General features: G+C 47.6%; 11 protein-coding genes and 4 long non-coding RNA genes across 45 annotated transcripts; 7 read left to right on the top strand and 8 right to left on the bottom strand.

Moving 5' to 3' along the window:
• Positions 1–194: 194 nt before the first annotated feature.
• SLC34A1 (solute carrier family 34 member 1) lies at positions 195–20,021 on the top strand. 5 transcript variants are annotated; one of them, XM_083727270.1, is made up of 14 exons: positions 290–354; positions 538–647; positions 850–966; positions 1,631–1,825; positions 9,539–9,667; positions 12,233–12,376; positions 12,780–12,891; positions 13,390–13,585; positions 14,256–14,351; positions 15,651–15,753; positions 15,908–16,075; positions 16,399–16,515; positions 16,943–17,067; positions 18,076–20,021. In XM_083727270.1, exons 3-14 carry the CDS (start codon positions 861–863, stop codon positions 18,613–18,615), a joined length of 2,031 nt encoding a protein of 676 aa, XP_083583396.1. In that variant the 5' UTR covers positions 290–354; positions 538–647; positions 850–860; the 3' UTR covers positions 18,616–20,021. The 5 variants fall into 5 exon arrangements, with proteins under 5 accessions (XP_083583395.1, XP_083583396.1, XP_083583397.1 ...); XM_083727269.1 differs by lacking the exon at positions 538–647 and having other exon boundaries at positions 195–354; XM_083727271.1 differs by lacking the exons at positions 290–354; positions 538–647; positions 850–966; positions 1,631–1,825 and adding an exon at positions 6,052–6,279.
• Positions 7,549–8,357, top strand: LOC310839071. The gene is made up of 2 exons (XR_014561319.1): positions 7,549–7,968; positions 8,113–8,357. It is a non-coding gene; the product is annotated as an uncharacterized lncRNA (long non-coding RNA).
• A 3,324-nt stretch (positions 20,022–23,345) lies between the features above and the next one.
• On the top strand, positions 23,346–25,787 carry LOC310838701 (alpha-2Da adrenergic receptor-like). The gene has a single exon (XM_083726304.1). The coding sequence runs from the start codon at positions 23,906–23,908 to the stop codon at positions 25,109–25,111; it is 1,206 nt and encodes a 401-aa protein (XP_083582430.1). The 5' UTR covers positions 23,346–23,905; the 3' UTR covers positions 25,112–25,787.
• A 7,508-nt stretch (positions 25,788–33,295) lies between these two features.
• Positions 33,296–47,196, bottom strand: F12 (coagulation factor XII). Of its 2 annotated transcripts, XM_083726286.1 has the most exons (14): positions 47,066–47,196; positions 43,404–43,440; positions 42,038–42,140; positions 41,780–41,850; positions 40,829–40,936; positions 40,250–40,381; positions 38,167–38,271; positions 37,535–37,706; positions 36,860–36,960; positions 36,470–36,776; positions 35,813–35,949; positions 35,058–35,201; positions 34,442–34,590; positions 33,296–33,717 (listed from the first exon to the last, which is right to left on the bottom strand). In XM_083726286.1, the coding sequence occupies exons 1-14, from the start codon at positions 47,135–47,137 to the stop codon at positions 33,562–33,564; spliced, it is 1,794 nt and encodes a 597-aa protein (XP_083582412.1). In that variant the 5' UTR covers positions 47,138–47,196; the 3' UTR covers positions 33,296–33,561. The 2 variants fall into 2 exon arrangements, with proteins under 2 accessions (XP_083582412.1, XP_083582413.1); XM_083726287.1 differs by lacking the exon at positions 38,167–38,271.
• A 3,080-nt stretch (positions 47,197–50,276) lies between these two features.
• Positions 50,277–53,503, bottom strand: LOC310838571 (uracil nucleotide/cysteinyl leukotriene receptor-like). Of its 2 annotated transcripts, none has more exons than XM_083726075.1 (2): positions 52,390–53,503; positions 50,277–51,815 (listed from the first exon to the last, which is right to left on the bottom strand). In XM_083726075.1, the coding sequence occupies exon 2, from the start codon at positions 51,813–51,815 to the stop codon at positions 50,787–50,789; it is 1,029 nt and encodes a 342-aa protein (XP_083582201.1). In that variant the 5' UTR covers positions 52,390–53,503; the 3' UTR covers positions 50,277–50,786. The 2 variants fall into 2 exon arrangements, with proteins under 2 accessions (XP_083582201.1, XP_083582200.1); XM_083726074.1 differs by having other exon boundaries at positions 52,487–53,503.
• Positions 53,504–59,558: 6,055 nt separating this feature from the next.
• On the top strand, positions 59,559–94,228 carry GRK6 (G protein-coupled receptor kinase 6). 3 transcript variants are annotated; one of them, XM_083726289.1, is made up of 16 exons: positions 59,559–60,064; positions 67,958–68,053; positions 73,540–73,652; positions 73,972–74,049; positions 75,037–75,137; positions 76,254–76,346; positions 76,912–76,975; positions 77,530–77,670; positions 78,829–79,019; positions 83,132–83,169; positions 83,296–83,385; positions 84,900–85,108; positions 86,658–86,795; positions 86,906–87,043; positions 87,268–87,402; positions 89,752–94,228. In XM_083726289.1, exons 1-16 carry the CDS (start codon positions 60,013–60,015, stop codon positions 89,800–89,802), a joined length of 1,728 nt encoding a protein of 575 aa, XP_083582415.1. In that variant the 5' UTR covers positions 59,559–60,012; the 3' UTR covers positions 89,803–94,228. The 3 variants fall into 3 exon arrangements, with proteins under 3 accessions (XP_083582415.1, XP_083582416.1, XP_083582417.1); XM_083726290.1 differs by having other exon boundaries at positions 88,789–94,228; XM_083726291.1 differs by lacking the exon at positions 59,559–60,064 and adding an exon at positions 61,071–61,089.
• Positions 94,229–108,549: 14,321 nt separating this feature from the next.
• PRR7 (proline rich 7, synaptic) lies at positions 108,550–119,029 on the top strand. 6 transcript variants are annotated; one of them, XM_083726324.1, is made up of 3 exons: positions 108,550–108,854; positions 116,312–117,407; positions 118,272–119,029. In XM_083726324.1, the coding sequence occupies exons 2-3, from the start codon at positions 116,999–117,001 to the stop codon at positions 118,658–118,660; spliced, it is 798 nt and encodes a 265-aa protein (XP_083582450.1). In that variant the 5' UTR covers positions 108,550–108,854; positions 116,312–116,998; the 3' UTR covers positions 118,661–119,029. The 6 variants fall into 6 exon arrangements, with proteins under 6 accessions (XP_083582450.1, XP_083582452.1, XP_083582453.1 ...); XM_083726326.1 differs by having other exon boundaries at positions 108,645–108,854; positions 116,312–117,329; XM_083726327.1 differs by lacking the exon at positions 108,550–108,854 and adding an exon at positions 109,131–109,852 and having other exon boundaries at positions 117,094–117,407.
• A 487-nt stretch (positions 119,030–119,516) lies between these two features.
• DBN1 (drebrin 1) lies at positions 119,517–160,949 on the bottom strand. Of its 13 annotated transcripts, none has more exons than XM_083726269.1 (15): positions 160,553–160,780; positions 136,146–136,201; positions 135,050–135,162; positions 133,074–133,148; positions 131,926–132,072; positions 131,343–131,420; positions 130,806–130,957; positions 127,660–127,723; positions 127,309–127,368; positions 126,624–126,735; positions 124,032–124,172; positions 122,226–122,360; positions 121,368–122,110; positions 120,658–120,760; positions 119,517–120,501 (listed from the first exon to the last, which is right to left on the bottom strand). In XM_083726269.1, exons 1-15 carry the CDS (start codon positions 160,636–160,638, stop codon positions 120,431–120,433), a joined length of 2,136 nt encoding a protein of 711 aa, XP_083582395.1. In that variant the 5' UTR covers positions 160,639–160,780; the 3' UTR covers positions 119,517–120,430. The 13 variants fall into 13 exon arrangements, with proteins under 13 accessions (XP_083582395.1, XP_083582396.1, XP_083582397.1 ...); XM_083726270.1 differs by having other exon boundaries at positions 124,032–124,169; XM_083726271.1 differs by lacking the exon at positions 160,553–160,780 and adding an exon at positions 139,872–139,893.
• On the top strand, positions 139,629–261,958 carry LOC310838724. Its single transcript, XR_014561133.1, has 3 exons — positions 139,629–139,713; positions 139,960–142,210; positions 261,589–261,958. It is a non-coding gene; the product is annotated as an uncharacterized lncRNA (long non-coding RNA).
• LOC310836323 lies at positions 149,656–159,506 on the bottom strand. Its single transcript, XR_014560006.1, has 2 exons — positions 151,476–159,506; positions 149,656–150,589 (listed from the first exon to the last, which is right to left on the bottom strand). It is a non-coding gene; the product is annotated as an uncharacterized lncRNA (long non-coding RNA).
• PDLIM7 (PDZ and LIM domain 7) lies at positions 163,637–207,845 on the bottom strand. 4 transcript variants are annotated; one of them, XM_083726294.1, is made up of 14 exons: positions 207,712–207,845; positions 202,839–202,945; positions 182,056–182,207; positions 180,732–180,762; positions 177,241–177,257; positions 175,976–176,059; positions 174,978–175,132; positions 174,372–174,408; positions 169,352–169,410; positions 168,748–168,988; positions 167,822–168,002; positions 166,751–166,871; positions 165,406–165,521; positions 163,637–164,972 (listed from the first exon to the last, which is right to left on the bottom strand). In XM_083726294.1, the coding sequence occupies exons 2-14, from the start codon at positions 202,941–202,943 to the stop codon at positions 164,886–164,888; spliced, it is 1,386 nt and encodes a 461-aa protein (XP_083582420.1). In that variant the 5' UTR covers positions 202,944–202,945; positions 207,712–207,845; the 3' UTR covers positions 163,637–164,885. The 4 variants fall into 4 exon arrangements, with proteins under 4 accessions (XP_083582420.1, XP_083582422.1, XP_083582421.1 ...); XM_083726296.1 differs by lacking the exon at positions 177,241–177,257 and having other exon boundaries at positions 180,728–180,762; positions 207,712–207,789; XM_083726295.1 differs by lacking the exons at positions 174,372–174,408; positions 174,978–175,132; positions 175,976–176,059; positions 177,241–177,257 and adding an exon at positions 179,118–179,290.
• On the bottom strand, positions 214,406–225,454 carry DOK3 (docking protein 3). The gene is made up of 5 exons (XM_083726293.1): positions 225,320–225,454; positions 221,665–221,955; positions 220,385–220,478; positions 217,569–217,741; positions 214,406–215,544 (listed from the first exon to the last, which is right to left on the bottom strand). The coding sequence occupies exons 1-5, from the start codon at positions 225,374–225,376 to the stop codon at positions 214,723–214,725; spliced, it is 1,437 nt and encodes a 478-aa protein (XP_083582419.1). The 5' UTR covers positions 225,377–225,454; the 3' UTR covers positions 214,406–214,722.
• Positions 225,021–237,021, bottom strand: DDX41 (DEAD-box helicase 41). Its single transcript, XM_083726284.1, has 17 exons — positions 236,802–237,021; positions 236,544–236,657; positions 235,758–235,917; positions 235,589–235,663; positions 235,266–235,326; positions 234,048–234,184; positions 233,258–233,330; positions 231,800–231,953; positions 231,496–231,632; positions 230,673–230,835; positions 229,426–229,557; positions 228,997–229,068; positions 228,660–228,756; positions 227,653–227,802; positions 227,296–227,367; positions 226,828–226,938; positions 225,021–226,330 (listed from the first exon to the last, which is right to left on the bottom strand). The coding sequence occupies exons 1-17, from the start codon at positions 236,823–236,825 to the stop codon at positions 226,194–226,196; spliced, it is 1,869 nt and encodes a 622-aa protein (XP_083582410.1). The 5' UTR covers positions 236,826–237,021; the 3' UTR covers positions 225,021–226,193.
• Positions 237,025–242,465, top strand: LOC310838726. The gene is made up of 2 exons (XR_014561138.1): positions 237,025–238,562; positions 241,794–242,465. It is a non-coding gene; the product is annotated as an uncharacterized lncRNA (long non-coding RNA).
• On the bottom strand, positions 242,430–273,082 carry FAM193B (family with sequence similarity 193 member B). Of its 3 annotated transcripts, none has more exons than XM_083726253.1 (10): positions 272,854–273,082; positions 254,685–254,924; positions 253,960–254,176; positions 253,395–253,595; positions 252,431–252,827; positions 249,729–249,924; positions 249,023–249,259; positions 246,147–247,155; positions 244,686–244,761; positions 242,430–242,850 (listed from the first exon to the last, which is right to left on the bottom strand). In XM_083726253.1, the coding sequence occupies exons 1-10, from the start codon at positions 273,019–273,021 to the stop codon at positions 242,754–242,756; spliced, it is 2,838 nt and encodes a 945-aa protein (XP_083582379.1). In that variant the 5' UTR covers positions 273,022–273,082; the 3' UTR covers positions 242,430–242,753. The 3 variants fall into 3 exon arrangements, with proteins under 3 accessions (XP_083582379.1, XP_083582381.1, XP_083582380.1); XM_083726255.1 differs by lacking the exon at positions 272,854–273,082 and adding an exon at positions 254,281–254,389 and having other exon boundaries at positions 254,685–254,810; XM_083726254.1 differs by lacking the exon at positions 253,395–253,595 and having other exon boundaries at positions 272,854–273,080.
• Positions 273,083–282,290: the final 9,208 nt, after the last annotated feature.

Below are 282,290 nucleotides of genomic sequence, written 5' to 3'. Positions count from 1 at the left end.
GTCACTTTGAGATCCCAGCATGGGAGGCATGCCATCATCGTGTGTCCACAATGGGGCCAGGAGCAGGTTAGCATCTAGGGCAGCCCTAGAGTCTGCTTGTATCCATGTCTCTTAAACACAGCACAAGTCGTCTTGTTCCACAACACAGGCTGATGCAGAAGTTAGCAATTAACTAAAGGAATTTCTGAGGAGGAGGGGAGTGCGGGATGGCTCTGAGGGGCAGCACAAGACTCTTTAGACTTTGCTCCTATCCCGTGTATAAAGGACACCTTGTGTTTCACCAGCCATTTTGCCTTCGAGGGAAGTGTGGATGTTGGGAGTGACCTTGAGCCCTGGGTGGCCTACCTGAAGCAGGTAAGGGAACAAGTAGGGACAAGAGTCTAGGGAAGCACTAAGGGACCGAGGCTGAGGCAACCTGGGACAACCAGCCAACCAAGAAGGGCTCCTTCACCAGGCATGGATTTGGCAGCTGAATTCAAGCCACTCTAAAACAGGCTCTTGGCCCTCTGATACACTGAAACCCAGAATGTCTCATAGGATGACCAGCACAATGCCAGGCAGGACTTCACTAGTTATATCCATACCAGGCTGAACCCATCTGACCTTTTGGATAGTGTGGTTTCTCTCTCAAACTGCTGAAACCTCAGGTAGGGACTCTTTTCTGTTAGCCTTGAAAGTATATGGAACTAGCCTGAAGCAAATGCTATGCAAATGATTGCAAGAGTATTCTGGGCCCCTGGGGGGGACGGACCTATTTGATCAAGAGCCATGCCTTCTTGCTGCATGTGGGTGAAGCAGCTGGCACTTACTTGCAAGCAAGACCCTTGTTTATGACCTATGTCTGTTCAGATTGGCAGGCAATGATGTTACCTTATGGAAGAGAGAGTCCAGTCCAATGCCGCCGACCTACAGGAGGAGGAAGGGTCTTGCGGGCCCCACCGTATTCCTACTGCCCCAGCCCCCAAGGTACTTAGCACGGTGGCCGACTCCTGCACCTGACTGTTCATTGTACAGCACACTTGATGAGCCTGACCTCTTATTCACCCTCTTATTCACTCTGCCTTCTTCTTGTCTTCCCTCTCTCTTCTAGAAGTACTGGGGGTTTGCTTGTTTTCTGTACAGTTAGCTCTCAAATAGAGCTGTGTCTAGTCTACTTATTGCTAAAACAAAAGGACTCCAGGCAGAAGCCACAGCAGGTGCAAGGACGACAGCAGCTCACCTGTGGGAAGGGATAAATATGGTACTTCCACAACCTTGTGTCCTCCAGATATTTGTTAGACTCAAACTCCCAACCACCCCGGTCAACATGGCCAGTGGTCAGGGGTAATGAGAGTTACAATCCTACAAAATCTGGAGGACACTAGGATAGTCTGTTACTTTGGGTATTACATTTTCCTGGGGAGGTATTGGAGCACTTAAATATGGCACTGAAGATGGCCTTTGGGGGGGGGGGAGATGCTGGCCTATCATGGGATGGTGCAGCAGGATTTCTTTCTGCTGGATCCTTTTTCGTTGATTAGTTCCAAGGATAGTCTCCAGAGATGCTACTAGTTTCTCTGTGAACTGCTTTACTCACAACAGGATATCCTGACTTGGGACACAAGTTAGTAATCCACATCTTTCTCCATAGCTCTACAGAGGATCCCTGACCCTAGAGCATATCTGTTCCCCACAGTCAGTACTGTGAGTCATCTGGACCATGAGTACCTTTGCCCAGGTTCTCCTGGGAAGTTGTCTGAAACCATGGAGAAGTATGAACTGGACACTCATTCCTCCAAGCCATGGAAGGGCCCCCACGCAGGCTTGGATGAAGGGCAGAAACCAGGTAAGAGAAATACGCACAGGGCCCTGCTAGACATAAGCAGCTGTACTGGAGCTCCCTCCATTATTCAGTCTGTTTATTTATTATTGTAAGTAGGGAACATGGGGCCCTCCAGATGTTGTAAAACTACAACTCCCTATATTTGCAAAAATAATTGTAAAAATCCCAAAACATCTCACATCACCCATGATTGTTGGCCATCTTATTTATTTTTTTATATTTTTAAAATTGAATTTAGATACAGCCATATATCTGGAGGTCTCAGGGTGGTTCATCTTGGCTGAAGCTGTTGGGATTCAGAGTACAACACCAGCTGGAGGGCCAAGGGTTCCCCAACCTTGTTTTAAACATGTATGCCCAATTTTAAAAAACAACCTTTTTTCCAAAGCAGTTTACAAGGAGTAAAACTGATTAAATACAAAATGTATTCTGTATAACGTTACATCCTGTTAACATTCAAACCAAAGAAGACAGCATAAAGGAGGTAGAAATTAAGAGGAAGCATGGCAGACCTCCCCAAGCAGTGTATTCCACAACTACGATTCCACCATTACTAAGGCCCTGTGAGTATCTGCATATCTCATAACCTGGGTGAGTTCACATAGGCAGAGGTGGTCCAAAAGCTATCCCTGCCCTTTTATCTACCTGGAGGGCATGCTCCAGCAGGGCACATCTGAGAAATAGTACAAAAGAGGAGAGCTAGCCAAGTTGCCAAAGGGCACTGAGATGCAAAGTCAGGATTGCGAAAGTCACAACGTCTCCATGTACAGTGGTACCTCGGGTTACAGACACTTCAGGTTACAGACTCTGCTAACCCAGAAATAGTACCTCGGGTTAAGAACTTTGCTTCAGGATGAGAACAGAAATCGTGCAGCGGCAGCAGTGGGAGGTCCCATTAGCTAAAGTGGTGCTTCAGGTTAAGAACAGTTTCAGGTTAAGAACGGACCTCCAGAATGAATTAAGTTCTTAACCCGTGGTACCACTGTATCTTTCCAAGAAGGTATCAACTAGATCAGGGGTAGCAAACATAGCACCCTCCAGATATTGTTGGACTCCAGCTCTCATCAGCCCCGGCCATCAGAGGTGATGGGAACTGAAGTCCAGCAACATCCAGAGGTCACCATGTTAACTTCTGAACTAGCTCAAGGGTAGCTATCAAATTCCATCATGGGGAACCTCTCTAAATCCAGTATGTGGTAGTGAAGGTGGGGTGGAGGGGAAAGGTTTGTTTTCCTAGGGAGAAATTAAGGGCCTCGTCAAACAATGTTCTGTTATTCAGCGAATGTATTCTGATTTATTGGGCGGGATCCAGATCTCTTCCTTCAAGCTAGTATTGTTGCAGTGTGATATGACGTTATCCTGAGATTCAAGCAGAATTGTTTCACATAGAGGGTCCCCTGTCCCCACAGCTACAGTCTCCGTACGCTAGGGTTGCCATATCTTGAAGAGCAAAAAAGAGCTGCTGCCAGCCCAAGCCGTGGAAAGAGGTGCACAGGGCTGCTGCTGCACCCACACACCTCTTTCTCTGGCTCAGGCTGGCAGCGGCCACAGATTGCAGAGCAGCCCAAGCCCAAGCTGCTGCCAGCCCAAGTGGAGGCAGGACCCCAGCTCTGAGCTTATCTTTGCTGCTATGCCCTCGCTCCACTGTGGCACTTTGACTTCCAGGCACAGTGCCTTCCCGGGCATGCACATGCCCCCCCAACCCCCAAATACCCTCCCAAACCCAGACATTTCCTTTAAAATGTAAAAATCTGCCCAGATGGGCATGTTGCCCCCCCCCCCAAAAGAGGACATGTCCTGGTTTTCCTGGACAACCCTACGGTTGGCTAATGGCACTGCTATATGTAAAGTGTTTGTAGCTGTTGCACAAATAACATGGGTTCCTGTTGAATGCTGCCTATAACATCATTGGCAACAGCTCTTTCCGCCCATGCCTCTGCCATTCCATAACCTTAAAAGTGCTTTAGATGCTGCGTCCTCCTCCACAATGCAAATCCAGCATGAGAGTACTTATGTAGAACACACATTATAGACAATCACCAGCATGGCTTCCCTACGGCAGTGCCTTGCTATTTTGTCATTGATTGAATTTTAATTATTCCTTTTGCTACAAATGTTCAAAGGCATTCTTTTTTGCTGCACGTATGCAGTGTAAGTGAACCCATCTTACAAGCACAGATAATTGCCCAGCTGCCTTTGCAAAGTCCATTGTTGCTAAACCCACAATGTTTAAGAAGTCTGTGAAAAGGGAATGAGGGCTGTTGCGTGCGTTCAAGTAAGGGCGCTGGCAAAACTGAATGTCCCTGCATAAATGCTTGTGTGCAGGATTGAGGGGGAATGAGTTCCATGTGCTTTGATCCTGTGAGCTACTGCTGCAGCTCCCTTGCCCTGCTCAAGATACCAGAAATTGACCTCGGGGCAAGGGCAGTGACTGCTGCTCCCTAGGCTTCACTAGAAGTTCACAAAAAGTTTGACCTGTTGCAAACATTTGCTTTCAGGGTGAGCTGCAGGATGCTTGTGCATTCACAAAGGGAACTTTGTGAACCCCTCCCGATAAGCCACAGCCACATTCTTCCTTGCGTTTCCATGATCTTTCACTTAGTCTTCACTGCCTGGTCAGAATATAGAAATATGGGAATCTTCCTTATACCAGATCAGACTGTTTCTCTGTTTAGGTATCTTCAACTTTTCAGATCCAGGACCCACTTTTAACCCAAACAAGAATTTACATGGTGCTAGTGCTCCTGTTGTGACCCATATTGTACTAGTGGGTCCTGACCACCACTTGAACTCCAGTGGACTCTACTCTTACCTGCGATAGCTTTCAAAGAGTCTCAGGCAGATGTTTCACCCAGCACCTGCCTCACATGAGGTCACCACCTTACTGATGCTAAGCAGATCTAGGTCTGGTTAGTACCGGTACCTAGAGATGTGGCTGCCTGGGAGCCACCTTGGGTGGCCATGATGCCATGGTGGAAGATAGGTGGAATATAAATGTTGGACATGAAGAAGACAACAATGAAGAAGACGATGCACCTTGTACAGCAGGGATGGATAAGTTGTGTTCTTTCCCATGCTTTGGACTACAACACCCATCATCCCTGACCACTGGCCATGCTGACTGATGAAAACTGGAGTCCTATAATACCTGCAGGTCTCTCCATCTCTGGCGTGCACTGTTGCTGTTTTGCAGAAGATTACTGGTTTGGTTGCTTCCACACTAGCTTTTTCCAGCATTGCTGTCCAGTCACTCAGTTTTTATGAAGTATCCAGATGGTGAAATTGTCAGCTCATTGCATTCCAGTGTTTCTCACTTGATTTGTTTTTGCTACTACTACTACTACTACTACTACTACTACTACTACTACTTATTATTATTATTATTATTATTATTATTATTATTACGCATCAGTCTGTCTAGAGCTTTTTAGGGATAAATTTAACTGAACACTTCCTGTTGACAGGCTCAGCATGAATTATTAATTCCAGGTGTACCCGGTAAAGCTCTCAGCAATGAATATCCTTTTTTTTTTCTTGCTTATCTTAATTGCCCCAATACTACCCTACATTCCTGAGGTAGAGGGTAGAAAGAAGGCTTAAATTATTAATACCTTTTTCAATTTAAATTTTCTGTTGTGAAACAGTGCTATTTCTCTAAAAAAATAATGGAGAAATCAGTAATCAAAGCCTCCCTCATTAGTCCCCAGGTACAGAAACTGATATTGAGGCAATTAAGAGAAACTATTCAAGGGGCAATAAACAAAGTATTTGTTGCTAATCCACACCTCTAGCAATAAAACGGGCTGACTCTACACAAGCAGCAAACTTTTAATTAACAGTAGTGGCAATCTCTGCTGAACGGGAATTAGCTGTGAGTAAACATTATAAGAAGGTCTCTTGGCCATAAGATACGGCACCAATGAGTAATATAGAGCTGTAATAAGTGCTTGTGCGCACCTCCCTTTTAATTTCCCTTGTAGTGAAGTGCAGAAAAGCAGTGCCTCAACAGCACTCAAGAGCCCAAGTGTGGTAGCCACCATTATGCTTTGAGTTTCAAACAACAGGCAGAAAAAAAGAAGTCTTGTTTACATCCTTTTTCAATAAATGGGTTGCATCTTGGATTCTGTGTGTTCACCCTGACCACAGGGCCCTGTCCTTAACAGACAAAGCTTCAAAGAGGAGGTCCTCCCATTTATGTATAACCAGAACTGCAGCCATCACCTCAGTGGTACCAGGCAAGTTGCAGTGGGAGGGAGGCGTGGCAAGTTGCTATGGAGACCGTGCCACGTCTTCCTGTCAGAGAGAGGGCCCGGGTGTCATGTGACATGGAAGCAGCACTCCTGCCATGTCTGCCAGGGGCCTTTCTGAAGAGAGGACGGGGAGGAGACCGCCAAGGAGCCCTCCCTGGTGGCTCCTGACATGGGAACTAACGTGCAGACCGGCAGCGCAGGAGGAGGGTGCTGTAAACAGGTTCTGTTCTGGAGCTGAGGCCTTGGGCCAGGGGGAGAGCCACATCCATGGGCAGACACAGGGAACTTGTGGCCGTCCAGAGACACTTGGACTACAGTTCCACCTATTCCCTGACTATGGGTCTTGCTGGCTGGGGCTGATGGGAGGTTCCCAATATCGGGAGGGCCTCCGGTTCCCCAGCCCTACCCTTGGGCAAGAGGGCAGTGACCATTTCTGGTGGGCTAGGCATACTATGCTACTTGGGCAAAATTGTTACCTGTAATAATAATTTGATTATTTGTAATCCACCCATCTGGCTGGGTTGCCCCAGCCACTCTGTACCAGGTTTTTCAGGATTAGGGTGACCATAAACCATAGCCCAAAGATACAACTGTGTTCACAGAGGGGCTTAATTTTCTTCGAGGAACAGCCTAAGGCTACCACCCCAAATAAGCCCCTTCCCCCAGAAAGTTGTGATACCAAGGGACCAGTGACTCACCCATCCTTGATTTCTGGCCCTTCTACCATCAGTTCCAGTACTGCCAGAGCAGAAATAATGATAAGCCCAGAGCTCATTTGGAAGCCTAAGGCCTCGCTTCCCTCAAGGCTTGGGTAGAGGAGGAGACAAAGACTAGTCACTAGCACATGCTCTGGATCAAGGTGGTGGAAGAAGGTGGGGCAGCTGGGGTCTCAGTTTCTGCCTATGGATTGCTGCTGCAACAGCTTCTCGCCCAGCTTTGCTGACCCAGCCCTGCATTTGCTGTCTCTTCTAGCTCCTTCCCAGCTTTAGCCATCAGATATTTTAGAACATAAGTAGAGGAGTGTCACCCCCCCCCCATCCTCCCATTTTGTATCTAGCTCAGCCATCTTGTGCCTTGGTATACTGGTACTGCTGGTACTGGCTGAATACCTGGCATAAGCTTCATCCACAGCTGCTGGTGAAATTATCATTACTTACATGGCCAGTTTAAAGCATGATTCTAGGGCAGGGATGGAGAACTTGTGGTCCTCTAAGATGTTGTTGGATTTCAATTCCCACCAGTCTCAGCTGGCATTGTCAATAGTCAGGGATGATGGGAGCAACCTTTGAAGAGCCACAGGTTCCCCAACCCTGTTTCTAGGAACTAGCCCAGTTGCCTCCTTTCCCCAATACTTCAGCTTCCCTTATAATAGCATCTTGCTGTTGCAGTTTACCTCGTAGCTCATTGGCTATTTAGCATTTAATTACTATATAATTAGAAATGTGGACACAACTTGATTTTTTGTCTTCTAGTATCAGGAGAAGTGAGACTGAGCTATGCTTGTGCAAGAACAAAAAATAGCACAGAATATCTGAGAAACTCCCTAGATACAAACAAAGCAGTGGGGGACATTTTCACAATCACATACTGTTCCTCCATGTACTGTATGTTAAGTCTTAAGCTTTTTTCCTCAGCCAGTATGACCAAACTGCCAACTGCTTATGTGTGTGAACTTTCATTTCAAATTATAAAATCTGTGGGTCGTTCCAACCTGCTAGATAACACAGTGTGTGCAATGAGTCAATACTTTGATGTTGACTATTACTTCTTTTAAGACAGTGATGGGATTCTGTGGCCTTCTAAATGCTGTTGGACTCTCAACTCCCATCAGTACCAAACAGCACGGCTAATAGTCACAGGGATTATGGGAGTTGTAGTCAAACAACATCTAGATCAGTGTTTCCCAACCTTGTGCCTCCAGATGTTTTTGGCCTACAACTCCCATCATCCCTAGCTAGCAAGACCAGTGGTCAGGGATGATGGGAGTTGTAGGCCAAAAACATCTGGAGGCACAAGGTTGGGAAACACTGATCTAGATAGCCACAACTTCTCCATCCCTGTTTCAAGAAAGCAATTTTAATTCGGAGCATGTCCCACTGAAGTCAGTGAGTCACTTCTGAGTAAACTGGCGTACAATAGGGTTGCATATTATAGGATGCAGCTGAGGAAATAAATAAGTTCAACTAGCTACCGTTATGTCTGTTATCTTAATCAAGCTGATAAGGACTTTCACCATCACCCTTAACTCTGGCCTAACGAATATCCTAACATTCATCATTAAACCCAAAATAAACAGAAGATGTGAGCATTTGTAAAAGTCAAAACCAGGGTCAGAATGCCTGAAGGGTATTGTGTGCAAAGCCGTAGATACAACTTCATCATGAATCAGTAATGATTCCCTGCTTGTTAGACTTGATGTGAGACATCAAGGCTGTGTAACAGTGACAACGACACACAATCTGTTTCCAGCTGATAAATATTGAGAGAGAACATTTCCCACAGAGAAGTTTCCCTTGAGAGAAACAGCTGAGGCATAGGATTGTGCAAACTAGCTCAAACGTTTGCTGACCCCCATCTCTCTCACACTGCCCTTCGGTCAGAGTTAAGGTGCTCATGTTGTGTTAGGACGCACTTCCTTTGCATTGTTCTCAGTTGCCCATGCTGGCTGCGTGGGTGCCTGAAGGATTGCAGTTCCCACTTCTGTCCATTTCCCTGCTGCGAAGCACTCAGCATTTATAGAAAGATGATTGGCAGGTTCCTTACTGTTACTAAGCAACCCACACTGGAGTTGAAATGAAATGGGTTTGTTTTTAGAACTGGAATGCCAGTCTGACTAAATGATGCCTCTCCTCCACCTCCCTCTTAGTGCAGACTGGGACACAAGCTGACCTGGTGGTCATTTTGTGCTTTTGCTTTGTACCTTTCCTCGTGTGTTTTTTTTTTGTATTCTGGTTACAGGGACTGAAAAAAATCTCCCTGCAGAGATTCAGGGCTCATCCAGACTTCCTGTTGCGCCATGTTTTCCAGGCTCAGATCCGGAATTTATATCTCCATGTCCATGTGTTTGGCTTTTCTTTCCCCCTCGACACTTTCCCTGGGAAAACTCACATTTTTCCGGTGAATCGGAGCAATTGGCAATCTTCAGTGGAAGCTCAAGTCTCACCCACACTTCTGTTTATCTTGTGCCTAGAAAGCATGTGTCCGAGCGGGTTTCCTGTGCCCTTCTCCTTTCCAAGAAAAAACTCACTCTTTAGCGATATATCAGAACAAATGGCAATCCGGGGAATACCTAAATCGCCCTTTGCTCTGATGGAGTGTTAAAGAGTGGTTTCCCCCAGGCGAAAGGAGCTGGACAAGAGGAAGTATGGAGAAGCCCTAAGTGTGGGGAAACAAGGGAATAATTGGTGGGTGCAGGGGACTTGAGAGGCTTCAAATGACCAAGATAATCTCTATTGTTCCATTGCAGCGCTTGGAAGATGGGCAAAGACCAAATCCATCCTCATCTCCATTCTCAAGGTGCCTCTGATGTTTGGCTTTTTGTACCTGTTTGTGTGCTCCCTTGATCTGCTGAGCTCTGCTTTCCAGTTGGCAGGAGGTGAGGGTCACAATGTATGCCTGTCTCCCCTTCCTCCCTCCCTTTCTCTATAGGGTCTGAAATATACTCAGAGTCGCAAAGTGATTTCATGCTCTTTATTCAGCTCATAGTGGTGAGGAGGAATGAAAAGAAAGTTCCCTCAAAGTATCTGCTTTATATACATTATTTACACAATGGGCTGCACATGATTGGCTAATTCCGGAATTCTACTGTAAGCCAATCAGGTTGTGGATTCACTTCAATCTGGAGCATGATTGGGTGGTTCCTGCCAACCAATCATACTGCTGCATTGTTCTAGGACCAATCAGACTGCTGCATTCTGAATCCTATTGTTCTAGGACCAATCAGACTGCTGCCTTTTGGATCCTGTTGTTCTAGGACCAATCAGACTGCTGCAGTTTGGATCCTATTTGACTCAGTACATAACAGGGTCCATGGGAATGAAGCTGCTTGATCCCCTTCCCTTTGGTCTTATTGCTTCCACTTCCTGCCTTTCTCTGGAACTGGAGTAGGTCCTGCTGAATCCAGGCTATTGCAAAAGAGCCTGAGGTCAACAGCATGGAGAGGGAGAACTGTTTTCTCATTGCTCCCATGGCTAAAGATTGCCAATTCTGGACCCCTACATCCAGATGTGCTTTTCTTGATGGGGAGTCCAGAATCCTCAGAATCTCTTTCAAAAACAAGCCATTTTGCTTGGAACATGTATTTAGTTTTCTAGCGCAACTAGAAAATGACTCATCCAAATAGGAAGCATTTCTGGTTTGCTTTGTCTTGCTGCTTTACAAGCTGCATTTAAATTGTGGTAGGTACATCTGCTACATTTTGTAAGTGGCTCAAGGAAAATTCTGTCTTGCTTTGTAGGCCCTACTTGTCAATGTTAGTATTTCATGCCTCCAATGCTGCAGATGTTACTGGTGTAATTCACATGCCTGTCTGGGAAGAGTGTGGGAACGGAAGACAGTCTTATTTCTTCTGCTATGTGTACTGTTACACTGTACTTTTGCTTTTGTTCTGTCTGTTCCCTCTGAGCTGGAAAGCATGCAATGATTCTTTTGTTGGTATGTAGCGTGTAAATAAATACATAGATTAGCTCTACAATGTCTTGTTCTTCTTGCTGTGTTACGCTAGAAGATTAGTGTGCATATATCAGTTGATGTATGTCGCTGAAGCGCACTGGAGAAGAAGGGGAATGCCTTTTCCAGAGCTGCACATACCGTAGGAACGCTCAAAGTTTGGGGGCTGCAGGGGCACCCCAGGGTTTTTTCCAACAGTCAACCCCACTTCTTAGTCCTGAAATGTATTGTCGTACCACTTTGTGTTCTCAGTTCAGAGTCTATCAGGGGCAGCGCAATATCTCATTATCCTTGTACTGCATTCTCTTCTTCTTTGGCGATCACTCGTAGCCAAGTAAGATTGTCTTCCATGAATATGGTCTTAACAGTGTGTCCATAGGTGACTGAGGAGGCTAATTCTATTGCAAGAGGCCTCCAATAACCAAGCATGGCTTTTGTTCTCTGCACAGCTCCTGCTTGTGCCTCCCATATCTCTACTTCTTCCTGATTTTTGGGTCCTGTTATCCCTTGTTCTTGATCAATTTGCATTTCACAGGAGAGGCCCTCTGTCTCTTGAGAAGGGTTATCTTGCTTGGCCTTCTAATAAAGTCACTTAGGTTTCCTTCTATATCAGGGACCTGCTACCAATTACTACTGGATAGCATCATATTCTCCTTTCCACTACCTCATTTCACTGGCTCTCTATAGTTGGCTCCTTTGTGCTTGCCTTCCTATCTATGCTGTTGGCAGGGCTGGGCATGGGGGAGTAGAAATCTGGTTTTGAATCAGGTTACATTTGTATCCCATTCAGTTGCAGGGAGGGGGACCCATGTGGACTCATAGGGTGGAAGGCTGGGTGGCCAACGGTAGGTGGAGCCTAAGCCAACGACTGGTGGAGCAACTAATGCTACTTTTGCCCCCCCTCCTCCTCCCTGCTGAATTATGCAAGGGCAACACTGGGACAAAGGAGGAGGCAACTGACAGTCAAGGGCACCCCCTGGCTGGATGTAATCAAGAAGGCAGGCAGGCGGGGGCTGGCTGAGGGGCAGACTTAAGTTGGTGAGGCACTGCTTGCCTGGGTGGAGAATGGAGAAAGATGTGTGGAGCAGGCAGAAAGCTCTTACTTTTGCGTGGCTGCTATGTAACCAACTGTACAAAGTCAAGAGTCACATCCACTGCTCTACCCACTTTGGCCTCTGGCCCCACCAACCACTGGTGTGTGGCCTCTGGAAGGTCCCCCACAAGGGAATGTGGCCCTTGGTCTGCAAAAGGTTCCCATTCATGGTCAATCTAGAGAAGCATAAACAACCTTCCACTTACATGTTTCATTCCTTAGTGAAAAGCAGCTAAAGTTGGGAGTGGAAGAATGCTGAGGAGGAGGAACTTGCTTAAGGATTTCAATTCCAGCCAGCTTGTTGCTGCTAGAAATCCCTTCCCCAATTTGTGAGCAAATGTGGAAACATTTGGGTCTTATCAAGTGCTCACACAGAGACTTCTGTCTTCTGCCCCATAGGTAAAGTAGCCGGGGACATTATCAATGACAACGCCATCCTCTCCAACCCAGTGGCAGGGCTTGTGGTGGGAATCCTGGTCACCGTCCTGGTTCAGAGCTCCAGCACCTCCAGCTCCATCATCGTCAGCATGGTCTCCTCGGGGCGTGAGTCATTCTGGCAAACATCAATGTAGAAGGGAGGGGATGTTTCTGGAGGTGTGGCTTCATGTGGGTGCAGGAGAAATTAGGTTGCATGCTCCCCGCTACTCCGTTCCCTCATTTGATTCTTGTATGTCTACTGGCATCACTGTAGCCATCAATTTGCCTTGGCAGCATTTTCATACTTTGCTGTTATCACAAGGTATCTTTGAATTTGGCTGGGAGTGGGAGACGGATGAAATCTGAATGGGATGTGTGCAGGGCTGAGGAGGAAGGGAGAAGAAGACAGCACATGTTGGGGCACCATAGAGAGGTTGTTTGCTTGAAGCCTCACTCTGTTTCTAGTGCCCCAGATGGGGTACGGAGTCAGAGTACCCAGAAGGCACTGCCCTTGCCCTTTCCTTCCTAGTGCTGGAGGTACGTTCCGCCATCCCCATCATCATGGGTTCCAACATTGGCACTTCAGTCACCAACACCATTGTGGCACTGATGCAGTCCGGTGACAGAGATGAATTGAAGAGGTGAGTGTTGTGGTGGGCATGAGTGTTGTGGTGAGTGTTGTGGTGGGCATGCAACGGGAGCAACCAGTGGGGCTGTTGAAAAGTGGTGTGGGCTGCATCTATGGGGTATTTTAGAGAGAAAGCCAGTTGTAGTGCAGCTGACAGAGATGGGTGAAGACCAGGAATTAGGAGGGGATCAGAGGCGCTTGGAAACTTTACGGTGACTGAAGCTCCTGAGGCCCATAGGAACTGACTGGGGCAGTGAGGAACAAGACCACCTTAACAAGGGAGTAACCGTACCTTCGACTGACTGGGTAGGCCGAGTAGACAGACAAAGAGATGGAGTGGATGGATGAATTGGAGAGAGATTTGGCCATGCAGAGGGAAATTGTTTGGCAACACAATGGTAACATGAAGTATCTGATATTTGGACCATTGCCCAGTTGAGACCATCCCCATCATTCTCATCCCTGCACTGCTACAGTTCACATCAATGATGGCTTCTCTACTGCCTTTCAGAGCCTTTGCAGGGGCCACCTTACATGACTGCTTCAACTGGTTGTCAGTGCTGGTTTTGCTGCCTCTTGAAGTGGCCAGTGGCTATCTGCACTACCTCACCACGGTGACTGTGGCAACTCTCAACTTCCCCAGTGGACAGGACGCTCCAGAGCTTCTGAAAGTAATCACAAAGCCCTTCACTAGCCTTATTATCCAGGTGTGTGTTGTTGGCAAGTCGTGCGTGGTCTCTTTGGGCTTTGTCACAAGAGAAATAGCCACCTCCCCATGCTTGGGACCCTGGCCACGTCCTTATCCTCCATTCTACCTTCCAGTTCTTTCTCTAGGTGTTGAGTGTCTACATCTAAGGACTTTGTCTACATCTAAGGACTGTGGATCTGTTGGTCTCTGTGAAGTTCATACCTTCAATAAATTGTGGGGCTACTGAAAGATAATTATTTGGCTGCTGGTAAAGGGTCTATGTCCAAGATGCTGTAAAGCAAAGTAGGAAAAGGGATTTGGTAGCCAATAATTGAGGGGAAATGGGGAGCCAAGCAAGTCCTGCTTTACTCACTTCAGGTCACAACTCATGCAATGGGAGAAATGTTATTCTCTTATGGTGCAAGATATTGCGATGGGGACAGCCTTGGCAGGGAGAAGCCCAGGCAGGTGTTGCAGTCAGTTCCCTAAGAACCCAGCTCAATTCCATAGCTTCAAGCTGATATAAAAATTGCTAGTCTGTTTGTCCAGGATTTCTAAAGAGAACATAAATTTCCAGACACTCTATGCCAGGGGTCTGCTTCTCCTTCTCTTCCTTTTACGGGAAACTTTGGGCTCTCTGTCTCCCATCCCTGACAGCATATCCATTATCTTTCCCCCTGTTCCCACAGCTGGATAAGTCAGTGATCACCGGCATTGCTACAGGTGACGAGAGTTTGCAAAACAAGAGTCTGATCAAGGTGTGGTGTAAAGCATCAGCTCCACAGGTGAGAGTTCAGGGTGTGTGTGGCCGGGGTGATGCGATGGGAGGGCTAGAAGCAGTAGGGGCTGAGTATCAGAATGTGCTGATGGTCCTGGCAGAAGACTTCAAGTCAGCGACTCAACATTTAACTACACAGTCCAGAAATTGATCAATGAGACACTTTGGGGCATTTTGGAGAACGGAGTGTGAACAATTTCCATTTCTGTGCAGGGTTGGAAAGCAAGGTTGCACAGATCCTAGGGCACAATTGTGCTTTTTGGAGACAACACAGCAGGAATGTTAGCGTGTGAGAGATGACATTGACCCGGTTCGCAGATCCTATTAAACCACCGTTAAAATTAAGCCATGGTTTAATGTGCTGGTTCACAGTGCTGAAATCACAGGAGCTTCACTTCTCCCCTGCTCCTGCTGCTACTGTCCCCAGGAAACAAGCCATGATTTGACTTGTCATATTGTCTTAAGCCAGTGGTGTCCAAACTTTATTCAAAGAGGGCCAACCAAGTTGTTGAGCTTTTTTAAGATTGAAGTTGTGGAGGGTTTTTTTTAGGATTTTACCCCAGGAAATAAAATAAAATGCCACAGGGGCTGGATTAAACCGACCAGCAGGCCAGATTAGACTTCAACCCAAGGACTATGGTCACAGTGCTTAGCCAAAAAGACTGGACTTATGTGAGATGTTAACACAAGCACATAGAATCATTATGGACAGGCATGGGAGACAATGCATTAAAATGAGCATTATGCGTTGTTATCCATTAAGAGCCATGAACAATTAAGTGCCATTTTGAGGATTAATTGATCACTGATGCAAGGTTGACAGCATTTAGAGGTTTTACTAGCAGTGGCGTAGCGTGGGTTGTCAGCACCCGGGGCAAGGCAAGTAATTTGCACCCCCTAACCCGTGGATTTGCGCCCCCTAACCCGTGGATTTGCGCCCCCTAACCCTAACCCCCAGATGTTGCGCCCGGTGCGCCCGGCCCCCCCTGCACCCCCCACGCTATGCCACTGTTTACTAGTGGGTTATCTAGAGACTCTTTGAAATAAGGCAAGTACTGTGGTGGAAACCTGACAAAAGAAGGATGATTGGTGTTGGAATTAGCATTTTAGTATTCTTTTGCCTGCTTGAAATAAGTCGGAATGCACAAAGGAAGTAATTTAGGATGGCTAACTGAAGTGGCTAAACAGAGACACCAAATATTAACTATAGAACAACAAGGCCCTTTCTGTCTCAGCATGGGTGACTCTTTCCCAAGGTCCACAAAGCGCCTGCATGTGGCTGATGCCTCCCTCCCTTTTTCTACAGATTTCTTCCTTGAGCTCTAGAGGAAGCTTCCTGAACTGCAGCTCCCGTGCCCTCTGCAGCTTGGACAGTGCTGGGAACCTCAGCAGGGCTGTGAAAGAGAAATGTAAGAACTGCCAACCCCAGGCAGCAGGACCCTGTTAGAAATGGCAGCTGTACCTGTGCCGTTCCTGTGAAGGCGGCAAGGGAGAATCATGACTTAGGGCAAGAGGAATTGGATTGTTCCTAATGCACTCTCTGCACCTTGCTCCTTCACCTAGGCCATCACCTATTTGTGGACACCACTCTGCCAGACTTGGCTGTGGGCCTCCTGCTGCTGGCTGCCTCACTGATTATGCTGTGCACCTGCCTGATCATGCTGGTCAAGATGCTCAACTCTGTGCTCAAAGGCCATGTGGCCAAAGCAATCCAGAAGGTCATCAACACAGGTAGGCTGGCTGAAACCAGGCCCAGAGAGAACTGCTGGCTCCCTCAGTGGATACCCAGCAGTGAGCCAAAGGGTGTGGATTCTAGTGGAGACTCTCTGGGTTCCAGGCCACCAGAAGTTCACTAACTGGGTTCTCATGGCTGAAGCTATCTGTGGATAATAATAATAATAATAATAATAATAATAATAATAATAATAATAATAATAATAATTTATTATTTATACCCCGCCCATCTGGCTGGGCCTCCCCAGCCACTCTGGGCGGCTTCCATAAAAGCCAAAAATACAATAAAATCTCAGTCTTTCCTCCTTGTTCCTGGGCAGATCTGCCATCCCCTTTTGGCTGGGTTGCTGGCTACTTCGCCATGCTTGTTGGTGCTGGAATGACCTTTATTGTACAGAGCAGCTCAGTCTTCACTTCAGCAATCACGCCACTTATCGGTAAGTCAGCACTTACTCTGGTTCCATGGGCAAGATAGAAGGGATGTGTGTGTTTACACAAAAGGAAACTAAAATGGCCAGACTGACAATAAAGCCTATAAGTCCCGTCTCTCCCACTCAGCCTCTTATGAGGAAGTGGGTCTTCAGATTCCTGAATATCACCAACCCAATATAAGCATTTAGAAAGACCAAGGTGTTGCTGTAGCTTCAGCTAATGAAGCATAGCTAGCTCTGGAATCCCTCAGGAAGAAGGTGTCATGAGTAATAGCAGAATATGTCTCGAGGCGCTCTTGCAGTGGCATAAAGGCCAGGTCTTTAAAAAGGAATGTTCCCCATTGCCTGTTATCTTGAGTGACTGTTGAGGGGAAAGAAAGTGCTGTTTTCCTGATGGTTTCCTCTTTCTTCTTCTTCTTCTTCTGTGGGACAGGCCTTGAGCTGATTAGCTTGGAACGTGCTTATCCACTCACCCTTGGTTCCAACATTGGAACAACCACCACAGCTATCCTAGCTGCCCTGGCAAGTCCAGGAGACAAGATGGCCAGTGCCTTCCAGGTGAGCAGATGCCCTCTCCCTACTTGGTTAGGGTGGAATTACTTCAGAAGAGCATACCTTCCAAGCCAAAGGATGTGTGTGTGTGTGTTATGTATACACACACACACACACACACACACACACACACATGATTTATATACACAAATGCTGCCAAACAGAATCCACCTTGCACAGTTTGCGCATCCCAGGTCAAATATAGCTGATTTCAGCAATACCCATCTGGTCTTTTATGTATTTCTGTTTACTGCAAATGCAATGAATCTCTGTTTGGGAAAAAGGCAGAATAGAGAAGCAAGCAAGCAAGCAAGCAAGCAAGCAAGCAAGCAAGCAAGCAAGCAAACAAACAGTTTGTCATGACCGCATTGATCTTGGAAGGGCCAGGGTTATTATTATGTATTACATTTACTGTATTTTTCACTCTATAAGACGCACCAGACCACAAGACGCACCTAGTTTTTGGAGGAGGAAAACAAGAAAAAAATATTCTGAATCTCAGAAGCCAGAACAGCAAGAGGGATCGCTGCGTAGTGAAAGCAGCAATCCCGCTTGCTGTTCTGGCTTCTGGGATAGCTGCGCAGCCTGCGTTCACTCCATAAGACGCACAAACATTTCCCCTTACTTTTTAGGAGGGGAAAAAGTGAGTCTTATAGAGCAAAAAATACTGTATATCCCACCTTTCTTCCAAGGAGCTCAGGGTGGCATATGTAGTTCTCCCCCACCCCATATACCCTCACAACAACCCTGTGAGGTCAGTTAGACTGAAGAGACTGTGGCCAACCTAAGGTCAACCATTGACCTTCATGGTTGAATGTGAATTTCCACTCTTGTCTGTCAGATGTCAATCCAGCACTCTGGCCGCTGCACCACACTGGCTCTTAAAACATGAAGTGGCCCATGGGGAAAGCGGGATTATCTTCTTTACATGCCCTACCTGTTTCAGCCTGGCATGCAATCATTTCTCAGTCTTGCTCCAGGATGGTTGCTATGTTTCTGTTTTCCCCTCCTCAGATTGCTCTTTGCCATTTCTTCTTCAACATCTCTGGAATCTTACTGTGGTATCCCTTGCCTTGCACCCGTCTGCCCATTCAGATGGCCAGAGCGCTAGGTGAGCAGACGGCCAAATACCGCTGGTTTGCCGTCTTCTACCTACTCACCTGCTTCCTGCTGTTGCCATTGCTGGTTTTTGGACTCTCCATGGCAGGATGGCAGGTCCTGGTGGGCGTGGCAGCCCCTTTCCTATGCCTCCTGGCTTGTGTGGCCTTTGTCAACGTCATGCAGTCACGAAGTCCCGGCCGACTGCCCCGGTGGCTCCAGAGCTGGGACTTCCTGCCGTACTGGATGCACTCCTTGCAACCCATGGATGAGCTGATCACTAGGGCCACACTATGTTGCGCTGGTCGTCGCTCAAGCAGCCAAGAGGAACAGAGTGATTTATCTCCTCAGATTAAAGCCAGTCTCTCAATCACTTCCTTAAAGCAATTGTCACTACCACCGAGGCTCTCTCCCCGACTAAATTTACCAGCAGTGCAAAATGCTACCCACCTGTAACCTGTGTTGGAACATAGCCCCATTGCTGCCTGCAGATAGTGGTGCTCAGCAGAAAAGGAATGGTAGACCTGACCTCTGAAAACAAAGTGTACCTGCCACCGTGTAGGGAAGGGTGTGTGTGTGTGTGTGTGTGTGTGTGTGTGTGTGTGTGTGTGTGTGTTGAGCTGCAGTGCTGGTGGCTTCATGTGTGACTCTAGCTGTATGACTGCCATGTGTGTACCTGTCTTCCAGCCATTGTGGATTCTTCTGCCACTGTGTATGACCCGGTATTGAGTGTGTGTGTGTGTGTGTGTGTGTGTGTGTGTGTCTATAAATGTGCATTCAACTGTTGCTTTAAACATCAGTGTGTGTGGCTTGCATCCATGAGTGCAAAATTCAGCCTTTGCAACTGTGTTTGTCTCTCAAGGTGAGGGTGTTTTGTGTGCAGTGCATTAGATGCCCTGCCATGAGTTGGTTTGGGAAGTTGAGCAAGGTCTAAGCTTGGGATGTTCTGCATGGAGACAGCAGGGAAGTTCTTTCTGTAGCAGCACTGGGGATTATCCTGTGAAGTATTTTTCAGGATGTGCCACACATTTGCAATATATTAAACATAATTATGTAGCGGTGCTTGGAGATCATTCTCCACCCTCCTTTCCTGACAATATGGTGCCAATAGTCTCTTTGTGACCTCTTGTCTCTCTATGACGGGGGTTCTTCACACTGCTTTAGTAAATATCATCTTTAATTTTTAAAAATTGTATAGAAGTTTAAAGAAAAGTATTGCTGCCTCCCCATTCACATTGCTTTTATATCTGCAGATGAGTTCCGAACAATTTTCTAGGTGGACTATCAAGGTTCAGTAGGATGGGAATGGGATGAGATAAGTGGCTTGAAGGGGCTTCTTTCCATGCATCTTTTGTTGTACAACTTCTTGCTTTCAGTCAAAGTGCAAACCAGAGTTTCGTGGTTCAAATAAAAATCCAGATTGGGAAGAGCTTGATGTTTATTATTTACAAAATTTGGTGCACTATTATCTTTGTCACACACACACACACCCCCCAACTCACCCAATGTACAGCAAAGTTGTATAATGCAGATCAACAGCTAGCAGTCAGCAAAAAGAAATTGCACATAAAACAGAAACCATTTCTTACATATTTTTGAAAAAAACCAAGTCCTGTGTTGTTAAAGAGAATATGAACACTTAAGAAAGCGCTGCTTTGGATGAGGAACCTGGCATGTGATGTGGGCAAATTCTCTGTTTGAGGCTGTCATCAAAATGCTTCTTTTGAGTTCTGAAACCTGACCCATACTGCCTTAGGAAAATGTACACACAAGGATAAATTAGGAATGCCTGTGGTTTTTTTTAATGCTTCTAATTGTTCTATATCTCACTAAATAAATTTCTTTTCATTGAAGTTTCAGAACTGATTGTGTGGTTGAGTGTCTTTTAGACTAATTTGAGTTGTTCCAGGCACCTGCATTTTTTCTTCTTTAGATGTTCCCATGCTCCTTTTTCACACGTACCATGTGCTCTCCTCTACAGAATCAGTCTAAGCCACCTACCCACTTCATCACATACCCTTATATCACCACCGAATAGCCAAGGTTCCTTCTCTTTTTGCGGTCTCCGGCACTGGCAGCACCTTTGAACTGCAGTCCTATGATTCAGAAATGCATTTTCCTGTTGTTCCATTTGATTGTTCAGGTAGGGTTTCCAAAGGTAAATGTCAAAAATAATGGATGCTTTGGAGCTGTAGCTTTTGTGTTTGCTCTTTATGACAGCTATGACTATGAGTGCCATAGTAAAAGGAACATCTATTATAATCTTATGTGTCCCCACTCCCCCAACTGATGGGATGTTCCAAGGGTGTCATTACTTGATTTGGCTTCCTTTGGAGGAGAAAGAGCACTTTGGGGGCTGGTTCAGACAGAATGGGAAAGTATGTGAATGAGCCACAGTATGTCTCACACTTGTGTGCTCTCCATCTCTCATTCCCATAAGGAGATAAGAAAAGTCTGCTTCCAGTTTAAAACTAACCACAGTTTTCTGTCTGAACTTGGGAAACTGTAGTTTGTTTAAACTATGGTCAGTGAGAACAAGCCAAGATCATAATGCGGTTTGTGACAAATCGTAAATTTGCTTTTTTAATTTGGAAGTCATTCGGTATTGCAGTTAGTTTTAGAAAGTGGAAACTTCTGATCTCTTCAGTCACAGAAAAGGAGGAAAGGAAAGAGGAAAGTCTGCAGAAGCTCGACTCCACTTGTTCATGTCCAAACTAGGCCATGATGCCTTTATAATATTTGCTTTATTTATAAATATGCAAGCAGATAATAAGTGGAGGTAAAGTGGTGCACCGTCAAAAACTAAGCTATGGTTTGGCTTAGTATTATGTCTGAACCCAGGCTTGTTGTTTGTCTCAATTCAGACAAATGATGAGCTGTAACCAAGGTTTGTTCTTGGCTTACCACTTGGTTGGTTGTTTGTTTGTTTGCTTGACTTAAATCCCTAAAATAACCTAGGGAAGTTTACATAAGGAAAATTTCCCATCCCCTTCTCACCCTTGTAACCGCTTTTGAAGGGCAAGGGTCCCTCCTTGGTCAGTATGGGCTAAGACCAGGGCTTTTTGCAGCTGGAGCTTGCCAGAACTCAGTTCTGGCACCTCTCAGGTAGGCACCATTGCCATTATAAGAGAACAAGGGAGGTGTTCATGGTGAGTTTAGGCACAGCTTTTTCTAGAAAAATAGTGCTGGCTAAGGCATAGTGGTGGTGGGAAACTTTGCTTCTTGGAATTCCCTTGTTTAATTTATCATAGGATTTGAGTCTGAGCAGTGCCTCCATTTCTCAGCAGTTCCACCTGCACCCCAGCCCATAATGTTCAAGAGGTTCCCAGATTCTCCAAGCAGTTTTTCAGGAAGATGCAGAAAGAGGGCATGAAAGTTTCCTTCCATGAGCTTCCTTACCATAGGATCCATGCCAGCATTATTAATTGCTTGTGCAGCAGTTCTGGGAAAATCAATATTTAATGCAGAGTATGAATAATTCCATGAGATCTTCTGCCTTGCAGATACTCCATGGAACAGTTGCTATAAATTGCTCAGACTCTTGGCAGACAGCTCTTTAAAATGCTTACCTGTGTGTTTATGTGTGTCATATTTTAAGTTTTAACTTAAAAATCCCTTATTTGGGGCTGATCGTGCATAGTTTACAATGCCCCAGACGGCATCTTTTGGGAACCAGGAACAGACATGGCCACTGGATGGCAATGCTGAGCTGAACAGAGCTTGGAACGGAGTTTTAGCTCCTCATTGAGCAGGCAAAAAGACTTGGGATTCATGGTGTGACTCCCAGAAGAGCCCAGGTGGCCGTTTCAGGTCCCTGTCCTTTCTTTATAAAGATGGAAGAGCATTGGCTCGGAAGAACAATGGCGTTCCAGCAGAATTTAGGAGAGAAAGATTTCCATGTCTACTTAACTTCAGCTAGTGGCTGATCATCAGGAACCTCTGCACCTGGAGCCTTTTAATGAACCATTTCATAGGTAAACATAGGAGTATGTGGTAGACTAATTAAAATGATGTATCTGAGCATGTTTGGAGTTCCTTTTTCTCATTACTGAGTAACCGCAGCCACAAATGGAGAGACACACTAACTGCAGGTTCAGGGTTGGTTTCCAGTGCTGGATATAAGGGTTAGTTTGCATTCTATGGTGGTTCTAAAAGAAAAGACAGTGGTGTGTGAAGAGCTATTGACTGGGAATTCTTCTTCATTAAATCTCTGTGTACTATAATATATTCACCGTGTACAATAACATATCCACACTATACATTTAAAAAAAATAAGCCATTCATACACCTGTGATGGAGACATTATAAATAGTAAATTATTGTACTTTATCCTTTCTTACATTTGCTTAGGCTTTATTATAATGTCATCTGCTCCATTCCCAGCTATCCCAAATCCTCTTTTTTACAATTCACCATTGTTACACAACCACTACTTTCTTTGTAATTTCCATATTTCTTTCCATTCTTGCCTGCTTGTCACCTGCTCCCATAACTTACAGTTCCCAAGCCTCTGCAAACCTGGTCCTTGTTATCTTGTTAAAAATAGACATCACTTGGGACTTTTCTCCAGCTATCATCCCTGACCACTGGCTAAGCTGGCTGGGACTGATGGGAGCTGGAGTCCAACAACATCTTGGGTAGGGAACTACAACTCCCTTCTTCCCTGGCCATTGCCCATGCTGGCTGGGGTTGGTTGGGGAGTTGTCGTTCAACAGCTGCCAGAAGCCACCAAGATTGGGAAGGCTGTATTGGGACAGTAAAGAAGCAAGAGAAACGTCATCTGCCCTGGCACAGGTGAGAGCTTTACTGGATGGTTGTCCACTATCACTGATGGAACCTCTACAAGGAACTTCCCCTCTGGTGGCTCATGGAAAAAGCTGGGCCCCTCTCTCAGTCAGTAGACTCAGAGGTAAGTCGCACCAGTTCAGCTGGATATATGCCTGAGTTTAAAAAGTTTAGGATCTGGGTTGTAGGCAGCTAGGCACAGCCCTTCCCCAGCCCTTTCCTCCTTGTGTGTGTGCACGCCTGCAAGGTGCTCTGAGCCTGGGTGAGGGAGGCAAGCTCCCCCTCCTGGGCTCTTAGTGTTGGCAGCAAGCAGCCTCTCCCACCAGCTGGAGCTGGCTGGGCGCCTGTAGGCCAGCCAGCCAGCACTGCCTGCCCCTCCCTTCCCTCCCCCCAAGGGATCTGCTCAGAGGCCGGATGCAAAGAGGCTCAGAGCTGGAGCAGCTCTGCCGGGCTTCACACCACTGCAGGGAGAGGGAAGAATCAGCAGGCAAGAAGAAAGGGGTGTACTCTGCACATACCCACCGCTTTGCCTTGGACATGCTTAGTATCAAGTGGAAGCCAAGGGATTGAGGCCACCTGTGGACTGTTCTCTGAGGGAACTGTGCATCTTCTAGATCTGCTGCCTGGGGGCACTAGATTTACCTATCTGCCCTGAACTGCGCTGAAATCCACTATAGTGTTCCATGGGACATCACACTTTGAGATCTACCATGCCTCACTGGAACTTGTCATTTTGCTTTAGTGTCTGATGTGCTGCGCCAGGATCTGTTGGGCCTTCCCACTGCTGTGCTGTTGACCCCCACAAGGTAGGATGGTGCCAGGTGAGAGGAAGGCTGCTGGGCCCGTTCTTTTCTGGACCTGTGACCATGAAACAGAGCTTTGTGAGTAGGCCCGGGTGAGACTTGGGAGCCTGTGAACCTTGCACAGGTAGCTTTGGGCACCCCCATGGCCTGGTCTGGGGATGCATGGTATGGAGCCACAGCAAAATGGATCTGGCAATCAGAGTGACCAGGCACCCGCTGAGCTCCCGCACTCGCCTCTTGGCATGGCACTCATCCTGGTGGCCGTGCTGGTCATGGCACTTGTGACCCTACTGGGGAATGTGTTGGTAGTGCTGGCTGTGTACACCAGCCGGGCCCTTCGGGCCCCGCAGAACCTCTTCCTGGTGTCTCTGGCTGTGGCAGACATCCTGGTGGCCACCCTTGTCATCCCCTTTTCCTTGGCCAATGAGGTCATGGGCTACTGGTGCTTTGGCGGCTTTTGGTGCAGCCTCTACCTGTCACTGGACGTTCTCTTCTGCACCGCCTCCATCATGCACCTCTGCGCCATCAGCCTGGATCGGTACTGGGCCGTCACCCGCGCTGCCCGGTACAACCTTAAAAGGAGTCCCCGGAGGGTCAAGTGCATGATTGGGGCCGTCTGGGCCATTTCTGCCTTGGTGTCCTTGCCACCGCTTTTCAAGTCAACACACCAGGACCAGCTGTGCTTGCTGCACGATGACACCTGGTACGTGCTGGCCTCTTGCACTGCCTCCTTCTATGCCCCCTGCCTCATCATGGTTGCTGTCTACTGCCGGATCTACCACGTGGCCAGGCACAGGAACTCGGTGGTCATTGCTGCGAGACGTGTCTCCTACCCCAACCTTATCACTGCAGCCAAGTGCGACGCCCGCAGAGTGAGCACTCAGCACCCTGGGGAAGCGCAGAATGCAGGCTCTGAGAACGGCCAGCTTCCCCACCCCCAGCCTAGCTTGCCCCGGCTCTCTCGGCAGTGGAGGGCAGAAGAGATTGGCAACAGTGCCAGGTCACAGAGGACCCCCAGGCTTTCCTGGTCAGTTCCCTCTAGCCGGCAGCAGCGCAGGAGCAGGGACATGTCCGTCTCCACCAACCGGCTGGTGCAGGCAAGAGAACGCCGGTTCACCTTTGTCCTGGCTTTCATCATTGGGGCTTTCGTGCTCTGCTGGTTCCCGTTCTTCTTCACGTACAGCCTCGAGTCCGTGCTCGGGGAAGGCTGCTGCATCTCCAAGCCTCTCTTCAAGTTCTTCTTCTGGATTGGCTACTGCAACAGCAGCTTCAACCCCATCATCTACACCGTCTTCAACCGGGATTTCCGGAGGGCCTTCCAGCAACTTCTCTCCCGTGCCGACCCACTTACATGCAGGAAGTGAGGACTCTTCTGCTAGAGGGCTGTTTGGGGAGGTGGAGAGAGGTGTTGGCGTGCAGGCTGGGGTTCTGGGGCCTGTGTACAAAACATCATCCTGAGGCAACAAGTTGAGGCTGATGAGCGGGATATCGCTGCTGGTTTTGTGCTGAAAAAGCTCCTGTTAAAGTGGTAAATCTGTGGCATGAGTGGCACAGGCAGCCAGACATTTGTGACATGAAGGGCTGGTGGGCCTGGTTATGTCACAGAGAGTCAGGCTTACACATGCCCTGCCTACCTCTCCTGTACTGTGCTGCTAGCCTGCTTACCAGTCCAATAGGCCAGAGGCCAAGCACTGGTGCATTGAGGGACAGGAGTAGACTGCTTATGGGGCAGTGGAGTAGTGGTAACTTCTGAAGTGCAGATGTGCTGTTCCTGGCAACCCCTCACAGCCATGCACAACACTGTATAACAGAAATTAATTTTTGGCCGAGGCTGACATTTTGGCCTCAGTACCTCGCCAGCTTCTTCAACCTCTCCATCTGCTCCTTCGTTTAAGATATCCAGTCTGATGAAGGGTTCTAGTGGACTCAAGAGCTTGCTTATCATCTTGTGACATTTGGTTGGTTATTTAAAAAAGGGACTTTGATTTTTTCAAAAATAAAAGTGTTGGCTTAACTCTTAATCATGCATTTGAAATGAAATCTACCTCTTCCTCTGCTTGGTTTATTTAGTAGATAGCTGCATTTTGTGGGAGGCAGGGGGAGTGTACACAGAAGATTGGCAAATGGCACCCCAGCGATGACATCATCATTCTGGCAATGGCATAAGGGGCGTAGACTTCATATTTGCCCATCCCTGCTGCACTGCTCCGAAACAGTGGTACTACTACTTTCAACTTACCTTATGGCAGACCTGCTAAAACATTTGCCCATCATCACAGTAAATTAAGCAGATGTGAGCTCTGCATTCTGCTACCTTGGTTTAGGACTGCCAAGTTACAGATCCCGACAACCATAGAGTTGTTCATGAATCCCTGAAATACGCTCTCTATTCCCAAAAGAGTTCTAGCCCACAAAAGCTTTGCTGTGCGCCTTTCTCCCAGCTGCTCTGAGGTGAGGAAAAGGGTAAGGTCTGGCTTGGAGGAGATTCCGTGAGGTGACTTGCTTCTGTATTGGGGATGGAGACATACAACGGATCCCTCTCAAATGCTTTTCCTGCCTCAGGTCAGTGACATTTTGAGGGAATCATGGGCATAAGTAATAACGTAAAAATGGCCTTTCTGAATCAGGCTAAATATCCATTTAGTGCAGGGGGTAGATAGTGTTTGTTCTGCCAGGGCCACGTTCCCTCAGGGGTAATCCGTTGGGGACTGCATGTCAGTGGTAGGCAGGACCAGAGTGAAATGTGGATGGGGCCATCTCTCTCTCTTTCACCTCTTTCCATCTCCTCCCAGCCTAATCAGGGGCCTGTTGAGGAAGGGATAGATAGCCCATGCAGGAGTTCACAATGGGTCATTTGCAGAGGGCTTTTGAAATTAGACTGAGCCCCACCCCGCCGCCATTTTCCTAGATCGCCCACCCTTGATTTAGTGGACCAGTCCTCTGTCTGTAAACCTTGGCCATCCAGATGCCCTTGAGAAGCTGGCAAACAGGCCATGATGGCGATAGCCCAGCCCATTTGGCCTCAGTATCTAGTAGCCAGAGGCATTACCACTGCCTCTGAATGTTTCTCTGTCACCTTTGGGCCTGAGAGGCTGGGGTTTGGGCCTACACCTTCCCCAGAGAGAGCAGCAATAAAGAGACATCAGGCAAAGTCACTGGTGACCCGAGGGCACCATGTACTGGAGCTGAAGTACTTGAGCAAAGGATCAGCGTGTTCTAGTTCACTCTCCCCTCTCTGTGTCCCCCCCTCCAAGAGTGACTTTGCAGAAAAGAAGACTTTTCTCTCAGTTGTGCACAGTGCGGAGTTTCCTTCCAGCAAGGTCAAGGTTGGTGCTGGTGGGACCCATGGAATTGCTGTGTCTCCTCTGCCTGCCCCCTTTGTTCAGCAATCATATGTTTTAGTTTTGGGATGTCTGCCTCTGCCTCAGTTAGTCTGTTTTGCTGATCCGAGGGGAGCTGGGCAAAGCCAAGAGGGAGGTCGGATGCTGAATCAGCCATCTGGCTCTGGGAAACAGATATTTACCCCTGATCCCACTGCTGGTCAGATGCCAGCCACTGAAAAGTGGGTTTCCGCTGGCCAGCCACAGGGAGCAAAGCTCTGGGGATATTTGGCTTTGAGGGGGTGAAATCCCTTGTTTCCTGCATGAAATGACAGTTATTGGGTGTTTCCTCCACCATTTAGAGTTGTAGTCAGGAGAGGATCCAGTATTTCACATTGGGGGAAACATTGTTGGTGGGGGTTTTTGTGATTCCCCTTAACTGGGTGCCTGGTGTGTATTTGAAAGTTTTACATGTGTAAATTGCTTTCCTATCAATCTGCCTCTTCCATGTTTTCAAGTGATCTTATGATTGGCTAACGTAAGAACCAAGCCTCAAATTCCCAGCAGATATGAATTAACAATGATGAACACCACTCTGTTACCACACATACATACAATCAATGCGGGAATGGGACTGCATAGTTAGTCCCCCTAACTTTACGTATTATCTAACTATACAGACAAACAAATTAATAGCTCACACAAAAACATCTTCCCAGAAAACAGCAACTCAAGGGTGGTGGCAAGGCAGGAAGGTTTCCATGGAGACAGGCCCTATTAATCCTGTTAGTAATCTACCCCAGTTCCAGCAGCTTAGAAGGGGGCAGCTGGTGCCTGGCTGTTATCAGCTTGGCACTTTCCCCCCTGACAGAGCCTTGGTGGGTTCTGTTCTCATGTACTGACTGCCCACTTGGGTACCACGGTGCAGAAAGGCCTAATAATAAAATGTTTGTCTCTAAAACTGCAATGTACCTGGCACCATGGGTCAGCCTCCCCATTTTACATCAGTTTATCTGTCGCAAGCATCTTCCATGTGCACAGATCAAAATTTCCTGATGTTTCTGGTCTACCTATCAGGACACAGGAGTAGATTGGAAATATTTCTCATTTTTCATCTTTCACTTCCACCTTCCAAGCTGTGCTGAAAGGTGCCAGTGGCTCATCTTCTGCGTATATGTTGGACATGCAATTTTCCCCAAGTGTCAAAGCTCTGCCCTAGATATGGGCCAAACCCATGTAGTCATACCTGAAGGATCTTCTTTCCCAATTAACCCCCCGCCCTGATTCCACAGGGTTGGAAAATGGGGATTGTTCCTTGTACTGAACATCATGGGTGATCCTTTCGAGGCATCTTGGGCATCTTCACAAGCATGTCCTATGAAGCAGGTCACACCGCAACAGAAGGCAAATAAGGTAGAGTGTGATGCTGGCATTCAAAAAAAATGCTTTGACTTTTTACACTGATTTTAGATTACCACCAATAAAGCAGGCAATGCAGCAGCTATAGCTTCCCTTGACCGTTCGTACTCTCAGCAACCATCCACCACAACCACCTGCGTAGCAAGCAAAGATTCCAGGTGTGCTGCACAGCAGGTTAGTTGATGTGGGGAGACCCCCCTCTCAGACTCACTGATGTGGTCCAAAGGAAAGCACAGCAATGCATTTGGCACCAGCTTGGCTGCAGGAGTTTCTGGAAGGAGGCAAACAAGGCTCCATCCAACCGCCTTAGGGACTCCACTCTGAATTTGTGTAGGGTTTACTCCTCAGCCTTTCCTTCTCTTGAAGATATTCCACAAGGCAGTGGAGGTTTAGGAACAGAATTTTCCGTTTCCTAGATGGGCTGTCTTCCCAGATTGAGTAGCCCCATCTGCCTCTTGCTTCCCTCTACTACAGCATGTGCAGAGACCGCCTTCTTGATTGTTGTTCCCACTATTGGTCTCATTCACTCAATTTGCTAGAGGCTGTTTTCGTATGTAGGAACTTAACTCACCAAGGTTTTGAGACCCATCGGCTACCCTCACCTGTTTTAGCTAACCAGTCGGATCTATTTCCCAGGGTGTGATCGTTGTCACATGCTGACTGCTTCTAGGAGCCACAGTGCAGGGTGGGGACCAAAGATGGACGAACTACCCCAGAAAGAGCACAACGTGCCACCCACCAGCAATGGCTGCCTATTCTATTTTTCCCTCTCCGAGGATATTTATGTATCTTTCTGTTGCAGGAAGTTCTGTCACTGAAGAAAAAATAGATCCAGACCAACTGCTCTGCTCTGAGGGTTTTGAGTGCCCCTCAAAAGCAGTGTTTGGCCAAGATCTGCTTCCTCTTTGAAGCCTGGTGTGTTGGGAATAAATGACCCTACATCCCAGGCGATAGGGGAGGGCCCCAATGGGGCTGCATTCAAATTCTTGTGTCAGTAAGCCCCTCCCACTCTGCATCTCTGAGCGACAGCCAGCTGCCCTAGGGGACAATAGGACTGGAAATGGCTTTGATGTCTGAATGGAGGGATGGGCCCCCAGGGAGCTGTATAGTTAATGATTGTGCAAGGAGGTAGGAAGAGCAATATGTTCTCAGGATGTTTCTTGGATGCCCCTTGACCCTCTTGTTATTCTCACACCCCCTCCTTACTCTCTGCAATTTCCCTGCAGAGGTGTCAGTTTGGAGAAAAGGATGTCCTGAGCTGAGCCTTCCTGCTGTCTCAAAGCTGGAGACAGGAAAATTTCACTGCACTAACTGAGCTCTTCTTTGGACTTCATTCCCAGGCAGAGGTGGATTTAGGGGATCGCGACTGGTTGCACTGCTCTGGACACTGAGCCTAGGGGATGCTACAGGGTACCATAAATGTGACATAGTGAATTGAGTAGAACGGAAGGCGAGAGGCAAAGGGCTCTGAATTCTGGCCTGACACAGGGTGCCACTGAAATTCGAAAGACCCAAGTCTAGCCCAGTCCTATGTTTCCAAAAGTTCTGAAAGTTTAATGCCCCCATTTGGGATGGGGGAGAAACTGGATTCAGTTTGCACTTAAAGGTGCCCCTATCAGATGTGCACTTTCTGAAGCAGTTCACACACCGGAAGAAAATTCACACTTCTCCAAATTTTGCAGTGCTGTTCTTTAGCCAAGTAGTGTGTGTAAAGAAATGCATGTACTAGGGTGATATGTGAACAAAAATGCTTGCATTAATGAAAATATCTTATAAAAATGCACTGTAGTAGGCAGTGTTATTTTTCTAGAAAAAGAGGTGCCAGAACTCACCACGAACTCCTTCCTCATTCTCTTAGAATGGCAATGGCGCCCACCTGAGAGGAGCAGGTCAAGTCCAGAGCAAACCCCCTTTTCAGAAGGGCAACTGCAACATCAAAGGTGGATATAGGGGAGCGCAACCTCTTTGGTCGCACTGGGTGCAGGGCTTCATGGGCGCCACAACTATGAAGTCCAATGGAAGGCGGGGGGGAGGATTTTGGTGTTGCATTTTGCTGCTGGACGTGCAAAGGGACAGGCTGTAGTACAGAGGGGAAACTTTGCTCCCCCAGATGTTACTAATCATCCTTGGCCATTCACCATGCTTGCTGGGGCTGATGGGAATTGTTGTGCAGCAACACCCCAAAGGCCAAATGTTCCGTACACCTACTGTAGCAGCTTTGCCACGGATGCGGTATGTCCCTATTTGTACAGGGGTGACAAAAGGTAACCCAAAACTGAGGGCTCATCCACATTTCCACTTTCCCTGGGGAAACCTGGTGCTTGCTGCCAAGTCAGAGCAAACATCAATCAAGTTTTCTCTGCCCTGATTTAGAGCTAAAGAGCAGTTTATGGGGGGAAAGTGGCAGGGCAAATGCAAATCCACTCACCTAGAAAGCCTAGAAAGCACAGGAGAAGCTGAAAACTACTTGGACCCGTGCTTTCTAGGCACAGGACCAGCGGAACTGTGGACTCTGAGGGAGCAGGAGCTGAGCTGATACGGAACCTGTTTGTGCAAAATTTCCATCCTGGCTCAGCAGATGAATGTAGCCAAGCTGCAACTAAGGCCTTGGAGATGGGGGAAGGTGGGGGGCGCTGAGAGGATTAGGGGACAGAGGAGGGTGAGTCTGCTCATGAGCTAGGATGGGAATCTCAAGCCAGGCTGGCCGGGCTGCTTGGCTCAGACACACAGAGGCCAGAGGCTGACTAATTTCCCCAGCTTTGTGGCTCAAAATAGAAAAACTTGAAACATTGACCCTTCACCCATCTAAAAACAGCTGTTGGCGCCATGGGAGCTGGATTCCACAAGGCCCAGGGCCCAGCTCCAAACTTCTGCACTCCCTTTAGCTTCCAAGCCCAGTGATGCTGTGCGATAAGGAGCCAGGCCCAGAACCATCAGGCACCAGTTCTCAAGGAGACGTTGGGCCAAACATCCATCATAGCTGTGGTCTGGCACAGGCTCGTAGGGGGTGGGGGAGCGGGTTTGATGGTCTCCACTCTCTTCCTGTGGCTCTGAATAGAATCTGCAGCCAGCATTCCTTGGTAACATTTCCAGCGCTCAGGAACAGTGATCGAGACTGGAGGCAGGCCACGGTTTTCCGCCCCCACCCTGACCCAAGAATTGGAAGTGGCTTGAAAAATGGGTTGCTGCTGCTGATTTGTTGCCCCTGAAAATAGGTAATGGTGATTTGTACACAGAGTTATGTGTAAAACATGGGTCCCTTGGCAGCCTGGTTCCTTGCAACACACACATTTCTCAAGGAGACATGAAGTCAGGGATGAGGAACCTATGGCTGTCCAGATATTGATGGACTCCAACTCCCATCAGGCCCAGCTTGCATTGCCCATGATCAAGGATGAAGAGACTTGTATTGCAGCAACATCTGAAGTGCTACATGTCTTAACATCCCTACGTTAAGGAGAATGAGCCAGCTCATCCTGGCTGTGAGTCCTGGAAGACCTGCCCCCTGCCTTGCAGGTCTTTTCCCACCTGGGAGGAGAGGGCCCTGACTGACCCCAGCTACAAAAGCTGAGGCTGCCAAACAGACTGTTGCGCTGGGGTTTTGTTTAGAGGGTTTTGTGAGGGGGAGGGAGGTTGTTGCTGTTATTGATCTTCATTTCTTACAGTTTTATTTTAGATTCAGGAATGCCAACAACAATTAAATTTTTTAGATCTTATGATTTTTGTGGAAACTTTAATTTCATTAGTGCACTTTTTATTGTTTACAACTACTTTTATTATGTTTGTAATTAGGTGGGTTTTTTCCATGTTGTGAGCTGTCTTGAGCATGGTTTTAACTATGGAAAGGCAGCATACAAATAAAATAATGAGATGAGATGAGCCCTAAGACACGTGCTTTGCCATGCCCTGTATAATGCTGTGGTTCTCTGCCAGGGTATGAACATGTAGTTGAAAAGGGCACAGTGCAGTGTACTATGTACTTTCTTCTGAGAATATAAGTTCTGTAACAAACTCTTTGGTCCTTCTGCATCGTGCACATAGCACTTGCAGGTTTCTTTTTCCAACTGGTCTCTGTCACTGTGTCCCAATTTCTATGCTGCTTGAATCCTGGTAGGCTGGGCATACCCTTGCTTGTCATCCCACCAATCTCTGGGCTTTCTTACCTAATATATGTCATAAAGTGGTGATAAAAATTATGTTCAATGAGTTTCCTAGTCTCAGTCAATGCAATTTTGTCGTCCATGCTCTGGAGTCTCTTACTGGAGATAGTGTGGACATGGGCTGCCCTCTGGTGTTCAGAAATTAATAAATCTTCTATTCCGCGCCCCCCCCCCTCCCACTTCAACATGTTTTTGTTTATTTTTTCCTCTTGGGGGAGCATGCACAAGATACTAACATGCTCAAATTAGGCCTGTGATCTTGGCACTCCTTTCCTACAAGCTCTTTTGCTGAGAGCCGGGTTTGAGCAGCCATAGGCTTGGCCACAGGACAACAGCTTCCATAGCTCTGTGAGCATTCAAAACCACACCTTCCCCCTCAAGAATAATGCAGAGGGTGTTGCCTGGAGCTGAAGAAGATGGGCTGTAGGGCGGGGGTGGGAGAAACATGCCAGTGTTCTGTGAGGAAGATGGAAGTGAGGAGGAGAAATGTGAGGTGTTCAGGGGAGAAAGCAAGACAAACAACATGAAAACAGTCTTAGTGGAGATGAGGGGTAATCAGCTGGACCAATCAATGTCAGGTAGCACTAAAATCCCAGGTAGCATTTCCTCAGAAATGATAGTGCCCATATTGGACAATTGACAATTTCCCTTTGTTGGAAATTTGATTTATTTTATGGTGGGTAAATGACACAGACATATCTGACTTTAAAAAAAAATAATCTCTGAAATACTCACTGTCTAGTCTAGCAGAATTGCACGCACACACACACACACACACACACACACACACTTACACACATACACAGAGCAGATCAATAGCTTCAGAGAAAGACACTGTACCCCCATCCATCCCCCCACCCCCGCAAAAGGCAGCTGCATAGGTTTTGGCTTTGTGAAACTACCATCTCAGGCTTGCTAACGAATGTGGTTTTGGATCCAGTCAAGATAGTGAGTGACTCTGGTATAGACCCCAGGCTTGTTCTCCAGCGCACAGCCTGTGCCCCAGCTGATGATGCCATATAGTGTGGCCTTGCCTTGCTCATCACACACCAGGGGTCCACCAGAATCTCCCTGCAACACAGAAAGCAGGGGTGTGAATACATAGGCAGAGGCCAGAATCAAACCCATCCCCATCCCACTTCACGTTTTGTTATTGAGATCAACACTTAGTATAATAGAATCATAGAACTGTAGAGTTAGAAGGGACCACAAGGCTCATCCGTCCAACTGTTGCGATGCGGGAATCTCAGCTGCAACATCCGTGACAGATGACCATTCATTCTCTGCTTAAAAACCTCCAAGGAAGGAGAGTCCACCACCTTCCAAGGGAGTCCGATATTGTTACAAATGCCTCTGGTACTTCATACAGGGAAGGTGCAGAGACTTAATAACAGAGCATGGGAAGAGCATGGGGGTAGGAGGAACAGAACATAAATTCAAGGTTTTAGCCTTCACACTTGCTCCAAGCCTAATGGGCCAGTATCTGCCTTCTGATGTATGCCACCTTGAACTCCTTGGAGAAAAAGGTGGGATCAGGGGTACAAGCCCCACCCTGCATAATCAATCACAGGATGCTGCGCACGCACACCTTTTGAATGGCAATGCCTCCTCAAATATTTTATTGGGGGGGGGGGTAAAGGGACCTTGGCCCCTAGGAGTTGGCTTCTATGGGTGAGATATAAATGCAATAAACGAATGAATTTGCAAACATGAATGCTTGTCTCCACCACAAAGCCTGCTCTGTTCTGTGTGCCAGAGATCTCCCTGTGCTGCCGGTAATTCAAAATAGTCTCACCTGACAAGCATCAGCTCTTCCATCCATGTACCCAGCACACAACATGTCTTCTGCAATGTGGGTCCCATGGACCTCTTCAGAACGACACTGCTCATGAGGAATGATAGGCATATCTGCCTCCTGCAGGTACACAGAGAGTTTGTCAGCTCCTGCAGGGAAAGAAGAGGACCCCAGTGAACCAATCCATCCAAACGCACAATCCAAGTTTGGCCTTGTGGCCACTGAAAAAACTGGGCATCCTGAGACCTCACGAGTCCGCTGACAATCCCAAACAAGCCATTGACAATCCCAAACAATCCCTCTTGTAAGGAAGAGTTTAGCTGTGGGCTGCCTTTGCTGATCAGTAAAAAAACCCCTGCTCAATATGGTAGATCAAGATGCAAAAGATGCTAAGGAATTGTAGGCACCATCTGGCACCTTGTTTATCCTCCTCCAACATGAGTGGGGATTTAAAAAATGGCTGATAAGGGAGGGGCAGGGAAGAATATGAGACAGCATCATGCCCTCCCTCTCTGTGGGAACAGGTGGCCAGCCAGCAGGCGTGGATGTTTAAGGGAAGGATAATAAGGCCTGCTTAAACTTCATGTCGTCATCTGACCAACCACTCCCTTCTCACCTTCATACATATGTCCCCATCCTGCGATCTGGCATGGCTTGCTGGTGTCAAATGTCTCTGTTGAATTTGGTAGGCACACTGGCAAGATGGAGTGTGACAACTCAGCACAGTGTCCTGGCGTCTTCTCCTTCAATCGCACCAGTGCTGGGGAGAATACAAGAGAGCAGGTTAGAATTGGGGCTCTGGGATGAGGTTTGCATGGGTGGGCAGGCAGACAGGTAGGAGTGGATGAAAGCCTTGTCTTCCTTGATCGACTCTGGACTGGGGCTGGGAAAAGAAACTTAGAATGAAGACTCCCACCAACAGGGCAGGTGAGCAGACTTCTGGCCCACCATAATCCAATATCACATTTTCCACTCCCTCCTGGGGCAGCATGGCATGGATCATGGCAGAAATGGTCAACCTGTGGCCTTTCAAATATTGCTGGGCTCCCAACTCCCACCAGCTCCAGCCAATGGTCAGGGATGATGGGAGATGGAGTCCAACAACATTTGGAGGGCCTCAGGTCTCCCAGTACCAGATTAGGGCCTTGCAGTTCATGTCCTTGAGAGATACACACAAGTCTGGAAAGACTAACTAGGGGCTCTTCTGGGTGGGTCTTGGTGAGGTTGAATGCCGTATACAGCTCCCAAAATGTTTCATGAGCAACTTGGGCTAAGGAGATTGGACTGGTTGTTGTGGCCAATGAGGGCTCAGGCAAGTCCGGCTACCTTGTGGTGGTGAGGGGGTGCAGGACATAAAAAAGAGGCTCTCACCAATGTCATGGCGTTTGGTGATCTCAGAATAATGCTCATGCAGTAGATAATTCTGTACTTGGAACTTCACGGAGCCATCTGTGCTTCTGTTGTATTGGGTCTGGCCCAGCACCACTGAAATCTTGGAAACATCTGGCCTATGGTAAAAGATCTGTGGTCAGCAGAGTCTTTCATGGCTCAGAACAGGATTCTCCAGATTTTGGTGTAGCCAACATGGTTTTCTCCAGATGTTGTTGGACTCCCAATTCCTATCAGCTCCGGCCAGCATGTCCAACGGCCAGGGAGGATGAAAGTGGTGGTCAAACAACATGTGGAGGGATGCAGGTTTCCCAACAATCCTATGCACATTAACTTGGTAGTATATCTCACTGAACTTAGTGAGACATGTCTCATTGAACAGGCATAGGATTGGGCCACATAACATGGGATGCAGTGGGGGGAGAGAGCTTTAACAAGTGACCATCAATAAATTAACATGTCTGTCATCTCCATCAAGCTGATAAGGATTTCTACCATCATTCCAAACTCTGGCCTAATGTACCTCAGTGGGGCAAGCTAGCCACAACCTAACTTTCACTGATTTCATTGTGCACTATGTTCAAGTAGCCTGGATTCAGCCCAGTGTCAGTGGACTTCGGGGTGGATGGTAAGACTTACCTGAACTCTAGGCAGTGTGCAGCTGTTAGGACCCAGCAGGAAGCAATGAGGCTTCCTCCACAGAATTGATCCCCTATGTAGATGGCAGCCATGTAGGGGTGGGAGCCACGAAGTGCCACCATGCCTCTCACTACACGACTGCGTGAGGAGGTGGTGGTCTTGGGAAAGCGCAGCCCACACACTGGAGCTGGGATGGGGACAGTTTGGCTTGGTCCAGCTGTTGGCCGGATGCTCTCGGGCTTCTTCGTAGCCATTGACTCTCTTTCCAAAGATGCCAGAGGTACTGCTGCCGTTGGTGCCATGGTATCTGGGGAGAAAACAGTTTAGCTCTCATTCATGTCAGGTTCAGCCACACACACCATTTCTTCCAGAGCAAATGGTATGCCTCACCTGTATATTGGGGATGGCAGCTGGTGATATTGCAGAATTCCCAGCTGAGCTGCATATTGCGCAGCACATAACACCATGGGCGGCTGTCACCATCTGGGTTTCTGCACAAAGAAAAGGCCCAGTCCTCTCTTAAGCAAGGGCAATGCTCAGCAACCTTGCTTTAATAATAATAATAATAATAATAGTAATAATAATAATTTTATTGTGTGTATCTCCCATCTGTCCCCTGTCCATGTGCCAGCTGCATTCCTTTACCTCACCTCACCCCCTAGCATTTCAATTTCCTTTCATCTGCTCTACTCCTTGGATGTTAGTTGTGGCCCAAGGCATTTTGCTGCCTGAGGCAAAAGCCAATATGGTGCTCCTCTCCCACTTCCAAAAGCCATCTGGAATCACAGCTGCTGAATTATACTTCAGCGCTTACAACAGGACAGTATCTGCTGCTGCACCTAAGGGGTTCAGCATAGTGTAGGAGGCACAGGGCAGACTGTATGTGGCACAGACTACTCGTGTCCTTCAATCCCATGCCACCACTCCCTGACTCCCACCCCCAACATCTGCTGCCTGAGGCAGCTGCCTTACTTTGTCAATTGATAGAGCTGGTGCTGCCTCTCACTAACATTTCCTGTGTTCTGTCACAAGCATCCCCATTTCCCATGCTAAAATATATCTCACCTGCAAAAGGCGTGTGGCCCCAGGCCAAAGATGGATGAGTTGTTCATACTGCTGGAGAACTCATTTAACAGGAGTGGGGAGTCCCAGGGGAGGCACGGTGCCCCTGAGACAGTGTAGTGGGCCATGCCTCGGTATAGCCGCCCATTCTCTCTGTAGCAGGTCTGAGTGTGCTCTAGGGAATAAAAAGACCAGGGACCCTCAGGTGCTTTGGAAAAAAGGTTAGGCCTTGAATAAGGTAATATTTTTATGCCCCTGTCTACCCTCTCCAAAGAGAACAGCCCCTTCTCACTATTGCATCAGGGGTGAGGAATCTATGCTTCAGTTCAGGGGCCACATACAATGTTCAGAATTGAAGAATAGGACATTAACTATGTGACTGAAGAAACTTTACCCGGTGTACATCTTTTTATTATTTTTTTGCCAACAGCAGCAGTTCCCATTTTCCATTTCATTAGCCAACACTGGTTCTCAAAGCTGGGCAGTTTTAAACATGCATACATGCAAATTGATATATTTTCCTACTTTACTATTTTTAATATGGTATTCATGGTGCATTTTATTCTGTTGTATACCACTTACAACTGTAAGATTTGTAAGTGTCATTCTTAAATATTTTAAAAATAGAAACATACCTATATCGCACAGTGGGCCAGAAAACCCTTCAGGGCAGCTGCACACCGAGCCGTGCTTCACTTCTAGACAGCGGCCTCCATTCATACAAGTGTTTGTTGCGCATGCTGTGGGTCAGAGAAAGTGATATAGATCACAGGAAGTTGCCTTGTATGAGGTCAGACTGTTTTGCCCCATGTAGCCCAATATTGCCTTACTCTGCTCTGACTGGCAGCAGCACCAGTCTAGGCTCTTTAAGCAGGAATCTTTTATATCAGACTGGAGTGCCTGGCGTGCTCTGGTCCATGGGGTCACAAAGAGTCGGACCAAACTAAACAACTGAACAACAACAACGCCAGGGATTGAACCTGGAACCCTCTGCATACAATGCATCTGCTCTGCCAATGAGCTATTGACCCTCAGAGACAACTGAGAGCAAGGTCTGGCTCAAGAATTAACAGTGCAGTTGAGACGCCATCAATCTAGTATCTGCTTAACTGCCTACTCCTTCCCTTCCCTGCTATGATGTTTTTGACCTGCTGACCCATCAACTAAGGAATAATCCTATCTCTCCTCGTTCCATATACAGTGCGACAGCTGCATTCCTTGTGCTCTGTCATGACAAGATTACCTCTCTATGCCCATCTTTCATCTTTGCCTTGTGCATTATGAGACAAGTCCACCACCTATAATGCAGGCACCAGCATTGCTGGGTCCCCAGAAGCCATTCTTCCTAATTCCAGATGCATGGGAGTTGGCTGTGGTTTGGGCCACCCATACGGCACATTTGTTTTAGTTTTAACGTTCCAGGTCTAATGACTGGCCTCTGCTTCTGTCCATGCCTTTAAAAGTTGTTTCATCTGCAGATGTTAGCATGAGACACTGCTTATTTCCAAGCTGTGAAAGGATTCAGTGGTAGAGATATGAATATCAAGCAGATTTTATAGTCACAGAGGCAGGAGGGAACATGTTTTTCTAAAGAGTGGAATTTTGGGGGGAGGGAAGCAGCAGGACAAGAGGAAGCATGGATGAGCCCTCAGACTCAAGTCTCGCATTGAAAACAGTCTCTGGTGTAAATTCCCTGTGAGCCATGGCTCTAATGTGTTATGATTTCTTTAAAATTGTGTTTTGATTAAAATAATACATATTGTGTTGGGCTTAAAATGCAGGACTATGATCTTTATGGGTTGGAGCTTAGTTCCCATTGAAATCCATTGGCAAATAGTCAACCGTCATTCATTCTATTGATTTCAATGGAACCTAAGTTCAACCAAGGTTGCAGTCCTGTACCAACTTTCCTGGGAAGTAAGCCTCACTGGAAATCAATGAAAATTACATCTGTGTAGGCATATATAGGAATGCACTCTTAACATAGACTGGATCCATCTCATGTACCATTACTATATTACAGGCTCTAGGGATAATGAGGATATTGGAGTAAGAACCTTCATTACAACAATACAAAGATACCTGCTTGGAGGAGTTTATATTTTGTTTTGATGAGGTTCAAAAGATTATAGGAGTTCTAATCATTTTAGAATTACAGTGGCTGCAGCCAAGGATGGGCATAAAAAGACTTCTCAAGCCTTTTAGATGCAACATCACTGGAATACAAAGGACCTAACTAAACATTACATACAGATGCATGTAACAAAATGCCAGCAGCCTTTTTTTATTTTTCTAAAGGAAAAGGTGCTCCCAGAGCCCCTGGGACAGAAAAATAACAGGCAGGCAAAGAAAGGTTTATGCATCTCCCTGCAACACCCCTCCCTCCACTCCAAATCAAAGTTTCCACAAGCAGCTTTTCTGGTTTCGTTCGGTTTTTAATTATTGAAGATTTATTACATGCACTTGTGTGCAATGCTTAATTTTATCCAGTGAAAAATCAGAAATCTAGATATGATATAATGAGCGATACTCAGTGATTACACTTTGTGTTGTCTTTGTCGGGGAAGTGAATTAGAAACTATTACCTTTGTTAATAGTTATTTCAAATGAAGCCCAGGCAATGTAGTGACCACACAGGGTAGTCTTATCCCACCTGTCTGCCTTGTTTTGCCCCACCCACCCATCCCCACTTTATGTCAACTTCTGCTCAGCTCTGACCCTTTGCATGCATGGGCTTGCAGACAAGCTTCTTCCTTGCGCAATGGCACTCCTCTGGTCCAGTAGGCCGGTGTCGCACCCAGGTGTCCTTCCTGCCAATGTGCAGCAGTCCTTTAGTTCCAAAGCAGTCTTCTGAAAAATAAAGTGATGGGATGTTATGGACCAGAGCACAGTTGACTGGGACTGATAGGAGCTGTGGTTCAAAACATCTGAAGGGCATCAAGTTGGCAAAGGTTGATTCATGGGGTGTGAAAACAGCCAGGTCACCATATGTGCCATTATGATGTCATGGTCCTTAATAATCTCCATACTGAGTTTTTATGTACCAGGAATAAAAAGAGCTATCCAACCTAACACTGTGAGGTTCTGGAGGTCCACCAGCCCCTTTCGTAATGGAGGCATGGCTATCAGCCATGTTGATTGATGTGCTGCCGGTTCTCAGTCTCAGGCAGGAGACATAAGATCAGGTTTGCCCCAGAGTAAAGACCTTTTTAAGTTGACCAGGGTGCCGGGGAGAGAGGGCAGCTATCCAAGGCCAGGTCTCCATGTGCTATAGTTCCAGGAACCAGCCTCAGATACCTTTCTCACAGTGTTTCCCATGGAAGCCAGCTGCACAGATACAATGGAATCCCATTCGCCTAGCTTCACAGTCCCCACCGTTCTGGCATGGGTTAGGGTCACAGTGTCCTGCCAAAAAATAAATAAATCCAATAGTCAGTAATGGCTGGAAGTCTCAGGCTTTGGGCTATGTCGGGGATAGATAATTTTTTTTCAGTCCAAGAGTTATGTTCTCTTCAGAGGGTTGAACTAGATGATCCTCAGGGTCCCTGCCAATTCTACAATTCTGTGATTCTGTGAAGGTCACATGTCAGTGGTGAGTGGGAAAAGTGGCTGGAACAAATGAATTTTGCCCTTAGTATAGTAGGTTGGTTTCTACACACATTCACACACCCCTCGCTATCCTCCATCCAGACAAGCAAGAGGCGTTCTTGGAGTTCAAGGGCACATTTAAGCCAGGCAAAAACACAGAGTGTGAAGGAGGGATCGTGAGGGGTCAGTGGCGTAGCGTGGGGGGTGTAGGGGGGGCCGGCCGCACCGGGCGCAACATCTGGGGGTTAGGTTTAGGGGGCGCAAATCCACGGGTTAGGGGGTGCAAATTACTTGCCTTGCTGACAACCCCACGCTACGCCACTGTGAGGGGTTTGACTTAGGGAGAGCAGGTGTGGCTTAGCCCAGGAAGAGCCCTGAGGCCTGAGGATAATTCTGTGTTTGGCCAGTGGGCCTGAGCTTTTCAACCTGTGAGCTACATGGATATTGGAGTAAGGCCTGGGTGCTGCATGCTGCTGGTCGTAAAGACCGGCAGCGCTGGAGGCTGTAGAAATTTATTTCTTGCTTTCTTGAGGAGCAGCATCACTTTAGGCTAAACAACCGGGGGTGGGGGCGCTTGCACACCCTGGTGAAGCTTCTCCCCTCACTGCCTGCTGTGGTTCGAACGGATTCTTTCATTCCCACTTCCCCCTACCGACTCACCTCTTGGCCTCTCCTCTTTCCCACAGTACCTCCATTTCCCATCTCGGTCGTAGTTCTCTGTGGTGGCACACCTGATGGAGAAACGTTTTGAGTCATGGAAGGAAAACCTAGAAGCTGGGCCTAATCCAAAGCGGGAAGCTGCAGGCCATCATGCCTTTCCCCACATACCACCTCAAAGTCCACCGTCCCCATTTCCCTAGCGTGTTCTACTGTTTGTACTCCCCATATGACTCTTTCTCGTGAAGAAGAGAAGCTTACCAGTGCTTATGAAATATGGAATGACTCGTGATGCAAGAATGGTGCATTTCACGTTGGAAGCGGAAAGGGAAATGGCAGGGCTCGTGCTCACTGAGTTCTGTCTCTGCAAGGCAAAAAATAAATGGGCTGCTTCCACTGAGGATACAGGCTCAGAAATATTGTTATGAGTTTGGATGGGGGGCGCGGAGACCCTTCTAACCTCTGGAACCAGCAATTGTTAAATTATAAGTCAGGCTGACTTCCTGTGTTGAGGTGATTACCTGGGTGGACCATTAAGAGAACAAAGGAAAAGCGTCTCTGTGTAAGATGCCAGGGTGGCCCAAGGCTGAGTTTTGCAGCGATGTGACTGAGAGGTAAAGCATAAGTTGGAGAGAAAGTCAGAGGAATGCTTCAGAGCCATGTTTACTTTCTGTTTGAATCCAAGGCTGCGGCTCTGGGAGAAACAAGACCCTTTTGGGTGTTGATGTTATGAACCCCTCCATTGTAGGCTCAGGTTGTATATATGTGTAAATAAACCATGTATCATAAAGGCGGCACTGGGATCCCTGAGCTCTTGCACCGCTTGGAGATTGAGGTGGTGTGCAATAATATAAATGCTAGCAAATCACACTTCTGTCCTGCCTGGCCACCTGGCGGGAGTTGCCCCTGCTTCTGGTCACATCCATGTGCCTTCTAAGCTGATAGAAGACACCTACGCTTTTCATGCAATTGTGCCATGGACATAGGCTTCTTTCCTCAAATGAGCACTTCTGTTGCAGGGAAATAACCAATTCTCTTCCATCCCAGGCATGGTTATTAATCCTGAAACCAGCCTCCCATTCCTTCACTTCTATTGCGAGGTGAAAGACTATTGAGCTACTTTGCACTTAAGTAGTGCAATAGTCTTTCACCTCACAATAGAAGGCAGGGAGAGAGGGGATAATGCCTCCTTTCTTTGGTGATCTGGGTAGGACCGTAGGATCCCAATCTTGGAATCCTAGACTGTGTACACAGCATACTTTTACAGCACATTCAAAACACATAAAAACAGTGCTTTTTCTGGGGGGATGCAGGGGGACGCATACCCCTAAACATTTTGTGAATCTTTGTACTTTTGTCCATTTACTGTATTTATTTCCCCCAATTTGAACTATAAAATGGTGATTTTCTTGAGTCAAAATGAGAGTACCCCTAAACATTTTTAAAGAAAAAAACCACATAAAATTAATCCTGGGATCTCACAGAGCTACAACCACTAAGTGTCCTTAAAATACTAAAGTTCCCACTATTCTTGGGGGCAGGGAATGCTTTGAATGTGCTTGGAAGGTATAGCTCATGTTGTGGCTACTGTTCCTTTCACTGGCACAAGCACAAAGTTGAAACTCACCTTCATGCATCCTCCTAAATGGCCGGCCATGCAGATCCTACCCGGAAAAGAAAACAGATGTGTTGCAGCATAGTTTAAACATACCATTTTCTGTTCTGGAACATAAACACCTCAAAGGCCTTTTTGGGGCTTGCATTCAACTGGCCCCAGAAGGCTCAAGTGAGCCTCTCTATTCTGCATATACATATATTCTGTATAGCATATGCATCCTTGAAAGCTTTTAGACCATTTTTGAAAGTAATATAAGTAATTTATAAATTATCTGTCCTTTTCCATTCTACAACACCTCTAAAATGTAAAGGGATAGTGTGAGAGGCAGGCTACCCTTTTAATGAATTTTATTTGTGATTTGTAATTTTTGTTTGTTTAATCAGAGCAGTCATCTGATTAAAGAAATCTCTGTTTATTCATCATAATTTTGTGTTAGTTGATTAATCAATTAACAGTGCGGTGCTTGATAGATCTATTCAGAAGTAAGCCCCAGAGGTCAGTGCAACTTAATCCCAGCTAATTGTTTATAGCCTAAATTTATATATGAATCATGGCTCTGAAGCCAAAAGCTTCCACTTTTTTTGTTTTTAGATTATATTCATGTGTTTTGTACGAAGCATCGTCTTAGGAAAGGTATCTTCTCCTGTGTATGAAAGGTGGGGTGCTTGCCATATGCAGTTTTTATAAGTACTTGTGCTTAGAAAATAATTTGTTTTATTTTTTAAAATTATTTAATCAGTTAATCAATTCAAATGAAGCCCTAGTTTCATACTTATTCTGCATTTTTTTTATTTTCAGTGTGTTTTGACTGATTGTGTCATTGTTTTGGAAGCTGTCATGCCTTAGCAAATAAGTAAAATCTGTCTAAAAATCCTTAGGGATGCCTGTAAACTGAGGGTCGGGGAAGGAATTAAAAACTTGTGCACAGCCAATTGTAATATTACAAGGTGGTAGGAAATTTCCTCTTCCTTCCAGCTGAGGGCCGAGACCCATGACGAAATGGTAACTTGAAGGAGGAATGGGAATGAAGGCAAAAGGAATGGCTTCTATTCTTACATAATGTATACATCTGGGTTGCCAGCATGTTGCTTCCAGGTACAATTGCCAGCATCCCTGACCATTTGCCACGCTCGCTAGGAATGCTGGGAGGTGGAATCAGCACTGGTTACCCTGATGTAACCAATCAATGGTTCCTCTTCATCCTGGAGAAGAGTGACTAGTGGGGTGGCACAGGGTTCTGTCTTGGGCCCGGTCTTATTCAACATCTTTATCAACGACTTGGATGATGGACTCAAGGGCATCCTGATCAAATTTGCAGATGACACCAAACTGGGAGGGGTGGCTAACACCCCAGAGGACAGGATCACACTTCAAAACGACCTTGACAGATTAGAGAACTGGGCCAAAACAAACAAGATGAATTTTAACAGGGAGAAATGTAAAGTATTGCACTTGGGCAAAAAAAATGAGAGGCACAAATACAAGATGGGTGACACCTGGCTTGAGAGCAGTACATGTGAAAAGGATCTAGGAGTCTTGGTTGACCACAAACTTGACATGAGCCAACAGTGTGACGCGGCAGCTAAAAAAGCCAATGCAATTCTGGGCTGCATCAATAGGAGTATAGCATCTAGATCAAGGGAAGTAATAGTGCCACTGTATTCTGCTCTGGTCAGACCTCACCTGGAGTACTGTGTCCAGTTCTGGGCACCACAGTTCAAGAAGGACACTGACAAACTGGAACGTGTCCAGAGGAGGGCAACCAAAATGGTCAAAGGCCTGGAAATGATGCCTTATGAGGAATGGCTAAGGGAGCTGGGCATGTTTAGCCTGGAGAAGAGGAGGTTAAGGGGTGATATGATAGCCATGTTCAAATATATAAAAGGATGTCACATAGAGGAGGGAGAAAGGTTGTTTTCTGCTGCTCCAGAGAAGCGGACACGGAGCAATGGATCCAAACTACAAGAAAGAAGATTCCACCTAAACATTAGGAAGAACTTCCTGACAGCAAGAGCTGTTTGACAGTGGAATTTGCTGCCAAGGAGTGTGGTGGAGTCTCCTTCTTTGGAGGTCTTTAAGCAGAGGCTTGACAACCATATGTCAGGAGTGCTCTGATGGTGTTTCCTGCTTGGCAGGGGGTTGGACTCGATGGCCCTTGTGGTCTCTTCCAACTCTATGATTCTATGATTCTATGTATTGATACACACACAGCCCATAGCAGGGATGACAGGAGTGAGTGGGAGCCCCCTCACTCTTATGAGTATGCACCATAAAGCATGTGTGAGATGGGGGGTTGTAGCAACCCTGAAGGACGGCTTGTCAGCTGCTTTCTGTTTTAAATGGCACAATAGACATGTTTTCTGTGCAGAAGGAAACACATACCCTATATATACATTTTTTCGGGAGGGGGTAGTGCAAAAATGGCTGAGGCAGTTCTGCGAGGGAGGAAGCAGCCTTGCACAAGTTTTCCAGATTTTAGGGTTGGGGCGGGCACGCGTAGGGGAGATTTCCCTCTCCTACCATGGCTACACTGGGACTCCCTTGGGAGCAGTAAAGGGGGACTGCTCGTCCTCTAAAGCCAGAAAAATAAACATGAAGCTCTTAAAATCTTTCACATCATTTTGCGCAGGAAGGGAATGGAATGTGTTGCTTGCCACTAACCCACAGAGCTCCCATGGTTTCGCAAATTGACTTCAAACAGTGGGTGGGTGAACCACATATCCCACTCAACAAGATACAATGGTCTGAGTGCTGAGGAAGCAGAGTTCCTACCTGGTGGGCATTTGGGGTTCCCTGGAACAATTGAGAAACTGCTATGCACTCGTTGTGTAATAAAGCAATACACCAGAAAAGCCCCTGAAATGAATCAGGCATCACAGTTCCTTCCTCACACCATGCTTGAGTTGCCTAGGCCTTTGCATCTTAGTCCAGACAGTGGCAACTCACAAGCCCCACAAATGCAGAGGGTTAGGCCCAAACTATTAGGATGGATCTGAGGTGGTGGTGGGGTGCTAGCACTGCACATTGGCCTCCATGACTCTAGGCCCTTCCTGAAGCCTATCTCACCCTGAATAGTTTACCAACAAAGACTACCTCCTGCTTCGCTTCCTTGCTGGAGGCCCTCATATACCCTCCAACATTTCTCTGATGAAAATTGGGACGTCCTAGTCCATCATCATTTTACTATTTATACCCCCATCCCTCTGACTGAGTTGCCCCAGCCATTATGTGTGGCTTCCAACATATAGAAAAACATAATGCAACATTAGATTTTAAAAAAACTTCCCTATACAGGACTGCCTTCTGATGGCTCTGGTGCTGGATAACTCCATACCCTCCAACATTATGCTAATGAAAAAAGGGACACCCTACCATACCCTCCAGCATTTTTCTGATGAAAATAGGGACATCCTAAGGAAAAGTGGGACATTATGAGATCAAATCAGAAACCAGGGTGGCCTCTGTAAATCCGGGACTGTCGCTGGAAAATAGGGACACAGGGACAAATGTATTATCACTCTTATTGGGCAAGCTGTAGAAATGTTAAAATGGGAATGAGATTTTGGGGATAAATTATCATGGGCCTAGGAGGGAGACCTAAGCAAAAAGCCAGGGGGTGGGGAGGAAAGAGAAATCAAATGGGTGTTAAATGGATGCCCCAGGAGTCTCACCCGGAATGGTTGCCCTGGAATAAGAACCACAAAGATCATCAGCAGCAACAGCAGCAGCAGCAGGGATGTCATGGCGGCACCTAGGGAAGGACAAAATGGTGATCTTTGTTCCTTTGCTTCAGGCAAAGCAAACAGCCCCAGATCGATGCAGCTCAAAGCAAAGGTCTTTGGGTGGGATTTAATCAGCAGTGTAGGGATTGTAGCATGGAAACAAACACTAGGCTATACTAGACTAGACTAGACTAAAATAGAAGTATAGGGCTGGGAGCCAGAAAATTAAAAAATGGTTTGACTCCCCCCAACGGACCCATGTGTCTGTTTTCTGTGTCCACAACATCTCTTCAGCCAGCACAAAAACCAGATGTCAAGTATGGTGAGAATATTAATTGATTGCCTTTTTCTCTAGGGGGTGGGGTGGAGAAAAACATAGTATTGCAAAGGAAAGCTTGCAAGTGGGGCTGCTGAAATTTCAGTTACTGGAGGGAACATCACTGTGGAAGTTACATTGGCCAAAGATTTTATCTGGCTCACTCTCTCCTTGGCCTTTACCCCATCTAGTCATATCATGCCTGAATGTGTTTCCTCCTCTGTGGCTAATTAGTTTAGTAGATTTATATATCACTTCACAGAACCAGAAGGAATCCCAAAGCGGTTTACAAGAACAATTAAATACAAAAGTACCATATATAATAGAATATCTATTAAAAGAAGAGCAGTACCAGTTGGTGGTGTTGTATCAGGAAGGCAAAGAGGAATGGCTCTGAACCCATTAAAAGAGCCTCTCTTTTGGGGACATTCTTCAGTTCTTCTTAAATCCCCACTTGAATAGCAAGAGCCTCTCTTGCAATCTTTGCATCCCTACAAATCTCTCCAAAGTAACACATGCAAGATTTGTTGGTGAGAACTGAGCATTATTGAGGATACTAGAGGTTGATTGACCTTTTCATATAAAAGATGCTCAATAGCTACTTGTTTGATGTGGTGATCTTTCATTCACATCATGCTTTTGTAGGGACAGTGAGCATTTTGTGGGGAGTGGGGCACATTTGGGGGGAAAGAACAGGAACTCGCCATACTTCCCCATCTTCCAAGCATAATGGGCTTTTAGCTACCTGTCAGACTTGATGGGCCTTTAATACAAAATAAGCAGTGCAATGAGGACAGGTCTGACAGGTTCACTCTGGCTGCAGCTGTTTTGGATACAAACAGTGGTGCTGAAATCAGTCAGCAAGGGCTCCTGCCTCTGAGCTCATTCCACTAAACATCACAGATGCCTTGTTTGCAGCAGCAACATCTTCCCACTGGGGTCTTGCTCACCAACTGATCGCCTGGTTTTGTAACTCAGCAAAACAGCCAGCTTCATCCAGCATATTTCAAGGGTACATAGTCAGGAACATGTGATCCTTTGATCCTTCCTTTTGCCCTGCCCATGCAAAATCTGCAGTGACTTGAAAGCTGTGAGCTTTCTGATTGTTGTGGGTGTTTTTCATTATTTACTCAATCTGGCTGGAGCTGCATATTTGTTTTGAAAGTACCCAGTCCCTGGGAATGAGGTGATGCTTGGAGATAACCTTATAAAAGCAGACAGAACCATCCATTAAACTCACTGAGGCTTACTTCTAAGTAGACATACGTAGGGACACCACCATCTATTGTATAGCCGTCTATCATGGAGCGCACAAGGGTGCAGGAACCTCCTTAGAGCATCACAGCTGCTAATCATGGGATGAATCACCCTCATGGCCTGCACAGAATGGGATGCAAGCTTTATTTTTTTTTAAAAAGTTCAAATTATATAGCATGTTTCCACTGCTGTGTAGGAGTTTATTGTCTTTAATTTTTCTTGTTCAGTGGTTCCCATACTTTTCTCTTCCTCCAATGGGCCATTTAAAAATTGCTGCAGTTCTGGGCAGTCCACTTAATTATTTTTCTGCCTACTGAAGCAATTGTAATTCTGTATTTATCTAACAGTGGAATTACTTCTCAGTAATTGCACACAGGATCTTAATTGCACATAGGATTTGCAGGTATACCTGTTCAGAACTGTAGCCTTTGAGATGTTATGTATGGAAAGGTGAGAATGAATGAATGAATGACAGACTATTTTGTGTGCAAAACAAGAAGAGGGCACATGCAAAAGTGGAAGTGGTAGTATGCAGGTTCAAAGTAAGGGTGTGTCTTTGGGGCTCCTGTTGGTATCATTATCATCTACCCACTTTCCAAAGCAGTGAGAAGCCCCCAGAGCCACGCAGAAAGCACTGGAATCTTTTATTGTCTTTGTAATATTTGCTTTATTTATTAATACAAAAGTGGTGCATAAGTGGAGACAAACAGGCACTCATATAAGGAAGAAGTTTCCCCATCCACATCAGAGAGTTTCTGGTGTTTGCCAGGCCATGACGCCCTCTGTCTCTGTAACCCCAGCTTCAAATCTGCTGTTTCTCATACTTACACAAAATCTGCCAACCCCTCCTCATAACAGACCTGCAGGTGAACTGTTGATTCAAGAAACATCCAGTCATCAGGTTCATTTGCTCAATCCCCAATTCCTACCCCGATGGTACAATCTTAAAATTGTCTACCAAAAGCTAAGTCCATTAATTTCAATGGGGCTTACTCTTCAGTGAATACAGGATCACAGCCTAAGCAACTTTTGGCAAAACAAAGTGCTGTAGATCCATTCACAGTAATCACATAGAAAACTTAGAAGTTTTATAACTTGGGAGTTTTAACACAGGCAGAAAAAGCCCTATAGGTTGCAGAGGTGGATGGTTCCATTTAGACTAGGTTTCTGAGAGCTGAGCTGTTGCTACTTGTTTACAGTGTGTCAAGGAAAGCTGAGAACCATGGGGTGAGTGACTTCCTATGGCTCCCAGCTTCTCTGAATGTACAGTACCACATATGTACAGCAGTGCCCAGGGATTAAGGTTTGCACTAAGGTTCTTCATGTCCCAGTGGACATCCAGCAAATTGTACCTCAATATAATTTCCAGACCAGCCTCGGAAGGGCTTACCTATTTCTACCTCAGGTCCTCCTGATTTTGAGCAGGAATTTATTCCGCTTAGCCAAACAAATATTGCAAGGACCTGATGAACTCCATTACATGCTGTTTCATCTGAAGGATGTTTTATCATGTTTTTAATATTCTGTCAGGAGCCGCCCAGAGTGGGCAGGGTATAAGTAATAAATATTATTATTATTATTATTATTATTATTATTATTATTATTATTATTATTATTATTTTCCCTGATTTCTGATTCCTGCCTGCCAAACACCTCTTTTACCCTTTATCTCTTCAACAAGCACACTTCTGCGTTGCTTCCCAAATCACACCACTGTCTGGGCTCCCAGTCTTCTTGCACTTCTTTCTAGAGCTGTTCTTGCTTCCATTGCCTTTGGATTGTCTCTCTGGCTACAAACCTGATTCAGTCTTTGAACTCTGCTAATATTCTAACTCATTCCCCCATAACTTGGCTTGGAACAGCCACATCCAAATTACAGGTATACCATCTACCACTGAACCCCCCCCCCTCCCCCAAAAAACCCTCAACCAGCTTAGGGTGTCTTGTCATTAAGATTATTTTATCCTTTTGCCTTATTCAAAGCAGGAGGCCATTCTAGTAGTTCAAAAGGCAATGGGCAATATCATCTGATGGTGCTGGTGTTGAGCACTCCACAAGAAGTCGGACAATGCTGTGGATCCTAGGTAAGACCTCCAGTTAGCTCATGCTCCTGAGGCCCTCTACCGCAAGATTGCCTGAATCCACGAGGTTCTGGCTGCTTGCGCCACAGCAGGGCAGCCTCCAGTTGGCAGGCTTCATGTTGAAGTAGTAAACCAGAGGGTCAAGAGCACTGTTGATGCTAGCCAGGGCCATGGCAGCCCGCTGGGCTGAACAAGTGAAGCGCAGCAGCTGCGGAGCAGGCAGAACCCCAATCCGGCCCAGTGTGTGCAGAATGTGGATGATATGGAAGGGCAGGAAGCAGACGGTGAGCAGGGTGGTCACCATCAGGAGGGTATGCAGCGGGTTCCTCCGCAGCAAAGAACCTTGGGCTGAGCCACGTCTCAGGATCACGATGCGCCGGGCAATCACGATGGAGCAGATGACGATGGTGAGGAAAGGCAGGAAGAAGCCCAGCACTGAGGAGGCCAAAACCATGGCGGCCAGGCCTCCGCTCCAGACATGAGCTGGGAAGTGCTCCATGCAGGCTGTATTCCCATTGGGGAAGCGATGGGTCACGGTGCTCTTGGAGAAGAGGGTCAGCAGCCCGATCCCTACCACGGACCAGATAGCCATAGAGATCAGCACACGGTAGAGGGGCCACCGCAGGCGCAGGTAGAGGATGGGGTGGATGACGGCCAGGTAGCGCTCCAGGCAAATGCAGGCCAGGAAAAGCGTGCAGCTGAACATGTTGGCCAGAAAGAGAGCGTTGGTGGCCTTGCACAGGCCTTCACCAAAGGGCCAGTCGTTGCGCCTGGCATGGTACACAGCCTGTAATGGCAGCGACAGGGCAAACAGCAGGTCGATGACAATGAGGTTGTAGGTGAAAATCATGATCGGGGGTGCCTGGGCCCGGGTGGCCCAGCTGCTCCACAAGGCTACAGTGTTGGAGGCCAAGCTCAGGGCACATACCAGGCTGTACGTGATGGGCAGGAGCAGGTGCTGGAACTGGGCTTCAGCAGCACACTGCAAAGAGGCTGAATGGTTAGGGAAGGCCTCACCTAGGGGGTTCGTGCCATTTGCCCACATCTGCAAAGTGAAGAGAAGATCCACGGGTCAGATTAATCCTGCATGTGTCAGCTATTCTTGGAACCCTTTCAGGAAGCCCCTAAGTTTACATCTTGGAGAACACTCAGACATGTGGCAGTGCTGTCCCAAGGGAAAGATGATGGGATCAGCCATCTGATAAGGGCACCATTTGCCCCTGTGTGCAGCACTACACCCTCAATGACTGACATTCTAAGGAATCTGCACATCCCAAGGATTCAAAAGGGAATCACCTGATCCATTGGGGGACCTAGATGTCCTCCTCAAGGATATCTTCTGGCTCAATATATTTTGCTGCCTGGAGCAAAGGCCAAGAATATACACCCAACATTCCATGTTTGGAAGTCAGCTGGACTAGTGATTAAGTCTTATTTCAGTACGGGCAATGGATTAGTATCCTGCACTGTACTTGAGGGCAACAGGCTAGTTCCGGGGGCTCAGGACAGACCAAATGGCAAACACAGCTCCAACAGAAGGGTATGATCAGGAGGCTGAGGAGAAGCAAATGTAGGGTGCCCCCCACTCCCTCCCAGTATTTGCCACCCAAAACACTTACCTCACTCTGCCTAATGGTAGGGCCGGTCCTGTTATTTGCTGTTCAGAACACTAAAAATCCAAATATGGCTAGCCCCAGAAATCTATGTCATTCATACCTTCTGTGTGTCAGACATCCAGAGACATGCTTGCTCCTCTGGTGGTTCTGTGGAACTTGAGAGAGATGCAGTTGAAATTGCTCAGGAAGGAAAGTGTGGGTGCCCCTATCAGTCTGTCCTTTTTTCCTGTTCTTGGCCTAGACTTGCGCAGTTTAAGAATTAATTTTTATTTTGGGTGCCCATGGTTATGAGGCTCATGACGTCAGGGGTGGCAGTATGCTCCTGGATTAGCCCTTGAATACTGTTGCCTCTGCTGTCTTAAGACTCAGCTTGGACCTTCATTTTTTAGAGTTCATTCTAATGTTCACACTCAGCTTCACCCATATTTACACAGAGTAAGGCCTCTGATCTTCTGGATTCAGCAAATTAGATCAGAAAGAATATCCACAAGACTGAGCAGTGTGCAAGATACTAGTGCAATGTTTGCATTTTGTTTGTTTTATTTATAAATTAAATTTATTGGTTGCTTTTTTATCAAAGTGACAGTATATGCATGGGTTCCTGTGCTGGCCAGTTGTGGGTGGGCTTTTTGAGGAAAGAATTGTGTGGTTAACAGGGCTGGCCCAAGACATTTTGGCACCTGAAGCAGAACCCAAAATGGCTCCCCTTCTCCCTGCCAGGGAAGAAGCAGTGTGGGAAGATCTACATCAGGAACAAGGGGGGAAGAAATATCAACATTGGGATTTGCTGCCCCAGTGAATCCTGCCGCCCAAAACAATCACCTCACATCACCTCATGGGTGGGCCTGCCCTGGTGGTTAGCTGTTCTTTTGAATTCTGTTCTTATAAAACCATGCTTGTACACATGACTTGGGTGTGTGACTTCTGCTATGTTGAAGCCAAGTGACAAGTCCTGCTAGACAAGTCCCTGGAAAAGCACCACTTCCCAGAGTGCTCTGTCCAGACCCTAGCATGCTATCTGTGTGACAAGCACTTCCGTTAGCATGGCCTCTTCACCCCTTTCCTGGCTGGCCCACATTTCCTCCAGCCCTCAGATCAGACACCAGAATGTATAATCAACGTGAGAATCTCTCAAGGAGGATGGAAATGTGAGTCCAAGGCAAAAAGTCCCTTTTTGCTTCCTGCTCCACCCATGCTAACACCCATGCTAGAGAGAAATATAGTTTGGGTTCAGCACTGTAACATCGTTTTGGTTTCCCTAGTAGTATAATATACTTCATCATATTGCCTTGCCTCACCCTGTACTCCTGTTCAGTGATGCCTTTTGTTTAAGAATTAAAATAATCAGATATCATCTTCCTTTTTGCCAGCACCTCTGTAAAAAAAAGTTTTTATCTCTCAAGAGGAACCTTTGTCTGAAAAGGAAATACTTCCTGTTCCTGCCACATCAGCCCTTCTGCAAGGCCTCTGATAAGCCATGACCAATAATGCTGAGCATATCGTTAGCAAACAGCTGATCCCAGCTGCATACATGGGAACTAAACATAGAGAAGGCAGGAGGCTCTGGAGTTCCAAGAAAGGGATATGCCAACCACTTGGAGCAGCCTTTTTTGTTTTCCTGCAGTGCCACCTGCTGCTCTGGCTATGCCAGAGCATGAAACAACACCATAGTTCATTGACTTTTATCCCTGGGAAGTCTCATGCTCTGAAGCTCATGACTCTACATGGCGTGACCATGCAGATACTTGGATGCATCGCAGTCTTTAAAATAAGGTTACCAGATTTTTTTTTAATGAATCCAGGGACACTTTTCAACTTCAGTAGATTTTGTATGGGGACTGATTTGTAAATCCGGGGACTGTCCCCGGGAAACAGGGATGTCTGGTACCTTACTTTAAAAACATTGTGCAAGTAGCAGCTGTGGTTGAGAGAACCCAGATTACAACAGTGGTGGTGGTATGCTTAGCCCTTTCCCACTGCACTATTGTGCTCCCTGCCCCCAAAGATAAATTTTCCTCCTAAAGTTGCTGTTTACTCAAGCAGGAAAAACATATTTGTACACCCCCCCTCCCTAAACTGGGGGTAAATAGCAGACCTAGAGGTCTGATTTTCATTGAAAAAAAGGGTTAACCCCACACCTCTGTCCTGGATCCAGATCCAACATATGCAGTTTTAAAATATGGAGAGTCATTCACACATCTCCATTATCACATCTACATTCATCTGGAGATATGAGACCAAGCCTACTGTTAAGGCTTTATGCAATTATAAGTGGGAATATACGGTAGGTATGTGTACCGATTCACCCAGTATAAAGCAGATGCAGGTAGCAAAACCACTTCCCACGTGTGGCCTGCTAACAACAGCCATGTCCCATATTTATACTTATGGCTTATCCACGTATACTTTTTGCCCTGTGCTTTCTAGGCACAGGTCTGCACTTTCCCAGTGTGTTTCCACACACTTTTTTCTCTTTTTTTGCCCTGGAAAACCCAATCTTTACCACTGGAGCAAATGGCAATTTGAATTTTCTGCAGATTGCCATTTGTTCTGATTCAGTGGTAAAGAGCAGGTTTTCATGGGATGGGGAAAAGGGAGAAAAAGTGATACTGACCTGGAAAGCCTGGATATGTGCCTAGAAATGCTGAGCAAGGTAAGTGTGGATAAGCCCTAAGTTGCATCTCATGGCCAGGGCTCAGACGTGGAGTTCAGTGCTTTGCTTAACTGTCCAGTGAATTTACTGGACAGGTTTGTGCAGAGAATTATGGCCAAATGAGAGGAAACAAATGTGTGGTCCAATCCTAGTAGTGATGGATCAATTCAAATGACAATTGACTCATGCATTTCCTGCACTGCACAGGGTTGGACAACATGATCCTCAGGTTCTCTTCCAACTCTACCATCCTAGAATTCTATGATTCTAATTACAAGTGTAGCCTGAGAATGATTAGGAAAATCTCTTTTTCTCCAAGAGCTCAAAATCAGTCTGCATATTGGTTTGTGTGTATTCGTGTGCTGATGCTCAAGTGTTGCAGTGAGGGCAGGGAAAGAAACATGTTTCCTAGGCAATTGTGCAAAGCCTCCTTCCATTCCACTTGCACTGTCACTTGTGCCATGATTGGCTGCTGGTATTTGCTACATGTCCGTAGGCATGAGGATGCAGTGGATCCACTGGCGGCAGAGACGTGATTGGCAGCAGTGTCACCAGCCTTATGGGTAGTGGGTGCCACTGAGAAGTAGTTGCTGTGACACCATTCCTTTCCTGCACTTCTCCACGAGTTCTCTTCCCAACCAGAAGTGGAGCCAGAACTTATAGGCAAGGCGGGTTTCCAGAAGCACAGGAGTTATATGGGTGGGATACCTGACTTGAAATACCTTGAGATCTGTACTGTGGGTGGGCTGTGATTAGAATAAATTGATGGCTATGGTGCACAGCTGTTGCAAGGAACTCCTGGCACACTCCAATTGCAATATGGCAATAACAAAAATACCGGACCGTACTGCAGATTGATGATGTGGTAAGCCCCACCTTTCAGCCCCACCTTCACCTGCAAGGTGCACTTAAGTCAGAAAATCCAAGCACTGAGAATGAGCACACACAGCTTTGGCGCTGTGTAAATCGCCCCCCCCCCCAAAAAAAGTGGAACACAAGTGTGCAATTGTGGCAATGATCTCGGAGCTGCAGTCAATCACTAACTGAACACGAGTCAGCAGAGGGATGCAGCTGCAAAAATGGCTAATGTGCTTTTAGGCTGAATTGTTAGATCCATGGTTCCAAGTCATGGAGTGTAATAATTGCTCTTTAATCCTACGCAGTTCAGATCTCATGAATCCAGTTGTAAATACCCTTGAAGAAGGATACTGTAGACAAATTGGAACAGGTTCAGAGGAGGGTAATGGAGATGGTGAGGAATATGGAAAACAAGTCCTTTGAGAGGAGAAATAATTTGGTATGGAGAAGAGCAAGCATAGGGAGGACATGCTGGCACTCTTCAAATACCCAAAGGGCTGCCGCATACAGGAGGGCAAAGTCTTGTTCTCTCCTGTTCCAGAAGGAATGAATAGATCTAATAGGCTTAAGTTACAAGAAGGTAGATTTCAGCTGAACATTAGGAGACACATATTGCTAATAACGGGTTTAATAACAGGCTCGATTACCTAGAGGGGTGAGGGCTCTTCTTCACTTGGAGGAGCTGGACATAGATGCTCTAGCATGATTTTCAACCTCAATCAGAGATAGAGACTAAAGGTCTAATTTACAAAGCCCCTTCCAACTCTTTATCATTCTATGATGCAAGATTTTGAAATTTGTCAGCTTGCTCTATGTATATTTAGCCTGGTAGAGAGGAGACTAAGAGGTCATATGATAGCCATCCTCAAACATCTCAAGGGCTGTCCTGTTTATTCCTGCTCCGGAGGCTAAGACCTAAACCAATGGATTCAAGTTACAAGAAAGGAGATTACACTAAACATCAGAAATAACTTTCTGATAGTAAGAGCTATGGAACAGACTCCCACTACAGGTGGTGGACTCTCCTTCCTTGGAGGTTTTAAAGCAGAGATTGGATGGCCATCTGTCATGTATGATCTAGTTGAGATTCCTGCATTGCAGGGGATTGGACTAGATGACTCTCTGGGATTCCTTCCAACTCTACAGTTTGATTGCATGATCCCACACTTGGTTGCATGTCACCTATACTAATTGGAATGCAAACCTTTTTATCTGTTTGTCTTACTTAAAAAAAACAACAACGTAGATTTATTGTTAATTAGGCAAGTTTCCCCTCTCATCTAAATGGTAAGACTCAGAGGTCTATTTCCACAACAATTGGACTTGTGATTTGTTTTTGTAAATGTAACATTTACATGATGCATGCCCTGCCCTTTGGGGCATAACAATTGCTCAAGTCCAGAACTCAGGAGCCAAAGTATTGTTTTGCAAATTACATACGCATTTTAAAGAAGTTCAAGTCGGTTTCAGTCATCAAGGAACCTGTGCCAATCACCAGCACAGCAACTACCTTATTGAGCAATTAGTCCTGGCAATACAGATTGCGCAGGCACATAAAACTTGTCATATGCTGATTAAATTATGATCAGAACACCCTTTTCAGGGACAAAGGAGCTTGCCTAGTAACATATTTCTGCATTATGCATTGGGTAAATTCACATTGTGATGGGAGCCCATTATTTCCCAAAACTTCTGTGGCAACTGCCTACTTAAAATATGTCCCACTGAATTCAGTTGAATACAACAGAGAAGTTAATGATGTGGGATTAGAATAGACTTGCCTGCTCTTGATGTGGGGCGGTGGTTTTTGTGTGTGTTACATTTCCCCTTTTTATCTTGAGGGTACTTCTCGTTCTGAGATTGCTCCTGGATACCCAGGTGGAGACCCAGTTTCCTACTTATGTACTTGTATTTCTTGTACACACACATTACATTTTTGCATATGTAAAATGCTTTTCATCTGTCAAAATCAATATATGAATCAGCCCTCATGCTGAAAGGTCTGTTCAATGCAAGGTCAATGGAATCCCAGAACTCCTTATGTCTCTATCCACATCATTCAACCACCTGTGATCATTCTTCCTTTCCTTCACCTTTTCATCATGCCCTGATTCTTCCTTTTTGTTGTTGTTTAGTCGTTTAGTTGTGTCCAACTCTTCATGACCCCATGGACTTGAGCACGCCAGGCACTTCTGTCTTCCACTGCCTCCCACAGTTTGGTCATGCTGGTAGCTTCTAGAACACTGTCCAACCATCTCGTCCTCTGTCGTCTCCTTCGTCTTGTGCCCTCAATCTTTCCCAACATCAAGGTCTTTTCCAGGGAGTCTTCTCTTCTCATGAGGTGGCCAAAGTATTGGAGCCTCAGCTTCACAATCTGTCCTTCCACTGAGCACTCAGGGCTGATTTCAGGGGACTCTCATTTAGTGAAAGCTTCTCCAATTCCTGAATTTTTACCCACAGGATTTCTGACATCCTCATCTCTTGCCATTATATATGTCAAGTCAGAAAGTGTTCACCTGTAGGTGATTTATGTATTAGCATTCCACACTAACACTTCCTTCATCCACATGCCAAACAAAGTGTTAGCTGTCCCTACAATTCACAGACAACTCACAACGAAAGCTCACTGAATTCAATAGGATTTACTCCCAGGTAAGGAGGTGTAGGACTGCAGCCTCCATAAGTCAACTGAACCCCAGAATGTGTCCTAGCCCTCACTGCTGGATGAAGAGTCCCTATATTGGTTTCTGCCAAAGGTTTTAATGCATAATTCAGAACTGTTCATGGGCAAGGTTACACAGTGCAGCAAGTATATAAGAGGCATAAATACATGGCTAAGCACAAAATAAGAAGTTGATCCAACGAAAGCTATGCCCTCTGGGCCTCCTTTTTGAAGAGTGGAGTGGGCACAGCATTAGTGTGGCAATTGGCTGGAGTTCTGGGACTGGGCAAAAAATAATGGGCAGTCCTTCAGGAGGGTTGTGAGGTCTGTTCACAAAAACTCTGAGAGGTAGGTTGAGAGGCAGACACTGTCCCAACTTCACCCAAGTTCATGGCTGCATAGGGATTTGAACACTGATCTCCCAGGTTCTTGTTTGACACTCTACCCACTACACCATACTGGATCTTTTTTACTTTTTATTTTTTGTTAATGTATTCTGTTTTACTATGATGGCATGGTGAAGTATTATCTAAATAATTAAATTAAATAGCCTGCCCTGTGAAAATGCTAATGCCTAGCTATAATGAGGACTAGTTAATGAAGATTGGTTTAGAGTTCAAGGAGGTGTGGAAGATAGTTTTTCCATTCCTTCTCTTTGGGAGATTTTCCATTCCTTCTCTTTGTAAGACTTAAATACACATCCATTCTGGTTTAAGTAATTCTCACTGGATTCAATGGGGCTTTTACTTCCAAGGAACGTATAAAGCATCGGGCCGTTCCTGGCCTACCTATACGTTTCACCTGCAACCTTATTCCTAACGGCAACCCAAAGGAGCCCATCCTTGTTCCTCTGCACTCTGCACGCGCACCACATGTAGGACTTCACGCCCTCCGAAAGTGCCCGTGGCACCTCCCACCATAACTGACGAACAACTTCTCGCCCAATCACACATTTGCACGGGCAACGCTTCCAGCCGAGGGAGGGCGGGCGAGCGCGTGGAGCCGAGCGCCCCACTCGAGCCCGTCCAATTCCTCCCTGCAAGCGACCCGATTGGTCGCTCCTTTTTTCAAGACTCCCTCCGCCCCCGCGCCACACCCCACCTCCCAAAAGGCCGTTGGAGCCAATCGCCCCGCGAGGGAGGGTCTCCGAGCTCCCGCCCCGCCCCTCCTGCCCCTCCAATGAAAAAGAAGGGCAGAGAGGAGGCGGAGGGGGGCCCGCCCGGCCAACCGGGAGCCGATGCGGGCCGTGCTGGAGCGGGGATTGGCCGGGGCCTGCAGGCAGTGGGCGGAGCTATGCTGGAGGTAGGCGTTGGAGGTTGCTGAGGTGCCGGAGCCAGCGGGCGGAGCGAGGGGTGGGAACGGTGGGGATCCGAGCCTGAGTGGTAAGAGGTGACGGCGGCGGCGGCAGCAGCAGCAGCAGCAGGAACGGCTGAGGCGCCGCGGGCGGGCCCCGATGGAGCTCGAGAATATCGTGGCCAATACGGTGCTGCTCAAGGCGCGAGAGGGTGAGGAGCCGGCCTGGGGTCGCAGGGGGCGAGCGCGTGAGGGAAACTGAGGGAAGAAGGAACCCAGGAAGCCCCCCGGTGCCGTTGGGCGAGCGAGGGCATGGCGGCGCCCTCCCGGCCGGGCATCTCCCCTCCTGCTTGGGGTCACCCCTTTCGCACGAGCAGCCGAGCTACGCGTGGAGCGGCGGCGCCTGAGGCAGCGAGAGAGGTTCGCGGGCTGGGCGAGGCGAGAAGCGCGCTCCGCTTGCTGAAAGAGAGCCCTTCGGAGCTCGGCGTTGAGTGCCCAGCAGCGGTGGGGTGGGGATGGGTGGCCGCTGTCAAAGGCGCGGGAGGGAGGCGGAGAGGCGGCGTTGCGTGTTATGACCCGGCCCGCCAGCTCTTTCTCCTTCTTCTTCCTCCCCCCGCCACCCCACCCCTCTTTCCTCCCTCCCTGTGTGCTGGTGGGGGGGGTGTATATCCGAAAGTAGAAAAACTGCGGAGCTTTGGAGTTAAGGACCAGCCAGCACATGCTTATAGAGGCCTCACAAAAGACCGAGGAACGTAGTGACGTGGGTTGTGGCCGAATGATGCTTTTTGCAGACACGGTTCGTTGCTTTTATCTGGCAGCTTCCTCTTGATAAAGGCTTTAACTGTTCTTGTTCCCCGGAACCGATGTAGAGATCAGTGAAAGTTTGCACTCTTCTCCAAAAACGCTCATAAGAAGCACTCGCCCAAATGTAGGACTGCCATCTCACCTCCCTAGACTGAGAGGAGCTGATAAATTGACAAGATTTGGAAGTCTTCAGGATTCTGGATGCTAGTAGAGTCAGAGGCATGCTACCCATTATACTCCTTAACTCTAGATGGAGCGTCAGAAGTTGTTGGTTTTTAAAAAAATATTGTAGTAGTAGTAGGTCTCTTGAATGGGTTTCCTCACAGGAACAATGTTCTCTTGCCATAGAGCAGCAGAGATCTTCTAGAATTGGCTTCTGACTTGGCATATGTGCATGAGATTCCATAAGGGACCACTGCATTAAAAAACACAGGTCTGAATGCCGGAATCTTCCCCCGCTTTCTTTAGCAGACTTTGGCAATGCTTTTTATTGGGATACTCTGCTACCAGATATTTTCCTCTGTGTCAAAATTGTAAGCCTTAAATTTAAGGAAACAATTTGGCTTTGTAGTAGTGAGTCATTTTTGTGTATAACCAGACACAGGCTTATATTTAAGAGTCTGAAAAAAGAGGGTTCACAACTCACTAATGAGGTAATGTAAAATGTGAAAGCAACTTTTATCATGGTCTTTCTTTTGATCATCTGCACATGGAGAAGAAAATGAATGAGGAAGAAGATGAAGCAACCTTTTTCCTTCCTGCAGAATACATACTTTCCACAACCTTATATACCATCCTGGAACAGAAGTGTCAGTTTAGTTTGCTCCTCAACTCTGATTTCTTTGCTCTTGTTTCCACTATTTTATTTAGAAAAGTTGCAGATCTTAGTAAGTAGAACCCCACTTGACAATTTCCAGAGGGACAACCACCTGTTGCAACAAAAATAAAGTATTGTAGCACCTTAAAAACCACGTACTATAGCATAAGCTTCTGTGGACTATATTCTAGACCCCAAAAGCTTGTTCCATAGTAAAAATGATAGTCTTTAAGGCAGCTTTCCCAACTTTGGGTCTTCAAATGTTGTTGGACTACAGCTTTCATAATCTGTGACTGTTGGCTATACTGGCTGAGGGTGAAGGGAGCTGTAGATAACAGGATCTGGGGACTCACAGGGGTGGCACTGTGGTCTAAACCACTGAGCCACTTGAGCTAAACAGCATTTCTGTGCGCTGCTCTGGTTTTGGTGTTCTGTTGTGCCAGAAGCAGCTTAGTCATGCTGGCCATATGACCCAGGAAAACTGCAGACAAATGCCGGCTCCCATGGCCTGTAAAGCGAGATGAGCGCCTCAACCCCAGAGTCGCCTGCGACTGGACTTAACTGTCAGGGGTCCTTTACCTTTACAGCAGGATTTGGTAGAAATGTCTTTGCAGCTGCATATTTTGAATTACAGTGGTACCTCAGGTTAAGAACTTAATTCGTTTTGGAGGTCCATTCTTAACCTGAAACTGTTCTTAACCTGAGGTACCACTTTAGCTACCTACCCCATAGTTTTCAATTAGCCTACTTCACAGTATGCTATAAACACACTGCCTAATTAATATCTTCATTCCAGCCAGGCGATACTCAGCCTTTAATGCAAAATTATTGCTAGCTGAGGTTGTGTTGCTGAAGGCTTTGGCTGCCTAAGTTGTCCTGGCATTTATTTCACTTTAAAGACAGTGAATATTAAAACCATCACCGTCCATTCTTAGCTTGCCACCCTAGCTTTTTCAGCCATGCATGCCATTCTCCTAAAAGCTTTTTTATTATACAGGTATATACATCCCCAGACCAGCCATCTAAATGCATAATTTGTGTGAAATGAAAGTAAATCAACCAAACTGTCGTGCGAGTCTTAAATGTAGAACATTTTATAGTGGAAGTAGCCCAAGCATGAAAGAGCTACAACATAATGCTAATCAAAAGAGATTTTAAGAGCTTTGTACTCTCTGGCTCCTTGGCAATGAATCTGGGTTCCTTTCATCCAGGGAAACAGGTGTTTCTTGATCATTTGGTAACTTCAACAGACAGAAACTGTATAAAGTTAGCATTTCTAAGAACTGCTCTTGTTTAAAGGTAAAGGTACCCCTGCCCATACGGGCCAGTCTTGCCAGACTCTAGGGTTGTGCGCTCATCTCACTCTATAGGCCGGGAGCCAGCGCTGTCCGCAGACACTTCCGGGTCACGTGGCCAGCGTGACAAGCTGCATCTGGCAAGCCAGCGCAGCACACGGAACGCCGTTTACCTTCCCGCTGGTAAGCGGTCCCTATTTATCTACTTGCACCCAGGGGTGCTTTCGAACTGCTAGGTTGGCAGGCGCTGGGACCGAACGACGGGAGCGCACCCCGCTGCGGGGATTCGAACCGCCGACCATACGATCGGCAAGTCCTAGGCGCTGAGGTTTTACCCACAGCGCCACCCGCGTCCCTGCTCTTGTTAAAGGCCTTGTTAAAAAAAGAAACAAACCCTAAACCTTAGAATTACAGCAAATGTATATTCCATGGGTAGGCAACCTAAGGCCCAGGGGCCGGATCCAGCCCAGTCGCCTTCTAAATCTGGCCTGCGAACGGTCCATGAATCAGCGTGTTTTTACATGAGTAGAATGTGTGCTTTTATTTAAAAGGCATATCTGGGTTAATTTTGGGGCATAGGAATTCATTCATTCCCCCCCCCAAAATATAGTCTCCCCCCCCCCGCATAAGGTCTGAGGGACAGTGGACTGGCCCCCTGCTGAAAAGGTTTGCTGACCCATGGTATATTCAAAGTACTTAATTCACAGGGTTTGTACTGCCATGGATTAAAGCATTCATATACTGAATCATGGGAAGCCAAGAGTAAGAATATGGTGAAAGATTAAAATTGGAGTTCTTGATTTATACGAAGTGGGTTGTGAAGCAAAAATAACATGGGCAGCTTCTTTCTCTCATCAGATTGGGATGAGAGAATTGAGGAATGGATTTTTTGATGAGAAATAAAAATTGAGTTCAGCATTGATAAACTTAAGGCTGTATGAAATCTGTATATGATACTGAGGCCTAAGTATTCCTTGCCATGAATTACTGACCTTTGTTTTTAAGAGAAGCTGCCAGGCCATTAGGCCTGAAAGGCTTTCTGGCAAGAGTTTAGGGTTCCCCATCACTTCTTCTATTCAGTTTTTGTACAAATGGAATTGGGTCCAATTTAAATATCCATTAAATGTTTCACATTTGGCTGGGCAATAGAAGATGACCAGACATTTCTGTATTGTACACGGGCTCTAAGGTCCTGAAGACATCTGCTTTAACTCTTAAAAGTAATTTTCTATATGCCTTGAAAACTGGATGGCATTAGGTCTTCAGTGTGTGAACAATAAGATATACAATTTTAGATCTTGTGAATTGGGTCTCTCTGAATCCATATAATAAATGATGGGCTTGCTCATAATTGTGAACATATGAAGCTAAGCAGGCTGGAGTTCTTGATCGTGCTAGGTGGCTGAAAAGCTTAGCTTGTGTAAAACTTCAATTCTCTCCCTCCCCCTGACCTTTTAGCTTGTCAGGAATTATTTCTTCGGTATACAGCCTCAAGGAAGGTGAGCCTGTGAAGACTAAAATCAATAAGAAAAGTCATTTGATTTTAAGTAGGCATATAAAAGTTTGCCATGTATAGATTGTTGTTCTATCTCATCGAAGGAAATGTAACTACTCAGAAATGGCTATGGTAGCATTCAAGAAGTTGCTTTATATACAATAGCCACTAAGAACTACCATTTCCATGAATTTTTTATGCACCGTTTTGTAATTGAGTTTAAGTAGCTATGTAAATTAGATGAAGCCGTTGAGCTCATTGTACTTTTCCAGCATGCCCTCTTAAAGCCAAATGTGATAATTTTTCTATATAGAAGACACTTCTGTTCAGGAAAACAGAAAGGAAAGTGCCTGTACACATTCAAGATGATGATGATGATTAACCTAGCACCATATGAACACTTCACAAAAAATAGATAACAGGCCCCTAGTTGGACTTACAATCTAAAATAAACAGAGGGAAGCAATGGAGGAAAGAAAATGGAGGCATGAGTAGATGAGATCTTTTACAGAAGATGTGCTACACATGCATTTATCAGCACGCAAATATTTCAGTACATGCACTGAAACCAACTTAGCAGCTTGTGTACAAAAACATATACACTTGGTTGTTTGTGTGGTCTTACCTAGGAGTACTGTGACTAGGAACTATTCATTTGAAATAGCCTTTGATGCTGAACAAGTTGCCCAACCCTCCTTTGTTCAGAGCTACTTACAGGAGAAGCAGAGTATATTGCCTCTACATGTACTTCTAGCCTTGGCTTATTCCAAACTGAAATGTTCTGCAACTCAAATGTTGTGAACTGCCCTGAAATCCACGGGTATAGCAGAATACAAATTTAATAAATAACAATAATAATTATTACTGCTTGCTAAAACAACTATATTCTGGTTCAGGCTGCAGGTTCACTGCTGACTTATGGGGCTGTGACTTACGCCTCATGAATGGATTCTCATACTTTTTAGGGCAACCCTCTTATGGTAATAACAGCAGAATTAGGAGGGAATTGAATATATTATTCACTTAAATTGTACAGATCCCTATGAGATGGTGAGCTTAAGTGCAGGGCTGTATGTACTGTCATGTAAATGAACATACTGTTCTAAGCTAGCCAAAAAACTATACCAACAAAATTCTGAATTCAACAACCTATGTCAGTTATGTATGTTTACTGATGCTACATCATTTTGCTTCTGCTAGTCAAAGGAAGAAACAACCAGATATGACACCGAGGCAGCCCCCATGGGCAACTGGAAATCCTGCTAAGCCGCTTCTGGTTTAAAAATGACATAAAACCTTGGAAGCCAGGCTTAAACCATAAGGGATAATTCAGCATCTAACCATTTCTTTTATTTATATTTTAAATGCTGAAATTCTTAGGAGGATGAATTGTATACATAGTGGATCCCATGTTCAAATACTTGTGAAAGGGGCTGGCTATATTTACTGGTGATAAAGGAGAAGAGAAGATTCAGAAGAAGATACTGTACTCCCTCTGCCCTTTTAAAAATGCTTCTGCTGCAGTAGCGCTGACCAGCAGAGATAAAATTGCATGGAGTGGTGGTTGAGATACTGTTTTCTTTCTTTCCCTTTGTACTGAGTTGTAATGGGGGGTGGGTGGACTTTCAGCTTTGGCCTTGTTGAGAAGTGAAGCTGGGGACTTATTTTGCAGCAGAGATCTCTCAATGCCCCACCTACCTTCCTTCAGTGAGAAAGTATTGTGCAGCCCACTGCCTTGATTCACTTCCTTCCTAGATTTGTACAGTCAATAATATGGCACAACTCTTAGCTTCTTTTAGGCAATGCATCTTTTCTTATGGGGGGTAGGGGACATAGACAAGAATTGCTATGGACCATGCATGTGTGTTCTTTCTGCCCTTATCTTCCCCACAGCAAGATGCCAATGTAAAATATTTTAGAGTAGAACTTGTCTCAAAGCCACTGTCCCTTCTGTCTTAAATGATTTGCCTAATGGAGAGCACTCTGGCAATTATTTCCATATAATAATGTTATGTTGGAGCCATGTTTCTTAGAAGTGCTTATCTCCTCCCATTCAGCCAGTTTCTGTTGATTATAATGGAGCTGTAGTGAATATACCCTTTATTTAATAAGTTGGCTGAGGGTGAGTAACCTCAGGCCCAGGTGCCAAATGTTGCCCTCAGACCTCTATCTAGCCTTCAGGTCTGTGCCAATGCAGTGCCGCCTCCCCAGGTCACACCCCTCACTGGCCTTGCACTTCATCTTCCTATAGTGGTTTTGTGTCCTTGAACTACAACAATACCTCTTGCTTGCTTGCTTGTTTGGATGGATGGATGGATGGATGGATGGAGAGGGTTGTTTGTCTGACCATAGCTGCCATTCACCACACAGGTAGGTGTCCCTTGCATTGAAAAACACCCCCCCCCCCAGTCTAGGCTATCAGGAATTCCATTCAGGCGAATGCAGGTGCCCCCCCCCCTTACATGGGGGTTACGTTCTGGGCACATAAGCATGGAAATACAGATTACTAACCCTTTAGTAGGCTAGTAACCCGTGTTGGCTGATACAGTAACAAGATGTAGTAGGCACTATATTATATGCAGCTGGCTACCTCCCCTACCCTCATTTGAATAGCCTGTTGTAGTGGCAGTAAGTAGACACAATAAACCAGGCATGTCACTGTTTCTTTGCCTCTAGACCCTTTGCTCTGCAGATTTTAGAACTATGCTTGTCCAATTCAGTTTTGTTAGTGTGGGAAAGAGACCTAAGTAGTCTCATGCAGTCTGGAAGTCTTTGCTCAGGGCTGTTAAAAAGGCCTAATTATGCGACCTTGCTGGGTGGGGAGGAGGTGGCTTCCCCTTCTGATGGTATGTGGTGTGTATAGAAGTAGGTGGTATGTATAGAACAAGCAGTATTTTCAATCCTTAAATCTTATCATGCACAATAGTGCCTGAAGGCAAGCTAGAAGGCCTGGGCAATTAGCCCTAATACCTCCTATTAGCATGGTAAAATCTGCAGTGCCAGTTAGCCTCCTTCGTTCAAAATGCTAATTAACTATCCCTTTATTCATTGGAAGAAAGAACTAAAGCGATAGATATCCTTATGCACTGTTTCAGACTGAAGTGGTTAACTTATGGCTAACTTTTGAATCAGTTTTAGCACATAAGTTGAAATTTAGGAATGGCTGTGTCAATAAATTCTTCCTTCTTGGCCATTAGGTATATTTTAATTTAGTCAATTATGTAATAGGCTTATGTTACAAAACGAATATGGATTTTGAATTTGATGTTTGTAATTTTGTAAAAAAAAATTCAGTTTTGGAATAAAGTTTTTTTAAAAAAATCTTCCTTCTTGGCATTTGGTTACTTGGCTGTAATGCATACCTGTAACTTTGGTATGGAATACACTATGAACTATCATATTTCAGTGCATTGTATATCCAGCCAACTGAAGGTTAGTTACAGGGAGACAATCTGTGACTTATCCAAGTTCTTAACCTGAATATTTGAACTTTTCTGAAATGGTGATGTGGACAGTGCTCAGAAAAGTCTTGGAACAAATTTGGCCAATTATTTCCTGGCTACCTTTAAAAGGAATTCTGATATGACTGAAATGTTAATAACAGAACATCAGAAGGTGAACATACTAATCAGCTTCTGTTCTTGGTTTTCCTGTTGATTCCCCCCCCCCCCCCGCCCAATTCTGTGTCATGCAGGTGGAGGAGGAAACCGAAAAGGCAAGAGTAAAAAATGGCGCCAAATGCTACAGTTCCCACACATCAGCCAATGTGAAGATCTTCGGCATACTTTGGGTAAGGAGCATGCTTGCATTGGAGAGATGCTGTCTTCCCTGCTTTCTTGTGTGTGGAGTGGAAGTGGCTGGGTTACAAAGAAGCCTTGAGTGCTTGGCATAAGATCTTGTACATTCACCCTATGGTAAGCTATGCTTGTTCATATGATTGCCTGATGATGCAGGATTTTCTGGCGGTAGCATTGTCATTACCAAACACTCCTGTGCAATTATTTTGCCTTAGTATTGCATCACCATGACCCTCTGGCAGCATTGTGAGAGGTTCTAGTTCAGTAATAGAGCATCTACTTTATATGCATTAAGTCCCAGATGCAGTCTTGGGTATCTCAACTGGGAACTGCCTCTGCTTGAGATGTTGTAGAGCAGCTGCTACTCAAGAGTAGGCAGTATTGGGCCAGATGGACCGGTGATCAGACTTGGTACAAGGCATCTTCATAAGTTCAGGGATGCCTTTCTCCTCTTGCAAAGTTTACCTGATCTCATTTTAAGCAGCTACTTTATTGCTCTCCTTAATTCCACTTGCTTTCCCCTGGGAACCAGTGATTTTATTCCAGCTGTGTCAAAATCCAAGCAGTCTCCTCTCCCACTTCTACTGGCTTAATCATTCCTGGGGCACTCCAGCCATGTCTTCCCTGATCCCTTTAAAATGCTTATGAATTATTGGGGAAAACTGCATGTCAGTTTAGAACAGGGGTCAGCAACCTTTTTCAGCCATGGGCCGGTCCACCGTCCCTCAGACCATGTGGTGGGGCGTACCTAGAGATGCATTTTAAATAAAAGGGCACATTCTACTCATGTAAAAACACACTGATTCCCAGACCATCCGTGGGCCGGATTGAGAAGGCGATTGGGCCACATCCGGCTCCCGGGCCTTAGGTTGCCTACCCCTGCTTTAGAGCCTGTATTCCTGCTGCAAGTTGGAGCTTGGTTGCTTCTTTTCTTCCACCTATTAACTATACAGCTCCTCATCTCTAATTATAGTGAACAAAAAATGCTCATTGAGAAGGCTGTGAACAGTTAGATGTGGTATGGGAAAACTTGAACTGTTGCCTGGCAAGTTGAAATCATGCAGTCTTCTAGCTCAAGCTTGGCTTCTGAATTGCAATTAAAGCAATTTCTTCTTAAATGCTAGCTGGGACCTCTTTCACTATCAGGATGCCAGCTCACAGACCTATCCAAGGGGAAAGTTGTTGACTTTCTCTGTAGAGCATCCCTTCAAATCAAGCCTGGGGCGCTTGCAACTCTCCAGATGTTTCTGCTCTTTGACTGTTGATCATGCTGACCAGGGCTAATGGAAGTTGGAGAGGCACATGTTCTCCAGACAGGCTTCAAATTATTGGTGACAAAGGAATTCTTGGGAGTGACAAAATTGTGAAAATAGCCCAAGGTACAGAATAGAATGCTGCACAGAGTTTCTTGTTACTGACAGGACTTGCTCAGCCTGGCTGCATTAGAATCTCTTTGCTATCGGGTGTATGGTAGCTGTACAGATTTCCTTGCAGTTGACAAGAGTGGTTCTTGTTCCCAAGATCATGTGCCTTGATACAGCAGTACCATTAATTATTTAAAAAGAGGCCTTTTATAGATGACTTGAATGCTACTCTAAATCAAGATTTATCTGTTAGATTTGGATTTCTTTTGGTGATGATCATTTCTGGAAGCCCAGCCAGATGGGCGGGGTATAAATAAATTTATTATTATTATTATTATTATTATTATTATTATTATTCTGGAATAATGGTGTAAATTATTTTCTAGCACTATAGATTCTTTAAAGAAGAACTGGCAATTTGAATAGGTCTTACGTGGTACTGTGTTTCATGGGGGTTTTTTGTAGAAGGCTGTTCCTTAATTCTAATAAACATTCAATAGTAACATTGTTGCTTTTCAAATTTATAACATCAGGTTATGGGTTTACCATAAAAGGTTACTGAGATGAGTGAGAGAAACTCATTCCATTAAATATTCAATGATTTGCTTACGCCCTGGTCATTCTGATTTCTGGGCTACTATTCGTAAGACTCTGAATACTGATTTCTGGATCTTATTCAGACTATTGGCCCATCAAACTCAGCATTGTCTAGACTACACAGACTTAGCAGCATTTTGGGGTTTCACTTTCCCAACTCTGCCTGGAGATATCGGGGATTGAACCTGGAACCCCCTGCATGAAAAACTTGTGCTTTACCGCTTCACTATGGTCCTTTCCCTGAAAGAGCTTAATGTGTCCCTTCAGCTCAATGTCCTTTTCAGTTTCTCTCCCTGTATACTTCCCCTCCCCCTTGTTGATCAAAGCTGGACCATGTCAGGGTTTCCTTGTGTTGACCACAATAATGCCCAGTTGTGAAGTGGTTTCACTTTAATATTCCATTTCCTTACAATGTTCATTATCTTGTGTTCGATTGAAGATAAAAATCACTGCTGGTTTTCTGCAAGTATTCTAGTGCTGACTCTTGAAACTCTCATTCTTCCTTTATAGCCTAGCCATTTGTCCACTTTGAACTCAGTTGGCTTGGCTTTGTTTGGATAACATTTTTCTCTTTCACTATCTTTGCTCTGGGAAAAGTCCCTGTTATTTCCCCGTCCTCCTTCTATCTCCTTATAGTGTCTAGTTTGCAGCTTGCCAGAACGTTCTTCTGTCATAGTTTGAACAAAATAACTTTGGACATTGTACATTGACTAGGGAGCTGCTGGCTGTCTGGTGTATTTTGTGTGTCTATAAAAACTGGCTGTTCTTAGTAACTGTATGAAGAAGTCCTATTCCAGGGGAGTCTGTGGCCCTCTAGATGCTATTAAACTATGGTTTCCATCAACCCTGGCCATTCATGTTGCTGACTTGGGCTTCTGGGAGTTAAAGTCCAATATTAGTTGGATGGTAAGTTCTCCATCCCTGCCTATGGACTTTCTTTCTCTTTGAAAGAATGGGGGAAACTTGAGATTCCCTCCTCTTTTATACTTCTTGTGTGTTAATTTCCTTTCCTCCCTCCCATTATGGAGACCTTGGACCAGGTTGGTTTAACACAGAGCTGCCTGCCTAGAGCAAAGCTCTTGCCTCTATGTGGCCTGGGTAGAAAATATTTTTTCTGCAAAAAGTGTCCATTATCCAGCAGAGCTATGAAGAATCCTCTAATCCTGCCAGGCTCTGACCCCTTCACCTTCCTTCATTCAGTACACTCATTTCCTGCAAGAGAAGGAAATGGTGCACTTTGCATATGGCCCCTTCCCCCCCTCTCCACACTTTCGGCATTGGCTTTGTTTTCTTCGACTGTATTCTTACATCAGGAAACCACAGCTTCCTTAGAGCAACTGCTGCACAGAAGAGAACACTTACAACATGCTCCGTAAGAGAGTTGGGGTGGGGTGATTTACAGAAGAACAGCTTCCTGGGAAGTGATGATTAAACTAATTCCACCACAGTGGGTGGGGCCGTGGGCATAGCCGGGGGGGGGAGTGAGGGGCAGTTGCCCCCCATCAATAAAAATCAGTAAAAATACATAGCTAACTGAGGTTCTGCCCCCCTAACGAAAGGCCTGCCCCCCCCGTAAATCCTGGCTACACCTATGGGTGGAGCTACAAAGTACTGCCAGGTTCATTCAAAATATTGCCAGCTGTGGAAGATAAACAAACCCACAAACTGCAAGAAGCATCATCACAGTTCAGGGACATCAATCAGCCAAGCAAAAGCACTCCAGGATGGTGTAGAGCAGGGATGGGGAAGGGGCATGACACGGGGAGAATCTCGAGGGCAGCGTAGAGGCTTGGTAGGCTGTATTGGTACCTGGGCTTGAGGTTCCTCACCTCCAACATAGGGATGGAAGCATAGCTGGCCTGTTTCTTTCTTGCAAAGTTACAAGGTCCTGGATTTCTGCACATGCCTCTTGATCTGACCATGAATCTTGATTAGAAGGAGAATTGGGGGCCCGGGAAAGGGATCATTAGCTACACTAGTCAGCCTTTACCCCACAGCCATAACCTACCTCTCCATAACCATTGTGGTTTTTCTCTGTGCTTCAATAAATTAATAATTAAAGGATTCTGCGAACCCAAAGCACTTGCCTACAGATGGAGACTGCCTATTGCTTCTCTGCATGATATTGCTGTTCTGGCCTCGCTGCCTTCTATTAGCCTCTGCTCATTAATTCTGCCATAGCTTTGCATCTTGTGTGAACTAATCATTCAGTTATACCTAATACAGCTGAATTAAGTAACCCTGAGGAGGCTGACCTGTTGCTTCGCTGTTGACGTCACTTCTCTAGCTTTGTCCCCTTCAGATTAGAAGACATGCCCAGATCAGGGGAAGGGGGTGGAATCCTTTTAACATGATTTAATAATGTCGTTCCTCCTGTGGTGAGAAAGAGAGAGTAAAATTGTTGATCATTGTCTTTCTGTATGAATAATTGAAAGCAATAAAATGTAAATTTCAAAAATAATGTCACTCCTCTTCTCCCTACTCCCTCCAATTATGTCAGCGATGTGAAGGAGAGGGAACAACACCTCTGGTGTATAGACTTCAGGTTGAGAGCATAAAATCAAGCCATGAAAAATTAACCTAAATTTTGGGACTTGATATGTAGTTCTGCCAAGTAACTCCTCTGGTGGACAAGTTGACCTGTCTTTATTGTTATAGCCAAAATGGGGGGTGGGGGACACACCCTCATCCACTCGAACAACCTATGATGCCCCCAAAGGCAAAAACATGAAAAGCAGCAAGCCTTAAGCTGGTGCCTGATAAGATCTCCCCTCCTCTTCTGAACAAGTGTTAAATAGTCTGTACTTTGATTTAAAATACCAGCAGCACCTTCCTAGGGAGCAATGAGTTGTGGTGATTCTGTCACATAGAAAAAGAAAAAAAAGGTTTGTTGATATCCTGCTAGAGAAGATATGTGGCAGTGGATGTTTCCATCCTGTTGCAAAGAGATTTAATATCCCCTTGTATAGATGTGGGGAACCTGTGGCTCTCCAGATGTTGCTGGGCCACAACTTCCATAATTCCTGGTACCGGCCATGCTGGCTGTGGCTGATGCGGGTTTGGAGTCCAACATCATCAAGAGTGCGACAAGTTCCCCATTCCTGCCATACGAGTTACCAGATATATTGCTTGGAAATTCACTCTCTGCTCCATGATTCAGCTGTGGCCATGCAGGTTCCTAAGCTTTCTGATAAGCAGTTGAGTGACTTTGCAAAAGTAGTTCTGTGCGGTGGCCAGAAGGAAATGTCAGTTACTCAAGAGAGCACTTAAATTCTTGAAGATAAAGATTTGACATGAAGATCTTATGGCTAGGAATTAAAATGAGTCACACACACAGGTTATCTGCTCCATTGAATAGCTTTCAGGACTTGGAATGGACCCTTCTCCTAATCTCCTAAAGTGGTTGCTTCAGATCAAGTAAATTCTTTTGAAAATGGATTTAGTTTCCTCCTCTCTTAAATGTTCCCTGATTGTGGTATGGGTTAGTAGCCGTTGATTAATGCTTCTTTTCTTTCCAGAGCGGGACTACCACAGTTTGTGTGAGAAGCAGCCCATTGGCCGTTTGCTCTTCAGACTGTTTTGTGAAACACGGCTTGAGCTTATGCGCTGCGTCAAGTTCCTGGATGCTGTGGTAAGCACACCTGTGTGAGAACCCCTTCCTGGGGGTTAAGCATGGGAGCTGATTAACTGTAAGTTTTGAAGGAAGGGATCCTGGCCTATTGCAAGGGATGTGGCCTATTGCAAATCCAAGTGTATGGAGGTGGCTTTATTCTTACCTCATTACTTTCACGGTACTCATATTCTACTCATAGTGGAGTCTGGAATAGGTGGTGGTGGTTCTTGGACTATACAAGAATATGTGGTTGGTTTGCATCATTTCTGCATTTTTATTCTTGGGAGAGGTATGTAGAATAATTGAATATTGCTTTCTTATCCTCATTCTTACATAGGCAGAGTATGAAGTAACCCCTGATGAAAAACTAAAAGAGTGTGGTCAGCTCCTGATTGAGACGTATTTAACCCCTAAGGTGAGATTTGCATTAGCTAAAAAGAGGGAAAGTTGCCTTAATGAGAGCTGCATTTGCCCTAGACTAAGCTGGGTCTAGGATATACCTAAATATTACCAACAGGGAGTAAACATTGGTACCTAGCCTGGCATTAGCTCCCAGCAGGCGTGGGGGGCTGAGGACCTCCTAGGACTTACACCAGGTTTAATTTTAAGTGCCTGGCACTCCAAGAGCTAATACCAAGAAGAAGAAGCATCCACCATGCCCCACAGGCTCTCCCCATAATAGAGCAATACTATGTCTGGAGCCAGAGGCATTTGGGAGGAAAGGTAGTCTAAGTGGCGGCATCTGTCCAGCACTTGTCCTTTCACTGCCAGGTACTCGGAAGAAACAAATTATTTGTGCCAGCACTGCTGCCTCCCCAAAGTGCTAACCTCACCCCCCAGCAAGCTTGGCATTATTACAATCTTTTTGAATTTTAAGGGCCTGATGATGAAGGAGAAGCGCAAGGCCGGGCAGCTGCCATAGCCACACCATGCCACTTTCCCCTGATGCTGTCCACCACTGCCACTCTGTAAGCTTACTTGGGGTCACCCCAGGATGGTGCTTTGGAGGGGCCCAGAGGCACCTTGCCCAGGACCTCCTTCAAACCTGGTGCTGAACTTGACTCTACCAGTAGTACTTTCTCCATGGTGATGCCCCAAATTTGGAACAGCTTCTTACATGAGGGGCACTTGGTGCTAACTTCATTGACATTCCAGGGTCAGACTCAGGCCTTCCTGGTTTCTCCAGACATTTATGAATACTTAGTTGCTGCAATAATGAATATGTAATTATTGTGGTTGGATCTGATTATCTGTTCTCACTATTCATTGTTTTCTTGTATAGTTGCTTTCATTAATAATGTTGTTGCCTGCTCTGGGATTTATGGGAAGGGCAGGATATAAATTCATAAGTATTAAAAACAACAGAACTCTGATTTTCCTGTCTGATCCTGTCTATCCTCAGGGTGTGGATCATGTGCCTGAAGTGCCCTCGGAGCTAGTAAATCTGTGTTCTAAGCGACTGGAGCAGGAACCGGGTAAAGAGCTCTTTAAGGAATCTACCAAGTGAGTGGGGGGATTGGGAGGAATTTGTTTCATAATGTGCACAATTCCCAGAACAGTGGTCACTGATAATCTAGTAGGGGCTAACTTTGCATACAACCTGTTGCATCTGTAAGTGGGTTGTCACCAGCAAGCCTTGGAATTCATGTATTGTTTATTTCTCTGCTGTAGGAGAGCCAGTGGGTGCCATGTTGTGTATAGGCAGCTTATAAGGCTTAATAAATATTAATATTTGAGTTGCTAGATGGCTTATCCTGCTCTTGATGGTGAATGGAAAAGGAGTCACCCCAGCCTGTTGTGATGCTCCTTTTGGCTTGTATTCTATCTCCCTTGGGAACAATCTACTTTCATTAGAAGTCCCAGGGCATAGTCTGAAGGCACATGATGCAGCAGTCTTTGCTGAAGCCTAGCAGGTATTATCTGGTCAATGCCTAGATGGAAGACTGGCTGCCTGAGAGCCATATGTATACCATCTTGATTTCAGTGGAAGAAAGGCAGGGTTTAAATAAGTAAGACCTACCTTTAAAACATCTCTCACTACCTTGGCAGCAAATATCAGACCAGGCTTGGATGACTGCAGATAACATTGTGGTGGCACTTTGTACTAATGGCAGTGGTGGTGCTTGGAAGCTGTGGCAGTATCAAAAGGAATTTTCTTTAAAATGAGCCTTGTCTAGAGTTCCCTGCCTTTGTGCTCTTCATCTTGCTGCACTTGCCCATATAATTCAGATTTCTGGCCCCAGGTCTTGCTGCTGCAGCTGTGCAAAAAGCTCTGGCAGTGACCTATGTGGCTGTGGTGTATGAACAAAGAGCCTCTGATCTGGAGCCCTGCTTTCTCTGGCAGCCTCTGAAAAGGGAAGTAACCATCATATTCCTTCCTTTTGCTCTCCAGATTGGATAGTATGTTGCCTGAGTCTTCTGAATGTCTGCTGTCTCTGGCAGTCTCCTCGCCTTATGATCCAAGAGCTTGTCAAATCCCTTGAAGCGTCTCAAGCTTTAAAACTTGATGTTCACTTCTGTGTTTTTTTTTCTCCCAGAGGTGCCTCAGGTTCTGTTCTCTTTATTTTGTGGCATAGGGAAACCTCACTGTTTCTGATGCATTCCGCTTCCTTCCTCTAGGCTCATCCATGACTACCTTAGTGTGGCGCCTTTTGCTGACTACCTTGACAGCATCTACTTCAACCGTTTCCTGCAATGGAAATATCTGGAAAGGTAAACCTCCACTTTGCAATGGGGTCAGAGATAGGTGTAGCTTTGATTTTCAACCTAATACCCTTTTGCACATTGTAAAGAACACATTTCATGCCCTTGATACTTTCACTGATAAGTGAAAGAGAAAATGCTAGCCGGTGACTCCTGGTCATATAGTGAGAACAAGTCCTCTTCAAGATCAGTTTTTGCTTTTCATTTTGTCAGCCTTGAAACTTGCTGACCATGTAGTCTTAATCCATGCTGTATTCTAAGTTTGCCAAGCTTCTGTGTATACTGTGCCTTGCATAAACTGCAGAACAACGGGCTGAATCCAGCACTTTCCATGTATGAGTGAAACATGTATGCTTGTGTACTGAGACTTCACTTTCCTCTGCTCTTTCTTGACTCCTCTCCTTTGCAGGCCCCCAGAATCTGCTCCAAAGGGCTGACAGAAGTCTGCTCACACCATGTTGGATTCTGCCCAAAAGCAGTTTTACACTGAGTGCATGGGGGAACAGGATAACCATTTTACTGTTTTTAGTGGACTACTTTCAGTTCATTCTCGTTTCCTCTGTTCTCTTCTTAGGCGGCATGTGACCAAGAACACTTTCCGCCAGTATCGCGTACTAGGAAAGGGAGGCTTTGGAGAGGTATGTAGTCTGAGCAAGGCAGAGAAGGTAGCCCCACGTCTGCTTTCAAGAATCTATAGAGCATGGCATATTTTTCTCTCACAGAATGAGTCCTATAAGAAGGGACTCTTGGTCACCTAAGATGCTGATATCTAGAAATATTAGCTGAATGTTGGGTGGCATGTTGCTGACTGCTGTGTTAAGTATCTTTTATGCTCCTAAGTTTTACATGCAGCACTTCACAAGCAGGAGAATACTAGGTGTGACTTGGGAGTGATTCAACAGGAATGAGTCCTTCAACCATTCATTTTGGATTTGATTCTGAGCTCTGAGTTTGTCACATTCTTGTTACAGCAACATGACTGTGAACCAATTTTTCCAGTGAAAGTTGGGGCTTTCATGGTGTGCTGCAATAAACCATTTACTTAATCTCTATGGTACCACATCACTTTTGCTTTCAGTATCTCAAAGTGAGAGTAATGATTTCGGGATCCAATAACCCCCTTATCAGAACTTATATACTCCAAGAGTTACCTGCCCTATTGTCATTTATTTGTTTTTTTTCCTCCCTCAAGGTGTGTGCTTGCCAGGTGCGGGCCACTGGGAAGATGTACGCCTGCAAGAAGCTTGAGAAAAAGCGGATAAAAAAGCGGAAGGGGGAAGCCATGGCCTTGAATGAGAAGCAAATACTGGAGAAAGTGAACAGTAGGTTTGTAGTAAGTACATAGGAACTGCTTTACTTCTGCACTGAGGCTGAGACAGAACGTGGCCATGTCTTTGACTCTCTCACCCTGGTGAAGCAATCTTGACTAATTCGGGAGAGGACTGCAATATGTGGAATCTTAGCCAGATGGCAAGAAAAACATAAGGCTGTTGGACTAACATTTCTGGGCCATAAGTCCGCATTACTGCATTTGCAGACTAGGATCTGGCTGTATGGAGATCCCTTTAGTAATAACCAGCTCATGCAGGTTCTTCACTTACCAGGGATGTTGTGGGGAAGATACAGGGAATCTTTCTTTTTCATACAATATTATGCAGAAAACTTTCTCTCCCTTTTAAACTTTAATGCATGACCACAAATGTGCCATAGCTGCTTTTCCATGGCTTTGTCTCACACTGCCACTGCAACACTTGAAAATTATGGTCATATGAGCAGGGCCAGTTTTGTGGGCCTTTCCCACTCAGTTGTCTGCCTCTTTTAGCCAGGCAGCTATCAGGAGGGACGAACCTACACAGTTGGCTTTGGTCACATAATGCTGGGCTGTCAAAATATTGCTATTGTGTGGCATGAAACAATGGGAAACCCGTCTATGAAAGGATTGTGATGATATAATAAAAGTACATTATTCTGGGGTCTGGCTGGATTTGTCTGTCTCACTGAAGGGGACGAGAGTAATAAGGGAATAGTGCTTCATTTAGTGCATTTTCCCCCAGCCTGGTGGCCTCCATATTTTTTCAACTACAACTTCCATCAGCCCTTTGCTAATCAGGAATGCTGGGAATTGTAGTCCAAAATATTTGAAGGGTACTGAGTCGGGGAAGGCTGCTCCAATGGCTGAAAAGTGCCCAGGCAGCAGTTGTAGCTCTGCCATTCTTTGTTCTCTCCATCTGCAACTCACTATCATGTCGAGTCCCATCGCTATTAACGCTGTTCCCTCCATACTTTTCGGCTCCTCCTCACCTCTTACCCAAAAAGCTTCATTAAAGTTAACTCTTCCTCTACAGAATACAGAAATTATCCTGCATCTTGCTTTGAGCATCTATTTTGTTGTGTATAGCTGGTGCAGAATTGTGCCAGGTGTGTGTAGGTGCTATGCTGTGCGAGGCTGCTCTGCTTTTCTAGTGGTTGACTTGGCTTGCTTGTGTTGTAGGTGAGTCTGGCCTATGCATATGAAACAAAAGATGCCTTGTGCTTGGTCCTGACTCTCATGAATGGAGGGGACCTGAAGTTCCACATTTACCACATGGGAGACGCCGGTTTTGAGGAGCCACGGGCTGTTTTCTACGCTGCTGAAATCTGCTGTGGCTTGGAAGACCTCCACCATGAGAGGATAGTGTACAGGTGAGAACAGTCTTTTCTCCCAGGTGTAGCTGGGGTTCACACTGGGGTTTTATGTTAACAAGGATTTGTGCAGTATCTTAAACACTGCTACTATATTGTAAAAGCAGTTGTTCAGAATTTAGTGAGGAAACCTGTGAGGCAGGACTAGTTTCCCAGAACTCTCCAGCACAGGTTTTCATTCTCCTTCCAAGCTGAGAATCCAAAACATATCAGATTCTCATTAATGCCCAAGTGGAAGAAAGAAGGGAAAAAAATTGGTACTGGGAAAGTGGCCCTACCTCACAAATTTCCCATATGTGAAAGGTATGGCTATAAAGTTCATATTTTCCTGTGATATTGGCACCATTAATTCTTGCTTATATGTTTTATGGTGCTTCTCCTCTACTAGTCCTGGGGAAGCAACCCATTGAGGTTTATTTTTATTTTATTTTTATAAATATTTATTAAAGATTTTCTTAGTACAATAGAAAAAACAAACAAAATAACATATAATTTTTCCAATATCCACATTTTCTTCACTTCTTTGGACTTCCTCACATCTCTCGTTCCTGCGTTCCAAATTTTCAAACTTTACCCAGCAATTTATCACCTTGTTTCAATTCTTATATTATAATTTTCTGATATTGTATCCCTAATTTTAGATAATTTAACCCAGACCTTAAAAGCTTAATTTTAACATAATATTTATCCAAAATTTATCTTTTCTTATATTTTCATTTATCTTCATATTCCTTTTAACTAACTTATTGGTTCCATATTGTTGATAATCTTACATCTTTCTTAACATTCATACAATTTACAATATTTTTATAGATAGTCCTTAAATTTCTTCCAGTCCTCTTCCACAACTTCTTCTCCCAGGTCTCGGATTCTGCCAGTCATTTCTGCAAGCTCCATATAGTCTATCAGTTGCATCTGCCATTCTTCCAGTGTGGGCAAATCTTGGGTTTTCCAGTATTTAGCGACAAGTATCCCTGCTGCTGTTGTTGCATACATAAAAAATGTTAGGTCCTTCTTTAACACCCACTGGCCGATGATGCCCAAAAGAAAGGCCTCTGGTTTCTTAGGGAAGGTATACTTAAATACCTTTTTCAACTCGTTATATATCATTTCCCAGAAAGCCTTAACTCTAGGGCAGGTCCACCAGAGGTGAAAGAACGTTCCTTCAGTTTCTTTACATTTCCAACACTTATTATCAGACAAATGGTATATTTTTGCAAGCTTGACTGGGGTCATGTACCACCTATATATCATTTTCATAATATTTTCTTTCAAGGCATTACATGCTGTGAATTTCAAACCGGTGGTCCATAACCTTTCCCAGTCAGCAAACATAATATTATACCCTATGTCCTGTGCCCATTTTATGATAGCCGATTTGACCGTTTCATCTTGTGTGTTCCATTTTAGCAGCAAATTATACATTCTTGAAAGTACCTTAGTCTTAGGTTCTAACAATTCCGTTTCTAACTTTGATTTTTCCACCTGGAATCCTATCTTTTTATCCAACTTAAAAACTTCTTTGATCTGAGCATAATGTAACCAATCTCGCACTTTATCTTTTAATTTCTCCAAACTCTGCAACCTCCAATTATCTCCATCTTTTTCTATTATTTCCCAATATTTCGGCCATTTGACCTCCATATTGAGTCTTTTCCGGGCCTTAGCTTCCATTGGTGATAACCACCTTGGGGTCTTATTTTCCAATAAGTCTTTATATTTTATCCAGACAGTGAACACTGCTTTCCTGACAATATGGTTCTTGAAAGCCTTATGAATTATAACCTTGTCATACCACAAATATGCATGCCATCCAAAAACGTTGTTAAATCCTTCCAAATCTAAAACATCAGTGTTTTCAAGAAGCAGCCAATCTTTCAACCAGCAGAAAGCTGCTGATTCATAATACAGCTTTAAGTCTGGCAGGGCAAAGCCCCCTCTTTCTTTAGCATCAGTTAGTATCTTAAACTTAATTCTGGGCTTTTTGCCCTGCCAGACAAATTTGGAGATATCTCTTTGCCACCTCCCAAAACACTCCATTTTATCCACAATCTGTAAAGTCTGAAATAAAAACAGCATTTTTGGCAATACATTCATCTTTATAGCAGCAATTCGTCCTGACAAGGAAAGTTTCAATCTTGACCAAACTTCTAAATCCCTTTTAATTTCAGACCAACACTTTTCATAGTTATCCTTAAATAGAATCATATTCTTCGCTGTTATGTTTACCCCTAGGTATCTTACTTTTTTAACCACATTTAACTCTGTCTCTTTCTGAAACCTTTCTGATTCTAAAGGTGTCACATTTTTTTCCAAAACCTTAGTTTTCTGCTTGTTAAGTTTAAATCCCGCCACCCGACCAAACTCCTGAATCAATTGTAGTACCCTTTTCGTACTAGACTCTGGCTCCTGTAGGGTCAAAACTAGGTCATCTGCAAATGCTTTAAGTTTATACTGTTTCGCTCCGACCTGAATTCCTTCCACCAACCGCTTTCCTCTAATCATGTTCAAGAGCACCTCCAGGACCGAAATAAATAACAAAGGGGAGATAGGGCAACCTTGTCGTGTTCCTTTTTCAATTTTGAACTCTTCCGTCACCACATTGTTCACTATCAATTTAGCCTTTTGTTCCGAATAAATTGCCTCTATCCCATTCTCAAACCCCCGTCCCACTCCCATCCCTTCCAAATTTTTCTTCATAAACTTCCATGAGATGTTATCAAAGGCCTTCTCCGCGTCTATAAATATTAACACTGCTTTTGTATTAATATTTGTTTGCAAAAGCTCCAAAATGTCAATAATATTCCTTGTATTAGCAAACAAATGTCTACCTGGGAGAAAGCCTGCCTGGTCCTTATGAATTACTTCATTTAAGACTTTTTAAAATCTACTTGCTAAAATGTCTGCAAATATTTTGTAGTCCACATTTAGGAGGGAGATGGGGCGGTAATTCTTAAGTTGTGTCTTTTCAGTTTCTAGTTTGGGTATCAATGTGATGAAAGCTTCTTTCATTCCAGTTCTGTCTACTGGTCAAGGTCAGACTGAGTATGTTCCCATTGGAAACCACCAGCCCAGAGGGTAAACAGCCAAATAGAAGGAAAGGAAAAAGAAAGCAAAGTCACATGCAATTGTAAATCCAAAATCCTCTAGAGGGAGCCCAATTATGTTTTGAGGGAGGAAATCAAATTGTTAAAGTCAATTGTTTTAAAACTCCAAACTTTTCCAAATTCCAATGTTTCTAAAACAATGTCCATACAGCCTTTAGTTTCCAAAGAACCTTCAGTTTCCCTGTAGTTAGCAGAGTTGGTCTTAAAAGCATAACAATGTCTCAGCAAGTGCCAGAGAAAATGATTCAATATAACAGTTCCAATAGCACTCAGCTTGTAGCAGCACAAAGCAACAAAGTGTCAAAATTTGCAATCTGACAGTTCTGTTAAATAGGCAGTCCGACTGCCTGGGTTTCTCTGTAGATTTGTAATTCCAGCAGAAAAGGTAAAGCACAGTTCATATTAAGAAGTGAATCACTCAAAGAGTTAAGTCCTAAGTCTCCTTAAACACAGCTCCTATAGATGTACAGATTGATTGCCTTTTAGCGCCTCTTCAAAGGCTCCAAACATCAAAGTCCTTTGCTTTGAGTCTTAAGCAGAGACGAGAGACGGACTTCCTGGTTGCGTCTCCCGCTTTTAGCCGAATTAGCAGTAATTTAGCCTCCAAATCTTTCTTTCTTTTCTTACTCACGGGTTGTTGTTTTCAAATCGGATGTTCCCAGGAAAAGAGGTCAGCGCTCACCGACAGCAGCTACGCGGCTTCACTCCACAGAAAGAGCGATCGACTCACAGCACCGCGCCAACCCTTCCACGTTCCGAGACCCCTTACGGGGTCTCTTCTGCGTTTCGGGGGGCGCTTCTGGTGCCCACCGAGTCCCACGGCCACAGGCTTTTGCTGCCTGTGGTCTTCCGACGTGGGTCTCCGCTTCGCCGTTGCGGACGACCCGTTTCTGCGGAGCTCCCCCTTCACAATTAGAAGAAGGCAGCCATTGTTGTTTGCGCCGCCTCCGGAAGTCCGCAACCCATTGAGGTTTATGTCTTACACAATCTATTTTCCTCCATCAGGGACCTGAAGCCAGAAAATATATTGTTGGATGACCATGGTGAGTAAATGTCTGTTCTAAACACTCTGGCTTCACTGCTATCTGCAGTTTTTACATCAGATTTTGTTCTGGGTTGAGGGAAATCTGCAAACTGCACACTTGCATGACTCACTTTCCTTTGATAAGGTCACATCCGCATTTCTGACCTGGGCCTCGCAGTTTATGTTCCGGAGGGACAGACGATAAAAGGTCGGGTGGGAACAGTTGGCTACATGGGTGAGTATGCAAGAAATGCCCTGTTGAATCTTAAATCTTTAAGTTTGACTCAGAAAGTGCATTTGTCTTCATTGCTGTGTAATCCATTTCACTACTTCTATTTTGGCAATACCTTACTTGATCCTAAGCATTCCTTCTCTTCAATTACATTGAAGAGAAGGAATGCTTTAATTACATTGAAGAGAAGGAATGCTAAGTTTTGTAGGAAATTAGAGGGAGGTGAATTTACAGTGCTTATAAAACAAAGAAGCTCCTATTGTTTCTGCAAAGCTGTAATTTTGTACTCTTTGGGACTAACATTTTCCTGGTGTCCAAAGAGCAGCAGTCTAGATAACAAAATTGTGCAAGAGTTGGCACCCCTTTCAAGGTGTCAGAACAAGGATGCTTTAGATTGGGTAGAACTGGCAAAGCAAGCAGAGTTCAGTGTTGCTGTTGACTTGTGGTGCCATGTTCTGTATAAATTATTTCCTGTTACTGCAAGCCAAAAACCTGGTGGTGGTTAAAGTACAGTATTGGTATGGTGCCAGTTAGCCTACACTCACTTAATTAGTATATCTTGGTAGATGTTCTACAGACATTGACTCTTCCTTGCATTGTTTGGCTGGAGGGGGGAAAAGGATGGTATTTGAGACATTGTTGGGCAGTGTGGAAGGATGAAGGGAGGAATTAAACATCATGCTCTGTTGAACTTTCCATCTGCACAACCTTTTAAGTTTGCCGCCAGATGGAACAACCTCCTCTGTTCTGGGGGTTCTCCCATCTCCTCCTCCCACCAAGTTTGAAGAGTGCCTGGGCAGGGACAAAACTAGGCTTTATTTCACCCAGGTCAAAGACCCAGTTTGGCACACCCACATGCATTTGCGCGAACACACACACACACAACACTGGAAGCCTCAGTGGCGCCTCTCTGGAGGCTTCACCTGGGGCAAAAACCTGGCTAGTCACCGCCACCACGCCATAGCTACGGCTCTTGATTCTTTTTTTTTTTTTTTTGGTGGGGAGCACTTTTACCCAGTGGACTTCTGCTTATGGGGAATCATTAGGTGAATCCTGCCAAAGACTAAAGTATATTACAAAGGTGTACATGATGAGATGGCTCCTCTTTGTGGCACATCACTGAACCCTAGCTTGGGGACTGTTAAGCATTCCCTTTCCTGCCTGCTTCTTCTTCTTAGAGCAGTTGCAAGTACTGTACTTTACACTGCCACTATATTAAACATGAGATTTGGAATTGCACTTGGCAACACAAGCATAAGTCTGACCAGTTCTATTGAGCTCATAGCTAGCTGCCTGAACGCTGGTCCACCTAGCTCAATATTATCTATGTTGACGGCCAGTGGCTCACTAGAGTTAGATTTTTCCAGCTGTACTTGGAGATACTAGGATCTGAATCTGGGACCTGTTGTGTGCAAATTGTGTTCGCCTTCACTGAGCTACAAACTTTCCCTTAACACTCAGCACCATGCATTTGAAGAATATCCACAGGCCTGTTCAAATGGTTCTTACTTTTGCAGCTCCTGAAGTTGTGAAGAATGAGCGGTACACATTCAGCCCTGACTGGTGGGCCTTAGGATGCTTGCTATATGAGATGATTGAGGGCCAGTCTCCATTTCAGCAGCGCAGGAAGAAGATTAAGCGCGAAGAAGTAGAACGCCTGGTGAAGGATGTGCAGGAAGAGTACTCTGAGAAGTTCTCACCTGCTTCCCGTTCTCTCTGTTCCATGGTACATATATTGTCTCATCCTTAAGCTAGTTACCCTCCTTTTAGCATTTAAAAGGGGTGCCTGCTCACTTCTAAGTGGGCTCTGTGTACGTTGAGAAAGCTGTACCTGCTCACTGGAAACTAACTTCAGAGTAGTGCAGTACACCATAACTTTCGTTTTGCTACTAGATCTCATTTTGTTTGTATGACTTCTCCAGAGCCAGGTGCAGCCAGGAAATCAAGGCTTTGCTACTACCTTTGTGAAATGAACGAAAATTGTAAAAATACTTTTCTTCAGGGCAGTTGTAGCTTGGTAGCAGTTTAGTGTCAGACTCAGAAAACATCGTCTCATCTGTACTCACTAGTTCTTCATTCCTCTTCAACCTGGCTCCTGGAACATTTGTATTTGCAATAAGAGTAGGGTATGGTGCAGTATGGCCTAGCTGCAACTGTGACATGATCCTAGATCCCTTCCTAGATTACCTACCTACCTGGCATCAAGCAGTTTAATATTTTAAGCTTTTCCTTGTCCCATCCTGTTAATTTACTCTCTCAGTTAGCTTATTGAAGCTTAAGCAATTGAAGGAAACCTCAATCATAACCAGTGCAGAGGGTTTCATTCAAGCAGGAGGTCTCTGAAGGTCTCATTAAATACACATCAATAGTTTCAAAAATCCCTTCTCGTTTTTGAGTAAATGTAAAGAGATTGGTAGAAGAACTGAGGGTAGGGTATGAAATCATGTGAGTGCTGTGTCCCAGTCATCAATCTTGTTGCATACATAACAGTCTCAGATGTTTGGAAGAATTAGCAAGCCTTATTTACAGTACTTCTTTCCTCCACACTATAACTCACTTTACATAGCTAAGAGTTTTTGCATCTTGCAAGAGGCTTGAATAAGCAATGGTTGGGAGGGAGGTTGCTTGCTCATGTAAGAAACTTTTATGTCCTTCAATATGCAGATTGATGTTTAAAATAACCCATGCTTCCTGTGATTATCCAGGATACCCTAGAATGCAGCTATTGGACTAGACCCTTCCCCTCCAGTGGCCTTCTTTTGTCTATCAGTGTACAAGATACATTCATTCTGTATTGTAATTTCTGTGGATTGTTGTCTTAAAGCCATGGGATTTCTGACAGGCTAGTGGAAAACGGGGTATAAGTCTCAGAAATAAAGCAACAGGGATCCTTCTTGCTGTTTACTGCCTTTAAAAGGGCCGAGAAACCTGAGCATAATATTAAAACAAATCCTCCCAGATTATTTTGATGTCTTTTTACTTTAGAGTTTTCATATGTGGGGATTTAGAAGGCCATAGTGCAGTCAAGAGCTGATGTCCTATCAGCTTTTATTCAGTTATTCATAACCAGTAACTTAAGCTGTGTTTCGGGTTCAGTTGAAAAGAACCCCATTCTACCAATAATGGTTCAAGAATATTGTTCAAAAGTAACATTTTAAGCAATTTTCAGCTTAGGTTTTGTTTCATCTTCCTGGAGGCTGGGTCTGTTGCCCTTTGTAGCTAAAGCCTTCTGGCAGTACAGAGGCTTTGGTGTGACATCCTGTGCTATGTTACAGCTCCTGTGTAAAGACCCACTGGAACGGCTGGGATGTCGAGGTGCTGGTGCTCAGGAAGTGAAAGAGCACCCTCTCTTTAAACACTTGAATTTCAAGCGGTTGGAAGCAGGGATGCTTGACCCACCATTCAAACCCGATGTGAGTTCAGAATGCACGTGTGTAACAGAGTCTTCCTCGTACCATCTGTTGGTTGTGTTCAGGTGTAGGAGAATACCCCTTTCATTGCTCTCCTTTTTCTGCATTCTTAGCCCCAGGCTATTTATTGCAAGGATGTATTGGACATTGAACAATTCTCTACAGTCAAGGGGGTAGAGCTGGAGCCCACTGACCATGACTTCTACCATAAGTTTGCAACAGGAAGCGTCCCTATTCCCTGGCAGAATGAGGTAGGTGCTCTTCTACTCTTCAGGAGAATTTCTGCTTCTGATGGGAAGACACGCTGAGTCATCTGCATTTGCTGGGGGTGGGGTGCAAAGCTGTTCCATAACTGACTGGCTGAGGTATTGTATAAGTAGCTAATTTGGGACAAGTGTCATGGAGACACCCTGTCAATGAGGACCTGAGCAGGGAAGACCAATAGTGAGCTCGTCATCTTTTTATTCTCCCCTAGATGATAGACACAGAGTGTTTCAAAGAGCTGAATGTTTTTGGTTCAGATGGAGCCATACCGCCTGATCTGGACTGGAAGGGACAGCAACCCATCCAGCCCAAAAAGGGTCTCCTCCAACGTCTCTTCAGCAGACAGGTAACTTGCCTGAAATGTGGGAAGCAGGTTTGTCTTGACATGGGGATCGGAAACCAGTTCTGGGATGCTCTCTGCTCTCTCTTTGCAAAATGAAGGAATTTTCTCGGGAAGCATTGTCTGATGATGGGGCAGTAAATGAGTGCCTCCTGCTTGCTTCATCTGCCCTTCTTTCTCTGCCCCCACTTCCCAGGCTTCCCATGTTTTGCTGTTCCTTACATGGTGGCAGCATGCTCAGCATCTCCCTCCTCTCTGCTTTGCATTTAGGAAGGGTAGGGGAGTCCTTCCTCCGAGCAACCCAGGAGGGTGCCTGCACCACTGCCACTTTCCTGGGGTGGTCTTTTAACATTATTTAAAAGTTTAAGCACAGCAGTGGTACAGGCACTTTCCTATGCCACCTCTCTCATTATGTCTTGCTCTGAGGAAGGACCTCCTTGTTTTCCTGAGGCAGAGAGGAGGTGGAGGCATGCTGCTGCTGCTGCTGCTGCTGTATTACCACCAGCAAAACATTAAAAGAGAGAGAAGAGGTGGTGGAGGAGGGGTGAAGGTGTGAGAGGAAAGGGTAGCAGCTTTCCTCAAGTGGTACCATGTCTTATGCCAGTCCTAGCACCACAGATCTTTCTGTACCTTTACACCTCAGACCCATTAGCAGGCCAGCTCCTGTAGTGGCACTCAAGCTCAGCTAGTTCAGTTTACTAACATAAGCTCCATAAACTATCCAGATGTAACTTCCCACTTCCAGAGCAACTTTCTTTCTGAATAACCAGAAGGACGTCTTGGGGTTTGGTACCCAAGAGTCCCTAGCTTTGTATGTGTGATACTTGACATGGATTTGTGGGTGGCTGGAAGCAAAGTCTAATAATTCTTGGCTTTAGACAGCCTTGCTGCTTTTGGCTCTGGACAAATAGTTGGAAAGCAATGTAGTCCCCCATGTACCCAAATGCCTCTTGTCATGGCCAGTCCGGCCTGGCTGTTTCCCATCCCAAAACCTCTAAGACAGCTGTGGGAGAGAAAGACTTGATAAAGTGTCATTTGTTCTTCTCAGAAACTAGTCCCTGAACCCCCTTATGTCTTCATGATTTAGAAATATAGCTTCTTGCACAGCACATGTGTTTGCGGTGCTTTTTGCTTAGAAAAAAGTGTTCACTCCCAGTGCTAGGAGCTTGACCTTATTGTGGTGTGGTGTGTGAATGAGAGCCCATTTGAATTGGCATGTTCCCTCCTTTCTGTGGGCTCATCATTTTTCAGTATCCCTCACCTTGGCAGTTCCTCTAGGTCTTGCTCTGGCTGCTGTGTTTGGTGGTAGTTATCCCTGTAGGCCGGGAGAGGCCTTAGGAGAGGGCATGGCTATTTCTGGCCGGGCTCTCACAGCATGTTTTCTCTTTCCAGAGGTGAGCAACCTCTTCTCTGCTGCTCTGCTCAGGAAAATGACTACCTGGTGTCCCAAACTCCCTTGGCGGACATGACAAGACAAGGAGATGAGGACTCTACCTCTTCAGTGCCTCCCTCTCCTTCCCCCTCTCCCCCCTCTCCAAAATATGCTGTTTGTTCATTAATAGTTCTTCAAGCCACTAATCCTGCTTCCTGCAAAGCATCATGAATGTCTTGCCTTGTTCCCTTGCCATGGAAGCAGCTGGATTATTATTTAAACATCCCTTTTCTCCAGCTCCCATGCCTTCTTTATGTGGCCTTGCTATTAAGAATGAAAGTTTTCTCTCTCTCCCTCACCTAGCCAAGAATCGCGCACACTTTTTGAGAGCTTGCTGATGTTCTAGACATGTCCTGCTTTCTACAGTTAGGCCATGCTCCTGTCTTATTGCAGTTGTTCCTTTGAAGTAATGGTTCATCTTTCTGTGTTTATCTGTTTCCTGCTGTGGTTTTACTAGGCCTATGTAAGACCCCACTGTTGTCCTGGGCTCACTAACATAAAATAATTTCCATTCCTGCTTCTGTACTTGGCCATGGCCAAGTACAATTAGATTCCTCACAGCCCCTAAATAGGCATTGAAAGGGTATGGAAAAGGCACAGTCTGGTTGTGAATAAGGGAGTGTGGTAGGAGGTCCAGCATGATATTCTCTCTCTCCCTCTCTAGTCCTGCAGGTTGGCTGCCAGAGAGCACTGACTGCAAGCAGCTCCACCAGCAGATTTGGTTTGGGTGCTGAGCCCCAAAGTTCTTTTCTAAGCGATGGTTTCTTTTTCTGTGGGGACTGGGAATAGAATCCTGTGGCATGTCTGCGTGTTGAATAATAACTGTACTCACTCTGTGCTTGCTGTGTGCTCTCCCTTTTCCCCTTGCTTTCCCCCACCCTTCCCCCCTCCTCCTGCCGCCTCCTCCTTCCTTCATTCTCCAGGACTGTTGTGGGAACTGCAGTGAAAGTGAAGAGGAACCCACTCGCCTATAGGTCCCGCCAGCCTATTATTTCTATGAGCCTGGCCAAGCAGCGAGCTGACTCAACAAAAGAGATGGTACTGGCTTAGCACTGGCTTGGCTTACAACCCAGCGCACATGCTAGCTGTATGAGTGTCGGATCATCGTTTCAGGGTGGCAGCAGACCACCCTACAGACGAAATGCTCCAGGACGGGGGAAAGTAGACACCTCTGCAAAGGTCTTCAGTGTACTGCCGAGGGATCATCCTGCCACACCTTTTCCATAGCGGAGAGATGATGGCAGGAACTAGTGAAACATTCCAGGGCTGGCCCTGATCCTGGCCTTTGGCCTCCCATCTGCTCACCTGCTGGAGTTTGTTTTATATATTTATATTGATATATCTATGAATGTATGTATATAGCATATGTACATTTTTAATTGTTGGGGATGGAGGTCCTTCTGTATCTCTCTCTCTTCCTTACCCCAGCGTCCTTGCTTCCCCCTCGTGAACACTGTGCACCAGTAACTTCTAAGAAACAAGTAAGCAGCTCTGTTCCCCAAGCAATGGATCCTTTTAATGTTCCCTGTGGAATATCCACCAATCTGTTCTGCTGGTGGAAATGGGTAGTAGGAGAAGCTCAGGAATGGCAGCTGCAATGCAAGAGCAGCCTCCACTGGCATATCTAGTCTGCAGGGACACAATTGGGGTAACCTGTGTGTCCAGGACTTCCCCCAGATGCCTTGCTTTGTCCCCATAATGCACAATGAGAGTGATGGAGAGATGCTAAGGCTTGTAGACATGTCAAGATAATACCTGCAGGTTTTTCTGCGATGACAGGCTGTGGGTTTTTGGTTGGTTTGTTTTTAACATGGCTTAATTGAAGTAAGGAAGTTTTCAAACACTAGAGTAGCATTACAGTTGACTCTCAACTTACACAGGGGTTTCATTCCGGGGATATTGCATAAAGCCAAAATAATGTATAATCAAAACAACCCTTTAAAAGCAGTAAAAGGCGTGTCCCAGCACTCTCCAACCACCTCTACATTCTATCTAAAGTCTGCACACACTCACCCAAGGTTGCTACAGACTCTCCCCGCACCGCCAAACAATCTCCCAGGGTGGGTGCAATGGTTGGTGGGATTGCCAATGTTTCCTCTCCACCACCTTCTGACATTTATCCCTACTGCCCCCTTTTCTTTGGCCAAGCACATAAAGCTGTGATCACACAAGTTAAATGGAAGCTGGTGGCAGCATACTGGTTTCTAGCTTTAATTTCTTTCTTGAAACTCCAATAAGGCCAGTATGAGTTGACAAGGAAAGCTGGAGAGGGTTTGTCATTTACCTTGGGAACCTATAAAAGTTGAGTCTGTATTTTTATTTATTTTATTTTCTGGACCACTGTGCCCTATTTTTCTCCTCCAAGAAATGATGTGATTCTGTTGTTTGTCCTGGTAATGTTTTCTAAAGAGTTCACCTGCCAACTGTGCCAATGTTGGAGCATGCATGGATTCGAGCCTAGAATCTTGAGCCCTCTGCACTTTTTTCAAAGGGTTAAACTTCATGAAAAGTGAGATAAAACCTCCTGGTGTCTTCATTTTTAATGTAAAGCAGGTGCTAGTTCTCTGATTTTGGAACAGCAGCATTGAAAGTGTAGGGTTCACCTTTTTCCCTTGCACAATTTTCCTAATCACATCGTACCTCAAAGCTGCTTGTAAGCCTTAGAGTAGAAAAAAAGCAGCTTTGTCCAGGTAAAGCTTGGCTCTTTTGGTGAAGAGCTCAGAAAACATTAGGAGATTCAAGTGTAGATGTTTTCTGTCAGGTGTAACTAGGCTGAAAGTCCTAGTCATCTTTCTCCATAGGAATCTCTTCCACAGTCTTCCATGGCTGGGAGCCCAAGGCACCCACAGAGCTGCATTTGTGCCTTCATGAAGCTCTGATAAGTAGACCTATTTATTGCCTGGACTAAAGATTTCCAATCTCAAATAATTCCCTTTATGCTATATCTAGTGTGCACTTCTTCAGTCTCCCAGCAGTTATTTCTAACCTGGAGGTTGTGGGTGAGTGGTGTGTGTGTGTGTGTGTGTGTGTGTGTGTGTGTGTGTGTGTGTGTGATCTGCCTTGCTCCTGGGCAGTTAACCTCATCTGCCAGTTTATATTGGAACTATTTTGAACTTGTTTGCTAACTGTATGTCCTGATGATTCATTGCTGTGGTACAGAAGTGGATGTAGTGAACACATTGCCAGGTGCTGGGCAGTTTCATGCTGATGCTCCTGAATGTGGAGCATCAGTCAGCATGTCCCTGAATTAGAAAAGAGCAGCTTCTCTTCATTGTTTTCTGTGTGGCAAATAGATCTTTTGTTACTGCCTTCCATCCTTGTCTGCTCTGCACACTCTCACGTGCCTCTTGCAGCCTGTCAGTTAACATCCAGCTAGCAATTCAGTGAGCCTTTCTCATTCCTTTCCTTAGAAACTCCAGTTGAATGTGATATTTTATTTACAGACTTCTTCATTGTGTCTTTTCCCTGTCTTCCCTATCTTTTGATTGTATTCTACCTCTTTCAAATACTTTTGAAAAATATTTCTAATCATCTGAAAATTTGTCTGAGAATATCATTAGTCACTTCATCCCACATAATATCTTAGAGCTGATGTACATTTGTAGACGCAACCTGAAAGGCAGAGTTTAAAAATGGAAAGTGGTCTGCAACTGTAAATAGAACATGGGCAGGTTTCAGTGCAATAAATATGGATGTCAGTCCCAGTTCCAGATGTTACTGCAGGGAATCCATGTTTTTTAAACTCCTGTGCGCTGTTCACAATTGACAGGGAAACCTGTAGTTCTGTCATTTAAACTTGAGTCCTTTTTGTAATGTTTAAGCATGACATCCCTAAGACTTGTTATAGGTACATAATGCAAAAGACTAATAAAAAGGACAGTTTCCCTTAGGTGTAAGATTATATGATTTAATAAAATCTGCTACTTATTGCCAGTAGAAAATGTCATCTTAATATTTTACATTTAATCCAATTTGGGAATATAGAATATTCTCTCCTTAACAAAAAAACACCCTTTTTAAAAAAAGAAGTAAAAGTTCATGTTCCATCAGTGTTATAAATATATATTTAAGTGTAGTTATTGTTGTTAAAACACAGTGGCAAATTTTGTGTTCAGGTTTTTGAATTGAAGTAGTGGAGAGAAAGAAATGTAAGTTTCAAGTATCTTTTCTTCATCAAATCTGGAAGAAGGAGTTAATTGTCTCCAATTATCTGTATGGTGGTTGGTGCCTGTTAGGAAGTTACCTTGCATCAGGTCAGATTATGGTCCATCTAGACCAGTATTGTCTACTCTGATTGGCTAGTGACTTTCTTAGGTTCTCAGGCAGAGAAAGGTGTCCCTGAACTTCCCAGCACCTGCTACTCAGTTGTTTTTCATGAGACCTGCTAGATAATGGGCCTGGGACTTCCAGCATACCAATTAGAAACAGATCTTCCCTTGTTGGCAACTAATCTAATTAAGAATCTCTCCACACACACACACCCTGTATTTTAAAAGCTTGCTTGATTAGCAGTGCAATTCTAATCATGTCTACTCAGAAGTAAGTCCTATTTAATGGAGCTTATTCCGAGGTAAGTAGGGTGAAGATTGCAGCCTACATCAAGGCCTTGGGTAGAATTCAGGGTTGCACTATGGTGAATGTCTCATCAGTGCAAGTATTGTAGCTTGTGAGACAGAACAATTCCACCTCTTGTCCCGCACACCAGTGCTGCTGTGGGGGTTCTCCCAACTCCCAAGCCAATTTTGAGGAGCATGGGAGGAAGGCAGAGGGGAAAGCCCTGTTATGCAAACCAGAACCCTCATGCAGGACTTATGCTTATGGGACTCATTAGGTGACTATCATCCCTAGTTTTATGTGTAAGAACTGAGTGTTCCTCCTTTTATTCTGGCTTCAAATTCAAAACTATGGCTGTAGCAATATACTTCTAAGGTCAGGAGCATCTGGGCTCAGTTCTATGAGCACTTCAGAATTGTCCTTTGTGTCTGCCAAAACCCTGGTCTAATTTGTTGGCCTGGGTCTGTTCTCCATTCTCTCTGCCTCTTGAGGATAGGCTTCTGCCTTGACTCTTTCTTCCACCCCATCCCTGTTAAATTTTAAGTTTGTGCCTTTGCTTGAACAGGTCTGTGCTACAGTCTGTTAGCAATTCTTCTCTAGCCTAACTCCTGTCTGATTTGTTTTTCCATAGCGGCAGTGAACTTATGTATGAAAGCTATAAAATTGTGATATTATAAAATGTATATGCTGGAGATGCGCCCACTAAAAGAGTTGAAAATTGGACATGCTACTATGTACTGTCGTTGCCTAGGCAAGAGTGTTTCTGGAATTGTTTTTTTAGGGGGGTGTCCCTGTCTCCCCTTACCCTATGGAAATCCAGGAATAAAAGGACCTCCTTCAAAATTACTGCTGTGTGACTCATTCATAACTGGAATAGCACTCAGAAACATGATTTGTGAATATGGCTCAAAATGTACTATTGCAACTTTCATCCCACAGTATTTGTTGTAGAAATGCATCACCTCCAGGGTCTTCTAGTGTACATGCCATCTTAACTGAGATGTAGCTGTATCAGGGGATCTGATATCTTTCCTTCATCTGTAAGATATAACTTCACAGATATGTATGTGTGAAATGCACAAGAGTTCAACTGCCACATTTTATGCAACCGCACATATTTTAGAAGCTGTAGATTAAAGATAGCACTGAATGTGCTTGGCATTGCTGACGCCTATAGAACACATTAGAACAGTTTTACACAGTGTTGCGATTCCAGTGCAAGTTGGCATCTGCCCTACCCCCTGCCCCCCCTCAAATATTTAGCCTTGTAGGACTTCATGAGCCCTGGGCCTCTTCAGTAAGCACACTATTGCATTTCCTATGAAAAATGGCAGGGTGGAAGTAGTTTTGCTTTTGGCAGTGGGCCAGGAAGAGAAGTCATAGTGCTTGTGGAGGAATAACTTGTTGCTGGCCTTCCCTCATCTTTTAAACAACAGATGTGCTGGAGAAGAGCAGTGTACACTATTCAGAAAATTGTGGCGGGGAGGGGGGAAATGACAGGCTATTATTGAGGGGATAGCCTAGTATTTTTTATTTTTTTTACCTTCCCCTCTTTTTAAGGCACTGAATGGAGTAAGTTTGATAGAGTATCAATTTATTCTTGTGTATTAAAATTAGGGCTGGGTTAACTTTCCTTAAAACTCTAATGCCTTAAAATTCAATAAATAGTATGGATAGAAGAAAGCATCCCTGCTGTTCGTGAAGCACTTAACCCGGAGGCTTCTGAATGTCTCAGATTCACATAAAATACTTAAACAGTAAAAATATAAAAGGATATACTCTAGAATATGCAAATTAGAAAACCCAAATCAAGCTGGTTTAAAAAGAGTGTGCCATTTGTTTCTACGATTCAAAGGCCTTCCTAAGAAAGACGGTATCTCTGGAGATTTGAATAGTTAAAGAGACAAGAGGGATGCATATTTAAGATCAGGGATTCCTTCAACTACTATGGGACCCAGACCCTTTGATTTGGGACTTGAACCAGAAGACACAGACACCCAGGGCAAATATTACAAAATATATGCAGCCTTCTTTCTGCTCACAACAGCTATTGGCAACAGTCACAGTTTGCACTAGTGAAAACTTCAGAGGCAGCCCTATGTAGAACACATTTCAGTAACCTAATCCAGAGATTATTATGGCATGTATCATTGTGGCTGAATTGTAACTGCCCTGATTGTGCCAGTACCAAAGTACAGGAGGCAGCAAGCTTACTCTTGGAAGCCTGAGCTGACCTTGAATAGGGTAAGCATCTAATCAATGTCAGATCAATTACTCACAACCAGTCTGTCTTTGAGCTGAGCTTTGATTTCTTAGCCCTACCATCAGGGATGTGTGGGAATCTGTTGCTCAACCACAAGGGGAATCCCCATAGCTGACCCAATATATTTTAGCACCTGAGGTGAACCACAAAGTGGTGCCCCTCCTCACCAGGCAAGAAGCATGACATCAGGAACAAGGGGAGGAGGGAATAAAAAACAACGTTGGGATTCGCTGCCCTTGTGGTCGCTTCTTTGAGCCTCTGGTGGGCTGGCCCTGAGCAGCCCCTGAATCCTTTGTAATGCAATGCAGGCAGGCCCACTTGCTGTAGCCAAGGACTTGCATGTGCTTTGTGGCCCTCATCCAGCCCGTCACTACTTGGAGCAGGGGTAAGCAACCAAAGGCCCAGGGGCCAGATGCAGCCCATTCGCCTTCTCAATCCGGCCCGTGGACGGTCCGGGAATCAGCATGTTTTTACATGAGTAGCATGTGTCCTTTTATTTAAAATGCAGTTCTGTGTTATTTGTGGGGCATAGGAATTTGTTCATCCCCCCCAAAAAAAATATAGTCTGGCCCACCACATGGTCTGAGGGACGGTGGACCGGCCCACAGCTGAAAAAGGTTGCTGACCCCTGACTTGGAGGCACCTATTAAAGCATCTTACTTGGGTCAGCATAGAAGGTGTGAAATAACTGAAAGGAGCCGAAGCTGCTCAAAACCATTTCTTGCCTAACAGGAGAACTGGTGTTTTGCACTTAACAGCACTAATCCAGGGTGGGAATTCAGCATTGCACTCTTCACTAGCAGGATTCCTTGCACTGACAATGGGTTAATTGAATTGGGGCCCATGTGATTTATGGTGTGTTGTCACTCTTCTTGGTAAGCGTGAGCCACTGAACTTATAAGGTTCTCTGAAATTAAAATTGGATAAATCGTACATGTTGATTCAGCTTTCTTTGTTTAGCTAGCAAAAAGAATCCATTGGAAATACCTCCTGATTTGCTACTGAATTTGCTACCTTGCTACTGAAGGAGTAGCAAGCTGTTGAGAAAGTAGCAGCTTTGGAGCTGAAAGACACCCACAATAGATAGGTTTTTAATACCCAGGCCCTTTCTGCCCAAGATAGTTTATTCACTCACTACAGCTGCAGGAGCATAACGTCTAATTAGGGCTGCAATGTGTGGCCAATTGATCAGAAGGAAACCATTTTGATGGCTTAAAATGAGATCCCCATTTAATCAGTTGGCAGATGTTATCTCTCTTCTTTTTTTAAAAGAAGTGTCTAACAGTGTTAATTGAAACTGCATATGGCAAGCAACACTTTAGAAGAGGTATTGCCTCGTAGGTGAGAGAAAATGAACTGCCTCTTTTAAGATGATGCCTCCTGCGACACATCTTAAAACAAGCTAATATTTTCTGCAGAACTATTTTTTCTCACAACCAATCTTTTGCAGACTTAACTGCTAAAATTGTGATTTGTATGACTGAGTCTGTGGTTCCTTTAATCAATAGTACCCCAAGTTTGAATGTTCTCGAATTCAGCCTGGATAGCCTGTGCTCTTGATGAACATAACCTGCACCCTTTTGCAATCACTGCATAATTTGTCTACATTTATTGTGTTTAAAATCTGGGTTCACTTTACATTTTCTAATCCTCTGCAGAGCTTAGCATCTAATGTCATTGGGTGTCTGTACAGTTATGCTGCAACAGATGCTTGTTCTCATACCTCATACCTTCATACCTGGATTAGCAGGTAAAACATCTTACACTGTATTTCCCCGACAGGCCTAGCTTTTGACATTTCAGCTTCAGAAGAGAGGTTGATGATGGGCGTGTAAGCCTGCTGCCATATATAACATAATCGCTTAACAGGGTAACATTTAGTTTATGTTAAAACAAGTCATTGTGAGGGTGTGTAATAGTGCTCTCTGTTGGGCTGACTGTAGCTAAAAATAAGAAGAGAAAAATCAACGTTCTGTGCCAGGGAAACTTGCATTTTGTGCTTAAAACAAATTACGTCAATCCTGAAACTAATTAATTTGCATAATGTCAGTATTGCACTATTTTTGGTATATGCAAGGTTCAGATTAATTTGGCAAAAGTGGGATTGGCAGGGATGGGGTGGGCAATGGAGCACAGATAATGAGATAGGAGGAGGAGGTTTATGCAGCTGCCTAATTATGAACCCCACCCCAAAAAAAGTATTTCCAGGGCATGTATGCCAGTCAACTATTAGTTGAGGGCTCTGGTCTTGACAGTTCTTGGAGGTGGGAGCTCTTCCCAGAAGAGACTAAGGATGGCCCAAGGTTTTGGTTAAATACTGTAGCTGTTATCAATAATCCTCACTGTAAGCGGCTGGGAGCGGGGGGAGAGAGAGATCTCTTCCCTGTTCTTTCACCCTGCCAAGAAGGAGCGAGACACGATCTCCGTGCTGCTGTTTCTCCCCGACGACGTTTCCAAGGCAATGAGAGTGGCGGAGCAAGGGGTGAGCTGAGCAAGCAGAAGCAGTCGGCGCTCTCGCTAGGGGGCGCGTGATTCTTTCCCGCTCGAGCCTCCTGTTGCTTGCAAGGGTTGCGCCGCGGAGGGAGGCAGATGGGGGTTGAGCGGAAACTGCGGCTGAGGGATATTTTGAGGGGGGAAGGAGGTCGGTGGTGCGCAGCACGCGAGGTAGTCTGATAGCACATGGGATTCCTGAGGGCTTCGGCAGCGTGCGTCGTATTCTACGTCGCTATGCAGGAAACATGCTTAGGTTTCCTTTGTGGTTGGGATCGAATGGAACAAAAAGGGGTTGCTTTATTTTTTGGCCACACACCTCAGTCTTTTAAGAGTTTTTCTACATTGTTGCGGATTATATAACTTTTAAAGAGTCATGTAAGATCAACTATAAGTAGATTTGCCTCATTTGAAGGTGTTTTTCAAGCAGCAGGTTGGCCTTTGTTTCAGTAGATCTGTTGAGGTTTTAGCAGACGTGGCAATAAAGTTATATCCTTCGTTTTGGGGGCTCTCTGTGCCTCGGCCTAGCTAGTTCAGCCTGTTGGGCCTAGTAGCTGTCAGTATGGGGGTTTCTCTGAGCAGGTGCTGTAAATTGAGAGAAGGAGGGAGGAGGAATCTGCAGGCCTGAAGAAAGAGTTGGGCCCTGTAAAGAGTTTATATATATATTTAAAACTGAGAGAAGTAGCAGTTAATGATCTCTGTTAGAACTTAGCAGAGCTGGGGCTGAAGAGCTGAGCAAGAAAGCGCTCAAGGGCAGAGGGGAACTGTAGCTGCTGGAGATAGGTTTTGGAGTTCCTTGCTGGCTAGGATATGCTCAAACCAAGATCTCTGTTTGAAACTGTAAGGGGACATATTTAGCAGGGGGATATATCCTGCTCCCAGCCCCCCATATATATGCCCCTCATCCATAGCTGTCAACTCACAGATTTGAAAATAAGGGACCAGCAGCCTTGAAAATAAGGGACCAGCAGCCAAAATAAGGGATTTTGCTTAGCTTATGCACGTTGGGGCTGCCGTCGTCCTGGCGCGAGGAGTTCCATCGGCCCTTCCCCGCCCGAGAGAGACTCTCGCCCGCGAGCCCGGCATGAGGCGGTTGTGGCACTGCTGCGGCCACTGAAGCTCCACCCTTCTGCGTCCCTCCCCCCTCTTCCTCCTCCCTCAGCCACCGCCACCACCACTGCCTCCGGCTTCCCATGGCAGCGCAGCGGAAGTCTCGCAAGAGAGGGGCTGCCAGCCCACCCGCCGCCACCCATCTCCTCACGACGCACCTGAGGGGGAAAAGGGAGAGATGAAGACACGGCAGCTCGTGCGCACGCTCTCTCGGGGTGGAGGACCCCGAGCCGCTGCTTCCCTCCTGAGCCGGGTGAGCATGAAACCCGGGAAATTTAAGGGACATCATCAATCCGGGACAGCAGTGGGAAACGGCGCTGGGATAAGGGAGTTTCCCGCCAAATAAGGGACGGTTGACAGCTATGCCCTCATCCCTGAGACTACAAACACTCAAACAATAATAGCATGTGGTGTCCTGCTTCTTCCCTGAGCTAACTGCAGTCCATACTGAAAGTCTGCACTGCAGGCACTACTGACCACAGTGTAAAATGGACCACAAGCTGAGTTGTGCTTAGCAGGCAGTGTTGCTGAAGAAGCCCAGTGTTTGAGAGGTATCAGTTCTGGCAGCACAAGTTTGATGAGGGGGCAGGAATGGATAACTTTCAGGATGATGCGAGGGCCCTTAGATTTGCCTTGTCAGTGACCATAGTAGGTAAGTTGTAGTAGTAGGTAAGTTGTAGTAGGTAAGTTGTAGACCATAGTAGGTAAGAGCTCCTAACTCCTGTGGAGAAACGACCACACGGAGCAAAGCATGCTTTGTATTCATTTTTTGTTGCTTTGATTGTGCGGTGCCGGTGGGAGGGGGGAATTGGTGCCTTTGGAAAATCTGCTTTAACAGGCACAACCACCCAGTCTTTTCCCCTCAAATCCTTGCAAGCGGCACTTCCAGCACGTGCGCAGCGCTGGCTCTGTCTGCTCTTTCGGAGGCTCATCTTGTTTACACGAGATTCGTCGTCTCGACATGACAGGCCCCTTAACTCGCCTCAACCGAGACGAGTTTTGCTTGCACAACGGGAAGGGTGGGAAGTAAACACGTGGGAGGCTGAAATGCGTTAAAAAGGAGGAGAGGAAGCAGCTTCGGATGCGGAGGAGTGCTTTCCTCCTTGCCGATTGGATCGAAAAGCGCAAGGCGCTCCACTGCCGGAGCTGGGGCTGGGGGCTCCTTCCCCTTTCTTGCCCCGCCCCCTGCCTTGGCGACGGGACGTCCTGTACCTCCGACGGACGTGGCTCCACGCGGTCGACGCCCGCCCAGCCTTGTCTTGGAAATCTCCAAAGAAGGGCATTTCGCAAGCTCACAAAGGCCGTTGTTGTTCCATTGTTGAAATGCCCTTGTCCTGACGAAGTTCTTCCTAATCTTGACTCAGAATCTAGCTTCCTGTCTTTTGGAAACGGTGATAAAAACCATTGTGTTTCTCTCCCCGCCCCCCCCCCCCGCGATCTATCCAACCAGGATGGAACAGGAAGAGCCTTTTTATTTTTCCTTTTTGGTTCTTTGGAGAGTGCCTCGTGGTGTTGTTGCTTGTCTTTTACTTAACTGTACCTTTATACGCGGTGATTGTGGGTTGCCCCTGCTGTAAGGGAAAGTGGAGGGTGAAGTGAGGTTAGGAAGAGGAGGAGGAAGAGGCTGGCGCTGGCTGGGTCATTTGAACACATCTCTCTACCTCGGCGCTTAGCAACTCCGCTTCCTTCCCAGTGACAGCTCCGCCTCTCCGATCGGGAACAGTATGTGGGGTGGAAGGCTGTCTGCCTAATTCTGGAATCATTTACACTGACTTCAGATCTGCCAACTGCGGCTGCAAAAGGACGGGGAGGGGGGGGGCGCCGTGGGAGAGAAGAGAAAAAGATGAAGGCCCCTTTGCCATTCTTGCTTTGTAATTTACACAAAGGCAAAACAAAAACCAGCTCCCTTTTATAGCTGAGTGAAGAGTACCGTACTTGAACCTCTAAGGTAGTGGCTAACCAGGCTATGACCCTCCTGTGCTTGTTTGACTCCAACTCCCAACAGCACCCAGCCAGCATGGTCAATGGTCAGGGATGAGGGGAGCTGTAGTTGCCTATTTCTGCTCTAGAGGAGTGCTGCGGGCGGGGGGGGGGGTGGAGAGGAGAAATAGCATGGCGCTTTCAATCACAAATGTTTCTGAACGAAACAGAAGCTCACTGTCACCTCCCCTTTCATTCAGCATTGTTAAGTGGGAATTTTGGTTTCAGATTGCCATTTTTAAAGGGTGTTCCAAAATTTGATGAGCTTCAAAAAGGCACAGGTGTAGGGACACTTGAAGGCTGTAGGTCCAATTATTTAGGCTGTCAATGTTCATGGAGCTACCTCATTCACTGCAAGTACAGGAAAAGAAGCTCTAAGACATCTTCTGCATTCCAAAGCAGCTTCAGGAGGAGATGCTTTGCAATGTGAATGGCAGGGAGTGTTTAATCCTTCTGCTGTCCACTGTCTTCCCCCCTGCCCCTCAAGTAAATCCCAACAGCTTCTCACCTAGCTGATTTTACTTCTGCCAGAGTTCTTACCTGGTATCTACCTCACACGAGTACACATGTTTCAAATTGCAACTAAACGAAAATACCCCAGTTTGCAAGGATGGCACCCCAAAAAAACACACTTTGCTCAAGGAACAGAGCAGGTCAAGTTATTAGTTCCACTGTAGTTAATGGGAGAGAAACAGCTGAGTTCAACACAATTGGGTTTAGATGAGCTGAACTTTTGCTGGAGTGTGCCTTATGAACTGACACCTAAACTGGGCTTCCTTTTGAGGATGGGGCCATTGAAGTTCTGAAACTCCTTGCAAACAATTGTCTGAGATTGGGTGGGGGGGATTGATCCCAATTCTAAGAACCATGTCCCAGCTACATTTTCTGCAGTGCTTTGCATGAGACTGGCGAGTGCAGTTTGTTATCTTGGGAACAGTTGCCATAGAAACAGGCGGAGGTGGATGGATTTTTTTCCCCAGCCAGCAGGAAAAGGGGGCATTTTAGGGTAAAATCGCTTTGAATATTTTAACTGCGGAGACTCAGCAGAACCAAACTCTCAGTCCTAGAGAGGAGGTCCAACACTGGATGTTTGGTCTCCTGGAGAAGCACAATGCATCCACAGCAGGAGCAAAAATAGGGAAGGGAGTTGCCTGCAAATGGGGTCACGGCAATCTTTGTGTTCCATCAGTCATTGTTATTCATTCCCTATAGATTTATTCCCACTTCCTGGACGGCCATAATATCACACCTGTACTAGCCTTAATACTTGATGGGGTAAAATATATGAAGCTGCTTTGTACTGATGCAGACCAGTAGGACTGATATTGTCTACCTTGACTGGCAGTTCTCTATGGCCTTAGACAGGGACTTGTCCCCCCTCCTCCCCAAGCCTTGTTGTTCTCTTTTTGATCCCAGTTCTACAAATGATGTCAAGTATGCATTGAACTGGTCATTTTTTCCAACAAATGTTGCTACTCAGGCAAAAGGCTCTTGTGTCAGCTAATAGACACCAAGTTAAAACACACACAAAATTCAACGTAAATAACACACAAGAATCACAAAACCTTGACAGCAATAAAAGGAAATCACAGAAGTAGCAATGGACCATTTATCCAATGGGCGATTCATCCAAATGTCATCCTCTTAAATGGTTTAAATTGGCTCAGTCAACTGACCAAGTGAGTTTCTTTAGGCAACTCATTCCCCAATGAGGTTTCTATTTCAGGAAATGGGCCCTGCTCCTCATTGCCCTAAGCCTTCTTTTTGAAGGGAACAGTACCTCCTCAGAAGGTCTCAAAATAATGGTGAGAAATGCTAGAGATCACGATTAGCCTATGAATTCATGAGATGAAAAGAGGGCAACATCTAGCAGTGAATCCTGAAAAGAATAGCCAAGTGTGATATTGCATTAACTACTTGCTCCTAATTCTAGAGGAAACTATCCTTCAGCTCTTGTACATGAACCTAACCAGGACCAGTCTAACAGAGGTGAAAGCTAGAGCTAAAATAAAATTGTCCTAATAAACTGTCCCAAGAAGCAACTCGGTGTGCTTTGATATCCGCTAGTTTTTTGATATCTAACACTGGATGTCAGAGTTTGACAGTAGTTGATTCCAACAATTGGACACATTGCAGAAGACTGCTTAATATTTCACTTTCACTAAAATAGTCTATATGACATTATCAGTGGTATCTGATATATATAGATCTATATCTATATATGATATAGATCTGTATATGATATCTATATAAAAATTTTGTATAATTTTCTCCACTATTAATATATCTATTTATATGTTCATCATTTGATAGCTGATAGTCAACATCAGTTGACAATTATCTACATACGTTCATATTTAAAATCTACATTCCAAAGGAGTTCAGTTAATTCTTTGCAATATTGCAATCAATTTTTTTATCTGTTCTTGACAAGAATTGTTTACTAAGATACATTTTCTACAAGGTTCATGAATTCATAAAGGCAAACGACTGATCAACAAAACAAAGAGAGGAATAAAAGTAAATTTGTCCTTCTTAGCGGGTGCTAGAAAGTCCCAATATGATATAATTGCCCCTTAAGTTGCTATTCTCCCAGGCAGTTCCATGCAGATAGCATACTTTTTCTGTCCTAAATATATAGTTTACTATGGAGAAAAAAATATCTGAACTTCTTTGGTAGGAAGGGTGGGATATAAATTTAATAAACAAATAGATATTTTAATGACCTGGGTTGGAGTGCTGCAACAGCTTTCTCTTTAACAAGACACCTGGGGATAGCAACATGTGCAAAAATGAGACAAGGTCTTGACACAGTACACTTAGAAAACTAAAACTGCCTGAAATAAGTACAAGTCTCACTCAAAAGCCCTAGGACACAAGACACATTCCCTCAGAGATAATTTGTGGATAGGGACAAAGCCACAACTGAGCAGGCCCTTTTATTTCTGTCACCCCTTTGTCATGCGTCTGAGGTCTGAAGTGTTCACTTGCAAAGAGCATTTGAAATTAGGCTGTGGGCCACAGGTTGCCCATCCCTGCCCTATGAAGAACAATGTGCTGTCAACATAGCAGTGGTAATTGTGAAAGAGGGCCAGCCCAAGACATTTTTGTACCTGAGGTGAACCACAAAATGGCACCCTGCTCCCCACCAGGGTAGAAACTGGGAGTGAAGATCGACATCAGGAACAAAGGGGGAATAAAGATCTACATCAGGATTCTCTGCCCCTGTGGATCCTGCCGCCTGATGCGGTCCCCTCACCTTGCCTCATGGGTGGGTCGGTCCTGTTTGGAAACAAGCTACTTCTTAACTGAATGCACCAAATGTGGAGAAGCCTATCTTTTTATTGTTGCAGCCATAGGTGTAAACATGATGGCAAAGCATAGAAAAGGCTACACCTCTCTTTACCACAGACGGGGTGATACATGCAAGCTCTTCCACATCCATAGCCAGAGGGTTTACCATTTATTGATTAGATTGCCACTTACAAAATAGCCTCTTAAATGTCTGACAACAACCATTTAAAGAGACTGCTCAACAGTTGAAAGCTCTTACAATCTGCCACGCTTTAAATGTTGAGGCAGAATACTGCAGTTAGAATCCCAATGCTAAAACTGGAAATCTGGAGAGTTCAAAATGTCCCCCAGATCCCAAATCTGCTTTATTCCAAGCCCAGCCAATGGACTCCCCCCAAAAAACTGTTCACTGCTGGCCTGGCAATATGGCTCCCATAAAGGTATTTCAAAACCAAGCTCCCCTTCCCTTGACTCTCAATTAAACTGGGCCTATGCTACCCTCTTATCCCTGCAGCAACCTGATGTCCTGCTTCTTTTCCTGGGATGAACTGTGGGAGGCTTCTTTTCAGGGTGAGCAGCGCTCTTAGCTGTTGCTAGGAAACAGCTCCTCACTCCGCACAACACGCGGCTGATGGCAGCAGCTTTTTTGGATACTCCCTCCTTTCTCTCAATTCTAGCCATGACCTGTTCAGTTAAGAATCTAGCAGCAAACCTGATTTTTTAACTGGGTTGTGGTGGACTTGCAGTTGCAAGTGTTGTGTGCCAAAGTCCAGAGCATTATGAGACTGTGCTACCCTACAGTATGGCACATCTGCAGGCTCCCAAAGTCTTGGGGCTTGTGCACACTTCGAGGAAGCTGGGGTCCATCCAAGCAGTTTTCTGTTTGCATTGCCACTTTCCCCATTAAAATCCACTCTTTGGTGCTGAATTGGAGCAAATGTCATTCCACAGAAAACCTGATTGACATTTGCTCCGACTGAGTGGTAAAAATTGAGTTTCCCTGTGGGAAAATGTTGGGACACGTAGAAGTCTGGATAAGCCCTTAGTGTCAGTGTCTCTCAAACAGTAGGCCAGGGCCAAGTGGTGATCTGCCCACTTCCAGGTAGGCCCCAGTGCCACCATCTACTCGGTGCCTCCCTCACTTGCCCATACCGCCCCTTCCTTGTGGTGTAATATTTTGGCTGAAGACCTGGAGCAATATCAGCACCAGCAGTTCCCCACATACTGTGTAGAGGTGAGGAAGGGAGGGCCCCTCTTTTAAGGGGTGAAGGCCAGAGATGATGTTGAACAAAATTAGAGAGGTAAAAGGTTAATTTTTGGTTAAGAATAATACGAAATGGGGGGGGGTAGAAAGAAAGGGGACATAAAAACCTGTTATGAGGGAAAAAGTGAATGTAAAAGGACAGGGAATGAAAGAGTGGCAGATATAGTACAAGTGTGACAGGGAAGAAAATGCAGGTGAATAAAAATATTTTGAGAGGCATGGTGGGGAGCATCCCATTCCCACCATGGCCGCTCAGATACCTGTGGGAAACCTGCAGGCAAAACCTGAACACAAGAGCCCTCTCCCTTCCAGTGGCTTTCAGCAACTGGTATTTAGTTGCATCACTGCCTCTGACCGAGGAGCAGCCATTGATAGCCTTCTCCTCCATGAACTTGTCCAGTCCTCTTTTTAAACCATCCAAGTTGGCCTGTGATATGTGAAGAAGTAATTTATTTTATCTCTCCTGAATTGTCAAACATCTAGCTTTACTGGATTTGCATGAGTTTTAGTATTGTGAGAGAGGGAGAATACGTTTTTTCTCTATCCACTTTCTCTAAGCCATGCATAATTTTATAAACTTCTGTCATGTCGACTCTCTTACTCGCTTTTTCACTCAACTAAAAAGTTCCAAATGCTACAACCTTTGCCATGCCCCCCCCCCCCATTTCATTCCCTTGGCCATTTGGGTTGCCCTTTTTTCAACTGTTTCCAGTTCTACAATATCCTTTTTGAGGTGAGGCAACCAGAACTGTACACATTATTCCACATATGGTCACACCATAGATTTGTATAACGGCATTATGATACTGGCAATTTTATTTTTGATTCCGATATGATGCAGGGTCTAACATAACTAAAGTATGCTGGTAAAACCAGGGAAATATGCTAGAAGGCTCCGGTGTTCAGTAGATTTTTGCTGAAGAATGGGCATCCGCAAGTGGCCTGTTCCAGTAGGAATACAATGTTCCATGCACAACGCTGAGTAAGTCCCAGTTCCTACCCACACACAGGAAGTGCCATTCTGGGTCACATTCCACAGGGGGCAACAGCCACAGCACAACAGAGCTGACTCACGACATGTAACTGTTTGCTCTCTCGGAGTCTATCCCATGATGCAAGTGAAGATTGCCGGACAACTCAGTGATGGCAAGGAGTGTTCATTCTTCTGTAGCAAAGGGAGCAGTCAAGTAGGTACATCAGGACCCTTAGCAACCGAGAACACTTGACATCTATTTCACACAGCTTCCCATGCCCAACATGGCTGCTGACTTTGCCCGGTATGCTGCACTTGGTAAGCTGCTTGCCAATGCTGTCTTGCTAGGTGGCAAGGGATTATTATTATTTTTGTCACACCTATGTTGTCCTGACACCTTGGGCAGCAGGGAGGTGGTAACATTCTCAGCACCAGAAAGCAGGACATTAGAGAGATTTCAGATTGGTGCCCAAGGTGCCCTGGGGTGAGCTCTCTCAGACTGGGACAATGTGGCCACCTGGGTGATGTGACAGCATGCTTGCCTAGGCACATCCTGTGGGTCTGTCAAGTGGTCATGCCACTTTGAGGATGCAGCTCAGTGGAAGAGCATCTGCTGTGCATGCAGAAGGCCCCAGGTTCAATTCCTCGCATGCTGAGGGGCTGTCCCTCATCTAAAAGCCTGGAGAGCCACTGCCAGTCAACACTGAGCAACAATGGCCTGACTCAGGTTTCAAGCCAGCTTCCTATGTGTGTCCACTGTCTCCCTTCCTCGCCATTTCCTTTAGGGTGATCCATCCCCAAGTCCCAATACCCTTGCTTTGCCCCTACCCTGTGGTGAGGTGACAAGGTTATCTGTCCACTTACATTTCCCTGACAGGACTCCTCACAGCTCCCCTTCCCCAGGCTTCGCCAGGCTGGCACGACACTTTTCATTAACTACTACTGAGTGGCAGCTTCGTGTTTCTCCCGGCTCTGTCACCATGACAGCAGCACAGAGAGGCCTGCAGGCTGCATTATTGCTGCCATGGTGTGTGTGCGCCCCCCCGCACCCCACCCTGCTTGCTTCTCTGCAGTCAGGAATGACAACTGTCAGCTCTGCAGAGAGCACATGGCTGAGGGGAGGAGGCATTGCTGACCAGCCCCAGGCTCTTCCGCAGGGCTCCTTGCAAATCCTCCAGTAACAATGACCCAGGCAGCCCTTCCAGGCACTATTTCCAGCCCTCTCTGGTCCATGAGGTGAAAGCGCCTAGCACAAAACACAGCCGGCATCATAAATGAGGAGCAGAGCACCCAGGGAGTGTGGTGCAGTGATCCTTCCAAACAGCTAATTGGGTCTTTTCAAACATTAAAAAACCTCTGTGCTTGATGGTGTGCAAGTGGTTAAAGGCCAGGATCTGCCGTGCTGGCAGGTTGGGTGTTTGTAAGGGGTGATGAGAGACTTTACAACCCCTAGTTAGTAAATATCCCTCACACCTCCCAGACAATCTGCAGGGAGGTTAGACAATGGGCAGAAATGGTGGCTGAAAACCACAAAGCAAGGGTTATTGAAATTCCTGACTTGTTCTTTATAGCAATAAGTCACCAGCTTTGCGGGGAGTGGATCTGTTGTACAAGACCTCCATGTATGACCTGGGATTTGTGCCAGTACAGTGTGTGATTATCCCACCGCAAAAGCCGGCAGCAGTTGGGAAGCACCCTCTCTTGAACAAGGTGTTGGATTGCTGGCCAAGCCATGCCACATTCCACTGGAGGCCTCCCTTGGCTACACCCACCCCTCCTTTCATACCCACCCTTCACATTTGGGTTAAGAAGAAGGGGCCAGGTAGGGTAAGGGCAAATTTGGGCATGGGCTTTCCATTGTTAACGCTTATCTTGCACCATTTTAAGGAGAGCCTTTCGACATATGCTTCAATTAACTGGGTCCCCTGGGGGACACCTGCACTGGGCATTCCAGAAGAGGAAGGAAAGGCCATGCCACATTAAGAAGGCATCTGCCTATCTACAGGGGGCCTCCAGAACCCAGATCTGAGAATAGCAGGGGATCTGCAGCATGTGTGTCTTCCCAGCACACACCTCAGCGCGGCACGTGCGGTTGTAGGTAACCCGGGGGTCTCCCCCGACCCAAGCCTTTTCTGCTTTCTTGAGGCTTTGCTGTGTTGCTGCTCACCAAGACAAGAGCCTAGGAATAGATTTCCTCTTGCGTCTGTGTGCGTTAGGGTGGCGGAGGTGGGGGGAAGGAGGCTATGAATCAAGGCCTCGGTTCCAGGGACTATTCTTGGCTCGGGAAGCGAGGAGGGAGAGATCACGGATTTCTCTTCGGGGGGGGGGGCTGGGAGGGCCTCGGAGGTGCTTTTGCCGGACTTTCTCTGCTGCCTGGCGTTCTCCCCACCTCTGCGCCCCCCGCTTTGGCCCTGACGTGCCGAGGCTACAGTCGTGACGTCGGGAGGAGAGGGAGAAGCCCGCCCGGATCGGAAAGGACAGCGAGGGAGCCAAGCGAATCCCGGCAGGAAATTCCAACGAGGAGAAAAAAAAAAAAGCAAGCAAGCAAGCAAAGGAGCCCCCAAGATCAGCGAGCCCCAGGCGCTGCTGCCACTGCTGTTTGACGGTAGTTAGGTCGCCCTCCCGGCGACCCCCACTGCACCCCACTCCGGACGGCCTTGGAGTCCCGGGGTTTCTCCTAGGAAAGACCCGCGCGCCGTCCCCACGAGGCTGCAGGCCCCCCGAAGTGGGCAGGAAGAGGCTGGCGAGGGCCGCCGCCGCCGGAGGGAGGAGCCAGAGGGCGGGGCCGGCAGAGCAAGGGAGCGAGCGAGCGAGGCAGGAGCTGGAGAGAGAAGAAGAAAGGAAGAGACGCGCGAGCGCTTGCGGCGGCGGCGGAGGAGACAAAGGGAGAGCCCGGCACCGCCCGCGTGGAGCTGCCGCGTCGGGCAATGGGCAAGGCGAGAGGCAGCCCACACGCCTGACGCCGCGCTCTCCTGGCCGCGCCTGCCCCAGCCCCAGCCCCGCTCCACGCCACACCGAAGCCGAAGGGATGGCTCTGCCGGCTTCCCGAGATGGGGCTCCTGCGGGCGATCCCTGATCTCGGCGCTGGAAGTGACGGTGAGGACGAAAAAGGCGAGAGACCCTGTGGGAGTCACCGGGGGCCCATCGAGGCGAGGAGGCGGCGGCAGCACCAGCCACCTGCCAACCGAGGCTCCTCTGCGCTTAGCTGCCTGTCTCCTCCTCTCTTCTCCCCACCCCTCAGCTGCCCACAACTGGTGGAAGGGGCCCGGCCGGCCGCCCCTCTCCCCACGTGCAGCTGCCCCTTAAGGTGCCAGCAGACAGGACTGATGGTCTGCTCGCCCCCAAGCGAGCGGGGCGACCCCAGGGAAGACCCTCCGGGGTTGCAGCTTCGACGCCTCCTGTTGCTTGGGCACCTGGGGACTTGACATAGCTGGGGAACGTGGCGGCGTCACCCGGCGCTGGCAATGGACTTGCTAGGAGGCGGTTGGCAGGTTGGGGAAGGAACGCGGGGGGGGGGGGCAGGAGAGAAGTCCTGCGCGCTCTCGCCTGCCTGGGTTGAGCGCGCACCCATCTCTGCGTTGTGGGGTGTGCGTGTGTGCGCTTGGTGTGTGTGTGCGCGCGCGCGCAAAAGCCGCCTCTTCGCAACGCTAGCTTGGTAGGTGCATTCAGCTCAGGATGGGTGCCTCTCCTGTTGGCTGGAGACGCTGTGTTTGCGGGGTAGGGAGGATGATAATGGGCACTGCCACGGTAGAGACGCTATTCCGAGAGGTGGGAAGCATCTTAAGCTAGCTGTAAGCCCCGGAGATCATCATGCACCAAGACGGGGATGAGTGGGAGGGCCTTGCATAGGCCCACTGGGTTTCCCCAAATGCAAGCAGCGTCAGAAGGTTGCTTGAGTGTTTTGAGTGGACAGGGTTAATCGGCCTTTTAGGAAAAAAACAACACCCAGATAAATGGCCCCCCTCCCCATCCTTCAAGAGAAGGAGGCACCATAGCTCAGTTGAGAGATCAGGCCATGGTCCTTGTTCCCCAGTTATTCTTGCTCTGATACTATTTCTGTGCCCCACCAAAACACTTGGCCAAGGAACTTTAGCTACTGTCAGTCTGCGAAGGCAACAGTGAGCCAGATCAGTGGTCTGATTTTAGTATAAGGCAGCTTCCTTTGGGTGACAGGCAGTGGCTAAAAAGATGTCAGCGTGTTAAACCTGACCTCCAGGGTTTAATTTATGCCTGGGCTCAGCCCTGGAATTTGCTTTCTAGGCTGCATCTTGATCCTGGATGATAAGATGGAAAAGCAGGACACTATTAACCTTTGCAGGCTGCCTCACGTGGTCACTATCAGGAGTCAGGTCTTTTAGGGCAACTTGTAAAGCTTATCAGGCAGGAGACAGCAGAAATTAAGTGTCCCTGGAAGCCGTAGTGGTTCCTGGACGCCCACTTTAGGAGTGGATGTGTGCATGGCTGTGGATTGCCAGAGGGTCAGATGGACATGCTCAGTGGTCTGTTTGACTTCATGTGTATCAGCTTTAATTTAAATTAAGCTTGGGAGCTTCTGTAGTGGTGGCTAGGTAGGAAAATATCTTTGTAAGAAGTGCTTGCCTTGAATTTGAGGTGCCCTCTGTGCTATCAGAGAAAATAATTGAGAGCTTGTTCAGTTTCCCATTCAGTGTGGACACACACACAGACACACACTGCTGCCCAGGAATGTATGTAGCCTACTTGTGCACAAGGGCTGTTGGTGTCATCTGCATGGATGAGCAAAGCTGGTGTGCAAGAAGAAGCCACAGCCTGTAACAGTCCTGGTAGGGACATATTACCTGTAAAGGCACCCTATCTTCAGAAGCCAACATGTGTCCTGAGCATATGTCTGAAGATGAATGGGGAAGGGAAGGCCTCATGCCCACAAATGGTGGATCTGACATTGGAGAGGCAAGGAAGCCCAGTGCTCCAGAATCACCAGAGGTTCCAGCTGCAGGCCAGAGCAGTCCCTGTTCCGGATGGATTGGCTGCCTGTGCTTTTAAGGTGGACTAGTCCTTTTGATGCAGTGCTCCTCCCTCCCTCCCTCCCTCCCTCCCAACCCCCAACCCTCCAGCAGCCATAGCCAACACAGCACACCAGTCATCTCAGTGTCCCGTAAGGAGGCCAGATTCATGCTGTGGAGGAGTCCTTGCCAAGGTGCTGCTAAGTCTTTACTTTGACATTTATTGTCGTGATTTGAGGCTGGGATCTGCATTGCCCAGCACAGGCGTAGCTGTTCTCTCCTATTTGAGGAGGAGGGGAGGCACTGGAGTCTCGGGGAGCCGTGCACAGGCCCTCTTGCAATTCCCTCCCGCATCACCAGTTGCAATGCTTTCTATGCAGAAACCGTCAATCACATACTGAGGTGCATGTCTCCATACCCATTCTCATCTTATTAGGGACTTCTAAAAACACACACAGAAAGGATATTTATAGGTAAAGATGAGCTACATTTGCAAAAACCATCCTGGCCTTCTCTGCTGGAATGGACGATTTTTATTACGTATCTTAAAACAGGATGTTAAGGCTGCTGGTGGAGGCATTGCCTTGAGAAGACCTTGGTACTGAGGACCATGGGATCAGTAAGACAGGGTCATATAGTAGGTTCACTTGGAACACAAGTAGATCCCTGCTGGATCAGACCAGAGGCCTAGCTACTCTAGCTTCCTGTTCTCACAGTAGCCACCCAGTTGTTTTTGGGAAGCTCACAACATCAGGGCAAGACCCCTCTCCCGCTGTTGCCTCCCAGCAGAGGCATATATTGGTCACTGGTTTATGGCCACCTGTAACTGGAGCTTTTTGTCCTGCAGGTGTATGACTATTGCACTGCTCTCTGCTGGGATTATACTGTTCTCATGTACAGCAGAATATTCAGGGAGATCGAGGCAGCTCTGTGACCTCTTCCTTCTGGCCAGCAGCCAACAATCTCACCGAGTACCAAGGTTGTCCCAGGTGGAGGTCTGGCACTGTGACCTTGTCTTTGTTACAGAGTTCTCTGTGCTCTGCATTTAGAAAGTGTCTGCAATTCTATACTTCTTCGGACGCAGGTTGTGTGTGTGTATGTGTTTTTGCACTCAGTTAATTCTAGGAAAGCTGAAGCTTTGTACAATTAGGCAAATCAAAGCAAGCACCCAGGTGAGCCAAAATTGGATAAGATGAGGTAGGCTCTCTCAGATGGCATATTTTGAGGTACCATCAAGGGGAACCAAATTGTCAGTGGTTTTCTTATTACCATTTTTCTTTTTTTAGATCTCCTGGGAGATTTTTTGGGTCATTTTGCATTATACTTTCTTCTAACCAATGGGAAGGTGCAGAGAGCTATGCACAACCCTGTAAATCTTCTCCCTGGCAACTGAATATCCTGTTCATCTCCCACTGTGGCTTTTGAAATTTCACAGATTTCCTCTCCCCCCCCCCCCCCGTCTATTCATTACATTTATTTCCCTGCTTTCCTCCGCGTTACTCAGAACCACATACCTTGCCCCTCTGCTATTTTTTCTTCACAACAACCCAGTGGGCTGGGCTAGGCTATAGGATAGTAACTGAACCAAGATCACTCAGCGAGTTTCATGACTGAGTGTGGATTTGAACCCTGGTTTCCCTGATCCTATCCCAGTACTCTAACCACTTAACCAGTCTGTCATGACACATTGCTTAACCTTACAAGCCTGCCTTCATGGCAATAAAGGTTAGAAACATATTTTAAACATAAAATCTGGTCTTCCTGGAAAGCTGAATTCAGTGCCTATTAACAAATTTCACCCTTGTACAACGTGATCATTTGCAGCCTTTTTTGTGGGCATTTAGTTAATGTCAGCTTGCTGTTGACCTAATCACGCAGAAATTTTGTAGTTCCTTAGAAAATCCTGTTTTTAATTAGCAGATTTTGGGGGAGAGTAAACTGGGAGGAAGGGGGGGGAGCTTGACTTCATCTTGGCAATCTCCCCTGTTGCTGCCATATTGGCAGCTGCAAAGTTGTTCTTCCTTGGCTTTTTTAGCTCAGTCACACTTCCTTGATGGAGCCACCAACTGGGACACGTGCATTCAAAGAAGGGACAAAGGACATTCCCACTCAACCCATGTTTCACGGGCTGCTTCATTTCCTGTGTGGATTCAGCCACCCACCTGCTTACCCAGTTACACTTCCTTTTCTAACTTGTGGCCACCACTTCTGAATGTAAACTTGACAGTCATAATGTAACTTGTGTTTTTAATAATGGGCCTGCACATAGATAAGTAGAAAGGCTTATTTATGTGCCTTGTCAAAGATTCAGAAGGCCTATAGTTCAAGGTAATATATAGTTCAGTTGGCTGAGTCCCAGATGGAATATTTTGGGACTATATGGATAATAACAAAGGAAAGGATCCAGACAAGCACCACACAGGTGGCATTCAAACCCAAAACTTTAGTATAGGGCCATTATGAGGAAGACGTTAAACAGTGGTCAACTGTATTGAGGCTAGAAGACTGACATTTCAGGCATTTTCTGTGATTGGCTGGCCTGTGGTGTCTCTTCTAACTAAATAGTTTAATGCTTACTGGTATTGATTTGCACCTGCCTTGTGATGTATGGCAGGCAGGTGGAAGGTAAACAGCAGCCTACTCAGACCAGGGTCCTTGTTTCTGACAGAGCACTCAGTGCTTGTTGACTGATGGGCTTCTTACAAAGAACGCTTGGCCTTGATCTGACCTGATGTGAAGCAAGAGAACAGATCCAGGAACACAGCTTAGTTGCTAGCTGTTAACCTTAACTGTTAATGGCTGCTGATCATGCACTCTGGCTCTGTACATTTAAAACACACCAACAGGGTTGGCAGCTGACAGGTAACGTGAAGGAGATCCACACGAGGCTGAGGCTGAAGCTCAGCCCACTTCTTAAGTTTTAGCGGCTGGTTTGGGCTCTGATAAGAAGGCTGGCTTAGTGTAAGCCATAGTAAAAGCTTGCAGGCTTATCTCTTTTAACACCTTGATATGGTGGGGAATACCCTCTCAGCTGTGTTTGAGGTGACAGTGAGATACTTTTAAAGGAGAAATGGAGTTGTTCCTCAGTACAGAGTTACTCAGAAAGGTCCTGTTAACATTTGGGGAAGTTCTGATGACACTTTGAAAGGCCATTCTATGAACGGTGCTTACAGAGATTCCCAAGTTAAATAGGGTGCACACTAGCTTAAAGTGGGCAACAACAGGCCTCTCTACCTGGCCCTTGGTTGCACCCTCCCTGCCTAGGCCACGCCCCCTGCTGCCCTGTTCTGCAGCCTCCTTAAGTGTGTTTGCCTGGGTGGAATGTGGAATACCTCTTGCTGCAGGTGTGCCTGTCCAGAATGCAACCTAAGTGTACAAAGGCAAGATTCAGATCACCTCATCCCCACAGCTTGTGATCCGCTGCAGTATACATGCAGGAGGAATTCTCCCTCTCGAGTGATTGTGATTTCCTGAAATGGGGTTCTAGGATGAGTCCATTTATGAAATATCCTGGGAATAACGTACTTACTTGCCTTGGTTTATGGTGGCCTAGCTACTGGCAGACCTCAGAACAAGCAATGAACTAAGCAGGCGGGAGGAGGGTGGAGGTGTAGCTGATGGTGGGGCCTTTACCTGATGCAAGTGTCAAAGTTCAGTTTTAGCTCAGGGCGACCTGCTTCACGCTTAGTGGTCCCTAAGCTGCATTGGAAACAGCTTTGCTATGAATGGGAGGTTGTTGGTTGGCATCCATTACCTGGGGGTAGGGGGTAAGCGAAGGCAGAGGAGGAGGAATCAGCACACATCTTGGCAGTGGTGTGTGATGTGCCATGTGGAGAGCAGTCCCTTGAGGGGTGAAGCTGTGACATGTGTGGGCAGGAGGCTTCTGTGATGGTTTGTGGATGAGCAGAGGAGTGCTGTTGGGCTAGCAGTGCCATCAGGAGGAGAAGTGAGGTAGTGCTCTGATACTTCTCTTGGCCTCTCCTGGTGCTTTTGTGCCCTGCTGTTTCGTGAGTTCTCCCTCTCACTGCCACAGCAGCAGCAGCAGGTCTGGAATTTGGGTTTGCTCCATCCCTGGCAGTTTATTGCCTCAGTCGGAAATGGCCAGGGCAATGGTGGCCCACAGCTTTGGTTGCAAGGAGCATGCCTAAATGCCATAAGCCCAGCCTGATCTGTGAGTGTTCAGTGCATGAATGAGAGTGGGCGCATGTGATGGTGAGTGTGTGGGCGGTACTGTGGCCGCATGAAAGGGGGCACATGCCCACTTGGTAGTCACAGGCTTAGATTGCTGGACAGGGGTTGGAGGCTGTACAATACACCCAATTTAACCAAAAGCTTTCCTCCCCTCTACTTTGCAGTTGCAACTGGTGGGAAGCCAAGCCAAGCCACAGGCTTTTGTGTTCAAGGGGAGGGGCAGTGTTTGCAGTCAGGGTCTAAGCTCTACACCCCTTCATTGGACCACCAGTGGCTTGTGCTCGTTAGCTGGGGAGGGGCTTAGAGCAGGCAAGGTGGGTTCTGCAAAATAGCACTTGTCTGTCCCCTCCTCCAATCAATGGCATTGTCTGTCTGTTTGCAGGGAGCGAGCTCCTGTCAGAAGTGCTGTTGGCCCTGCAAAGCCCCGAGCCAGCAATGGGAAGAAGTTGGGCTGGGTGCTGGTGTTACTGGTCGTGTTACCCCAAGTATCCAAGAACTCAGGCGTTTGAAGAAGAGAGCACAGGCCGTGCCCATGAGCCTTCCCAGCACTCTCCTTTCCTCCCTTGGGCTCCTTTAGGAGCCAGAACTCCCCCCTCTCCGTGAAAGGCCCAAGCCTGTGCCCCAGTCTCCGGCCAACCTCTTCCATGGCTGCAGTTGTGGAGCACCTCCGGGAGGCTGCGTAACTCACAAGGGGCTGAGCTGCTGCAGACCCTGCTTCCACAGCCTTGACTGAAGCAGGGCCCTGTTGGTGGTGGCCCCTGGATTGTACTGTGGCTGAAAGAGAGCACCCTACACAATCTTTGGGGAAAAGGTGAAACTGGACGTACAAGGAGAGCCGAGGGGAAGCTTGTGATCCCATCAACATGACTGGGCAGCAAGGGAGGAAGCAGAGCAGGCAAAGGCACCCGCAGAATTAAGCCTAGTCCCTGCCTCTTTGCAGAAGACCCAAAAGTGGGGGAAAGAGAGAAAAAGTCTCCTGCCCACCCGCCACCCCCAAAGCTGGAACTGAATAAACTCCTTGGCTTCAAAGCTCGTAGGGCGAAACCTCTGCCAGTCCTCCGGAGCGAAGATGGTGATGTCCCACGGCACCTACACCTTTCTCACCTGCTTTGCCGGCTTCTGGCTGATCTGGGGGCTCATTGTGTTGCTATGTTGCTTCTGCAGCTACCTGCGGCGGCGCATGAAGCGGCGGCAGGAGGAGCGGCTGCGAGAGCAGCACCTGCGCACCCTGGAGATGGAGCCCCTCCACTACGAGGGCTATGGGGGCCCTGCCTATGGGGGCTCTGGCTATGGGGGCGGGTACATCAGGAACCCACCGGGCATCGCGGTACCTCACCGACTCCGGATTGAGCCCCATCGCCCTCACCTCCCACCCCCGAGGCCGTGGAGCTGCAGGCATGGTAAGGGCACCCGAAGGGGACTGAGCCCACTCCTGGTGCAGAATACGGTCGCGTTTGGGAGGAGCGCTGCTGCTGCAGGTGGGTAGCTGGCTGGCGAGAACAGGAAGTCAGGCCGTTGTTTCATCTAGCATAGGACGGGCTGCACTGGCTGGCAGGGGCTCCCCAGGGTTTCACGCAGGAGTCTCCCCGCCCTCTCTGGAGATGCTGGGGATTGAACCTGCAACCTTCTGCATGCAAGGCAGATGCCCCACCACTGAGCTACAGCTAAGGGAGCCAAAGCTGCCTCCAGCAGGCTTAAGGGTTCAGCCTTCAGACCAAACTGCTATTCACCCAGAGCTTGCAAAGTTTCAGCTTAATGGCAGCTTCAAACAAAATATGAAGGATTGAAAGAAAACATTGCTTTGGGCTGCCTTCAGAAGTCTTCTAAAAGTCAGATAGTTGTTTATTTCCTTGACATCTGACACGAGAGTGTTCCACAGGGTGGGTGCCACTGCAGAAATGGCCCTCTGCCTGGTTCCCTGTAAATTCACATCTCGCAGTGAGGGAACTGCCAGAAGGCCCTTAGAGCTGGACCTGTGTCTGGGCTGAATGATGGGGGTGGAGAAGCTCTTTCCGGTATGCAGGGCTGAAGTGGGCAGGATCTCAGGAGGCTTATTTAAGAGGAAGGTGGGGTCAGAATGCCCATTCTGTGTATCCAAAGTCTTGCACCATCCCTGATCCCATTTGCTTGCCTGTGAAGTGTAGGTCTGTGGTTGTAGCCAGCTCTTGGGTTGTGATAATAGAGCTTAGGGTGTTTGGGTCTCTGTCTCTCCCCAAACCTTGCTTGGGACAGATGAGCTTGTATTTTGTATGCCTGGGGGGAAGAGAGCAGGCAATGGTGGGATGGCACACTTAACTGTATCGGTTCCTTGCACTCGGTCACTGTGATTGCTTTGCTTGCAGAACCAGATCCATCCAAGCCACCTTGCTACGAGGAAGCAGTGCTGATGGCCGAGCCGCCGCCGCCTTACAGCGAAGTGCTGACGGACACACGCGGCTTGTACCGCAAGATCACCACCCCCTTCCTGAGCCACGAGCAGCCGGAGAAGCAGGAGCAGCCGCCCAGCTACAAGCCCCTCTTCCTGGACCGGGGCTACAGCTCAGCGCTCCACCTGCCCAGCACAGCCAGCCGGGGCCCCACCTGCACCAACCTCTACTTGGAGGCTGAGCACTCGCAGCGCATCTTCCCCAGCTGGACAGACTCAGAATTCAGCGCCAGAGACAGCTATGAGCCGGGGCCCTGGCACCTGCCGGTCTCAATGCCTTTGTTTGGCAGGACTACTGCAGTTTAGCATGCCATGCCGCGCCCTGGGTGGGACTGTGGCTGCTGCTGCTGCTGCTGCACACAAGCTGGAGGATCCCGGCAGCCTGTTTGTTCCCTTGGTCTGCGGGAGCCACCAAGCCTCTCAGTCTGAGCCTTCCAGCCATGTCTGGGCCATGAGCCCTCGCAGTGCAAAGATCTCCCCCCCCCAGTTGCTCTTTGACCTCCTGGCCAGGGTGAGATTGGGGCTGGTCTCCCCATCTCGCCCACTTCCCTTTTTCTGGGCCCGCTACAGGCTCTGTTGGTGCTGACTGCAAGGGGGCCTTTGGGTTTGTTTCCTATTTTTCGTTTGTTACATTTTGAAAATAATAAAAGTTTGTGGAACCTGATTTATTACAAACCTGGTGCTGGGTGTGGTTGATGAGTCGGTACTGCGAAAATGGTGGGTGTGCTGTGCTTTTAAAGATTCCCATGTGCACTGTGGCAGGAAGTGAAGCAAGCCCATTCCTAAATAATCCCACAGAATTAGGAGGATGGAGGCCTAGGCATGTTCCAGAAACACATTCCTTTGTTGGCAGCGACATCTAGTGGTGAGTTCTCCTGCTCAGGCTATGACTTCATGCAGGGCCCACTACAGACCACACAATGCCACGTTCAAAGTGTTCCAATTGCTTAAAATAATAATTCCCCTCAGCTTTCATATCCCTACCCCATCAAAGTACATTTTTGGCCCTTAAAAGCAGCTACTGAAAAAACTCTGAATAAGAGATCAGCTGTTTTGTGCCTGTGGAATATGCCCACCCGACCACCCGGTGGTCTTGCGTTGCCTCATGAATCCTGCCCCACCTTTGAAAGCAAAAAAAGGCACCCTGTACTACAAAGCCAGCTGCCCTGCTTGGAATCAATTTATTTATTAACATACATAAGCACATTGCTGTTACAGAATTTGTGCTTTCAAAAAAACAATTACTGTACGTGAGAGAAAGGAAACCAAGCATGGAATGAAAGAGGAAAGAGGGTAGGGAAAGAGGAAAGGGTTTTTTTGGAGGGGGGAAGAGCCCACCCAGAGTCTCCCCTTGTCCCAGGCTCTCAGGGCAAATAAAGGCCTAAGGAGAAGGGTCTGAAATGGGCTTATTTCTGAAACAAGAGGGGCATTTGGGCACAGAACTCTGGAGGGGGGAAAGTTCCTTGCTGCTAGAGCCCAGAGATGGACGGGGCTCTCCTTTGCTTCCCTGGGTGCCTCAGGTGTGTGTTGGGGGGACCAAACAGAGAAGTGGGGGGATGGGAGCCAGAGCCTTGCCCAGACAAGGGCCATTTTATTGCCATATTTTATTTTAAATTCGTGCAAAATACTCAAAACTCTGGGCAGAGTCTGAGAGGAGGAAGCGACCCTCCCCACCCACCCCCAAGAGCAGCACTCACAGGAGATCAACCCAGATGGTATACATGGCATTTGGGGGAGTGTCAGAAAAAACCCAATGGGCTAAGAGGCAATTGGAAGGGGGAAGGATCTGCAGGGAAGCTACCAACAAAGAGGGGGACCAGGCAGATTTACACGTTTCCTATTTGACAACATTAGAAAAACAGGGAGAAGAGAGAGAGAGAAAGAGAAAGAGAAAGAGAGCTGGAAAAAGTTACCCCGGAGTACCATGGAGAATATCCTGTCTGGCTGGGGCACAATCTTAGGCCCTGGACCGCAGGGCTACAATACGGAGCAAGCAGGCACCAGGCCCTCACTGCGGCTGCTCCAGGCTTGCACTCGCTGGGTGCAGGATACAGGAGTCAGGCAGGGGAGCTGGCCTTAAACGCTGCCCCCAAAGTTCTCCTCGTCTTCTGGCACTGGGTCCGCATCCCAACAGGTGATATCAATCTCTGAGGGCGGAATCAAATGCATGACCTGTGAGGGAGGGTGGCTGGCTCTTTTCCCCCCTTTGAAAAGGGGTGGTCCCCAAAGCCCACTCTTCTAGGGGTCCCCAGAAGAGGAAGCGCATCCTCCCTCCCACCTGCCCATCCATCCCTGATCCTCACCTGGGGGCTTATTGTAGAACACTGGAGGAGGAGCTTTAGCAGATGGTTCTTCTGATTGGTTAAAGTCTTCATCTTGTGATTGGCTGAAATAACCCTCGCTGGTCTGGAAGAGAAAAGCAAAACGTGGCATGTGCTGTGCTTTGGAAGGTGTCCCTATTCTTTCCCTTCCCAGTTAACCCAGAGCAACAATCACTTTCTGGTTTTGTACTCTCAGACAACGAAGGCCTGAGGAGTAAAATGCTCAAGCTACCCATGAGCTAGCACGTGTGAAAGGGTCCAAAAGTTTGTGGAACATGCATGGTCTAAAGACTGCAGCAAGGTGCACATATTAAGTTGTTCATCATCATTCTCCAACATTAATAAATAAAGGAATATTTTGTCTGTGTGTGTATAAATAAGACATGAAAGAAGATGTGTCCTGCATAGGGAACTTTTTAATGTTTGATGTTTTATGTTTTACTGTGCTTGGTGTTTTAATTTGTTGCAAGCCACCCAGGGTGGCTGGGGCAACCCAGTCAGTTGGGCAGCACATAAATAACAAAATTATTATTATTATTACTTCTCCGGTGGCAGGGGCCAAAGGAGACACACTTTAAATGAACACGAAGCTGTGGTACCTCATGATCCTGTTTTGATCTGCAAGGCAGGGCCAGGAGCTTTCAGAAGTGCTCCCCAGGCCCTGCTGCCAGCCTGAGCGCCCCCCTCCTCACCTGCGTGCTTTCCTTTTGGGCAGTCTCCCCGTTGGTGAGCAGCTGGGGCTCTTGGTGCACCCCGGAAGCTTCCTGCAGGGCGTGCTGGTAGCTGAGGGTCATCTGGTGCAGCCCCTCAATGGCAATGATGCTGGCTGGCTCTTCATCCTGCTCAGCATCGCAGAAGGTGGCCGGGGGCTCGGGCAGGTCGTTGAAGTTCAACAGGTTGTCTTCCAGGAGGCTGGCGGAGGGTGGGGGCTCCACTGCCCCTGGGGGGGCATCCACCTCGACCAGCATGGGGGCGGCGGCGGGCGGCCCGTCGTGAAGGTCCCACGGGGCTGGGGTGGGGGGCCCGCCTTGGAGCTCCCAGGCGTCGGGAGGGGTGGGCTCAGCAGCGGCGCTGTCGTTCTGCCACAGGTCGAGGATGTTCTCTGACGGCGGGGCGGGGGGCTGGGAGAACCCAAAGGCCTCGCCCAGATCCAGGGCGCCTTCACTCTGCATGGGCAGAGGGGCTGCTGGGAACAGAGGCTCTTCTTTAGGAGGCGGGGCCTCTGGGAACAGAGGCTCGTCTTTGGGCTCTGGAAACACCAGGTCTTCCGTGGGGCCAGCCCCGCCTTGCTGCGGCTCTGCCCAGTCCGCTGCCTGCCAGGCTGTGGCCCCCACAGGGGGCTCCTCGGCCTTCTCCATCGGAGGCTCCACGCTGGCAGGGGCCCAGCTCATTGCGGATGCCACCGCTGTCTCGTCACTGCTGGGGCTGGAGGAGTCTGCAGAGGGGAGGAAGCGAGAGAGGAGGTTCCTCAGCAGACCTGGAGGGAGGGAGCCCGCAGCCTGAGGACCCGGGAGAGGGGCAAGCCATAGGGGCGAGGGGGCTGCACGTACCTTTCAATGCACCCTGCTGCGTTACCTCATCCAGGGCCCGCTCAATCTGCTCCCCAACAGGCGTTGAGGCTGTGCTGGAGTCACAGGGGCTACTGGCGGAGGCAGAGACCTTTCTGTGCGTTTCCGACTGGCTGCCTGTGAAGGAGCCACACGGGCACTCAGGTGGGGAGCCCACAAGTCAAAGGCCACGACACCCCCCTAGCCACAGGGCCCGCCAGTTGCACTCCCAAGCACGCAGGGCAGCTCCGTTTGAACAACAACGACGGCAACAAGGCACCAAGATCTGACTCCTCCTGAAATGTGCAATTTCCCCAACTTACCCAGTCGACAAAATTAACCGCCTGCCCTTCAGTGACCCTAACCCTACAGCAAGTTATATGGCATAAAGGTTTCACTTTGCTTTTTGCGGACAAATGTGCTGGATACGGAAGGAGTGAAGAAGGGGGAAAAGCCCTCTTTTGCGGAGGGTGGAGGCAGAACTATTGTGTCATGTACAACCATGGGGGCCCTGAAGTTCTCTATGTCAAATGGCACTTAAAATTAGGAATGAGGAAACCGTGGCTCTCCCAGCTCCCATTGTCCACAGCCATCATGGCCAATGGTCAGGGATGATGGGAGTTGTAATCCAGCAACACTGGGAGGCCAGTTTTGCCACCCCCTCCTTTATAGGACGTATCCTCCCCTTTTTACTATCTTTGGAAGCAGAGTCTACAGGAAAAAATAACGCCCCTCCCCACTGCAAACATCAGGTGAAGGGACAACTTTAGAAGGTCTTCTCTGTCCCAGACTTAGTACTGCCATCACAAACCCAGTTCGCCCAGTATATCCATCCTACACCCTGGTTCAGGGATATCCCGTTATGCAGTACAACTGGTCCAGTAGAAACATGCTCTCTGCAGCATTGTCTGTGTATGTGTGCGTGTGTGTGTGTGTGCCTGCCTGCCTGCCTGCCTGCATCATAGCTGTAAACCTTTTCCTTTTTTTGCAGGAATTCCCTTATTCCAGCGCCGTTTCCCGCTGCTTCATGCTGCTATCCCGGATTGTTAGATATCCCGTAGACTGTCCCCGGGACAGTTGAGGCTGCTGATCCCTTATTTTTGATACTGCTGATCCCTTATTTTCAAATCTGAAAGTCGACAGCTATGGTGTGCATACTGTTTGTCTCTCTCTGTGTGTACATGTGTGTGTGGTTCATCTTCTGTTTGCATAAATTTTGGCTGCCCCTTTTCTAATCTGGGGAAACGGGTGCTCTGTTCTACAGTCACAATCGGCCTAACTGGTTTTCATTTGAGGCTCTCTGTTCACTGCCTCCACCCTGCCTATAGGGCATCAATACATCGGCCTGCAAATCCATGCTTGGATTTACGGTGTAGCTACTGATGTTGAGAAGTCCCTGTTGCAGCCTACCTAACCGAAGCTGTTTTTTAAAAGGTGAACCGGACGGGGGGGGCGTAGATGTGGGGCGCCAAAGGGGAGGTTTCCGTCTTATATACAAAGCCAGCCCCCCTGAGGGCGGTAGCTGCCGAAGCATAACGCTAGGCCCCTCTCCGCTCTTCTGGGGCTACACTCCTGCCATGCAGTGAGCACAAGAGAGAGCAGGCTGCGCCCTGAGTCTTCCCTGGTCCAGTCTGCGGGGCCAGTGTTTCTCAGACACTCACGGACACTTAGTCCTTCCTTTCAGAGATGCCTGCGGAGTGAGATTGGGCTTGGCCAAAGATGCAAGGTGTGGGGCGGGTGAGCAAGGCCCCCGAAGCAGCTGCCTCCCCAACCGACTCCCCAAAGCCCGGCCGGGGCCTGGCTACCTACATGGGAAGAAGGAGGAGAGGTTTGGTGTGCGGTGGCAAGAGATATAGGGGAAGGGAGTCCGTGGAGGGGAGGAGGAGGAGGAGGAGAAGGAAGGCGGCCCACTGTCAGGTGTCTTTATGAAAGGACAGTGCAGACGACCTGCTGAGAGAAAGACAAGACAGACGGACGGAGACAGAGAAAGCAGAAGAGAATGATCAGTCTCCCCTCCAGCTGCCCACTCCATCTCCCGCCCGCCCCCCTGCTCATGCCAGTGGGCAAGCAAGGCCCACGTGAGGGGCTGGGGAGGCAGGGGAAGACTGTGAGGGAGGCGGGTCTCTGCAAAGGCAATGAGGAGGGTGGGAGGAGGCTCCTGGGAGCAGCAGTGCAGGGTGGGGGGCTGGGGAAAAGCAAAGGCAGCGGCTGGGGGGCACGAGGGCCAGGCTGGAGCAGTGTGGAAGGGGCAGGATGGCATCAGGAAGGCTGGGCGGTGCAAGAAAGTGAAGCGGGAGAGAAGAGGAAGCTCGGAGGCAGGATACGCAAGTGGTGCCGGGGAAGACGAGTTCATGCCAAGGTCCCTACGTCAACTGGCAACCTGGTCCCCAATAGAGAGCCAACCCAAACTATCACACAGAAGGGTGAACCCAAAGCTGTAACGCAGAGGGCTCCAGAGAGCAGAGTTCATGCCTTACCCCCGAGGCAGGGATAGTCACAGCTGCACCATTCTCTGCGGTGGGCAGCCCAAGGAGCCAGAAAAAGCCACAGCAGAGGTGCAAAGGAGTTCTCTAGCATGAACCACCCGTGGAGGCTGCTACAAATAAAGCGCTGAGTCTCTGTGCTTCTTTGCCAAAACAATGCCTGGAGGTTCTGTGGCCTACTCAGGTCTGGTGGGCTGTACAAAACTCACACGCAGCCAAGAAGTGTGTCCTAAGCAGCAGCCAGGAATTGAGGTGGGATAGAGCACAAGAGAAAATCTCACCCGCTGCTGCCCCTGCTTTCTTTTGTCCAGTTCCTTCCATAGGGAAACCTGTGGCCTCCCAGACAATATCAGGCTACACATCCCATCTCCTCTGATCATCAGCCATGCTGGATGAGGCTGAAGGAGCCCAACACCTCCTGGAGGGCCATAGGTTCTCCCTCCTAGCTACAGAGACACAGTCTCGCTTGATGCAATAAAAACTGCGGCAGGATTTCTGTCTTGTTTGCATTGGCTTATTCCTAGTGTCCCTTTGCTCACCTGCCCACCCCAGCAGTACCATTCTTCAGACAGCACTGTCAAGGGCAGAAAAAGGCTGCTAGGCCGGAGCATCCCCCCAAGGCTGGCCAATTCGATAAATAACACTGAGAGCTCCTGCTGCCTAGCTAACATCAGACCCATTCACATACTGGGATGATGCAACTGAGGTGATGGAGGACCACTTTGCTGCATGGACACCACTTGGAAACTTGCCACCAGGGAAGCCAATTGTCTGCAGGATCCAGACACCATGAAAGCAGGGGGTGGTGATGACGGGCTGCCAATTCAGATTTAGCCCAGAATGGAACGTTTTCTACATCAATGACTACATGATCAATGATCTTTTGCTTCCACGTTAATTTCTCAAAGGGTGAGAGGTTCACTATAGCGTCCTCAAAGACAGATGATCCCCCAGACCCTGTCTTGAAAATCAAGCTATGCTAGATTTGATCCACAGCCCAGAAACACACGCCTTGTGTGGCGCTGGCATCAGCAGCAGCCTCTGATCCAGGAGGGATCTTGTGAGCCTTGAGCAAGAGACAGGCAGGACAACCTGGGCCACAGATGTCTCACTCTGAGCCCCGCGTGCTGGATAATGACGTAGTAGAGCCCTGAAGACCTCATTTCGACTGTTCTCCAAAACTGACGAAACTGTTGCCGTTTTGGACAATGAAATGGTTATGAACTAGAACACAGTGGTATCTCGGGTTAAGTACTTAATTTGTTCCGGAGCTCCGTTCTTAACCTGAAGCACCACTTTAGCTAATGGGGCCTCCTGCTGCCGTCGCGCCGCCGGAGCATGATTTCTGTTCTCATCCTGAAGCAAAGTTCTTAACCTGAAGCACTATTTCTGGGTTAGCGGAGTCTGTAACCTGAAGCGTATGTAACCTGAAGCGTATGTAACCTGAGGTACCACTGTATACATATCCAACAACAACACCTAATCAAATTATTGGACGCAAAACTTGGTTATATGTGATAAGAAAGGACATAAGTCTTTTGTTATAGTTAGGTATTTGCCACTTTTCAGGCTTTCATAGGATGCTGGCTGTTTCCCTTATGGTGAGACTCAGCAGCAGGGAATGTCTCTTCTCTGCACCTCATTCTGTGTTCAACTGACCTCTGGTCATGTTTTTGAGTTTTGCCTTTGCTTCCTTAAACAACCCCCCCATCTGCTCATATCATCCGTAGCAGACATTTCCAAGTGTCTGGATGCCCACTGCCTTGCCCTGAGATTTATACTTCCCCACCTTCCATTCAAAAACAAAAACAAAACAAAAACCAGGTTGCTGAAATCTTCCTGACCGCTTCCCCACCAACCCTCATCCCCCCATTTTCTGTACTCCCTGCCTGAAGCAGCGCCAGCGAGGGCTCTCTACCTGTTCTGTTGATGGGCGGGGCTGTCTCTGAACTGGCCGAAGCCACTCGCTCTTGCTGCCTGAAGAACTCGCGGGGGTTCTCGGGCCTCTGAGCAATGATAGCAGCCGCCTCCTGTCGGGATGCGAGGGGAAGAAGCGAGAGAGGACGGTCAAGGGCAGCCCAGTCCACAGGCCCACACAGACCCCGTCATAAACCCAGCCCGAACCCCCTCACACCACCGCTGCCCCTCCCCATGCAGTTGCCAGGGCAACAGTGACAAAACATGATACGTGCCACACACAAACAGTGTCCCTCACCCCATGCCCCAACCCCACCCCCAGCAGCAGCAATGGCACACAGTGACGGGGGGGGGGAGAAAGAAAAGTGACAGCACCACAATCTGTCTTCCTCTTCTGACAAAATGGAACATGTATGTAAGCAAAGGAGAGACGAGGACAGCCGGGATCCCGCCTTGCTCCCCAGAGAGAGAACTGATGCCCAGCCTTGCTTAAGCACAGACTTCCGCTCATCAACAGCACACTCCAGCTTCTCCACAGGACAACAGTCGCCAGAATTGAAGGCCCCCCTCCCCGCCAAAACTCTCCACACACAAACGCGACAACCCTCATGCAGCAAGAGCCCTGTAGGGTGCATGGAGGTCCTGCTGCCTACACAACGCATGCTGTGCCCCGGGGCCGCACTCACCTCCACCTCTGACTCAGACTTTTTGGGCTGCTGCCTGTCTTCGTCGTCCTCCTGCTCCCCCTAGGGAGAGAGGTCAGCGTCAGCCCCAGGGCACCTCAACCACACCAGAAGACCCTACATTTGTCTGTCTGTCTGTCTGTCTGTTTGCTTTACTGTTATTCTCCTGGCCTAGCACAAAGCTGGAGAGAGGAAGAGCTCTTGGGCAGCAAGGCGTCCTCACCCTGGCTGCAGAGTGGGTCCCCAATGTCACCAGCCAGCCTTGGTGCTGAATCCCTACCTCTGCCAACCTCCTTGGGGGAGCCAGTGGCACAACTGGACAATCCTCCCCCAAGCTCTTGAAGCATCACTTACAAAGATGGACTGCTCCTTCAACCGCTGCTTGGCCTCCTCCGCCTCCAGGGTCTGCTGCTTTCGCCTGGTGGGAAGGGAAAGGAGGAGAAGGAGGAGGAAAAGAAGGCTTGAGAGATCCTGGTACTGGAATGCTAGGACCTGGGTAGGACAGGCCGCAGGCTGACTTGGCTTTCTAACATTTAACATCAATAATAATAATAATAATAATATCCCACCCTTCCTTGCAAAGCATCAGGAAGTAGCCAATCAGTCAAAAGATAGCCTTCTCCATTCAGGAACCATGGAGAACCGCCTGACCTCCAACTTTATTCCAAAGTTGTGTATATTTTAAATTTTCTGTTGCACCCTCACTTAATCCTTATTATGCACCATTTCCCCCATTAGCTCTTATTTCAAGGCCTCTTAAATCATTTTCACTGGTCTCTAGAGCCCACTCTAAAGCTTGCTCTGTGCCTATTTTGCCAGCAAGCAGGAAAATCTCTTGGGCACCTCCAGATAGCATGGCCTTTTTTAAATTTTCTGCAATGTGTCTTTGATGCAATAATAACGCATTAGCCGTGGATTTACACTGGACAGCCCACACATCATTCCGCTTTCTTAGTTGTTTGGCAATGCTACTGCATGTGCTGCTGCACTATTGCCATTGGGAGGGAGGGGCACCCTTTTGCTATAGCACAACCAAAGCAGGACAACCCACCCATCCCAGAAGTTGCAGAATTTCAGCAGGAAGCGATGGGGCATGCACCAGCTGGAAATGAAGCAGCATATCCACTTCTGAACCTTCGCAGGCCCAAACAACATTGAAAGCGGAATCACGTATAGCTGCCCTGATACCATCTTGAGCACAGATCATCATGCTTGTGTGATAAAAAGAACATTTGGAGGGGTTATTATGCCTTGTGTTCTAGGAGCCCCTCTGCTAAATGCCTCCTGTCGCTCCGTGTTTTGCAAGTGTGTCCCATTCCAAATCCCATCCTGTTTCTGCCTCCCACCTTTAAACGGTTACCTTCTGAGCTTCCTTTCTTAGGTGTTACACTTTACATGTTAGCCTATTGCATTTCATACCTTGTCAGCTCACCAAGGTGTTCCAAGTTCTTATCCTACCACTTGGCATTCTGTCTGCTGCATGTTCACCTACCTAGGAACCACTGTTGTGTATGAAAACGATGATGTGTTTGTACTCTTAATCCAGCCTACCATAGCTGTTTGGATATAAACCACAACACGAGAAAGTATGCCCAAATATGTCCTGCCCAGGCTGGGCCCAATCTATCTCTCTATTAAAATTTAATCACTGCCACTCATGCAAATGCAAAACGATTTAAGTGCTTCACTTCAGAGACCGTAATCGTTCAGCAGTTATGAAACAGCACTGCCATCTGACACACACAGCCCTCCAAAGAGCTACAGAAGTCCTGATAAACCTGGGAAATCACAGAATAGGGACCGTTTATTGCACATATGGAATATGAAACCATTAAAGGCATATTGGCTACTGTTGCATGGTTCCCTCTGCTCCCAAATGAATATGCAGGAGGTGGCAAAGACCTATAATTTCAGATGTTTCTTTAATCTATTCTGGTAAGACACAGGACAAGTGGTATGGCTTTGACCAATCCTTCTGTCATCAGAAGAAGTAAACATTGTTCAGCCCGGACACTGAGGTCCAGCGCTGAGGGCCTTCTGGCAGTTCCCTTGCTGCAAAAAGCCAAGTTACAGGGAACCAGGCAGAGGGCCTTCACGGTAGTGGCACCTGCCCTGTGGAACGCTTTCCCACCAGATGTCAAAGAGAAAAACAACTACCAGACTTTTAGAAGACATCTGAAGGTAGCCCTGTTTAGGGAAGCTTTTAATGTTTAACAGACTTTTGTATTTTAATATTTTGTTGGAAGCTGCCCAGAGTGGCTGGGGAAACCCAGCCAGATGGGTGGGGTATAAATAAATTGTTGTTGTTGTTGTTGTTGTAAATTGAAAGCTTGGGATTATCCTACAACAACAAGGGAAACAACTGGGAAAGGGCACTGTGCCAGGGTGCTGCTGTGCAGTGGCTTTCTACCGCACATGACTGCAGGAAAGAGCTCTTTCCAAATTCAACTGCTTAGCCAACCCCCCCCCCCCCAAAATCTGCCATGAAATCTTTCCGAAGAACACACTCAGGTTTCTGCCAGGACTTTGGGGTCTCATCTCTATTCGGTGTGAAGTGCCAGACTGTGCTCCAACATAACATGGCAGAGAACAATCAGCAGTGGTGGGCAAGCCACTTTTCAGGGAGAATTGCCTGCCATTAATTGTCTTCATTGGCTTTCAAAGAGCCCCAAGATGCCATGGAACACAGCTTGAAAAGCACTGGTATTATAGAGAGGAAGCAGAATGTGGATTGGGGAGGTTCCAATTCCCATTCACCCATGAAGCGCTCTGAATGACTTTAGGTCAGCCGCTACCTCCCAGCTGAACCTACCTCCTAGGAATGTTTTGGAGGAAACAGCTATTACCAGCGCAATACATTCAATAAACATGTACAGTGGATGCTTGGGTTGCGGACGTGATCCGAGCGGGATGCACGTTCGGAATCCGCAGCATTTGCAACCCACAGTGGCGTGTCTGCGCATGCGCGGGTTGTGATTTGGCGCGTCTGCGCATGCGCGACCACAAAAACCCAGAAGCAACCCATTCTGGTACTTCCAGGTTTCGGCGATCCGTAACCCAAAAAACCTGAAGCGTCTGTAACCCGAGGTATGACTGTATATGACTCTGTGAGCAATTAAATTGAAAACAGCAAGAAGTGAGGCTGATATATACCTCCAACTGCACTAAATAATCATGCTGAGTTCAAGCAGACTCCCACCACCATCAGTACTGGCAGCATAACATTCAGGAAGGACCAAGAGGCACTTAGGCCTATACAAACAGAGGGAGGAGCAACAGGGCAGCCAATGAAACAGGGCCACTTTTGCTTCCCACAAGGAAGCAACGTGGAAGAGGCATCCTTGCCTGCAAGCAGGATTAGAGCACAAGAGCCCTCTCCCTCCTGTTGGACGAACCGATATTTGCCCATCTTGGCTTGCTAAGGAACCACCCGTGTTGCCTCCTTGGCTCCCTTTGCACACAGACAACACCACGGCCAGACCCTCCTGGCTGCCCCTTGCCTGTGTTCCTCAATCTGCTCCTCGCGCTCCCGGTAGCGCTTCTCTCGCTCCTCCTGCTCCTGCCTCTCCTGCTCCATGCGCTCTTGCTCAAAACGCAGCCGCTCGTCCAGGGCCTTCTTCCGCTCCTCCTCCTTGCGCAGCTCCTCCTCTTTCTGCAAGGGACAGAAAAGAGGGAGAGGGTAGGTGCTGCACCTCACACAGAAGGGCTGGAACAGGGATGAAAGTAAGGAAAGACATACGTGTGTGTGTGTGTGTGTGTGTGTGTGTGTGTGTGAGAGAGAGAGAGAGAGAGAGAGAGAGAGAGAGAGAGAGGTATGATGGATTAGATAGATAATAGATATAGATAGATGATAGATGATAGATTAGATAGATGATAGATTAGATAGATAGATAGATAGATGATAGATGATAGATAGATGATAGATAGATAGATAGATAGATAGATAGATAGATAGATAGATAGATAGATAGATAGTCATAGCTAATCACAGACTTGACCTGCCCAGGGACAGGGCTTCCTTGGTAAAACCTTTCTACCTTGGCCTGCTCCCAGAACTGCTCCCGGTTGAGTCGCTTCATCTCCACAGCAGCATCAGTCTTCTGGTAGGTGGTGCCCTGAAACAAAGAAATCAAATCAGGAGAGAGACGTGTATGTGTGTGAATGAGCACACACAGATAACAAGACAACTTGCCAGGTTCCCACTGCCCTGGTGTGTTTCACAATGCTTTGTAACAGCATGGGGGTAACTGACCAGAATATTCTTCAAGGCAGTTCAAAACGTATGCTGGAGGATTTGCAGTGCACCCATCGCAGCCAGTGAGGTTAATCTGAGGTTATTGCTAACTGAAACGTCCACTCCACTGTAACCATCTTTCTTACCCTGTGTCAACAGCCTTCCAAAACCTGGTGCCTGCAGATGGTGTTGGACTACAGCTCCCATCTCCCCCTAGTCCCAGGCCATGCTGGCAGGGGCTGATGGGAGCTGTAGTCCAAATCTGGGGAAGGCTGCCCTAAGTAGAATTTACTTTCAGCAGACCAGCCACACCCAAGCCCAGAAGAGGCTGGTGCTGCTTCTCCCCAGCAAGGGGAAAGGGGGACATGGCAAAGAAGGAGCATTACCACGGGCTGTGCATTCTCATCCTCACGCAGGCGGAGACGGTGCAGCACCGGGCTGGCAATGCGGGCGAGGCCGTTGGAGAGCCGCTGCCCAATGGCTCCTGGGTCGATGTCTTCCACACTGCTAGCGTTGACAATGACATCCACACCCTGTTGAGACATTCAAACCACACTGAAAAATGAAGGTCCGGCCACCAAGCTGGAGAAGATGACATAGACCTGTCTGGCCTCTGAGGCTCCAGGGAGCAGGACTAGGACCAGGAAAAGAGATTTCAGCTCAGCACCAGAGGACACTTCCTCTTTATTGGGAAGAGAGCTGCTAGACAGTAGACAAAGACTGTGTTGGGAGGTGGTGGGCTCTCCTCCAATGGAGCTATTTAAGCGGAGTCTGGATGAGCATATTTATCAGGGATACTGTAGCTTCAAAGGCGGGGAACCCCTTTCAGAGAGAGCCTGCATTCCCTCTTGGGTAGTTTTGTGGGGGGCTGCTTGCCAGTGATGGGCAGGGCCAGAGGCAAAAGCAAGCAGGGCAAAGGATGTGTGACATTTACCTTTGTAGAGCAGGCTCTACTCCAGCCACACAAAAGCCAGAGGCTTACACCCACCTGTGCACCCGCTACCTGCCTACCTAAACTGGGCAAGCAGGAGGCATGAGCATGGCTCAAGAACATATACCAGCCAGGCAAAAGCACTTTAGAAAGCCACAAATTAGGCTGATGAGGGGCAAGGACTAAGAAGGGTCCCAAGGGCTGGGTGGAGAGGCCTGGAGGGCCACATCTGGCCCCCTGACCTCAGGTTCGCCACCCCACTTGAAGCTGCATTTTGCATTGAGCAGGAAGTCAGATGAGGATCTAAGGCAGCTACCCTGGAGGACAACAGCGGAGACCCAGCAGCTGGCACAGGTCTCCTGCCAACAGCTCACAATCAAAACTCCTTGCCCATCCCAGATGTGGAGCCTGTGTCCTTCCAGATGTTATGGGGCTACACTCTCTGTCCACAACTGGAGGGCCACAGGTCTTTCCACCCCTGCATTGCAGGAGAACCATGTTCCCTCTTCCACAAAGTCCAAATCCCTTTTCCACAAGATGAGAACGGACTGTTGCATAGGCACTCCCACCTGCGCACCCTTCCCCAAACAGTTTGCCACTGACCTGGAAGAATTCCGCGACTTTGGCCACATGGCTGGCGCAGGCACACTTGCGGGCATCAGCAACATCCTCTCCCACCTGCCAGGCATAAAGGTGCACAGGGATGGGGAAGGTTAGTGCTGGAAGATGCCACTCTCGTGAGACAGAAGCAGGCAGCATCTTATTCTACATGCACATAGAGAGACACAGGGTACTTGGGAGAGCATCTGGAGAGCTCAGGAGGAGGACAAGGGCGGCACCAGCACGCAAGAAAACGGGATATTCCTCTGGATTTTTTAATGGAAAGCAAGAGCAGCAAGGATTTTCTCTGCAGAAAGGTCTTCCTTGATAATTTTGGAGGAGATGTAGACCAGACATATTACTGTGCCAACAAGGTAGGGAAGAAACACTGCCCCACATGCCTAAATCTGCAGCCTCTTCTAAGTCCTGAAGCATCAATGCTTGGCAGGAGATTTTTTTGCTGTCTTTTTGTTAAGAACTGGGAAACGACACAGAGAGTACATCTTATATTCCTTCACAGTAGATCTCACCCTTGTGAAGGGGGTCTTGCTAGGGCTAGCAGCGATATTCAGTGGTTTCCAAATGGCTGGATATTTGTTGTTCATTTCTGCCCCTGGGCAGCACTTTGTAATGTGTTTCTTCTTTTTAGTCACCCTTCCCCAACCTGGTTCTCTCCAGATGCTTTTGGACTACAAGTCCCATCAGCCTTAGCCACCATGGCCAATGCACAGGGATGCTGGAAATTGTAGTTCTGCCTGGACACTGAGGTCCAGCTCTGAGGGCCTTCTGGAGGTTCCCTTACTGCGAGAAGTGAGGTTACAGGGAAGCAGGCAGAGGGCCTTCACGGTAGTGGCACCCACTCTGTGGAACGCCCTCCCATCAGATGTCATGGAAATATACAACTATCTGACTTTTAGAAGAATTCTGAATTTTTATCGTGTATTTAATATTCTGTCGGTAGCCGCCCAGAGTGGCTGGGGAAACCCAGCCAGATGGATGGGGTATGTATGTATGTATGTATGTATGTATGTATGTATTTATGTATAAATAAATAAAGTTAATAATATTATTATTCAAAATGTCTGGAGGGCATCAGGCCAAAGGCGGCTGGTTCAGACTGTTAAACCCATATTTCTACAAAGACATTTTTTCAAAGGCCTAGTGAAAGGAACTGTCCACAAAAGCAGTATTTAAAGATTGTCACAAGCTGGGATATGTCAGGTAGGATAGGAAGCAAGTCTGGACAGAAAGTGGGAAGGAGAAGGAGCCAGCCCAATGTGTCAGAGTGGTCGACCCTTTCAGATTCATTAAGGAAATGGAATTTGTTCCACTAGAGGGCAGTGCAGACAAATCAATGGAAACCCAGCAGTCAGCAAGGGTTCTGCTAGAAAGACCAACCTCCACATCACAGGCCTCTTCAGAGCCAGCCAGCTTTATGTGCCCCTGTATTCACAGCCCAAGCAGCACTCATGCCAGCCTTCACAAATGATGGGCTGGTGCTTTTTCCTACACAGAGATTATCTTTAGGTAGAAAAAGACTGTGCACAATTAGGCCCTACAGTTGAGACACCAGGGACCTACCATCAGCCTTCGCCATTCAGAGTTTCTCAAACCTGGGTCTCCAGCTGTTGTTGAACTGCAGCTCCCATCATCCCTGACCACTGGTCCTGCTAGCTAGCAATGATGGGAGTTGTAGCCCAACAACAGCTGGAGACCCAGGTTTGAGAAACACTTGGCTGTTTCTGAATTCTCCACCCTAGTTTGAACAGGGCTGCCAGCTCCAGATGCCGAGAAGATTCCTGTGCATAAAGAAGGCTGAATTTCTCCTTGTCTCACCATAGTGGGAGGAAAAGCTGAACTGGTGGAACTTTCCCTTCCCATGCAGTACCAAGGTCCTCTTTTTGTGTGGCCCAGTCAACTTTAATATTGCTCCCCTTCAGCACAGAGCAAGCTACCTCCCAGACTCTTCTTGGACTTACCCAGTTAATGAGGACATATTTAGGGAGGGTGGCCTGAGGGTCTTTGACACTGCAGAATCCGTACATCACTTTCTGGTTCTCAAAATGGCTGGAGAGTTCTTGTAGGCCGCCAGCTGAAGAAGCAAAGAGACAGATTTTATGGGACCCAGACCACACTGCTCTTTCCCTTAGGGACCTGATGGGGCACTGCCTTTCACAGAGCCAGCGCACTGGTTCATCTATCTCAGTACGGTCTGTGCAGATTGGAGCAGGCTCTCTGGGGTTTCCAGCAGGGAATCTTGGTATCTGGAGATGCCAGGGACTGGACCAAAAACCTCTGCATGCAGAGCAGATGACACAGCACTGAACTTCGGCCCTTCTGGTGGGTAGACAGAGGAACGCATGATAAAAGGGACTAATCTCTCAACTTACGGGGCGTGCCCTTGCCACTGCTCATGGCCATTTGCCTCCCCACCCCATGCCACTTCAACTCTAACCCTGTTGAAAAAAATGGGATTTTTAGTTTTCGTCTATTCATGTATGCAACGACAGCAGCGAGGATACTACTGGCCCAGAGATGAAAAGAAGACGAAGTTCCAACCAGAGAAGAATGGCTGATGAAGATGATGGACTATGGCGAAATCGCGAAACTGACTGGGAAAATCAGAAACCAGGAAGAGAAGAATTTTAAGAAGGAATGGGGAAAATTTACAATGTACTTAAGAGAACACTGTAAACAACTAAAAACTTTGGTGGGATTTGAGTAATGCTTGTAATGTACAAAAAACTATGGAAAAATGAATTACTAATTTTTTTAACAAATTAAAGAAAATACGATAAGCAGAAGGGGAAAAAAAGACTGATAATGGTAGCCATGGAAGGGTGGAGGGGATTCAGAGAATCCTAACTGAAGAGGTGAATGATGTGTTTGAATTTAAATTTGTTATGTAAAACTTAATAAAAAATATACTTTAAAAAGAAAAAAGGGGATTTATTTTTTTTGTTTTGTTTTAGGAGAGGGAAGTTTGGTGGAGCACTGAGAACTGCCAGGACTGGATCGGCTAAGCAACATAAGGTTGCCCAGCAAGGAGGCAAGGGCAGGGACAGGAATACTCACTTCCCGAAGCAGCCAGTTTCAGGTTATCGGAGTCATCTTCGTAAGTGTACAAAGCCCTGCAAGTCAGAGAATCACACAATCAGGTTCGGAGAAGCATGTACGGATAAGGGCAGGACCGCGCAAATCCTTCACTATCTAACTCTTGTACTGAGGAAATGCAGATATAGTGCTAGGTAAAATTGGAGGCTAGGGCTTGGATTAAGCAGATTTGCACATGTTGGCTTATTTTTTTGCCGAACTGGTTCTGCTCCTGTAGCCCTCGAGTAGCAGGGAGACAAACAGCACAGAACCACAAAGCCCAACCACATAGTCACTGCAGTTGTAGGACTTCAGAGATCTTGGTGGCCTTCATACACACTCTTCTTAGCCCCCAAGGTCTACAAACTTGATTTTTAAAATAAAATGTAAGTTTCCTGGTATGGTCTATGGACCAACACAATAAATACTATTTTAATAAAATGAAAGTTGACCCTCAGGATGCTGAATTCGGTATTTGTGTGGTGCTTGCACATGATGCACAATAAACACAGTTCTGAGTAAAGGACAACAATGTCTTGTCCAGAGAATGCCCCTCATTCCAGAGAAAGCCTTGCATGACAACATATTTCAACCCCTCTGAAAGCCGTGCCCCAGGAAACAGAAAGAAAGCAACAGATATTTCCAAACTTGCTTCCTTCCAAATCACATTTGGAGTCTAGGGGAAGAAATGATGGGCTCACCCACACAAATCCAAGATGATGTTCACTGTCATAGGGTGATACATCTACCAGTGTCTTGGTTAGTGAGGGAAGATCCACAGCATGCTCTATCACCCCTGAAACTTTGCTCTTCCTTCCACTTGTCCCCCAAAGATGCACATTCCACAAATTTGAGAATTATTTATAGAAAGCACCATGTATATTGGGCAGCAGGCACCCTCAGAGGACCAGGCCTCCTGGAGCATGCCTGGAGCAGAGAAATTAAAAATGCCCTTGAGCAACAGCAAACTGCCTGTCTCATGTGTGATTCCCAGATGGGCTATATTTGGTTTGTGTGCATGCACAGACATAGAGTCATTTGAATTAAACTATTTTCAGTAGATTTCCTAAGAAAAGCTCTGCTGAATCAGACCTTTTGTCTGTTCTGAACTCTCTTCCACTAAAGAGCTAAAGAGCCCCAGACCCAAATGTTGTAATCTTTCCTTATTTGGGAGTTTCTCCAGCCTCCTGGTCACTTTGGTTGCCTGTTTCTAAACACTCATCCCAGACTAGCAAGAGGCATTCTCAGGCTTCAAGGACTCATTCCAGCCAGGCAAAAGCACTTGGGTGGGAAGGAGGGCCTGTGAGGGCGCAGGGAGAGCTACGAGGGTCACATAGAGAAGCCTAGAAGAGTTGCATTTAGCCATGGGGCCTAAAGTTCCTCACCCAAACAGATGCAACCCAGGACTGGCCTGTGCATGCAGGATCCGACTGGGCTCTCCGTTCCTCCTGTCAACTTGTGTAGGTAAAGCAAGCAGGCTGCCATATTTGATATCACCAGTGTAGGCAAGTTCCCTACACTGGTGGGCTCAGTCTCCACAGACAAGCGGCCCCTAGTGGGTTATTGCAGCATGTGCTGCAATGTCCAGTCGCCCACAACATGATGTAGACTGCAGGGGTCAGTAAACTTTTTCAGCAGGGGGCCGGTCCATTGTCCCTCAGACCCTGTGGGGGCCGGACTATATTTTGAAATAAAAAAATGAACAAATTCCTATGCCTCACAAATAACCTAGAGATGAATTTAAAATAAAAGCACACATTCTACTCATGTAAAAACACGCTGATTCCTGGACTGACTGTGGGCCAGATTTAGAAGGCGATTGGGGCTGGGCTGGATCCGGCCCCTGGGTCTTAGTTTGCCTACCCATGATGTAGAGCAAGCATTTCTAGAACATGGCTGCTCCTCCAGCCTGCCTAGAACAAAGCCCCCATCCAAACCTGCCTGCCCTTTTTGTTTTACATTCTGTCTGGCAATGCTGTGATAAGGAGAGGCGCTCCCCAAGGTTTCAGCTGGTACATCTACCCCAACTTCACTTCCAGAGGAGGAACAGCAGGGAAGAGCGATGAAGAGAGGGTGTACAACATCTCCTACATTACGGGGGACAGTCTTCTGTTTGAGGGGATCCTCTGCTAGAAAGGTCATTAGGTCTAGGCCTGGTTGAAAGACAAAAGAACCCCAAGATGGTATGTGGGTGGGTGTGGTGCCCGCAGGATGGGATGGGGCAGGGTGCGCCAGAATCCCAGAGCCCAAGCCATGTTCTGCTCCTGTGCCCAGCAGGCCCATGTTACTTTTTTGGGCAGCGCGGAGCCTGCAGGTGCCTGAGCCACCGCGCCACTCCCAGGAGAGATGTGTAGCTCGGGCGCGCTGCAGGCTCCTTGGTAAGTGCTACTCCCCGCAGTGTGGTGCCCAGTGTGCCCCACCCCCTGCGCTATGCCTCTGGGCAGGCACAATCACCGCAAACACAGAAGTGGCACAAAAGGGGCAAAAATAGCCTTAAAGAAGCACAAAAATGGCACACAACAGTGCTTAGCAACCCCACAAGCCTTTGCATCAAGGCCTGTGGTGAGCTTGAGCAAGGTTTGGAGGGAGCGATTGTGGCGTTCATTTGCAGGCTTTTTCAATTGTGTTCTCATTACACAATTGCACTTAAATGCGTGGTGCCTCGGAACGTAACCCCTGCGTAAATGGGGAGTCGCCTGTATTGTATTTCTATTCAAATTATACTGAATTACTTCTAAATTTGCTTCCCTACAAAACTATTAGAACACGGTTTTTAAAAATGCAAATCAGCACCTGCCTTTGTCCTCTCTTTCTCGTTGATGCGCAAGAAAGATGCTTCGCTGGTATCAGTTCCAGGTGCTTTGTGCTCAAGTGAGAGAGATCCCCTCCGCCCATATCCCCTTGTCTCCTCAATGCTGCATGTGCCCGCAGGCCACATGCAAAAGGATGAGGGAGGAGCTTCTGCTAAATGGGGAGAAATGAATGCGCTGCTGCAGCAGAGGCCTCACCCCTCCAGGATGGTATAATTGTTGCCCACCTGGGGAGTAAGACCCACTCAGGCTTCTGGCACTGAACTGCCTGCTGCCCAATAAGAATGTGAGGGGTGGAGTGGGGTGGGGTGTTAAGAGGAGGAGAGGGAGAAATAGTGAAATTAAAGCAGCAGTAGCAGCATATCAATGAGCCATCAGGGCTTGTGTGAAGGGGCCTCCATGGAAACCGTCTCCAAGATACCACCCTCTCTTCCATCTCTGGCGGGGTATAGCCATTCCCTCCATCCTTTGCCAATCAGCCAGCAGAAATCAGAACCAAAGGCTTTAACACCCTTGCCGAGAGCACATGGGGGTTCTGTTCTCTTCGCAACCTCATTTCGAGACCTCATGCGAAGGGGGAAGGAAGGAGCATGGAGAATTGGTCCAGGTTGTGTGGGCGAAGAGACCGAAAGGGGGGGGGGGAGACTCCCTCAGCTTATCAAAGCAACCAGCATCTCTGTGTCACCATGGCAACCACACTGCCATCCAGCTGGGACACAGTTCATATGAGGAGGAAGGAGGTGATTTACAGGGGAGGCTGGGTGGTGGGGGTGGGAGGGAGGGGGGAGGTATTCACTGGCAGCTGGCCCCAAATGCTGCTCCTCCCGTGCGCACCTACCACCATCCTCTCATGGCAAATTAGGAGGTGCCTTCCCTGCCCGGCCTTTCCACAGCTTACAGTGGGAGTTTGCTGAGTTGTGTCTCTTCCTGGGCATCATGTGCTCCATTTGCTGACCTGCCAAATTCTTTGGCTGTTTGCATTCCAGTAAAGGCCGGGGCGCCATATGACCTCGGTTCCTTGGGCCAGAATCCTGCTAGAGTCAGAAGGGGAACTCCGTTGGCAGGAGGAAGGATGCTGGTTGCCGGGAATCGCAGGTGGGCAGAGGGCTCCCGCTCGCAGGCATGCAAGGACAGGGTGCTGGACTAGATGGGCCTGTTGGCCTCATCCAGCAGGCCTGACACATGTTCTCAACTCCCAACACGAACTGGTTGTCTTTACTCCCTGGCCTCAAACCTTCCACAGCCGCATCTCATCACAATATTGGCTTTAGCAGAAGTTGCTTACACCATCGGTTTATCTCTTTGTTTCTCTGTGATAAGTCTAGTCCTTTGATATCGGAGGAGGGAGCAAGGCTGGCATCAGCACTTGGCATCCTGCCAGGGTCTAGCAGCCTGGTAAGGCCTCTTCCTGATTACTGCTTATGAGCCCTCGCCTTAAAGATTATCAGGCTCAGCACCAAGCACCTGAATACAGTTTTCCACAACACCCTCAACCTATTAGGAGGTGTGAGGAACTTCAGGCCTGTGGGCCTAATGCAGCCCTCTAGGCCTCTCCTTCTGGTCCTTCTGCACCCCCAGTGTGTTTTTTGCCTGGCAGAGATGTGTCTTTGTGTGCTGATAACACCTCCTGCTTGCCTGGACGGAGAATAAAGTCAGATGTGTTTACTTTTGTAGTTTCCACACAGTAAACTGCCTACTGCTGGCATTTAGGCCTTGGAAGGGTCCTCAGAAAAGAATGCAGCTCTTGGGCTGCCCACTGCAACCAGGCAAGGCCCCCACCTCCAACCCACTGACAGAAGAGACACCCCACCAGATGACACTTTGTTCACAGCATATGACTGTCTTTGACTGAAGGGAGTGAACAGTTGCCAAGGGAGGCTGGAGCTCTGCCCGAACTTCCCCATCTCACGTTCACGCACATTTTGGCTAGATCAAGGGAGTAAGCAGAGGGTGGGTGTGTAACAGGATGAAGGGGCATACAACCATGCATGCTGTGGAGAAAGAGCTTCTCCATCTCTCGTAATATTAGAACTCGGGGCCACCCAATGAAGCAGAAGAGTAGGCGGCTCAGGTAGACAAAAGCGAAGTTCTGATTCACACAGCGCATAGGTAAACTGTGGGATTCACAGTATGTGGTGACAACCACCAACTTTGAAGGGGGATTAGACAAATTCATGGGTGATAAGGCTACCAATGTGATCCCGTATTAGAGGCAGTATGACTCTCAGGGTTCGAAATTAGCAGGAAGCCAGGCGCATTTTGCACCTAAAGATTCTCCATTTGCGAGCACCTCAAAAAGTCTGGGTGCCATTTTTTTGTGCCTGGCTGACACTCAAGGATTACTGAAATGTATGTGCTTTGAAGCTTTGAAGTATATGTTAGGGACAGACAATATAAGGAGTGTAACAATAAAGAATAGAATATTTTGAAAACTGAAGTATGGTACCAATATTTTTATTTAAACACCAAATTAGAAACGTATTAACAATTTATGTTAGACATATGATATTAACAAGGTGTCACTTATGCGACTTGCGCATTACTTCATGCTTATCACAATAATAAATAAAAGGTGTTGCTGCCCCCCCAAAGGTGACTAGACATTCTGTTTTGGCGCCCACAACCCAGGTTCTGGGAGCCATCCTAGCTTTTCTATCCCGATTTCTAATGCTAAATTGACTCTAAAGTTGCTGAGGAAAATGGGTGGGCTGCTAAGGGCTTCCCAGAGGCATCTGGTTGGCCATTGTGGTGAATAGGCTGCTGGTCCAGATAGGCCTGTGGCCTGATTCAATAATGTTGAAACTACAAGCCTGCCTTCTTGCTCCTTTTCCCCAATCACTGTGCACGATGCTGCCATGCTCCTTGGAGTAAGCTTTGCCCCTCCCTGGGGCTTTTCCCACTGATTACATCTGGTCTTGTACCTGGGCTGAGGTTGCTGATTGGTAGGTCTTTATTTTGCCATAGTAAGAATAGAGGATGCTCAGCATTTTTATTTCATGACTTGGGGAGGGTTACTGTGACGCAGGTGGCGCTGTGGTCTAAACCACTGAGCCTCTTGGGCTTGCCGATCAGAAGGTCGGCTAGTTCAAATCCCTGCAATGGGGTGTGCTCCCATTGCTCTGTCCCAACTCCTGCCAACCTATCAGTTCGAAAGCACACCAGTGCAAGTAGATAAATAGGTATCATTGCAGCAGGAGAGTAAACAGCGTTTCCGTTTGCTCTGGCTTCCATCACGGTGTTCCATTGTGCCAGAAGCAGTTTAGTCATGCTGGCCACATGACCTGGAAAGCTGTCTGTGGACAAACATTAGCTCCCTCGGTCTGAAAGCGAGATGAGCGCCGCAACCCCAGAGTCACCTTTGACTGGACTTATCCAAGGGTCCTTTACTTTTTACTGTGACCAAACTGGAAAAAACATGACATCTGTTGTTTGACTGTACCTTCAGCCAAATTGATTGGGGGCGGGGGGAGAGGAAGAATACTATTCTTAAGCTCATACTACATGTATATTAAGGGGGTGTTGGAAAAGAAACCTACAGAAAAAGAAACCCAATTCTTAAGCTTTTTCTACACATCTATGGAGCTGGATGAAAGAGGGCACCTATGGATTTCATAAAACTGGGAGGGAATATTAGCCTATGGATCTTTTTAGCCTTCCAAAGCCATCAGCATTTCATAGCATTATAAGCAGATTTTTATTACTGGCTATTGCTGCCTTTCGAACAGCAAATGGTTAGACAGTTCATCTGTGTGCTGAAAGCACCCACGTCAGCTAAAAGTAAGCTGCCTGTTGGTTCTTAGAATAGCATATTTTTACCCAAACAACCTGAAGGGACACTCAAATGTTTGGATGAGATTAAATGAGAATGATGTTATAAACAGTATTGCAATTGATTTGCCAAAGAATTTTTTTAAGAGGCAGGAGAAGAGACTTGGGGACTGTCGTGCCAATGCTATGCTGTTCAATACAGCTATGATGCTCTGATATAAAGGTCATCTCTTGAAACAAAGGACGTCTGGTAACTATGGCTTATGCAGACATGGAATCATATGAAGCATACACTGAATTTATTTATCTATCTGTCTCATTCCGACAGGCGGGGGCCATGGCTTTCTGATATAGAGCAGTGTTCTTCAACCTTGGGTGCCTATTTGTTGTTGGACTCCAACTCCCATCATCCCCAGATAGCTGAGCCAATGGCCAGGGACGATGGGAATTGTAGTCCAACAACATCTGGGCACCCAAGGTTGAAGGACACTCCTGTAGAGTACATGCTTTGCACACAGATGATCCCAGGTTGAACTCTGCTCTAAGGCAGAGCTGGATAACCTTTTTGGCTCTATGCAGCTGCCCACCTGTCAATTGTATGTCATTGGGTGATTTGGTGCTTTGAAGTACCCAAGTCAGGATTTCACCTTGGAAGCAGCAAAATGTAACTAATTCTCTACCCCTCTTTTTGTTTTAGCAGGGATTTAAAGGCAAACCCCTTCACACAGCCATGCAGGGGCTCAGCCATTGCAGAATTAAACCCTATGCTTCTGCTTATCAGTTAGTGTCAATGAGTGGTATCTGCAGATTGACTTGGCATCAAAATGGAACCCTTGGTGTGTCAAGAATGGTCAGATTCCACAACTCTTCTCTAAGGAGCTCATGCAGCCTATATGTGAGCTATCTGGTGTTATCCTCATTAACGAATTTGTAGAGACACTGCAGGCCAAGTAAGGATGATTGGCTAAAGCCCATCCAATGAGCTGCTTGGCTGGATATGGATCTGAACCCAGGTCTCCTTTATCCAAGCCCAGCACTCAACTCCCAATGCTACCAACACTGGTTTTCACTTTATACCTTCAGATAACAAGAATTTCAGAAACAGAAGAGACTATACAAGCCTTGCCAACCCTGGCACCCTCCAGATGTTTCGGACTAAAACTCCCATCAGTCACTGTGGCTTGAGCTGATGTGAATTGTAGTCTACAACATCTGGAGGGCGCCAGGGTTGGCAAGGATGAACTACACTGTTCTGTTATTTATCACCATATTATCCTAAGCAAATTGGGGTTGGCCACTGTTCGTATACCTCAGGGGATTAAATAGGATAACCTTCCATATACCACACTGACAATGGAGGCTGATGCCCATTGAGATGGGTAGGGCAAAGGACAGGTGGTCAACAGTAGATCGAACCAGAGCTTTGGGTCTGGTTGAGACCAGACTGAGATTAGTGGGGCAAAGCCCTATTCACTCTTATGGACCAGCCTCTGCTGTACACGAAGTTCCTTGGAGGAAAAGTGGGACACAAAAACTTGATAAATTACAGTATACAACTGTCAGCAATTTTTTTAAAAAACAAACAAACAACCCCTTTTTGTTTTCTAAACAGAAAGTGCCCTAAATTTGCATGTCTCTTTGACTAGATCCTGTGCCAGAATGTCAATAGTCTGCCTTCTGGAAACTTTACCAGCTTCCTGTGTAGTACAAACAGTGTGGAACATCTGCAATGGGGACATGGAGAGCAGAGACCCAGTATGATTTGCCTGCCCAGTGCATTACTTTAAATCAGAGGTGGGGAACCTTCTTCTGATGACGGTTCATTGGGTCACATGAAAAGTCAAACAGGGGCCACAGCCAGTGGTGGGCAGAGCCATCATCAAGAGTGGGTGGGGTCTGCAGGAAGGAAGCACTCTTTTTGTACCACCCCATTCCCACTCTACCTTTTCCAAAGTGGAAGCAATGCCAGGGTTTTTATGCCATGGAGGCGGACAGATGGACAGTGTGCTGGAGAACAGAAGAGGGGCTTCAGGAGGCAGAAGGGCTGGAGGATGCTGAATGCTGCCTGAAACCAGGGCAAGGACCACACGCCATCCCCAGGAGTCTGGTTCCCTAACCCAGCTTTAAATGGTTTTGTCAGTTTCTCTCCTGCTTGGGATTATTGTTGCAAGTAAGTTCAGATCTGTCGGGAAAAAACAGGAAATGCACCAGGAGCTATATAGCACTCTGGTTTGCCCTTCAACATTCCTGCATCTATGTACCCAAGGCAAACCCTGCTATGCAGAAGGGTGATCAGCTTCTGCCATGGTGGTGGTGGCTGATGAAAGCAGGAACTGATGAATGGTTCATCAGTAGGACATTTTAAGATGTTAGACCCAAAACAAAGAAGGCATATGTGTGTGCACAGCACTTGGCTCTGCTTCATCTAGCAGAACCACCCCATCACTGGGATACTGGGTTTTGTAAACTCTGGGTACGAGAGCATAATGTGCGTTCTGCACATATGCAGAATTTGCCAGCAAGCTGCTTTTTAAGAATAACAAAAGTTTCTAGCTCTCATGATTGTAGACACACATTTGGAATGACATCGGCAGAGTCTGATATTCATAGTCAGGCAGCACTTCTGCTGATTAGTGGTGTGCAGGATATCAAAATGGCACCACCTACCTCCTTGCGCTCCGCCCACCCGCTCCAAGACCCCTGTTCCCCCTTCTCTCAGATCCCTACCCACTTCTGTTTTCTGCCACCCGAGCTCTTGCCCGAGGACTCTAAATCCTTTTCAGAACTTGCTCATTGCAGAAGGGGAACTATGCAAAATAGAAGAATGTAAATAGTTTGATTTGCATAATTTATTTTCCACGCAATATAATTTATACATCTTTGGTATCAAGTGCACATAGCACCATCCATCGTGAGACGCTGCAAAGCAATTTAGAGCGAAACTACCCACTGCAAGGCAAACACCGGGGTCTCTGCCCTGTAACATTCATTTTCAGGAGGTAGGGACATTTTCAGGGAAGAATTGGTAGGGGCCAACATCACTGCTCCATTGCAAACTGGTGTTTCAGTGCCAACGTGACGCGAGCCAGTTCTGCCCCTACCCCCAACAGTTCCCCCCTTGCTTTTTCGTCCACATCAGAGGCTAGAAAATCAGCTGGAAGAGAAACAACCCATCCTGCACCCCAGGGTATATATAGGGAGAAATTAGCATTTTCAGTTAGCGTTCGGCACCCCCACCCCCAGCTGTTTCTCCCTTACAAATACAGTGGTACCTCGGGTTAAGTACTTAATTCGTTCCGGAGGTCCGTTCTTAACCTGAAACTGTTCTTAACCTGAAGCACCACTTTAGCTAATGGGGCCTCCTGCTGCCGCCACGCCACCAGAGTACGATTTCTGTTCTCATCCTGAAGCAAAGTTCTTAACCCGAGGTACTATTTCTGGGTTAGCACAGTCTGTAACCTGAAGCGTATGTAACCCGAGGTACCACTGTGGCTCCCTCTGCATTACCTTTGCAAATGCACATCTGAGAAACAGGTTTTTGTTGAAGTAATGTGTGGCGTCCGTAAGCTCCACCTTTGACCAGATTCACAGGGAAATCTCCAGGTGCAACCTATATAGAGAGGGGGCTATAGAAGACCTAACCCCAAACTGTAGCAACTGAACCATGGGGTGGCACCCTGTGGCTGCCTAGAAGTTCCTGGACTCCAACTCTCATCAACCATGACCATTGGTGATTCTGGCTGAGGTTGATGGGAGTTGGAGTCCTGGAACATTTGGAAGGCCCTCATGTTCCCCATCCATGATCCAAAGCCTTCAGAGTTGGTGGGTCCTTCCCCCCATCCAGGAACAAGCATGTGCTAGTGCTGTTGGAAAAGGTGCAACGCCCCATTGCTCTTCTCCCCACCGTCAGTGAATGCACCAGAAGAGCTGCAGCAGCACCAACTAGCGCACTGGAAGGAGAATGTGCTGGCTAAGCATTTCTGTGTTAGGTAGGCACTGCACCCAGCCCAAGCCAGGATAGAAGGGAAACAAGCTATGGACAATCCCTTCTCAGCCCCTCATGTATGAAGACAAGAAAATCTAATGAGTTAACCACTGGCAAGAGAACCTAACACACTCATGGTCATACTTTTCAACCTCTGCAAAGCTCATGCCTCCCTGGAAGAACTCTGGGGAGAGAACTGTGGGTGGCACAGCCGGGCCAGGGATTGGCATGGAAAAGGAGCAACAAAGCTGCCCAAGTGGGAATAGCAGAGGACTGAAGAAGAGGTGTCAACATATAAAGCAGCTTAATAGTGGGATGCTAAGCTTCTGGCTCACACCAAACCCAATTTATCCTGCAAGGGTCGTACAGCCACCATCCCCATAGTGGGAAGGCATGGTGCCATGCAGCACCCTTCCCATGGCTGGCGAGGCAAGGCAACAGCCACACTGCAGGGAGCCGGACACAGATAATGGCACAAATGAGATTGACTCTAATCCAAAAAGCCAAATCCGCTAATTGGCAGCTCAGAATCAGGCTCTTTCCGGGAATATAGCCGCAGCTGCTTTCGGAGAAGACCTTGTGATCAGGCACACCTCTGGGCCCAGCAAGCCACAAAGGCAGGATGTGAACTCGAGTCCCCTTGGTGGGCACATGTCTTACTGGCCCAGGCCACGCAGGCGCTGAGGCAGTGCCAGCAAACATGCCAGGATACTCAAAGCCACCTCCAGAAGGTGGCAAGATGGGAAAGATGCCAGGGACTGGAGGCCAACAAGGGCTGAGAAAGCTAGGAAAAGGTAACGAGGATGTCCTTGATTTCCTGTATAATATCTGTCTTGTGTAGTTATCTCTCACTGGTTAAGGAACTATCGGGATATTCTGATTCTCAGGAACCTCTAGCATCCTAATGGGGGTCCTGCGGATATTCACCAGGGTCAATAGCAAGTGAGAAAATGGCTGTGGGGTTCTTACCTAAATTTATATGGCTTAGGAGATGGGGACCACATCAATCTGTGCTCAGGGTTTATCAGCATGAATTATTCTGTCCCTGGAGAATTCATTAGCTCGCATGCACATTGCTGATTCCTCTTGGAATCTGGACACACGCCCTGTGAAAGCAGGTTCCTTAGGGACATTACGTGACTGCGGTTCCAGGGCTCATGGAAGGTCCAGCACTGTGAAAGACAGTCCACAGCAACCTGGGGGGGGGGGGACTCACCTTCCTTACAGTGTCCTCACAGCCCATCGAGAAGAGGAAAGAACACCTTCAACCTCAGCCTGGGCCGTATTATTTCATGTTGGCCTCCAGCTTACAAATGAGATATATATAGCCCGCAAATTATACTATATATTACACACACAAACATGGAATCAAAAGCCAGAGATTAGTTGGGCGGAATGTCCTTGCAGCCGTGAAGTCGCTGCCGTTTTGAGGGGAACAATGAGGCTGAACCAACATAGGCAGCTAAACACCGACAAAGAGCACGTCGACGCATGTGGCACTGCAGAACGAAGAAACAACGGACAGGGGCTGGCAGGGCAGCTGGGGGTGGGAGCGCATCAGAAAGCAAGAGGATTTAGGGGCTTTCCAGACAATGTGGTTTTCAGAAGGGTAACGAGTTCTGCTTACTAATTTACTGGGCTCCTGCCAGATGATGTCGCCCCAGTGAGAGTATCTCTTACTGAAGGTAGGGAAGAATTGTAGTTCCCCAGAACTCAACCCACTCAGTTCAACTGCTACAAATCTGAGATTCTTTTCCCGGGGAAGCACACCGACTGCACTGGAAAGCACTGTGCGTTTGGTGGCTGCTGCAGGAGTAGCGGGGGAAGTGATTAGTTACCGCCCATGACATGATCTATAGCACTCCTCATTATATGCTGGACTCCACATTGTGTACTTGTGTCATCCTCCAAAACACAAACGAGAAAACTCAACCCTGTTATCCAGGCAGTAACCCAGTTTGGAAAGTGGATTAAATGAGTTATTTCCTTATCCAGGAAATCTCAGTGCCAACAAAGACATCTAGGGGCAGAAGGGCTGGGCTAACAACCCACTCGCTTTACCTTGGCTGAAATGTGTATTGGAGGAGAAGCAGGAGGAAGATTAGCACACAGTGAGGCAAACAGTTTAGAAACTAAAATTTGGTAGGACCCAGTGGCGTAGCATGGGTTGTCAGCACCCAGGGCAAGGCAAGTAATTTGCACCCCCTAACCCATGGATTTGCGCCCCCTAACCCTAACCCCCAGATGTTGCACCCGACCCCCCCTGCACCCCCTAAGCTACACCACTGGTAGAACCATCAAAACGTCAGAAGACTGGACAAAGCAGAAGGGTTGCGCTGGAACAAAGAGAAAGGCAGGTTCTGGTCTCCTTCATCTTGAATTAGCTTGAGGATGAGGACACAGTGAAGGCATTAGCTTTTTAGTAGAGAGCCTAGTGTTTGAACTGGGCTTACTTTCTAAAAATGGCATTACCCAGTTCTGCTGTCTAGAAATGGTCTCACCCAGCTGGTATCTGGCCTAGTGTTCTGTCTAGCAGAGAAACAGTAAACATTCGTTTTTGAAACTTGGGGGGGGGGGAGACTGACACGGGCTTATCAGTTTTGGATGGCCTTACTACTTACAGAACTTAAGTAGCTGGGAAAGGGGGTTTTCTTGACACAGGAGGCAGGGAAGTAGAAACCAGCTCACAGGAATTTGAGGACAAGCTGCTGAAGGTCCAGTTACAGATAGGTAGCCGTGTTGGTCTGCCATAGTCAAAACAAAAAAAAATCCTTCCAGTAGCACCTTAAAGACCAAGTAAGTCAGTTCTTGGTATGAGCTTTCGTGTGCATGCACACTTCTTCAGATACAAGGACCGTGAGACATCCTCAGAGCCCAAGCAAGAACACTTGGTATTCTATTTTTTAAAAACAAATTATTTGTTTTGTAATTTCTTTTTTCTTCTACAGATGCAAAACGCCCTGTGCCAATGCAGCAGGGAGTGCTTGCTATAGTTTTACAGTCTGGGAGGAAGGAAACCGGAAACCTGTATCCCTTCTCTCCTCTCCATTGCAGACATTACCCACCATTTCCAACTGAATGGTTTTGTCCCCCCACCCCTTCTCACTTTAAGATATGACTACTGCACACTGCCTCTGCTTAGAGCTGAAATGCATGTGCATCCTTTTGTGTGTGTGTGTGTGTGTGTGTGTGTGTTTTAATAAAAAAAAGCAAATAAAAATAGAAAGAGCCACAAATAGACTTTCTGGAATCTAACGAAGTGTCTATATCCTCGGCAGCGGGGTTTGTCATGCTATAGCAGCATCAGCATCAAGTATGGCCACAATGCTTCCACTAAGGAGATGGGGACAGGGGAAGCAGTTAAAAAACAAAACAGTGAGGAAAATGGCCCAAATCAGAAAAGCAAGTGGAGGGGAGGGGGAGAAGGAAGGATGCTTTGATCTCTACATCATGGCATCCAACAAAAAGTGAGTGGAAGTTTAGCTAATGTGTTTTTACGCATCCCTTCCTTTAACAAGGAGCTCCCTTCCTTCCCACTTTGGGCTGCTGGCTAGAAGACGGCCCAAGGTCACCTGGAAAGAGTTAGAAACTCAGATAAGCTAGGCACCACATTGCACCTTAAATCTAGGCTCTGGTTGCCACAATGGAATGCCTGTTCGCAAGGGGGCTGGACTAGATGACCCTTGGGATCCCTTCCAACACTGATACTATGATCTCGACTACATCCGCTTGACAGTAGCTTCTGCTCTTACAAGAATCTGCTCTTCCCGCTATGCAAGGAGGAGAAACACAAACAGTGGAAATGGAATTGACTGTGGACTAAGGCAGAGGATTTTAAACTGGCGCCCAGAAATCTCCACGTACTGTACATGACACCAGTCAAGCTTGCAAAAATTTACCATTTGCCCGATAATAAATGTTGGAAATGTAATGAGACTGAAGGTACATTCTTTCACCTTTGGTGGACATGCCCAAGGATTAAGACTTTCTGGGAGATGATCTATAATGAAAAGAAAAAGGTATTTAAATATATCTTTTTGAAGAAACCAGAGGCCTTTCTCCTGGGCATGGTCGGCCAATTGGTGCCAAAGAAGGATAGAACTTTCTTTATGTATGCTACAACAGCAGCAAGAATACTTATTGCAAAGTACTGGAAGACACAAGATCTACCCACCCGGGAAGAATGGCAGATGAAGTTGATGGACTACATGGAATTGGCGGAAATGACTGGCAGAATCCGAGACCAGGGAGAAGAGTCGGTGGAGGAAGATTGGAAGAAATTTAAAGATTATTTACAGAAACATTGTAAAATTAATGAATGTTAGAAGGATGTTGGAATGAAGTTATATGGCTTTAGCAGAAATGTTATAAAAGATCAAGGAAAAACCGATTGTTAATCGGCTAAAGGAGGAAAAGTAAAGTTAGATTATGTCAAGATAAATTATAGGACAAAAACTGAGAAAGAGGGAAAGGATTTGCTGAAATAGCTAATTGAACAAAAAAAGGAGGTGTGAGGAGGTCGATGAAACAAGTAAATGAAAGACAAGATATGGAAATATTGGATGTGTTTTTAATTGTTCTTGTTTTTGTTTCTGTTTAAGATAGGTAGTGTTTTTTGTGTGTGTTTTTATGTAGTGTAATGTATTGTTTTGTTTTGTTTTGCTTAACTTCGTTTGTTTGTTTTTCTGTAATCCTTAAACTCTTAATAAATATTACTTTAAAAAAAACAAAACAGAAATCTCCACGTACTGTAGTTGCAACTGGACCCACACCAGTAGCAAAATGCGCTTGGCGAATTTCAAACACAGCCTGGAGTATCGCAGTCAAGCGAAGATCTGGGTCTCCCAGGCCTCAGTGCAACACTCTAACCTTCCCACCACACTGCAAAATGTTGTGTTCCTGCCTGAGCTGTCCAGCTATGGCCTCTGGTGGGGAAGGGGGGCTGCCTTGCATTGGGCATAAAAATCGCATAACACAATTGGTACCTTTGGAATGAATGGAGTGGATAACTGGTTAGCTATCTGTGTGAATCCAGAGTGGCTCTGTGTCCCCTTTTCCCAGGTGACCTTGTGGAGCAGCCAAGCCTAGCACTAAAAGCAGAGTCACCCACACTCACCTCCGTTCGAACAATGGGTAGCTAATTTTAGTAGTCTTTAGCCACTGCTAGTTTGGCCCCCCCACCCCACCCCGCAGCATGCCCCAAGCTAGCAGCTGGAGTCAAACATTTCCAAGGGCACCTGCAGGCATCTGAACTTGAGCGGACAGGAAGAGATAGAGCCTTTCACAAATGACAGGGATGTCAGGCAGCCCTATCATGCGAGTGGGGCAGAAAAGCTCTGAATTCCCCGTCTCCAAACCGAGCAATTAGGCTGCTAGCAGGGGCTGCATACAACTTCTCCCCGGAATATAATTGCTCCCCACGGGTGGGAATGGAAGGAGATCAGCAGCAGCTGTTTTCCTTTCACTAAACAGAGCCCCACTGAGGTCCTCCCAGCGGCACAACCCACCATTGCCACCAGCAAGCAGCAGGTGAGCCCAGGCTTCCCTTCCCGCTATTTATTATTGTGTTTATACCCCACCTTTGCAAGGAGCCTAAGGTGATGTACATGGCTCTCCCCTTATCATCCTTCACAACAACCCTCTGGGGTAGGTTAGGCTTAAGAGTTGGTGGTTGGGCCCTCCTAAGGCCACCCAGTGAGCATTGTGGCCAAGTGGGGGATTCAAACCCTCGTCTCCCAGGTCCTAGCCTGACACTCTAACCACACCACCACTCTGGCTGCCTTTTTTCTTGCACTCCCAGCCAGCTTTGTAGTTTGTAGTGCCAGGATCTTGTCCAATGATCCGTGTGTTGATCCTCACTCCTCCTGCAGAGCTGGTGGGTTGCAGCATGCTTCTTAGTACGAGTGAAGCTGCAAGGTCGGCCCTAACCCTCTGCTCTGGAGCATCCCACCATGGGCTAGTCAAAAGGAGAGGAGTGTGGGGCAATGAGGAGGTGCCCAAGCCAGACGTTCTGAGATGAGAGGTGGCAGCAGCAGAGAAGAACTTCCACCCAAGATCACCTAGATCCTTACTGACTCCAGAGTTTCCTAATGCCTGCAGTGTGAAAGGGGGCATCAAATTCTCCTCAAAGGAGATAAGTCACACCCACCCACACCCACTTTGGAGGGGGAGCTCACCTATTCCACGGCAGTCATCAATTTTACTTTTCTGTCTCTGAGTAAAAATAAATCACGCATGCACACAATACTCAAAACATGACCAGCTTGTGTTTAAAGAGACACCTTCTCCCACCAGGCCACAATTCCAAAAGGAAGCCTTCTGTACTTATGGCTTCTGGCTTATCCCAAGTGCCTGCAGTTACAGGAGGGCTGAATGCATCAGGCAACAAAAATGTTTGAACCACCAACCAAGCATCCATCCGTAGCCAGGGCCACTGCAAGCATCTGCTGCATAGCCCACCAATAGCACCGGGTTTCTGCAGACAGAGCAGGAACAAGACACCAATCCCTGCTGCCTGCCCCCCACCCCCCAGCCCTAGAGTGGAAAGGGAGAGGAGCAGACCCCCACCCCCAGCGCCACCCCCCTTGTGCAGCCCCTGGTCCATGCACATGTGTTTCTAATGCACCGCAAGCCCCAGGGAACCCGTGTGCAGAAAAATTCCTTTCTGATCGAGTAATGGGCCCCAGCAGCCTCCGCATGGGGGAGGGGCAGCTTGGACCACCAGACCCTCCGCAAAGGGGAGAGGGAGGGAGGAAAGCAGCACATGAAACCTCCTCCTTTTGTGGAAGGGGCAAGGCCGGAAAGCAAAGCTTGGCCTGAAGATGGGGAGAGCATTTAGGGATTCTCCGAGAAAGCAAGGACTAACTGTCATCAGGCGGATCGCAGCTCTGGATCTGCACCCCGCCCCCTGCGCAACTTGCTCTGGATTCCCCAGTATTAGGCCACAGCCTCTGCAGGCCTGCGCTCCAATGCAATCCGCACCTGCGCAACAGGGAGCATGCCTTACAAAGAGCACATGGGCTAATGTAATCCCAAGGCAATGGAAAACCAAAATGTGGGCAGCTGCCTCTCATCCAAGATCCACATCTAAGCACTCCCCCCCCCCACACTTCCCCCATCGTAGCCCAGGACCTCCCCCCTCCCTGCTAGCTCTCTGGGCGCCAGCTTCCAAGCAGGCCCACATGTGCCATCCCTACAGCTGGCGATTCCAGAAAGCACAACTCAGATGGGGCTGCTTCCTCAAGGGCTGGCTATTTTGCCACTGCCCTGGTGGGCCAGTCCTGTAGAAGGTCACAGGTGAATGGGAGGCAGCAGCAGCAGCGCCAGAGCCGAGCCAGCATTTTCCACCCCACCCACCCAGCACAGAGAGAGGGAGAGAGGCCTTTGTCCTTCCTCCACCAGCTGTTTTTTTTCTGCCATGTTCAGCACTTTTGGTGGCTCTCAATCAGGAGTCGCTCCTGCCAGGTGATTGAATGGATGCCCCACAGCCCAGTAAGCAAGCGCTGCCTGTCTGGGGATTTACTGCTCCCCACAAAGGTAGGGAGGCTGTCTCACCCCAATGACCTTGAGCTACAGGAGCTGGCCAGGTGCCCCCTCCTCCACCCCCCCCCTGGATTTCTCTGGAGCCTGGATTTCTCAGACCACATGCGCTGGTGCATTGACAGCTGCTGGCCCACCAGGGTGGGGCTCCCCACATAAAGAAGTTATTGTTCAGCCCCACCCCACCCCTTCACCCCCAGCTGCCTCACACAGCTCCTGCCAGGGAACATGACCCAGAAGAAGGGATGAGCAGGCTCCTTCACCCCATTTCCTAGAAGCCCGGGCAGGGTTTCCTTTGTGCCAAAGTTCAAGCCCAGATTTCATTTTTAAGTGCCAGGGCTGAATCCTGGAACATGCCTCTGTGCGTATGCCATGTGTTGTCCCTATGCCCTACTCGGCCCAACAACACATTCAGAATGAAGCAGCATGGCTTTAGATTGTTAGAAATTACATACAGGGCAAACGCAGGGCGGGGCTTTTTCATGCTATGTCTCTGCACGGTCTGATCTTAGTTAGCCACTTTGATGGTCTGGAGATTTTTTATTCTCCAAAGCAGCAGAACTCCCTGCCCCCATACATTGCACCCTAGACCTACAGAGACCACCCACGTGCCACAGCTCTTGCGAGGTGAAGCCACGCTGGAGCTGGGGGAAATTCTCCCAGAAATGAAGAAGCGACTCAGAGGGAGCCAGAAAAGAGAGTCAAAGGGAGCCAGAAATCTCCACTTGCAAGACGGTTTTAAGGACAAGGTACTGGGGGTTCAACTGCAATGCTTTAGAGAGCATGAGTGGGACCCTGGCGACTGCACAGGTTTGCCTTTGATATTTGTTCCCTTCAAATCCTGTTCTCCCAACTCTAGGCTCAAATCCCAGTGGTCCCCTCTACACGTTTCCTCAGCTGCATGGCTTCCCAAACCCCACCCAGTGACTTGCCTGCTCCAAAGGGCAGCCCAACCTTCACTCTTCCATAGTTCACATCTCTCGGTCCCACTGAATACCCTTCCCAACCCTCTCCTGCTGAGAGTTCAGCCTTCTTCTGCTCTGGCCCTCACTGATGCAGTTGCCCTTTCTCTTTGCCATCAATTATTTGAGAGGGAAAACACCTTGGAAGAGCACATTGCATGGGAGGGGGGCGGGAAGCACCTTCAACCCCACACCAGATGGAAGGGACTTCCTTTCTCTCCCAAGGCCAGCTTGATGCAAGCACTTCTGCTGCTCAGGAAGCAGGAGCAGACACAGCAAGGCCAGCCAGCAGAGACAGGATCCTGGTGGCAGGGTAGTTGAGTTGCAAAAATACACACACACACAAGGTGCCAGGAATCTAGATTCAGGTAGGTAGCCGTGTTGGTCTGACGCAGTCAAAATAAAGAGACCAACTAAGTTTGTTCTGGATATAAGTTTTCGAGTGCATACACACAATTTTTAAATTTATTTCAAGGTGCCAGGAAGGCAGAGAAAGAAGACTCCAGTAGGAGGTAAGAACCAATTCGGTGTAGCGGTCAGAGGAGGGGAAGCAGACGTGATCCTTCCCAGATATTGCTCCAACTCTTGTTAGACTCAGCCAGCACAATCAATGGGCAGGAATGATGGCAGCAGAAGTCCAGCAACATCGGGGGGGCACCACACTGACTCCCTGGGTCAGGATTGGACCAGGGAGCTCAGGACTGGAATCCCTGTCTAGCCACAGAGCTAGGCCATTGAGCCAGTCTCTCTTTCTCCTTCTCCCCACCTTCTCTCTAACCCACCTCATATGGTTGTGTCATGAGGATAAAATGGAGAAGGAAAACCAAGGATGCCACAGAAAGCTTTTTGGAGGAAGCATGGGATAAAATAGCCTAAATATGATAAAATAGAGATAGGTCGCACAACAGCGGAGCAGGGGGAAAGTCACAAAAAGGAATGATAATTATAGGAAGGGGGGAATCTGGGATCCATAGTAGGAGAGATTTTAGTAATATTTTCACAAGGGAGGTGTAAAGTTAGCGGGTGCAGTGAGTCTGAACAGTCAAAGCTGGTTAGGGGGCTAGATTCTCTATCTAGTCTCTGGCCAGCTTGCAGCATAGTAATTTATATCCTGCAACTGTGGAGGCGGTGGGGGTGGTTTAGCTTCTTCCTCTTCAGACTGACACAGGGCAGAGCACTAAAATCAGAGTACTGCTATAGAGCTCCCTGGCAGGAATATTTTTTGACTCGGATCCAAGATATGCTGAACCTCTAAACCTTTCTCTGCTCACTCGGAAGGCCTCTTTCGCAAGCCGCTCAGAAACTGGGGCTGGAGACTAAATAAGACATAAAAGGCTAGTAGACCAACTGCTAAACCGCTGGGGACATTTACTCCGCAGAATCTTATTGGCTGCAAGGCTAGATTCTCATCCTGGCAATTGCCAGACAGGCACCATCTTTTCAGAAAGGATCAGATTCAGGTGAGTTGAGGGCAGCCCTCTGGTGAGCAGTTCACCAAGGGGGCACTAGGTTCCACTCAGGCTGGATTCCCTTTGTGCTCTCTTCTCCTTAAGACAAGAAAACATTGCCCAGGAGACAAATCCATTAGCACACCCAGAGCACTCAGCCCACTCAGAGCACTAGACACCACTGCAGAAGCGACCCCATTTTCCATTCAAGAGATCCCCCCTCCCCCATTTGAGGCCCTGCCAGCAGTACTGATTATATTTCCCATCACCTGTGGCCGACATCTGCCGCTCACTGTCTATCATCCCACAAAGACAGTCCATTGTCCTGGAGATTCGGGTGCCTCAGCATGGGTGCTACTAATTTTGCTTGGCTCTTCCTTCTCAATCTTCCCCAATAATCTCCTATGCACCATCATTGATAACCAAACCATTATTGTACTCCTATGGCCCTCCATACATTTTTGGACTCCAGATCCCATCTGCCTCAACCAGCATTGCCATTATAGCCAGGGGTGATGGGAGTTGTAGTCCAACAACATCTGGAGGGCCAAAAATATATCCCTGACATACTGACAATTTTACAGTGGGGAGGGGGGCAGGAAGGAAAGACAGACCCCTGCTTCTAGGCATTTTCAAGTCTGAAAGTGGGGAGATTACAGTACTTCCTCTTCACTCTCTGCCTTCCTTAGTTTGCCTTTGTCTTTGAGAGTGACCTGTCCTCCCACCTCTCAGATTCATGCCTTTCTGAGCACACAACTGCACCCCCTCCACCCACACTGTCATCTCATACGTGTGTGTCCCACTTTCTACAACAAACACCACACATACTATGTGCCCACTAACCAGCCACACTCCTTTCTGTTTGTGTGTGTGTGTGTGTGTGTGTATCATTTGTGGGATACGTCTCCAGCTGAACAGACCAAGAGGCCTGGCTTGCAAGCTGGAAACAAGAGAGGGGTGTCTGAAGTGCCTGGGCTTTGAAAGAGAAGGAAGCAAGCAAAGAGGAGCAGCTGGAGACCTTCTGGTCTAGAAGGAAGAGGAGGAACCGGGTGGGGAAGAGCAAACTACAAAGAAGCAACAGCAAAATAAAGCACTGGGGAGGAAAACTGATAGCAGTGCAGAGTTTACTCCATTTGCACTAGCAAAGTTATAAATTGTCAGGCTGCAGCAGGTCAGAGTACTGATGAAGCTTTATCTAAAGAGAGCAACCGATCTCTACGACTCCCCACAAGCTGACATGGAGCTAGTAAGTGGCATACCAGGACCACTGCCTCATTCCTCTGTCCCCCTGTGATCTATGTGCTGCTCATGTGGGCAGTTCCAGCACCATTGTGAAAGGAGAAGCTGAAAGGAAAGCAGTTGTGATGGGTTTCAGCTTCTGAACCAGAAGGTTTATGCCGCCCAAAGGCCACTAGCACTTGAAAAGACCTTGCCTTGGAAGAATGTCACACACCTGCACACCCCAGGTTAGCAAGGAAGGGGGTCAGAAACGGCCCTTGGCAGTGAAAGTGGTGGCTCACAGGGAGAAGAGCACTTTCACATCCACAGGGCGCTTTTTCTTTTTTTTTTCATTTTGGCCTTCTGGAGACAAATGAGCTTTCAGCAACCTGAGTGGGAAGAGAAAAACCACAACAGCCGATACAGAGAGCAGAGCTCCTGGCAGACAGAAAGGGCAGGGTGTGGTAGGGATAGTATGAAGTGGACCCAGGAGATGTAAGAAACTATTTGCAGAGAGAGAAAACACTGCATGTCAGTGCAGACTGAGAAATTGAGGATCAGGGCAGAAGAAATCTCACAGGATTTCAAATTCTGGGTTAGCAACTCTGGAAGGAGAAGGGAAAAACAACAATTCTCCAAGCACACTATGGACTTGGTTTCTTTAAGAAGCATTAAGTACTTGTCAGTTAGGTTTTTAAAAAGCAAAAGCATTTTCTAAGAGCTGCTCTGGAACAGACCAGGAAGCCTTTAGTGGCTCCAATTATTATCAGTCACACACAAGCACATGTACAGGACAAAGTGATTTCCATTATTCTTTAACCAGCTCATCTGCATAACAAGGTATGGGGCGGTCTCCCATTCCCATTTTACACATGGGGAACGGATGCTGAAAGAAAGTGACTTGTTCAAAAGCATCCCACAGAGGCTATAGGTGGCCACTGTTTTGAACCTAAGTCTGAGCACTTGTAAATAATTAGTCCCCCTTGTGGTGCATATTAAGGACCAGATTAAGTGCTCCATAATTGCAGGGTGAATTAATCTTACAGGAGACTACGTGGCAAGTGCTTCCTGGCAACTGAGTCCTGCTATCTTATGTTTAGGGAGCATCACTCGAGCCCTCTGTGCAATTCTGCTTCAAACGGAAAAAACAGGTCCAGAAACTAAACTACCAGGGAGAAACCTTCAGTTGTCTGGGCCATTGCTGCAGACATGGGTGGACTGCTTCATCGCTTGCAGGGAAGTCTCAAAGCATGAGGAAAGCAAAGGAACCTCGCGTGCAAGTCTCTCAAGAACCTTCTGCCTCTCACAAAGTGTGAACGTTCATTGGCTGGGAACGCCAAGTATGCAGGCCTCATTAACAATAACCCCCAACACCCCCAACACACCCACACAGAATTGGGTGACTGCAGAAATGGAGCACATGTCTATTGTTTGGGGCTTTGTAGGAGATGGCTCCCATTTCATCTTGGGAGGCAGCCTTCAAATCAAGGCTTCCCCATAGCAGCAGGCCCAGAAAATTGCAAATAAAGGGTTGTGCTGAAAACATCCCCCAAGTCTATTCTGGGAAGAGCCCCTGAGAGCAGGGATGGGCCTTCGCTGCCACCACCACCTCCAAAGAGAAAGGAGAGCCCCTTTGCCAAAGAGACAGGCGGCCTGTGGACAGCCAGGCCTCGGCAGCCCAAAAGAAAAGGATGCGGCACTTGGGGGCCCTCGACGCCTCCTCCTTGCGCGGGGATGGCTGCCTGCGGAGGGCCCCCTTGGCTCCTTTCTGCCTCTCTCCTTCTCCTCCCCTCCAACCCCACCTCCTCTTCTCCTCCTCACAGCCCACCAGCCCCTCCCCTCCAGCCTCCAGACCCCCTCCTCCCCCTCCCCCTCGCCAGCCCCACCTTCCTTTGTGTAGCGCGTCTCTATCAGATAACTTTCACCCCAAAACTGGAGGGGAAGAGAGGCTGGTACCCGGAGGCGCGGGATAAGCGCAGATGGGCACCGGGCGCCGAGCTGGACGGCGCGGGCTGACTCGGGAGGGCGCCGCGGACGGACGAGCAGGTGGAAGAGGCACCGCGCGGACCCGCCCCCGCCGCATCCGAAGCGATGCGCCCGGGGAAGGATACTGCGGGAGGGTGGGGGGAAGAAAGGGGGCGCGTCCTGGAACCAAGGTGGCACCCGCAGGGCTGGGGCGCGACTCCGACCCCCCAATTTTAGGGGTGGAAAACGCCTTCGGGACTTCTCTGAACTGCTCCCCTTCTCAAAAGAGCTCCGTGGGGCTCCAGGGCGGGACGCCGCTCAATATCCCCCCTCCACCCCGGACTCTGAAAAGGCTGCTGGAGCATCCTCGGACTGTGCCCTCCTTGCGCCCCACAGAAAAAGGCCTCGCCCCAGATCCCGGGCCTGGCCGCGCGTTGCCAATGCACCATTTTGGGTTGCTAATGGCTTCTTCTCCCCCCCCCCCAGCCATGTCCCAGGTCCGGGAGGCGAGCAATCTCCCGGATCGCCTCTATGGGGAGCGCGGGTGGCGGGGGGGAGAGCGCTGTTGGTGACTCCCCGTAGAAAAGCGGGCGGGCAGACGCCGCCCACGCCCCCCTGCACAAAGCAGAGACGGCAGCCAGCGCCCCCCTCCCCACCGCGGGGACAAAGAGCCCGCTCCCCCGGGGGGGCTTACCAGTCGGTGGGGCTGTCCTCGCCGATCACCTCCTGGTACGAGGCCAGCAGCTCCAGGCGGTTGGCGCCGAAGCTCACGCCAGCCATGCCGGCGGCGGAGAGAGAGGGATGCTGCTTTCCGGGACGTCGGCGGAGGGGCAGCGAGGGAGCCGCGCTCGGATGGAGACAGGCCGCCTGCCTGCTTGCCTCGGAGACACTGCAGCAGTAGCAGCCGAGGGAGGGAGCCGGGCGGCGCGGAGAGGCGAGGAGGCTCCGCCTGCTGGCGCACCCGGTCCTAGCGCCGGCCGCGGCTCAGCATCCCCCTCCCGCCCCTCGGCCGCCTCTCCAGCGCCGCCGCCGCCCACCTCCTCTCGATTTGTCCACATGTGGGTTGCCTGGGATCAGCCATCTTGAGCTGGATCACTTCAGGCACCACCACGTATGTGCAACGGCGGCTCCCGCTTACATTCGGCCCGAGGGGACGGGGGAAAGTTAGAACTTGAGGCATCTGCGCCGTCGGGCCCAAGTTTTTGCAACAAAAACCAGAGCTCCATAGAGAAGTTCCCTCACACTTTTTAAAGCTCAGAGTTGCTGCGGCAGCGCACAGGGGTCCAGAGAAAGGGGCACTCTGCGCACGCTCAGAGGCACTCACGTTCATCGCAACTTTACACAGTTGGCAGCTGAGCCTTGCCCCGTTAAGTGTTATAGGTCTGGGAAAGAGGGTCAGACTTCGCGCAGGACACACCAGAGCAGAAGCTGGCAATTCAAATGACTTAGGTGGCTGAGCTGGGATGCAGCCTCAGGCATCAGTGATCTACACCAAACCTCCAGTTGCATCGATATTGTAGCATCAGTCAGAACTGACTCATCCTCATCTCATGCACTTCAATAGAAAGCGAAGTCCCGCTGCCTACTGCAGTTTAGATCACGTTCTTGTGATCTCAGGGGTGGGGTGGGGGACACTTGGTGGCACTGTGTGAAAAATCCCATTTTGTTGCTAGCACACTGTTTGCTATATAGCAATCATGACTAAACTTTGAGTGATTGACAATACCCAGCCAAACAGAACCTCATGGTTTTGTAGTAGTAATCTCAGCACATCTCTCATTCTACCGAGGATGCCTCCACACAAGCCAGTCTGGAACCGTCATATACACTTAGCATCCTCTCAGCAAGCCCACCACCACCACTTGTTATAGCCCTGCTCAAATGGCTCTTTTGGGAATCCAGAGGAGCACTTTAAGGATTTCTGGATCCCACTTTGCCTCTTGTCTTCCAGCTTCTACCTAGGGTTTTAATAGGTCATAAGATTTTATGGTAACTATATTCGTAATGTATTTTTGTCTGTGTTTGTCCTTTGATGCTATGGCCTGTCGGCTACGCAAATATAGTCTATTCCTATTCAAGGTCTTCTCTGAAAGTGGCCTGGAAAAGCAATCTCACTCCCATACAGTGTGGGCAGCATCTGGGCCACCATGGCACGTTATGAAGTAGGTGCCAACATTCTTCAAGTGTGAGGTGTTTTTTTTCCTCTTAGCACTGCATTTCTTTTCTCAGTCACCTGGCACTTCAAAGCAAAGCCCACGTGGTTTCTAGCAGAAATGCAATTCAGACTTGAGCTACTGTGGAGGTGACCTAGTCTAGGTGATAGAGAAGCCTTTCTATAACAACAACAACAACAACAATAACAACAACACCAACAGAATAAACCCTGTTGCTTTTGTCACTGTCTACCAGTTCTTGCCTGGCACTCCCAAAATTCAATGGGAAAGGCTTAAGCCTCTGCAGCCTCTCCCCAAAACAGAAATCCTGGTCGTGACATGCCATAAGGCCTCCCTATTTTCAAGAAGCAATTTATGAATGGAGTCAAGCTGGGGTTTCCATCTGTCCTAAAGCTCTGCTTATAGATTATCAGCTAATTACGTTCCTTGTGATTATGGCCTTTAAGAATTCATCCAGCCTGTGGCTTTGATGATGCTTTGCCTCTCTGGAAAAATCTGTTCCATTTAAGAAAAAAAGGGAAAACACCCACATCCCCGTAAGAAGAAAAACCATTCTCCCTGCATAAAACAAAGCAAGTGACCCCAAAGACAGTGTAACATACGCCCCCTTGCAAGACACAAAGCTAGCAGGAAGCACAAACCATGTAGTTCCCTACAACAAGAACTGCAAGCATCAAGGAAGTTTCTCGCCAAATATAGGATCAGTAACCACTAAAGCAGAAGCTGGAATGAAAGCACAAATGCTACAAGCTGCACGGGGGAATAGCCGACCAAACAGAAACAGCCACACAGCAGGCATAAGCTGCATCAAGGCTGCAAATGAGGAAGTGCACGAAATACTTCTCCAAGTTGCCAACTGTGAATTCAAGTCCTTGAATTCAAGCCATTCTCAGTCACCCACAGGTCTCTGGGCAATCTTTATGCTATCCTAAGCAGGTGCCGTGTTCTTTGGGACCAGTCATCAACTTAGACCAATGAAGCTTCATATATATGGTTTTGCCGATGTAGATGCCTTCCTCTGTTTAGGTCCGCTGTGACCATCCTCTCCTTCGCTCACATTAACCTGCAAACAGCCACTGCTGCAAAAGGGCTTTGCTTATTTATGCTGGAGGCAGCCTCACACACCACACCGCCCAATCTGCTCCCGGACTGCCTGATTTTCCATTAAAACATTTACAGTAGCAATACAGGTATGAAATCAAACTCCCGGCCAACAGGATATCACAGGCAGTTCCTGCTAAGTTGGGCAGTGCTAAGCTTTCCCTGCACCACTGTTGCTAGCATTTTCTGAAATGAAAAGTTACCACTCGGCTGAAAGTTGTTCTGCAGCTGTCACTTTTCAACAGAGAGACCGTATTCAGTTTCAGCAATGCTGAGTTCCTTAGTCACGTGCACAGTATTTCCATGAAACTATTCCCTTTTGCTTTTCCTCTCTGAGCGTAAGGGGGGGGGGGCTCAGGTTGCTTCTTCCCAAGTAGGACTAATATTAGTTTCTAGAGTGTCTGTCACACCATATAACCCGCACCTGTATTTTTCACCCCCCTTCCAGTAGAACCACACACTGCCCTTTTAAAGACAAAGAAATCAGCACAGCTCACATATGCGACAAAAGAAATACAGACATATTTTTATTAGGCATTCAAAGCACCACCAAGGTGGCAAAGAATTGAAGACTCCCAGCCGGACAGCACGGTTGTGGGAAACACACTTAGAGCAAATCAGAAATAATAACTCTTTGGTAGGGATGCTCTGGGGCCACATCCAGCCCAGGGCTGTGCGCTGCAAGCAAACGCAGCGTTGTATGGCTGGGGAGTGAATCACACGTTCATCTCATGGTGCGAGGAGAAGCAGCTTCTGCTGGTGTGGAGAAGAGGGCTGGATCCTATGACAACTCTGTTCTCCATGGCATTTTAAAATTACTTTGCTTGAGGTCTGTTGCAACTTTATAGCACAAGGCTCTACACACCTTGGAGGTAGTCTGTTTCCAGCACTAGGAAAGGAGTGGCTAAGTCTTGGGAGGGGAAAGAAAGCTCTTTCTTTTTCTTTTTTCTTTTTGACTTGGTTCTTCCCAATTTCACTAGGGCCACATGTCTATGTGGAGGTGAGTTTCCATCACTGAAAGTGGAAATACATACTAACAGGCAGGACAGAGCCAGGCCTGGATCACAGAAATCACTTGTGATGCCTTTTCAAGGAAGGAAAGGCAGACAGGAGCCAAAGTTGGTAGTTACAACACAAAGGAGGCAAGAAGTCACAAGAAGGAGCCCTACCCTGGCATTGGGAAAAGCTATCGCCCCAAGAGGGCGAGGCAGCAAGCATTCACATACACCTGAGGCAGATAACGGACCTCCTAGGTAAGACCAAGTGTCAACTCTGCCTGCTTTGCAACAGCCACTAATGTATGGGATCCTTCAGCTAGGAAGTAACATTTCTGGGGCTCCCCCTCTTTGGCTGCAGCTGGCACAAAAGTGACAAGAGTCCAAATCCTTTGGACATATGGCGACACTATGGCTTCACAGCATGGAGAAGGGGGGTGGTGATTCTGCCCCTGTCACTCAGTGCTGGTGCAGAATGGAATTCTATTTGAAAAAGAGCAGCAGCCTAAAGCTCAGACTCTAAATCCATGTACCTGAATCCTTGCAGAGTACTGAAGGGAAATCTGAGCACTGCAGCTCCCCCATTGGGAATGATTGTCAAGTGAAGGGTTTGGGGTGGTGTGTGGGGGCAGCTCTCTCAGGACAGGACAGGACAGGACAGGGCAAAATGTGGGGGAAAGAGGAATGCAGGGCTTGGGCGAGCAGCAGCTTGGGCAGTCAGATCTCCTCTTCCCCACCCGCTTCCTCCTCCTCCTCCTCACACATGCGAGAAAGCATGGCTCTTGCACAGGGGCTTATCCTTTTTAGAGTAGAATGTCTTTCCTTCCAAGTTGATCTGGCAGATCTGTGGGGGGAAGGAAGGGAGGAAGGACTCAGTGAGGCAAGCATCAGTTCCACGCTCACAGGCCCACCACCCACTTCAGCTCATCCACAGGGACAAAAGAGGAAGGGCAAAGCCACAGGAATACCAAATGGTCCGCTGCCCAGCTTCACCCCCAACAGTCGTTGCCCTGCTAGACTTAAGGCATTGCCAGTCAGCAGGAGGCACCCGAGAGTGCTTGCCACAAAGGCAAGCAAGGATGAAAGGTTAAACCAGATAGCTCCACCCCCAGGGAAAGAGCCAAGCTCAGAAGCCACATCTGACAAGCTTCATGCTAGCAAATTGCTGCCCCTGCCTGCCAGCGATGTCCCTCTATCACAGAATGCTTCTGGAGCAAAGGCTGGAAAGGGTTAATTGGACCAGTGGAAGGAGGTGGGTGGTGGAAAGAGGTGCTCACCGCACAGACGAAGCAAGTGTCATGCCAGCTGAAGCCCAGCGCCTCCAGGAATCGATCGCCAGCGTCTATCTTGAAGTCACAGCCACGGCATTTGGTTCCAAACATCTTCTCATAGTCTTGAGGCAGGGAGAGAAGGTGAAGGAGAGATTAGGCCAAGGTGTTCAGAATCTGGAGGCCGAGCTAGGAAGAAGAGTGCCGCTGCTTACATGAGCCATCGCCACAGCACCCACCACCCGTGCCACTCACCCGCTTGGCAAAGGGAGGCTGCTTTGATTGCAGAGCCATGTTCAAAGAGCAGCCAAGATCAAAGGCACTTCCCTTAACACCAAGCCTGTCTGTATATCAACTGGCAAGGAGTCCTGTCCTCCCCGGCCCTACCTGGAGATGCCAGGAATTGAACCAGGGACCTTTCGCATTTAAAGCACGCACTCTACCGCAGAGCTACAGACTGGGTTGCTAGTGTCTGGATCACTGCCCCAGTGATCTCAGCTACCTTCCTCATCTGCTCCACAGTTCTCTGCTCCTGCTCTAGGTTCCCTTCTGTTTCTGTAGCTTTGCTTCTGCCCCACAACCCTGTCCTCTCCCCAGTATTTGCTTTTCTCTGATCAGAGCTCTTCCTGAGCTAAGCAACAGATGCTCTGGTGCTGCCCTGGAGCCTGTTGGGCTGGCTGGAAGACCAAAGACTCTGTGAAGAGATGGCAGACAACCGTCCCAGCCATGTCAAGCAAGGCTGCACATGCTGTTAAGAGCCCTGCACACCCCACCCGGCTTATGATGAAAGGCAGCTGTTCATTCATCTGGGAGAATTCCAGATTCTTTCACAGCATAATGTGGGGGTGGAGAGGGAAGCCACTCCATTTGTTAAGCCTTTCTCCCCCTAGAAACCTCCTCCCAATGGAATATTCCAAGAGAAGGATGTGTTTATCAGGACTGGAATGAAAGGAAAAGAACAACACTTCCCAGCATGCTTTGCTGCATGCTTACGTGATGCAGGTACTACTCTGCTGATCTCCATAGCAACCTGGCAGAACAGGCGCTGCCCGGCAACCATTACCAAGGGGCAGCCAGACCAGGGTCAGAGGAGGACGCCATTGCAAGTGTTTTGTTGCCCAAGCTCTCCCGGCCACTGAAGGTCAGTACTAGGAACTGTTTCTGTGGGGTATCCCCCCACCTCTTCCAAGGAAGGCTGCTTTGGTGCTGGCTGCTGCTCCCATTCCAGGGGGAGCTTGGGACATCCCATATGTTTCTAATTTTATAAATCTAGAATGTTAATTAAAGGCTACCTAAAAGACTTATAAGAAAGACCCACTACTTTGTGGGTACCACAGCCAAGTATTATCCATACCTCTCTCACAGTAGGGCTGCCCTTCTTCCATGTAGAAGGCACGATTGCGAATGGGCGTTTTGCAGGCAGCACAGATAAAGCAATGTACATGCCAGGTCATCTTGAGGGCATGCATAATTTCCTAAAGAAACACAAGAACACGAGTCACTCCACTGTAGGGCTGCCCTTTGCCAACAATGCAGGGTATTTAGACAGCACACTACATAGGCAATACTGAACTTTCCACATGCCAGCCATACATTATTTCAACCATCCCAACAACCTGGTAGGGGAGGCCAGGATTTAGCCTCCACAGATTTGGGGAGGGTGAAGATGGCCGGAATACAGAACAGGTTGCTCTAGCCTGCCAAGTGAGTTCATGACTAATATGAGATTTGAAACAGAGTTCCAGCTCGTGCTCATTGCTGTGCTATGTTTGCTCTCTGGAGCAGGCCAGAGTCTGGGAGTCCCCCAGCAAGACAAGTCTATCAGGCTTGTACTATATGGCAAGAGCAGGCGTGGGGAACTTTTTTTGCTCAGTTCCCCAAGGGTCAGCTGTGACAGGTGAGTAGGACAACACACCTGTCAAAGTCCCTTGAGCAGCATTTTCCAAGCCCCTAATAGCTAGCTGGTTGTCTGCCACTTCAGAGTCGCAGTTCAGGAACCCACAGGGCTGGTAAAACTGCTTTGTGCAGAGACCAGCCCCACACATGGGGGACCCACAAACATGGTTGGGGAGAAATGGCCCCACAGGCCAGCCAGAGGTCCCCCACCCCTGCTTCAAAGCATCAGCCCTTGAGTTAACATAAGGAACTAGAGAGGATCACCTCTGAGTGGAAAGGACTAACAGCAATGGCTGCCTCCTTCTAAGCAATGGAAATCTCAACATCAGGGATGTGGGACCTGCGACCCTCTAGAGGTTGCCTGACTCCAACTCCCATCAGCCTCAGCCAACACAGCCAATAGTGAAGGATGATGGGAGTCGGAGTTCAGAACCACTTGGAGTGCACAGATTCCGCCCCCCCCCCCTGACTCTCAGCATGCTTAAGAGTAGGCCTGATTCCCCGAAGGCTGCGCTCCAACCAAACTCACCCCTGTGATCTTCTTCTTGCACTTGGCACAGTTGGGGGCGTAGCGTATGTCGTAGCACTTGGGGCAGAAGATGGAGCCCTTCTCCTCAAAAAACCCGCCCTCGTCCAGCACCTTCCTGCACTGCGAGCAAGTGAACTCCTCAGGGTGATAGTAGCGTCCAAGGGCCACCAGGTAGCGCCCTCTGGTGGAAAAACAAAAAGAGGAAGGGTTAGCTTTGAGGTGGGTGATGAGCCTGGCCTCTTGCCTATTGGGGGAAAGGACAGGTGACCAGGGTCTTTCCCCTTCCATTGCCAGAAGACAATTCTACCTGTTGTTATGAAGCATGAGTCTACAGTACATGGAAGGGAACATTTCCAAGGGCTGGTTTGCACAGCGGCGTAGCATGGGGGACGGTTGCCCAGGGTGCAAAATTTCAGCACCTAGTGCTGCCTCAATACAACTTCGCACATCTGTCGCTGCACTCTGTTGAAAACAGATTTTCCATGCAAACCAGGAAGTGACCTCTCCAGACAACGGAACAACTCTTCTTTTCTTATTTCTGCGGCTGCAAACTCCTGGGTGATGCGGATGCCATTAGGCAGTTGAATGTCCGTGTGTCCTCCGTCCATCTCCCTTCCTCCACACAGCCCTGGGCACTGGCAACTCACGCTATGCCACTGGGTCCGCACATTATGATTGCAGCATGCCAACATCAAGCAAGGGACTCGCATTTGCGAACAAGCCACTGCAAGTATAGGTACCGAACTTCCAGGTCACCTCTGCACACAATATCCATCGGTGGAATCGGTGCGCCCATCCAAAAGCCAGTATTCCAGGCTGCAACAGACTAAGTGAGGTGCAGGTGTACGTGTGTACAAACCACTTCCTATAATTTGGGGTGGGGGGGTAGGAGGAGAACGATCCCTCCGCACTGCTGCAACTCTCACCTGATTATCTTGTTGCACTGGTAGCAGATGGGTGTTTTGTCGGCACTCTCAGGGGCTTGCTGCGCAGCCTGCACAATGGAGTTGCGGTTCTGCATCGGCGTTGGCGTAGCCGGCTGGCTGTGCTTGCTCAGGACCGTGCTGGTTTTATCTGGGGCATACCGCTCAGCAAAGGAAGGATCCACAGCCCAGGGTGGGCGGCTGGCCGGGCCGGAGACAGGTGCAGGCTTTGGAGCAGCAGAGCCTGGAGCAGTCACACACAAGGCAATGGCACTTTATCTCTCAACAGCAACCCACTTAATATCTGAAGCCTGCATGACATATGCATTGGCACTGTGTCTAAGGTCTGAGCAATTCACTGGGAATAATCCCTGCCCTTCGACTTGTGTGGACAGACCCTCCTTCCCAAAGGAAGGCCATTGGCCACTGCTCATTTTCAGGCACACATGCATTCAAAAATTTAAAGCTAACACAGCTTCACAGCAAGAAGCTACAACAGGTTTTGCTGTAGACACTGTGGAAGATACCAGGTGCCAGTATGCAAAGCTTTCCCCAGCAAGCATCCCTGCCCAGAGGTTTAATCGCATGCACAGCGCTCCCAGCTTACCATATCCAGGCTCCACTTTCAAGGCTGGCGCAGAAGACAGATCCGGTATGGAGACCTGGCTACAGAATAACCAATTAGTTCCAGGCAACCTGGGCCCATTACCCGCCCACTCCAGCAGAGGCTGCTACCATGGCCCAGGTCTGGCAAGTCATTGTAGTGGGGATAATAATAATATTTTCACAGACCTCAAGGGGCTCACTGTAAGAATGAAGTTGGGGGACACACAAGAGCATCACAGGAGCAGATTGTGTGCAGTCAAAATATGCCCATACCCACAGTGTAGCAGTGACCCCTATTGGCTGGTGGTTTTGCTGCCCAGAGTGACCAGCATTAAGAAGAAACAGGTCCTATTATGCTAAGCCGAGGCTACAAAGCCTGTTGCCGAGGATGCAAGGACAAGCCAACACAAAAGACATTCTCCTCGTTTATGTGCAGAGGGAGCATTCATCTTCCCTTCTCTAAAGGAGGAGTTCAAACAAGTCCTGGAGGAGGAGAGGACATGCATCATGCTGTCCTCTCAAGCACAATGACCACAGCCACCACCTGCATGGATGGAGGATAAAGAACAAAGACTCCTGGGCCTGGTTTGCTCTCCTAAAAAAAAAAGTAGGACACCAGAGCAGGTTCTGCACAGGAGCACCAAAAGCATTCCTGTTAACTGTACAGTATAGCCAGGTCAGAGGCAGATGGAAAACGGAAGGCAGGATTCATTTAAGGAAGTGTTTCTTTCCTTGTGCACAGCAAGTGCCTGCTTTCCTGGCATACCTGGGGCAGTTCCTATGATCCCCAATTGGGCAATGGTGTGAGGACAAGCACTGTGATAATATCAGCATGAAGGAACAGCACAGCCTTTCAAAGCCTCCCAGCCCCAGGCTGCAGGGCTGGTCTGCATAAGAGGAACAGGCCTTAGCTCAGGGGTACAATATCTGCTTTGCAGGCAGCAAGGTCCCAGGCTCAGTTGACCAGCATCTGCGGGCAAGGGGCAGAAAAGATTCCCTGTCTGAAACTCCTGGAGAGTTGCTGCCAGCCAGTGTAGATAATACTGAGCTCAATAGACCAAGAGTTTGACCTCAGTATAAGGCAGCTGAGATAGCTCAGTCAGTATAGCATGAGACTCTTAAGCTTGGGGTCATGGGTTGGAGCCTTGGGGTCATGGGTCGGGCAGAAGAATCTCAGGGTCATGGACATTGGGCAAAATATCCCTGCATTGCAAAGGGTCGGACTAGGTGGTCCCTTCTACCTCTACAATTCTATGATCAGCTTCCTGTGGCGAGACAGGTGATGCCGCAGAAAAAGGACACGAGGCGTTATCAACCATGAAATGCACTTGTGGCCAGGGAGTAACAGTGACAGCAATTCATCTGTTTTGCAATCGGACACACAGCTCAGCACTAGGAGCTGGCATCCGCAGAAACCTGAGGGGCTGTGTGCTCATCTCTTGGCATAAGATTCACACAAGACAGCAAACTAGAAAGACATGCTGTTCTCTCTCACACATACACCAAATTCCACCACCTGTTCCAATGGGAGTCCAGAGTTTTGTGCTGTCAGAGGCCTGCCCCAACTTTGCTGGAAAGCACGGAAAGGCCAAGGTGCCCCAATCAGCTCCTTAGCCATTTTGTGCTGCCTGCTAAATCACTTCCTTAAAGCTTCAGGTGGAAGCTTTTCCACATGTTTAACCCCAACCCTACCTTCTTGCAGTAAACATTTTGCTTCCCATTCTTTCCTCTGAAGGTTACCATGAAGGTCCTCTTCTCTTCAAGACCCTTTTAAATATTTCAAAGGGTTTATGTGGTGTGTCGGGGGGTGCGGTGTAGACGTCATATGAGGGGCATGAAGCACACCCACAGACAGGTCGCCTCACATAGGGCTCCAACAAATGACACCTCAACTTGGTCCCAGGGAGAGAGCCTATTGCCCCAAGGCCATCTAGCTCAGGGCAACAGGACCACGCTACTCGCCCCACATATTCAAGGCTTTTCACTTGGGAGACAGCCCTATGGCTTCAAGATGAACCATCCGAAGAAGTGTGGGCTTCAGAATAACTTCCAAGGTCACATGACTCAAGAATGAGATCCATGGCAGGGGAAGAGTGTGAAGATCAGAGGGGGAACCTGGTGATGTGGCAGGAACAGCAGTCCAGCTGTGTAGGCAGTCATTTGAGGAGACTCAAACACTCCTAGCCCAGAGCAAGAAACTACAGTCTGTTCAGGAGTAGAAGCCTATGTACAAGGAAGGAGGTGTGGAGGTGAATGGGAGATGTGTGGGGTTTGGGGAGCTGCAAATAAAGGAGAAGGGTGTCTTGAGCTGTTCCAAGTACAAGCTTGAAAATGGAAGAGAAATATAGCCTGCCCTTGTTGAATCCCTTCCTTTCCCCTTCTGAGGTCCCCTTGGGCAATCAGCTAGAAGAAGATACCAAGCAGGGGCACAGGGTACACATATTCCCCCACACCACCTCCTTCCTGTACATAGGAAGCAGCTATCTTGTCGGGAAAGGCTAGACTAGGCTCTCTCTTCTCATCGTGCTCATTTTCTAAGTGTCTGACACAAGGGTAGCAGGGAGAATATTCTAACCTGAGATTCTCCACCTGCAATGAGAAAGGATACAGCTCATCAAGAGCTGCACTATGTGATTATCCAAGACAGGAGCAAAGGGATTCTGTACACAAGACTTGCTGCAGACTAAAAGTGTGTGTGTGTGTTCATTAGTTCCATTGTGCATGTTACATCTCATCCAACCTATCCAAGGACTTTTCCAAAGGTGCAATCAACAGAAGAAGAAAAAGAGTATAGTAAATTACTATAACAGCTGTTTCAGTGCATCATGCAGGCAGAGGTGGTGAGATCCTGGCAGTCTCCTGTCTCACCACCCTGGTCCTTGCCTACTATCCTGGGATGTGGACCTGGGATGAGAAGTTCACAACCCCCCATATTTATCCCAAGGAGTTAAAAGTATTGAGAAAAGGAGAACTCAGTGCTGGCCTGCCGGTCAGGCTCCTGCTCCCAGAGGAAAACCAGGGCACAAAAGCACCCCAAAATCGTTGGTGGGCAAAGGCATTGCATCTTTGCTCAGCTTCCCAAACAACCTTACAGAGGACAGCTGGGTTTATGCTCAGCTGGAAAACAAGTCGTCCCTCTAAGAAAGAACACAGCCTCCCTACTTCAGGTGTGCATAGATTAAAAAGGAAAGGAAAGAAAGACAGGAGCCAGTTACGAGAATAGGAGCATTTATTTTACTACAAAATGAAAGGTAGTAAAGCCAGCCTCCAACTAGATTGCAAACTCCTGCCTGGGCATCAGCTCCAGGCAGCTCAGGGGGTGGGTGGATTACAGCACCATACAGATATAGCAGCTGAATTAGTGTCATGCCTGCAGTCAAAACAATGATTACACACTCTTTCTAGAGAAAGGGGCACACAGCATTTCCTCCACCGAGCAACAGGACATGCCTGCTGTGGAAGCAGGTTACCTGAAGAGCCAGAAGTCCCATCCCCTAGGGTTTTTCCCCCAAGCCCAACACAAGCAGCCATATTAAGTGTTGTCCAAATCAGAGAGCCTTTGGAAAAACTGAGGTATAATGGAGTTAATCAAGTGCAAGGAGGACAAGTCTAATAACCATTGAGGGGTTGGGGAAGAGACGGAATCCCTCTATTACAGCGTTACGGGTGGGCAAGTTCTGCAAGCCTTCATGACCTAATCAGGCATCTAGAAGAGGAATGCGTGCCATTTCCTCAAAGTGGTAGCCACAACCAGCCACTCATAGAACAATGATGGGGAAAGGACCAGGGGCTAAGGGCATGTGCATTCACCATTCAGTGGCAAAATAAAATAAAATGGAGAGGCCTGTTAGGAGAAGAAGTTTTATGGGTTGAGAAACAGCACTCAACAGTGGACAAAGGAGGGAAGGGGAAGATCAGCCACTACCAAGAACAGTGTTTTTAAAAAATCCCATGCAGGGTTGAAAAGGAGCCCTTCCAGATATGAATGTCAGGAAACGACTCCCCTCTCTCTGAAATGCTCGGCCAGGAAGAAGAGCTCTGGCAGCTCATTCAATGCGGCAGGTCCCAAAGGAAAGAGGTCTCAGTGCAATGCCATATTGCATTGGGTAGAACCTTCCCCCCGCCTCCTTGGTTCAGTATGAAGGCCAGAAAGGAGCATACAGAGGTCTCCACAGCCAACGTCTCTTCAGTCAGGGAAGAGAAAACACAGTTCAGAAACAGCTTCCTGGTAGTACCAGAGCATCTTGCTTAGAGTTGGGAGAGTCAAGCCTCCTGCCCAACAACATGAACCCTCTTCCATCCCCTCCACAGCTGGAGGTGTGACATGAAGCTCAAAGAGAAGCAGCCACCAATGTGGAAGACTCCTGGCGTTTCTCAGGTTTCCCCCTGCTCAAGTCGTTCCCCAACACAGTTCAGTTGCTACGTTTCCAGGAGTTGCTGTGGATTTCTAGTGGGGGGTTTTTTGGGGGGGAGGGGGTTGTTTTGCTTTTTAAAAGTTTTGTTCAACCAGTTAGAAGGAGACAGACAGAAACACGCCCTTCCCATTCACATCGGCATGCAATAGAGAAGAGCGGAGTCGAGAAGAGAAAGGCCGGCCCATCGCAGGCAGCCTAGGAGAGCACGTTCAGAGAGGTAGCCGATCGCTGGTGGTGCCAGTCGCGCAGGCGAGTGTAACGGGGGCTCTGAAGCTCCGAGACAAACTTTTCTCTGGGAGGGGAGAGAGAAAGAGAAAGAGACACAAGGAAGAGATGGGAGGAGAAAGCAGAGACCGAGAAGGAGAAAACCAGAAGGGCATACCAGGCATGCAAGGTCAAGGGAACCAGAACAAGGTGGGAAGAAGGCTTTCATCCCCTCCGCCCCGGACAGATGGGAATGGGACAGTGGCCCTGGGCATCCGCCAAAGCTTAGGAGCGGGTCTGGACTCTGCACTTTCAGCTCCCAGCCCCTGGCACTTTGGGAGTGGGGAGAAGTCAGGTGGAAACCCACTGACTCTCCTGGCCCTATCAAAGGGACCTTCTTACCTGGCTTTCCTAACATGCTCATCATCCGGGTCTTGCACTGGCAGCGGGAAAAGGAGAAAGAGAATATCATGGTCTGAGCCAGTCAAGCTGTTTTAGTTTTCTGAGAAGAGAAGTGGATTTTTTTTTTGTTTTTGGAGGGGGTGGGGTGGGCAGGGAGAGACTGGGCACAAAATAAGAACATTCCCTGGAGGATACAGGGCCTGGGCATCAACAATAATGAGCGGGAAGCAGAATGAGGTGCCTGCAGAGCTCTTTGCAGAGCAGAGATAGACTGAATGAGGTCAGCAGAGCATCACAAGTGGAAGAGAGAGAGAGAGAGAGAGAGAGAGAGAGAGAGAGAGAGAGAGGATCCTCCTGGGACTTGCTGTAGGACAATCTGCCAGCAGAGCCCTCCCAAACTGGTCCAGGTCCAGAATGCTTATGGAAGGTGGCCAGAGCTGTCCCAGAACAAGCTCAGGTGCCTCTGCAACCTTTGCCTTGTCGCCGGTGGCACCAAATGCCTCGTGACTCCCTGCCACTTCCCAGGCTGGAGCCAGCCAGCCAGCCAGCCAGCTCTCAACAACACCCCCAACCTGGAGTGGCTCCCCCTGGGAGGGAGGCACTTACTGAATTCCGTGCCTGTCAGATGGGCCAGGATACGGAAAGAACGGGACTGGGTTGTGCCCGTCCGCGGTCGCCAGTCCTCTGTGTCCTCAATGAGCCTCTTTTTGCTGGAGTCATTGGGGAGGAAGGCCGGCAGGCTTGCCAGCCGCAGAGAATGCCTACGAATAGACAAGGGCACTCAGCCAGGGCTGCACTGAGATGAGCATCTGCCAGGCATGCATGACACACACAAACACAAGAAACTGCATCAAGCGGGCGGGGGCGGCGGTGGGGGGATAAACCACCATGAGGCACAAATCAGGACATGGCCATAGTTTCATAATTCTGAAGATCGCAAGTAACCTGCCCTGCAGACACACAGAACGGATCCTGAAGCCCCTTCTGTTCCCTCTCCCCCATCCAGGCCTGAGGTAGCTCTGCCGGTACAGCATGAGACTCTTAATCTCAAGGTCGTGGGTTCGAGCCCCACATTGGGCAAAAGATTCCAGCATCTCGGGGCGATGGACTAGATGACCCTCGTAGTCCCTTACAACTCTACAATTCTATGATTTGAATTGTCTGGATAATTGAAACCACACACGAGACAGCATTTGGATGAGGACGATGTATGCATGCTGCAAAAAGCCTGTGCATTTATGAGCAGCACCAAGTCCACAATAAATAGCTGCATGGAAGTGTTCCCTCCCAGAAGGGGCCTTGACTCTGTGTGAGATCCTTAAACCTGAAGCCTCCCATGTCAGGCTGAAGCAAGGCCCCCAGTTCCTCAGCACTGCTCTGGGGAACATCTCAAAGGAGATTTTTCACTGATGAAAAATTTGAATCCTTGTTGAGGGAAGCCCTGTTACTGCTTCTAGCGCTATTCCAACTTCACCAAAGGGATATTCACACGCTATAACGGGACGACAGCAGCAGCAGCAGCACACAACATACGAGGGACATAACAACATCTGTCCGAAAGTTTCTACCCTCCCCTCCCCTCCCCCACCTCTCCCAGGTCTTACGGGTCCTCCAGGTAGTAATCTCCATAATCAGGTGGGGGGTTGCTCTGGGGTGGAGCCTTCACCTCAGGGGGGTGAGCGCTAACCCTGAAGCCACAAAAAGTCAGAGAATAAGAGAAAAGATTGGACAGGTCAGGTGAGACATGCTGCCCTAGTACACAACCGCACAAATAAAAGGCCACATCTCCTGAGGAAACAGCCAGTGCCACTGGAGGTAACAGCTTGACTGTGCAGTGGAAAACACACACACACACACACACACACACACACACACACACAACTCCCTGCCAGTTTTAGCACCACTTCCTTTCCCTTATCTGGGTCAGGCAGTTACTGCTACAGTTGTCAGCACAGCCTGAAGAGTCACAGCAGGCCATCCCACTCCCTTGGAAGCATCAGGAAGTTTCCCTGAAGCCAAACTGCCAACATTTAAAGCCTCAGGGCAGCCACTGTGCCCCCAACTGGCCGTTTCACTTCAGATTAGCCCCCAGGCCTGGTTCACATGACACGCTTAGCCAAACCGTGGTTTAGTGCGTATGTGAGGCCTCCTGGAAAGAATATCTTGGACTTTTTGGTTTTTTGCTGCTGCGTCATACTGAGCTAAGCCCTCATTTGGTTTAGCATATTGTCTGAAGCTAGCAGTCTCCAGACTAATCGCAAGCTGTAACCAAGGTTTGTTGTGTGGGTTACACTTCATGGTTTCTCCAAGAGAGAGCTGAACTATGAGCAGAGGCTTAATTAACACACTATGCCAAAGTGTGGCTTGGCTCAGCAGCAAAACAACCAGGAAGGACCAAAGATGTTGTGATGTCCTCTCCCAGAGTCCATACAGTCAGGCTAAGTCATGATTTAGCTTAGCATGACATGGGATCCAGGCCACCAAGTCCTTCAGACAGGCTCCAACACAAACCCAAGAAGTCAAGAGGACACAAATAATGTTGCCCCACATATTGTAAGAAAGGGGACCTCCATGTCCCAATTCCTACACTAAAGTCGTCTGTTCTCCCCTTTCCCCGACTCGCAAACATGTCCCTCAAGCATCTCTTTTTATGAGGGGATATAACCCGCCATAACCACACACTCCTGTGGGAGAGTAGGATAGGGGGTAGAAAAGTCAGTGAAGCAGGAAAAAACACCCAAAAAACCCAAACTAAAAAACTAGCAAGGAATGAGGAGAGTTTTTAGGTGTTGAAAAGGAATTATGTTTAGGTCATGCATGTTAGCAATAATACACTTTAAAGTTACAGAACAAGCAAAGGCTTACTGACTTGTCAGGGTTCTGCACCTGCAAGAGAGAGAAAGAGAGAGAGAGAGAGAGAGAGAGAGAGAGAGAGAGAAGGGAAAAGAGCAAAAAGACAGTCAGGAAAGTGAAGGACATGTTAGAACCATTAGACAAAGTTTTTTAAAAAACATGCTTCCCTCCTTGCCTAGTGTGGGTGAATATAGCCGAGATTCCATGCACAGCTCACCTAACTGGGTCATGGATCCTCAACCTTTTGGACCCACTTTGAACACCCAAACACGCATTTGTGGACCCATTTAATATTTCACCATATATTTGTATGGTGGTAGTGCTCCTGTTATGACCCACCTTGGATCAGGTTGCGGCCCCCTAGCAGGTCCTGGCCCACCAGTTGAAGTCCAGTGCTCTAGGTCATAGGATCAGGAATGCAGGAGTATGAAAGAAATGAGCAGCAGCACCATTTCTGCCAGCATGTAGACTATGCTCACCATGGTCCCACAACTGGTCCCTTCTAAGGTACTGACTGGCAGGGGACCCCAAAGAGGCCAATGAGAGACACAGGGGTTGGTCAGAGGTGTACAGGACTTCATCTAGCACAGATATAAGCTTTTCCATCCCCACCAACAAAGGTGCCAGGGACACGTCAATGCACCAAACGAGAAAGGAATCACCTCAAAAGAAGCAGCATCCAAAGCCTAGAGTGTCAGGACACAATTTGCATGCAGCCAGGCACTGTTAAAATCATTTCGGGATGTTTCATCGGTGATTAATAAACAAAATAAACAGAATTAATTTAGGGCTGCATTTCTAGACATGGGAAGATAGCAGTCAGAAGATGCTAGTTTCGGGCTTGAAAAAATGAAATAGTCAAGTATAGATTAATCGGTATACAATTTCACCCAAGCCATTTCCTTAATAAACTGGAAATCTGGATTTACCATAGTGCTGCTCCCTTCCAAAGGATGCCTGAGAACAGCTACACTAGTACGGGAATTTTATGCTGGGATGAGCAGAATTGGAAACTCAGCCAAAAGCCTTGATGTCAGCTACTCAGTATTTTATCTGGGGTGGACAGCTTTATGCATAATTTCTTTTAGTAATTTTAAGTTTGTATATCATATTATTGTGCCCAGTGCTGAGACCTTATGGTGCAGGGCAGGTAAGAAATCTTATAAATGAAGATACTGAATCTGGGACCTAGTAAATGATGAACAGTTTGGAGAATAACTGTAGCTTAGATTGCCAGGGAGGCGGTGAGGAAGGAAAGTTACATTGGGATCCATAAGCGACATTCATTCCTGCCATAGTGAGTCAGCCACAGAAGAAACCACAAGCAGATAGCACCAAACCTATAGATACAGATCACTCGCCATAGCACAATGCCGCTCAGACCAAAGAATCTAGCGATTCCTTTGTGTGGGTGGGTCAAGAGAACTACAGGCTGGGGTTCCTGGGATGCCGCCCCATGCTCCTGACTGCCACCTACGATAGCATTATTATTATTCTTTGCCCAGGAGATAAGATTGCAGGACTTGAAAGTAGTGAAAGATGATGAAATGCAGGCCGCTAAACGGTCTGGCTTTTTCAATTAGACATTCCGGAATGAACAATACACAAGAGAACTGCCAGATCTAGGCATCGTAATATAAGCTCCAGCCACCAGGGGTCACTGCAACACCAGATGTCTTAAGTTCTAGCACAGATTCTGATACAGAGGGAGGAAAGGGCCGCCCACACCCAGCCATTGCCCACCCATAAAAAGGCCACACAGGCAGAGCCCGACATGCACAGTGCGGGCAGACAGGCGAGTGTGTGGGCAGAACAGCACAGGGCAGAACTCCACAGTGAGACCACTCAGCCCCCCCCGACTCCCCAGGGTGTCTAAATAACACAGCGACATACCCATTGTGCTGTGTGGTGCAGACGGACGCAGAGGGAGTGTATGGCACCGATTTCGTCACCAGCCCGGGCTGGGAGTTTGGAGCAGAGCTGACTCCAAAGGGCCGGGCCGTTTTGTTGAGGGCAGAGCTGGGAGTGAAGTTATATTTCGGGCGCTCGGAGGAAGGGAGCGCATCCTGAGCAGAAGACAAAACACACAGACGCCCAAGCTGGCACAGCAGGCAGCATGCAAGTGCACCCCCCGCTGCCAGGCCAGAATGCCAGAGGCCACCATGCCCCAGGTGGAAGCCAGGCCAGATTCTGGCCACAAGGGCATTCCTCAAGTCCCAGGGCAATAACCACAGCCAGCCAGCCAGCCAGCCGCATTCCTGGCTGACAGTAGCCAAGACACAAGCAAACACGCCCTGTATGTGCCCAGTTGCCTACTGCCAGCCAACTTTGTTGAGCACCCTATGTGGGCAAATGTGGTCACTCTAGAACTGACCCCGGGATGAGCCTTGGAGAGCAGGTGAGGCAGTTCAGCGTGGGCACGTGTTGTAGCAAAACTGAACCATGCATATCCATTTCTACACCCTCCATCTCGTTCCCTGCCTCCTCCAACCACAAGGGAAACAGGGGAGGGATACGCCCAAGCAGAGAGGGAAACTAGAAGACAGCCCTGGCCACAATCTTGGAGAAGCTGTTTCCCTCCACAGCCTGACTGCCTGGAAGTCCCCTCACCCCCGCCCAGCACTTCTTTTGTGAGGCAAGGCCTCAGACTCCAGGATAAACATTCATACAGGGTTAGACTATACAGGGAACATAGAGGCAAGGGCAGCAAATGGCTCTATTTGCTGCTCCAGCCCACTTAAGGCAGGCAGCTCCCGGTTCATCCTCCACCTGACCTCTGATGATCACAAATAAATTCAATACTGTGGTGGCCATTTTGAGTTTCTGGCTTCTGAAGGTTTATGGGTGCAATCAAGAGGAGTTCCATTGAACAGCAAGAAAATAAACTGCTATAGATTTGGAGGGCTGGGGAAAAGGCAGCAGTGAGCTCCTTTAGTGCCAGCACACCAAGGTTCAGGCTACGGTGCCTGGATAGCTCCAAAAGTGAGCTACCAAGGGGGGAAGATTCCACCAAAACCAGGTGTAAAAAGGAAGACGATAGCAATAGATACATACAAAACACTCTTGCTTGGAAACTTCAAATAATCAAAATGCCAAGGAGTTGCAAGCTGCACATCACTTATTTGAGGGCATGGTGAATGCAGTAGGAATGTCTGACTTAGAAAAGCCTTATAAGCATATGGCAGACATAGCCACAGAGTTTGGCCCACAGATATAGCACAATCGGTGTAGCTCAAACAGCCCCCTGGAGAAGGGCTGTGCAGCTTAAAACACACTGGTATTTGTTATTATCCTGAGTTTCAGAATGGATTCTTCACACCCCACTACAGTCTCATTTATTTATTTTGGCTTTTACATCGAGCACCTAACTCAAGAAGTGTCAAACAAGCGAAGGCACTTGTGTTTCCTCAACTATCCCACAGCTCCCCTAGACCAGCGGCAGAACTGGTGCCCAGCGAGGTCTGTGAGAGAGCAGACCCACCACGGAGGAAGCAGAGGAAGACGTACCTTCTGAGGCTTGCCGAGGAGATTCTGGACTCTGCAAGAGAAAAGCTGCCGTTAACGAGAAGAAAGGCACTGCCGGGCAGGGGCTCTCCTGGGGCAGCAATAACAGGCAAGAGGGTGGCAGCAGGTGCTTTTGACTTGCAGCAACAGAGCTGCACTTCCCAGCAGAGAATATGCTCAGAGAGCAGGGCCACAGCAACATGAGGAAAGCAGCCTGCTCCCTTTCACACCATGAGGGAAGATAGTGGTGACAGCCATGGAAGATCCAGTGACTGGATGGTCCTGCCTAGGTTGCCTGGGAGAAAACTCTTCTGGGGCATGGCTAAAAGCCCTCTGTCCTAAGAGCACACCCTTGGCCTCTCTCAGGGTTAATATCCACTCATTCACACACTCACTTAAGCATCACTCTGGCTGGCTGAATAAGGACCCCTGGAGAGTTAGAGAGGCTTTCTTCCACTCTCCAGTGATTCAGATGCAGCCAAGATCACTGTGGGTATAAATATGCTATGAAGCGGTGGCAGTTCACCAAAGTGAAAAGCTAGTTAGCCTACTGCTATGTTTATGAGTTAAGACAGTGCTTCTCAAAGGGTGTGGGACGCCACATTGGTGCGGCAGGAGAGGATGGAAAGTGTGGCACGAAGATTCAAGGAGAAAGAAACTTTTAAATATTTCAGTGTAGTGTAGTATCTATCTATACTGCAAAATATGGATAGGTATATTTTCAAAAAGAGCAAGAGCATTAAGTGATATTGAGCATCAAGTTGTGATGCAGGATTGCCATTTGAAACGTGTGCTGGAGAGCAGCATTGGCTATTCTGCAGTCCCACGACACATTGTAGTGAATAGGGATATTCAACTCTGACAAATGCAAAAGATCAGAAAAGAGAAAGGCTTCTTTGTGTTGATGAGAGTTTCTGACTCAAGTTAGACCTAATATAAATGAAGCTACCAGCAAAAGCAAGCTCACACCTCTCATTCAGTTTGTATACATGCTTAAAGTACATACGTAAGAGGCTCGTTGATCATTATATTTTGGGAATGATACATGTTATTATGTAGCTGCATTGTTCTATACTTTCTGGATCAAGCACTGCTAGTTGGTTCTCTTTTTGCTTTCCAATGTATTTCTTATCAATAAAAAAAATGGTGTGGCGTGAGCAAGTTTTTATTCTGGAAGTGTGACCCAGAGAAAAAAGTTTGAGAACCAGTGAGTTATTATTTTGAGGACTGGGCTTGAGTGCAAGGAGTATGTCAGCTGTAACCACTTCTCGATCCTATAATGTATGCCATGCTCCTGGTATCTTAATTCACACCAAGAGCCTCTTACCTGCTCAAGCTGAGCGAGAGCTTGTCCCCGCATGCACGGATCTTGTTCTGTGCTTCAATGTGGGTCAAGGTGCTCGTGTTCTCTCCATCAATGCTTAGCACCCAGTCACCTACTCCCACACCTGCTTGGGCTGCCTTGCCCCCGGGGGTGAGCTGCAAGGAGAGGAAGAAGAGGACTTGGTGACACAGAATAGTTACCCACATGAAGAGACAAAGGCAGGAAGCAAGCAATGTGGTTCTCAGCATTACACCATGTCTAGCGGAGCAAGATCTGGAGTAGTGGAATCAGATCCAATCCTGTCTTCCTCTGTTTCCCCCATAGTTTCCGCTAAATAAAGTGTGTAAATGTTGCATGCTCCAAAGGTGATAGCACTGTAGAGAACAATGCTCAAAGTGGCTGGAACTGATTTACCGATGGGCCTGAAAGTTGGAAACCAAGATTCAAACCCAGCAGGTAGGGCAACTACAGGGCCACCCAGCTATCTTCCAGTCTAACCTGCCTCCCAGGGATGATGCAAAACGCATAGAGGAAGAGACAGGTACAAATTTATGAATGAGACATATTTCACTGCATAAGACTTTGCTGTCCCATCTCTCCTCCCGCCATTAAAAGGAGATCCTGACTTGCACCAACACCACACATGCTGGCCTCCAAAGAGGCTCCTCTTGCCTAACTCATGGTCTTTGGCTTTGATCAGCAATGATCAGTGTTAGATATATAAGCTAGGTGCCAAATTGCTCTTTAAACCAGAGTTACAGTTGTCAAAACGAAATGTCTAGTTGCCATGTAGCGGCCAGACGGCTCGAAAGTCGTATTTTTCAATACAACCTTTTGGTTCCTGAAATTCATTCTAATTGCAAAAATAAAATATCACGGATACAATTCTACAGGATGTGTTGTTAGTGTGTGAAAGCAGTCAAGATCCAAGGATCCCCAGGCATGCATCTCCAGATGGTGGAGACATCATGTTTGCTTGGTCGCAAGTGGCCTGGAGAATTTCGAACACTGATCAGCATATCATTTTCTGGTAATATAAAGAGGCCTCTGAAACATGCCTTGGCTGCTCTCCACAAAACCATATAGTTGCACATTTAAATTGCCAACAATCGTATGCATGATCGGTTTGGATTCACACTGTCCCATAGCATTCAACACCCCCGCCCCCCAAAAAAACAACCCCACAAGCAAACACAGCCATCCAGGGCGCTGGAGTGGAGGAAGCTTGATCGCTGATAAAATTCCTGTCGTAGGCCCTGCAGCCATCCTTAAGAAAGCTGGATTAGCTTAAATTTGCCGAGCATCATGACACACCCAAAACCTTTCCAAACCCCAGTTCTTAGTCTTAGTGCTGCATTACTGCCATCACTCACTGAGCTCCAGTGGTACATTGATCACATCCCATGTTTTGCATTGGTTATGTCCACACATTGGGGCATGGATGGATGGTTTGTGGATGAATGGTGCCAGGCGTGTGTCTGTCTGCTCACATCCAAGTGCTTTCAATGTTATGTCTCCCAAACCGATGCTGATGTTTCCTACCCGCACAAGTGGGAGGTGCCTGATGGGATCTATTTCTGCTGTGTACTGTTGTTCCCTCCCCCCTACCTGTGTCTGTCAGTAACCCTGAGTCATTGTCGGGAGCAAAGCAATTCAGAGACATAAATATAAATAATAATCCCCCAACCCTCTGTGAGGTCTGGCATCCATTCTGGGCATGCATGGAATGGCAAACGGGCACCTTTTAAAAAGGAAAAGAAAAATTAATTATCTGTGGAATGGTGTTACAAGAAACTTCTGCCAAAGCCAATGCTTCAAGCATGCTTTATAGGAGGAGAGATCTGCCAGATTTGCACAAATAGCAAGCGAAAATTTTTTTTATTAAATGATATGTCATGGCCAGAACCACCAGTAGGTCACTGAAGAGCACCGTACAAGGATAAAGAACGGCCTGGCAGGTAGGTGTACAGGAACCTCCAATCTGTTTCCATTGAGAAAGTGTGCGTGTTTGCAAAGAAAGCAGGGGCCCTGCTTCATCTTTAGATAACAATTTTATTATTCATTCCTGTGCCCATCTGGCTGGGTTTCCCCAGCCACTCTCACCAATCAAGTAATTGGAAATTGGTCACATCTCTGCAACCTGCATAATCATTGCCAGGAAGATGGCTCATCGCCCACCACCAATGGGCACAAAGCAAATTTCATTTTTACATTTGATATAGCTGTTCTGTAATTTTTTTTAGCAGTTTTATTATTATTATTATTTAATGCCCCTTCATTTGAGCTGACAGAAGTAAAATGGGAGTAGAGGGTGTGGTGACAGACAGCAATGAGTGAGATGTAATGACACATGTAAAAATACGCCCCCACACAATGCACTACAGTATATCCAGATGTAATTTCATATTGGATATACTTTCATTATCAGATTATCCCCAAGGCTGGAGATATATAATAATTTTATGGTGGAAGGAGCATAATAATAGTAACAGCAGTAGTTTTATTATTTGTACCCTGCCCATCTGGCTTGTCACTTGAGTGAGGAGGCCATTATGTGGGCAATACCAAAAAAATTTGAGGCACAAGAAGTTGCAAAACCACACTGAACTCCCATGTAGATGAGCCCACACCTGTGGGCAAAAGGAAACAAAGCTGGAGGAATAATATGTGCTTCCAGAAAAAGAAAAAAGCAACTGCCAGGTTAGCTTTACAAATACATTATGGGGGGAAATTGATACCTGCAATACAAAAGCTAGCTCCTAAACAGCATAAAACTAATTCAGTAAGGGGTTAAGAATGAATTTTATGTGCCACGTGGGTGAGGGGAAGAAAAAGCACAGAATGACCAGGCTCCTGTAGCTTTAAGACTTGTAGAGAAGTGGGAATTTCAGGGAGGTGCAGCTTTTCTCACCCATGCATGGCAAGCTGCATCTTGCAGAAATTCCTTCCCTCCTGGCTTGGCGATAGAGGAGCCCTGTCCCGCTTTGCGTCCGGTCACCGCATTTGGATCCACTGCAGAAAAGTTGAGCAACGACTGCACATTTATTGTGAAATAAAAACAAATTATCTGGAAGAGCCCAGGGCCTACGGGAGAGTTTAGACTTGCTGATGAATGCAGCAGACCAGACAGAACAGCCCAAACATAACTTTGCAGTTGCCTGGCTGCTGACCCAAAGTGCACTCCCTGGCCCTTTGAGTTGGAATATGGCAATTCCCACCACGATGCTGTAGCAGCCAGTGAAGCTGCACCTGCCGATACTCTTGTCGTTCAGCTTTTAGAAGCAGGTGGTGAAAAGCCCTGTCTAGCAACACACATTCTCTCCACCATCCCCTCCACCCTCCAGTGTTTTGGCTTTGTACTTCCCTCCTACTGCTTGTATTGGCGTTCCTCTCATGTTTGCTGCGTTTGTGGACACAGAAGCGCACAGTGCTCCCTGGGCAGGCAAGATTAGAAGTCTGATTGAATGAACTCTGCGCCCAGGTTCTCACCATTAGATTATGGTGGTGAATTAACTTCTACAAAAGGGCACCAAACTGTCAGTCTTAACCGGACTGTTGTCTTCTTGCGATACCTGTAATATACAGTACACACACAACACAGGATGAGGGGGGTTCAGGGATCCCCAAATGAGTGGGTGGGGGTGTTGAAATTCACTCCTGATAATCAGGCAAAAGGAAAAAGAAAAGAAAGAACCTTAGTCAAGGCTAAATGAAGTAAGAGAGAGGCACAGCATTGCAACTGATTGCACCATCTTGCCTCCTGAGCCTTGGGAGAAGAGCATTGCAGTACAAGGAGCCCGTTTTTATTTATTTGAATTATACCACGCCCTTCAGCAGTTTCCCAGGGCTGCTTTGCACTAATATGTGGAACAAGAAAGGAAGGGGAGGCTGAGTGGTAGTTAGGAACCGAGGAAGTTGCCATGCTTGCACTGCCTCAGACTTAACTGGTCTGTCTGGCTCAGTCACTGACTGGTAGCAGTTCACCAGAGGTTCAGAGAGGGGGCAATGCCCAGCCCTACTTAGAGATGCTGAGGATTAAACCTAGGACAGCATGCACCCTACCAGACAACTACCAGACTTTTAGCAGACATCTGAAGGCAGCCATGTTTAGGGAAGCTTTTAATGTTTAATAGGTTATTGTATTTTAGTGTTCTGTTGGAAGCCGCCCAGAGTGGCTGGGGAAACCCAGCCAGATGGGGGGGTATAAATAAGTTGTTGTTGTTGTTGTTGTTGTTGTTGTTGTTGTTGTTGTTGTTGTTACTACTACTACTACCACCGCTAAGCTCAACCTCCACAAGGTTGAGAGTGAAGAGGGGGAATCTGGGACAGTGTGCTCCTAGAACTCCTTTCACACATTGCCCATGCAATTATTGCTGGGCAGACTCCTGGCATATTAGTTCCCTCTCAGGCATTGCTGAGGGGACTGAGGCCATGCTTTGGGTCCTGCCCCCGGCATGCGCGTGCTGGTCGCCCTCACCCACCCCATCCCAGGTTGGTGTGGTTATCTGCAGGGAAGAAGCTTCAGAAGCAGGCATGAGCGGCTGCTTAATGCCACATGCTGTCTACAGATGCCCAGGCGCTAACGGGCTTTGAGCAAACACCCACCACCCTGACCACCTGCAGGGAATGGCTTCTCTGTTGCACACAAACCCACTTCGGTCTCTGCCCTATTTGGATATGTTTAGTACTGGTTGGAATCTTCTCAGAAACGCTCAGGACTGCCGGACAGTCATAATCTTCCACAAAGCGAACAGCACACACACCCACAAAGCCACACCACTTCAAAACTATTTGGGAGCATCTCAGAAAAAGGGAAAGTTATGAACGATGCTTTGAAGAACGATGTTGCTTGCAGCAACGGCAGGCAGTCATAGGCGCTGAAAACTTGACAGAGAGGAAGAAAGGCGCTCCCTTTCCCCAGGGTTGAGAAGCCTCTATGAAAAACTGGAAGTACGGGAGAGGGCCACATTTATTCGTTCAGAAGTAGAGTGTTACCAACGGGTGGTGTGTGTGTGTGTGTGTGTGTGTGTGTGTGTGTGTGTTTCCCCCTCCACCCGTTGGACTGTCCCTTTAAACAACTGCCAGGCAAACCCAGCAGAAACCCAGCAACAGGCTGGGTTCTGCAACAGGCAGAAGTTCATCTGCAGAGTTCCTTTTTGTTGTGCTGCTAAAAAGCACAGGAGCCCTGGAAAGAAAGAAAGAAAGAAAGAAAGAAAGAAAGAAAGAAAGAAAGAAAGAAAGAAAGAAAGAAAGAAAGAAGAAAGAAGGAAAGAAAGAAAGAAGGAAGACAACCCTAATTCAAATGTGAACTTCTAGAAGTCTGCAGCAGCCAAGAAGGCAATCTTACTGAAACCACCCACTCTCACACCCATGTTATAGTCCAGTGTTTCCCAAACTTGGGTCTCCCATCACCCCTAGCTAGCAGGACCAGTGGGTCAGGGATGATGGGAACTGCAGTCCAAAAACAGCTGGAGATCCAAGTTTTAGAAACACTGGTATAGTCCATATGCAATGAGCAATCCCACTTGGAAATGGCACGCCTCTCCTCCCCTTACCTCAATCACTGATAAAGGGCACCCAATATACATAGCCTCAGTGTAGACGCAAATGTTAAAAAGGGGTAGGACCATAGGAGGCTGCCTTATACAGACCATGGTCCACCTACCTCAGTATTACCTCCCCCAAGGGTAGCCAATGTAGTGCCTTGCAGACACTGTTGGGACTCCAACTCCCATCAGCCCCCACCAGCATCTGCAATGGTCAGGGGTGATAGGAGTTACAGTCCAGCAAGATCCAGATAGCATCATATTGGCTACGCCCGGCTTAGGCTGACTGGCAGTGGCTCTCCAGGGTGTCAGGCAGGGGTCTCTCCCAGCCCTGAAGAAACCAGGGATTGATCCTGATATGCAATGGGCTAGAAGAGGGCCATGCGATCAAGGCTGTTGTGGGAATGAGCTTTTAGGATCAGCCAGGTGGCTTTTAAACAGAGGTAGGAATAGGCAGGTATAACAATCCACACCGTGGGAAGTGCATGGAGAAGGCAGACATGATCCTGCAGCTTGGCCCTTGACCCCTTAGCCCTGTGCAACAGCAAGTCTGCACTGAGCCACATGTTTTGCGAAGGTGATGATGCAAGCTCCAACTTACTAATAATCATTCTGCTATTAGATAGCATTTTAGATGCCACAGGGCAATTTGTCATCTTAATGAAACAGCCTGTGAAACTTAATAGAAAATAGCACTATTCTTTACTTGGAAAGAAAGGAGAATGGGGTTGGGGAGAGGAAATGACAAATATGAAACTACCTATGATGAAAGCAGCTAAGACCCAGCCAACCCTTATCTGAGTAACCTCCACACTGCATTAATGCAAATGTTGTTTGGATAATCAACCCAAGAGCTGGTACATTCAGGAACCGGGGGGGGGGGGGGAGGAGGGAAGAGGTATGTATTGGATGGTCAAATATTTACAAGTTTAAACACAAAGGAGTCTGTAGATAACACAGAAGTCTTTCTAGCCTGCTTTACACAGTACAGAAGAGTGCGAGACTGTGTAGGGAAATCCAGTTATTCATAAACTTATCATCAGACCACTATGAGCAAAATCGTTCATTACGCTGAGATTTCCATAGTTCAGCCCAAGGGGCACAATTCTGGTCTGCAACTGAACACAGTTTTAGGGGATTTTCTGCAGATTCATCTTCTGACACAATGCACAAAGGTCTTGCGGCTTGTAGGTTTTGTTTCTGCCACTCAGTTACGGCTGAGAACCAAACTACATGTTACACTCAATGTGCAGCATGCAGCTACATCTTTTTTTTAAAAAAAACGTACACCTATCTATTCCCTCTCCTGCCAACCTAGCAGTTTGAAAGCACGTCAAAGTGCAAGTAGATAAATAGGTACCGCTCCGGCGGGAAGGTAAACGGCGTTTCCGTGCGCTGTTCTGGTTCGCCAGAAACGGCTTAGTCATGCTGGCTACATGACCCGGAAGCTGTACGCCGGCTCCCTCGGCCAGTAAAGCGAGATGAGCGCCGCAACCCCCGAGTTGGCCACGACTGGACCTAATGGTCAGGGGTCCCTTTACTTTATCAATTCCCTCACCCCAAAGAAACAAACAGCAGTATCGCCACCCTCCATATAAGTTCCCTTATCAGTGGCCTGGATATTTTGTGATCACGCTGGATGGCTACTTGTGAGTTGCTGCATGCACTCCCTGATCCTCTGGATATGTCCACCAGATGCAAAGCATGTTGCTTTCCTGCCTACCACTGACGGAGACAATGTCCCCCACAAATAACTTTGATTTCCCAGGCTCTTTCTCAACTCAGCACGATTCAAAAAGGCATTTTCCGGGTCAAACAACCAAAGGAGGATCCACGCTACCAAAGCTTTTCCTCTCCTCATACAGCTGAACATCTCCACACATCTATGCGCATGCAACTTTCACGACATGAGTCTCCTGCACGTGCTGGATCATCCGATCCCCATTTTAACAAGTTTGCGCTGGAGCTAACTGTGGAATAACTACCCATACACACCCACCATCCAGTCATCCTGTTGTGCTTCTGCAAAAGCCCCATGGCACAGGGCCAGCCTGTTCCCAGCGTTACAAAAGCACCGTTCAGCCTCCCATTCCTTTTCTCTATTCGTAAGCCAACTGAGACACTCAGCAAAGAGGGGAAGAGCCACCATGTGCCTATCATCCCTGCACTGGGCACCAACTGCATGCAGAGCCCCCAAAGGCAAGAGAAACCTGTCCCGCTTCTGGTGAAAGGACCTGGTGTTGAGCTTTGCTGGAGAAAAACAGGCAGGTTTTGAGGAACCCAAGGAGCCTGTGCTCTTTTCTCCACCGCTCATCCCAAGCCCATCTCTGGACTGGGGGGACGAGGGAGGGAAGGAGGGAGGAGGTGACTGGCTCTAGCATCCCCAAGGGTTTCTCCAGACTTTACTAGAGAGCAGGGCTCTGAAGGAGGGAGCCTGGAGTGAATCAATGCCTTTCCCATAACGCAATCCATGTGTCACACTCACGGCCCCGTCGGAGCTACAAAGCCACAGAAATTCCTCAAGCCTGTATGTCTGCTTAGAGAGTAGATGGGGGCAGGCAAGCAGCCCACCTCTCTCGGCAGGATCACCTCTCCCAGCCATCTCATTCATCTCCCTCTGTCAGCAGACAGAGACATTAGCTCATCAGCAGCAACGCAATACCCACCCTGGGGGCAGTGAGGCATTAATTAACCCAGAGTCTTCCTGTTCCACAAGTCCCAAGCAGAAAGAAGCAGAGGGGGAACGGGGAGCATGATGATTGCACCGTTTGGCCAAAAGGGAGCTAGCTGTGTCCAAGAAACTCAAGCCGCAATCATGGCTTTCTGAGGGAGGGGTCAGCAGAAGGCTACGCTAGAAGTTTTGGCTACAGCAATCCATGCTGGCAACTGGAAGGCTACCATGTGGCTTCCTTAGGGCAGGGTTGATTTTTAAAACAGAAAAAGCACTTGAGCCTGTTGAGAGCACGGAGAATTCAACTAATTTTCCAGACCAGGCCTGGATCACGGGCGTAGCCAGGGTTTTTGTGGGGAGGGGGAGGACTTTTGTTAGGAGGGGCCAGAACCAACGTGATTGGTCAGTTGGTTAAGCATTTCTATTGTTTACTTGATGGGGGGCAGCTGCCCCTCCCCACTCTGCCTTGGCTACGCCCATGGGCCTGGTGTCAGCGCCATCAGGTGCATGCTGAAGCCCATGGATCGGCCGAGGGGAAACCACCAGAGGGGCCAAGGATAAGCCTTGGCTAGCATGCAAAAGGCAGTGGTGCTCTTTCCTCCTCTGCTGCTGTGGGAGGCCCTCCCCACTGGGAAATGGAAGACTGTCCCAGGTACAGTGGTACCTCAGGTTACATACACTTCAGGTTAGACTCCGCTAACCCAGAAATAGTACCTCAGGTTAAGAACTTTGCTTCAGGATGAGAACAGAAATCGTGCTCTGGCAGCGTGGCGGCCCCATTAGCTAAAGTGGTGCTTCAGGTTAAGAACAGTTTCAGGTTAAGAATGGACCTCCAGAACAAATTAAGTATGTAATTTGCAGGACCCCTCAGGGCAATTCTTGAGTGGGAAGGGGGCCTCCAGAGGAAGCAGAGCGTGGCTCACATGACCCATTCAGCCCCACCATCATCATCTTCTCACCCCAAAGATGGTCACTGCTGGACAAGCTCAAGCAGGGGAAGCCAGCCTTTCTGCCCCAAGGAATGCATGGGACGGTGGTTGGTGGGTCAGGGGCCAGCATGCAGCTGGTGAGAAAGGAAAGGGCTTCCCCCCCAACACTCTTCCATTGCCTCTGCTAAGAAACCAGGAGCCTCTAGCCCTCCCTCAGCTACTACCTAATGGCAACCCTTCCATCAGGTGACCTTGACAGCTTCCATCTCAGCTGGTCATTATAAGAGCAATAACTGTATGAGAACTGGTTCTGGAGCTTGCTCCCCACACAGTAACCCTTCCTTCCCATTCCACTCTCTTTTAAATTGTACGTCTAAGGGTAGGGACCCTCTTCTTACAGTGCTTTGGGAGCTGGAAACTGCCTTGGCTGTCCAGTATGATAACCTTTGGTCAACAGAGAGAGAGAGACAGGGGAAGTGCAACCCTCTTGAGTCCCTTTGATCTAGCAGCTCTTGATACCATCTGGCTCTCTTCTAGAGTGGCTGTCCTAAGCTGGGAGTGGGTGGTACTCTAGTGCAGTGTTTCCCAACCTTGTGCCTCCAGATGTTTTTGGCCTACAACTCCCATCATCCCTAGCTAGCAAGACCAGTGGTCAGGGATGATGGGAGTTGTAGGCCAAAAACATCTGGAGGCACAAGGTTGGGAAACACTGCTCTAGTGGATGCACTAGACCAGTGCCTGGCCTCAGGGATGGTCTGGATGACTGTGGTGGCTCCCTGACTGTGCAATGCTCTCTCCAGAGAGATGTGTCTGGTGCCATCACCATCAGCCTTTAGGCGCGAGGTGAAGATATTCTTGTTCACCCAATAATTTTGTGCTGAACTGATGGTCATCTTTTAGTTGAGTGGAGCAGGATGTGTCCTTTTAGTTTTGCTGTAAGATGAGCACTTTTAGTGGATAATTTTTAAAACAAATCATTTTTTAATTTGGTATTTTATCTTTTATTTTTAATTTGGTATTCTAAGCTTTTTTAAAAAAATTGTAAGCCTCTTCGAGATACATTTTTGGAGCAAATGACAAATGAATAAACAATGTTTTAAAACAATCATTGGACAATTGAACACCATGACCAAATGTGTAGGGAGAAGCTACACTAAGGGTTTTCCTGCCTGCCTGCCTGCCTAACCCCCTAAAGGCTAAAATTGACTTTGTCCAGAACCAAAAAGAAGCCGCTTGGAATAGAAGCACTATGTGCTCCCACTTCTGATTTATTGGTTTAATACCAACTTTCTCAGGGACATGGGTGGCGCTGTGGTCTAAACCACTGAGCCTAGGGCTTGCCGATCGAAAGGTCGGCAGTTCGAATCCCTGCGACGGGGTGAGCTCCTGTTGCTCAGTTCCTGCTCCTGCCAACCTAGCAGTTTGAAAGCACGTCAAAGTGCAAGTAGATAAATAGGTACCGCTCTGGCGGGAAGGTAAACGGCGTTTCCGTGCGCTGCTCTGGTTTTGCCAGAAGCGGCTTAGTCATGCTGGCCACATGACCCGGAAGCTGTCTGAGGACAAATGCCGGCTCCCTCAGCCAGTAAAGCAAGATGAGCACCACAACCCCAGAGTCATTCACGACTGGACTTAACTGTCAGGGGTCCTTTACCTTTTTACCAGCTTTCTCAGGGGCAGGACCAGTTACTCCTGAGGACAGTGCAACCATTTCTCCGGGCAACATCCTCTAGCTATTCCCCCCCCCCCCCCGAACCATCTGCCTCCTGACTTGAGGATGGTGGCAAATAAACAGGTTTAGGTTAAATCGCTGCACCATAAGGACCAGCCACTTAGGGCACATCACTAAAATGTCTCAAGTATCACTCCAGCCAACCTCTCCCTCTTCTTGCCAACTCAGCTAATACATCCTCTTAGTTGTATGAAAGGGCAGAAAACTCCTACATCCGGGGTTAAGAGCATCCAGGGGTGATAGAGCTTTCAACCAACCCTGCTCACTTGGAATGAAGATCTGCTGGCACTTGGAGGAAGCCCAAGTATTCTTCCAAGTCCAGCTCAACATGAACATAAAAGGAGAATCTGTGTCTGCTGCTAGACCTCCAGGCTGCTCAGAGGGCTGGCAAACCCTCCTGCAAAGCCCAGCAGCAACTTCTCGCTTCCTTGACACAGGGCTCCGGATGAAAAATCCGGGCTTTGTACCAACACCATGACAGCCCATCGCAAGAGACCTGTGTGAAATACTGAGGACATAATGCTCTAGGAGAGCTGGAAAAGCAGCACCCTAAATGGGTGGAACTTGAAAGGAGCTCTGCCAAAGTGTTACCCCTGGTGAAGCAGGAATAGAGCGAATCGTATGCCCCTAGCAGTACAAATTCGCTGTCGGCAACAAAAGATAAATTACTAACAAAACCACATGCTGCTATATATGGCTCCCATGTTATATGGTACATTTATGTAGGAACTTGCTGTGGCCAGAGGCTTATGGTGCTATTGCTCCAGGCAGCTCCCGTGTTTTCATTTTTATATGGAAAGAATCCCAGGGACAGAGCCATACACAGGGGGAGAAGCGCAGGAATGTGTGCAACTTTAGGTGGAATGCACAAGTCCCCCGAGGGATGGAGCAGGCAGATCATAAATTTGTCTGATCTTTCAAATGGGGGGAAATGACAGCTGGAGTCGATGTGCACCAATATATACCTTCTCCCAACCTGTTCAGTTCACCCCACCAGGCAATTCTGACAGGCCTTGCCCAGCGGGCACAATGCCACCAGCTTTATATATGGTGCCAATGTATCCTTTTCCCTGGGAGTCTGAGGAAAATGCTTCCCAGGCATAAGGTAGTGGGAAGTCTAGAAATCAGGCCATTTCACTGTTCAGGGTGAAGGCGGTGTCTGGCCCGGCATGCAAATGGCTCCCCCTAAGGAGGATGAGAAGCCCAGTCCCCAACCTGCGGCCCTCTGGACATTTTGGACTACAGCTCCCATCATCCCCAGATTGTGACTGATAGGAGTTGTAGTCCAACAACATCCAGGGGCACCAGGTTGGAGAAGGTTGAACAATGCAAGGCCAGGGAAAGGCAAACTGCTTTATTCAAATAGAAGGAGGATTTCCTCGTTTCCACACGTACACCGAAACTATTATTGTTTTAAATCTGGTTCACCAATGTAACACTTCATTCCTTTTCTTTCTTTCTTTCTTTCTTTCTTTCTTTCTTTCTTTCTTTCTTTCTTTCTTTCCTTTGCAAAATCCTGCATCTTTAATTTGCTTTTTAACATGGTAGTGTCATGACACAAAGAGCACATCCAGAGATTAGGACAAGTTTCAACAACCCCACAATCCCAAAATCTGAAATCGCAGGGGATTAAAAAGACAGAGGTCATTCCACAGCAGTTATATGGTCAGAAGGAGAGAACACAACACGTCAGGCTGGGCAGTACAGCTAATCCAGAAATGCTCTAGATTTCCATCTTCTGGCACAGTCAAATCCACTCCCTCCTTCCTTCCTGCCTTATTACACATGAGCAAGTCTAAAAACGACCACCCCTTTGGCGCTGTGTGTGCATTTATCCAGGCTGGGCAGGAAGTTCGGGGCTCTGCAGTTCCCTGGCCCCAGAGGACAGCCAGTCTATTCCCAGCCAGCAAGCTTAGCTGGCCTCCTCCACCCCCATTGCCCACCCCACCAGTACAGAAAAAAATGAGGGTGGCTGGTCACTGTGGGAACAGGCATGTCTTCCCCACTTCCTGCCTGTGGCGGGGTTTCAATCCTGGAGCCAACTTGCATCAAAAAGGGTCTGGTTTTCACCACAGGGGGGAAGCAGTTTCCTTCCTTCAATCTCCACCCCTCTGGCTTTCCTCTTCCCTTGATTTCAATGACCTTCACATTGGGGCGGCCCACACCTGCTTACTGCTGCTCAGTTTTAGAAACCTGAGCCAACTCACTCCCAGCAAACATAACCAGCTCTGTTGCTGGGAACAAGAAGCCACAGACTCCCCCGCTCAGCAATCACAGAGCCACCAGCTCTCAAGCACAGAGAGCTGACAACTTACTTTTGCAAAACAGTTTCATTGCTTTAAAGTAGAATCATAGAATCATAGAGTTGGAAGAGACCACAAGGGCCATCGAGTCCAACCCCCTGCCAAGCAGGAAACACCATCAGAGCACTCCTGACATATGGTTGTCAAGCCTCTGCTTAAAGACCTCCAAAGAAGGAGACTCCACCACACACCTTGGCAGCAAATTCCACTGTCAAACAGCTCTTACTGTCAGGAAGTTCTTCCTAATGTTTAGGTGGAATCTTCTTTCTTGTAGTTTGGATCCATTGCTCCGTGTCCGCTTCTCTGGAGCAGCAGAAAACAACCTTTCTCCCTCCTCTATGTGACATCCTTTTATATATTTGAACATGGCTATCATATCACCCCTTAACCTCCTCTTCTCCAGGCTAAACATGCCCAGCTCCCTTAGCCGTTCCTCATAAGGCATAGTTTCCAGGCCTTTGACCATTTTGGTTGCCCTCCTCTGGACACGTTCCAGTTTGTCAGTGTCCTTCTTGAACTGTGGTGCCCAGAACTGGACACAGTACTCCAGGAGTCAACATTGCAAGCTGCCTTATTCCGAGTCAGGCCATTGGTCCATCTGGCTCAGTATTGTCTACACTGACTGGCAGCAGCTTTCAAGGGTTCCAAGCCAGGCAGGAGTCTTTCCAAACCCAAACTGGAGGTGCTGGGGACTGAACCTGGTCCTCCAACCTTCTGAATGCAAAGGAGGAGCTCTACCATGGAGCTGCAGAGTGGTCAGGAAGGACTTCTTCATCCCCCATCATGACTAACCAAAGCAGCAAAGATAATGCAATATTGCACGATTTGCATGATTTTAGACTTGTGGCCTTCCAAACTCCCATCAGCCGCAGCCAACATGGCCAATGGTCAGGGATGATGGGAGCTGTAGACCAACAACATCTGGGCAGCTAGAGTCTCACCATCACCAAGTTAGAATTCTGCTTTTTAAGTGAAGGATGTTGCTCTGTTTGAGTACAGAATACACACAGCCCTGCTTTGCAGCAGCTATTATGGAAACCTGCATTTTCTTCTTCTTCATACAGCTGTACTGAAATGAAATGCGAGTGTTCAGAATCTATCCTAGCAAACTGGGGCCTTTGGGAAAACGTCAAAATCCCAAGGAAATTACAGGCTTGTACTCAGTTCCCAGGCAAGTTAGCACATGTGCCTCTGAAGGTACAGCCAAGCTGCAGTACACGGGGAAGACACCCCTCTGGGCCCAGCCAATGGGCTTCCTTGGACAATGCTCACCTTGCTCCATCCCTCTTTTAACAGCAAGGAGTGTATTTTTATCCTGTTCTCCATCTGACCTCAGCAGCTCTGCTTGGTTTTCAGAACTCAGCCTTGGGACAGCTGAACCAGCCAGGCATCAATCACTGCACCTGCTCTTTTCTATCACCCATCATGGCCTCATCCTTCCACCACGGCAGGCACCTGAAATGTGTGCCCACTGCAATACCCTCCTCCCTGTCACTCCTCTCTAGGTGGCTCTTCAAAGGATCTTCCAAAAGTTAAAGACACAGGCGGTCGGTACAGAAGGAGCAGGTCATTTCTGGCTGTAATGGACACAGCTAGGAACCTGAGCAAAGGACTGTCATTCTCCCCATCAGTCCTCAGCCACCCCACACTGCTCTAGGCCTGACAGCTTGTCCTGTCCCAAATATGCAGGAATAAAACCAAAATAATGTGGGTTCCTAAGGCTGTACATGAGCTGGAAGACCACTCTGACACATCGGTTTCCCAATTGCATCACCACCCCAGATATTTCACCTACTTGCCAGTGTGTGACTCACAGAACATCTTTCTTGTGTGCAGAAGTCACAAGTTCACAATGAGCTCAAGGAAGCCTGGCAGCACAGAGCGGTCACACAGCCCATGAACCGTTAATTCGGAGGCATTGAGCTAATGAGCTAGTAGCTTCCTTCCTAACGCAACTAGCCAACGTTTATTTAATACCCACCCTGAGGCGCTAAAGCTGGACAAGTGTTAAGCTCTCTATTCCTGTTCCACAGCTTCCTCCATTGCTTCGATCCAAGGGGGATGTTCCAGACCAGCCTTCCTGATTATTAGACCACAGCTCCCATCAGCCCCAGACAGCAAGGCCAAGTCAGGAATGATGGGAGCTGTGGTCCAGCAACTTCTGGAGGGGCACAGTTACCCCACCCCAACTCTGGGTGACCCATCCATGCAAATATGTTCCACATCCTGTTTATTAAGAGGTGCACTGTATGGTATGGGGAAGCCACTCCTGCAGATTATGCCACCAATTCGTTTAACATAGAACCCTGGACAGCAACTAGTTTTGCCAGAGGCCTGCATTGAGCAAGGGGTGCAGTGGGTCAAATGCCCAGCCCAACCTCCCTACAGTGGCTTTCTGGCAAGTCTCACTGCTGCAGTTGTGCCTCCTCTTCTACATCCCTCCTTTGCTTCTGGGTTCACAACTGCGGGAGCCAAGTACAGTGGTGCCCCGCAAGACGAACGCCTCGCAAGACGGAAAACCCGCTAGACGAAAGGGTTTTCCGTTTTGGAGGCGCTTCGCAAAACGAATTTCCCTATGGGGTTGCTTCGCAAGACGAAAAAATCTTGCGAGTCCCCGCGGGTTTTTTTCGCTTTCCCCCCCTCTTCCTAAGCCGCTAAGCCGCTTAACAGCTGATCCGCTGATAAGCCGCTTAACAGCTGATCGCTAAAAGCCGCTAGACCGCTAATAGCGCTAATCCGCTAAGCTGTCAATGGGCTTGCTTCGCAAGACGAAAAAAACTGCTAGACGAAGAGAATCGCGGAACAGATTCTTTTCATCTTGCGAGGCACCACTGTATCGTCCCTCACGGGAACAGATTTGGCACAGAAGCCAAGTGTTGACAATCCTCGTCACACAGCCCAGGCAGTCTTCAGACAACTCTGGAGGAACAGTGAAGCCATTTTATCCCCTGCACCTTCTGAGATTACCAAACTGCAAGGAATCTAATGTTTTAACAGGAACGAGCATAAAGGAGCTATGAGCTCACATAAGCTCACATTCTTCTAGGTATTCTGCTGTAAACATTTGATCTTCCATTTTTAGGAGATGAAATCAACTATTCTCTAGATCAGTGTTTCCCAACCGGTGTTCCGCGGCACACTAGTGTGCCGCGAGACGCTGCCTGGTGTGCCGTGGGAGGGAGGCGGGCGAGTCGGGGCGAGAGGCTGGGCGGCGGCGGCGAGCACACGCGGGGCGGCGAGCTCCCTCCCTCCCACATCCCATCGCCGCTCGCTTCGGCCGGCTGCCCCGTGCTCCGCGCTTGTGTCAGCAAGCCTTGCGCACCCGGGGGACCTCCCCCCGAGAGCGCAAGGCTTGGGGGCGGCAGCTGGCAGCGCGGAGCACGGGGCGCCCTTCGGAGGACGCCCCGTGTTCCGCGCTGGTGTCGGCCAGCCTTGCGCACCCAGGGGATCTCCCCCCAGGAGCGCAAGGCTTGCGGGCGGCAGCTGGCAGCACGGAGCACGGGGCGCCCTTCGGAGGCCATTCCGTGCTCCGTGCTGGTGTTGGCAAGTCTTGCGCACCGGGGGATCTCTTCCCCCCCCCCGGGAGCGCAAGGCTTGCAGGCGGCAGCGCAGAGCACGGGGCGCCCTTCGGAGGACACCCCGTGCTCCGCGCTGGTGTTGGCCAGCCTTGCGCACCTGGGGGGCGCGTGGGGCGCCCTGAAACAGAGGGTTCCCCATGCTGCGGACTGTAGCCTGCCGCCCGACGCGCGGGGCGCCCTGAAGCAGAGCGCCCCTCGCGCCAGGCAGACATGGGCCAGCCCCACAAGCTCGGGGGACAGCGGGGAGGCGCAGCACCGCCATCCCACTGTTCCCCAACCTGGTTTTTTGGGGGGGGAAATAAAGGAAAAATACGGTACTTACTATTTCATAATAAAGTAATTATAAAATACTTTCTTTGTGTTTATTTGATGCCTATTAACGAGAGTTACTTTATATATAGTCAATATAGGCACAGAGTTAATTTTTTAAACATTTTCTAATGGTGGTGTGCCTCGAGATTTTTTTCATGAAACAAGTGTGCCTTTGCCCAAAAAAGGTTGGGAAACACTGCGTCTAGATTGTATTAAGTGTTTCCAAAACGCTTATTTAGGTACTACCTTTTATTTTATTTAGGTCCTTCTAAGAGTCAACCCTGCTGGCAGTTTTGAAGATGGCAGTCAGTTTCAAGGTGTATTCAGCTCTACAAGGTCTGTCACTAATATTTGCCCTGGGGGAGGCTCAGTCCCAATAAATGCAGGATCTGTTTTTGCCCTACTTCCTGTTTATTTTCCATGGAAGACCTTTCATCTCATGAGAGAGAAGCATTTGTATCAGACACCCAGACAGACATTTCACACTGCTGTGCTTCCTACCTATTACTCAACAGCCCCCCCTCCACCACCAGAGCTTTTCTCCTTACCTCCCCCTCCCCCCTTATATATCTCATATAGATTGCAACCATATGCTTTTTGGTATAGCAAATTATTTTAGCAGAAGAGAAACCTTTCTACCCAATTCTCACTACTTTTACAAGCCCCTGCCTTCTTCTCTCACACCTGTCTGCTGACATCTGGCATGCAGCATCAAATCAGGAAGCACTTTTGCAAAAGTTTAGCATTTCTTATTAATGGGAATGCTAAATCCCACATCTCTCAACCAAGAAGAGAAAAGTGCATTGCACAGTAAAAAAATACCGCCGCTCCCCCCAAGGTCTGGGACAATGGAGGACAAAAGCAGTGTTTGAAATTAGCCAGGTTATCAGGTGCATTTGGCACCTGGCTATTAGCGACTTGCAACCAAGTGAAGATGCCTGGGTGCCAGGATGATGCCTGACATCTCCACCACCTGGAGGTGCATACCTGGAGATCACTGGATCTGTACTGTTTTCACACGCTAATACCACATCCTGTAGAATTCTATCAGTTATATTTTATTTGTACAATCAGAATGAATTGCACGAATCAAAATGCTTTTTCTGTGCCACCTGAGCAGGAGCATTGACTAATGTTATAGCTAATTGTTGTAGCTTATCTTCACTTACCCTGCTCACAGTTGTGAAGAATATTCTTACGTTATGAATGGTCTGTGTCCCCATTAAGAAAAAAAGGTGGGATTAGGCCAGTATATATGTGGACTGTCCCTGGATAAAGGGACTTTTCTTCCTTAAGTTCTTAAAGTTCTTAACCTAGCTGAAGGTTGTCATCTGATCTAGCAAAGACGTTTAACTGAGAAAATAAGACTTTAGCCACCTTGCCCCCAAAATGGCAAGAAGACATTCCATTTTAGCGACTGCAACCTTGGTTTAAGAAGCCATTTGGCACCTGGGCAAAAGAGAAATGATGTTAAATATGACAGCCAGTGGTGGCTGGAACCTAAAATGCCATCACAACAGCCCAGAATAGCTAAGCTCCAAGTTCACTTAGTGGGACAGGGAACATTGCACAACAATCCCTCTGAAGCTGCTACAGATGCCAGGAGCCTTGCCAAGGGAGGGCCTACAGCCAAACCACAGGAGTACCGGCTGACTGTAGCCACCTGTAGCTGCCTGAGCAGAAGCACAATGGCCTAACAAATGAGACCCTGGCCATCCTTGGCTGTGATAGCCACAGCCAAACGCAGCAAGCCACCCTCCCCAAAGAGCACAGGAAGGAAAGTCTTTCTCAAGGCCTGGCCACAAAGGAGCTCTCATACTTCTTGCAAGAGGGATGGGCTGTGGCATGCTAGCACAGGGGAAAGGAGGGGAAGGGTGCTGCTGCTGCTGCTGCTGCTGCTGCTCTAGCCTCTGGTATGTTTGCGGGAGGCGCTAGCTGGGGTCTCTCTGCAAAGAGGCTCTCCCCTGTCTAGGCAGGGGCTTTGCTAAGGTTTGGCCACGAGCCAGGAGAAACTCTTTTTTTCAAAAAAAGGGAGAGAGTGAGGGAACAAAAACAGCGGAGGCTGCCTCAGCACAAAGCCCTCCAAGCAGGAAAGCAGAGCGTCCCCAGAGATGGGCTGGGAAGAATAGCTAGGAACAGAGCAGCAGAGAAAGTACAAACAAAACCTCCAGCACACAACTGATGGGGAAACCAATAAGTGGGGGGGGGGGGCGGGGAAGAGATGGTGCTGCAAAAGATGTGGACGACTATAATTGCATGTGCGTGGGGAAAGTGCCTGGCTGTGGAGCAATGGAGAGGGGGCTTTCTGGTGCCTTTCTCCAGCCCTCGGGGCTTCTGGCTTATAGAGAAACATTCCGCTTTGCCAAGCGGCTGCAAGCGTCAGCAACAGCAGCAGCGGCTGCACTCAGCATTCCAAGGCTTATAAGGCAAAAGGCAAGCGGAGCAGGAGTTGCCTGCAAGCCGTCCAGCGTGTGAGCACCCAAGCCAGTCCAGAGGGGAACTTTCAGGTCAGGAGTGGCTCTCGTGGGCTGGCAGTCCAGGATGAGCAGGGGCTCCTTCAAGCCCAGAAGGAAAGCCTTGGGGTATTCCAGTTCCAAGGAGAATGGGGAGCATCAAGAGAGTCCTTATTATTACTACTAAGCGACAGGGTGTTGCCAATTTCAAACAACAGAAGTAGAATACTTAGTGCTTGCCTACGAGGTGCTCAAGTGCCAGAAGCACTCCACACACATCCTCAGTGCGACCCTGTGAGGTAGGCCCCTATATTGCAGGTGGGAAGCCAAGGCTCTCATCCAGCCGCAAGCCTTAAAACTGTTCTGTGTGTTTATGGATGTGACGAGATTCGAACCAGTGTCAACCAGAAAGTGGTCCAGCATGACCTTGAGCCTCATTGACAGCACAGGAAAAAGTAGGGCCTGCTTGGCCGTCCTCTGCCCTCCACTATCCAGGGCTAAAGGTCAGCTCTGGACGTTCTGGCAGAAGGCATTTAGAAGATGAAACAAACACTGCAGGCATCCCCTGGTGCCTGGGCTAGGAGTGTGGGGTTGAATTTCATTTCTGCTCCAGCACAGAGTGGGTGGAGATCCCAAGAAGCCACCCAGAGGGGAGAGACTGTGTGCCTTATTTCTCATCCTAAAGAAGTCAGCCCCACTTCACCCAAACAGGAGATTCATGAATATGCAAAAAAGAAGAAGGGGGAGCCTAAAGAATGCATCATCTGGACAGAGAGGTTTGATTGATTAGGTACCAACAGAATCAGCTGCCAACTACAAGTCAAAGCCAGATTGCTACCCCCTAAAAGCTGGCATTAAGATTGACTAAGTTACACGCCTTGGCATCACTCTTGGAACAGCCGGAATATCATATTCACATTACCACAAACCCCAAGTTAGCTCCACCCAGCCACAGGCAAGAGCCATTGCCACAGATCCAAAAATAGAGCGCAGGAGCCCCAAGGAGCCCAAGATCAAGTAACAGGCTGAATGCTGAGGACCTTCTCATTACATCATGAGTGCAAAGAAGGCTGGCAGCTCTGGGCGGGGTGGGTGTGAGGAGACCTTTTGCCTTTCCTTTCCTTTGTGATAAAGAGACCAGCACACAACAGAGATGTGAGAGTGCTTGAGCCTAGGAAATGAATGGAAGCAACGGAAGAAAACAACCATGGCTGACCAGCAAGGACTAGCATAGTTCCCTGAGAAAGAGCTTCTTCACGACTTACCCTGGAGATGGAGAGTGGCATGTTGAAGTCCTTGCCACCCTGCAGCCTGAAGCCCCATGGCGCCGGCCCATCCAGCAGCACCTTGTATGAGTCCATGTCACTCATTTCTGGGGAGGAGAAGAGATTATTAGCTTTAAAAGTGATGCAGCAAGGGACAGGAGAGCTGGGAGAGGACAACTGAAGAACAGGAAACATCCGCCTCACACAGTAGAGCCTTGGCTGCCCCAAGTGAGGGCAAAGGGAAGTGCGTGCTCCTTCCCTGGAACTTGGCACCAAGGCCTAAGCACTGCCCTTCATCCTACCCCAGCCCATCCCTGTCTCCTCCCCACAGCAATGCTCTTCAGCTTTTCCTTTAGGGACAAAGGAAGCAGCCTTATACCAAATTAGACTATTGGGTCCATCTAGCTCAGTATTGTTTACACCAGGTGTGGGGAACCTTTGGCCTTCCACACATTGCTGAATAGCAACTCCTCTCAGCCCCAGCAAGGGATGATGGGAGTTGTAGTTCAGCAACATCCAGAGGGCCACATCTAGTCTACACTGACTGGAATCAGGTCTCCATTGGGTTTCAGATTCCCAGACCTATCTAGAGATGTCAGAGAAGACGTTTCACTGTCTTTAGTCTAAACTCCCAAAGGCTATTCTAGTGCATCAGGCAATAAATGGCAGAGGTAGAAGCAGCACACAAAGATACTGAGGAAGCATTTCCTTGCCAAGGACTCGGCCTACCAATACCACAGAAAAGTTTGTTTTCCTCGTTTTGACAATATATGTGAAACCGAGAACCTCTGTATGCAGGAATCACATATGAAATGCATATTCCGGGCAAATCCCACCTCGTCTTTGGGCGGGCTCATTTTGAGCTTGGTTAGCTCGAATCAATATAAGCATTCAAAGTAGTTGTGTAAATGGACTTGCCACGTCCAGCCACTAGAATGGCCATGTGAAACCTATTCACACAACCAGAGTCTAAATGGCTTCCCCACAGGCCAACCCAATTTAAGCCCTCACTCAAAAAACAGATATGAATTAGTTATCATCCCCCCATCCTCAAACAGGGGGAATTATTAGCACTATTTTAATCTGGACAAGACAGAGTCTGACCCCGCTCATATCAATCAGTAACAACTCATGAAGTGCTCGTAGGGTCTGCAAGTGCCATTTTTTAAAATAAATGCATCCCCTATAGCTGACATAGGAGATTCCAACTTGATAATATGAACATTCAAGAATTGGGGGGGGGGGGGAGATCCAGGGATTAGGATGGAAAGACAGAATAATTGCTCTGTTCCTATGCCTTGTGTTTTAGGCAGCTGCTGGCTGATCAAGGCACCAAAAGAAAAGCCTTCAATTTGTTCCCAATTACTTAAGAGATGGCTTTTGTTAGGTGCAGCTATGGCACTTCACTGCTTTTGGCGTTTCCCAGTCAACGCACCCCTACTATATAGCAATAGCAATCAAAAATTGCCTTCTGGACACAAAATACTCCCTTCACCCTCCCCTCCCATTCTCCCCAGGCAGTTTGTTGTCTATATAAGGCATGCAAGACAGCACTGCCATATTCCAGTGGTTGCTCATCAGGACTGGGAGAGATGCAAATGAGTGCTGAAAACATAACTTCCTGGCTGGGTCTAAACAGAGGAAATCAGGACAATCCAGGAGGGGAAAGGAGAAAGGGAAGGGAGAGAGAAAAACAGAAACACAACCCAGGAAGACAGTGTTATTTGGGGCTGGGATCTAGGGCACCCCTTCCCATCCAGTACAGAGGAAAGAGCTGCAGCAGGGCCTTCTCAGAGAGCTCCCTCTGCCAGACAGACAAAGGTGGAGCCCCTCACAGGCAGAGTACCAGCTTGTACCATCCCTCCCTGCCAGGCTGGGACACTTCAGCTTGGAGGGATTTCAGCAGCAGCTTAATACCTTCTTCTCCATGGGAATGGCAAAGGAATGCACTCGGCTAGGAAGAGGCAGGGAGCGTTGATTTCTCCCTCCTCCTCCTCCCAAGGCTGAGTCGGCAAAACATGCCTGGACGGAGCCTTGTGCCACAGGGCTGCAGGAACAGCCCCTCGGGCCTCTGCTCTCACAGTGAGCGCTCGCTCAGGAGTTGCTCTGCCTGCTTTGAAGTTTCCACACAGCATCTATAAACCCGTGGCAACCTCAGCCAAGCAGTTCCAGGGAGGACACAGCAAACAAGGCTTAGACGACATGCTGTGTGGCCTATTAGCCTGAGTCCCAGGGTCCCAATGCAATCCTGCATGGCTCTCTATCCAGCCCTTGGGACTTTCTCCATGCCATGCCTCCCCCCATTGAAACCACACACCCCATTGGTCCTGCTCCACGCCCTCCTTGAGCTGCAACGCCTCTTGGCGCAAATCCACGGGTTAGGAGGCGCAAATCCACGGGTTAGGGGGCACAAATCCACGGGTTAGGGGGCACAAATTACTTGCCTTGCCCCGGGTGCTGACAACCCACGCTACGCCACTGGAGCTAGCTGCTCTCAGGATAAGTAAATGAAGTTTGGAAAAAGCCAAGGCATGGTGAAAAAGAAACAGAAATCAAGCTGAATTCAGAAGATCACTAGTGAGCAGAATCAGCTTGTGTGCCACGCTGCTGCCTAGTTAATGCCCCCTACCCAGCTCAGGTCTAAGGGACCAGACTAGCCTGCAAGGAGCCCGTCTGGCAGGATAAGAAGTCTATATGCACTGATAAAGCACTTCCTGGAAGTGCCTGACAGAAGGCAAGAATAACAGGGGAAGGGCAGGGCTGAGGTGCATTAAGTTGAAGAGCCAAGAAAAGGAGATAGCCCATTACAAGACAACTGAACAGCCAGGGCGGCAAGAATAAATAAATGCATTCTTGAAACGAAGACTACCCTGCAAAATAAAACAGCACAGCAATAATATCTGCTGCGGTTGTTGTCGTTTTAAATCCGGATACATTTCTACACATTTGCCAGCACTAAATTAAAGTTTGCCAAATTCTCATTTTTAACAAGCAGCTGCCAATTCTCTTGCAGAATTAAAATACTAAAAGAACGCTTATCCACAAGGAAGCAAGTTTTAAAAGAAAAATACTGGTCCCAGGCACAAAAGGAATCAGAAGTACACTTCATCACACTGCTGAGAAACACTGAGCGGAAACTTTTTTCACTTTGCACAACAGCTCTTCCTGGACTTTGGGAAAGCAAATTCCACCCTAGGAGGCTGCCATATTAAAACCTCCAGCACCTGGCAAACCTCATGATATGTGTCCTCACCCTCTCTGGATAACGTCACATGGGAATGGAGGATGCACCAGGCTCCGTTTCTCCCCTTTTGCCCCTTGTGCGCATATCTCCAGATGATGACCAAGTTTATTTTTTGTTTTTGTGGATTCAGCTGGCAGCCCTCAAGGAAGGAAAGAGCTGGATGAGCAATAAATAGACCAGCAGGAAAATGCTGCACTCACTCTCTCTCCCCAACTCCTGGAAAAGTTCTTTTCCCTCAGTCCTCCTGCTCCCCCCCCCATCCCTCCTGCCACCACTTTTTTCTTTCACACAATGAAGAGGGTCATCAAATAAAAGCCTTGAGTGAAATAAAGTCAGGTGCCTGCCTCCTTTGATTGTGTGAAGCATCCCTTCACCTCAGTAACGGGTGCTGCTGGGTCTTTACTCCATGACCCAAAGCAGGCAAGGATTTGTGATAAACATGACAGGTTATGTCTGCCCCCTTCATTATTCAACACATTTGCTCAATATATATGCACAGAAGAAGTTAGGAGGTTAATAGCAAACTCTCACAGAATTTCTAGGTGGTCCTGATAGCAGCCCTGCAGGATCAGACCAAGGCCAGCATCCTCTTTCTAACAGCAGCCAGCCAAATATACTTGGAAGCCCCAAAAGCATGAAAAATCTGCCCCTCCCAGTGAACATTTCTATTGTGGAATGCTTTCCACAAATCTTCACAAACAAGGCCACCAAGCTCAAGGGCCAACTGCACCTCATGTGGGTTTTTTGAAGTTAGGCTTGATAACACAGGGAAAAAAGTTTATCAGGAACACGACCCATAATTTTAAGAAAGCCTATGAAAGTCACTGAAGAAACAGCCATACTTGTGCCATCTCAACACTGACCGCCGCAGGCGCAATGCTTGTTCACAGCCCTTCTGGAATTCAGACCTCCTGGAGATGCTGCAATATTAAGTTACAGCTCAGAGACACTTTTAGATGAACGACGAGAATAGACGTCCAGAAGAAGAGCGGGGAGCCAGGAGGGACGTGTGCCGGCGCATGCATGCCCAGGTTCAGACCCTTGACGGCGAGGAGCCCCGGGAGAGACTCACTCCTGCGACGGGAGCCTCCAGCACCAGCCCCTTCCCTCGGCTCAAGAGGGGATCCCTACCAGCCATCACACCCACGAAACGGGACGTCCCTGCTCCGAGCCGCCGCAGGAAACCGAGGGTGACGGTTACATCCTGGTGCCATGAGCAACACGCTAGTCTCGCTGAGACACCGCTAACGCACGGCTAGGGGGCACGCCCCAGCCCCACGGCAAGAGGACGTCCCTATGGAAAAAAGAACAGGGGGGGGGCACCCAGGAGACTTCCTAAAGTACACACTCCTGCGCCACGGGGAGCCGGGGAGAGAGAGAGAAGCGCGTGGGAAAACACAGAAAGGGAAAGTACGAAGGGGGGGGGGGCGAGTGAAGAGAGGCACAAACTCTCGTTCACATCTGACCTAAAGCATGACTGGGATGGAGAAGGGGGTGGGGATATGTGGGGAAAGAGGCACTCATGTCACCCCGACGCCCTTCTCTGCCCACACGAGTCCCCAGAAAAGCCACATCACTTTCCCTTTCCTCACCCACCGCCAACTCCAACCAAGGGCCGGGATGCAATACCTGCAAGCTCCCCGCGCGCGACCTCCTCAGAGAAGGGCGGAGCTACTGAGCAGCCTCCGCCGCCCCGTCTCAGCCGCAGCGCCGCCGGCACCCACGGAGCCCTTATATATCTCTCTCCGGCGGGGCTTCGCCTGCTCAGCAGTTCAAGCGCAAGCCCCGCCCACTGCTGTCCCCCCCGCCTCACCATTCAACAAGCGCGCCGCCTGCTAGGTAGAAGCGCATGCGCGCCGTCGGGGGCGCTTGCTCGGCTTAAGAGCGCCCCCTATTGGAGGTGTGCGGCGCCCGCGTCCCCTGGCTGGAGGAGAAAGGGCGGAGCGCGGCGCCGAAATCGCCGCGCCCTCCGCGGATGTTGCGCCCAGGAGGGCGGCGTCTCCTTGCGCAGCTGCCGCCCAAGCCCCGCCAAATAGGATTGGTACAGCCCCGTCCTTCCTTCTGGAAATCCTAGTTTCGCCTCTGAAAGATCTCCTCGCTGTTGCTTGTGAGGTGGGAGGTGCTTGTGGGTCACTCGCAGCATTCTGCACATGCTCAGGAACTGAAGAGGCGCTTTATTAATCGGGTGAGGGCATTCCCTGCGGCAGCCCCTATGCTGTGGAATTCCTAGCCCCCACCTTCACCATCGTCATGGTTATTATTTTTACTGCAGCTGCTTCACACAGCTGCTTGAAAGCTAGTGGCAGGGCCAGCACGAGGCATAGGTGAACTCGGCCCTCCATATGTTTTGGGAGTACAACTCCCATCATCCCTAGCTAACAGGACCAGTGGTCAGGGATGATGGGAATTGTAGTCCCAAAACATATGGAGGGTCGAGTTTGCCTATGCCTGGTGTACACACAATTTCTCTTTGGAAAAAATAGAAATGAGTTTTTGTACCTAGTGCAAGTGGATAAATACCTCCAGAGAGAAGGTAAACGGCGTTTCCGTACGCTGCTCTGGTTCACCAGAAGCAGCTTAGTCTTGCTGGCCACACGACCCGGAAGCAGTACGCCGGCTCCCTCGGCCAATAAAGTGAGATGAGCGCCACAATCCCAGAGTCGGTCACGACTGGACCTAATGGTCAGGTGTCCCTTTACCTTTACTTTTAGGGGAAGAACAGAGAAAAGCTCCTGTCCAAAACATGGCGAAGGAATCTGAAATGCTTTTTTGCAGGGTGCCCAAACTTTTCCATGGTACAGTATGCAGGAATGTGTTTTGTGCAACTGCAACACAACACAGGTATTAACAGACACTGCCAATGTCTCACTACAGTCATACCTCATTTTACGTTTGCTTCACATTGTTGCACATTTTCAGGTTGCATCCCATGGCAACCCGAAAGTACCAGAAAGGGTTACTTCTGGGTTTTGCCGCTTGTGCATGTGCAGACACGCAAAATGATGTCACACGCATGCTCAGAAGCGGCAAATCGCGACCAGCGCGTGCGCAGACACAGGTTGCATTCTTTTCAGGTTGCGAATGGGCCTCCAGAACAGATCCCATTCGCAACCAGAGGTACCACTGTAGTTCAATATAAGCACAACTATGGAGGTAGGATGAACAACAGAGCCTGCAAAGGATGCCTAAATTCCCCTGTTAACATTGGTACCATGGGGGAGAAGAGCAATCCTCTCCCCACTGAAAATAAGGCTTCTAGCCGTCAAGCAGACATGAAGCTCCTTTTACTGAGCTAGAAAGGTCAGTGGGCTCAGTCCACATGTGACTCTCCAAGATGTGACTCTCGTGGGGAGCCTTTCCCATTTCTGCTACCCAAGGCCCTTTTAACGTAGAGAGATCTCACATTTGAACCTGCATGCAAATGCAGTACATACAGAGTGCCATTGAGTTATGGCCCCTCTCTGGAGCTCAGCTTTCTTCAGTGACCGTAGTTCTTCATGGGTGACCACTGTGTTCCTATGCCAAAATGTAGGACACCCACAAGCCGGATGTCACACTTGACCACAGCTAGTCCAAAGTCTATTGGAGTATAAATCCACAGTCAATAGCTCTGATGACAGCAAGTCCTTTCGTTTTACTTTCAAATTTGCAGAGCTTTCCCCAGGTGAAGCCAGCCCCTGAAAGCACTCTGTAAAAACAAAGGACCAGGAGCACAGGAAGTTCCTGTTCCAGAATGTGCACAGGCAACAGAACTGACATCATGCTATGTATGTATAGGCAGTGGCATCCAGAATGGGCAACAAGAAGACAAAAAAAGTCAGATATTGGAGCTAAGGAAAGTGGCAGGAAAGTATGGGATAAAAAGTGCTTGGCATAAGGCCATGTAGCCTATTTGGAAAAAACAAAACTAAAGATGGAGATGGGGGGGAAGCATTCTGATCATGCAAAATTGCTGCCACATGTTTTGAATATTGTTGTTTGTTGGCACACAAGGCTGTAAATAAAACATCACTATACAGAATGCAGGGAGCCACAATTCTGTGTGGAGAACGAGTACGCAAGCTCATAGCATCTGAAATCTCTCAGAGGACATCTCACAAGCGTTGTGTGACTTGCCTCTCTAGGATGCCTATTAAAACCCAGCACAGAGCTGAACCAAAGCAAAATAGCAGCTGAATAAGGCAACTTCTCAGCCCCCCTCTCCCTCTCTGGAAATCTCCAGTCACTTTCTCTTCTATTTAAGGCAGAATTCAGTGATTCATACTCAGCGCATGTTAGAAGCGGGCTGACAAATCTCAAAACGGCAGATTCTGTAAGTCATGAAACTTAATGTTTTAACCTGGAAAGAAGCCAGTTCTTTCCCAGTGAGGTCTCCGAAGTACTCATTACTTAGCACTGTCACTGTTAAAAGGTGCTGGGATCAGAAGGGCTCCCTGGTCTTTATGCATCAGCTATGATTTCTACACACAGGATAAAGGATCAAGGCGGAGGAGGTTGAAAGCAATGTTTAGCTTTGCTGCTTCAGCCAGAGGAGGCTGCCAAGTTTCTCTCTGCGGGAGGTAAACAAATAGATTTATTTCATTTTTATCCCACTCCTCTTCCAAGGATCTCAGTGGTTCTTCGTTCCCTGTTTGTCATCGCAACGGCTCTGTGGGGGTAGGACAGGGCGGAGAGAGCGGATCAAGGTTAACCAGTGAGAATAATAGCCAGCTGGGGATTTGATCCCACGTCTCCTTGCTCTTAATCTACTGCTCTGACCACTGACCACAGTGCTCTTTCAATAAAACACCTAGTAGTTTCCTTTAAGCCACTTTAATCTCACATACTGTTAAGTTATTGTGCCATCAAAAGCAGAAACATGGTGGGAGTGGAGGAGGAACAAACTGGTGGATGAGGGCAGAGCAAAACAAAACAGGAAGGGTGAAGCTGTGTTCATTTTTAACCTGGTCTTGGTCTTTTTCCTTTAAAGAACAAAGATTTAGGGATGTAATCTGAAATGAATGCAAATAGTTCAGTACCTAGATTTATTTGCTTTTCTTTCAACATAGGTCGGGGGTCAGCCAGCAGGGGCAGAGCGTGTATGGGCTTTTTCAGGTAGGAGTGGAATTTAGAGCTCCCTCTTTTCAAGTTTCAATTGCTGGCAATTATGTACATGGAGGATTTGTCAAGAAGTTATTGGTTTTGCAGTAGCAGGAAAACTGGGCCAATGGTCAGCTGACAACTGTACCGAGTACAGTTCCTACAGATACCCCTACAATTGCAGTCCTGGTCATGATAACCACACATGTCCCCCCAAGTGATATGTAAAAGTTTTCAGAGACACCGTTGATGGTGCTCTAATTGGAGAACAGCCTTTACCAAAGGTGTTGTGGACTTTGAAGACACTCGAACTCAGGACAAAAGGGAGAAACGTGCTAAGAGAAAGGGACGTTTGGCAAACCCTCACCATGATCAACTCCTCCCTGGAAACCTATGTCCCCGCTGTGGAAGGACGTGTGGATCTAGAATTGGCCTCCACAGACACTTATGGACTCACTGTTAAGACCGTGTTCACGGAAGACAATCTTACTCTTCTACAAGCGATTGCCAAAGACGACGATGACATGTTTCCCCAGAACACCATGCATTACCTGATCAAGGCAGCTCACCTGGCCTCTGCTCATATGTCCAAGTCAGGAGCAGTTGCTTTGATTAATGAAACCACCCTAGACCTTTATTTCCATACTTTATTTCTATGATTCTATGATTACGAGAAAGTGACCTAAACACAGAGCAAAAGAAACCCTCTTTCTGCCCTCTACAGCACCCACTTAGGTGCTGGTCAGCAAACCCATTTTTTAAAAAGAAACCTGGATTTATTTACATCCTTGAAAAATGCTACCCCAAAATGCAAGCAGTTAATGGATGCCGCCTACTTTCCTTCTGCTTAAAGTCCAATTAAGTAGCAGCAGAGGAATCTGATAATCTGACTCCCTCTGCTGGACATAAACTGGCACTGCAACAGCCATATGGCCCTGCCTTCATTTTACGCTTCAGAGCTACCCAAATGAAAACCATCCTGCTAATAAAACTTTCTCTCTCCCCGCCCTCCCTCCTCGCACCGCCAGTCTTGGATTGAACTGCTGGATCTGAGTTCAGAGAGCCTAAAGCAACTGGGATCCATTGCTACCTGCCCCAAAATCACACCAAAGTAATAGATATTTGTGACCCTCACCCTCCTACCTCACACAAATGCATTCATAAGGAGCTTGGCATTGTCTGATCTGTCTTGTGGTGGGTTCTTCAGGCAGAGCTTCCTCTTGAACCACAGGGTTAGGCTACTGCGTTGGCAGAGCAGCGGCTGCCGCCATCCTTTTGACTGAGGCCTGGAGCTGTTTACAGCAAGCTGCCTGCTGCTTCTATTCAGAAGGCCCACATCTGGATTTGCTTAGCAAAGCAGAGCAGGAAGTGGCTCCGTTATTATCCTCAGATGGCGCCAAAGGGAAATCCCTCTTCCACTCTCTGCGTGTGCAACACAGCCTCTTAACAACAGAGCTGCCTCACTGCGAAAGAGACACACACACTTCCCTCATCTCCTTATTGGAAAGCTGCTCTGCCATGGCTTGCATTTTAAGATTTGGCCCATGTTTCAGAATGCCACAGTCCCCTCTCTTCTTTTACATGAACTTTCCTTCAGATATTACTCACAAGCACGGTGCTGTACCAGCTCCTCTTCATATGTATTTGGGGCTGCACTCCACACAGAATGTGGTGACAGACCTAATGCTACCCTTTCCGGGTCGTGACTTTTGGAGCCCACTGATGACAACTGTTGCTCTTCTCAGGGCTGGCTCTACCATTAGGTAGAGTGAGACAGCTGCCTCAGGCGGCAGGTGCTGAGGGCCCGCATGTGCCACCATCTGATCTGCACCACAGCCTCTAAGCTCACCTGCTGCCCTCTGGTGTGTAGCTGGCTGCATACACACCATTTAAAGCACTCACACACACAAGAGAATCCTGGGACCTGAAGTTTACTCCTCGTAGAGCTGCAATTTCCAGCACCTTTAACAAACTACAATACCCAGGATTCTTTTTAGGGTGGGATGAGGCAATGTGCTTTACATGTGTGGCATATACATAGTGAAAGAAAATTCCAGAACAGTTGTCTTCTGTACTGTTACATGCAATTTGAACTGGTGGGCCAGGGTGTGTGTGTGGGGGGGGGTTCTTGTTCCAGACAGCAAAATCTCTTGGTACTCTTAAGTACTGCTGAATTCATACTCCAGGCAACTTAATGCCCAGAAACACCAGAGAAATAAATGAAGAAGAGATTAAAAGGAAAAGGGAGGTTGGAATCTAGAGGTCTGTTGAGGGTCACCCCATTATTCCAACTCAGGAATTTACTCTTTACAATAGGAAATGGCCACTCCAAGACATAATTTAAAAGAAAACTCTCCTCACAATAGCACACGTTCCATTCACAACTGACTGGTCAGCAGAACATGAAAGCCACGCAGGGTCCACCTTTGTCTCCATGGGGCTGACATGGAGCAAGCTGGAGCTCAGTTACATGCAAAGGGCATATTGCCCTCTAGTGCAAGAATAGAGCAATTACTTGAAGCTCATCATACTATAGCATGCAAAAAAAAAAAAAAAAAAGGCAAAAAGAGGAACCTATGGCCTTTGTTATGTTGTTGGACTACAACAACTTGTCATTGGCTATGCTTGGTGGGACTGATGGAGTCCAAGAGGGCTAAAGATTCCCCATCACTTCAATAAAAGGACGGTGCTAGGATACTAAATGGATAAGAACAGAGGAAGGTGCCTTAGGTCAGGCCATGGGCTACCTAGGGAGTCTGATACCATACCCTCCAACGCGTCATGACGAAAATCTAGGACACCATCTTCCGGGGCTGCACTACTGCATGAGTCATGTGACTCGTGCAAGATCACGGCCCCCAAAAAGCACTTTTTTCAGGGTGAGATTGTGACGCCCAAAATGGCTGCCATGCTCCTAGGTGGTGGGATGTCCCAGGTTTTCCAGGACAGTTGAGGGCTATGTGATACTGTGCTGACTGGCATGGGTTCTCCAAGATGTCACATGGATGCTTTTCCCAGCCCTGCATCCAGAGATCCCAGGGATTTAGCACTTGCCAAGCAAGAATGCCCTTCACCACCGAGTGAGGCTGGCCCTCATAACATCAACAAGTTCCCAGGGGGTTTCCACGAGAAGATCCCTCCCTGGGAAGTGCAGCAGTGACAGGTGGTCTCAAAAGCAAAAGAGCAAAGAGACAAAGAGACAAGCAGAATCCGCATCAACAGAGGGACTTGATAACCCAAGAAACGTTGTTTTATTTATTTATTGAGACACAAAGGAAAAAAGAAAACCCAAAATGTACACCTCACCCACCTGGTCCCTCAGATCCCCTTGTTCCCAAGCTTGACATGCTTCACCTGAGGAACCAAGGCTGACACAATGGAGCTGAGGGCATCTAACCAGCCTTGCCTCCACCGTGTCACTATCTAACGATTTGAGAAGCTGCGTCTTGAGGTCACATAGATCCCGCCTGCCAAAGTCTTGATAAGGAGGAGGCAGAGGAGGAATAGGAGATTAAATTGGCGGAAGGGGCTCCCCAAACCCCAGGCAGCTGGAGGGATCCATCATGCTTTGTCCATTGAGCCTGCGTTCTTGCCGGCTGCTTTGCTGGCTCCTCCATCCCGGCTCAACATAGTGACCAGCTTGTGCTTGAAGGCCCCAGCCCCTCTGGCCTTGGCCCTGGCCCGGCCCTCACCTCCGCTTTCAGGCCCCTGGCAATCCAGCAAGGGAGGGGGACACTGGCTGTCTGGGGCAGGGTCAGCCCCCACAGCACTGGGATTGAAGCCAGGGTTACTGTTGGAGCGCCTTGCCACGACAGGGCTGTTGTCATAGATGGGCGACCCCCCGTTGCTGCCGCTGCCCTCAGGGGAGTCTCTGTAGCCGAGGCTCAGAGGCTCCGCGCAGAGGGCCTGCTGCTCCAGACTGCGCAGATTCTCATAGAGGTGGTCCGAGCCCTGCTCACTTCCCGCTTTGGGTTCTGCCTCTGCCTTGCCCGAGGGCTGGAACGGGAGAGGGAAGCTCTTGCCAATGGAAGCGTAGATGATGGGCGAGTCGGAAGCCTTGAACTCTGGGGAGATGGAGCGGCTGCCGCCAGGAGGCGCTGCCGAGTACCCCATGTCCACACTTCCCTTTGGCGTTCTTTCGTACAGCGGCTGCACTCCCTCCGGGCTCTCCGGGCTGGTGGGCCAGGACCAGCCCCCTGCTTTCTGCACACAGTCCTGGGGTGGGGAGATGCCGGCTTTCTTGTCTCTCTCCAGAAGAGTGGCTTTCTGGCGGTCTATGGAGGCCGAGACAGCTCGGCAGATCTCCACAGCCCGTGTGGTGTTAAAGATAAAGAGGCCCTCTCCGGAGTCACAGCGGCGCCCGGCCTCAAAGGAGAACACCGTCTGGGGAGAGAGTGGGGGAACACAAAGGTGCTTTCTTAAGGTGATTCTCATACTTGGCCATCATTGATATCTCTGCTCAAGTTTCCCCTGCAGCATCTAAGGCAAAGCAGCACCAAACATTTAAAGCACACCCAACAAACATTTAAGGAACTCCAAAGAACCCTGGGAACTGTAGTTCTACAGTGCCCAGCAGCCTCAACCAACTACCGTTTCCCAGGGTTCCTTTTTGGGGAAAGCCATGCGCTTTGAACACACACTGGATGCGCTTTTCATGTATGATGTGGATCAGCCCATAGTTGTCTGCTGATGCTGAACCTCAATGGAGACAGATCCAGGAAAAACAGACTCGATAGATGTTGCTGATTTAAGTCAATGGGACCTTTTAGCCCAGGATTATGATGGGCAGTGGCTCTTCAGCATCTCAGCCAGACATTTCCTCTTGCTATGCCACCCAAAATCCTTTTAGCTGGACATTGCAGAGATTTACCTGGAAGAGGCCTTATATTGGGCCAGACTCAAGGGCAGCCCTACCATTAGGGCAGGCAACCCAGGCTGGTCCATTCAGGGCAAAGGGAGCCCTGTCCCACCAAACTCAGCCTGCCCTCAGCCAACCCCAAACTGTCTCCTTACTTACAACTTGTCACAGGTGGCTCTGCCTGTCATGGCTCCGGCGCCACCTGCTGTTGGTCTCTCTGCCTTCCTCCTGACCAGTCACAAAGGGGCACCATTCACCACTGGGGGCAGGGCAGCAGTCCACCATCATTCTTCCAAGTCCCTTAAGCTAGGCTGCGCTGCACTCCCTCCTGCCAGGATAGCCTGCTGCCCCCAGGAGTGGTAGAGGGTGCTGTGCCATTGCCAATGCTAAGACTCGGCTGTCAGGCCAGGTAGCTTCTGTGCATGGAATCAAAGGCTGTCATCTTGTCTTTGGCATCCAGCAGCAAGAGGTCCATCTGTTTGGACTATATTTCCTCCATCTAGCCCAGGATTGCCCAGTTTAGCTTGCCACAGCTCTCAGGCAGAGACTCTTCCCCATCATCTTCTACCTATTTCTTTTAACTGGAGATGCCAGGGATAGAATCTGGTGACTTCGGCATGCAAGGGATGCGCAGCACGCTTTCAGCAGCTGATCTATGGTCCCTGCATATGAAATAGCTCTAACTGAGTCTAATCTGGATGGGTTTAAAAAGTCCCAGGAGCAGGCAGCAAACTAAGAAGGTGGGTGGGGCAGCAGGAGGAAATATACCAGCCTCCAGGATTATCATATCAGAAGAGTGGGTGGACAATTTTTTTACGTGTTCAAGTGAATGGTGAAATAATGGGAGGGGAGTATTTCAACTCCTAGCCCAATGCACCAAGGCAGAAAGGGGTGGGTGTGAATTTACTAAAGATACTACTATTCCCAGAACAGCAGCAACACACTACAAGAAGCATCACCTGAAGTGTGAGGTAGACTTATCTGCTATCCCTGTAAAGGTAAAGGGACCCCTGACCATTAGGTCCAGTTGTGACCGACTCTGGGATTGTGGTGTTCATCTCGCTTTATTGGCCGAGAGAGCCGGCGTACAGCTTCTGGGTCATGTGGCCAGCAGGACTAAGCCGCTTCTGGCGAAGCAGAGCAGCGCACGGAAACGCCGCTCACCTTCCCGCCAGAGCGGTACCTATTTATCTACTTGCACTTTGACGTGCTTTCGAACTGCTAGGTTGGCAGGAGCAGGGACCAAGCAATGGGAGCTCACCCCGTCTCGGGGATTTGAACCGCCGAACTTCTGATTGGCAAGTCCTAGGCTCTGTGGTTTAACCCACAGCACCACCCGCTTCCCAGGTCCGCTTATTTTGAAATCATCCTGTGGGCTGAAGGTGTGACCAGGGCCTGCTAACACAGCCCACTGGGAATGAGGGTACTCCCTGTCCTCAAGCTGCAGGACAAGACAGGATGTTCCCTGCCTTTGATGCTATTCCTAAGGGTAGTCAGTAGAGGACGGGTGTTTTCTGGGCCACTGGAGGAGGAAACAGACACAACATACCTTTTCCTGGCCAAATCTTCGGAGGAAGGCATAAGGCCAGGTATAGAGGGCTTGCCCGGAGTGCATGTCCTTCAGCACCAGGTGCTCAGGTAAAGTCGTCATCAGGTAGTTCCCTTTCAAGTGACATCTTGCAGATGCCTCTGTCGGGAAAACTGACACGGGGAACTCGCAGGCTGTTGAGAAGGCATTGCAAAAAGTCAACAAATCCCTCAAAAGCCATGCGCGTTCTTAGTTTTAATTCCTCCCAACCCCGCCATGGCTCTGACTACACTCTGTGAGCGCACTTTTTAAAAAAATAAGCAAACAAAAACTTATCAAAACTGCACACCACCAAAGTACATTCATACCTTGGAAGTTGAACCCCCTTGCGAGTCGAACGTTTTGGCTCCCGAACGCCGCAAACCCGGAAGTGAGTGTTCATGTTTGCAAATGTTTTTTGGAACCCAAATGTCCAACGGGTTCCACGGCTTCTGATTGGCTGCAGGAGCTTCCTGCAGCCAATCGAAAGCCATGGCTTCATTCCCGAACATTTTGGAAGTTGAATGGACTTCCGGAATGGATTCCGTTCAACCACCAAGGTATGACTGCAACCAAAACTGCACAAAATGAGTGGAGGTTGCAAAAATAAGATAAAGTAGCTGGGCACATGTGTTAGCTTATTTTGAAAACTGTATTCTGCTCAAGGGGGAGGAGCAAACTGATAGGGGAGGAGCAAGTGTAACTCTGGTGGGAAAGGGATTCAGAAATCTGAAGAGGAACCCATGTTTTTGTTGTGCTTCTATCTAAAGAGTCCTGACTCATATATATTTTTTTATGGTTGAAGACATTTTTGGGACTGCTTCCCTTCCCTTCCTCCTCCCATGCTATCCTAACTGCCTTGTGGAGTATACAATGGTTGGAGCATGTACTTTATTCCCCCATTCCATCAGAATTTCCACTAGTGCTTGTGAATTTACATCCTTCCAAAATGAGACTCCTTTTTTAGCTTGCCCATCTGCCTCAGTAAATATAGAGTCACTGGGGCACAGAACAGTGTGGGAACAGCTAAGGAGAAACTTCTATCTAATAATAGGAGCACACAAAGCTGTTTGTTTTACTCTTCTTCTCAATAACACTTTGCCTCTAATTGTCCCTGTTTTAGAGGGTCCTTTGTTTCTAATGCCAAAATCATTGAAAGGGACACATGACACTCCATTATTATTATTATTATTATTATTATTATTATTGAACACTTCACGAATTTGTGTGTCATCCTTGTGAAGGGCCATGCTAATCTTCTCTGTATCATTCCAATTTTTTAGTATATGTGCTGCCAAAGCGAGCACTGCACATGACAGTCTTGAAGAACAGTGGGGTAAAGCTGTCAGCTCAAAAGAGCTGGGAGACTCGTAATTAGAGTGTTGAACTTTAGATCCCTGGTTTCAAATCTTTTCAGTTCAGCTATGGATTCACTTTCCGGGTGGGGTTTGGCAGCTGTACCTCAGACTGCAGATTTTTTTTGTGGGGGGGGGTTACCAGTAAAGGGAGGCACGTTTTCAATGATTCAGCTCTATAGTGGAGAACCTTCAGCTTGTGGGTCTATTCTGCCCCACCAGGCCTGTCCCAACAAGCCCTTCTCATTTCCCGTTCATCTCACGTCATTTTATGGCTTGTTTCATCATTTTATGGCTTTTACTATTAGTCAGTTTAGCGTGACTACTGGCTCAATCAGCACATCTATCGCGTTCTAAGGATCAGAATCTAATCATTTTGTTTTGTAAGTCACTTAGGGGTATATAGAGTTTGTTAAATAAAATAGATGAACTGAATAGATTGGTGACAAGCGCTTGAAGAGCAGGCAGAGGGATCTCTTTATCTCCAGTGTTAGTGCTGAACACCACTGCACTTAGATGAGAGATAAGAGCAAAAGGCAGCGTTTCCACCTGCCGTGCTGGAGGGGGTGGGTGGGAAGAAATGCAGCCTTATACTCTCATTCTCCCATCCTAGCGCTAAGGAGCTAAGGTCAAGATTGAGAGATCCTATCTAAAGAGCAGGCAGATGGATCTTTCCAGCCACCCTAGTGCTGAGGTAGAGAGCACTGTGTGTGTGCATGTAAACACATGCCTGTGTGCCAGTATGTCTGATGTGTGAAAGTGCATGTATATGTGACCGCATGCATGCATGCATGTGTGGGTGCTGTTTGCCTGCATGTCAGGTGACAAGGTGGAGGTGGGCAGGGGGAGGTGCTAACAGAGGAATTTTTCTTGTGTTGTTTTGCTCCATCCACTTTTGCCCCCACCCACCATTGGAATACGGCCTCCGGATAGTTGATTAAGTTCAAATCTGGCCTTCAGGCTGAAATAGGTTCCTCACCTCCAATTTACCTTATCCCATTTTTGCCAGCATGGGGGTTGGCTGTTTGGGTTTTCACAAATGTCCTAGCCTTTCTCAAACTTGGGTTCCCGGATGTTGTTGGACTACAACTCCCATCACCCCTGACCACTTTTCCTGGTAGCTAGGGATGATGGGAGTCATCAGGAACCCAGGTTTGAGAAAGGCTGTAGGTCAACTTTGAGCAGAGGACTGGGGCCTGTGCAGCAGAGATGGGAAATCTGTGGTCCTCCATGCTGAATGGGGTTGATGGGAGTTGGGAGCAAGAAGAGGGTTGCATGTTCCCCACTGCCACCACCTTATAGCACCTGCAGCTGCACCAAAGCTCCTTACAAGCCTGAATTCCCCAGAAGGCCTCTCCTTCCATCAGCTGCCACTTGGTAGTACAAGAAACTGGTGTTTTGTTCCAGGTCCTTCACCCCCCACCCTGCCCCTTAGGCACATACTTTCTTGCCAGGATGAGTAGATGGTGTTCTCCTCCATGAGGGGCTGTGGGCTGGGTGTGTTTCCAACTGAGCCGGACGAGGGGGCAGGCATCCTCTGTGTGCAGCACAGCAAAGGGGAAATGAAGCAAGGAGAGCATTTCTCAGATGAAAACCCTCACAGAAACAGAGAAAGGCAGGGTGACTTGTTCCAACATTTGGATTATTCCCTTTGAACCTCAACCTGAACACAAAGACAATTTCAACCATGTGCCCATCAACCCTTGGTCCATTCTTACGGGCCAGAAACATCCCTTTAGCTGTTCCACACCTTACTGTTCTTATGAGCAACTAAAAACATGGATCCTCCCATTCAACTCTAATACTTTCCCTTTTTCTTCTCCTTGTGTCTCACCAAGGATCTGTTCACTTTGCAAAGAGCTTAGTTGCCAGCTCTGCATAAATACTATTTCCCCATGAGCCATTCTTTTTCTCCTTCAGTCTCAGTTTCACCATTACTAAAGCCCCACCGTCATTAACAGAGCATTCTGCCTGCATAAAGAACATCACAAATTATTATCTTCCTCATCTAACATCCTTGAAAACTAGGCTGCTATTTTCTTCTTTTAAAGTGGCAACAAACAGGAATGACCAAGAATTTATTGAAAAACAGAGATTGCGCAAATTATTTGCACATTAAGGCAGCAATTCTGTGTATACCTATGTGGGAGTGAGCCTCACTGAACACTGTATATTCAAGTAAATATAGATAGGAGTGTCCTAGAAGGTTAAATTCTTATGCATTCTTTCTTGAATGTATGCCCCATTAAAATCACCGAGACAATGTTCTGAATAACATGGGTTGAGAATAGGCTGCAATACATCACGTCAAGGGAGATTTCAGACCCAGAGACCATGCCCAGAATTTCCAGAGCTTCATCCCCATCTACATTCCCAGAATAAACCTAAAGATTTTTTTTTTGCAAGAATATATAAACCCTTGTATTCAGAACCTAACCAAAAAAAAAATACACAATTAAAAGCACTTATCATTAAAGCAACTGGGCAGGGAACATCGGCCACCATAGCAGTCAAATTTAGGACCTCTTCAGTCAATGGAATGCAGGTCAAAAAGGACTTGGGAGGTCATAAAGTCCAACCCTCACTGAGGGCCAGAAACTTGCAACTGCAAGCCACCTCTAGAGGAAGCAGATTCCACTCATCTGACTTGTGGCCAGGAGGAATCTCCCCGTGGTTCAGCGAGACACAGGGCCTTCCCATTGTAGATATGAAGAGGTCAATACCTGAAAAGCCAGCTGGCAGATACATTCGATCCACTCATCTGCTTGATCCGCTGCCAGCAAGCAGTTGCGCTCCATCATGCTCAGGAAGAAGGCTGTGGTGTCCTTGGGAGAGCTGTGCTCGCCTGCCCGCTCCACCGAGACGCAGTCTGAGAGGCGGATGACCTTCCGCTCGCCCTTCCTCAGGGTGGCCTTCTCTGCAGCGGCCCCTTCACGCCCTTCGAAGTACTCGAGCCGTGCGATGCCAGAAGGGCTGTCGGCAAAGAGCTGGGCCCACACTTTCCGCCAGACCTTCTGTGAGCAGGGGGCAAGGGGTGACAGCACACAATCAGGGACAATCAGTCTGCACTAGGAAATCCACACGAAGAGGAAAAGGCCTCTTTAACAAGCGCGTTACCCAAGCAGAAATGTGATCCTCTTTGGGGATTTATTGCCCTGTAGAGTCCTTGCCAAGAGCAGGTGGAAGTACAGTATACGGAATCAGAGGTTACGAAGAATTCTTTGGCGATTACCTCTCTTAGGCAATTGAATGCATAGAGCCACAAATCTGCATGCACTGCAAGCATTAGTGGGATTGCTGTGTAAATACCGTAAGCCCTCAATTTACACAGGGGATTGTGCCGAAAGCCAAAGTTGTGTATAGTCAAAACACATTGGTACAATGGGAGGTGAGACTGCCAAAGTCATTTTTCCCTGGGTGCCCCAACCATTTTTATTTATTTTTGCCAAGTGCGTAAAGCTGAACGCATACAAGTTAAATGTGTGTAGGTTGTGGGCTTACTGTGCAGGAATTTAGCATCTCCTCCTCCTGCAGCCAGCTGCTGAAATCATACTTTTTTTTTAAAAAAAAAGCAAGTTTCTAAACCTCATGGAAATAAAAGAAAGCCTGGAAATGTGTGTGAAGTGTCTGGCGGAAGCCTCAGAAGCCCAAAAGACATGTGTAAAGCTGACAGCCAGTAGTGGTTTCAGGGCTGTGGTCTATAATATTTAATTTTATATTATTTCCTAAAATGTATACACTGCTTTGATTGTAAAAACAACAACACCCTCAAAGGAGTTTACAAAAGATAAAAGAGTAAAATCGGGAAAATTCACAATCCTACTTTAAAACATAAAGAAGTGAAAATGTTAAAACAATTGATGTCCACTTTCTAAGCATCTGGGCAGGCTTGTCTAATCAATGTTTTTAACAGATACTGAAAAGGGCAGTGAAGGCGGCAGGGCGATCTAAAGTGTAGGCGCTCCCACCTGAAATGATCAAATTCTTACAAATGTGGAACAGGCATTATGTGGCACCTGCCAATTCTGCCATTTAAAGCGGTCACGTGGGCACGTGTGGGGTAAGGTGACCTTGTAGGTAAACAGTAACACTTTGAACCTGGCCCAGCATCAAATCGGCAACCACAGCAGATCTCTGAGCACAGGTGTTATATGGTGCTGCAGCTTCTGGATCAAACGCGAGGGAAGCCCCACACAGAGCAGAATCCAGTCTAGAAGTAACTAGCGCATGAACCACTGTGGCAAGGCATTCCCAGTCCAGGAACAGCCGTAGCTGTCGAATCAGTCACAGTTGGTATAGTGGCCCTTTTCTCTTCCAGCTCACCTAACGCCAGACTCCGCCTTCCCCACACCCCTTTCTCTTCCTTTTCAAAACAGTCCAATTTCTTTCACGATTGGGATTCTACAGCAGGACAAGTGGAAGCACAAATCTTCCCAGTGCACAAATGGCATGCCAGCTTGAGGTCTACCTATGTAGCCACCAAGTTGCTGCTGGAGAACAGATATGTCAACCTGGCTGGCCCATGAGAAAAAAAACTCCACTTATTTATCTAACAAGAAATAAATAAATCTAAGCAGTGGAGATGTGCCAAAACATCTTTTTTTAAAAGATGTGCGTCCTAGCACCCGATTGGAGGTGTTATTGCAAGCAGCCAAGCATGGATGCACACATGCACAGCACTCCTCTGTTAACCCCCCTTACTGGGTGGCAGGTACACTTTGTCTCTTTGGAGCAAGTAGTAAGAAAGTCAATCTAGCAGTGGCTAGAAACAATGGTTGGCTCGGCTCCCAAGCTCAGCCAGAGTTTATGTGCCTCTGGTGATGACATTGCAGGCTTTGGATGGTGGTAGGTTGGGTTTGTTTGTTATTTAAAGTGGTTGGTTAGTACAGAGTCTTACTTGCCAGAAGAATACAAGGCAGGCCTGGTATTATCAGCGGGCGAAGCTCTATCTCACAATCTACTCTTGTGACAAGGAGGACTAAGAAGGATGTCAGCACCAAATATGGAAGACACCCACAGGGCTGATTCTCTCTTCCCTCTACCCTACAGTGTTCATTTTAGACAGGGGGAAGAGGATACCTTCCCAGTGCCCATGGGGAGTAACTATGGCTACTTCCGTAAAGTCAAGTTTGCTGAGTAATAAGAACAAGATAGCAGGTCAGCAATACTGCCTGAACCCTTTAGACCTTAGCATATATCAGCTGCAGACATTTTCAGTCTCGCTTTGCTAGTAGCCATTTGTCACAAAACAATATAGCCACTTTTGCGATCCAGGTTTCCTAACAATGTGCGATGGATGTAGAAGAGTGATTAAGAGCATAAGCCGAGAGTCAAAAAGGCCTCATTTCAAACCTTAGCTTGTTGTGTGGCCTCAGGAGTTATTGGGGGGGGGGGGAGTGTGGGGAGAATATTGACCTACTTACAGAGGAAATGTTAAGAAATACTTTTTGAACACCTCCAAGGAATGCAAAAATATCTAATTGTGACTGCCTTTCGGTGTGGGTGGTGTCATTTGCTAGCCCTGGACGTTAAAAAGGCAGGTGACCGAAAATGAGAGAACCACTGAGCCATTTCTTTTCAGCCACCTTGCCATATCCGCTGCACATGGGCAGGCACCGAGGGGGCTCTGGCACCACAGCCAATTCCACCATAGGGGAGCTTGAGGCTTCAGCTGAGTTCACTAACACCTGCAACATGATACTTGATCAGAAAGAAAGAAAGAAAGAAAGAAAGAAAGAAAGAAAGAAAGAAAGAAAGAAAGAAAGAAATAGATCCAGGTCAATCCCCAACCCCAAGAGATAGGACACAGTAACATGGCTGCCTTGGTCAAGCAAGTCCCTTGACAACAAACTATAAATGGGCCAAAGTACAAGCGCCCAGTTCTCTAGAAACCTCCTGCAGCAAGAGAAAAACCAGGCACTGGGGGCCCCACTTTTAAAAGGCAGAACCCCATAGGACCACCCCTGCACACTCACGCTCAGTGGCGGTTTCAGGCCAATTCTACTTATTTTATGTGCTCTCTCTGTGTGTCTCTCCCTGCCTCTCTCTCCCACACACCTTGCTTCAGGTACACCCCTTATTTCATATAGCATTTTAATTTGTTATTGAGTTTATTTACATTCAGTTTGGCTGTAAATTCACAATACAGTAACATGAGAAAGCAGAAGGTGGGAAAGACGCCAAGCAATGACAGCTCCTGCAGGCACGCTCTTGCACTAGAGGGTGTAATCTCAGGCCCTAAAGAAGGAAAAGCTAGGAAAAATGCTCCCCTGCATTTGACGAGACCCAAAATTCCCACTGAACCTACCCACCCATACAGCAAAGGCTCTCTGGGGCCAGACACTCCACCCACCAAATCAGACACACACACGCATTTACCTTCCCAAATTTGGGGTGCTGGATATATAGGATCCCATCTTTCACGGGACACTCCATGGGGCAGGCTCCGAAGGGGCAGCCCAGTGAGGAGCGAGGCAGTCTGCAGGCTCCACAAGCCGTTGTGGCTGCCACAGGGATGAGTCAGTATGTACGATAGCGCTGGCAACTTCCTCTGCCTGCTAACTTCCTCTTTGGGGCCTACATGCACATAGGGAGCTGCAACAGGCAGAGCCGTCCCAGGAGACACAGGCTCTCCCAGGGGACTTCTGCCTTGATGAGCGTTGGTGGGTTAACAGCTTTCTCTTCCGGCAGCTGCAGGGCAACTGCAGAGTGGGCCAGCCAGAGGCACATGATGGGGCTGGGGACAGACAGGTGGGGTCACACAGAGAAGGCTGAACGTCCCTCTCTGAGAGGGGGCGCAGAATGTCTCGGAAACCACTACCGGAGCTGGGGAATGGAGCAGCACAGGACTTGCCAAGCACAACAGCGCTTGCCCAACACAGCCTAACCGTAGTTACTGACGCAATGGCCTATTGCATCACTGCCCTGCTGCTTTCAAGCAAAAAAGTGTCGAGCCTGCTTAAAACAGAGAGGACACGCCTCCTATCTATTCCCATCCTGCAGTGCCCAAACCAAACTCCTGCACCAAACAAGCACGAGTCATCCTGTTATATGCATCTCCCATTCCATCCCACGGCAGGATCAGCAACTGCCACAGTGACAAAGAAGCACTAGGCTTCCCAAATGCACAAAGTCCACTGTGATGTCTTTTTCCCACTCCAGCTGGCAACAGTATGCTAGAGCGGGATTTGAGCAGAGCTGCCCTTCCAAAGCAGCAAAGTCCATTTCTTTGCTGGTCCCAATGGCAGCATCTCTAGAAGTCCATGGAGCTGTGTGCCAGGTAGTCCTTGCGCCCAATGTTGCTGACTTGCTTGGTCTGCATGGCTTCCAGCTTGGGGCAGTCCGTGATGCGGTGGCCCAAGCCCCCACAGAAAGCACAGCCCCTCTCTCCTGGAAGAGAAAAAAGGACAGCGTTAGCCAGAGCTCTATGGGGGCACAAAAGGGGGGAAAGACAGAAAGACCTAAGCAACACTCTCAGGTTCAGTTGCAGCCAGGGCAGGGGAACCTGTGGTTCTTCAGGTGCTGTTGGACTCCAACACCCATAAGCCCGAGCCAGCATGGCCAATGGTCAGAGGTAATGGGACCAGGAGTGCAGCACCACCTGCAGAATCACAGGTTGCCTGGAACTTGATTTCGAACCTTTTGCTTTTCGTTACAAACAACGGATAGGCCTGTCCATGGTCTGGTTCTATTGTTTGGTACTTTGATCTTCTCCTTTTTGAGGCTAATGACCAGATAAGGACTTCTTTTGAAGAACCATGACCTGATTTATTTTCAGGAGACCATTGCTCCAATCTGGCTATAGCTGAGCTGTTTCTCCGGTGAAGTCAACCCCGCCAACTCTACAGCCTCAGACAAGATGGTTGCCTCTTGTCCCATTTGCTTACCTCCGATATCCAGCATGGATTCGTCGCCGCAATGCAACACCTGCAGCACAGGTGGCACCTTCTGCTTGGCCTCCAGCAGCAGCGCCTTCAGGTCCATGAGCACAGACTCGTCTGGGGACAGAGAAGCAAGTTAGAATGGACACAGGCCGGCTTCTCTGGGAAACCGCAACAGATTTCAATTCCAGGAAGCCAAAGGAGATTGCCCACGCAGAAGTGACTAGCTGTCTCCATAAGGCAGGCACTCGCAATAGACCCAAACCACCCACCCGTGATGTCTTGGCTCCCTGGAGGATTCTATTTTCAGCAGTGACTCACAAGGAAGCATGGCTCTGGCTGGCTCTTCAGTAAGTCCTTATGTTACTAGGACTCAGGCCTGCTGACCCAGCTTCTCAGCTCCACCCCCTTTACACCCCCATGCAGTCTACCCCCCACCCCTACCCGCCATAGCAGCCCCTCTCAATTCCTCACCACAGGCTTTGTTGATGAAGGTGGTGGCAATGCCAGTATTCCCCGAGCGACCTGTACGTCCAATTCGATGAACTGGAAAAATACATACATATATATTAACGTGTAAGTCAGCTAAGAGAGACGCTTTTAGCTCTTTTTGATTTCTGTTCTCTATGGGGCATCAATCTTGATTTATCCAAGCACATTCAAGGACTCTCACACAGCCTATGTACAGAACAGTCAGCCAAATCTAACCTGTTTATGTTTTGTTCACCTACAAGGGTTTCCCCACATGCCTGAGCTCCTTCTCAGGAGAAGCTCTTCACTAGGATATGAACAGATGCAACCAGGTAGCCAAAGCCATCCCAAGCCTCGTACCATAGTTTTCTATCTCCTCGGGCATGTCATAGTTGATGACATGCTGGATGGCTGGGAAGTCCAAGCCTTTGGACGCAACGTCAGTGGCGACAAGGACATCTTTCTTGCCATCCCGGAAGGCCTCAATGGCCTTTGTCCGTTCCTCTTGGTCTGCAAGATGAAACGGGGGGTGTTAGAGGCAGCAATAGTGAGATTTCCATTCACCCATAACCCAAAGACAACAAGAGTTTCCATTCAAATACTCTACCGAGAATTATTCACAGTCCCATGACAAAAGGACCATTGTCCCCACAGACACATCTATGAAGTGCCACAGTGAACAGCTCCACAAGCCACTCATCTCTCGGAGTGACAGCTGTAATGTGCAAGAAAGGGACAGGGCGGGAACTCGTGAAGCTGGCTGATATGGGGGGGCTGTTTCCCCAGGAAAGCTTCTCCTTAGTGGGTTTAAAAATAAAACAAAAGAAGGGGGTTGTCCCAAATTTAACAGTGTTAATATATGCTTCTGTACCAAGGATGTAGGGCTAAATTCTCCACTGGAAGGGAGAGATGTTCAGCAGCAATGCCCACAGGTTTTCATCAATACATTCAATTCTGTATCTGTTCTCATATTACTCATCCAACGCTGCACTGTCTAGAAGCATCAGCTTCCTAGCTCCAAAGGTTGTTTAATGATTTCTGTGAGTACAGAGGACCTTTAAAGGGCTGATAAGTATCTCTGGCCTTGTTCTGAGTGCCTGTTCTAGATCTTTTGACACTTCACACCCAATGGAAGCAAATTCCACAGACTTTTGGTCTGTTTGAAATTGGGCACATTTCCACTCAACTGACCAGTTCCATATATTAATGAAAGGGGAAGGCAGACGTAAAAAAGCGTAACCACGGCAAGCCAATAGTTCTGTTATATTCTCAATTCCTTCTACTGTCTTAGCAGATGACTACAAATCTGCGGCCTGGATGTGCTGCCCTTGGATAAAGAGCGGATTTGAATCAAGACACTTACTGACCTTTCCCACCATGTATGGCCACAGCCTCTACACCCTTGAGTAGCAAGTATTCGTGGATTGCATCTACATCTGCTTTCTTCTCAGCAAAAATAAGAACCTGCACAGACACAAAAGAGCAAAAGTGCCAAGCTATAAGGGGGGCTCTCAAAGAACATGATTCACTCCCTCCACCTAAGCAAGGCTCCCACCCTTGGTTCCAGAACCAGGGTGCCCCACAAAATTCTGGAACGGCACTTGGTTGCTTCTCTAGAATTTCCTGCTTCAGAATAAAATCAGATGCCGCCTTTAATGCAACTAGCACTGAGACTCAGACTCAGGACCGAGCATAAGTACTCACAGGTGGTGGTGTCTTCTGTAGACACTCAAGCAGATAGACCATCTTGGCTTCCTCCTTTACATACTCTACTTCCTAGATACAAGAGAAAAATGGCAAAGGTCACACGGGGTACCAGTATTTTCAGTGTGAGAAAAGGCAGAAGCTACAGACCAACTGATCAGGGCTCAGATGAACTAGTGTCGTGTTGTGTTTGGACACAGAAAACACACAGGTTAAAATTCATAGGCAGCTGTAAAGCTCAGTGCGTTATTTCGGCTAGGTTATCACCTCTCAGGCTAACCTGCTGAATAACATTGCAAGAAATACACACAAATTAGGTGAGAATGTTAAACCCTTCTCTTAAAAGAGCTGTAGTAAAATCATCATTTGTACTTCCTTTACGGTGGGACAGAAAGAGTGATGTGACAGGCTCTCTGAGCCGTACTGCACCTGAATAACATCCAAGCTGGCAGCTCCTGCACGTCCCACATTGATAGTGATGGGCTTCACAAGGGCACTCTTGGCAAAGTTCTGGATCTTCTTGGGCATGGTGGCGCTGAAGAGAAGGGTCTGTCGCTGGCCCTAAGGCAGGAAAAAGTCATGATAGGGAAATGGGCAACTAGGGACATCCCTTTTTATTATGCTACACCTCCCAGAATCCCACTTCCAAGCAATCTCTGGGATCACTAAAAATGGGTCAATGAAATTGTATGCATAAGGTAAGATGGCGGGACTATCTTATTCACATATGTAATTCTCAATATGGACCTCGCTTTGTACTGAGCAAAAAAATTAGCTAAGAATCTCAGCTTTCATTTCTAAAGGCAAGTTTCTAGCCCTTATGGGCTGCAGAGCAAGACATGAAAGGCAAAAGCAATGGTTGGCAAAGTCTCAGAAGCTAGAGGGCAAGGGTAGGAGGGGAAGGACAGGACAGGAGAATTTCTAGCGGTCAAAAGAGGGGCTTTAGTGTCTTGCATAGCTTCTTGCCCCTTCCCATAATCTGTAGAAGTATAATAAATTATGCAAAAATAATATATGCAAACTCTGCTCCATTTATGTTATGTATAGTGATCACAGGATCCAGCTTTCCTTGACATAGAAGGGGTGTGCCACTTTGCAGCAGGGTATACACAGTCCTGAATATAATCAGTCCAACCAACTGCACTGCAACAAGTAACAGGCTGAATTTGGATGAGAAAAGAGGGATTCATAAGATAACTTACTGTGAACTCCTACGTGTTTATTTGGGCATATGCTGCTCTCTGCACAGCAGGTAATTTCTACAAAGGAGAAACTTGCCAGGCCTCAAACCTGACTAGAAATCACAAATCTAACCTCAAAGTCTTCCACCCCACCCTCAATTCCAGGTACAAGGCCAAATTGCGGCTAATTTGCATCAAGGAAGAGGCAAAGGCATGCTCTTCTTTGTTATTCTTTCCAAGCCACCCAGCTCAGTGAAGTCTTGTCCCCAGCAACAGTCTGCGTGTTTTCATCTTGACAGGGAGAACACTGCTGTTGCCAGAAGCAGCAGTGCCCAAAGCAAGGAGGAAAATTCAAGTAAACTAGTGGAGTGCTACCTGAGAGCACACCAACCATGCCTCTGGCACCAGAAAGCACACGAGTCCAGGAGGAGGGTAATACACAACTGCCCAATTCAATTAGATAAAGACAGAAGCACAGTCTGTCTCGCCCGGTACCTTGAAGTAGGAAAAGATGGTGCGGATGTCTCCTTCGAAGCCCATGTCAATCATCCTGTCTGCTTCATCCAGTGCCAAGTAGCGGCAGACGTCTAAGCTAACCATCTTCTTCTGCAAGAGATCCATCAGCCGGCCTGGAGTTGCCACCATCATGTGCACACCACTATGGGAAGAGGAGGAGTCAGAGCTGCAGAAGGCCCTCTTCTGGTAGCATCTGCATGAACTTGGAGTTCAGGAGTAGGAGTATGGCTATTCCCCTTTCAAGGACCAATGTCCCGTTGCCTCCACACTTTTGAACCCTTCCCTCTGCAAGCCCAGCACTTCAAAATGCCTTAAGGACTGGTTAGACTGAGCAGGGCCTGAATGCCAGACTCACTGCTTTACCAGGAGTAACAGGAAGGCAGCAAAGCAGAGCAACTCAGATATGTGTGTTTGTTGTACATTCATAGTCAGTTTGGTTGTCAGAGCAATTTTGTTTTTTAAAAGGGTTTCTTTTAAAAAAGTGTTAGTGACTAAAATAAAGATGGAACAACAAAGTCCTGAAATTAGCAGCAGCGAATACCAAACGGATTGGAATAAACCTGCCTTCCTCAACCTTTTTGCCTCCAGATGTTTTGGACTACAACTCCTATCACCCCCAGCTAATGGTCAGGGATGCTGGAAGTTGTGGTCCAAAACATCTATAGGATACCTGGCTAGAGAAGGCTGGGATAAAATATAGGTGACTGACAAGAGCGGGGAGGCCCTGCTTTGTTTTTTTTACAGACACATGCATTAGCTGCAATTCTAGTGCTCCTTTATTTGGCCCCAATGTTGGCCTTACTGTTTGATGGTCTCCATTTGCTCCTTGACAGACATGCCTCCAATGCAAAGGGCACAGCGCAGGGCAGGCATCCCATCCTCATGCAGCAGGCGGCAGTAGTACTCAAGGATACCATGGGTTTGGCGAGCCAATTCCCTCTGCAGAAACAAAAGTCCTATTAGCCAGCAGCTAACAGTCCCCAGGTGCTTCCTATTTGCACCTCTCTCTCTCTCTCTTGCTACAACCATTACACACTTCTGCTCCCTCTGCCCCCAATATGCAAGCAAGTGAACAAGGCCAGTTAAGTGGATGACAGGAGACTTACTGAGGGGCAGATGATAAGCCCGTATGGTCCTTCTCTCTTGGAAAACGGCAGCCTCTTCTCCTGCTCCAGGCAGAACATGATAACAGGGAGAGTGAACACAAGGGTCTTGCCAGAGCCGGTGAACGCAATGCCAATCATGTCTCTGCCGGAAAGGCTATGGGGGCAGAAAAGAGCAAGTTAATGGGACCTGTTTGGGCTGGAAGGAGTTAGGGCTACAGTAGGAAGGAAATGGGATGGGTGTGGAGGAGACTCTCCATCACTGCAGGCTACAAACTGCTGCTTTTTAGGTGCCTAAATAGTGCATCCATCCAGAAGGGAACTCAGTGGCTATGAACTATGACAACACACAAAGACGTACAGCCTTTGTTTGAGAGAAAGCATATTTCTAGCCTTCATGGTAAGAAAGAAAAGGCTGGAAATGTTTGAACAACTATGGTCCTCGGTACCAGCTTTTACTCAGGACGTACATTCCTCAGTATCAGTAGATTGTCTATTAGGGCAAACGGGGCATTGCCCCACCAACCCCACTTGCCTACCTTTTTACATATAAGCTGCCCAGAGAGGGGCATCAGCACTCAGCTCCCTCCCTCCTTAGTGTCTGGCAGGCTGCTGACAAGTGTGCACCAGAGCAGAGGGGCTGGAGTCTGACTTGGGAGAGGGGAGCAGTGGTTTGTGGGGACTTGTACCAGCCAGAAGGCAAGAATCAGAAACAGGGAAAGCTTCAGAGCTGGAGGGTGCAGCACAGGGTGGGTCTGGAGATGAGGAGGAAGAGGCAGGTTAGGCAAGTGAAGGACCAGGTGCTTCCCCACCCTCCCCTGCACCACTGTCTCCCAGAACTAGGAGGGGATTGAAAAGGGATGAGCAGGGGAAATTTCCATCCAAGCACAGTCTCAGGCTGTGTATGCAGCCTCTGTCGGGGGAAGTTGCATAAACTGGTAGAGGGTGAGTGGCCCCCCGTTGCTGCAACTACGTGGACCAGGGAATAGTTGCCTAGCTATTAGACTGGTGTGTGTAGATATCCAGAGCTGTAGAAGCGACTGTAAGTGCTATCTTTGACAATAAGGAGTTAATTATCTGCTGTGTGGATTCCTTGGCTGGGCAGTGCCTTTGACAGTCTCAGTGTTGCCCTTATATATCTGAGACCGGAGACCGGGGGCAGAACTAGAAATGTGTTGGCTCTGCCTGTCATTGGCTCTGGTGACACGGACTTCCTTTCCTTCTGCTCTGCCAGTCCCAATGGGTACCAGTCACTACTGCTCAGTACATAGCGAATTCCCATAAAACTGAAAATATGCACCCAAAATACTGTGCAAATCTAGAATCATAGAGTTGGTAGGGACCTTGAAGGTCAGCCAATCCAACCGCTGCACCATGAAAGATCTCAACACAGCAGGAGCCAACAAGAGAACCCCTGATGGATGCAAATCGAGCTTCTGCTTAAACACCAACAACACTCACATGGTGGGAATACCCTGTATCTGGATGGGGGTTGGTTGCTGGATCCCCTTCTTCTTCAGACCTCGCAGGATTCCTGTAGAAGGAATTGGACACATGTTAAGCTAAAGAGACGTAGAATTGTAGAGTTGGAAGGGACCCTGAGGATCATCTCGTCTAACCCTTTGAAATGCAGGAATATGCAGCCATCCCATAAAGGGAGAGAATCTGCAACCTTGGCATTATCAGCACCACTTTCTAACCAAATGAGCTATCTAGGATGACAAGAGACCAGAAATATCTCCTATCATACCTGTAGGACAGGTGATGCTTATTTTTATTACCTATGTATCTCAGAACATACATTCACACAGATAGCGTCAAATGTAAATTACATTCACGTATTAGTAGATCCTTCTGGCCAAATGCAAGTATATGCATGCCTTTATCATGAATTTTTGAAATGATGTGAGCATATTTTGGATTCTGCTTTGTGCATCCAAGAATAAAAGGTAGCATGAGAAGCGGCCCTTAAGAGTAGGGATGGGGAACCTGTGGTACTGCAGAAGTCTAAAACTCCCAGCATCCCTCACTACAGCCCAAGATAAGTGTTGCTGGTGGGAAACATCAAAAGGGTAACAGGCTCCCCATCCTTGCCTTAGAATATCGCAGCTGGGTAAAGAGATCAGCGGGACAGCTCAGAGCCCTGACCACTAAATTCCTAGGACAGTCAATCCTTTTAACTCCCCCATGTGAAACTATGCTCCTCAGAAACGGTTTCCTTGTTTTTTCAATCACCACCTTAGTCACTTACCTGGTGGGAACTTCATCTCTTTGAAGCTTTTGATAGGTGGTGGAATGCCTTCCCCCTCCACGAGGATATGATACTTCTTACGCACACGGTCATGTCGGGCCTCTGACATGGTGAGGATGTACCGAGGAGCCTTCCAGCTGGCGAAAGAACACACTGAAATTTCAGCAGGGAACAAGAATACAAGCTGCAGGGCACTCATACAGAAATGGAATAATAAATAAAATACAGCCAGAGATAGCTATGTTTGTGCTGAACCCTCAACAGGACTTTCCAAAAAGTGATTGTGATTCTGACAACAGTACTGAGACTGTATGGGCTTTTCACAAAGGAGGAAATTAGTAAGTCCATTAGCACAGCTCAGCTCCAGAGTGAATCTGTCTTCCTGCTTGGCAGTTACAAAATAAAGTACAAGACGTGCTATGCAGAGAAGTAGTGGCATTATTTATTGATTTTTACATTGACAAAAGCATCCAATTTTACTCGAGGCTGGACACTGTTTGAATTCTTATCCACATCAATGTAACAAAATCTAGATCAGCTGCTCAAGCAATATGAAAGACTCAAAGCCTTTTAAAAGTAATGATTCTTTTAATCATTGTACCTTGTAACTTTCTAATATAAATACAGATGCTAAGCCCCTTTCCCTTCATAAAATCTTAGCCACTTCATATTCCCTTTGTAATGGGAAGGACTGTACACAGTGCAAATTCATCCCTTTTGCAAACAAAAACCTTTAAATAAATATATATATATTTGTGTGAGACTAGTTCCTTTGTTTGCAGAATATAAAATGTCTGCTGCAGTCTATGTTATGAATTACGTCTAGAGCTACTCCAAGTTTAACAAAGTTTAAAAAATTGCACGCCAACACCAATATCTGCAATGTAGATAGTGCAACAACATATGGAGGGCAGCACATTGGACTACAATTGCCATCTGTCTCAGCCACCATGGCCAGTGGTCAAGGATGGTACTTGTCATCCAACATCTGGAGGATATTAACGTTGTACACTGCTCTGAAGTCTTTCAATAAAGGGCGGTATATAAATCAAATTTAAAAATAATTTAAAAATACCCTTGATAGCGCTTCTCAGCAAACAAGTGACTCCACATCTTGATACCTTTTCTTGAGAATCCTAGCAAGATCACATGTTTCCGGAAGGGTCTAATATTACCCACAGCATCATTTAAATTGTACGAATGGCCTGCAAAACCTACCTGGTTTTAATGGGATCATCATATGTAATGCCCTTTGCCATTTCCTTCACAGACATCAGAGCTGCATGAGAGAAAGAAAACAATGAGTAAGCCCAAAGTCAAGGACCAGGTGGTCTCATCATCAGAGCAAAATGGAGAGTAAAGCAAAGGATCTATAGGGGATTGCTCTGTCACATTGGCTTTATTTATGATTGCAGAAACTGATGGAAGGCAATGGCATTAACTGTGGATTCCTAAGTGAAACACTCCTCCAAATCACTATCACTTCTGTCCAGTATCAATGAACTGTAAAGATCACTGGGAAAATATTCCCTGGCACTCACCTCGTCCTTCTGCCACACTCTCCAGGATCTTCTCTTCCTCCTTCAGTTGCTTCTCTTTAGCCGACTCTTTACGTGCTGGGAAGAAAAACAAAGTTGTCAGTTATATCCCTTTAGTCTAGCATCCCCTCCCTAACTACAGATCCATCAGAACATGCCGTCAGAACTCTACCTTCTGCTTTCTCTTTGAGGTGCTGGTGCTGATCAAGGAGGCTGACGTTGGACTGTGGACCCAGAGGAATGTCATCTTCGTCGCCATGATATTCACTGCCACTGTCCCTTTGGTCCTCCTCCAACGCCCCCTTGCGGCGCATCTGAAGCAACTTTTGCAGCTGAATATATAGAAAAGCGGTAGAGTTAGGAGCTTAGAATGACCCATTGGATCCAAGGCCTTAGCTACAAGTCCTCAGACATAATCCTCTTACATCCTCTTCAGAACTCTCCTCAAGACTTACAATCCTCAGTAAAGAAAACAATTTAAAAGTGGACCACCCCACCCCACCCCACCTTCTCCATGTACCTAGACACCTCCCACTCATAACCCATTTCCATGCTAATTTTGAGATCCCTGACTTGTGAATGTGGATTTTAAGACTGCTGGCCAAATAAATAAGTAAAAGTATTAACAGTAAGATTCCAGCCTTTGCATAGCAAAGAGGGTTCCGATCCGTGGTATCCCTCCTTTCTTTCTGGAAACCAGCTGTTAAGAGACCAGGCCGAAGACGGGAGTCAGCCAAAATAGAAAACGGGACACAGGGAGGAGCTGCTCAGTCTGCGATCCTTAAAAGTTACCCGAACAAACTCAAGTGAGACTTTCTTCTCCAGTAAACCGCGCGCATGACCTGGCTGCAGGCCGGGTGGGCAGAGGAGCGCAGCGGGCGGGCAATGGGTAATGGGGGTGGAGGGTAACACCCTCTCTCTCTTCCTCTCTCCCTCCCCCAACCCCGTCCCTCTTTACCATCTGCTGCTTGCGCTGCTTGACGGGCACATAGGGCACATAGTCGTCGTCTTCGGCGGCGTCCTCTCCTCCGCTGGACTGGCCCGACGCCTCCGACTCCGCTTCGCGCTGCCTCTGCGGGAATCAAGAGATCCGACTCAGAAGGGCAGAAGCTCCCGTCCCACCGCGGGGTGTGTGTGGAGTCCCCCCTTTGGTGTCTCGGGGGTGGGGAACGGGGTAGGGGGGGGAGGCACCTGCCGCAAGTCTTTCTTTCGTTACCTTCCTGCCGCTTCCGGCCTCCATGTTCTCAGCGCAGTCCCCTCTCGCCGACTCTTCCCGCACGACAACACGCGCAGAGCCAATGGGAACCGGCGCTAGGGACACGTGCGCGCAAAGGCCTGCGTCGCTAAGCAACCGTGCCCCCGCACGGCCTTGGAAAGGACATGCGCAAGACGGGAGGCGCCGAGGGACAAACTAGGCAGGGGAAAGCGCTCTAGACTTGGGTGGGAGTCGCCTTACGAGATCGTTTAATTCTCATCGCATTCATTTCGGGTTACTGGGATCTCCCTCCGCCCCCCCCCCCCATACAATCGCCCCTCAAATAAATGGATTATTCTGGGTGATTATCGGTGAAATTCCTGCTAAAAGGACTTGGACTTTTACACTATCCCACAGGTTCGCCGTGCTGTTAGTACACCAAGACCGCGACAGCGTTTTAGGGGAGCCGTTGTTGGGGATTACTAGATTGTAGTTTTTGAGACGCAGCTGCCCGTTTTCAGGTGCTGGTATTGCCTTAGAGAGCTGACGCTGGATCGGGCAACGCGTCTTTCCTGTAAATGTCATTTGCTCTTAAGCGTGTGCAGAGTGCCTTCTCTTTCCATTGAGTATGTACCATCGTATTTATCGCTGTTACTGTGAAGGTGTTTTCGCCGCTGACTTAGTACCACTTCCTTATCTCCGTGGTGTTTATGTCACATATTTTTACCATTGTTTTTTGTAAGCTTCTCTGGTGTCCCTTTAAGCTTAACAGTAGCATAAAAATGCTTTAATTTTTTAAAAAATGGCATTCCAGTGCCGGTATCATATCTCCTGATGGTGATTTTTTCAAGCCAGATGGAACCATTAGTAGTGCAGTAACAGTGCAAAATGGAATGGAGTTTCTAATCTACAACATTAAAATATCAGAAAATATGTTCAAAAGGATAAGAAGTAAAATAAAGAAATGGTCCAATTCTGTGTAACTGAGGACAGAATAAATTATCGCTGTAGATTTAAACAGGGCAGCAAATAGATCAGTTTCCCATCTCTCTGGTGTTCAACACCTTATTTTATGAGATTGAAACAAGTGCTTGTATGATATGTTAGCATACAAATAAAAAAATATTGATTTGTCTTTCTTGTGACTCCTGAATCTCAGGTTGATTTTATCAGTCTGTATTTGTACATGAAATACCTTATTCAGCAATGTTGCATCTTACATAGATTGACTAGAGACAAAAATAGATTCAAGTAGGTGCATGTATCAGCAAAAATCAAAGGCGTGCAAAATTGGCATGGGTTTTCTGAATTACGGTACTTTGAGGGGAAATAATTGTGGATGACACATGGTAAATTACATTAGCCAGTAATGTAAAAGATTGGGAATGCAGCTCAGTTCCATTATTTAACTCATTCTGGCATTGTGCCTTTTAAAAAAAATACACAGCAGATGGTTGTTTGGGGTGTGGGGAGAACCACAACTTAGCAGTAGAAAACATCGTTTGCACACAGAAGGTCCTGTGTTTAAATTCTGGCACCTACAGTTATGAGGTAGCAGGTAATATGAAGCACTTCTGCCTGAGATACTGAGGAGCCACTGCCATTCCAAATACAATACTGAACTAGAAGCACAGATAGCCTGACCTGGTATATATTAACTCCTTCTGTACCATCCTGTTTCAGGCTTGTGCCATCAAGTCCAGAAATATGCCTGTGACCAGCAAGGAAGTTTTGGAGACCTTGATCTAGGATTTGCAGGTGCCATTCTAAACAGACTTGCTAGTGAGTGAGCCCCACTTGGTACAAGAGAACCTATTAGTAAATGTGCATAGGACTGCACTGTAAGTTATTCAGAGTGGTATACTCCCTCGGAGACTGTGACTAGCTCACCAAACTCGCTGAATAGACAACAAAATGGCAGGTGACACTTGATGGGTGGAATTCAATGTCATGCTAACATGGTTCTTCTGTCAGCTCAAGCATTTCCGCTTGCAAGATGGAACACTCTCTCCTTCCCTTGTTTTGGGGATTCTCCTGATCCCCCAGAGCCGATTTGTGGGCCAAAGTAGGAAAGCCCTATTGCACTGGCTCCTGCTAGCACTAGTTGAATATAGCTCCTTGTACAACTGATACAAAAGTGTTGGAGCACCTTAACAATGTGGTAAGGCAAGGTGACTGGATTTTTTTTAGTTCAGAAAAAAGAACTGGGGTGTGACAATAGAAGCTTAGAAGACTGTGGGTGGCACTGAAAGAGTAGCGATAATTCTCTACCTTCTCCTACAAAACTAGTTGCAGAGGTCACACAGTGAAACTGACCATTCAGGAAATATGAAAGGAAGTTTCACATCATGTAGAATTAATATAGGATTCTCTTCACCTTGGTTTAGATAGCCTAAAAAAAGATTAGACAAATTAAGAGAGAATAGACTACTGATCTTCAGGGGCAATAAACTTTCAGAAGACAAACGATGTGCAGCTGTTGTTTTCATGCCCCACTTGTTGCTTCCCAGAGGCATCTGACTGGCTGCTGTTGGACAAATAATGCTGTTGAACTGATGCATGTTTGGCTTAAACTAGCAAGTTAATTCTGCCAATTTATCTCTCATTGCTCCAGCTGTGTTTCCTTAACTCACTTTTTTCCTCCAGTCCTCACATCACTGGTGTGGGGGGGGGGGGATCCAAGCACGATAAGCATTTAGATAAAAAGGTTAGACTAAAAGAATGCAAAATATATCAGTACATACTTTCCTCAGAGTAAAGAAGAGCCAGCTGAATCAGGCGAATGGCCCATTAGCATCCTGTTCTCACAGTGGCCAACCAGATACCCGTGAGAAACTCCCAGGTGGACCCAAGCACAACAGCACTCTTCTCCCTTGTGGTTTCTCACAACTGGTATTCAGAAGCATTCTTGCCTCCATCCATAGAGGCAGAGCATAGTCACCATGGCTAGTAGCCATTAGTTACTGATAATTTCCCCTGTTCAACGCTATGGCATGGTGAACTACTATCACTCAAGCCTAGGCAACCTGAGGTACCTAAATATCAGTTTGCTTAACTACCAATACCACTGCTAGCAGCTACCAGATCTTATAACAGGGAAGGAGCTAGTAGTGATAATTTACGGCTTGGAAACCAGTAGCCCTCCAAATTATGTTGGGCCTCAACTCCCATCAGCCCTAGTCAACATGGTCAGTAATCAGGGATGATGGGAGTTGAAAGCAACACTATCTGCAGGGCCAGTGTCTCCCAATCACTGATATCTTCCATATGGGTAGAGAAGGTAATCCAAGGGGATTCTGGCTTCTGTTGTCATCCTGCATGGTTTAAGGCAGTCAGTGTGCTGAGGAATGTGCCTATTTCTTTCCACCCATCACTCCCCACTCAACAGTGTTAACACAGTCTTAGTAACATTGTACTGGGAGACCTGCCCTCCAGCTCAAGCTAGCAATGTACCTAGTAGGTGGCCTTAGACAAGTTAAATCAGTTTGTTCAGTTCTTTAGTAGGACTGATGGGCAGAATGACTTGCTTTACCAGGCATCGTAAGGATGAATGCATTAAGCCTGCCTTCCTGAAAAATGCTACAAATAAATTCCTGTTATACAGCTGGCTGAAGTAAACAAGAATCACAGATGAAAGAGGCCCCTCTATGCCATGCCTAGAAACCAACAGGATTTAATCCTGATGTGCATTTAGGGTTGGAGTACAGGCTGTAAGGTGCCCACCATGTTTCAGCAGCGCAGATACATGTTCCTGACAAAACGAAGACGGGGTGGAAATTTATGGAGGTGGGCAATTTGGATCAAGTACCCAGGGGGATTGCAAGGGTTGTGGCCCATGTTGACTTTTGGTACCAGCAGCTACTCTGGATTCAAATAAGTTTCAAGCCAGAGGTGAGACCCCAGTGCTAGCCATAGGCAGCAATTACACAGCAGACATAGCCACTCTGTGTCCAAATGTCAGTTTATCTTTCAGCACGAAAGATTTCACAGTATCAAAAAGTAAATAATTTAATAAAACCCCAAAAAAGTTGATCTGCCTGTGGTCTGCGGCATGGTATGGCCCAATCCCTCTGCGATGTCGGTTGGGCACTACCCTCAAAAGTAGGGAGAGCCTGGGTAACCCCAGAAATTGGGGTCAGAGACCCACCAGGGCTCAGTCGCTGCTGCAGTTAGGTTTGTTGTGCATGTGACAAATGAACAAGGATGTGTGCAGACAAGATTTAGCTGAGGCAACATGAAGCAAAGTGCAAACACTGGCTGGCCTGGCAGGATGGTCAGTATCACTTGAGGGAAGATAATCATCCCATCTGGGCTACTGGGGAGATCAGAATCAATGGCTGACAGAGTAAAATTCAAGGGCACAGCTAAGGCCAGTAGAGTTCAAGCAGCATTCTGATGTTTGCCTTTGTTGTCAGGGGAAAGGTGCAAGTCAGACTCAACGGGCTCAATGGCAATGGGGCAGTTTCTCCTTTAGCGAGGACAGCCAGCCACTGATTAGGGCCATAGCTCTGCTCATCCTGAAATGGAATGATGGTTTTCCACAGACAATTTCTTCAGATGGGTTGTGATTATTACGGTCCTTGCACCAGCACCAGAACAATCCTAGGGCTTTGTTGAGCAACTGTGGGATCATAAGAGTACACCTCTACTAGCACAACCAACTTGCTATGAAGTCACAGATATTTAGAAATGACGGGGCTGTCACTCCCCACCATCATCAGGGCTGATGGGGCGCAGAACTCTAGTGGGGGAAATAAACAGGGCCTTATGGGCAGGGCTTAAGTCTGCTGAGAGGTAATCAGAAACGGGAGCAGTCCAAAGTAGTAGGCTTTTGGTGGTGGAGGAGGAATGGAGTCATGCTCCCCACCTGATGCAAGAGCCAACGTGGAGCGTTATTTGCAACAACGGCTGTTTTGCACAAGAGGACTTTCCCATGTGGATATCACTTCCCTGTAGGAAATAACACATCCGTGGCCATGTGTGAGGAGCACAAACATGTTTATTTTGTTGCAGGAGCCTGCAGCCAAACTGGGGGTGTCCTGCTGGGAGCAATCATGGTGAAACAGACAGGAGTGCGCTCGTCATACATGGTCGGTGTTGATGGAGCCACCTACATGGAAGTGATATCTGCACAGGAAAGCTGAAGGGCCATAGGCTCCCACAGAGCACATCTACCATTCTTGGACTTGAACTCAACTGTTATGAAAGCAAAGGAAAACGCTGGCTGTCCCTGTGACAGAGGCTGCCTGCTTGAGAAGGCATGGCGGCGTTTCCGCTGACAGCAGGCTCCTTAAGACAATGTTGCTGCAGGATGGCATTTCGGTCAAGAGAACATTCCCTGAGAAGTGGGGTAGCGCAGCCAAGGATTGAATGACCCGTGCAGTTTCCAGGAGACTGAAGAGAGCTGCATCTTCCACCAATAAGCTCTGCCACTGTACACTGTGCAAGGAGATGGCAGGGTTCTCAGACTGGAGAACACAATGTGCGCCGGGTGCCCTGATGCGAATCAGCCGTGAGTGCAATTTGAGTGCTCGAGGGAAGAGGTTCTATGCCGAGTGTAGCTGGGTTGCTGCGGTCGCCCACCACCACCAAGGGAGCCCTGCCCACCACCCCTAGGGACCAGAAAAGCCAGAACAAACAACAGAAAAGTTGGGTTTTTTAAATAAAATAAAAAATTAAAAAGTCCTTTATTGGGTGCAGCCTGGTCCCTGTGCCACGCTGGGCCTTGGCCGATCAAGACTGCCCCTGGGCTTGGGGCGGCTCAGTCAGCATCTCCCCGAACGTCGAACACTTATGAGGTGAGGGACGCAAGGGCTGTCCAGGCCTTGCCTATAGGCTAGGAATAGGAGCCCCAGGGGGAGGGGAGAGGGGGGAAGAGCAAGGGTTGGTGAGGCCAAGTGTCTGTCTATGGGTTTGGGGGAGGGAAGGCGAGGTGTGGGGCCCTGCACATATACCAGGGGTGCACCGCACACCTCACTGAGCTGCACTCGAAGTGGTTTTCTTCAGGGTGAAATTGGTCCAGTTCACAGCCACTTTCTGCCGGGTCTGCTTGGCTGAGTCCAGGCAAAACCTGCAAGTACAGAAAAAAAACAACTAGTGAGAGGAAATGACGGGGCTGCGGGACCCTTGTTTTATTCACACATATAATATAGCTGCCTGTCTCCTGTGAACTTCCCCTTACTCCCTCATGGAGTTGCTCAGATTTTTCAACAAGGAATGTCCACAAACATCCTAATGATTTTAAGGGGCAAAGGGTTAACAGCACAATGGCACCAGGCGGCACCACTTCTGTGATGAAAATACTTTGGAAAATATGTTGCAGGACAACACAAAGATGGGCTAGGTCCTACTGGCAGAGATAGGCAACATAGGCAGGGATGCTGGACAAAGCTGAGGAAGAAGATACAAAGTGTGTGCTGTTTGCAGCACAGAAGCCAAGATTTTTAGGGACTATAGGGCAGGTAGCTCATCAAAAAGGGTATGGGTGAATTTGGTGATTCCTTTTAGCCAAAGAGGAATGAACAACTTGATACAGGAAGCTCAGAGAAGATGTGACTCTGGTCTCTTTGAAGAAAGGAAATGGGAGACCACTCCTGAAGAAATCCTCTCTGGACCTAAGATGCCTTTCCCAGGCAGCAGCCAGTTTTCAACCTCCTCCTTCTGGGCTTGACCTGGCAGGCAGAACCACATCTTCAGATTTTCCTGGACTATCATGCTTTGATGGCTCTCTCTGACAGAAGGTGGTCTTGAAGGTGCTGCTACATGACACTTGTACTCTGGGGTGCTGCAGGGAACTTGTCCCACATGTGTTAAACCACAAGGGTAGCTTGGAGTGAGGTGACTTCAGCTCTCCTTCTGTTTTTCATCTAATCCAGATGCACTGGATATCCAGAACAGGTTTCTGGAGTTAGTAAGGAGTCCACTGAGGGCCAACAAACTGAAGTTAAATCCAACAAAACCGAACTGCTGTTAGCAGAGGATATGCTAGCTCATGGAGATGGTCTTCATTTTCTCTGGGATGGGGCTGAAATTCCCCCTGAAGAATTAACTTTGCAGTTTATGGGTGCTTTTAGATCCAGCTTTACCCATGGACACCCAAATGGCTCAAAATGCCTTTTACCACCATCAGTTGATATGCATGGAATTTCAGTTTAATGGAAATATTAAGCAACAGCTTGACTTATAAAGGTCTCTAGCCCTGCCTAAATAGTAGGTTAAAATGCTGAGGTGGCACATCTCTCAAGACTCTGAAAGAGTGAAGTGGAAATGATGATCCCATTCTCTCACATGGCTAAACTTGGCCTTGATCACTGCCATGAGAACAGCCTGCCCAATACCCTCCTCCCCATAATACACTGAGTCAGGACTCCTCCTCTCTAACATGTTGATGGATGGCACCTCTTCTCACTACAATGTGGCACTGCAGGGCCCATGTTGTATTTACATCAAGACACCTCTGGAAATTTGTGGGTGATGGGGAAGAAGTCTCATCCATATGTGGTTGAAATGGGGAACCATCTTCAGCTCAAGGTACTTGTTCCTTTCCGGGCAACCTTCTGGGCATCACGTACCAAATGCGGGTGGTGCCAGAGGCAAAAGTTGAGAAAGCAACAGAGGTGAAATTTGCCCCTGTATGATTTCTACATACATGCACACACCTCTCTCCTTCCTCCATGCAGGCAAGGAAGAGGCACTATCAATGTTCAAGGCACATTCCAGCAAGGCAAAAACACTCAGGGAGGGAGCAGGGAGAGGGTGTGTGTGGTGTGGTGAGTACACCAAGGGAGTATCTGCATTTAGTTCCCAGACCCGAGGTTCCACATCCCTGATATATAGCATTGATTTATTTCTCGTCTGCAAGGTCCTGATCCCAGGACTCCACAGTTTATCAGGACCAAGTCTTACCTCTTGAAGTATTCCACTTCTCTGTCAGTCTCATCCATTTCCACACCATCTAAGTCTTTGGGCAGGAACACATCATCTAACAAATCACAACAGTGAAAAATAAGAAGAAAGAGTTAGCTGGGCCCAAGAGCTGCTCATAGTCAGCAGCAGGGATCTCCTCCTCCCCTTCCAAACCAGGCACATGCCTCACACCACTCAAACATCACTAGCTGCCCAAGCCAGGAGACTCCCCTGCAGTGATGCTCAAGGTGCCCAAGTCCACAACCACTGGCCCAAAGCAGAGAAAGCGAAATGTGTGACAGAGTGTGACTACTCTACCCAAAGTTTGTGATGTACAGCAAGCACTGGTAGGGTAAAAATAAATTTCAGTGGGAACATAGGAAAGTGCAGTTAAAGGGTATGCAAAATTCCACACTTCTGAGCCTGGCTTTATGAGAATCTCAGTTTTAATCAATGCCAACATGCTCTCATAATTGCAGGGAGAAGTCTGAAAATACACAGAGTTTTGAGCTTGCCCTTAGGGAGCTGAGCAGGCCACAAAAGCTGTCTCACCTTACCCCCATTAAACCTTAGCCCTACATATAGCTGTTTTAACAGCCATGTCTCTCCTGAGCCTTCACAACATCAACGCTTGCCGCAATATTCCAAATTCTTTTTAAAAATCCTATATGGAAGAATAAACTTGGTCCAGAAAATGTGCATAGCTCACACTCAGGATACAGTATGGGGCCCCATCTGCACTATTCATTTAAAGCAGTATCATACCAGTTTAAATAGCCCTGGCTTCCCTGCAAAAATCCTGAGAACTGTAGCTTGTTATGGGTGTTGAGAGTTGTTAGGAGAACTCTATTCTCTGCACAGACCTACAATCTCCGGAGTTCCCTGGGAAGAGGCATTGATTGTTCAGCCTCTCTGGGAAGTGTAATTCTATGAGGAGAATTCTCCTAACAACTGTCAGAACCCTTAAACTACACTTCCCAGAATTCTTTGACTGTTTAAAGTGGTGTGATACTACTTTGAATGTATAATACAGATAGGGTAGTCTCCCTGGTACTTTTGTAGTTTTTTAAAGTGTCCATCCAAAACATACCCAGATTCTAGGCTGTTATGCATGCCCTCAGGATGTACGCCAGTACCTGCCCTCTCACTAGCCTTCCTAACAGGATTGGCAGCTGTCATGCACTTGGTGGGCCTCACCAGTGTATAATGGGCCTCAGAAGCGCCAACGTCCTGAGTGCATAAGGAGCCCACCCCAATCTTAATGAGAAGCTGGGATAGCTCAGTCGGTAGAGCAGGCGACTCTTAATCTCAGGGTTATGGGTTCGAGCCCCACATTCGGCAAAAGATCCCTGCATTGCAACACATGGACCCTCGTGGTCCCTTCCAACTCTCTATTTTTGTGAAAAAGCCAGAGAGCAGACATAACAGCCCAAATACAGGAAAAGCCTTCCGCATACTCACCAATGGAAGGGCTGGCTTTCTCCATTTTGTTCCTACTCTTCTTGCCTTTGCCCTTTGGCTGGGGCAAGTCATCTGGCGCAGCTGTATGGGGCAGATGCCGCTCGCCAGTCCCCAAGGAAACAGGCTCCTGATCGGCCTGGTCGGTTCTGCCTTCCCCTCTCCGGCTCCTGCCCTCCGCACTCTTCTCTTTGTCCACCTTAGAGCCGCCGCAACCCCAGCCCTGCCCCTGCCGCAGCCCTCTGGCCCCATCGCCGTGCTCCACGCTGCTTCCTCTCGGGGCTTCAGGAGCCGCACCCTTAGGGGGGTTCTTTTGCCCCACCCCCTTGGAGCCGGAAGCCTCACTGCTCAAAGCGAGAGCCTCCCCTTTCTTGGCCAGGCAGCTCTGCCGCTTGCCCTTCCTCTGCTTTCCGGTGGCGGGTGCTTGCTCCTGCGGCTCCACTCCCCTGCCCGGGGTCGCCTCCTTGGACTCGTGGCCGGCCCCACTCTCCAGGGGAGAGTCTGTTGGCTTGGGGGACTGGACCCAGATCATGCGCGAGAGGTTGGGGACGGCGTTGAGTCGCTTCACCACGCCGTTCTCACAAGCCGGGGGCGGTGGGGGCGGCACCTCGCCTGGGCTCTCCACCCATCGGGAGGCCACCTCGCTCCGCAGCAACGTGTGGTTGTGTGGCGTGCCCAGGCTAAGCGGAGACAGGTCGAGGTCGATCTCCTGCAGCTCCGAGGAGCCGTTGAGGTGGGAGAGCAGGTTCTTCTGCTCCAGCACGGCTGCCTTCTTTGGGAAGTCGTTGACGTCCAGGTTGAGGTCGTAGACATTGAAGCTGGCACGGATGGAGTCCTTGATGGTGTTCTTGATCTCCTGCAGTCGGCTGCTCAGGAAATTGTTCACTCGCTCCAGTTCTAGCTGGGGCCACTCCAGAAGCTTCTCTTCAGCCAACTCTTGGTCCTGACCTGTAGGCGGGGTCCGGTCCACTCGCTTCTGGGCCTCCGCCTCCAGCTGGGCCTTCTCTTTCTCCTGAAAGTCCAGAAGTTAGCAACATGAACTCGAGTCGTTCTAGTATTCCTACTGGCAACCAAGAAGAGGGACTGTGGTGAGGATGGCAGCCAAACTCCGGCTGGCTGGATGAAGAGGCCCCTGCTTCTCAGCTGCTGACAGTAACTACTTCTATGCAGCTGCATGGGGACTACGGCAAACCACTGTGCACTTGGGAATTGGCACTGGGAACTGGCATATACAAAGCCCGTGCTATGGTAACAAACCTTAAGGAACAGATGCGCTGCCAGCAATTTCCCACAGCCATTTCCCTGTGTGTACAAGCTCCAGAAAGGTTGCTACACCTCAGGCCCTAAACTTAGTTCATGTGGCGCTGGAGCATTTGGGGCGGGTGTGGGGCAGGAAGGTTGCAAGCAGAGAAACACAGTTACATTTTCATACTGCCTGCCCTGGCACAGCAGCAACTCAAGAAGACAAGAGAGAAAAACTGAAGGGGCCCATTTCACTGACCAGGCATCCTCAGTCAATAACCCAGTATGAGAGAGCCAGTGTGGCATGATGGTTAGGATCTGGGAGAGACCAGGGTTCAAATCCCCACTCGGCCATGAAGCTCTCACTGGGTGGTGCCCTTGGGCCAGTCATTGCCTTTTCTCAGCCTAACCTACCTCACAGGGTTGTTGAGGGGGTTAAATGAGGAGGTGGGAGGACCATGTATATGCCACCTTGAGCTCCTTGGAGGAAAAGGTGGAATATAATGTGATATAACAACAACAACAACAATTGTAGAAACAACCTTAATTCACTTCAACTTCTGACTAGTTTACACTCGTGTGTGTGTGTGTGTGTGTGTGAATGAGAATCAGGCGTGATAAAAAGTGCATGAGAATCTGAGGAGAGAGAGCTTAAATTCACCTCTTTCATCTCTCTGTGAAAGAGATCACATCTCCTGTTTGCAAAGGTAGTAGGGAAACTGAGTTCCTTGCAGATACATAGCAACTTGTGAATAACGTGAAATGCCAGGCAAAACAGCATTACTGAAACATACTAAGTAGTCAAGGAGTGTTCGTACAGGTTAACAGCCAAGTCAGCACCCTTCGAGTAAACATCAATGAAGTGTTCTTGTAGCATACACAGCACAGGCTGTGCATGCAGAATGTTCCTGAAATGTCTATTTAAAAAGGTAACAAGGATGGGAAAGACATCAGCATAAGACTTTGGAAAACCACTGCAAGTCAGAGCAGTGACTGCAGGGCTAGGTGGACTAGTGGTCTGATTCTGCATAACACAGTTTCATATGTTCAGGAATCCCCCTATAGCATAGACAAGCTCCAGAATGAATCCCTTCACAAAAGAACCCAAGCTAGCTGCTTGGCAGGTTCAAGTGTGGATGTACTGGGGGGAGAGCCCTGTGTCATATGGCTCAGATCAGGCCCAGAGGTACTCACAACACTCATTAGCAATACTTAGATGAGAGTGAAACTGCAGTATCTATTTGCAAGAAAGAAAGAAAGAAAACAGCTTGTGATCTTATTATGCCACTATGCATTTTGGCGTCTGTATCAATTATAAAAATATGTCAAAAGTCGACATGGGGAAGCGACAGATATTTGTCAAATAGTTCATCCTCCTTTCTGTTTAACTCTTTTATCTACATAAAATTTTATCTACATGCCATAAAAATTCAGATTAGTTTCTAAGCAAGTTCTATCCCATTTCCATCCCTAGCTAGGGCCAAGATTTAAACCGTTCCCCCTAATCTATGGACTCATTCTATCAGGATTCTGAAATGATCCTTACCCTCTTCCCCTTCACATTCAATCTCCAAGAAGCTGTGGGCCAGCGTACGCTCTCTTTTGCACACTCATCCACGCACGCACACCCAGCCCACCTTCTTCTTCTGCTTGTGACGTGCACGCTTGGCAGCCTTGGCACTGTTCAGGGGCTTCGGCTCTGTGCTGTTGATGTAGTCCAGGAGCTCATCCACGTCCCGGTGATCGACCGCCGGCTCTCCCGAGCTGCTGCTGTGCCCCAGCTTTTGAGGGAGCTCCTCTTTTCTCTTGGTCAGCCGGGAGCGCAGCTTCTCCCGGATCTCGGCATAGTTCCGGCTCGTGGGGGCGGCTGGAGGCTGCGGATAGAGTTGAAATATTGGTCTGCTGCGGGTGCAGGAGATGGTTACTGCTCTACAACTGCAACTGACAGAAACCATGTGGTTTCCTGCTCTCTCTCCCCTCTGCTAGGTCCAAGGCTGAGCTGAGATCCACAGCTAGTTCCAACCACTTAACCACTGACACTACAGAGACCCCAAAGCTGGAACAGCTGAGTGCAAGATGCAACAGCAGGGCTTTACTTCAGCAGCTCAGGACAGGAACAAGAGGAAATAGCAGGGTTGAGAGAAGTGTGTGGAAGTCCAAGGCTAGAATACTGGGGTTTGGGGGTGGAGAGAGAAGCTAATCTCAAGGCTACCAAGGCCAAGAGAGATGAGCAATGATGCATGCCATGCGTGTATTGTCAACATGGTGTTTTTCCAAGCCGCCCACATAGAAACAAGTCTGTGAGTGAAGGTCATGGATGCTGCTGACTCTGATTCTACTTACCGCGTTGTGGCCGAAGAACTCACAGTAGCAGCAGTCACAGAACTTCCCATCTTTCTGGGTTGTGGAGGATGAGGTGCAGGAGCTGCGCTCAGAGCTGCTGTCCTCGTCCTCGCCAAGCCCCTCGTCTGCCTCGCAGGACTGTGGTGCGTGGCAGCTTGTACCATTGGGAAACTTGTGACCTTTGCAGGAAGGGTCCCTGCAAGAGGAAGGAAGAGCAGGCAGGTGAGAGGCAGGCCAGGCAGATGGGCTGAACTGGCCTCCAAACTCGATTCAAAGCGCTAGTTTTGATCTACAAAGCTCAAGGTGGTCTGTGAGCAAAATGCCTGACCAAGTTCATCTGTACAGATCCTGTTCTATATGTCACTGCCTTCAAGAGGACCAGGCAGGTAGACTGTTAGAGAAAGGGGATTTTCTGTTGTTGGAACACCCCATCTTTGGAGCTCACTCTCCAAAGGAGCTTTCACCTGGCATTGGAATGAAAGCAATCTTCTCTTCCCTGGGCCTCCACTGACAGATTATGAATGTTTCTGCAGTTTGCCTTTTCTGAAGAAAAAAAAGGGTTTTAAAGCTGTTTACTGAGTCTATACCTATGTAGGTTGTGTATAATACATATATAGCATATGTAAAATTGCTCAGCCCTAAGTAATAAGCAGCTTTCATTATTACATCAAAAAAACCCAACACAAATAAACCCCAGAACTATCACAGAACTATTTTCTCCTGAAAATGTATAGTTTGGAATTCCAATTATGGAATTCCAAATTTATTGTATTAAGCAATTGTTTTTGTCCTTCTTGGGATTATACTAGGTGAGTCCATTTAACCATGTACAATGTGTTCTAAACCTTATTCAGCCAATCTTTTATCTGTGGGCCTCATGTTCGCTTCCATTTATAAGTAACTTCTATTTTTTGAGGTTTTTTCTTACAATCAAGTGAATACATTCTGTAAAATAAGAAAACATAAAATAAATATTCCGGTTGCAATAATGAAATATTTGACACCAGTTCTTTGAGGGCTTATATATTTATTGTTGTAAGCCATCTTGGACACTTGCATGAAAACATGCAACACAAATGATTTAAGCAGACAAAACAAAAGGCTTCATCCTCTCCTCGACCCTGCAGAGGCCTGAAGATTGAACTCACGGGGTGGGTGGGTGTGGGCATGTGTGTGCTGGGAGTGGGGGAGTTTAAGCCTGAGAAAGCAGAAGGCTTTGAAAGTGCAGCATCAACACAGAAATTTGACCAGTTCTGATGCTGAAATGCTGCATGGCTAAGAATTAAAAAGAGGCTGTAATATGGATAAAAAATGGCAAACACAATGGAAAATAGGGATCAAACCCTACAGCGCTCCAGAACCCCCGTCTTCAGAGAAGGCCAATAATATTACTTTGCAACACTTAACAACAGGTTCTGAAATAACTTTTTCCTTCATGGCAAAATATTAATGAAAAAAGTTTCAATGGAATACAAAATCCTTGTGGACTCTGTAGGATAGATCCATGAGTGGGAGAGATTCCCGCACGCTCTCATTCACAGCTCTTTCATTCCAAAACTACATGGAGTTTGCATTCTAGTGTAACTTTTTTCATTTATATTTTTTTACGGAAAGAAAACTGTTATGCCAGCACTGACTCTTAACCGAGCAAGTGAAGCTTCAACTATGGCGGGATAGCTATGCCCAAAATAACATTATCCAAAGCTGGCACTTCTAAGAGCTGCCTCATGCATTGGTCCCAGCAGGTTGGACAGGCCCTCTCTCCAAATGGTTCGTGGTAAGCATCACTAAATCTAGACGAGCAAATGCTCAAGCCATCCCTACTGTAACAGCAATCCTCTCAGGCGCAGAAGTCACAGACTGCTTCTGGTTTCAATTTTTTAGGATTGAACACCAGCCTCCTTTGGGAGCTGGAGAGAACAGAGCAGGGAAAGAAGACCAAGCTGCCCATTCAGCTGCCTAGACAACACAGGTGAAAAGAGGGCTTCTCCAGAAGTCCTGCTAATTCAGCATTCACCTTCATTTGCTTGCACGAAGTATACAGGGCAATTAGGCTCATCATTATTTGTTTGCAGAGCAGTTACATGACAACGAGCAATTGCCCTGCATTCATCCTGAATTTGTTTGCAGGATGCCTACACATCCTCCCAATAATCACTCCTCCATCTCATACTTTTTACATTTTCCTGTCATTTCCAAGGTGCAAAACGTCCACTTTTTTGAAGGTGGATCTACTACACTAACTAGTCCAGGATTTCCCAAACTTGGGTCCCCAGCTGTTGTTGGACTACAGCTCCCATGATCCCCGGCCAATGGTCCTGCCAGCTAGCTAGTGATGATGGGAGTTGTAGAACAACAACAGCCGGGGACTCAAGTTTAAGAAACCTTGGACTTGACCAATACAAAGTTTTAATCAACTTTAATTGTGCCATCCTGCAGTTCTGGTATGTACTTAACACCCCCCCCCCCCCCGCAAAATAGTGACACTGTAGAGGTACCCCTAGACTATCCACCTGCCTGGAGTTTCAAATGGTTCACTCACACTGAGCAGAGATAATGGTCCTTAGGCTGCTATCCTAAAATGCACGCCACATGTTCTACAGTCAATGGCAGCAAGGATGACTTCTGCCAAGTGGCAAATTACCCCAGGAAGGGGCTGGGCACATTCCTACCAGCAACCCTATGCCCAGGGCTCCACTCACCTGTTGGTGCTGGGCAGTTGATGCGAGGCAGTCGGAGGACCCAAGGAGCCGCTGCAATGGCCGTTGCATGGATGAGTGCAGCCTACAGGAGGCGGTATCTTCAGCAGTGGCACATTGGCAGTTGGCAGGTGTGGGCTCTTGCAAGATCCAGTGGGAGGGGAGTCTGCTCCTGGCTTGGGCACCGGTGTGTGTGGACTGAGGGCTGGCGCAGGGAAGGGGGCCGCCTGCGGTGAGGAGCTCAGGTGGACATGAGGAGGGGAGCTGAAGGGCCCAGGGTGGGCAGGCATCTGCTTTGTCGGGAGGAGTGCCGGCGGCTGCGAGGGGAGGCCTGTGGGGCTGTTGGGTGGAGCAGTGAGGTCCACATGCCGGTGGTGCTCCGAGGAGTGGAAGGCCTCTCCTGCAGCCAGATGGAAAAGGGAGAGCTATTAGGTTCAATCCTGGACAGCAGACTTTTCACACACTACTACAAGGGGCAAAAAATCCACAGGTGCTAAGCTTCCCCACCATGGAGACCTCTGCACCACAAGGTTCTTGCCCAGAAGTATTGCCCCTCCCATAATACTTCCAAGGCTCTATGGCCATACACCCACGCATGCCACTCAAGCCAACCCAACCTGGTGATCATATTCTCAGCTAGAAGCTTCCCTGCAGCTGTGGTACTTTCCAAAGCACTTTCCAACATACCAGGGCTTGCAACATAACATGTTTCCTCAAAACATGCTAGGGTGTTTGGCCACACGTATGACATGTTTAACATTTTAAACCCACAGCTCTCAGAAGGGGAAAGGGGGCAACCCTTGCCCTTTGGAGTTGTGCTAAGGTCTCACTCAGCCCAAGGATGGGTCCTAAGGGGCTGCCCCCGGGAGGAAGCAAGATTCCACAGTAGTGAGCCCAGCAATGTGGTGCCACTTTTTGCCCAGCGGATGTGGTCAGCTGGCCTTCCCCAGGCCCCGCCCATACAGACCTGGCGGGGTGGGTCTCCGGCACATGCTCTTGAACTGCTTGGGAAGAGTTTTGCAGAAGTCGAGTGAGGTAGGCAGAGGCGAGCCTGGGGCGCCGCTGGGAGCTGGGGAGAGCGCGTGGCTGTAAGGGCAGGCTTTGAGCCCACCTCCCACAGCAGGGGCCTGGCTGGCACACTCCGGAGGGAGGCCGGGGTGCTTGTCACCTGCAATGGAGTCAGAGATGGAGCTGGCTGCTCTCCAGGCCCCTCACTCACCTCCCCACTTGTGGCACCTCATCTGGGCCATGGAGATTGCAAAAGTGGGAAGACCTCAGTAAGCAGGGACCTTCATATAAAAAATTGCTCTCCCTCAGGAGAAGAGCAAGACAGGCTTGTGTATGGTCATCCCTTCTCTGACAAAATGTATTGATATAGGTTGCCAGATGCTAGCACTTCCTAACACAGTTAAGCAATTGCCACACCCCCTCCCAACGACTACTGGCACAGCCTCCATAAAGAAGCTGTAGGGAGAACCCCACATCTAGAAGGGAAAAGACCATCACTGGGCCCAGGGGCAACATGAACTTACCTGGTACAACAGGTGTTCCCCCCAGGGAGCTCCCTTGAGCTGCCCCATTGGCATGCTGGGAGTTCCAGAGCCCCGAGAGCTTGTGTGCAGACAGGAAGGAGCTGGGGTCCCAGTCTCCTGAGTTCCCATGGCACGAGGATGAAGATGACGAAGACGAAGAGGAGTGGGAGCCTGCCCCGCAGGACTGTGACTTGCAGGCCGTATGCGACAGCGAGACCTGGGAAGAGAACAGGCGGCTCAGACCACAAATCCAATGCAACACGTCTGCTTGGAAGGGTAAGCTGATGGCTGATCTGTGAGGAATAGTAACATTGGACTAACCTTTGCTCCAACCAATTCTTGTCCTGGACCCACCATGGCACTTGCCCAGGAAGACGCAGACTCTCGGTGAGGAGACAGGCTTGTCTAGTCTTACCTCTACTCTCATTCCCTTTCCCACCACCGCAAATGATGACAGTGACAAGAAAGAAAAGAGTCAAGGCCCTGTTCTTGTAGGCAATGCATTCACTCAAGCCAAAGCTGGCAAGTTCCACAGCCTAGAGCTGGGAGCAGTTAGGGTCCCAGAACATAATACAGCCATCTGACAGTGGTCAAGGGTGTGCAGCTTGACCAATCCAGGAAGGCCTTTTATGTAGACTGCTTCACAGCAGTTAACCCTCCTTGACCCAAGAACACTTGTCCCGGAGTGAGTGATGGCGTGCGTTCTGGTGGGGTTAAATGCTTACCGCCAGCGCCTGCTCCTGGACTGCCCTCCTTTCTTCCTCTTCCACGCTCTGCCTGCAGCTCTGGCAGATCCACAGAGGCATCTCTCCCAGCAGGTTCTGCACCAGCGTCGGTACAAAATCCGGAGGCAGCCGCTCGCCCGGAGATATCAGCCCATTGTGGGATGGTCCTCCCCAATCTTTACGCTCCCGGTGGCACAGCAAGCAGCACGTCTGCACCGACTGGTTGGAGGTGGGCAGCACCTGCAGCAGGGCAAACACACAGAAAGCGAGGGTTGCTCACGGGGAACACAAGCTTGGGGAGCACTGGGCCATGTGCCATGACGACAGGATATGCTTAGGAAAATCCCCAAATCCGGATTGGGGCAATAGCTTTTGTCATGTCATGGCTTTCCCACAGAGCTCTGGCAAACCTGTGGGCAAACAGGCCATCCAGACAGCCGGCAGCTGGATGCTCCCAGAAAAGATTTTCTAGTGCTTCCTGCCTAACTCTGCTATTAGTACAATACTGTTCACACTAAGTGACCTCAGAACTAAGCACACCAGCAGAGTGGCAGATCCGGGGCAGGAGGAGAGGGAATGAACAGTCTGTGGTGGCAGAAGGGTGTGTGTTTCTGCGTGAGAGCCACAAAGGTGCCTGATTTGTATCCCAGTTCTCTCTGTCCCTTTTATTCTCCCACCCGCAGTTGTCCCCCAGCTCACAACTCCTGCCTCAGCACAGGACGCTGCTTCCCCCACCCAATGCTTCCAGCACTATCCCAAGGCCCTCTGGGCCCAGAAGACAGGCAGCCTGCTCCCCCTTGCTCCTGTGCAGCTGAAGACGGAGGAACAGCTGCAACACGTAAGGCAGAAACCTTCTCCTGGCTGCTCCTTTCATTCTTCCCACACAAGGCCTTCAGCTTCCTGTCTGGCTCCGGGGCGGAAGCCAGGCGACAAATCGGCCTCGGCACTGCTTAGAGATGGTGACAGGCATGAAGGGTTAGGGGCAGGGTCGCATTGTTTCCCCACCGACTGAGGAGCCTGGGACAATGGGCCGTGCATCTGACTGCTGCTGCTGCAAAGCAGATGGTCGTTCTCAGACTCAAGGTGAGACAAAGCCCAAAGGGGCAAAGGGTGCAGCACGAGGAGGAGACAGAAGGAGAACCGGCCTTCCCTTCTCACAATCACCGCAGGAACAGGTGTGCTCGGGGGCAGGGGTGACGGAGGAAAGTGACAAAGGAGTAGTTCCACAGCAGGATGTGGGCTGGCAGCCTCAGAGCATGCCCAGAAAATCAGACACACCCCTGAGGGGGTGAGTCCAATCAGCAACAACTTGTCAGCGTATGTGAGAGATTATTAATTACCAATCCCATGGCTCTACTTTTTCTGCATTCTTTCATCATAAAACCAGAAAATGCTATTCATCAGAATGAAGACAAATTATCTTATCAGGAGGAAATCTGGCACTGGAAATCTAAGAATGCCAATGTGTGATAGCAGTTTAATTGTGTCCTGTTTTTGCACACCCCTTTTCTCAAAACATACCTAGAAATTTCCCCTTTCACGTAAGCAAGAAAACCAAATTGCTGTTTTGGTGAAAGTCTGTTAAGTATTCCTAAAGTTATGACAGTTCAAAGTTCCCGTTTTAAATAAACAATTTAACTAAGGGCAAGTATGACAAAATAGATCTGTTGGGCAGACTGAAGTTCCCCCGGTTGAACCTGCTTCCCCAAAGGAAAAGGGTTGCTGCCAGAGGGAACAGGTTGGAGCAGTGTGCATTTCTAGCTGCTCTGCGTGCGACATTGTGCTGCTGTGCATGTTCAAAAGTGGTGTGCTGCTTGTGCAATGGGCTACTGCATCTGTTTGTGCATGCCTGCATATGGCATACCCTTGCACATGCCTACCCATGGCATACTCCTGCTTATTCCTGTGAGTGGTGTGTTGCTATGAAAGTTTGATTATTACGTGCTCCAGCAGATATGTGCATGTGTGTGTGTATATCAAGAGAAAAGGTGCCCCAACTCCATTAGACTGCACGCCTGGAGCTTAGATCACAGCCCCCACCCCTTCCATTCTGCTAGTAGAAGCCCAGTGGTTCCTTCACCTTTGATCTTCTCTCTCCCACTCACTTTGGATTGCTTTGTAAGTCTTTAGAATTCAGAAGAGCAAAGCAAAAGTGCAAGTCTGATATCCTGATCAGTTTTGATAGCTACTCTGCAGGTTTTGCTTTCAGTTCAACATGTACAGTTTGTACTTTACAGCTTAAAGTAAGCAATTCAAAAGTTTAGGGTTATATCCAACTAAATCATTACATGCATGGAATGACTTCTGCAAGTGCACTGGAACCTCTCCTCTACTCTCCTCCAAATCTGCGCTGGAAAGTTGGAGGGAAGAACCAGAACCGATTTAGGGACTGACAGTCGGGGGTGGGAAGAAGGGGGGGGGAGGAATTTCATTGTCTTTACCAAATCTGTTCTGCTTGCACATTGATTTCGTTGGATACAAACCTTAGAATGTAAAACTATATATCTAACTAAAGACCAGCTTCCCAGCTTCAGAGTTCTCCCAACCGATATAAATAGAGGATTTGGGACAAAAAACCAAGGTAAAATTTGTGTGCACAGACGCTAAGTTGTAAATGGGCACAGCATATAGATCAGACTGTGCTTACCTATGTTTTAGACTGCAGCTCCCATCAACTTCAGCCAGTCACCATCCAAAACATCTGGAAGGCATTGGGTTGGCAAAGGCTAAGGCAATACATAGGTTTTTACCACTTCCATGGCAGAGAAGTGGTTGCCTTAACTTACTGTTTCCATGCTTTTTGGTGCCTGAGTGAATTCATAAATGCCTTAACTCTTCTCTTAAATGAGTGTTGTTGTTTTTAATCCTAGAATATGCACCTATCACTGGCAATCATCAGATGTTGATTTCACCTCCTAAATTAAACACTGCAAGGCAGACAAACATCTCCTTAAAACACACTCATCTTTGTTCCCTAGGCAAGCCTCTTCTCACCACACCTTTGTTCCCTGGAAATCCCTATCAAGGAGTGAAGTTCTCAAAAGGAGGACTGACACAGCCAGAGACAGATTCAGAACACAGGACTCCAATCCTTGTTATGCCTGTTTGGAAATTCCAAACTTTCTGGAACAAATTTCAGTATTGTTGATGGAAGTAGTAACTCCTTGGGTATAAGAAGCAGCACTTCTTTCCACAACTCCTGATGTCACTTAGAGCAAATGCAAACAAAGGTCTTTACTTTCAGCTATCCAACCCACACCGTAATGAAAAATATATCTACTGCTTAAGCAGTATCTATTACCGGGATCCCTGAAATGTATCCATTTCGCCTGTTGCTGCTGCTCCTGGACTTAGCAAACACGTCCCCGAGTTTGTCATAAGCTCCCTACCACCACATCTACTTCACACACCTACAGCAACCCTCACCAGGGCCAGCCCTGCAATGAGGCAGAGAGAGGCAACTGCCTCAGGCGACAGATACTGAGCTACAGGGAGTGGGCAGAGCTGTGTGTGCCATGTGGCCCATCCTGCTAGCCTGCTGCCCTCAAGTTCAGTGGAAGATCCTGTTCATCAGTATTGGAGTAAATTTCAAATGCCAGTCCAATTGGCTTCTGTATGTTCCTTGGAGCTGGGGCATAGTTTAGGGGGTTTTGTTGGTTGTTTTTTTCTGATGTTGTTGTTACCTTCTTGTATCTTATATTTTGTATCTTATGATTTATGTGTAAATTGTTCAATTTGGTTGTGAACTTCTTGACATCTTGTTTATTATTTAGGATTACTTGTATTGCATTTGTAGTTATGTCATTTTTAAAATAAATTGTAAGCCACCTTGTGCATGGTTTTAACCTTGGAAAGGTGGAATATAAATAAAATGACTGATTGACTGACTGACTGACTGGTTGGTTGGTTGGTTGGTTGGGGGAGGGCACCAGCTGGTCCTCCGTCTCAGGCAGCAAAATGTCTTGAGCCAGCCCTGACCCTCACCTATCCCTGCTTCAGCTTCCAGCCACAAGTGCCACAACCATGATAGTTCTACAAACTTAAGTAGGCCTTCCTAAAGAAGCAAGAGCTTCTCTCTCATCCTATCCAGCCTTCATTTTGAGTGCTGAGGTTGAGTTAGGAGGTATTGGCCTCTCATTCCTTGCTTCCTTCTGATCAGTAGTCTACAGGCAAGTGTGTGAGTGCCCTTCCTTTTTTTCCTCTTTTGCCCACTGGCAATACTTTACACCCATCCAGCAGTGTCCTCCACCCACTGGCGGAGGAAGGGGAGTGCGGGGGGGAGCACCCCACCCCAGCAGTGCAATCCTGGCAGCCCCACCCCTGTCTGCTCTCTGCCCCGCCCCCCGGCGCCAGAGCATGAAGCTCCGCCACTGCCTCCACCCTCATTTTAGTGAACATGCTGCTCTGTCAAAACACACTGGGAGCCTACGTGGCCCTGCCCCATCATGTCAATTTAACTCAGGGATGGGGAACATGTGGACCTCCAAATAATGTTGCACTCCAACTCTAGAGAGTCACAGATTCCTCACTCCTGAATTCTAAACATGATACCTCTTCTGAGGTTTCGGATGAAAACATTACCAGCCAAACACTTATCTCTTTGTTTTGTCTTGCGTCTGATCCAGATATGAACTGTCTGGTGCAGATTAATTCTCCTGCAGGGCTATTCCACATAGGAAGTCACTTGTTTAAAAAGAGTCCCCGCATGAAAATTGCACCCTATGTCAAAAATGCATCACCTTGAGCAGATACTGACTCCTGAGTTTCCCCATCGTGGTGGCAGAGGTCGCGTGAAATATATGTAGGTAGAAAGTTCTCTTAAGTATGGGAAACCCAGGCTGTGTGCAGACATACTTCAAATCAGGGCAAGCTGCTCGTTTCCACATGGCTTGAACCACCCCTTTGCAACCCTTTCGACATGCATTTGCCAGTGAATTCAGTTCTGATTGACTACTCCATTTTGACCCCTTCCCCATTTCGGGCAGGCAGCTTGCCTTTTAAATATATTTTTTAAAAAAACTATAGCTTAACTATGTCCGGTCACTTGAATGCTTACTCAGAGCCCAATCTGAATAAAAACAATCAATTCCTTATTTATTTATTCTATTCTATTCATTTTGGGATTTTAAAAAAAAAGAAAACTGGAGGGTGAATGAAAGTGCTATCATAGGAATCAGTCAATCAATCTCCGTGGCCAGCTTCTGCAGAAACAGGTTAAGCTGGTTTCCCAGAGATGGATCTTGAAGAGAAGTCTGCATGTAAGGCACAATGCATTAAGAGCCATTCAAAAGTAAAACTCTCAAGCTCTGAGGAAGAAAGCAGGGTCCTGTGCACCAGCCTGCAGCCATCACTGGCTGGACAAATGGCAGGCATTTAAAGAGACAGTACACATTGTGTGTACACAGGTAGAACTACTTCAGATGAGTGGGAATTCTGAGTCAATCTCTTTTCACATGTATAGAAGACTTGAGAAGTGGGGCAGGCCACCTTCTGGACACACCAGCGAGGGAGGGGGAGGTGTAACCCACACAGCACTGTGACCCCCCTCATGCATTCTTTGTATGAATGAGTTGTTTGACCCCCTCCACAGTGAGTGCTCTTTCCCTGCAAGCTCGCCACAAAGGTCACATACATCTGGTCCCCACCCCAGAATCAAATCGCTGCTCATCTGACTGGACATGCTCTCCAGCAGCCTTGTGTACCTTACAGAGTTGCTGGGGGCAGAAAGGGAGAGTGGCATGTTTAAGAACTATGGTCTATGGATCAGACTTCAGATATTTAATCCATATTTCTTAAGGCATGTGGGAAATGCCACAGTGGTAGATATTCTTTATTGCTAATAGGAGGTTTGAAAGCTGACCTCGCTGTGACTGACACCACACTCCAGGATATGAATCACTAACAAAAGCCCACTAAGGTCATGCTCATCCTGCAGATCGTAGGCTAAGCAGCATGTGCCCTGCATTGTCAGAGAAGACAAGTTTCTTGTTCTGTTAAGCAGTCATCTCTGCTCCTATTCCCCTGAAAAGCTGACGATGGCTTGGCTACATCAGAACGGGGTACTTGCTTCCACGCTAGACCAGTTCAACCTGGCTAAACCAAGTGATGTCGTATATTTAACTACCATGCACAATTTGATCATTTGCTGGTGGAGCGGACCCTATCACTGAAACCCCGGAAAGCTACTGGAAGTCTCTGTAGAAAATACTGTACTGAGAGATGAACCAATAGGCCAAGTCAGAAAAAGGCAGTTTCTTATGTTACTAATCAAAGAGTAGGGAAGACAAGATTTACTCATGCTGAAAACAATCACAAACAATTTTATTTATTTTTTACTAATTAGGTTGATCTACAAGTGTCTCTCTTTCAGACCATGCATTAAATGCTATCCCAGCATGCTACTGTTTCAGTTTGATAATGGTATTACCAGGAATACGAGAGGCTAAAGGTGGGGTTCAACTGAGTCTTGCTAGTGGAAGCCTGTGCAAGGACTTCCACTAGCACAATGCCTTTCTCACTTTCCCAAGCCCCAAAATTGGATCTGGGGGTGGGGGGTTCAGGAGAACCCCCAGTACAGCACACAAGGGGAGCAGAGGAAGGAATCCAGAGAAGGAACCCAGGAATCTTTCCTGTTCCTGCTCCAGACATTTTTAGTCAACAACTACCATGCTGCTGTCCAATATCATATGCAGTACTATATACAAGTATTTAGAAGACCCACTGAGTTCAATGGAGCTTACTCCCAGATTGCAGGCTCACTAATACTAATCTAGGTTTAAAATTTCATCTACAACGTATTAACCTCTAGACCAGCCTTTCTCAACCTTGTGTCCAAGCAGCTAAATAGATACTGCTGTGGCGGGAAGGTAAACGGTGTTTCCATGCGCTCTGGTTTCCGTCACAGTGTTCCGTTGCGCCAGGAGCGGTTTAGTCATGCTGGCCACATGACCCGGAAAGCTGTCTGTGGACAAACACCAGCTCCCACAGCCTGAAAGCGAGATGAGCGCCGCAACCCCAGAGTCACTTTTGACTGGACTTAACTGTCCAGGGGTCCTTTACCTTGACATTTGGCAGCCATATTCACCTGTCAAAGCTGGGTCACGGGGTGAGGGAGGTAAAGATCAGGCCTGTCAGCCAGATCTAATTCCCTGCCCCTGCTCCAGATGTTTGAAGCATAATTCCCATCAAACCCCAACCAGAATGACTAATCATCAGGGATGATAGGAGTTGCAGTCCAAAAATCTGGGGGCCACCAGTCTGAGTGAGGCTGCACTAACAAGATCTTTGACTTAATGCACTAACAAGATCTTTGACTTAAAGTCCACACACATTACCTCAAACTTTCTGGCAAGAGCTTCTGCAAAGGATTCCAACCCTACCTGCACCATGTGGCACATTAAGGGTTGAGCAATATGATATAGCTACCTTGGAATGACCTGGCCTACTCTGAGGCAGGCCTCCAATTTACAATGTGACAGCTAGAAAAATAACCAGAGTGCAAAGCTACCCACAAACATTTTTAACAGGGAATCAAGGCAACCCTAAGGGAAGCATTTTTATGAAAACATCACGCACCTACAGCAACTACAATATTGAGATACCACTATAAAACTTGTTTGGTTTGGGACTGCTAAGTTTTACCTGAACAACGTATGAAAAGGAGATGCCCTCCGCGATAAGGAGAACCACATTTGTAAAGACACACCTTGACTTATTTTTACCAGCTTTAAAGTTAAAACAGAAAAGAAGTATTTCCAAAAATGTTAGGGGAGGGGGAGAAGCACTTTCAGAAAACTACAGCAAGGAAAAGGGTTTAAGAGAAAATAATCCACGCAATCATTAGTTAACACATTTCCCCATAACATACCAAACTAATTGGACCATATAAAACCCCCAACCCCAACCAGGAAGTGTTGTATTTATAGTTTCAATTCCACCCACTCCTTGGTCATGCATCCAACCAGCAAACAATTACACTACTGAGCATGCGTAGTAGATCCTCAGGTGCTTTATAAGGGAAACAGACAGACATCTTTTAGGATAATACTGAAGGGAAAAACAGAGGGTGGGTGCTTTCTGATTGGCTGAATGGTAACACCACTACCACCCTCCCCATAGTTTCAAATTTTAGATGTTTCTGTGATTCCCCTCTGTCTACTATGAGGCTTTTTAACTAGAAAATGGCTCGAACAAATGTAGTTCTAAGCGTACCCAGACTATAGCATGTTCCAGCCTATGCTGTTCTTCCTGCTAACATTCAGGACTATATTAAGCAGGTGAGTCCCTAGAGAATCCTCTTCAGGTAATTGGAGAGTGAAAGTGTGCTGAATAACACAGTTAGTTCTGACTTCTGTTTTTAGATATACATTTCCTATAGGCTTCAAAATTAAATTTTCCTTGTGTGCTCACAGCTAGTAACTGAAATCTTCTTGTACTGTGGTCATCTTGGTAGGTATATTTTTATATTCAGATGTGCTACCCCAGGGAGCCTTGGTTGACTAGGAAGGGACTCGTTTTCCCAGCGAGGAGGGACTTTCTTGTTGGAAGAGTCACTTGTTCAAGATGAGATACATAAGCTGCATCTCATCTTTCCATTTCTTAAAACCGGAACTACCGTAATTGTGATTCCCCTCCTCACCTGCAGATATCCTATTAGAAGCTCTCTTTTAAAGTCACTTCTGTGAGTCCAGCGCTGCCCTCTAAGACATATAGATGATTTATTTGCTCTTTGAAAAATGAGGAACTGAAAAGAGGGGTGAGGGCTTATGGTAAACTCCATGATAGAAAGCTATCTGTTTGAATTAGGGCAACAACTTTTAAATCTATAAATCAATTGCCCAAACCTTTAGCCACTTTAATGAAGGGAAAGTTTTAATTGGTAGGGCTGTGATTTAAAAGCAAGTTTGGCATTTGGGTTCCAGTGTATAGCGAGGAAATAAATGGTAGGATATTTTGCATGGTGAGGTCTCAAAAAAGCAGTTCTGTTGCAGTTTTAGTAATATGCAAATTGGTGTAAATGTAAGTTGTTAAACAGCAGACACACCAAATTCATTTTGGTTTAGCTGACAGCTCTAAACAGAACAGTGAAAGAAGTGTGGAGTGACTGTAGAAACAGAAGTTAATAGGGCAGATTACCTCCCTACACAATTAATTATTTGATTGTTTTAAAAATATTGTAGTTTTTATTGTGATGTCTTGAAGAGCTCTTGCCTGGAAGCAGAGTATACGTTTTCAAAAAACAGGAGCGAAGCCTACCTTCTTATACCACGGAACAATATCTATCTGTTTGGGTCAGAGCAATAGGCACACAGGCAACTGCTGTTATATAATGTCTAAATATTGGGATGGTGATGGTTGTGTGTTTTTAAAAATCTGACCAACTGACTCTCAAGCTGGTGGGTGGCTTGCTGCTGAAGTAGGTAAGCTTTTTGCCTTTATTTGAGCATAGTGTATGGAATGCCTAAGCAAAGGATAAGAGTTAGATGCAGGAAGAAATCCAGCTTGTATTTAACAAATAATATGTCCCAGTCCTGCTGTGTAATATCCAAGCAGTCCAAACATAGATAACAAATCAGCACTCACTGGTTTGTTCCCAATGCCACTATTCAAGTCTCTCCCTTTTTGGCTCTCTGTCCCTAAACTGCTCTCTTGGTACCCTCTCAAAGCAAGGACTAACTTGGGGGTGGGGAGGAAGGAACATCCTATAAAAGCTCCCTTTTGGGAGAATGCTTGTAACCAGTCCATTTCAGCCTTGCCACTGAAATGATAACTAATAAAGCTTACTAGTATCTTGCTGCGCACCTTTTTGCAAAAGGACCTCTGAAACAAGTGAGCAATCAACAGATTTTTTTTTTAAAGAGAAATGAATGGGAGTAATGTAAAGACCAAAAGGCTAAGAGGCATGGCCAAACTTGGCCCTCCAACTTGGACTCCCATCATCCCTAGCTAACAGGACCAGTAGTCAGGGATGATGGGAACTGTAGTCCCAAAACAGCTGGAGGGCCAGGTTTGGCCATGCCTGGGCTAAGACCTTGCTATGGAATGTTTAGTGTAGACAGAGAAGAGATATTTGTACTGATTCTGAAGGCTGGGTCATTTCTTCCAACCTAGGCTTCAATCCAGAAGTGTGAGAGGCTCCCTTTCAGCTGGTATATCAACTGAGGACCTGAGCTGTGCCTTTCAAAACACTCCCACAGCTTTCAGAAGCATCTTGGTATCTGAGCTGCTGATACTTGTACATGCATATCTGAGCTAGTCCCCCTTCTAGGAATTCTTGCACCTGACCTGCTCTTTGAAACTGAATTTAGAAAGTGGTTTAGAAGTTTGGCTCTGCCCCAACTCCCTTCTGGTGCATTAAAAGGCTACTGGCTGTGGCACTTTAATCTGAGAAGAGAAAATGTTGGGCACAATCTCTCAATGCTAAAGAGCAAGTGTGTTCTGGCAACTGGGCATGTATCTTACTCTACAACTTTGCTACTCGGCTCCTAAGTACACATGGCCTACTGATGTAAGGGAGTTGACCACATGCATATGGGAAGGGAAAGCAGAGGTGTCTACTCTTCTTAACCCTCAGCCTCCTCACCTCAAACTACAACTTCTGGATACAGCAGTTTATTGATGTTGTTCTGCATGCAGCACTGGGAGCACTAACTTTTTCCAGTAGTCAGGAGTGTCAGTAAAGATGGTAGTAAGGATTTTGACTTACCCCTGTCACTGCCTCTCAGTTGCTCAGCAGCTAAGTCAGCAGCATGCCATCATCTCATTGCAGCCTAGACAAGCAGAGGTGGCAGCAGAATGGCCTAATCTTTCCTCACACACGCTCCCGAGGTGAGCATGCATCAAAACCCTTTCTTGTCCTTGCCAAGGAAATCTACTAGTACAGAGGTTTGCAAAAAAAATTCTCTGGGCCACAATGAATTTTTTTACTGATAAGAAATACATCAGAAAACAAAAAGAAACAACTCCTAGAAATGCTTGATTTATAACACAGAACACAACTACTTTATAATATGAAAAGAAGAAATCTGGAAAGTATATAAAACAATGCAGCTACATATTCCATGGTTTAAAAATCGTGGGGGTTTTTTTTATGCTATACTACACTGAAATGTTTGAACGTTTCTTTGATTGTCCTTGAATCTTCCCACCACACTTGCCATCCTCTCCTGCCACACCCTTTGAGAACCGCCGCACTAGTACCAAAGTACCAACTATTTTACTAGAAAAAGAGGTGCCTAAACTCACCGCAAATGCCTCCCTCGTTCTCTTATAATGGCAACAGCACTGTGAGGTGCTGAAACTGACTTCCGGTGAGTTCCAGATGAAAAAAAGCCCTGTAAACTACCAAGATATCCTTTTCTACAGAGTGGCAGGAAAGGCAGCAAACTATCCTCTTCCCTGAGCCGCAAACGGGGGACCTGGTGAGGGGATATTTTTCCACAGTCACATAAGTGGGTGGCTACACAAAGGTGACTGCTATGGGCAGGGCTTTTTTTCAGCCAGAACTCACCAGAACCGAATTCTGGCACTTCTTTGGTGCGTTCTGGCAACCTGTCACTGGAGGCTGAGTGCCAGTGTTGAGTGATGGAGGCTGCAGGCAGCAAGGCGATTGGTGTGAGAAGTTCAACAACTTTTGATGGTATCTCCCTTAAAAAAAGCTCAACAAATTCTGGCACCTCTTTTTCCAGAAAAGAAAAAGCAGCCCTGGAGTCTTTCACTGTTTGCTCTGGCTTCCTGTGTCTTCTGCTACTTATGGATAATAATAATAATAATAATAATAATAATAATAATAATAATAATTTGTTATTTATACCCCACCCATCTGGATGTGTTTCCCCAGCCACTCTCGGAGGTATCACAGCAGTTCCCAACAGAATATTAAAAACACAATAAAACTTCAAACATTAAAAACTTCCCTAAACAGGGCTGCCTTCAGATGCCTTCTAACAGTCAGATAGTTGTTGATTTCCTTGACATCTGATGGGAGGGCATTCCACAGAGCAGGCACCACTACTGAGAAGGCGCTCTGCCTGGTTCCCTGTAACCTCACTTCTCGCAGTGAGGGAACTGTCAGAAGGCCCTCGGAGTCCAAGCTGAACGATGGGGGTGGAGACTCTCCTTCAGATATACTGGGCCAAGGCCATTTAGGGCTTTAAAGGTCAGCACCAACACTTTGAGAAGGATTGTATCTCAGTAGAAGAGCTTCTGTTTACATGCAGAAGGTCCCTGATTCAATCATTGACATTTCCAGGTGGGACTGGAAGTGTCTGCTGTCTGCAACCCTGAAGAACTGAGCCACTCAGTATGGACAATGGGACAATGGGCTGGGTGGGACAATGGTCTGCTTCTGTATACAGCAGCTTCCTGAGCTCCTAGATATCCAATTGCAAGATCACCTAGAATCCTGTCAAAGCAGAACTGGAGCACCAGCAGCTTCCTAACACTAGGAAGGGAAGAGTAAGTATGTCGCCTTCGTGACGTAACTTCTGCAAAACAAAATGTCACAATGTGAAGCCTTTGAACATTATGTGTACTTGCTCTTCTAGTGTTGGAGCCACTGGGTCTGTAATGCTAGAGAGCAGAAGGACACATCCAGCTCCCAGCAGGTGGCTTTGTGTTAAGCACAGATCTTGTGCAGTATGCTATGGCTAGCGAGCAGTTGGCCATTTGGGTGTTCACCAAGAGGCAGTTGCTAACTGCAAGACTGACTTAGTGTGACAGCTGCTGAAAAGAAACATACAAAAATAACTCCAGTTAATGCACCCCCGGATCATGGCCCTGGGTAACAAGACTGCAACTGGTACATGAATCTGGGGAGAAGGAGATTTGTTAGGTAGTTTTGTTAGTTCGCATTCTCAAACTCTGTTTGGCTACTCCAACCTCAAGATGGGCAGGACAGGATCTGGTTTGGTACAATGTGAAATGAAGCCAGGAGATGGATAAAGACAACCCCATAGTTTTCCAGAAATTGCTGTGAGCCTCTAGGTAGTCAACTGCTAATAAAAACCAGCAGCAAAAAGACAACATTAAACAATACACTTGGATTATTGTGGCAATCTTTCGTGGCATCATAGAAACTAACCGCTGACAGTTGTGACTGAGAAGTGCAAAAAGTCAACATCAAAGGCAGGGAAGATCTTAATGCACTCTGTATAGTCAAGCTAAAGAAATCAGGCTGCTGTGCTAAGCAACACCAACTTATGGACAAGTATGTCAGCATGCCTGCCCAGCCTTAAGTGTTTGTGGCAAGTCTAAATCTCACTTTGTGAACCCGAGGCATTACTACTAGCAGTCTGTCTCGCAAAACTTGTACAATACTAGCTCTGGTGTGCTGCCTGGCAGCATCCCTGTCGCTTTTGCTTGGAGGACTAACTTTCTTTTTAATTACTTTAATTAGACTATTGTAAGTTAGCCTCCATGCAGCTCCCGAACAAGTGCTGTGAAGGTCAGCTCCACTAGTACATTCCTAATTGCTTAGAAATGAGTGGACAAGAGAAACTTGCCTCATTGTATTGAAGTGCGGCTGTTGGTTTAACTGCAGGCTCCAGGCTCTGGTGCCTTGAAAAGCTATATAAAAGGGAGATGATCACTCGGTACTGTTTTTCTTAGTGCGGTAGTGGAAGCAGATACACCTGTGGATTCTTCTTGCCACACTGCTTTTTAAGGCATAGCAGATCTGTCCCATTTGGTGTATATGGCAACCATTGCCTTCCAGTTTGCTGCTGGCCAGTTTCCAGCTTGCTGCAGAAGCCTGTAAACTGTAAAGGAGAGTGTATGCACGTGTACAGCTGCATACGCCCAATTCATATGCACATACTTGAAGTTTTAGCTGAGCTGCAGGGACCAACAGAGAGAAGAGAAAAGCTATCCTAAAATCTCCCTAGAGCTATCCTGAAAAGTTTGCATGTAGCTAGTTGCACTGTCCCTTTTGAAGAACACTTGTAGCATCCTAAAGTAACAGGCTGCCTACTGTTTGTCTTCTCCAATTCCCCACATTTCTGCTTTGCTCCAAGCATTAGACTCTGATTAGATGAATAAGCACTTGTTAGAGTGAATGAAACAATGTAAAGTTGTTTAAACACCTGAAAGCACAAAATAAAAGCTAGATGATATCCTAACAAAAATATCTAATTGGAACTATTTATGTACCCTCATTTAATGCTTGGAACAAAGGCTCTGTGATTCAGGCAGGGCAAGGACAGCATAGGCACAAATCTATGCTAATGCGCTCAGCACCTCAGCCTTCTCTTTCTGCAGCTTAGGTTAACCTGCAGTAGAGCTACACATACCAGAAAGCTCTTCTGGAGTTTCCATCGAGGTTTCCCATATCAGCCAATTGAAGCTTCGTGGCTGGATATGTAAGATATAGTTAAGAAGCAGAAAGTATGGAACTTGTGATTCAGTGATTCTCTTCTCCACAACCCATGTCTTAACTAGAGGTAAGTGGCTTTGTGGAACAATAACTCCTCTCAGAATTCAGGTGCTGCTGCTTTTTGTTCATTTATCAACAATGCTTTCTGTTTTATTTGCAATACATAGGTACTTCAGACACCACATGCAACTAAAAGTGTCTTTTGGTCTTTGTTCGCAGACTACCTCTCCAAACTGGATTTGGAAGCCTGCTCTGTGCTTAAGTTTCCACTGCAGGTTTGCATCACACTTCATTACACTGGGAGAGTAAGAGTAACAGCTCTGTCCAAGCCACTGTAGCAATTGCTCTTAACAAGCTGGTCTTTCCAGTTACTATTTTGCGTCCCAAATACCAGGAACATAGAAATCACATAATTAGGAAACTGATTACAGTGCATCATAATGGGTTTTAACTAATAGTTTTGTATTAGCCTGTACCTGACTGTTCCAATGCTAAGTCTTTTCCACTGGCTTCTACTTCTGTACTTATCTCCTGAAGATGCTCAAATATCCTCTGAATGAACCTGTTAATCCTGGAAGCCTTTTCTGACTTGAAAGTCATAGCTAGCATTAGACCCTTGGAAGTGTAGATAGCAGGGCTGCTGCAAGGTGCATCTTCCACAACTATGGAAGATGAGCAACTACACAGATGAGCAAGTTACTGAGTGTGGGGGTAGGGGTGGAGTGGCTGAGATGCTCAAGGACCAGATCCCAGCCCCCAGTCATGAACTTATTGTCCCTTACCCCAGCATTTTGGCCAGGGGAGTTGTTCTTCTATCTACGAAGTGAAAAGTGAGGCTAGGAAAGTCATGTTCTTTATTTCAGTGTGACAGGTCCATCTACCAAAGGAAACCAAGAAGCCGAGAGTGACTCCCTAGCATATTAGCACACCGTATCTTAGAGCTGTGTTTCCCAAACTTGGGTCCCCAGCTGATGTTGGACTATACCTCCCATCAGCCCTGACCACTAGTCCTGTTAGCTAGGGATGTTAGGAGTTGTAGTCCAATAACAGCTGGGGACCAAAGTTTAAGAAATACTGTCTCAGAGGCATGTGAGAGGAGTGCCATGAGGCAAGAAGTTATGCCCTGTGCATCTCATACGGCATGGATGTTGGCCATCCTTGGTATAGACAAGACAGACAAACAGCACTCCTCTCCCTACCCGGCAACTCTCAAAACTGCTGTGCTGACCCTGACTTGACTTATCTGTTGCACACTTATGTGCTAGTCTCTTAAACCCAGTTCTCCGTAGAGAATACGTGCTCTAATAAGCAGCAAGGGAAGCACTCCCAACCAATTCCCAACCCTGCCATAGCACATCATAGTCTATTGTGGTGCTCATTTATGTGATATTTGTAATCCTCCCATCTCTGACTAATGAAGTTGGCATATTTGCAGGGAGGGGACAGATAAATGCTTGAATTACAGGGAGTCTAGAGGGGCCCCAGTTCTCTGTATTTGATGCTAACCCCCTCAGCCAGTTTTTACAAAACTAAAAAGTATGATGTAACAGACAAATTGGATGAATTTTGTTAAAACTGTAATGATATAATTTTATCAATTTAAAAGCTGAGAGGGGGAAAAGGCGTGGTGCGGTTAAAAGCGGGGAAAGTTGGGGGTGCGGGCTTATGACTTTCACTAGGGACCCTGTACCTTTTTGTCCATAACTTAAGCACTGGGGCAGAAGAGACACAAACTTTCACGGAAGGAAACTACCTATTAATCATTCCCACTGCATGCAAAAGTCTAGGAGACACAATCAGACAAAAAACGTCTCTCCTGTGACTGGTGACTTGCTTGCTTACTTGCTAGCAACTCTGTATGATGATAGTTTGGGATTCTTTTATCCTGGGCCAGACACATGCCAGTCTAGGTGCACTGTATCCTATCCAGGGACAAATTTGCCACTGTGCCCGCTTCACCCACCAAATGGCTCATTAGCCAGGCTAAAAAACAGGTGTGCAAACAAGAAGAGCCCCGCCCCCTGAAAAAGGCTGAAAATGCCTTGCCGACTGGCACAGTCTGTAGACAAGCCCCCACTTCCACATACTCTGTGTAACTCTGGCTGAGTCTCCTGCAGGTCTGCTGTCTGCCAACAGCAGCCTGGCTTTCCAGAAGGCTAATTCTACAATCCTTAGTTAACACAAAGCTGTCCTGAGGATTTGCCACCTCAGCGTACATGGCTAACAGTACAGAGATAGGAGCAGTTTCCCCAGTGCCCATAAGGGTAGCTGTTACCTATGCAGACTCAGGACCAAGAGACACACTGGAATGGATTTTGAACATCCTCCCCTGTCCATGCCAGGTTCTAGCTCTTTCCTTGGCTCAAACTGCATTCTGCTTTCAGCACAGCTCCTGTCCAAACTCAGCAAAGCTCTGCAAATTCACCCAAATACCAACATCCAGCTGGAGAAACTCAATTCCTCTTGGAGGGCAGAGCATCACTTACACAGTGACCTTCTGTAGTGTACAGTGGTTAGTGCTGTCTGCCATTAGTCTCACGTGTTCTCTGTCCACACATCTGCCCTTACCCTTCCAAGGCAGCCTTCTTGCAAGAAACATTGGATGTTGGCCATTTGTTGATTCCTGCATTGCAGGGGGTTGGACTAGATGACCCTCATGGTCCCTTCCAACTCTACAATTCTATGGTGCTAGTTCATGTGAGCAAACAACAATAATTCCCTACTCTGATTTCTTGTTTAGTAGAAATGTAGTCTGCACAAAGATTCAGTTGGCTGCCACCCCCTACCTACTGGGAAGGGATGCGTGCATATATCTGAAAACAGGCCCAGGCACAATCTGAAGGACAAGATACAACATCGTCGCAGGGCAAGGCCCCACTCAATTTTCAGCCCCACAAGAGAAGCAAATGAAATGGAAATGCTCAAAATGCAAACAGAAGATAAAGGTGCATATGCCAAGTACTAGTTAGTATTTGGGGGAAGGCCTGTCTTTCTATATCTGAGGAAGATGCAACAATAAGCCTGAAAAGATGCAGCAAGCACAGAATGTATGGGTGCTTCAGCACCAAAAGCTATAGAATTGGTGGTGCGTCCAACATATGGAATGGGGCTTTCCTAAGTAAAGGAAAAGGGGACCTGGTCTAGCAGCCTTCTGCAGGCTAGGGTGGACTATAAATGCTCAACGACTGTTGCATGCAAGCAAAAAGGTGGCCACTGCACACTGAAGGGGTATCGGTAAGTAGTGCACATAAGGATTGTGGATGTGGGACTATTTGTGGTTGGACTAGAGTAGATTTGAGTGCTGGATGTAACAAGGGGGTGGGCAGATGAAGAGAGGGCTTGACATGAACAGAGGTGGGGATCTGGGCCTGACGGGCCCTGGATGTAGGGGAAGCAGGTGGCTTCAGTGTAAGGGGGGTAGGGAGAGAGCGAGCCACACACACACCACACACACCCTAGGTCATGATCTAGACAGCTTGGATTCAAGGTGGATCTTGAGGTGACTGCACGGCGCACACTGGGTGCCGCTGCTGGATGTCTGGTGGCACTCGTGCAATGTGCTGCGGGAGCCGCATCCAGGAGGGCGATCCCAGTCAGCGGGGGCGGGGAGTGGGGGGAGGCGAACGGGGGGCACCTCGGGTGGATGGATCGGGGCGATCCGCGCGCAGGCGGACGTGTGCGGTCCGGGTTTCTGGGTGAAGGGTGGATCGCGCGCCGCAAATGGATGCGGGGCGAGCGGTCTAAGGGCAGCAGAGGGGTGTGGATGCAGGGCGGGATGTGGGCGCGCGCTCCCGGTACCTGTGAGGCTCTGCCCTGCTCCGCACTGCTCGCCGCCGCCGCCGGCTCGGGAGTCTCTGGAAGGCCGGGCCCGGCGGGGGGCGCGGGCGGCTCAGGGGGGGCTGCTCCCCCCGCCCGCTCCCGCCGCGCCCCGGCCGCGCCCACCGCCTTGTTCCGCCTGCGAGTCATGCCCGTCCCGCGCCCCACGCTGCCGCGCTCTCGCCGCCGCCGCTAACGCCGCTGTTGCTCCCGCCGCCGCCACTAACGCCGCCGCCGCCGCCGCCGCCGCTGCTGCTGCTTTCAGACAGGACAACAGCCAATATGGCGGCGCGGCCCGTCCGGCCCCTGCCCGCGGGGGGAAGCCTCCGCCGCCATCGCCGGAGCGGGCAGCGCCTGGGCAGCGCGCCCCCCAGCGGCTGGAGGAGGCGCCGTCCCTGGCAGAGAGCGCGTGTTCCCGGCTAGAGGCGCGGAGCTGGCGGAGGGGACGAAACGGGCCCGGTCTCTCCGGAGGCGGGAGCGGGGGGTGGCCCGGGGCGGAGCCGGAGTGGTCATTTGGGGTCACCGAGGCCCATTTAAAGGGAATCATCAGGAAAGCCTCAGCCAGAGCCCTCGGCGCTGTTCCACAGCATCTCCGACGAGCGCGGCGGTGCTGCAAACTTGAGCAATTCGCCTTTCTGCTCGCTGCAAGCCTCCCCTATGCAGGCCCGGCTCTGCTTCTCGCGGCTCCCCCACCCGCTGCCAGCAGTGCAGGGAGGGCACAAGGTGCAGATGTACCCCGCTGCCCCGGGTGTGTCTGAGCCTTAGCGGGTAACCTTAACTGATCACCGTCTACGCGGGGACGTTAAACAACTGACACCGGTGTGTTGTGGTGCTCCGACATGGAATGGTGAAATCTCTATATAATATATAAGCATCTTGTAAATTAAGTTTTCATGCATCTGAAAATATCTATTGCCAACAATACAGTAGAATCGGGTTTTTTTGGGGGGGTCATATACCTAATGCAGTATAAAATTAATAAGGGAGGGGCATCGTTATAGATCTAAAAGGTGTTTGAAGTTGCATTTTGACAGGAAATAAAAGACTATCTGGAAACGATCAAATTATATATTTAGAAATAATTCTCATTTTGGTAATTTTTCAGATATTTTTAAAAGTTAGTTATCTAGCAGATTAGTTGGAAGAATTACTCTTAATCCCAAAATTAAAAATTTGTATGCTGTGTGTTCCAAAAGTGGTTACAACTGCAGTCCAAACTTGGGACTTCTGAATAAGCGGCAAAGCACTGGCCAATCGCAAGAGGAGTCTGTCACTTGCAGCCATGATCTGGTCCTGACATGCAGCATGGTAATGTTAACCTCTTCAGGAAGCACCTAGGAGGGAGGGGTGTGTGAAATAAAGGCTGGAATGGAGTTTTGAAAGTGTATAGTACTGGTAGCCCTGGTGGTGTGGAGTGGAAGTGCCGTTTGGGTAGCAAGTATCTACCCAATTGTGTTTAAAACATGTGCTGCCTTTTTTAACATGTACAGTTAAAAAACATAGGTGCCACTGATAACTCTGTTGCATAGCACTTGCTACGTAACTGAACCCTGGGCTATGTGGTATCTTGACACCTGAAATTTACTAAGGGTTAGGCTGCCAGAGCTGACACTGGAAGGAACTGCATGCATCAGAGCAATAAAGGAGAATTGTAAATCATGCCTACAACATGTGAAGCAGCCCCAAGTGAACTCAAACTAGTGGCAGAAGTTTACTAGGAAGAACAATAGCTCCATGTCACACTGATCTTTACAAAATAAAACCATTCTCCCAAACCAGTGCTTCAGGTAACAGAGGTACAATTTAGAAGTATCATGAAACAGCAAAAGAGCAATGATGTCTATTAGGTCTTACAAGATATATTGAGTGAAAGCAGAAAAGTGATCACTAATGAGAAAATAGTTGCCTATAATGAAGTAGCAATCACCATCCTGAACAGCAGCTCAAAAAAAGAGAGCAAAAGCTAAAGTAATTTTTCCAGTGTAATAATAATAATGCAATATATATTAAGCTGGAAGAAAAGCAAGAGTCTGCCCAGAAAGAACTGCTGTATATTGTACTCTGGGAGTTATGAACGGACTGGGAGGGCCATGTTTTCATGGGTGTGCTGGCCTTTTGGTATACAGCAGAGGGCACTGTCCCTTCACTTCTGGCAACATTAATACAACTTGCCTTACTAGCGTATCTTTCAGCCTTCATTAATTTTATGGACATTGGCCAAATGCAGACTGAAGTATTAGAGTCCTGTCCCTTCCATTTTGGGAAGCAGATGGCTATTTTGAAATGTACTATTTCATACAAAATGAGCAGAAATTAGCTATTTTGTACGAAAGGTGTTTCAAAATACATTTTTGGATCTGCACATGCATCCTAATGCCCAATTGATTTTATTTCAATATCTGCTTTTTGCCAGTGCCTTCAAATTCTTTCAGGCTATGTGATCACCACCAGCTTCTCTCTTCAGTGCTTCCTGCCAGCCCATCCATCCGCCATCTCCTGAAAGAGCAACTCTAGGGGCTCATCCGCATGGGAATTTAATGTGGATTTGAAACTGCATGTGCCTTGGTTTTGGGGTGTTGTCCACATGATGTTCTCCCCATTCAACTGACAGCCTGCAGTTCTTCAACACTAAACTTGGATTTTTATGATCAAGGTGAAATCCAAAATGGGAGAGTAATTTCAATATAAAATTGTTTGTTTCCTGATTGTGAATGCACCTGGAGCACGTTGGGTGGGTGGGCCTTTGACATGTTTCTCTGGTGCCATCTATTGCCACCATCCCCCCACTTCCATTTTGCTTCCATCAGCTGATAGGTATGCTCCCAGTATCATTGTTTTCGAAATTTTAAAACAGCTGTTTTGCACAGAAGAGATCTTGCACAAAACAGCTGTATTAAAAATAAAAATTGCCCTTGCAGGTAGAGGAGGCGGTGAAGGAATAGGAGAGGAAAGGAAGCAGCAGCCTTTCATGTGAGTGACTCCTTGCTGGGCTTGGAGCAACAGAGGTCTTTAAAAAATATTTTTACAGTTTTGTGCAAACCTGGAATATTAGGAAACTTGTATTTCAAAAATACATCCCAGGAAGCACCAATATAGATTTTGAAAGTACTCCTGTGTGAACAAAGGCACACAAACCTGCACACAGAAACAGTGACCCAAATACGCAGGCATGTGTGGACATAGTCTGCTTCTTTTTGTTCTGAATATGATAACCAACTCGATAGAACAAGAGTTTTTCAGAGGCCCTAGTTTGAAAAATGTTTGTGCGGTGACTTGTCTCCAACTTCTCTGTAGCAATGCTTCCCAATAGACATCTGGACTTTTTTTTCTTCTGGTGATTTGCAAGTTTATATTTTTTTTAATATCTTTTTATTGAATTCTTCACTGCACAAAAAAGACATAAAACATTAGAAATAAAACATAACACACAAACAAAAGAGAAAAAACCAAAAAGAAAAGACCAAAAACTAACACACGTAACAATTAACAGACGAATCTACTTTAAAACAATAATTGACTTCCCTCCATCTCAGATTGGGCTGTTCAGACCCCATAGACATCTGGACTTTCATAGCTTCTTTCCTCCAAACAAAAACAAAGCTTTTATTTTTTCATCCCTAAGTGTTTATCTGAAACTGTCCCATAATGATTACACCCCAGTCATATTACCAATTGGCTATATACCTATCACATTTCTCTGTAGTAACAACTACATGAAGACATCTTTAATGCTTCAGTAAAACAAATACATCCAATAGGCTGCCTTTAAACTCTTAGCTGCCATCACCTTGTGACAAGCTGTATCCTACCCAACTGTAGGATTCTTCCCGCACTCACAATTAGCTTAGGAGGGTACAGTATGTGTCATTGACAATAGGAGTGACCACCAAGCAGACTAAGGCATAGAATCTTAGAGTAGGAAGAGACCCAAGGGTCATCTAGTCCAACCCCCTGCAATGCATGAATCTCAGCTAGAGCATCCGTGGCAGATGGTCATCCAATCTCTGCTTTAAAACTTCTAAGGAAGGAGAGTCCACCACCTCTCGTGTGAGTCTGTTCCACTGTCAAACAGCTCTTACTGTCAGAAAGTTTTTTCGAATGTTGTCAGAATCTCCTTTCTTGTAACTTGAAGCCATTGCCTCAAGTTCTACCCTCCAAAGCAAGAGAAAACAAGCATGCTCCCACTTCCATATGACAGAACTTCAGATATTTGAAGATGGCTATCATATCTCCTCTAGGCTAAACATACCCAGCTACTTCAAGCGTTCCTCGTAAGACTTAGTTTCTAGATACTTGATCATCATGGTTGCCCTCTTCTGCACACATTCCAGCTTGTTAACAGCCTTCTTAAATTGTGGTGCCCAGAACTGGACACAGTACTCCAGGTGAGGTCTGACCAAGGCAGAGTAGAGTAGTACTATTACTTCCCTTGATCTGGACACTAGACTTCTGTTGAGGCAGCCTAGAATAGTGTTCTCTTTTTTTGCTGCTGCATGACACTATTGTCATGTCTTAAGAGCTGCTTCAGGCTCCCTCTGCTGAATGAACAAAGCAAATATTTGTTGTTTTTAAAAGTGGTTGGTAGCTATTTTGAAAGGGGGGGGGCTGTCAATAAGCAAGGACAGGCCTACCGCTCCAGACGTGTGAGGATAGTATTGCTGACCAGGATGGCTGTAGATAATTGAAGATGCATCACAGCAGTTTCAGCTGGATGTCAAAGGTGGCAATAAGCAGAAATGTTGCAGGCATATTTTAACCACCAGAGGGCTTACCTTGCAGGAAATGGGAGAAGAGAGAGTGGCAGAACACCATACGAACATAATAAAGTCATACCTCATGTTACATCTGCTTCATGTTGAGTTCTTTCAGGTTACGTCCCGCAGTGACCCGGAAGTACCAGAAAGGGTTACTTCCGGGTTTCGCTGCTCGCGCGTGCATAGATGCGCAGAATCACAACCCGCGCGTGCGCAGACGCGCCACTGCAGGTTGCATTCCTTTCATGTTGCGAATGGGCCTCTGGAATGGATCCCATTCGCAATCAGGGGTACCGCTGTAGCCCTTCTGAATCAGACCAAAGGCCCATCTAGTCCATCTCAACGAGATGCCTCTGGGAAGCTTGTAAGCAGGACATGAGCACAACAGTCCTCTCCTACTTGTTCTCTCCAGCAGCTGGCATTCAGAGACCTGCTGTCTCTGACAATGGAGGTAGAACATAGCCCTCATGCCTAGTAGCAATGAGACATTGAAGTCTGTTGTGTTACCTTGCTGTAGCGCATGTCGTTTATCCACAAGCAGGGATGTGGATGTTCTAGAAAACGTTGCATCAGTAAAATTTTCGTGAAAGTTTTCTGCTGCCTTAAATTGATAAGGGATCTGAACTACTATATATTTATTTCACACTTTAAAATAATGATAATAATTGTATGCCACATTTGTACACTATATGGATTGGATTTTTTTTTCCAGTACCCAAGTTTTTACTGAAATAATTGAATAGGAAATAAAATCAATAAAGTGCACTACATGTTGTTTCAATGATATATTCAAACGGATTTAAAGTGTTGGTTGGATTTTCATTGGAGCACTTGGAAAATCATTAGATTTTTTTTCTTTATTGAAAAATAAAAAGTACAAAATTACAAGTGCACAGAGCACAGGTAAGACACAAAAAAGAAGAAATAAGCAATAGTACCCATGAAGAAAACAACAACAAAGATATTGTGTTCATTACAAAAAAAGGGGGGACTTGTTATTGTAGTTAACCAGATCATTGTAAGAATCGCTAACGTCATATATTTCCTTTATATTATTTACATTTTGAGGGGAAAAATGAAGGCACTGAAAACTCTGCAGCCAGCTTTGAAAACTTTGATTAGTACTACAGTGGTACCCCAAGTTACAAACGCCTCAGGTTACAAACACTTCAGGTTACAAACTCCACTAACCTGGAAGAGTTTCCTCGAGTTGAGAACTTTGCCCCAGGATGAGAACGGAAATAGTGTGCCAGTTGCGCAGCGACAACAGGGGCTCCATTAGCAAAAGCACGTCCCTAGTTAAGAACAGTTTCAGGTTAAGAACGGACCTCCAGAACTAATTAAGTTCATAACTAGAGTTACCACTGTATATACATTGCAGTTGTTTACTCATCGTGAGATCAATCCAAGGGAGGTTGTGGTTGAGTCCAAGGGAGAGCAACAGCCACATCCAGAACCCTTCTTGCTGGCCGACTGTGGCCAGAGCGGGCCTTCTCCTCCCTGGCCTTATGTTGAATCCAGTGGGAGAGAAATTACTGTGCCAGCCTCAGGGCTTCTGTTGTTTCTGGCCCTCCCTGGAGGTGTGAGCCAATGGTGGCTGGTGCCCACTGAGATTGGTAGGGCAGAAGGCCAACAGCAGGTGGAGCCCGAGTCAATGTCAGGCAGAGCCAACTAATTCCAGTTTTGTCCCCCTTCTTCCCCTCAGCTGAGATCTACAAGGGAAACACTGAGACTAAGGAGGAGGAAGCTGATAAGGCAGTGCTACACCCTGTATTGGTTATAAGTAACAAAGGCAGGTGGGTGGAGGCTGATTGAAGGGAGGCCGAGGTTGGTGGGACTGTCCGAATGGAGCAGCCTCCACTGGGGTGGGAGCAACAAGGATGCTGGAGATCTTCCAGATCCATAGCCAGATCCACACACACATCACGGGTGGAACATCAACAGCAGGATGTCACTGCCTACAGCTTAACAGGACAACCTTGAAATTATTTACTTGTGAAAATATTTGTTTGTTTTAAAAAAATTCAAAAAGCTTTGTATGGTTTTGTTAATATTCTGTTGGGTGGCTGGGGAAACCCAGCCAGATGGATGGGGTATAAATAAGTTGCTGTTTACCTCCACCTTTTGAAGGAAGGAATGGATGAAAAATCTAAATAACAACAACAACAACAACAACAACATAATTATGAGTGCTGCCCCACAGGCAGCCACCTTCTTCAACAGGGGAGCAGCACATGGTAACATTGAATAGCCTTTAACCTGCCTGGGGAGTGCTTGGCCCATTACTAATGAATTTTATGAAAATTCATTTCTAAAAATGGAAAACTTTCCAAACCTCCATCACCATGCACAAATGATTAAAGAATTCCTGCCCTGAGTAGCTGTTTCTTATGGATGGTTCATAACCATGTGATGAACTTCTGGAGATGATTCTTTGCTCATCTTAGATACATCTAGAGACACAGGCTGATTTAAATACTATGCTTTTTATAAAACTGCAATAAGAGAAATGCAGGTAGTCATGCTCAAAGCATATATATGTGTGTGTGCTCATATTTTTTAGTTAACAATATTGAAACTGAAAACAAAAGTACTATCCAGTCTAGTAGTCAAAACAAAAAAAATTCTTTCCAGTAGCACCTTAAAGACCAACTAAGTTAGTTCTTGGTATAGAACTAACTTAGTTGGTCTTTAAGGTGCTACTGGAAAGAATTTTTTTTGTTTTGACTATGGCAGACCAACACGGCTACCTATCTGTAACCAGTCTAGTAGTGTTTACATAAACCTCTAAAATGGTGAATTGCAACCTCCTTATCAATAATATTTTACCAGTTACAGCAGCTGCTCACCTCCTGACACCATTCCTTAGGTTATTTTAAATTGGTAGTGAGAAACCTCTGGTCCACCAGGCCTCCCACTTTGGCCTACAGCATAGTTTAGGCTAAACCACACACACCTGTGCATCATCTAACCTCACTGAACCTGCAGAGCAAATCTGAAAAGGAAAGACCAGCAGTGCACTCTTAAATGTGCTCCCAAATCTTCCTTTCCAGCTGCTGTTACAATTGCAGAGAGAGAGAAATGTGCCAAATTACTGCACACTTCCTATTCTTTCACAGGTGTGGTTTGTTCAAAGGAAGATTCTGCTTTTGCGGTCAAACTTGAATTCAAACTGGGCTGGCTAGGAAGGGTCGGGGGCATGCTTCAGAATGTGCTCCCATTCTTCCTTTGAAACCACATCGCCTGTTTTAAATTGAGCCAGGATTTTGATAACTGACACCTGAGATTAAGGGGTGGGGCAAGTCAACCCAGGCTCCTGTCACGTTTCAATGGTGTTCATAGTCGATCAATTAACCACATTCCTTAAAAGAATAGCTGCAGTCCAATGGGATGATGTGCACTGATAGAACATAATGGGACTTAAAAGCCGTTGGAGGATGGGATTAGTAGAGAAAAGATACTTCCAAGATCCTATCAGGAAGCTGAAACCAGCTACTAGAGAACTAATTCCTGCTTCCCTGCACAGCTATTGAGTTGTATTTCTGGACAAGTACAAGTACCTGTGTCACCATTTCCCATAAACCACGCTGACTTCCTGTCAAGCACACCCTCAGGATATGAGAAGCAGAGACAAGTATTGCTTTCCTTGGAATTCAGCTTCTAGCCAAAAGAACCACACACGTCCACAGTGTGCTGGACACGTGCTGGTATTTTATTGTTATTTATATCCCACTCCCCCCCCCCCCGGAAAAACGCAGCGATGTTGGGGGTGGGGGTTACTGTAGCTCTGCCCCACCACCAGCTTTTCCTGCAGGAATCTAAATGAGCATGAATTGAAACTAGTTTCGGTAGACTTCTCATTTTCACAGCAGAGATGATACCCAATATTTTAATTTTCTCCATTTTAAACCCACTCCCCCTTGATGTGTCCAATAGAGGGGACAAACAATGTTTATGGCCAGCTTTTATCTCACAGGCCTTTTCCTCCAGCTGGTGCTCAATGAGCTGGGGTTTTTGCTTGTAGCACCTTACCATCTTAGATACCATGGCAAGCAAGCAGGATCATCTTAATACCAAACTACTCTGGATATACTTAATGGAATTGTGGTATTCAAATATCTTACATAAAAATATCAAGTGACATCTTCAGTAACATTCATACTTGCGCTGTGCCATCAATGCATTGTAGATCCAGCCTCTGGTCATGGAGGGCAGGAACCCCCCAGGAGCAGCTGTCTGGCAATTTATATAGGAAGTGAAAGTGGTGAGGTTTATAGCACCACACAGTAGTGGCAGCAGCTCTTCCTTCCACCTGTCTTATCTGCAAAACATCCAATTGGTCAATAAACTTCCATTGCCAGCAAAGCCCCCAGAGCAGAACTTGCGTAACTACTTCAGGAAATGCTACATAATTACCTATGGGACAGTGAATACAGGTAAAGAGAAAAATCTGTTTTAGTGTTTAATAGCAGCAGGTAGTTTGAAACCACATAACCCTAACTGGCATTGTTCAAATACGTATTTTATAGCTGCTTTCCACACCAAAAGCCATAATTCCATGTATAATTTTCTCTCTCTCTCTGTATATGTGTATATCTTCCTATATGGTATACATAAAAATGTAATGTCATCACTATCAGCCCTCTTTGGAAGATTTGTTGTGCC

Source organism: Podarcis gaigeae, assembly GCF_964106915.1.
Source record: "Podarcis gaigeae genome assembly, chromosome: 2".
In the NCBI taxonomy this organism is placed as follows: Eukaryota; Metazoa; Chordata; class Lepidosauria; order Squamata; family Lacertidae; genus Podarcis; species Podarcis gaigeae.
This window is presented reverse-complemented; position numbering and strand designations above follow the sequence as displayed.

Coding starts and splice junctions, on each gene's coding strand:
- GRK6 (XM_083726289.1), top strand. CDS start 60,013: ATGGAGCTCGAGAATATCGTGGCCAATACGGTGCTGCTCAAGGCGCGA. Junction 74,050..75,036: donor AGACGTATTTAACCCCTAAG/GTGAGATTTGCA, acceptor GTCTATCCTCAG/GGTGTGGATCATGTGCCTGA. Junction 79,020..83,131: donor CATGAGAGGATAGTGTACAG/GTGAGAACAGTC, acceptor TTCCTCCATCAG/GGACCTGAAGCCAGAAAATA.
- LOC310838701 (XM_083726304.1), top strand. CDS start 23,906: ATGCATGGTATGGAGCCACAGCAAAATGGATCTGGCAATCAGAGTGAC.
- DBN1 (XM_083726263.1), bottom strand. CDS start 139,058: ATGGGCGGAGGGGATCTCTCTCACTTGAGCACAAAGCACCTGGAACTG. Junction 126,736..127,308: donor AGTCTGAGTCAGAGGTGGAG/GTGAGTGCGGCC, acceptor GCATCCCGACAG/GAGGCGGCTGCTATCATTGC. Junction 124,173..126,623: donor CCCGCCCATCAACAGAACAG/GTAGAGAGCCCT, acceptor TCTTTCTCTCAG/CAGGTCGTCTGCACTGTCCT.
- PDLIM7 (XM_083726294.1), bottom strand. CDS start 202,943: ATGAGTGACATGGACTCATACAAGGTGCTGCTGGATGGGCCGGCGCCA. Junction 180,763..182,055: donor CTCTCGCTCAGCTTGAGCAG/GTAAGAGGCTCT, acceptor TTTCTCTTGCAG/AGTCCAGAATCTCCTCGGCA. Junction 168,989..169,351: donor GAAAGTGGAGCCTGGATATG/GTAAGCTGGGAG, acceptor TGACTGCTCCAG/GCTCTGCTGCTCCAAAGCCT.
- PRR7 (XM_083726324.1), top strand. CDS start 116,999: ATGGTGATGTCCCACGGCACCTACACCTTTCTCACCTGCTTTGCCGGC. Junction 117,408..118,271: donor GAGGAGCGCTGCTGCTGCAG/GTGGGTAGCTGG, acceptor CTTTGCTTGCAG/AACCAGATCCATCCAAGCCA.
- DOK3 (XM_083726293.1), bottom strand. CDS start 225,376: ATGGAGTGTCCCGTGAAAGATGGGATCCTATATATCCAGCACCCCAAA. Junction 217,742..220,384: donor CTACTCATCCTGGCAAGAAA/GTATGTGCCTAA, acceptor CCTTCTCAACAG/CCTGCGAGTTCCCCGTGTCA. Junction 215,545..217,568: donor GAAGATTTGGCCAGGAAAAG/GTATGTTGTGTC, acceptor CTCTCTCCCCAG/ACGGTGTTCTCCTTTGAGGC.
- F12 (XM_083726286.1), bottom strand. CDS start 47,137: ATGACATCCCTGCTGCTGCTGCTGTTGCTGCTGATGATCTTTGTGGTT. Junction 37,707..38,166: donor TGGCCCACTGTGCGATATAG/GTATGTTTCTAT, acceptor TTTATTCCCTAG/AGCACACTCAGACCTGCTAC. Junction 33,718..34,441: donor GAAGAGCTGATGCTTGTCAG/GTGAGACTATTT, acceptor TCTGTGTTGCAG/GGAGATTCTGGTGGACCCCT.
- DDX41 (XM_083726284.1), bottom strand. CDS start 236,825: ATGGAGGCCGGAAGCGGCAGGAAG. Junction 233,331..234,047: donor AGAGATGAAGTTCCCACCAG/GTAAGTGACTAA, acceptor TTCCTTCTACAG/GAATCCTGCGAGGTCTGAAG. Junction 229,558..230,672: donor CCATCTTTTCCTACTTCAAG/GTACCGGGCGAG, acceptor TTCCTGCCTTAG/GGCCAGCGACAGACCCTTCT.
- SLC34A1 (XM_083727269.1), top strand. CDS start 861: ATGATGTTACCTTATGGAAGAGAGAGTCCAGTCCAATGCCGCCGACCT. Junction 14,352..15,650: donor GTAAAGCATCAGCTCCACAG/GTGAGAGTTCAG, acceptor CTTTTTCTACAG/ATTTCTTCCTTGAGCTCTAG. Junction 16,076..16,398: donor CCAGAAGGTCATCAACACAG/GTAGGCTGGCTG, acceptor GTTCCTGGGCAG/ATCTGCCATCCCCTTTTGGC.
- FAM193B (XM_083726253.1), bottom strand. CDS start 273,021: ATGACTCGCAGGCGGAACAAGGCGGTGGGCGCGGCCGGGGCGCGGCGG. Junction 253,596..253,959: donor GGGAACACCTGTTGTACCAG/GTAAGTTCATGT, acceptor ACTCCATTGCAG/GTGACAAGCACCCCGGCCTC. Junction 247,156..249,022: donor GTCACAAGCAGAAGAAGAAG/GTGGGCTGGGTG, acceptor CTGGACTTTCAG/GAGAAAGAGAAGGCCCAGCT.